Genomic DNA, 287,777 nt, shown 5'->3' with positions numbered 1-287,777 from the left:
AGCAACTCAAGCCCTGGCTGCTCTTCACCGGCCATTGCCAGCGCATCTACAGCACTACAGACATCGGGGCTCCGGGCTTTCCCTGACCAACAGGGCTTCGACGTTTACCACCAGCTGAACCTGGGCGCCCAGTGAATAAAAATCCCCAAAAATCACAAACGTCCGACGATTGCTCCCACACCCAACGTGCCAGACAGTCAAGCTCTTGCTGCTCCTCACCAGCCATTGCCAGCGCATCTACAGCACCACAGACATCGGGGCTCCAGGCATTCCCTGACCAACAGGGCTTCGACGTTTACCACCAGCTGCACCTGGGCGCCCACTGAAATAAAACCCCGAAAAATCACGAACGTCGGACGATTGCTCCCACACCAAAAGTGCCAGCAACTCAAGCTCTTGCTGCTCCTCACCTCCCATTCCCAGCGCATCTACAGCACCACAGACATCGGGGCTCTGGGCTTTCCCTGACAAACAGGGCTTCGACATTTACCACCAGATGCACCTGGGCGCCCACTGAAATAAAACCCCGAAAAATCACGAAGATCGGACGATTGCTCCCACACCAAAAGTGCCAGAAACTTAAACTCTTGCTGCTCCTCACCGGAGTTTGGCAGTGCATCTACAGCACCACAGACATCGGGGTTCTGCGCTTTCCCTGACCAACAGGGCTTCGACGTTTACCACCAGCTGAACCTGGGCGCCCGCTGAAAAAAATAAAAGAAAAATCACGAACGTCGGACGATTGCTCCCACAGCAAAAGTGCCAGCCAGTCAAGCTCTTGCTGCTCCTCCCCGGCCATTGGCAGCGCATCTACAGCACCACAGACATCGGGGCTCCGAGCTTTCCCTGACCAACAGGGCTTCGACGTTTACCACCAGCTACACCTGGGCGCCCACTGAAATAAAACCCCGAGAAATCACAAACGTCGGACGATTCCTCCCCCACAGAAAGTGCCAGCAACTCAAGCTCTTGCTGTTCCTCACCGGACTTTGGCAGTGCATCTACAGCACCACAGACATCGTGGCTCCGGGCTTTCCCTGACCAACAGGCCTTTGATATTTACCACCAGCTGCACCTGGTTGCCCAGTGAAAATAAACCCTGAAAAATGACGAACGTCGGACGATTGCTCCCACACCAAAAGTGCCAGCCAGTCAAGCTCATGCTGCTCCTCACCGGACAGTGGCAGTGCATCTACAACACCACAGACATCGGGGCTCCGGGCATTCCCTGACGAACAGGGCTTCGATGTTTACCACTCGCTGCACCTGGGCTCCCACTGAAAAGAACCCCGAAAAATCACGAACGTCGGACGATTGCTCTCACACCAAAAGTGCCAGACAGTCAAGCTCTTGCTGCTGCTCACCGGCCATTGCCAGCCCATCTACAGCACGACAGACATCGGGGCTCCGGGCTTTCCCTGACCAACAGGGCTTCGACGTTTACCACCAGCTGCACCTGGGCGCCCACTGGAAAAAATAAACGAAATATCACGAACATCAGACGAGTGCTCCCACACCGAAAGTGCCAGCCAGTCAAGCTCATGCTGCTTCTCACCAGCAATTCCCAGCGCATCTACAGCACCACAGACATCGGGGCTCCGGGCTTTCCCTGACCAACAGGGCTTCGACGTTTACCACCCGCTGCAGCTGGGCGCCCACTGAAATAAAACCCCGAAAAATCATGAACGTCGGACGATTGCTCCCACAACAAAAGTGCCAGCCAGTCAAGCTCTTGCTGCTCCTCACCAGCCATTGGAGGCGCATCTACAGCACCACAGACATCGGGGCTCCGGGCATTCCCTGACCAACAGGGCTTCGACATTTACCACCAGCTGCACCTGGGCGCCCACTGAAATAAAACCCCGAAAAATCACGAACGTCGGACGATTCCTCCCACACCGAAAGTGCCAGCCAGTCAAGCTCTTGCTGCGACTCACCTCCCATTCCCAGCGCATCTACAGCACCACAGACATCGGGGCTCCGGGCTTTCCCTGACCAACAGGGCTTCGACGTTTACCACCAGCTGCACCTGGGCGCCCACTGAAATAAAACCCCGAAAAATCACGAACGTCGGACGATTCCTCCCACACCGAAAGTGCCAGCAACTCAAGCTCTTGCTGCTCCTCACCGGCCATTCCCAGCGCATCTACAGCACCACAGACATCGGGGCTCCGGGCTTTCCCTGACCAACAGGGCTTCGAAGTTTACCACCAGCTGCACCTGGGCGCCCACTGAAAAAAAATCCCGAAAAATCACGAACGTCGGACGATTCCTCCCACACCGAAAGTGCCAGCAACTCAAGCTCTTGCTGCTACTCACCGGACTTTGGCAGTGCATCTACAGCACCACAGACATCGGGGTTCTGCGCTTTCTTTGACCAACAGGGCTTCGACGTTTACCACCAGCTGAACCTGGGCACCCGCTGAGAAAAATAAAAGAAAAATCACGAACATCGGACGATTGTTCCCATAGCAAAAGTGCCAGCCAGTCAAGCTCTTGCTGCTCCTCACCGGCCATTCCCAGCCCATCTACAGCACCACAGACATCGGGGCTCCGGGCTTTCCCTGACCAACAGGGCTTCGACGTTTACCACCAGCTGCACCTGATTGCCCACTGAAAAAAAACCCTGAAAAATCAAAAACGTCGGATGATTGATCTCACACCGAAAGTGCCAGCAACTCAAGCTCTTGCTGCTACTCACCGGCCATTGGCAGCGTATCTACAGCACCACAGACATCGGGGCTCCGGGCTTTCCCTGACCAACAGGGCTTCGACTTTTAACACGAGCTGAACCTGGGCGCCCCCTGAAAAAAAAACCCCAAAAATCACAAATGTCGGACGATTCCTGCCACACCTTAAATGCCAGCCTGTCAAGCTCTTGCTGCTCCTCACCGCACATTCCCAGCGCATCTACAGCACCACAGACATCGGGGCTCCGGGCTTTCCCTGACCAACTGGGCTTCGACGTTTACCACCAGCTGAACCTGGGTGCCCAGTGAATAAAAATCCCCAAAAATCACAAACGTCCGACGATTGCTCCCACACTGAAAGTGCCAGCAACTCAAGCTCTTGCTGCTCCTCACCGCCCATTCCCAGCGCATCTACAGCACCACAGACATCGGGGATCCGGGCTTTCCGTGACCAACAGGGCTTCGACGTTTACCACCAGCTGCACCTGTGCGCCCACTGAAAGTAAAACCCCGAATAATCACGAACGTCGGACGATTGCTCCCACACCGAAAGTGCCAGCCAGTCAAGCTGTAGGTGCTCATCACCTTCCATTCCCAGCGCATCTACAGCACCACAGACATCGGGGCTCCGGGCTTTCCCTGACCAACAGGGCTTCGACATTTACCACCAGCTGCACCTGGGCGCCCACTGAAAGTAAAACCGCGAGGAATCACGAACGTCGGACGATTGCTCCCACACCGAAAGTGCCAGCCAGTCAAGCTCTTGCTGCTCCTCACCGGCCATTGGCAGCGCATCTACAGCACCACAGACATCGGGGCTCCGGGCTTTCCCTGACGAACAGGGCTTCGACGTTTACCACCAGCTGCACCTGGGCTCCCACTGAAATAAAACCCCGAAAAATCACGAACGTCGGACGATTGCTCCCACACCAAAAGTGCCAGCAACTCAAGCTCTTGCTACCCCTCACCGGCCATTCCCAGCGCATCTACAGCACCACAGACATCGGGGCTCCGGGCTTTCCCTGACCAACAGGGCTTCGACGTTTACCACCAGTTGCACCTGGGCACCCACTGAAAAAAAAAAAACCCCAAAATCACAAACATCAGACGATTGCTCCCACACCGAAAGTGCCAGCCAGTCAAGCTCTTTGTGCTCCTCACCGGTCATTGGCGGCGCATCTACAGCACCACAGACATCGGGGCTCCGGGCTTTCCCTGACCAACAGGGCTTCGACGTTTACCACCAGCTGCACCTGGGCGCCCACTGAAAAAACTAAACGAAAAATCACGAACATCGGACGATTGCTCCCACACCGAAAGTGCCAGCCTGTCAAGCTCTTGCTGCTCCTCACCGCCCATTCCCAGCGCATCTACAGCACCACAGACATCGGGGCTCCGGGCTTTCCCTGACCAACAGGGCTTCGACATTTACAACTCGCTGAACCTGGGCTCCCACTGAAAAGAACCCCGAAAAATCACGAACGTCGGACGATTGCTCCCACACCGAAAGTGCCAGACAGTCAAGCTCTTGCTGCTCCTCACCAGACTTTGGCAGTGCATCTACAGCACCACAGACATTGGGGTTCTGCGCTTTCCCTGAACAACAGGGCTTCGACGTTTACCACCAGCTGCACCTGGTTACGCACTGAAAAAAAACCCCGAAAAATCACGAACGTCGGACGATTGCTCCCACACCGAAAGTGCCAGACAGTCAAGCTCTTGCTGCTCCTCACCGGCCATTGGCAGCTCATCTACAGCATCACAGATATCGGGGCTGCGGGCTTTCCGTGACCAACAGGGCTTCGACGTTTACCACCAGCTGAACCTGGGCGCCCACTGAAAGTAAGACCCTAAAAAATCACGAACGTCGGACGATTGCTCCCACACCAAAAGTGCCAGCCAGTCAAGCTCTTGCTGCTCCTCACCGGCCATTCCCAGCGCATCTACAGCACCACAGACATCGCGGCTCCGGGCTTTCCCTGACCAACAGGGCTTCGACATTTACCACCAGCTGCACCTGGTTACCCACTGAAAAAAAACCCTGAAAAATCAAAAACGTCGGACGAATGCTCCCACACCAAAAGTGCCAGCAACTCAAGCTCTTGCTGCTCCTCACCGGCCATTCCCAGCGCATCTACAGCACCACAGACATCGGGGCTCCGGGCATTCCCTGACCAACAGGGCTTCGACATTTACCACCAGCTGCACCTGGGCGCCCACTGAAAAAAATAAACGAAAAATCACAAACGTCGGACGATTGCTCCCACACCGAAAGTGCCAGCAACTCAAGCTCCTGCTGCTACTCACCGGACTTTGGCAGTGCATCTACAGCACCACAGACATCGGGGTTCTGCGCTTTCCCTGACCAACAGGGCTTCGACGTTTACCACCAGCTGCACCTGGGCGCCCACTGAAAAAAATAAACGAAAAATCACAAACGTCGGACGATTGCTCCCACACCGAAAGTGACAGCCAGTCAAGCTCTTGCTGCTCCTCACCGGCCATTCCCAGCGCATCTACAGCACCACAGACATCAGGGCTCTGGACTTTCCCTGACGAACACGGCTTTGACGTTTACCACCGGCTGCTCCTGGGAGCCCACTGAAAAGAACCCCCAAAAAATCACGAACATCGGACGATTGCTCCCACACCGAAAGTGCCAGCAACTCAAGCTCTTGCTGCTCCTCAGCTCCCATTCCCAGCGCATCTACAGCACCACAGACATCGGGGCTCTGGGCTTTCCCAGACAAACAGGGCTTCGACATTTACCACCAGCTGCACCTGGGCTCCCACTGAAAAGAACCCCGAAAAATCACGAACGTCGGACGATTGCTCCAACACCAAAAGTGCCAGTCAGTCAAGCTCTTACTGCTCCTCACCGGCCATTGGCAGCGCATCTACAGCACCACAGACATCGGGGCTCCGGGCTTTCCCTGACGAACCAGGCTTCGACGTTTACCACCAGCTGCACCTGGGTGCCCCCTGAAAAAAATAAACGAAGAATCAAGAACATCGGACGATTGCTCCCACACCGAAAGTGCCAGACAGTCAAGCTCTTGCTGCTCCTCACCGGCCATTGGCAGCGCATCTACAGTACCACAGACATCGGGGCTCCGGGCTTTCCCTGACCAACAAGGCTTCGACGTTTACCACCAGCTGAACCTGGGCGCCCACTGAAAGTAAAACCCCAAAAAATCACGAACGTCGGACGATTGCTCCCACACCGAAAGTGCCAGCAACTCAAGCTCCTGCTGCTACTCACCGGACTTTGGCAGTGCATCTACAGCACCACAGACGTCGGGGTTCTGCGCTTTCCCTGACCAACAGGGCTTCGACATTTACCACCAGCTGAACCTGGGCGCCCACTGAAAAAAATAAACGAAAAATCACAAACGTCGGACGATTGCTCCCACACCGAAAGTGCCAGCCAGTCAAGCTCTTGCTGCTCCTCACCGGACTTTGGCAGCGGATCTACAGCACCACAGACATTTGGGCTCCTGGCATTCCCTGACCAACAGGGCTTCGACGTTTACCACCAGCTGCACCTGGGCGCCCACTGAAAAAGAAAACCCAAAAATCACAAATGTCGGACGATTCCTGCCACACCTTAAATGCCAGCCTGTCAAGCTCTGGCTGCCCCTCACCGCCCATTCCCAGCGCATCTACAGCACCACAGACATCGGGGCTCCGGGCTTTCCCTGACCAACAGGCCTTCGACGTTTACCACCAGCTGCACCTGGGCTCCCACTGAAAAGAACCCCGAAAAATCACGAACGTCGGACGATTGCTCCCACACCAAAAGTGCCAGACAGTCAAGCTCTAGCTGCTGAACACCGGCCATTCCCAGCGCATCTACAGCACCACAGACATCGGGGCTCCGGGCTTTCCCTGACCAACTGGGCTTCGACGATTACCACCAGCTGAACCTGGGCGCCCACTGAAATAAAACCCCGAAAAATCACGAACGTCCGACGATTGCTCCCACACCCAAAGTGCCAGCCAGTCAAGCTCTTGCTGCTCCTCAGCGGCGATTGGCAGCACATCTACAGCACCACAGACATCGGGGCTCCGGGCTTTCCCTGACCAACAGGGCTTCGACGTTTACCACCAGCTGAACCTGGGCGCCCACTGGAAAAAAAACCCGAAAAAACACGAACGTCGGACGATTACTCCCACAACGAAAGTGCCAGCAACTCAAGCTCTTGCTGCTCCTCACCGGCCATTGGCAGCACATCTACAGCACCACAGACATCGGGGCTCCGGGCTTTCCCTGACCATCAGGGCTTCGACATTTACCACCAGCTGCACCTGGGCTCCCACTGAAATAAAACCCCGAAAAATCACGAACGTCGGACGATTGCTCCCACAACGAAACTGCCAGCAACTCAAGCTCTTGCTGCTACTCACCGGACTTTGGCAGTGCATCTACAGCACCACAGACATCGGGGCTCCAGGCTTTCCCTGACGAACAGCGTTCGACGTTTACCACCAGCTGCACCTGGGCGCCCACTGAAAAAAATAAACGAAAAATCATGAATATCGGACGATTGCTCCCACACCGAAACTGCCAGCAACTCAAGCTCTTGCTGCTACTCACTGCCCATTGGCAGGGCATCTACAGCACCACAGACATCGGGGCTCCGAGCTTTCCCTGACCAACTGGGCTTCAACGTTTACCACCAGCTGCACCTGGGCGCACACTGAAATAAAACTCCGAAAAATCACGAACGTCAGACGATTGCTCCCACAACGAAAGTGCCAGCAACTCAAGCTCTTGCTGCTACTCACCAGACTTTGGCAGTGCATCTACAGCACCACAGACATCGGGGCTCCGGGCTTTCCCTGACCAACAGGGCTTCGACGTTTACCACCAGCTGAACCTGGGCGCCCACTGAAAAAAATAAACTAAAAATCACGAACATCGGACGATTGCTCCCACACCGAAAGTGCCAGACAGTCAAGCTCTTGCTGCTCCTCACCGGCCATTGGCAGCTCATCTACAGCATCACAGATATCGGGGCTCCGGGCTTTCCGTGACCAACAGGGCTTCGACGTTTACCACCAGCTGAACCTGGGCGCCCACTGAAAGTAAAGCCCCGAAAAATCACGAACATCGGACGATTGCTCCCACACCGAAAGTGCCAGCAACACAAGCTCTTGCTGCTCCTCACCGCCCATTCCCAGCGCATCTACAGCACCACAGACATCGGGGCTCTGGGCTTTCCCTGACCAACAGGGCTTCCACGTTTACCACCAGCTGAACCTGGGCGCCCACTGAAAAAAAACCCCGAAAAATCACAAACGTCGGACGATTGCTCCCACACCGAAAGTCCCAGCCAGTCAAGCTCTTGCTGCTCCTCACCGCCCATTCCCAGCGCATCTACAGCACCACAGACATCGCGGCTCCGGGCTTTCCCTGACCAACAGGGCTTCCACGTTTACCACCAGCTGAACCTGGGCGCCCACTGAAAAAAAACCCCGAAAAATCACAAACGTCGGACGATTGCTCCCACACCGAAAGCGCCAGCCAGTCAAGCTCTTGCTGCTCCTCACCGGCCATTCCCAGCGCATCTACAGCACCACAGACATCGGGGCTCCGGGCTTTCTTTCACCAACAGGGCTTCGACATTTACCACCAGCTGCACCTGGTTACCCACTGAAAAAAATAAACGAAAAATCACAAACGTCGGACGATTGCTCCCACACTGAAAGTGCCAGCAACTCAAGCTCTTGCTGCTCCTCACCGGCCATTGGCAGCGCATCTACAGCACCACAGACATCGCGGCTCTGGGCTTTCCCTGACCAACAGGCCTTCGACATTTACCACCAGCTGCACCTAGTTGGCCACTGAAAAAAAACCCTGAAAAATCAAAAACGTCGGACAATTGATCCCACAGCGAAAGTGCCAGCCAGTCAAGCTCTTGCAGTTCCTCACCGGCCACTGGCAGCGCATCTACAGCACCACAGACATCGGAGCTCCGGGCTTTCCCTGACCAACAGGGCTTCGACGTTTACCACTCGCTGCACCTGGGCTCCCACTGAAAAGAACCCCGAAAAATCACGAACGTCGGACGATTGCTCCCACACCGAAAGTGCCAGCAACACAATCTCTTGCTGCTCCTCACCGGCCATTCCCAGCGCATCTACAGCACCACAGACATCGGGGCTCCGGGCATTCCCTGACGAACAGGGCTTCGACGTTTACCACCAGCTGAACTTGGGCGCCCACTGGAAAAAAAACCCGAAAAATCACGAACGTCGGACGATTATTCCCACATTGAAAGTGCCAGCCAGTCAAGCTCTTGCTGCTCCTCACCGGCCATTGGCAGCGCATCTACAGCACCACAGACATCGGGGCTCCGGGCTTTCCCTGACCATCAGGGCTTCGACATTTACCACCAGCTGCACCTGGGCGCCCACTGAAATAAAACCCCGAAAAATCACGAACGTCGGACGATTGCTCCAACAACGAAAGTGCCAGCAACTCAAGCTCTTGCTGCTACTCACCGGACTTTGGCAGTGCATCTACAGCACCACAGACATCGGGGCTCCGGGCTTTCCCTGACGAACAGGGCTTCGACGTTTACCACCAGCTGCACATGGGCGCCCACTGAAATAAAACCCCGAAAAATCACGAACGTCGGACGATTGCTCCCACAACGAAAGTGCCAGCAACTCAAGCTCTTGCTGCTACTCACCAGACTTTGGCAGTGCATCTACAGCACCACAGACATCAGGGCTCCGAGCTTTCCCTGACCAACAGGGCTTCAACGTTTACCACCAGCTGCACCTGGGCGCCCACTGAAATAAAACTCCGAAAAATCACGAACGTCAGACGATTGCTCCCACAACGAAAGTGCCAGCAACTCAAGCTCTTGCTGCTACTCACCAGACTTTGGCAGTGCATCTACAGCACCACAGACATTGGGTTTCTGCGCTTTCCCTGACCAACAGGGCTTCGACATTTACCACCAGCTGAACCTGGGCGCCCACTGAAAAAAATAAACTAAAAATCACGAACGTCGGACGATTGCTCCCACACTGAAAGTGCCAGCAACTCAAGCTCTTGCTGCTACTCACCTCCCATTCCCAGCGCATCTACAGCACCACAGACATCGGGGCTCCGGGCTTTCCCTGACCAACTGGGCTTCGACGTTTACCACCAGCTGAACCTGGGCGCCCACTGAAATAAAACCCCCAAAAATCACAAACGTCGGACTATTGCTCCCACACTGAAAGTGCCAGCCAGTCAAGCTCTTGCTGCTCCTCACCGGCCATTCCCAGCGCATCTACAGCACCACAGACATCGGGGCTCCGGGCTTTCCCTGACCAACAGGGCTTCGACATTTACCACCAGCTGCACCTGGGCGCCCAGTGAAAAAAAAACCCCAAAAATCACGAACGTCAGACGATTGCACCCACATCGAAAGTGCCAGCATGTCAGCCTCTTGCTGCTCCTCACCGGCTATTGGCAGCGCATCTACAGCACCACAGACATCGGGGCTCCGGGATTTCCCTGACCAACAGGGCTTCGACGTTTACCACCAGCTGCACCTGGTTACGCACTGAAAAAAAACCCTGAAAAATCAAAAACGTCGGACGATTGCTCCCACACCGAAAGTGCCAGCCAGTCAAGCTCTTGCTGCTCCTCACCGGCCATTCCCAGCGCATCTACAGCACCACAGACATCGGGGCTCTGGGCTTTCCCTGACGAACAGGGCTTCGACATTTACCACCAGCTGCACCTGGGCGCCCACTGAAAAAAAACCCCGAAAAATCACAAATGTCGGACGATTCCTGCCACACCTTAAATGCCAGCCTGTCAAGCTCTTGCTGCGCCTCACCGCCCATTCCCAGCGCATCTACAGCACCACAGACATCAGGGCTCTGGACTTTCCCTGACGAACACGGCTTCGACGTTTACCACCCGCTGCACCTGGGCGCCCACTGAAAAAAATAAATGAAAAATCACAAACGTCGGACGATTGCTCCCACACCGAAAGTGCCAGCCAGTCAAGCTCTTGCTGCTCCTCACCAGACTTTGGCAGTGCATCTACAGCACCACAGACATTGGGGTTCTGCGCTTTCCCTGAACAACAGGGCTTCGACGTTTACCACCAGCTGAACCTGGGCGCCCACTGAAAAAAAACCCCGAAAAATCACGAACGTCGGACGATTGCTCCCACACCGAAAGTGCCAGCAACTCAAGCTCTTGCTGCTCCTCAGCTCCCATTCCCAGCGCATCTACAGCACCACAGACATCGGGGCTCTGGGCTTTCCCAGACAAACAGGGCTTCGACATTTACCACCAGCTGCACCTGGGCTCCCGCTGAAAAGAACCCCGAAAAATCACGAACGTCGGACGATTGCTCCAACACCAAAAGTGCCAGTCAGTCAAGCTCTTACTGCTCCTCACCGGCCATTGGCAGCGCATCTACAGCACCACAGACATCGGGGCTCCGGGCTTTCCCTGACGAACCAGGCTTCGACGTTTACCACCAGCTGCACCTGGGTGCCCCCTGAAAAAAATAAACGAAGAATCAAGAACATCGGACGATTGCTCCCACACCGAAAGTGCCAGCCAGTCAAGCTCTTGCTGCTCCTCACCGGCCATTGGCAGCGCATCTACAGTACCACAGACATCGGGGCTCCGGGCTTTCCCTGACCAACAAGGCTTCGACGTTTACCACCAGCTGAACCTGGGCGCCCACTGAAAGTAAAACCCCAAAAAATCACGAACGTTGGACGATTGCTCCCACACCGAAAGTGCCAGCAACTCAAGCTCCTGCTGCTACTCACCGGACTTTGGCAGTGCATCTACAGCACCACAGACGTCGGGGTTCTGCGCTTTCCCTGACCAACAGGGCTTCGACATTTACCACCAGCTGAACCTGGGCGCCCACTGAAAAAAATAAACGAAAAATCACAAACGTCGGACGATTGCTCCCACACCGAAAGTGCCAGCCAGTCAAGCTCTTGCTGCTCCTCACCGGACTTTGGCACCGGATCTACAGCACCACAGACATTTGGGCTCCTGGCTTTCCCTGACCAACAGGGCTTCGACGTTTACCACCAGCTGCACCTGGGCGCCCACTGAAAAAGAAAACCCAAAAATCACAAATGTCGGACGATTCCTGCCACACCTTAAATGCCAGCCTGTCAAGCTCTGGCTGCCCCTCACCGCCCATTCCCAGCGCATCTACAGCACCACAGACATCGGGGCTCCGGGCTTTCCCTGACCAACAGGCCTTCGACGTTTACCACCAGCTGCACCTGGGCTCCCACTGAAAAGAACCCCGAAAAATCACGAACGTCGGACGATTGCTCCCACACCAAAAGTGCCAGACAGTCAAGCTCTAGCTGCTGAACACCGGCCATTCCCAGCGCATCTACAGCACCACAGACATCGGGGCTCCGGGCTTTCCCTGACCAACTGGGCTTCGACGATTACCACCAGCTGAACCTGGGCGCCCACTGAAATAAAACCCCGAAAAATCACGAACGTCCGACGATTGCTCCCACACCCAAAGTGCCAGCCAGTCAAGCTCTTGCTGCTCCTCAGCGGCGATTGGCAGCACATCTACAGCACCACAGACATCGGGGCTCCGGGCTTTCCCTGACCAACAGGGCTTCGACGTTTACCACCAGCTGAACCTGGGCGCCCACTGGAAAAAAAACCCGAAAAATCACGAACGTCGGACGATTACTCCCACAACGAAAGTGCCAGCAACTCAAGCTCTTGCTGCTCCTCACCGGCCATTGGCAGCACATCTACAGCACCACAGACATCGGGGCTCCGGGCTTTCCCTGACCATCAGGGCTTCGACATTTACCACCAGCTGCACCTGGGCTCCCACTGAAATAAAACCCCGAAAAATCACGAACGTCGGACGATTGCTCCCACAACGAAACTGCCAGCAACTGAAGCTCTTGCTGCTACTCACCGAACTTTGGCAGTGCATCTACAGCACCACAGACATCGGGGCTCCAGGCTTTCCCTGACGAACAGCGTTCGACGTTTACCACCAGCTGCACCTGGGCGCCCACTGAAAAAAATAAACGAAAAATCATGAATATCGGACGATTGCTCCCACACCGAAACTGCCAGCAACTCAAGCTCTTGCTGCTACTCACTGCCCATTGGCAGGGCATCTACAGCACCACAGACATCGGGGCTCCGAGCTTTCCCTGACCAACTGGGCTTCAACGTTTACCACCAGCTGCACCTGGGCGCACACTGAAATAAAACTCCGAAAAATCACGAACGTCAGACGATTGCTCCCACAACGAAAGTGCCAGCAACTCAAGCTCTTGCTGCTACTCACCAGACTTTGGCAGTGCATCTACAGCACCACAGACATCGCGGCTCCGGGCTTTCCCTCACCAACAGGGCTTCGACATTTACCACCAGCTGCACCTGGTTACCCACTGAAAAAAAACCCTGAAAAATCAAAAACGTCAGACGATTGCTCCCACACTGAAAGTGCCAGCAACTCAAGCTCTTGCTGCTCCTCACCGGCCATTGGCAGCGCATCTACAGCACCACAGACATCGCGGCTCTGGGCTTTCCCTGACCAACAGGCCTTCGACATTAACCACCAGCTGCACCTAGTTGGCCACTGAAAAAAAACCCTGAAAAATCAAAAACGTCGGACAATTGATCCCACACCGAAAGTGCCAGCCAGTCAAGCTCTTGCAGTTCCTCACCGGCCACTGGCAGCTCATCTACAGCACCACAGACATCGGAGCTCCGGGCTTTCCCTGACCAACAGGCCTTCGACGTTTACCACCAGCTGCACCTGGGCTCCCACTGAAAAGAACCCCGAAAAATCACGAACGTCGGACGATTGCTCCCACAACGAACGTGCCAGCAACTCAAGCTCTTGCTGCTACTCACCGGACTTTGGCAGCGCATCTACAGCACCACAGACATCGGGGCTCCGGGCTTTCCCTGACCAACAGGGCTTCGACGTTTACCACCAGCTGCACCTGGGCGCCCACTGAAATAAAACCCCGAAAAATCACGAACGTCGGACGATTGCTCCCACAACGAAAGTGCCAGCAACTCAAGCTCTTGCTGCTACTCACCGGACTTTGGCAGTGCATCTACAGCACCACAGACATCAGGGCTCCGAGCTTTCCCTGACCAACAGGGCTTCAACGTTTACCACCAGCTGCACCTGGGCGCCCACTGAAATAAAACTCCGAAAAATCACGAACGTCAGACGATTGCTCCCACAACGAAAGTGCCAGCAACTCAAGCTCTTGCTGCTACACACCAGACTTTGGCAGTGCATCTACAGCACCACAGACATTGGGTTTCTGCGCTTTCCCTGACCAACAGGGCTTCGACATTTACCACCAGCTGAACCTGGGCGCCCACTGAAATAAAACCCTGAAAAATGACGAACGTCGGACGATTGCTCCCACACCAAAATTGCCAGACAGTCAAGCTTTTGATGCTCCTCCCCGGCCATTGGCAGCGCATCTACAGCACCACAGACATCGGGGCTCCGGGCTTTCCCTGACCAACAGGGCTTCGACATTTACCACCTGCTGCACCTGGGCACCCACTGAAATAAAACCCCGAAAAATCACGAACGTCGGACGATTGCTCCCACACCAAAAGTGCCAGCAACTCAAGCTCTTGCTGCTCCTCACCTCCCATTCCCAGCGCATCTACAGCACCACAGACATCGGGGCTCTGGGCTTTCCCTGACAAACAGGGCTTCGACGTTTACCACCAGCTGCACCTGGGCGCCCGCTGAAAAAAATAAAAGTAAAATCACGAACGTCGGACGATTGCTCCCACACCAAAAGTGCCAGCCAGTCAAGCTCTTGCTGCTCCTCACCGGCCATTCCCAGCGCATCTACAGCACCACAGACATCGCGGCTCCGGGCTTTCCCTGACCAACAGGGCTTCGACGTTTACCACCAGCTGCACCTGGTTGCCCACTGAAAAAAAAACCCTGAAAAATCAAAAACGTCGGACGATTGATCCCACACCGAAAGTGCCAGGCTGTCAAGCTCTTGCTGTTCCTCACCGGCCATTGGCAGCGCATCTACAGCACCACAGACATCGGGGCTCTGGGCTTTCCCGGACCAACAGGGCTTCGACGTTTACCACCAGCTGAGCCTGGGCGCCAACTGAAAAGAACCCCGAAAAATCACGAACATCGGACGATTGCTCCCACACCGAAAGTGCCAGCAACTCAAGCTCTTGCTGCTCCTCACCGGACTTTGGCAGCGCATCTACAGCACCACAGACATCGGGGCTCCGGGCTTTCCCTGACCAACACGGCTTCGACGTTTACCACTCGCTGAACCTGGGCTCCCACTGAAAAGAACCCCGAAAAATCACGAACATCGGACAATTGCTCCCACACCGAAAGTTCCAGCAACTCAAGCTCTTGCTGCTCCTCACCGGCCACTGGCAGCGCATCTACAGCACCACAGACATCGGGGCTCTGGGCTTTCCCTGACAAACAGGGCTTCGATGTTTACCACCAGCTGAACCTGGGCGCCCACTGAAATAAAACCCCGAAAAATCACAAACGTCGGACGATTCCTCCCACACAGAAAGTGCCAGCAACTCAAGCTCTTGCTGTTCCTCACCGGACTTTGGCAGTGCATCTACAGCACCACAGACATCACGGCTCCGGGCTTTCCCTGACCAACAGGGCTTCGACGTTTACCACCAGCTGCACCTGTGCGCCCACTGAAAAAAACCCCGAAAAATCACAAACGTCGGACGATTGCTCCCACACCAAAAGTGCCAGCCAGTCAAGCTCTTGCTGCTCCTCACCGGCCATTGGCAGCGCATCTACAGCACCACAGACATCGTGGCTCCGGGCTTTCCCTGACCAACAGGCCTTCGACATTTACCACCAGCTGCACCTGGGCGCCCACTGAAATAAAACCCCGAAAAATCACGAACGTCGGACGACTGCTCCCACACCCAAAGTGCCAGCCAGTCAAGCTCTTGCTGCTCCTCACCGGACAGTGGCAGTGCATCTACAACACCACAGACATCGGGGCTCCGGGCTTTCCCTGACCAACAGGGCTTCGACGTTTACCACTCGCTGAACCTGGGCTCCCACTGAAAATAACCCCGAAAAATCACGAACGTCGGACGATTGCTCCCACACCAAAAGTGCCAGCCAGTCAAGCTCATGCTGCTTCTAACCAGCCATTCCCAGCGCATCTACAGCGCCACAGACATCGGGGCTCCGGGCTTTCCCTGACCAACAGGGCTTCGACGTTTACCACCAGCTGCAGCTGGGCGCCCACTGAAATAAAACCCCGAAAAATCACGAACGTCGGACGATTGCTCCCACAACGAAAGTGCCAGCCAGTCAAGCTCTTGCTGCTCCTCACCGGCCATTCCCAGCGCATCTACAGCACCACAGACATCGGGGCTCCGGGCTTTCCCTGACCAACAGGGCTTCGACGTTTACCACCAGCTGCACATGGGCGCCCACTAAAAAAAATAAACGAAATATCACGAACATCAGACGATTCCTGCCACACCTTAAATGCCAGCCAGTCAAGCTCATGCTGCTTCTCACCAGCCGTTCCCAGCGCATCTACAGCACCACAGACATCGGGGCTCCGGGCTTTCCCTGACCAACAGGGCTTCGACGTTTACCACCAGCTGAACCTGGGCGCCCACTGAAATAAAACCCCGAAAAATCACGAACGTCGGACAATTGCTCCCACACCGAAAGTGCCAGACAGTCAACCTCTAGCTGCTCCTCACCGGGCATTACCAGCGCATCTACAGCACCACAGACATCGCGGCTCCGGGCTTTCCCTGACCAACAGGGCTTCGACATTTACCACCAGCTGCACATGGGCGCCCATTGAAAAAAAAACCCTAAAAAATCAAAAACGTCGGACAATTGCTCCCACACCGAAAGTGCCAGCCAGTCAAGCTCTTGCTGCTCCTCCCCAGCCATTGGCAGCGCATCTACAGCACCACAGACATCGGGGCTCCGGGCTTTCCCTGACCAACAGGGCTTCGACGTTTACCACCAGCTGAACCTGGGCGCCCACTGAAAAGAACCCCGAAAAATCACGAACGTCGGACGATTGCTCCCACACCGAAATTGCCAGCCAGTCAAGCTGTAGGTGCTCCTCACCTTCCATTCCCAGCGCATCTACAGCACCACAGACATCGGGGCTCCGGGCGTTCCCTGACCAACAGGGCTTAGAAGTTTATTACCAGCTGAACCTAGGCGCCCACTGGAAAGAAAATCCCCAAATATCATGAACGTCGGACGATTGCTCTCACACCAAAAGTGCCAGCCACTCAAGCTCTTGCTACCCCTCACCGGCCATTCCCAGCGCATCTACAGCACCACAGACATCGGGGCTCCGGGCTTTCCCTGACGAACAGGGCTTCGACGTTTACCACCAGCTGCACCTGGGCTCCCACTGAAATAAAACCCCGAAAAATCACGAACGTCGGATGATTGCTCCCACACCAAAAGTGCCAGCAACTCAAGCTCTTGCTACCCCTCACCGGCCATTCCCAGCGCATCTACAGCACCACAGACATCGGCGTTCTCCGCTTTCCCTGACCAACAGGGCTTCGACGTTTACCACCACCTGAACCTGGGCGCCCACTGAAAAAAATAAATGAAAAATCACGAACGTCGGACGATTGCTCCCACACCAAAAGTGCCAGCCAGTCAAGCTCTTGCTGCTCCTCACCGGCCATTCCCAGCGCATCTACAGCACCACAGATACCGGGGCTCCGGGCTTTCCCTGACCAACAGGGCTTCGACGTTTACCACCAGCTGCACTTCGGCTCCCACTGAAAAAAAAACCCGAAAAATCACGAACGTCGGACGATTGCTCCCACACCGAAAGTGCCAGGAACTCAAGCTCTTGCTGCTCCTCACCGGCCATTCCCAGCGCATCTACAGCACCACAGACATTGCGGCTCTGGGCTTTCCCTGACCAACAGGGCTTCGACATTTACCACCAGGTGCACCTGGGCGCCCACTGAAAAAAATAAACGAAAAATAACAAAAGTCGGACGATTGCTCCCACAGCGAAAGTGCCAGCCAGTCAAGCTCTTGCTGCTCCTCACCGGCCATTGGAGGCGCATCTACAGCACCACAGACATCGGGGCTCCGGGCTTTCCCTGACCAACAGGGCTTCGACGTTTACCACCAGCTGCACCTGGGCTCCTACTGAAAAGAACCCCGAAAAATCACAAACGTCGGACGAATGCTCCCACACCAAAAGTGCCAGCCAGTCAAGCTCTTCCTGCTCCTCACCGGGCATTGGCAGTGCATCTACAGCACCACAGATATCAGGGCTCCGGGCTTTCCCTGACTAACAGGGATTCGACGTTTACCACCCGCTGCACCTGGGCTCCCACTGAAAAGAACCCCGAAAAATCACGAACATCGGACGATTACTCCCACACCGAAAGTGCCAGCAACTCAAGCTCTTGCTGCTACTCACCGGCCATTCCCAGCGCATCTACAGCACTACAGACATCGGGGCTCCGGGCTTTCCCTGACCAACAGGGCTTCGACGTTTACCACCAGCTGCAGCTGGGCGCACACTGAAAAAAAACCCTGAAACATCAAAAACGTCGGACGATTGCTCCCACACCGAAAGTGCCAGCCTGTCAAGCTCTTGCTGCTCCTCACCAGCCATTCCCAGCGCATCTACAGCACCACAGACATCGGGGCTCCGGGCTTTCGCTGACCAACAGGGCTTCGACGTTTACCACCAGCTGCAGCTGGGCGCACACTGAAAAAAAACCCTGAAACATCAAAAACGTCGGACGATTGCTCCCACACCGAAAGTGCCAGCCTGTCAAGCTCTTGCTGCTCCTCACCAGCCATTCCCAGCGCATCTACAGCACCACAGACATCGGGGCTCCGGGCCTTCCCTGACCAACAGGGCTTCGACGTTTACCACCAGCTGCACCTGGGCACCCAGTGAAAAAAAACCCTGAAAAATCAAATACATCGGACGATTGCTCCCACACCGAAAGTACCAGCAACACAAGCTCTTGCTGCTCCTCACGGGCCATTCCCAGCGCATCTACAGCACAACAGACATCGGGGCTCCGGGCTTTCCCTGACCAACAGGGCTTCGACGTTTACAACCAGCTGAACCTGGGCGCCCACTGAAATAAAACCCCGAAAAATCACGAACGTCGGACGATTGCTCCCACACCGAAAGTGCCAGCAACATAAGCTCTTGCTTCTCCTCACCGGCCATTCCCAGCGCATCTACAGCACCACAGACATCGGGGCTCCGGGCTTTCCCTGACCAACAGGGCTTCGACGTTTACAACTAGCTAAACCTGGGCTCCCACTGGAAAAAATAAACGAAAAATCACGAACATCGGACTATTACTCCCACACCGAAAGTGCCAGCCTGTCAAGCTCTTGCTGCTCCTCACCGGCCATTCCCAGCGCATCTACAGCATCACAGATATCGGGGCTCCGACCTTTCCCTGACCAACAGGGCTTCGACGTTTACCACCAGCTGCACCTGGGCGCCCACTGAAATAAAACCCCGAAAAATCACGAACGTCCGACGATTGCTCCCACACCCAAAGTGCCAGCCAGTCAAGCTCTTGCTGCTCCTCCCCGGCCATAGGCAGCACATCTACAGCAGCACAGACATCGGGGCTCCGGGCTTTCCCTGACCAACAGGGCTTCAACGTTTACCACCAGCTGAACCTGGGCGCCCAGTGAATAAAAATCCCCAAAAATCACAAACGTCCTAAGATTGCTCCCACACCGAAAGTGCCAGACAGTCAAGCTCTTGCTGTTCCTCACCGTCCATTGGCAGCGCATCTACAGCACCACAGACATCGGGGCTCCGGGATTTACCTGACCAACAGGGCTTCGACATTTACCACCAGCTGCACCTGGGCGCCCACTGAAATAAAACCCCGAAAAATCACGAACGTCGGACGATTGCTCCCACACTGAAAGTTCCAGCAACTCAAGCTCTTGCTGCTACTCACCTCCCATTCCCAGCGCATCTACAGCACCACAGACATCGGGGCTCCGGGCTTTCCCTGACCAACTGGGCTTCGACGTTTACCACCAGCTGAACCTGGGCCCCCACTGAAATAAAACCCCCAAAAATCATGAACGTCGGACGATTGATCGCACACCGAAAGTGCCAGCCAGTCAAGCTCTTGCTGCTCCTCACCGGAATTTGGCAGCCCATCTACAGCACCACAGACATCGGGGCTCCGGGCTTTCCCTGACCAACAGGGCTTCGACGTTTACCACCCGCTGCACATGGGCGCCCACTAAAAAAAATAAACGAAATATCACGAACATCAGAGTATTCCTGCCACACCTTAAATGCCAGCCAGTCAAGCTCATGCTGCTTCTCACCAGCCATTCCCAGCGCATCTACAGCACCACAGACATCGGGGCTCCGGGCTTTCCCTGACCAACAGGGCTTCGAAGTTTACCACCAGCTGCACCTGGGCGCCAACTGAAATAAAACCCCGAAAAATCACGAACGTCGGACAATTGCTCCCACACCGAAAGTGCCAGCCAGTCAAGCTCTTGCTGCTCCTCACCGGCCATTCCCAGCGCATCTACAGCACCACAGACATCAGGGCTCTGGACTTTCCCTGACGAACAGGGCTTCGACGTTTACCACCCGCTGCACCTGGGCTCCCACTGAAAAGAACCCCCGAAAAATCACGAACATCGGACGATTGCTCCCACACCAAAAGTGCCAGCCAGTCAAGCTCTTGCTGCTCCTCCCCGGCCATTGGCAGCGCATCTACAGCACCACAGACATCGGGGCTCCGGGCTTTCGCTGACAAACAGGGGTTCGACGTTTACCACCAGCTGCACATGGGCGCCCACTGAAAAAAATAAACGAAAAATCACAAACGTCGGACGATTGCTCCCACACTGAAAGTGCCAGCAACTCAAGCTCTTGCTGCTCCTCACCGGCCATTGGCAGCGCATCTACAGCACCACAGACATCGCGGCTCTGGGCTTTCCCTGACCAACAGGCCTTCGACATTTACCACCAGCTGCACCTAGTTGGCCACTGAAAAAAAACCCTGAAAAATCAAAAACGTCGGACAATTGATTCCACAGCGAAAGTGCCAGCCAGTCAAGCTCTTGCAGTTCCTCACCAGCCACTGGCAGCGCATCTACAGCACCACAGACATCGGAGCTCCGGGCTTTCCCTGACCAACAGGGCTTCGACGTTTACCACTCGCTGCACCTGGGCTCCCACTGAAAAGAACCCCGAAAAATCACGAACGTCGGACGATTGCTCCCACACCGAAAGTGCCAGCAACACAATCTCTTGCTGCTCCTCACCGGCCATTCCCAGCGCATCTACAGCACCACAGACATCGGGGCTCCGGGCATTCCCTGACGAACAGGGCTTCGACGTTTACCACCAGCTGAACTTGGGCGCCCACTGGAAAAAAAACCCGAAAAATCACGAACGTCGGACGATTATTCCCACATTGAAAGTGCCAGCCAGTCAAGCTCTTGCTGCTCCTCACCGGCCATTGGCAGCGCATCTACAGCACCACAGACATCGGGGCTCCGGGCTTTCCCTGACGAACAGGGCTTCGACGTTTACCACCAGCTGCACATGGGCGCCCACTGAAATAAAACCCCGAAAAATCACGAACGTCGGACGATTGCTCCCACAACGAAAGTGCCAGCAACTCAAGCTCTTGCTGCTACTCACCGGACTTTGGCAGTGCATCTACAGCACCACAGACATCAGGGCTCCGAGCTTTCCCTGACCAACAGGGCTTCAACGTTTACCACCAGCTGCACCTGGGCGCCCACTGAAATAAAACTCCGAAAAATCACGAACGTCAGACGATTGCTCCCACAACGAAAGTGCCAGCAACTCAAGCTCTTGCTGCTACTCACCAGACTTTGGCAGTGCATCTACAGCACCACAGACATTGGGTTTCTGCGCTTTCCCTGACCAACAGGGCTTCGACATTTACCACCAGCTGAACCTGGGCGCCCACTGAAAAAAATAAACTAAAAATCACGAACGTCGGACGATTGCTCCCACACTGAAAGTGCCAGCAACTCAAGCTCTTGCTGCTACTCACCTCCCATTCCCAGCGCATCTACAGCACCACAGACATCGGGGCTCCGGGCTTTCCCTGACCAACAGGGCTTCGACATTTACCACCAGCTGCACCTGGGCGCCCAGTGAAAAAAAAACCCCAAAAATCACGAACGTCAGACGATTGCACCCACATCGAAAGTGCCAGCATGTCAGCCTCTTGCTGCTCCTCACCGGCTATTGGCAGCGCATCTACAGCACCACAGACATCGGGGCTCCAGGATTTCCCTGACCAACAGGGCTTCGACGTTTACCACCAGCTGAGCCTGGTTGCCCACTGAAAAAAAACCCCAAAAATCACGAACGTCAGACGATTGCACCCACATCGAAAGTGCCAGCAACTCAAGCTCTTGCTGCTCCTCACCGGACTTTGGCAGTGCATCTACAGCACCACAGACATCGGGGCTCCGGGATTTCCCTGACCAACAGGGCTTCGACGTTTACCACCAGCTGCACCTGGTTACGCACTGAAAAAAAACCCTGAAAAATCAAAAACGTCGGACGATTGCTCCCACACCGAAAGTGCCAGCCAGTCAAGCTCTTGCTGCTCCTCACCGGCCATTCCCAGCGCATCTACAGCACCACAGACATCGGGGCTCTGGGCTTTCCCTGACGAACAGGGCTTCGACATTTACCACCAGCTGCACCTGGGCGCCCACTGAAAAAAAACCCCGAAAAATCACAAATGTCGGACGATTCCTGCCACACCTTAAATGCCAGCCTGTCAAGCTCTTGCTGCGCCTCACCGCCCATTCCCAGCGCATCTACAGCACCACAGACATCAGGGCTCTGGGCTTTCCCTGACGAACACGGCTTCGACGTTTACCACCCGCTGCACCTGGGCGCCCACTGAAAAAAATAAATGAAAAATCACAAACGTCGGACGATTGCTCCCACACCGAAAGTGCCAGCCAGTCAAGCTCTTGCTGCTCCTCACCAGACTTTGGCAGTGCATCTACAGCACCACAGACATTGGGGTTCTGCGCTTTCCCTGAACAACAGGGCTTCGACGTTTACCACCAGCTGAACCTGGGCGCCCACTGAAAAAAACCCCGAAAAATCACGAACGTCGGACGATTGCTCCCACACCGAAAGTGCCAGACAGTCAAGCTCTTGCTGCTCCTCACCAGACTTTGGCAGTGCATCTACAGCACCACAGACATTGGGGTTCTGCGCTTTCCCTGAACAACAGGGCTTCGACGTTTACCACCAGCTGAACCTGGGCGCCCACTGAAAAAAAACCCCGAAAAATCACGAACGTCGGACGATTGCTCCCACACCGAAAGTGCCAGACAGTCAAGCTCTTGCTGCTCCTCACCGGAGAGTGGCAGCGCATCTACAGCACCACAGACATCGGGGCTCCGGGCTTTCCCTGACCAACAGGGCTTCGACGTTTACCACTCGCTGCAGCTGGGCTCCCACTGAAAAGAACCCCGAAAAATCACGAACGTCGGACGATTGCTCCCACACCGAAAGTGCCAGCCTGTCAAGCTCTTGCTGCTCCTCACCGGACTTTGGCAGTGCATCTACAGCACCACAGACATCGGGGCTCCGGGCTTTCCCTGACCAACAGGGCTTCGACATTTACCACCAGCTGCACCTGGGTGCCCCCTGAAAAAAAAATCCCAAAAATCACGAACGTCGGACGATTCCTGCCACACCTTAAATGCCAGCCTGTCAAGCTCTTGCTGCTCCTCACCGGCCATTCCCAGCGCATCTACAGCACCACAGACATCGGGGCTCTGGGCTTTCCCTGACCAACAGGCCTTCGATGTTTACCACCTACTGAACCTGGGCGCCCAGTGAATAAAAATCCCCAAAAATCACAAACGTCCGACGATTGCTCCCACACCCAAAGTGCCAGCCAGTCAAGCTCTTGCTGCTCCTCACCGGCCATTGGCAGCGCATCTACAGCACCACAGATATCGGGGCTCCGAGCTTTCCCTGACCGACAGGGCTTCAACGTTTACCACCAGCTGCACCTGGGCGCCCACTGAAATAAAACCCCGAAAAATCACGAACGTCGGACGATTCCTCCCACACCGAAAGTGCCAGCAACTCAAGCTCTTGCTGCTACTCACCGGCCATTCCCAGTGCATCTACAGCACCACAGACATCGGGGTTCTGCGCTTTCCCTGAACAACAGGGCTTCGACATTTACCATCAGCTGCACCTGGGTGCCCCCTGAAAAAAAAACCACAAAAATCACAAATGTCAGACGATTCCTGCCACACCTTAAATGCCAGCCTGTCAAGCTCTTGCTGCTACTTACCGGCCATTCCCAGCGCATCTACAGCACCACAGACATCAGGGCTCTGGACTTTCCCTGACGAACAGGGCTTCGACGTTTACCACCAGCTGCACCTGGTTACCCACTGAAAAAAAACCCTGAAAAATCACGAACGTCGGACGATTGCTCCCACACCAAAAGTGCCAGCCAGCCAAGCTCTTGCTGCTACTCACCGCCCATTGGCAGCGCATCTACAGCACCACAGGTATCGGGGCTCCGAGCTTTCCCTGACCAACAGGGCTTCGACGTTTACCACCAGCTGAACCTGGGCGCCCACTGAAATAAAACCCCGAAAAATCACGAACGTCGGACGATTGCTCCCACACCTTAAATGCCAGCCTGTCAAGCTCTTGCTGCTCCTCACCGCCCATTCCCAGCGCATCTACAGCACCACAGACATCAGGGCTCTGGACTTTCCCTGACCAACAGGGCTTCAACGTTTACCACCAGCTGAACCTGGGCGCCCACTGAAAAGAACCCCGAAAAATCACGAACGTCGGACAATTGCTCCCACACCGAAAGTGCCAGCAACTCAAGCTCTTGCTGCTCCTCAGCGGCCATTCCCAGCGCATCTACAGCACCACAGACATCGGGGCTCTACGCTTTCCCTGACCAACAGGGCTTCGACGTTTACCACCCGCTGCACCTGGGCGCCCACTGAAATAAAACCCCGAAAAATCACGAACGTCGGACAATTGCTCCCACACCAAAAGTGCCAGCAACACAAGCTCTTGCTGCTCCTCAGCGGCCATTCCCAGCGCATCTACAGCACCACAGACATCGGGGCTCTACGCTTTCCCTGACCAACAGGGCTTCGACGTTTACCACCAGCTGAACCTGGGCGCCCACTGAAATAAAACCCCGAAAAATCACGAACGTCGGACGATTGCTCCCACACCGAAAGTGCCAGCAACTCAAGCTCTTGCTGCTACTCACCGGACTTTGGCAGTGCATCTACAGCACCACAGACATCGGGGTTCTCCGCTTTCCCTGAACAACAGGGCTTCGACGTTTACCACCAGCTGCACCTGGGCGCCCACTGAAAAAAATAAATGAAAAATCACGAACGTCGGACGATTGCTCCCACACCAAAAGTGCCAGCCAGTCAAGCTCTTGCTGCTCCTCACCGGCCATTCCCAGCGCATCTACAGCACCACCGACACCGGGGCTCCGGGCGTTCCCTGACCAACACGGCTTCGACGTTTACCACCAGCTGAACCTGGGCGCCCACTGAAATAAAAGCCCGAAAAATCACGAACGTCGGACGATTGCTCCCACACCGAACGTGCCAGCCAGTCAAGCTCTTGCTGCTCCTGACCGGACTTTGCAGCGCATCTACAGCACCACAGACATCGGGGTTCTGCGCTTTCCCTGACCAACAGGGCTTTGACGTTTACCACTAGCTGAACCTGGGCGCCCCCTGAAAAAAAACCCTGAAAAATGACGAACGTCGGACGATTGCTCCCACACCAAAAGTGCCAGCCAGTCAAGCTCTTGCTGCTCCTCACCGGACAGTGGCAGTGCATCTACAGCACCACAGACATCGGGGCTCCGGGCTTTCCCTGACCAACAGGGCTTCGACATTTACCACCAGCTGCACCTGGGCTCCCACTGAAAAGAACCCCGAAAAATCACGAACGTCCGACGATTGCTCCCACACCAGAAGTGCCAGACAGTCAAGCTCTAGCTGCTGAACACCGGCCATTCCCAGCGCATCTACAGCACCACAGACATCGGGGCTCCGGGCTTTCCCTGACCAACAGGGCTTCGACGTTTACCACCAGCTGCACCTGGGCGCCCACTGAAAAAAAACCCTGAAAAATGACGAACGTCGGACGATTGCTCCCACACCAAAATTGCCAGACAGTCAAGCTTTTGCTGCTCCTCCCCGGCATTGGCAGCGCATGTACAGCACCACAGACATCGGGGCTCCGGGCTTTCCCTGATGAACAGGGCTTCGACATTTACCACCTGCTGCACCTGGGCACCCACTGAAATAAAACCCCGAAAAATCACGAACGTCGGACGATTGCTCCCACACCAAAAGTGCCAGCAACTCAAGCTCTTGCTGCTCCTCACCTCCCATTCCCAGCGCATCTACAGCACCACAGACATCGGGGCTCTGGGCTTTCCCTGACAAACAGGGCTTCGACGTTTACCACCAGCTGCACCTGGGCGCCCGCTGAAAAAAATAAAAGAAAAATCACGAACGTGGGACGATTGCTCCCACACCAAAAGTGCCAGCCAGTCAAGCTCTTGCTGCTCCTCACCAGCCATTCCCAGCGCATCTACAGCACCACAGACATCGCGGCTCCGGGCTTTCCCTGACCAACAGGGCTTCGACGTTTACCACCAGCTGCACCTGGTTGCGCACTGAAAAAAAAACCCTGAAAAATCAAAAACGTCGGACGATTGATCCCACACCGAAAGTGCCAGCCTGTCAAGCTCTTGCTGTTCCTCACCGGCCATTGGCAGCGCATCTACAGCACCACAGACATCGGGGCTCTGGGCTTTCCCGGACCAACAGGGCTTCGACGTTTACCACCAGCTGAGCCTGGGCGCCAACTGAAAAGAACCCCGAAAAATCACGAACATCGGACGATTGCTCCCACACCGAAAGTGCCAGCCAGTCAAGCTCTTGCTGCTCCTCACCGGACTTTGGCAGCGCATCTACAGCACCACAGACATCGGGGCTCCGGGCTTTCCCTGACCAACAGGGCTTCGACGTTTACCACTCGCTGAACCTGGGCTCCCACTGAAAAGAACCCCGAAAAATCACGAAGATCGGACAATTGCTCCCACACCGAAAGTTCCAGCAACTCAAGCTCTTGCTGCTCCTCACCGGCCACTGGCAGCGCATCTACAGCACCACAGACATCGGGGCTCTGGGCTTTCCCTGACAAACAGGGCTTCGATGTTTACCACCAGCTGAACCTGGGCGCCCACTGAAATAAAACCCCGAAAAATCACAAACGTCGGACGATTCCTCCCACACAGAAAGTGCCAGCAACTCAAGCTCTTGCTGTTCCTCACCGGACTTTGGCAGTGCATCTACAGCACCACAGACATCACGGCTCCGGGCTTTCCCTGACCAACAGGGCTTCGACGTTTACCACCAGCTGCACCTGTGCGCCCACTGAAAAAAACCCCGAAAAATCACAAACGTCGGACGATTGCTCCCACACCAAAAGTGCCAGCCAGTCAAGCTCTTGCTGCTCCTCACCGGCCATTGGCAGCGCATCTACAGCACCACAGACATCGTGGCTCCGGGCTTTCCCTGACCAAAAGGCCTTCGACATTTACCACCAGCTGCACCTGGGCGCCCACTGAAATAAAACCCCGAAAAATCACGAACGTCGGACGACTGCTCCCACACCCAAAGTGCCAGCCAGTCAAGCTCTTGCTGCTCCTCACCGGACAGTGGCAGTGCATCTACAACACCACAGACATCGGGGCTCCGGGCTTTCCCTGACCAACAGGGCTTCGACGTTTACCACTCGCTGAACCTGGGCTCCCACTGAAAATAACCCCGAAAAATCACGAACGTCGGACGATTGCTCCCACACCAAAAGTGCCAGCCAGTCAAGCTCATGCTGCTTCTAACCAGCCATTCCCAGCGCATCTACAGCGCCACAGACATCGGGGCTCCGGGCTTTCCCTGACCAACACGGCTTCGACGTTTACCACCAGCTGCAGCTGGGCGCCCACTGAAATAAAACCCCGAAAAATCACGAACGTCGGACGATTGCTCCCACAACGAAAGTGCCAGCCAGTCAAGCTCTTGCTGCTCCTCACCGGCCATTCCCAGCGCATCTACAGCACCACAGACATCGGGGCTCCGGGCTTTCCCTGACCAACAGGGCTTCGACGTTTACCACCAGCTGCACATGGGCGCCCACTAAAAAAAATAAACGAAATATCACGAACATCAGACGATTCCTGCCACACCTTAAATGCCAGCCAGTCAAGCTCATGCTGCTTCTCACCAGCCGTTCCCAGCGCATCTACAGCACCACAGACATCGGGGCTCCGGGCTTTCCCTGACCAACAGGGCTTCGACGTTTACCACCAGCTGCACCTGGGCGCCCACTGAAATAAAACCCCGAAAAATCACGAACGTCCGACAATTGCTCCCACACCGAAAGTGCCAGACAGTCAAGCTCTAGCTGCTCCTCACCGGGCATTACCAGCGCATCTACAGCACCACAGACATCGCGGCTCCGGGCTTTCCCTGACCAACAGGGCTTCGACATTTACCACCAGCTGCACATGGGCGCCCACTGAAAAAAAAACCCTAAAAAATCAAAAACGTCGGACAATTGCTCCCACACCGAAAGTGCCAGCCAGTCAAGCTCTTGCTGCTCCTCCCCAGCCATTGGCAGCGCATCTACAGCACCACAGACATCGGGGCTCCGGGCTTTCCCTGACCAACAGGGCTTCGACGTTTACCACCAGCTGAACCTGGGCGCCCACTGAAAAGAACCCCGAAAAATCACGAACGTCGGACGATTGCTCCCACACCGAAATTGCCAGCCAGTCAAGCTGTAGGTGCTCCTCACCTTCCATTCCCAGCGCATCTACAGCACCACAGACATCGGGGCTCCGGGCGTTCCCTGACCAACAGGGCTTAGAAGTTTATTACCAGCTGAACCTAGGCGCCCACTGGAAAAAAAATCCCCAAATATCATGAACGTCGGACGATTGCTCTCACACCAAAAGTGCCAGCCACTCAAGCTCTTGCTACCCCTCACCGGCCATTCCCAGCGCATCTACAGCACCACAGACATCGGGGCTCCGGGCTTTCCCGGACGAACAGGGCTTCGACGTTTACCACCAGCTGCACCTGGGCGCCCACTGAAATAAAACCCCGAAAAATCACGAACGTCGGACGATTGCTCCCACACCAAAAGTGCCAGCAACTCAAGCTCTTGCTACCCCTCACCGGCCATTCCCAGCGCATCTACAGCACCACAGACATCGGGGATCCGGGCTTTCCCTGACCAACAGGGCTTCGACGTTTACCACCAGTTGCACCTGGGCACCCACTGAAAAAAAAAACCCCCAAAATCACAAACATCAGACGATTGCTCCCACACCGAAAGTGCCAGCCAGTCAAGCTCTTTGTGCTCCTCACCGGCCATTCCCAGCGCATCTACAGCACCACAGACATCGGGGCTCCGGGCTTTCCCTCACCAACAGGGCTTTGACGTTATACCACCCGCTGCACCTCGGCACCCACTGAAAAAAATAAACGAAAAATCATGAACATCGGACGATTGCTCCCACACCGAAAGTGCCAGCAACACAAGCTCTTCCTGCTCCTGACCGCCCATTCCCAGCGCATCTAGAGCACCACAGACATCGCGGCTCCGGGCTTTCCCTGACCAACAGGCCTTTGACATTTACCACCAGCTGCACCTGGTTGCCCACTGAAAAAAAACCCTGAAAAATCAAAAACGTCGGACGATTGCTCCCACACCAAAAGTGCCAGACAGTCAAGCTCTTGCTGCTCCTCACCTCCCATTGGCAGCGCATGTACAGCACCACAGACATCACGGCTCCGGGCTTTCCCTGACCAACAGGGCTTCGACGTTTACCACCAGCTGCACCTGGGCGCCCACTGAAAAAAATCCCTAAAAATCAGGAACATCGGACGATTGCTCCCACATTGAAAGTGCCAGCAACACAAGCTCTTGCTGCTGCTCACTGCCCATACCCAGCGCATCTACAGCACCACAGACATCGGGGCTCCGGGCTTTCCCTGACCAACAGGGCTTAGACGTTTACCAGCAGCTGCACCTGGGCACCCACTGAAAAAAAACCTTGAAAAATCACGAAGATCGGACGATTTCTCCCACACCGAAAGTGCCAGCCAGTCAGGCTCTTGCTGCTAATCACCGCCCATTCCCAGCGCATCTACAGCACCACAGACATTTGGGCTCCGGACTTTCCCTGACTAACAGCACTTCGACGTTTACCACCAGCTGAACATGGGTGCCCATTAAAAAAAAAACCCGAAAAAAACACAAACGTCGGACGATTGCTCCCACACCGAAAGTGCCAGCCAGTCAAGCTCTTGCTGCTCCTCACCGGCCATTGGAAGCGCATCTACAGCACCACAGACATCGGGGCTCCGGGCTTTCCCTGACCAACAGGGCTTCGACGTTTACCAGCAGCTGCACCTGGGCTCCCACTGAAATAAAACCCCGAAAAATCACGAACGTCGGACGATTGCTCCCACACCAAAAGTGCCAGCAACTGAAGCTCTTGCTGCTCCTCACCTCCCATTCCCAGCGCATCTACAGCACCACAGACATCGGGGCTCTGGGCTTTCCCTGACAAACAGGGCTTCGACATTTACCACCAGCTGCACCTGGGCGCCCACTGAAATAAAACCCCGAAAAATCACGAACATCGGACGATTGCTCCCACACCAAAAGTGCCAGCAACTTAAACTCTTGCTGCTACTCACCGGACTTTGGCAGTGCATCTACAGCACCACAGACATCGGGGTTCTGCGCTTTCCCTGACCAACAGGGCTTCGACGTTTACCACCAGCTGAAATTGGGCGCCCGCTGAAAAAAATAAAAGAAAAATCACGAACGTCGGAAGATTCCTCCCACAGCAAAAGTGCTAGCCAGTCAAGCTCTTGCTGCTCCTCACCAGCCATTCCCAGCGCATCTACAGCGCCACAGACATCGCGGCTCCGGGCTTTCCCTGACCAACAGGGCTTCGACGTTTACCACCAGCTGCACCTGGTTGCCCACTGAAAAAAAAACCCTGAAAAATCAAAAACGTCGGACGATTGCTCCCACACCAAAAGTGCCAGCCAGTCAAGCTCTTCCTGCTCCTCACCGGAATTTGGCAGCCCATCTACAGCACCACAGACATCGGGGCTCCGGGCTTTCCCTGACCAACAGGGCTTCGACGTTTACCACCCGCTGCACATGGGCGCCCACTAAAAAAAATAAACGAAATATCACGAACATCAGAGTATTCCTGCCACACCTTAAATGCCAGCCAGTCAAGCTCATGCTGCTTCTCACCAGCCATTCCCAGCGCATCTACAGCACCACAGACATCAGGGCTCTGGACTTTCCCTGACGAACAGGGCTTCGACGTTTACCACCCGCTGCACCTGGGCTCCCACTGAAAAGAACCCCCGAAAAATCACGAACATCGGACGATTGCTCCCACACCAAAAGTGCCAGCCAGTCAAGCTCTTGCTGCTCCTCCCCGGCCATTGGCAGCGCATCTACAGCACCACAGATATCGGGGCTCCGAGCTTTCCCTGACCAAGAGGGCTTCGACGTTTACCACCAGCTGAACCTGGGCGCCCAGTGAATAAAAATCCCCAAAAATCACAAACGTCCGACGATTGCTCCCACACCAAAAGTGCCAGCAACACAAGCTCTTGCTGCTCCTCACCGGCCATTGGCAGCGCATCTACAGCACCACAGACATCGGGGCTCCGGGCTTTCGCTGACAAACAGGGGTTCGACGTTTACCACCAGCTGCACATGGGCGCCCACTGAAAAAAAACCCCGAAAAATCACAAATGTTGGACGATTCCTGCCACACCTTAAATGCCAGCCTGTCAAGCTCTTGCTGCTCCTCACCGCCCATTCCGAGCGCATCTACAGCACCACAGACATCAGGGCTCTGGACTTTCCCTGACCAACAGGGCTTTGACTGTTACCACCAGCTGCACCTGGGCTCCCACTGAAAAAAAACCCCGAATAATCACAAACGTCGGACGATTGCTCCCACACCAAAAGTGCCAGCCAGTCAAGCTCTTGCTGCTCCTCACCGGCCATTGGCAGCGCATCTACAGCACCACAGACATCGGCGTTCTCCGCTTTCCCTGACCAACAGGGCTTCGACGTTTACCACCAGCTGAACCTGGGCGCCCACTGAAAAAAATAAATGAAAAATCACGAACGTCGGACGATTGCTCCCACACCAAAAGTGCCAGCCAGTCAAGCTCTTGCTGCTCCTCACCGGCCATTGGAGGCGCATCTACAGCACCACAGACATCGGGGCTCCGGGCTTTCCCTGACCAACAGGTCTTCGACGTTTACCACCCGCTGCACCTGGGCTCCCACTGAAAAGAACCCCGAAAAATCACAAACGTCGGACGATTGCTCCCACACCAAAAGTGCCAGCCAGTCAAGCTCTTCCTGCTCCTCACCGGGCATTGGCAGTGCATCTACAGCACCACAGATATCAGGGCTCCGGGCTTTCCCTGACTAACAGGGATTCGACGTTTACCACCCGCTGCACCTGGGCTCCCACTGAAAAGAACCCCGAAAAATCACGAACATCGGACGATTACTCCCACACCGAAAGTGCCAGCAACTCAAGCTCTTGCTGCTACTCACCGGCCATTCCCAGCGCATCTACAGCACTACAGACATCGGGGCTCCGGGCTTTCCCTGACCAACAGGGCTTCGACGTTTACCACCAGCTGCAGCTGGGCGCACACTGAAAAAAAACCCTGAAACATCAAAAACGTCGGACGATTGCTCCCACACCGAAAGTGCCAGCCTGTCAAGCTCTTGCTGCTCCTCACCAGCCATTCCCAGCGCATCTACAGCACCACAGACATCGGGGCTCCGGGCTTTCGCTGACCAACAGGGCTTCGACGTTTACCACCAGCTGCAGCTGGGCGCACACTGAAAAAAAACCCTGAAACATCAAAAACGTCGGACGATTGCTCCCACACCGAAAGTGCCAGCCTGTCAAGCTCTTGCTGCTCCTCACCAGCCATTCCCAGCGCATCTACAGCACCACAGACATCGGGGCTCCGGGCCTTCCCTGACCAACAGGGCTTCGACGTTTACCACCAGCTGCACCTGGGCACCCACTGAAAAAAAACCCTGAAAAATCAAAAACGTCGGACGATTGCTCCCACACCGAAAGTACCAGCAACACAAGCTCTTGCTGCTCCTCACGGGCCATTCCCAGCGCATCTACAGCACAACAGACATCGGGGCTCCGGGCTTTCCCTGACCAACAGGGCTTCGACGTTTACAACCAGCTGAACCTGGGCGCCCACTGAAATAAAACCCCGAAAAATCACGAACGTCGGACGATTGCTCCCACACCGAAAGTGCCAGCAACATAAGCTCTTGCTTCTCCTCACCGGCCATTCCCAGCGCATCTACAGCACCACAGACATCGGGGCTCCGGGCTTTCCCTGACCAACAGGGCTTCGACGTTTACAACTAGCTAAACCTGGGCTCCCACTGGAAAAAATAAACGAAAAATCACGAACATCGGACTATTACTCCCACACCGAAAGTGCCAGCCTGTCAAGCTCTTGCTGCTCCTCACCGGCCATTCCCAGCGCATCTACAGCATCACAGATATCGGGGCTCCGACCTTTCCCTGACCAACAGGGCTTCGACGTTTACCACCAGCTGCACCTGGGCGCCCACTGAAATAAAACCCCGAAAAATCACGAACGTCCGACGATTGCTCGCACACCCAAAGTGCCAGCCAGTCAAGCTCTTGCTGCTCCTCACCGGCCATAGGCAGCACATCTACAGCAGCACAGACATCGGGGCTCCGGGCTTTCCCTGACCAACAGGGCTTCAACGTTTACCACCAGCTGAACCTGGGCGCCCAGTGAATAAAAATCCCCAAAAATCACAAACGTCCTAAGATTGCTCCCACACCGAAAGTGCCAGACAGTCAAGCTCTTGCTGTTCCTCACCGTCCATTGGCAGCGCATCTACAGCACCACAGACATCGGGGCTCCGGGCTTTCCCTGACCAACTGGGCTTCGACGTTTACCACCAGCTGAACCTGGGCCCCCACTGAAATAAAACCCCCAAAAATCATGAACGTCGGACGATTGATCGCACACCGAAAGTGCCAGCCAGTCAAGCTCTTGCTGCTCCTCACCGGAATTTGGCAGCCCATCTACAGCACCACAGACATCGGGGCTCCGGGCTTTCCCTGACCAACAGGGCTTCGACGTTTACCACCCGCTGCACATGGGCGCCCACTAAAAAAAATAAACGAAATATCACGAACATCAGAGTATTCCTGCCACACCTTAAATGCCAGCCAGTCAAGCTCATGCTGCTTCTCACCAGCCATTCCCAGCGCATCTACAGCACCACAGACATCGGGGCTCCGGGCTTTCCCTGACCAACAGGGCTTCGAAGTTTACCACCAGCTGCACCTGGGCGCCAACTGAAATAAAACCCCGAAAAATCACGAACGTCGGACAATTGCTCCCACACCGAAAGTGCCAGCCAGTCAAGCTCTTGCTGCTCCTCACCGGCCATTCCCAGCGCATCTACAGCACCACAGACATCAGGGCTCTGGACTTTCCCTGACGAACAGGGCTTCGACGTTTACCACCCGCTGCACCTGGGCTCCCACTGAAAAGAACCCCCGAAAAATCACGAACATCGGACGATTGCTCCCACACCAAAAGTGCCAGCCAGTCAAGCTCTTGCTGCTCCTCCCCGGCCATTGGCAGCGCATCTACAGCACCACAGATATCGGGGCTCCGAGCTTTCCCTGACCAAGAGGGCTTCGACGTTTACCACCAGCTGAACCTGGGCGCCCAGTGAATAAAAATCCCCAAAAATCACAAACGTCCGACGATTGCTCCCACACCCAACGTGCCAGACAGTCAAGCTCTTGCTGCTCCTCACCAGCCATTCCCAGCGCATCTACAGCACCACAGACATCGGGGCTCCGGGCATTCCCTGACCAACAGGGCTTCGACATTTACCACCAGCTGCACCTGGGCGCCCACTGAAATAAAACCCCGAAAAATCACGAACGTCGGACGATTGCACCCACACAGAAAGTGCCAGCCAGTCAAGCTCATGCTGCTCCTCACCTCCCATTCCCAGCGCATCTACAGCACCACAGACATCGGGGCTCCGGGCTTTCCCTGACCAACAGGGCTTAGAAGTTTACCACCAGCTGAACCTGGGCGCCCAGTGAATAAAAATCCCCAAAAATCACAAACGTCCGACGATTGCTCCCACACCAAAAGTGCCAGCAACACAAGCTCTTGCTGCTCCTCACCGGCCATTGGCAGCGCATCTACAGCACCACAGACATCGGGGCTCCGGGCTTTCGCTGACAAACAGGGGTTCGACGTTTACCACCAGCTGCACATGGGCGCCCACTGAAAAAAAACCCCGAAAAATCACAAATGTTGGACGATTCCTGCCACACCTTAAATGCCAGCCTCTCAAGCTCTTGCTGCTCCTCACCGCCCATTCCCAGCGCATCTACAGCACCACAGACATCAGGGCTCTGGACTTTCCCTGACCAACAGGGCTTTGACTGTTACCACCAGCTGCACCTGGGCTCCCACTGAAAAAAAACCCCGAATAATCACAAACGTCGGACGATTGCTCCCACACCAAAAGTGCCAGCCAGTCAAGCTCTTGCTGCTCCTCACCGGCCATTAGCAGCGCATCTACAGCACCACAGACATCGGCGTTCTCCGCTTTCCCTGACCAACAGGGCTTCGACGTTTACCACCAGCTGAACCTGGGCGCCCACTGAAAAAAATAAATGAAAAATCACGAACGTCGGACGATTGCTCCCACACCAAAAGTGCCAGCCTGTCAAGCTCTTGCTGCTCCTCACCGGCCATTCCCAGCGCATCTACAGCACCACAGATACCGGGGCTCCGGGCTTTCCCTGACCAACAGGGCTTCCACGTTTACCACCAGCTGCACTTCGGCTCCCACTGAAAAAAAGCCCCAAAAAATCACGAACGTCGGACGATTGCTCCCACACCAAAAGTGCCAGCCAGTCAAGCTCTTGCTGCTCCTCACCGGCCATTGGCAGCGCATCTACAGCACCACAGACATCGGGGCTCTGGGCTTTCCCTGACCAAAAGGGCTTCGACGTTTACCACCAGGTGTACCTGGTCGCCCACTGAAAAAATACCCCGAAAAATCACGAACGTCGGACGATTGCTCCCACACCGAATGTGCCAGCCTGTCAAGCTCTTGCTGCTCCTCACCGGCCATTCCCAGCGCATCTACAGCATCACAGACATCGGGGCTCCGGGCTTTCCCTGACCAACAGGGCTTCGACGTTTACCACCAGCTGCACCTGGGCGCCCACTGAAAAGAACCCCGAAAAATCAGAAACGTCGGACGATTGCTCCGACACCAAAAGTGCCAGCCAGTCAAGCTCTTGCTGCTTCTCACCAGCCATTCCCAGCGCATCTACAGCACCACAGATACCGGGGCTCCGGGCTTTCCCTGACCAACAGGGCTTCGACGTTTACCACCAGCTGCACCTGGGCGCCCACTGAAATAAAACCCCGAAAAATCACGAACGTCGGACGATTGCTCCCACACCGAAAGTGCCAGCAACTCAAGCTCTTGCTGCTCCTCACCGGCCATTGCCAGCCCATCTACAGCACCACAGACATCGCGGCTCCGGGCTTTCCCTGACCAACAGGGCTTCGACATTTACCACCAGGTGCACCTGGGCGCCCACTGAAAAAAATAAACTAAAAATAACAAAAGTCGGACGATTGCTCCCACAGCGAAAGTGCCAGCCAGTCAAGCTCTTGCTGCTCCTCACCGGCCATTGGAGGCGCATCTACAGCACCACAGACATCGGGGCTCCGGGCTTTCCCTGACCAACAGGGCTTCGACGTTTACCACCCGCTGCACCTGGGCTCCCACTGAAAAGAACCCCGAAAAATCACAAACGTCGGACGATTGCTCCCACACCAAAAGTGCCAGCCAGTCAAGCTCTTCCTGCTCCTCACCGGGCATTGGCAGTGCATCTACAGCACCACAGATATCAGGGCTCCGGGCTTTCCCTGACTAACAGGGATTCGACGTTTACCACCCGCTGCACCTGGGCTCCCACTGAAAAGAACCCCGAAAAATCACGAACGTCCGACGATTGCTCCCACACCAGAAGTGCCAGACAGTCAAGCTCTAGCTGCTGAACACCGGCCATTCCCAGCGCATCTACAGCACCACAGACATCGGGGCTCCGGGCTTTCCCTGACCAACAGGGCTTCGACGTTTACCACCAGCTGCACCTGGGCGCCCACTGAAAAAAAACCCTGAAAAATGACGAACGTCGGACGATTGCTCCCACACCAAAATTGCCAGACAGTCAAGCTTTTGCTGCTCCTCCCCGGCCATTGGCAGCGCATGTACAGCACCACAGACATCGGGGCTCCGGGCTTTCCCTGACGAACAGGGCTTCGACATTTACCACCTGCTGCACCTGGGCACCCACTGAAATAAAACCCCGAAAAATCACGAACGTCGGACGATTGCTCCCACACCAAAAGTGCCAGCAACTCAAGCTCTTGCTGCTCCTCACCTCCCATTCCCAGCGCATCTACAGCACCACAGACATCGGGGCTCTGGGCTTTCCCTGACAAACAGGGCTTCGACGTTTACCACCAGCTGCACCTGGGCGCCCGCTGAAAAAAATAAAAGAAAAATCACGAACATCGGACGATTGCTCCCACACCAAAAGTGCCAGCCAGTCAAGCTCTTGCTGCTCCTCACCAGCCATTCCCAGCGCATCTACAGCACCACAGACATCGCGGCTCCGGGCTTTCCCTGACCAACAGGGCTTCGACGTTTACCACCAGCTGCACCTGGTTGCGCACTGAAAAAAAAACCCTGAAAAATCAAAAACGTCGGACGATTGATCCCACACCGAAAGTGCCAGCCTGTCAAGCTCTTGCTGTTCCTCACCGGCCATTGGCAGCGCATCTACAGCACCACAGACATCGGGGCTCTGGGCTTTCCCGGACCAACAGGGCTTCGACGTTTACCACCAGCTGAGCCTGGGCGCCAACTGAAAAGAACCCCGAAAAATCACGAACATCGGACGATTGCTCCCACACCGAAAGTGCCAGCCAGTCAAGCTCTTGCTGCTCCTCACCGGACTTTGGCAGCGCATCTACAGCACCACAGACATCGGGGCTCCGGGCTTTCCCTGACCAACAGGGCTTCGACGTTTACCACTCGCTGAACCTGGGCGCCCACTGAAATAAAACCCCGAAAAATCACAAACGTCGGACGATTCCTCCCACACAGAAAGTGCCAGCAACTCAAGCTCTTGCTGTTCCTCACCGGACTTTGGCAGTGCATCTACAGCACCACAGACATCACGGCTCCGGGCTTTCCCTGACCAACAGGGCTTCGACGTTTACCACCAGCTGCACCTGTGCGCCCACTGAAAAAAACCCCGAAAAATCACAAACGTCGGACGATTGCTCCCACACCAAAAGTGCCAGCCAGTCAAGCTCTTGCTGCTCCTCACCGGCCATTGGCAGCGCATCTACAGCACCACAGACATCGTGGCTCCGGGCTTTCCCTGACCAACAGGCCTTCGACATTTACCACCAGCTGCACCTGGGCGCCCACTGAAATAAAACCCCGAAAAATCACGAACGTCGGACGACTGCTCCCACACCCAAAGTGCCAGCCAGTCAAGCTCTTGCTGCTCCTCACCGGACAGTGGCAGTGCATCTACAACACCACAGACATCGGGGCTCCGGGCTTTCCCTGACCAACAGGGCTTCGACGTTTACCACTCGCTGAACCTGGGCTCCCACTGAAAATAACCCCGAAAAATCACGAACGTCGGACGATTGCTCCCACACCAAAAGTGCCAGCCAGTCAAGCTCATGCTGCTTCTAACCAGCCATTCCCAGCGCATCTACAGCGCCACAGACATCGGGGCTCCGGGCTTTCCCTGACCAACAGGGCTTCGACGTTTACCACCAGCTGCAGCTGGGCGCCCACTGAAATAAAACCCCGAAAAATCACGAACGTCGGACGATTGCTCCCACAACGAAAGTGCCAGCCAGTCAAGCTCTTGCTGCTCCTCACCGGCCATTCCCAGCGCATCTACAGCACCACAGACATCGGGGCTCCGGGCTTTCCCTGACCAACAGGGCTTCGACGTTTACCACCAGCTGCACATGGGCGCCCACTAAAAAAAATAAACGAAATATCACGAACATCAGACGATTCCTGCCACACCTTAAATGCCAGCCAGTCAAGCTCATGCTGCTTCTCACCAGCCGTTCCCAGCGCATCTACAGCACCACAGACATCGGGGCTCCGGGCTTTCCCTGACCAACAGGGCTTCGACGTTTACCACCAGCTGCACCTGGGCGCCCACTGAAATAAAACCCCGAAAAATCACGAACGTCCGACAATTGCTCCCACACCGAAAGTGCCAGACAGTCAACCTCTAGCTGCTCCTCACCGGGCATTACCAGCGCATCTACAGCACCACAGACATCGCGGCTCCGGGCTTTCCCTGACCAACAGGGCTTCGACATTTACCACCAGCTGCACATGGGCGCCCACTGAAAAAAAAACCCTAAAAAATCAAAAACGTCGGACAATTGCTCCCACACCGAAAGTGCCAGCCAGTCAAGCTCTTGCTGCTCCTCCCCAGCCATTGGCAGCGCATCTACAGCACCACAGACATCGGGGCTCCGGGCTTTCCCTGACCAACAGGGCTTCGACGTTTACCACCAGCTGAACCTGGGCGCCCACTGAAAAGAACCCCGAAAAATCACGAACGTCGGACGATTGCTCCCACACCGAAATTGCCAGCCAGTCAAGCTGTAGGTGCTCCTCACCTTCCATTCCCAGCGCATCTACAGCACCACAGACATCGGGGCTCCGGGCGTTCCCTGACCAACAGGGCTTAGAAGTTTATTACCAGCTGAACCTAGGCGCCCACTGGAAAAAAAATCCCCAAATATCATGAACGTCGGACGATTGCTCTCACACCAAAAGTGCCAGCCACTCAAGCTCTTGCTACCCCTCACCGGCCATTCCCAGCGCATCTACAGCACCACAGACATCGGGGCTCCGGGCTTTCCCGGACGAACAGGGCTTCGACGTTTATCACCAGCTGCACCTGGGCGCCCACTGAAATAAAACCCCGAAAAATCACGAACGTCGGACGATTGCTCCCACACCAAAAGTGCCAGCAACTCAAGCTCTTGCTACCCCTCACCGGCCATTCCCAGCGCATCTACAGCACCACAGACATCGGGGATCCGGGCTTTCCCTGACCAACAGGGCTTCGACGTTTACCACCAGTTGCACCTGGGCACCCACTGAAAAAAAAAACCCCCAAAATCACAAACATCAGACGATTGCTCCCACACCGAAAGTGCCAGCCAGTCAAGCTCTTTGTGCTCCTCACCGGCCATTCCCAGCGCATCTACAGCACCACAGACATCGGGGCTCCGGGCTTTCCCTCACCAACAGGGCTTTGACGTTATACCACCCGCTGCACCTCGGCACCCACTGAAAAAAATAAACGAAAAATCATGAACATCGGACGATTGCTCCCACACCGAAAGTGCCAGCAACACAAGCTCTTCCTGCTCCTGACCGCCCATTCCCAGCGCATCTAGAGCACCACAGACATCGCGGCTCCGGGCTTTCCCTGACCAACAGGCCTTTGACATTTACCACCAGCTGCACCTGGTTGCCCACTGAAAAAAAACCCTGAAAAATCAAAAACGTCGGACGATTGCTCCCACACCAAAAGTGCCAGACAGTCAAGCTCTTGCTGCTCCTCACCTCCCATTGGCAGCGCATCTACAGCACCACAGACATCACGGCTCCGGGCTTTCCCTGACCAACAGGGCTTCGACGTTTACCACCAGCTGCACCTGGGCGCCCACTGAAAAAAACCCCTAAAAATCAGGAACATCGGACGATTGCTCCCACATTGAAAGTGCCAGCAACACAAGCTCTTGCTGCTGCTCACTGCCCATACCCAGCGCATCTACAGCACCACAGACATCGGGGCTCCGGGCTTTCCCTGACCAACAGGGCTTAGACGTTTACCAGCAGCTGCACCTGGGCACCCACTGAAAAAAAACCTTGAAAAATCACGAAGATCGGACGATTTCTCCCACACCGAAAGTGCCAGCCAGTCAGGCTCTTGCTGCTAATCACCGCCCATTCCCAGCGCATCTACAGCACCACAGACATTTGGGCTCCGGACTTTCCCTGACTAACAGCACTTCGACGTTTACCACCAGCTGAACATGGGTGCCCATTAAAAAAAAAACCCGAAAAAAACACAAACGTCGGACGATTGCTCCCACACCGAAAGTGCCAGCCAGTCAAGCTCTTGCTGCTCCTCACCGGCCATTGGAAGCGCATCTACAGCACCACAGACATCGGGGCTCCGGGCTTTCCCTGACCAACAGGGCTTCGACGTTTACCACCAGCTGCACCTGGGCTCCCACTGAAATAAAACCCCGAAAAATCACGAACGTCGGACGATTGCTCCCACACCAAAAGTGCCAGCAACTGAAGCTCTTGCTGCTCCTCACCTCCCATTCCCAGCGCATCTACAGCACCACAGACATCGGGGCTCTGGGCTTTCCCTGACAAACAGGGCTTCGACATTTACCACCAGCTGCACCTGGGCGCCCACTGAAATAAAACCCCGAAAAATCACGAACATCGGACGATTGCTCCCACACCAAAAGTGCCAGCAACTTAAACTCTTGCTGCTACTCACCGGACTTTGGCAGTGCATCTACAGCACCACAGACATCGGGGTTCTGCGCTTTCCCTGACCAACAGGGCTTCGACGTTTACCACCAGCTGAAATTGGGCGCCCGCTGAAAAAAATAAAAGAAAAATCACGAACGTCGGAAGATTCCTCCCACAGCAAAAGTGCTAGCCAGTCAAGCTCTTGCTGCTCCTCACCAGCCATTCCCAGCGCATCTACAGCGCCACAGACATCGCGGCTCCGGGCTTTCCCTGACCAACAGGGCTTCGACGTTTACCACCAGCTGCACCTGGTTGCCCACTGAAAAAAAAACCCTGAAAAATCAAAAACGTCGGACGATTGCTCCCACACCAAAAGTGCCAGCCAGTCAAGCTCTTGCTGCTCCTCACCGGAATTTGGCAGCCCATCTACAGCACCACAGACATCGGGGCTCCGGGCTTTCCCTGACCAACAGGGCTTCGACGTTTACCACCCGCTGCACATGGGCGCCCACTAAAAAAAATAAACGAAATATCACGAACATCAGAGTATTCCTGCCACACCTTAAATGCCAGCCAGTCAAGCTCATGCTGCTTCTCACCAGCCATTCCCAGCGCATCTACAGCACCACAGACATCAGGGCTCTGGACTTTCCCTGACGAACAGGGCTTCGACGTTTACCACCCGCTGCACCTGGGCTCCCACTGAAAAGAACCCCCGAAAAATCACGAACATCGGACGATTGCTCCCACACCAAAAGTGCCAGCCAGTCAAGCTCTTGCTGCTCCTCCCCGGCCATTGGCAGCGCATCTACAGCACCACAGATATCGGGGCTCCGAGCTTTCCCTGACCAAGAGGGCTTCGACGTTTACCACCAGCTGAACCTGGGCGCCCAGTGAATAAAAATCCCCAAAAATCACAAACGTCCGACGATTGCTCCCACACCAAAAGTGCCAGCAACACAAGCTCTTGCTGCTCCTCACCGGCCATTGGCAGCGCATCTACAGCACCACAGACATCGGGGCTCCGGGCTTTCGCTGACAAACAGGGGTTCGACGTTTACCACCAGCTGCACATGGGCGCCCACTGAAAAAAAACCCCGAAAAATCACAAATGTTGGACGATTCCTGCCACACCTTAAATGCCAGCCTGTCAAGCTCTTGCTGCTCCTCACCGCCCATTCCGAGCGCATCTACAGCACCACAGACATCAGGGCTCTGGACTTTCCCTGACCAACAGGGCTTTGACTGTTACCACCAGCTGCACCTGGGCTCCCACTGAAAAAAAACCCCGAATAATCACAAACGTCGGACGATTGCTCCCACACCAAAAGTGCCAGCCAGTCAAGCTCTTGCTGCTCCTCACCGGCCATTGGCAGCGCATCTACAGCACCACAGACATCGGCGTTCTCCGCTTTCCCTGACCAACAGGGCTTCGACGTTTACCACCAGCTGAACCTGGGCGCCCACTGAAAAAAATAAATGAAAAATCACGAACGTCGGACGATTGCTCCCACACCAAAAGTGCCAGCCAGTCAAGCTCTTGCTGCTCCTCACCGGCCATTGGAGGCGCATCTACAGCACCACAGACATCGGGGCTCCGGGCTTTCCCTGACCAACAGGTCTTCGACGTTTACCACCCGCTGCACCTGGGCTCCCACTGAAAAGAACCCCGAAAAATCACAAACGTCGGACGATTGCTCCCACACCAAAAGTGCCAGCCAGTCAAGCTCTTCCTGCTCCTCACCGGGCATTGGCAGTGCATCTACAGCACCACAGATATCAGGGCTCCGGGCTTTCCCTGACTAACAGGGATTCGACGTTTACCACCCGCTGCACCTGGGCTCCCACTGAAAAGAACCCCGAAAAATCACGAACATCGGACGATTACTCCCACACCGAAAGTGCCAGCAACTCAAGCTCTTGCTGCTACTCACCGGCCATTCCCAGCGCATCTACAGCACTACAGACATCGGGGCTCCGGGCTTTCCCTGACCAACAGGGCTTCGACGTTTACCACCAGCTGCAGCTGGGCGCACACTGAAAAAAAACCCTGAAACATCAAAAACGTCGGACGATTGCTCCCACACCGAAAGTGCCAGCCTGTCAAGCTCTTGCTGCTCCTCACCAGCCATTCCCAGCGCATCTACAGCACCACAGACATCGGGGCTCCGGGCTTTCGCTGACCAACAGGGCTTCGACGTTTACCACCAGCTGCAGCTGGGCGCACACTGAAAAAAAACCCTGAAACATCAAAAACGTCGGACGATTGCTCCCACACCGAAAGTGCCAGCCTGTCAAGCTCTTGCTGCTCCTCACCAGCCATTCCCAGCGCATCTACAGCACCACAGACATCGGGGCTCCGGGCCTTCCCTGACCAACAGGGCTTCGACGTTTACCACCAGCTGCACCTGGGCACCCACTGAAAAAAAACCCTGAAAAATCAAAAACGTCGGACGATTGCTCCCACACCGAAAGTACCAGCAACACAAGCTCTTGCTGCTCCTCACGGGCCATTCCCAGCGCATCTACAGCACAACAGACATCGGGGCTCCGGGCTTTCCCTGACCAACAGGGCTTCGACGTTTACAACCAGCTGAACCTGGGCGCCCACTGAAATAAAACCCCGAAAAATCACGAACGTCGGACGATTGCTCCCACACCGAAAGTGCCAGCAACATAAGCTCTTGCTTCTCCTCACCGGCCATTCCCAGCGCATCTACAGCACCACAGACATCGGGGCTCCGGGCTTTCCCTGACCAACAGGGCTTCGACGTTTACAACTAGCTAAACCTGGGCTCCCACTGGAAAAAATAAACGAAAAATCACGAACATCGGACTATTACTCCCACACCGAAAGTGCCAGCCTGTCAAGCTCTTGCTGCTCCTCACCGGCCATTCCCAGCGCATCTACAGCATCACAGATATCGGGGCTCCGACCTTTCCCTGACCAACAGGGCTTCGACGTTTACCACCAGCTGCACCTGGGCGCCCACTGAAATAAAACCCCGAAAAATCACGAACGTCCGACGATTGCTCGCACACCCAAAGTGCCAGCCAGTCAAGCTCTTGCTGCTCCTCACCGGCCATAGGCAGCACATCTACAGCAGCACAGACATCGGGGCTCCGGGCTTTCCCTGACCAACAGGGCTTCAACGTTTACCACCAGCTGAACCTGGGCGCCCAGTGAATAAAAATCCCCAAAAATCACAAACGTCCTAAGATTGCTCCCACACCGAAAGTGCCAGACAGTCAAGCTCTTGCTGTTCCTCACCGTCCATTGGCAGCGCATCTACAGCACCACAGACATCGGGGCTCCGGGCTTTCCCTGACCAACTGGGCTTCGACGTTTACCACCAGCTGAACCTGGGCCCCCACTGAAATAAAACCCCCAAAAATCATGAACGTCGGACGATTGATCGCACACCGAAAGTGCCAGCCAGTCAAGCTCTTGCTGCTCCTCACCGGAATTTGGCAGCCCATCTACAGCACCACAGACATCGGGGCTCCGGGCTTTCCCTGACCAACAGGGCTTCGACGTTTACCACCCGCTGCACATGGGCGCCCACTAAAAAAAATAAACGAAATATCACGAACATCAGAGTATTCCTGCCACACCTTAAATGCCAGCCAGTCAAGCTCATGCTGCTTCTCACCAGCCATTCCCAGCGCATCTACAGCACCACAGACATCGGGGCTCCGGGCTTTCCCTGACCAACAGGGCTTCGAAGTTTACCACCAGCTGCACCTGGGCGCCAACTGAAATAAAACCCCGAAAAATCACGAACGTCGGACAATTGCTCCCACACCGAAAGTGCCAGCCAGTCAAGCTCTTGCTGCTCCTCACCGGCCATTCCCAGCGCATCTACAGCACCACAGACATCAGGGCTCTGGACTTTCCCTGACGAACAGGGCTTCGACGTTTACCACCCGCTGCACCTGGGCTCCCACTGAAAAGAACCCCCGAAAAATCACGAACATCGGACGATTGCTCCCACACCAAAAGTGCCAGCCAGTCAAGCTCTTGCTGCTCCTCCCCGGCCATTGGCAGCGCATCTACAGCACCACAGATATCGGGGCTCCGAGCTTTCCCTGACCAAGAGGGCTTCGACGTTTACCACCAGCTGAACCTGGGCGCCCAGTGAATAAAAATCCCCAAAAATCACAAACGTCCGACGATTGCTCCCACACCCAACGTGCCAGACAGTCAAGCTCTTGCTGCTCCTCACCAGCCATTCCCAGCGCATCTACAGCACCACAGACATCGGGGCTCCGGGCATTCCCTGACCAACAGGGCTTCGACATTTACCACCAGCTGCACCTGGGCGCCCACTGAAATAAAACCCCGAAAAATCACGAACGTCGGACGATTGCACCCACACAGAAAGTGCCAGCCAGTCAAGCTCATGCTGCTCCTCACCTCCCATTCCCAGCGCATCTACAGCACCACAGACATCGGGGCTCCGGGCTTTCCCTGACCAACAGGGCTTAGAAGTTTACCACCAGCTGAACCTGGGCGCCCAGTGAATAAAAATCCCCAAAAATCACAAACGTCCGACGATTGCTCCCACACCAAAAGTGCCAGCAACACAAGCTCTTGCTGCTCCTCACCGGCCATTGGCAGCGCATCTACAGCACCACAGACATCGGGGCTCCGGGCTTTCGCTGACAAACAGGGGTTCGACGTTTACCACCAGCTGCACATGGGCGCCCACTGAAAAAAAACCCCGAAAAATCACAAATGTTGGACGATTCCTGCCACACCTTAAATGCCAGCCTCTCAAGCTCTTGCTGCTCCTCACCGCCCATTCCCAGCGCATCTACAGCACCACAGACATCAGGGCTCTGGACTTTCCCTGACCAACAGGGCTTTGACTGTTACCACCAGCTGCAACTGGGCTCCCACTGAAAAAAAACCCCGAATAATCACAAACGTCGGACGATTGCTCCCACACCAAAAGTGCCAGCCAGTCAAGCTCTTGCTGCTCCTCACCGGCCATTAGCAGCGCATCTACAGCACCACAGACATCGGCGTTCTCCGCTTTCCCTGACCAACAGGGCTTCGACGTTTACCACCAGCTGAACCTGGGCGCCCACTGAAAAAAATAAATGAAAAATCACGAACGTCGGACGATTGCTCCCACACCAAAAGTGCCAGCCTGTCAAGCTCTTGCTGCTCCTCACCGGCCATTCCCAGCGCATCTACAGCACCACAGATACCGGGGCTCCGGGCTTTCCCTGACCAACAGGGCTTCCACGTTTACCACCAGCTGCACTTCGGCTCCCACTGAAAAAAAGCCCCAAAAAATCACGAACGTCGGACGATTGCTCCCACACCAAAAGTGCCAGCCAGTCAAGCTCTTGCTGCTCCTCACCGGCCATTGGCAGCGCATCTACAGCACCACAGACATCGGGGCTCTGGGCTTTCCCTGACCAAAAGGGCTTCGACGTTTACCACCAGGTGTACCTGGTCGCCCACTGAAAAAATACCCCGAAAAATCACGAACGTCGGACGATTGCTCCCACACCGAATGTGCCAGCCTGTCAAGCTCTTGCTGCTCCTCACCGGCCATTCCCAGCGCATCTACAGCATCACAGACATCGGGGCTCCGGGCTTTCCCTGACCAACAGGGCTTCGACGTTTACCACCAGCTGCACCTGGGCGCCCACTGAAAAGAACCCCGAAAAATCAGAAACGTCGGACGATTGCTCCGACACCAAAAGTGCCAGCCAGTCAAGCTCTTGCTGCTTCTCACCAGCCATTCCCAGCGCATCTACAGCACCACAGATACCGGGGCTCCGGGCTTTCCCTGACCAACAGGGCTTCGACGTTTACCACCAGCTGCACCTGGGCGCCCACTGAAATAAAACCCCGAAAAATCACGAACGTCGGACGATTGCTCCCACACCGAAAGTGCCAGCAACTCAAGCTCTTGCTGCTCCTCACCGGCCATTGCCAGCCCATCTACAGCACCACAGACATCGCGGCTCCGGGCTTTCCCTGACCAACAGGGCTTCGACATTTACCACCAGGTGCACCTGGGCGCCCACTGAAAAAAATAAACTAAAAATAACAAAAGTCGGACGATTGCTCCCACAGCGAAAGTGCCAGCCAGTCAAGCTCTTGCTGCTCCTCACCGGCCATTGGAGGCGCATCTACAGCACCACAGACATCGGGGCTCCGGGCTTTCCCTGACCAACAGGGCTTCGACGTTTACCACCCGCTGCACCTGGGCTCCCACTGAAAAGAACCCCGAAAAATCACAAACGTCGGACGATTGCTCCCACACCAAAAGTGCCAGCCAGTCAAGCTCTTCCTGCTCCTCACCGGGCATTGGCAGTGCATCTACAGCACCACAGATATCAGGGCTCCGGGCTTTCCCTGACTAACAGGGATTCGACGTTTACCACCCGCTGCACCTGGGCTCCCACTGAAAAGAACCCCGAAAAATCACGAACGTCCGACGATTGCTCCCACACCAGAAGTGCCAGACAGTCAAGCTCTAGCTGCTGAACACCGGCCATTCCCAGCGCATCTACAGCACCACAGACATCGGGGCTCCGGGCTTTCCCTGACCAACAGGGCTTCGACGTTTACCACCAGCTGCACCTGGGCGCCCACTGAAAAAAAACCCTGAAAAATGACGAACGTCGGACGATTGCTCCCACACCAAAATTGCCAGACAGTCAAGCTTTTGCTGCTCCTCCCCGGCCATTGGCAGCGCATGTACAGCACCACAGACATCGGGGCTCCGGGCTTTCCCTGACGAACAGGGCTTCGACATTTACCACCTGCTGCACCTGGGCACCCACTGAAATAAAACCCCGAAAAATCACGAACGTCGGACGATTGCTCCCACACCAAAAGTGCCAGCAACTCAAGCTCTTGCTGCTCCTCACCTCCCATTCCCAGCGCATCTACAGCACCACAGACATCGGGGCTCTGGGCTTTCCCTGACAAACAGGGCTTCGACGTTTACCACCAGCTGCACCTGGGCGCCCGCTGAAAAAAATAAAAGAAAAATCACGAACATCGGACGATTGCTCCCACACCAAAAGTGCCAGCCAGTCAAGCTCTTGCTGCTCCTCACCAGCCATTCCCAGCGCATCTACAGCACCACAGACATCGCGGCTCCGGGCTTTCCCTGACCAACAGGGCTTCGACGTTTACCACCAGCTGCACCTGGTTGCGCACTGAAAAAAAAACCCTGAAAAATCAAAAACGTCGGACGATTGATCCCACACCGAAAGTGCCAGCCTGTCAAGCTCTTGCTGTTCCTCACCGGCCATTGGCAGCGCATCTACAGCACCACAGACATCGGGGCTCTGGGCTTTCCCGGACCAACAGGGCTTCGACGTTTACCACCAGCTGAGCCTGGGCGCCAACTGAAAAGAACCCCGAAAAATCACGAACATCGGACGATTGCTCCCACACCGAAAGTGCCAGCCAGTCAAGCTCTTGCTGCTCCTCACCGGACTTTGGCAGCGCATCTACAGCACCACAGACATCGGGGCTCCGGGCTTTCCCTGACCAACAGGGCTTCGACGTTTACCACTCGCTGAACCTGGGCTCCCACTGAAAAGAACCCCGAAAAATCACGAACATCGGACAATTGCTCCCACACCGAAAGTTCCAGCAACTCAAGCTCTTGCTGCTCCTCACCGGCCACTGGCAGCGCATCTACAGCACCACAGACATCGGGGCTCTGGGCTTTCCCTGACAAACAGGGCTTCGATGTTTACCACCAGCTGAACCTGGGCGCCCACTGAAATAAAACCCCGAAAAATCACAAACGTCGGACGATTCCTCCCACACAGAAAGTGCCAGCAACTCAAGCTCTTGCTGTTCCTCACCGGACTTTGGCAGTGCATCTACAGCACCACAGACATCACGGCTCCGGGCTTTCCCTGACCAACAGGGCTTCGACGTTTACCACCAGCTGCACCTGTGCGCCCACTGAAAAAAACCCCGAAAAATCACAAACGTCGGACGATTGCTCCCACACCAAAAGTGCCAGCCAGTCAAGCTCTTGCTGCTCCTCACCGGCCATTGGCAGCGCATCTACAGCACCACAGACATCGTGGCTCCGGGCTTTCCCTGACCAACAGGCCTTCGACATTTACCACCAGCTGCACCTGGGCGCCCACTGAAATAAAACCCCGAAAAATCACGAACGTCGGACGACTGCTCCCACACCCAAAGTGCCAGCCAGTCAAGCTCTTGCTGCTCCTCACCGGACAGTGGCAGTGCATCTACAACACCACAGACATCGGGGCTCCGGGCTTTCCCTGACCAACAGGGCTTCGATGTTTACCACTCGCTGAACCTGGGCTCCCACTGAAAATAACCCCGAAAAATCACGAACGTCGGACGATTGCTCCCACACCAAAAGTGCCAGCCAGTCAAGCTCATGCTGCTTCTAACCAGCCATTCCCAGCGCATCTACAGCGCCACAGACATCGGGGCTCCGGGCTTTCCCTGACCAACAGGGCTTCGACGTTTACCACCAGCTGCAGCTGGGCGCCCACTGAAATAAAACCCCGAAAAATCACGAACGTCGGACGATTGCTCCCACAACGAAAGTGCCAGCCAGTCAAGCTCTTGCTGCTCCTCACCGGCCATTCCCAGCGCATCTACAGCACCACAGACATCGGGGCTCCGGGCTTTCCCTGACCAACAGGGCTTCGACGTTTACCACCAGCTGCACATGGGCGCCCACTAAAAAAAATAAACGAAATATCACGAACATCAGACGATTCCTGCCACACCTTAAATGCCAGCCAGTCAAGCTCATGCTGCTTCTCACCAGCCGTTCCCAGCGCATCTACAGCACCACAGACATCGGGGCTCCGGGCTTTCCCTGACCAACAGGGCTTCGACGTTTACCACCAGCTGCACCTGGGCGCCCACTGAAATAAAACCCCGAAAAATCACGAACGTCCGACAATTGCTCCCACACCGAAAGTGCCAGACAGTCAAGCTCTAGCTGCTCCTCACCGGGCATTACCAGCGCATCTACAGCACCACAGACATCGCGGCTCCGGGCTTTCCCTGACCAACAGGGCTTCGACATTTACCACCAGCTGCACATGGGCGCCCACTGAAAAAAAAACCCTAAAAAATCAAAAACGTCGGACAATTGCTCCCACACCGAAAGTGCCAGCCAGTCAAGCTCTTGCTGCTCCTCCCCAGCCATTGGCAGCGCATCTACAGCACCACAGACATCGGGGCTCCGGGCTTTCCCTGACCAACAGGGCTTCGACGTTTACCACCAGCTGAACCTGGGCGCCCACTGAAAAGAACCCCGAAAAATCACGAACGTCGGACGATTGCTCCCACACCGAAATTGCCAGCCAGTCAAGCTGTAGGTGCTCCTCACCTTCCATTCCCAGCGCATCTACAGCACCACAGACATCGGGGCTCCGGGCGTTCCCTGACCAACAGGGCTTAGAAGTTTATTACCAGCTGAACCTAGGCGCCCACTGGAAAAAAAATCCCCAAATATCATGAACGTCGGACGATTGCTCTCACACCAAAAGTGCCAGCCACTCAAGCTCTTGCTACCCCTCACCGGCCATTCCCAGCGCATCTACAGCACCACAGACATCGGGGCTCCGGGCTTTCCCGGACGAACAGGGCTTCGACGTTTACCACCAGCTGCACCTGGGCGCCCACTGAAATAAAACCCCGAAAAATCACGAACGTCGGACGATTGCTCCCACACCAAAAGTGCCAGACAGTCAAGCTCTTGCTACCCCTCACCGGCCATTCCCAGCGCATCTACAGCACCACAGACATCGGGGATCCGGGCTTTCCCTGACCAACAGGGCTTCGACGTTTACCACCAGTTGCACCTGGGCACCCACTGAAAAAAAAAACCCCCAAAATCACAAACATCAGACGATTGCTCCCACACCGAAAGTGCCAGCCAGTCAAGCTCTTTGTGCTCCTCACCGGCCATTCCCAGCGCATCTACAGCACCACAGACATCGGGGCTCCGGGCTTTCCCTCACCAACAGGGCTTTGACGTTATACCACCCGCTGCACCTCGGCACCCACTGAAAAAAATAAACGAAAAATCATGAACATCGGACGATTGCTCCCACACCGAAAGTGCCAGCAACACAAGCTCTTCCTGCTCCTGACCGCCCATTCCCAGCGCATCTAGAGCACCACAGACATCGCGGCTCCGGGCTTTCCCTGACCAACAGGCCTTTGACATTTACCACCAGCTGCACCTGGGCGCCCGCTGAAAAAAAACCCTGAAAAATCAAAAACGTCGGACGATTGCTCCCACACCAAAAGTGCCAGACAGTCAAGCTCTTGCTGCTCCTCACCTCCCATTGGCAGCGCATGTACAGCACCACAGACATCACGGCTCCGGGCTTTCCCTGACCAACAGGGCTTCGACGTTTACCACCAGCTGCACCTGGGCGCCCACTGAAAAAAACCCCTAAAAATCAGGAACATCGGACGATTGCTCCCACATTGAAAGTGCCAGCAACACAAGCTCTTGCTGCTGCTCACTGCCCATACCCAGCGCATCTACAGCACCACAGACATCGGGGCTCCGGGCTTTCCATGACCAACAGGGCTTAGACGTTTACCAGCAGCTGCACCTGGGCACCCACTGAAAAAAAACCTTGAAAAATCACGAAGATCGGACGATTTCTCCCACACCGAAAGTGCCAGCCAGTCAGGCTCTTGCTGCTAATCACCGCCCATTCCCAGCGCATCTACAGCACCACAGACATTTGGGCTCCGGACTTTCCCTGACTAACAGCACTTCGACGTTTACCACCAGCTGAACATGGGTGCCCATTAAAAAAAAAACCCGAAAAAAACACAAACGTCGGACGATTGCTCCCACACCGAAAGTGCCAGCCAGTCAAGCTCTTGCTGCTCCTCACCGGCCATTGGAAGCGCATCTACAGCACCACAGACATCGGGGCTCCGGGCTTTCCCTGACCAACAGGGCTTCGACGTTTACCACCAGCTGCACCTGGGCTCCCACTGAAATAAAACCCCGAAAAATCACGAACGTCGGACGATTGCTCCCACACCAAAAGTGCCAGCAACTGAAGCTCTTGCTGCTCCTCACCTCCCATTCCCAGCGCATCTACAGCACCACAGACATCGGGGCTCTGGGCTTTCCCTGACAAACAGGGCTTCGACATTTACCACCAGCTGCACCTGGGCGCCCACTGAAATAAAACCCCGAAAAATCACGAACATCGGACGATTGCTCCCACACCAAAAGTGCCAGCAACTTAAACTCTTGCTGCTACTCACCGGACTTTGGCAGTGCATCTACAGCACCACAGACATCGGGGTTCTGCGCTTTCCCTGACCAACAGGGCTTCGACGTTTACCACCAGCTGAAATTGGGCGCCCGCTGAAAAAAATAAAAGAAAAATCACGAACGTCGGACGATTCCTCCCACAGCAAAAGTGCTAGCCAGTCAAGCTCTTGCTGCTCCTCACCAGCCATTCCCAGCGCATCTACAGCGCCACAGACATCGCGGCTCCGGGCTTTCCCTGACCAACAGGGCTTCGACGTTTACCACCAGCTGCACCTGGTTGCCCACTGAAAAAAAAACCCTGAAAAATCAAAAACGTCGGACGATTGCTCCCACACCGAAAGTGCCAGCCAGTCAAGCTCTTGCTGCTCCTCACCGGAATTTGGCAGCCCATCTACAGCACCACAGACATCGGGGCTCCGGGCTTTCCCTGACCAACAGGGCTTCGACGTTTACCACCCGCTGCACATGGGCGCCCACTAAAAAAAATAAACGAAATATCACGAACATCAGAGTATTCCTGCCACACCTTAAATGCCAGCCAGTCAAGCTCATGCTGCTTCTCACCAGCCATTCCCAGCGCATCTACAGCACCACAGACATCAGGGCTCTGGACTTTCCCTGACGAACAGGGCTTCGACGTTTACCACCCGCTGCACCTGGGCTCCCACTGAAAAGAACCCCCGAAAAATCACGAACATCGGACGATTGCTCCCACACCAAAAGTGCCAGCCAGTCAAGCTCTTGCTGCTCCTCCCCGGCCATTGGCAGCGCATCTACAGCACCACAGATATCGGGGCTCCGAGCTTTCCCTGACCAAGAGGGCTTCGACGTTTACCACCAGCTGAACCTGGGCGCCCAGTGAATAAAAATCCCCAAAAATCACAAACGTCCGACGATTGCTCCCACACCAAAAGTGCCAGCAACACAAGCTCTTGCTGCTCCTCACCGGCCATTGGCAGCGCATCTACAGCACCACAGACATCGGGGCTCCGGGCTTTCGCTGACAAACAGGGGTTCGACGTTTACCACCAGCTGCACATGGGCGCCCACTGAAAAAAAACCCCGAAAAATCACAAATGTTGGACGATTCCTGCCACACCTTAAATGCCAGCCTGTCAAGCTCTTGCTGCTCCTCACCGCCCATTCCCAGCGCATCTACAGCACCACAGACATCAGGGCTCTGGACTTTCCCTGACCAACAGGGCTTTGACTGTTACCACCAGCTGCACCTGGGCTCCCACTGAAAAAAAACCCCGAATAATCACAAACGTCGGACGATTGCTCCCACACCAAAAGTGCCAGCCAGTCAAGCTCTTGCTGCTCCTCACCGGCCATTGGCAGCGCATCTACAGCACCACAGACATCGGCGTTCTCCGCTTTCCCTGACCAACAGGGCTTCGACGTTTACCACCAGCTGAACCTGGGCGCCCACTGAAAAAAATAAATGAAAAATCACGAACGTCGGACGATTGCTCCCACACCAAAAGTGCCAGCCAGTCAAGCTCTTGCTGCTCCTCACCGGCCATTGGAGGCGCATCTACAGCACCACAGACATCGGGGCTCCGGGCTTTCCCTGACCAACAGGTCTTCGACGTTTACCACCCGCTGCACCTGGGCTCCCACTGAAAAGAACCCCGAAAAATCACAAACGTCGGACGATTGCTCCCACACCAAAAGTGCCAGCCAGTCAAGCTCTTCCTGCTCCTCACCGGGCATTGGCAGTGCATCTACAGCACCACAGATATCAGGGCTCCGGGCTTTCCCTGACTAACAGGGATTCGACGTTTACCACCCGCTGCACCTGGGCTCCCACTGAAAAGAACCCCGAAAAATCACGAACATCGGACGATTACTCCCACACCGAAAGTGCCAGCAACTCAAGCTCTTGCTGCTACTCACCGGCCATTCCCAGCGCATCTACAGCACTACAGACATCGGGGCTCCGGGCTTTCCCTGACCAACAGGGCTTCGACGTTTACCACCAGCTGCAGCTGGGCGCACACTGAAAAAAAACCCTGAAACATCAAAAACGTCGGACGATTGCTCCCACACCGAAAGTGCCAGCCTGTCAAGCTCTTGCTGCTCCTCACCAGCCATTCCCAGCGCATCTACAGCACCACAGACATCGGGGCTCCGGGCTTTCGCTGACCAACAGGGCTTCGACGTTTACCACCAGCTGCAGCTGGGCGCACACTGAAAAAAAACCCTGAAACATCAAAAACGTCGGACGATTGCTCCCACACCGAAAGTGCCAGCCTGTCAAGCTCTTGCTGCTCCTCACCAGCCATTCCCAGCGCATCTACAGCACCACAGACATCGGGGCTCCGGGCCTTCCCTGACCAACAGGGCTTCGACGTTTACCACCAGCTGCACCTGGGCACCCACTGAAAAAAAACCCTGAAAAATCAAAAACGTCGGACGATTGCTCCCACACCGAAAGTACCAGCAACACAAGCTCTTGCTGCTCCTCACGGGCCATTCCCAGCGCATCTACAGCACAACAGACATCGGGGCTCCGGGCTTTCCCTGACCAACAGGGCTTCGACGTTTACAACTAGCTAAACCTGGGCTCCCACTGGAAAAAATAAACGAAAAATCACGAACATCGGACTATTACTCCCACACCGAAAGTGCCAGCCTGTCAAGCTCTTGCTGCTCCTCACCGGCCATTCCCAGCGCATCTACAGCATCACAGATATCGGGGCTCCGACCTTTCCCTGACCAACAGGGCTTCGACGTTTACCACCAGCTGCACCTGGGCGCCCACTGAAATAAAACCCCGAAAAATCACGAACGTCCGACGATTGCTCGCACACCCAAAGTGCCAGCCAGTCAAGCTCTTGCTGCTCCTCACCGGCCATAGGCAGCACATCTACAGCAGCACAGACATCGGGGCTCCGGGCTTTCCCTGACCAACAGGGCTTCAACGTTTACCACCAGCTGAACCTGGGCGCCCAGTGAATAAAAATCCCCAAAAATCACAAACGTCCTAAGATTGCTCCCACACCGAAAGTGCCAGACAGTCAAGCTCTTGCTGTTCCTCACCGTCCATTGGCAGCGCATCTACAGCACCACAGACATCGGGGCTCCGGGCTTTCCCTGACCAACTGGGCTTCGACGTTTACCACCAGCTGAACCTGGGCCCCCACTGAAATAAAACCCCCAAAAATCATGAACGTCGGACGATTGATCGCACACCGAAAGTGCCAGCCAGTCAAGCTCTTGCTGCTCCTCACCGGAATTTGGCAGCCCATCTACAGCACCACAGACATCGGGGCTCCGGGCTTTCCCTGACCAACAGGGCTTCGACGTTTACCACCCGCTGCACATGGGCGCCCACTAAAAAAAATAAACGAAATATCACGAACATCAGAGTATTCCTGCCACACCTTAAATGCCAGCCAGTCAAGCTCATGCTGCTTCTCACCAGCCATTCCCAGCGCATCTACAGCACCACAGACATCGGGGCTCCGGGCTTTCCCTGACCAACAGGGCTTCGAAGTTTACCACCAGCTGCACCTGGGCGCCAACTGAAATAAAACCCCGAAAAATCACGAACGTCGGACAATTGCTCCCACACCGAAAGTGCCAGCCAGTCAAGCTCTTGCTGCTCCTCACCGGCCATTCCCAGCGCATCTACAGCACCACAGACATCAGGGCTCTGGACTTTCCCTGACGAACAGGGCTTCGACGTTTACCACCCGCTGCACCTGGGCTCCCACTGAAAAGAACCCCCGAAAAATCACGAACATCGGACGATTGCTCCCACACCAAAAGTGCCAGCCAGTCAAGCTCTTGCTGCTCCTCCCCGGCCATTGGCAGCGCATCTACAGCACCACAGATATCGGGGCTCCGAGCTTTCCCTGACCAAGAGGGCTTCGACGTTTACCACCAGCTGAACCTGGGCGCCCAGTGAATAAAAATCCCCAAAAATCACAAACGTCCGACGATTGCTCCCACACCCAACGTGCCAGACAGTCAAGCTCTTGCTGCTCCTCACCAGCCATTCCCAGCGCATCTACAGCACCACAGACATCGGGGCTCCGGGCATTCCCTGACCAACAGGGCTTCGACATTTACCACCAGCTGCACCTGGGCGCCCACTGAAATAAAACCCCGAAAAATCACGAACGTCGGACGATTGCACCCACACAGAAAGTGCCAGCCAGTCAAGCTCATGCTGCTCCTCACCTCCCATTCCCAGCGCATCTACAGCACCACAGACATCGGGGCTCCGGGCTTTCCCTGACCAACAGGGCTTAGAAGTTTACCACCAGCTGAACCTGGGCGCCCAGTGAATAAAAATCCCCAAAAATCACAAACGTCCTAAGATTGCTCCCACACCGAAAGTGCCAGCCAGTCAAGCTCTTGCTGCTCCTCACCGGCCATTAGCAGCGCATCTTCAGCACCACAGACATCGGCGTTCTCCGCTTTCCCTGACCAACAGGGCTTCGACGTTTACCACCAGCTGAACCTGGGCGCCCACTGAAAAAAATAAATGAAAAATCACGAACGTCGGACGATTGCTCCCACACCAAAAGTGCCAGCCAGTCAAGCTCTTGCTGCTCCTCACCGGCCATTGGCAGCGCATCTACAGCACCACAGACATCGGGGCTCTGGGCTTTCCCTGACCAAAAGGGCTTCGACGTTTGCCACCAGGTGTACCTGGTCGCCCACTGAAAAAATACCCCGAAAAATCACGAACGTCGGACGATTGCTCCCACACCGAATGTGCCAGCCTGTCAAGCTCTTGCTGCTCCTCACCGGCCATTCCCAGCGCATCTACAGCATCACAGACATCGGGGCTCCGGGCTTTCCCTGACCAACAGGGCTTCGACGTTTACCACCAGCTGCACCTGGGCGCCCACTGAAAAGAACCCCGAAAAATCAGAAACGTCGGACGATTGCTCCGACACCAAAAGTGCCAGCCAGTCAAGCTCTTGCTGCTTCTCACCAGCCATTCCCAGCGCATCTACAGCACCACAGATACCGGGGCTCCGGGCTTTCCCTGACCAACAGGGCTTCGACGTTTACCACCAGCTGCACCTGGGCGCCCACTGAAATAAAACCCCGAAAAATCACGAACGTCGGACGATTGCTCCCACACCGAAAGTGCCAGCAACTCAAGCTCTTGCTGCTCCTCACCGGCCATTCCCAGCGCATCTACAGCACCACAGACATCGCGGCTCTGGGCTTTCCCTGACCAACAGGGCTTCGACATTTACCACCAGGTGCACCTGGGCGCCCACTGAAAAAAATAAACGAAAAATAACAAAAGTCGGACGATTGCTCCTACAGCGAAAGTGCCAGCCAGTCAAGCTCTTGCTGCTCCTCACCGGCCATTGGAGGCGCATCTACAGCACCACAGACATCGGGGCTCCGGGCTTTCCCTGACCAACAGGTCTTCGACGTTTACCACCCGCTGCACCTGGGCTCCCACTGAAAAGAACCCCGAAAAATCACAAACGTCGGACGATTGCTCCCACACCAAAAGTGCCAGCCAGTCAAGCTCTTCCTGCTCCTCACCGGGCATTGGCAGTGCATCTACAGTACCACAGATATCAGGGCTCCGGGCTTTCCCTGACTAACAGGGATTCGACGTTTACCACCCGCTGCACCTGGGCTCCCACTGAAAAGAACCCCGAAAAATCACGAACATCGGACGATTACTCCCACACCGAAAGTGCCAGCAACTCAAGCTCTTGCTGCTACTCACCGGCCATTCCCAGCGCATCTACAGCACTACAGACATCGGGGCTCCGGGCTTTCCCTGACCAACAGGGCTTCGACGTTTACCACCAGCTGCAGGTGGGCGCACACTGAAAAAAAACCCTGAAACATCAAAAACGTCGGACGATTGCTCCCACACCGAAAGTGCCAGCCTGTCAAGCTCTTGCTGCTCCTCACCAGCCATTCCCAGCGCATCTACAGCACCACAGACATCGGGGCTCCGGGCTTTCGCTGACCAACAGGGCTTCGACGTTTACCACCAGCTGCAGCTGGGCGCACACTGAAAAAAAACCCTGAAACATCAAAAACGTCGGACGATTGCTCCCACACCGAAAGTGCCAGACAGTCAAGCTCTTGCTGCTCCTCACCAGCCATTCCCAGCGCATCTACAGCACCACAGACATCGGGGCTCCGGGCCTTCCCTGACCAACAGGGCTTCGACGTTTACCACCAGCTGCACCTGGGCACCCACTGAAAAAAAACCCTGAAAAATCAAAAACGTCGGACGATTGCTCCCACACCGAAAGTACCAGCAACACAAGCTCTTGCTGCTCCTCACGGGCCATTCCCAGCGCATCTACAGCACAACAGACATCGGGGCTCCGGGCTTTCCCTGACCAACAGGGCTTAGACGTTTACCACCAGCTGAACCGGGGCGCCCAGTGAAATAAAACCCCGAAAAATCACGAACGTCGGACGATTGCTCCCACACCGAAAGTGCCAGCAACATAAGCTCTTGCTTCTCCTCACCGGCCATTCCCAGCGCATCTACAGCACCACAGACATCGGGGCTCCGGGCTTTCCCTGACCAACAGGGCTTCGACGTTTACAACTAGCTAAACCTGGGCTCCCACTGGAAAAAATAAACGAAAAATCACGAACATCGGACTATTACTCCCACACCGAAAGTGCCAGCCTGTCAAGCTCTTGCTGCTCCTCACCGGCCATTCCCAGCGCATCTACAGCATCACAGATATCGGGGCTCCGACCTTTCCCTGACCAACAGGGCTTCGACGTTTACCACCAGCTGCACCTGGGCGCCCACTGAAATAAAACCCCGAAAAATCACGAACGTCCGACGATTGCTCGCACACCCAAAGTGCCAGCCAGTCAAGCTCTTGCTGCTCCTCACCGGCCATAGGCAGCACATCTACAGCAGCACAGACATCGGGGCTCCGGGCTTTCCCTGACCAACAGGGCTTCAACGTTTACCACCAGCTGAACCTGGGCGCCCAGTGAATAAAAATCCTCAAAAATCACAAACGTCCTAAGATTGCTCCCACACCGAAAGTGCCAGACAGTCAAGCTCTTGCTGTTCCTCACCGTCCATTGGCAGCGCATCTACAGCACCACAGACATCGGGGCTCCGGGATTTACCTGACCAACAGGGCTTCGACATGTACCACCAGCTGCACCTGGGCGCCCACTGAAATAAAACCCCGAAAAATCACGAACGTCGGACGATTGCTCCCACACTGAAAGTTCCAGCAACTCAAGCTCTTGCTGCTACTCACCTCCCATTCCCAGCGCATCTACAGCACCACAGACATCGGGGCTCCGGGCTTTCCCTGACCAACTGGGCTTCGACGTTTACCACCAGCTGAACCTGGGCCCCCACTGAAATAAAACCCCCAAAAATCATGAACGTCGGACGATTGATCGCACACCGAAAGTGCCAGCCAGTCAAGCTCTTGCTGCTCCTCACCGGCCATTGCCAGCCCATCTACAGCCCCACAGACATTGGGGCTCCGGGCTTTCCCTGATGAACAGGGCTTCGACGTTTACCACCCACTGCACCTGGGCGCCCACTGAAAAAAATAAACGAAAAATCACAAACGTCGGACAATTGCTCCCACACCGAAAGTGCCAGCCAGTCAAGCTCTTGCTGCTACTCACCTCCCATTCCCAGCGCATCTACAGCACCACAGACATCGGGGCTCCGGGCTTTCCCTGACCAACAGGGCTTCGACATTTACCACCAGCTGCACCTGGGCGCCCACTGAAATAAAACCCCGAAAAATAACAAACGTCGGACGATTGCTCCCACACCGAAAGTGCCAGCCAGTCAAGCTCTTGCTGCTCCTCACCGGCCATTGGCAGCGCATCTACAGCACCACAGACATCGGGGCTCCGAGCTTTCCCTGACCAACAGGGCTTCGACGTTTACCACCAGCTGAACCTGGGCTCCCACTAAAAAAAAACCCCGAATAATCACAAACATCGGACGATTGCTCCCACACCGAAAGTGCCAGCAACTCAAGCTCTTGCTGCTACTCACCGGACTTTGGGAGTGCATCTACAGCACCACAGACATCGGGGTTCTACGCTTTCCCTGACCAAGAGGGCTTCGACATTTACCATCAGCTGCACCTGGGCGCCCACTGAAAAAAATAAACGAAAAATCATGAACGTCGGACGATTGCTCCCACACCGAAAGTGCCAGCCAGTCAAGCTCTTGCTGCTCCTCACCGCCCATTGGCAGGGCATCTACAGCACCACAGACATCGGGGCTCCGGGCTTTCCCTGACCAACAGGGCTTCGACGTTTACCACCAGCTGAACCTGGGCGCCCACTGAAATAAAACCCCCAAAAATCACGAACGTCGGACGATTGTTCCCACATTGAAAGTGCCAGCCAGTCAAGCTCTTGCTGCTCCTCACCGGCCATTCCCAGCGCATCTACAGCACCACAGACATCGGGGCTCTGCGCTTTCCCTGACCAACAGGGCTTCGACGTTTACCACCAGATGAACCTGGGCGCCCACTGAAAAAAATAAACGAAAAATCACGAACATCGGACGATTGCTCCCACACCGAAAGTGCCAGACAGTCAAGCTCTTGCTGCTACTCACCGCCCATTGGCAGGGCATCTACAGCACCACAGACATCGGGGCTCCGAGCTTTCCCTGACCAACAGGGTTTCAACGTTTACCACCAGCGGCACCTGGGCGCCCACTGAAATAAAACCCCGAAAAATCACGAACGTCGGACGATTGCTCCCACACCGAAAGTGCCAGCAACTCAAGCTCTTGCTGCTCCTCACCGGCCATTGGCAGCACATCTACAGCACCACAGACATCGGGGCTCCGGGCTTTCCCTGACCAACAGGGCTTCGACATTTACCACCAGCTGCACCTGGGCGCCCACTGAAATAAAACCCCCAAAAATCACGAACGTCGGACGATTCCTCCCACACAGACAGTGCCAGCCAGTCAAGCTCTTGCTGCTCCTCACCGGACTTTGGGAGTGCATCTACAGCACCACAGACATCGGGGCTCCGGGCTTTCCCTGACCAACAGGGCTTCGACGTTTACCACCAGCTGCACCTGGGTTCCCACTGAAAAAAAACCCCGAATAATCACAAACATCGGACGATTGCTCCCACACCAAAAGTGCCAGACAGTCAACCTCTTGCTGCTCCTCACCGGCCATTGGCAGCGCATCTACAGCACCACAGACATCGCGGCTCTGGGCTTTCCCTGACCAACAGGCCTTCGACATTTACCACCAGCTGCACCTAGTTGGCCACTGAAAAAAAACCCTGAAAAATCAAAAACGTCGGACAATTGATCCAACACCGAAAGTGCCAGCCAGTCAAGCTCTTGCTGCTCCTCACCGGACTTTGGCAGTGCATCTACAGCACCACAGACATCGGAGCTCCGGGCTTTCCCTGACCAACAGGGCTTCGACGTTTACCACTCGCTGCACCTGGGCTCCCACTGAAAAGAACCCCGAAAAATCACGAACGTCGGACGATTGCTCCCACACCGAAAGTGCCAGCAACACAAGCTCTTTCTGCTCCTCACCGGCCATTCCCAGCGCATCTACAGCACCACAGACATCGGGGCTCCGGGCTTTCCCTGACCAACAGGGCTTCGACGTTTACCACCAGCTGAACCTGGGCGCCCACTGGAAAAAAAACCCGAAAAATCACGAACGTCGGACGATTGTTCCCACATTGAAAGTGCCAGCCAGTCAAGCTCTTGCTGCTCCTCACCGGCCATTCCCAGCGCATCTACAGCACCACAGATATCGGGGTTCTGCGCTTTCCCTGACCAACAGGGCTTCGACGTTTACCACCAGCTGAACCTGGGCGCCCGCTGAAAAAAATAAAAGAAAAATCACGAACATCGGACGATTGCTCCCACACCGAAAGTGCCAGACAGTAAAGCTCTTGCTGCTCCTCACCGGCCATTGGCAGCTCATCTACAGCACCACAGACATCGGGGCTCCGGGCTTTCCCTGACCAACAGGGCTTCGACGTTTACCACCAGCTGCACCTGGTTACCCACTGAAAAAAAACCCTGAAAAATCACGAACGTCGGACGATTGCTCCCACACCGAAAGTGCCAGCCAGTCAAGCTCTTGCTGCTCCTCACCGGCCATTCCCAGCGCATCTACAGCACCACAGATATCCGGGTTCTGCGCTTTCCCTGACCAACAGGGCTTCGACGTTTACCACCAGCTGAACCTGGGCGCCCGCTGAAAAAAATAAAAGAAAAATCACGAACATCGGACGATTGCTCCCACACCGAAAGTGCCAGCCAGTCAAGCTCTTGCTGCTCCTCACCGGCCATTCCCAGCGCATCTACAACACCACAGACATCGGGGCTGTGGGCTTTCCCTGACCAACAGGGCTTCGACATTTACCACCAGCTGAACCTGGTTACCCACTGAAAAAAAACCCTGAAAAATCAAAAACGTCGGACGATTGCTCCCACACCGAAAGTGCCAGCAACTCAAGCTCTTGCTGCTCCTCACCGGCCATTCCCAGCGCATCTACAGCACCACAGACATCGGGGTTCTGCGCTTTCCCTGACCAACAGGGCTTCGACGTTTACCACCAGCTGCACCTGGGCGCCCACTGAAAAAAATAAAAGAAAAATCACGAACATCGGACGATTGCTCCCACACCAAAAGTGCCAGCAACTCAAGCTCTTGCTGCTCCTCACCAGACTTTGGCAGCGCATCTACAGCACCACAGACATCGGGGCTCCGGGCTTTCCCTGACCAACAGGGCTTCGACGTTTACCACCAGCTGCACCTGGGCGCCCACTGAAATAAAACCCCGAAAAATCACGAACGTCGGACGATTGCTCCCACACTGAAAGTGCCAGCCAGTCAAGCTCTTGCTGCTCCTCACCGGCCATTCCCAGCGCATCTACAGCACCACAGACATCGGCGCTCCGGGCTTTCCCTGACCAACAGGGCTTCGACATTTACCACCAGCTGAACCTGGGCTCCCACTGAAATAAAACCCCCAAAAATCACGAACGTCGGACAATTGCTCCCACACCGAAAGTGCCAGCCAGTCAAGCTCTTGCTGCTCCTCACCGGACTTTGGCAGTGCATCTACAGCACCACAGACATCGGGGCTCCGGGCTTTCCCTGACCAACAGGGCTTCGACATTTACCACCAGCTGCACCTGGGCGCCCACTGAAATAAAACCCCGAAAAATCACGAACGTCGGACGATTGCTCCCACAACGAAAGTGCCAGCAACTCAAGCTCTTGCTCCTACTCACCGGACTTTGGCAGCGCATCTACAGCACCACAGACATCGGGGCTCTGGGCTTTCCCTGACCAACAGGCCTTCGACATTTACCACCAGCTGCACCTGGGCGCCCACTGAAAAAAAACCCCGAAAAATCACGAACGTCGGACGATTGTTCCCACACCGAAAGTGCCAGCAACACAAGCTCTTGCTGCTCCTCACCGGCCATTCCCAGCGCATCTACAGCACCACAGACATCGGGGCTCCGGGCTTTCCCTGACCAACAGGCCTTCGACATTTACCACCAGCTGCACCTGGTTACCCACTGAAAAAAAACCCTGAAAAATCAAAAACGTCGGACGATTGCTCCCACACCGAAAGTGCCAGCAACACAAGCTCTTGCTGCTCCTCACCGGCCACTGGCAGCGCATCTACAGCACCACAGACATCGGGGCTCCGGGATTTCCCTGACCAACAGGCCTTCGACATTTACCACCAGCTGCACCTGGGCGCCCACTGAAATAAAACCCCGAAAAATCACGAACGTCGGACGATTGCTCCCACACTGAAAGTGCTAGCAACTCAAGCGCTTGCTGCTACTCACCGGCCATTCCCAGCGCATCTACAGCACCACAGACATCGGGGCTCCGGGCTTTCCCTGACCAACTGGGCTTCGACGTTTACAACCAGCTGAACCTGGGCGCCCACTGAAATAAAACCCCCAAAAATCACGAACGTCGGACGATTGCTCCCACACCAAAAGTGCCAGCCAGTCAAGCTCTTGCTGCTCCTCACCGGACTTTGGCAGCGCATCTACAGCACCACAGACATCGGGGCTCCGGGCTTTCCCTGACCAACAGGGCTTCGACGTTTACCACCAGCTGCACCTGGGCTCCCACTGAAAAAACACCCCGAATAATCACAAACATCGGACTATTGCTCCCACACCAAAAGTGCCAGACAGTCAACCTCTTGCTGCTCCTCACCGGCCATTGGCAGCGCATCTACAGCACCACAGACATCGGGGCTCCGGGCTTTCCCTGACCAACAGGGCTTCGACGTTTACCACCAGCTGAACCTGGGCGCCCACTGAAAAAAATAAACTAAAAATCACGAACATCGGACGATTGCTCCCACACCGAAAGTGCCAGCCAGTCAAGCTCTTGCTGCTCCTCACCGGCCATTGGCAGCGCATCTACAGCACCACAGACATCGGGGCTCCGGGATTTCCCTGACCAACAGGGCTTCGACATTTACCACCAGCTGCACCTGGGCGCCCACTGAAATAAAACCCCGAAAAATCACGAACGTCGGACGATTGCTCCCACACCGAAAGTGCCAGCAACTCAAGCTCTTGCTGTTCCTCACCGGCCATTCCCAGCGCATCTACAGCACCACAGACATCGGGGCTCCGGGCTTTCCCTGACCAACAGGGCTTCGACGTTTACCACCAGCTGCACCTGGGCGCCCACTGAAAAAAAACCCCGAAAAATCACGAACATCGCACGATTGCTCCCACACCGAAAGTGCCAGCCAGTCAAGCTCTTGCTGCTCCTCACCGGCCATTCCCAGCGCATCTACAGCACCACAGACATCGGGTCTCTGGGCTTTCCCTGACCAACAGGGCTTCGACATTTACCACCAGCTGCACCTGGTTACCCACTGAAAAAAAACCCTGAAAAATCAAAAACGTCGGACGATTGCTCCCACACCAAAAGTGCCAGCAACTCAAGCTCTTGCTGCTCCTCACCGCCCATTCCCAGCGCATCTACAGCACCACAGACATCGCGGCTCTGGGCTTTCTCTGACGAACGGGGCTTGGACATTTACCACCAGCTGCACCTGGTTACCCACTGAAAAAAAACCCTGAAAAATCACAAATGTCGGACGATTCCTGCCACACCTTAAATGCCAGCCTGTCAAGCTCTTGCTGCTACTCACCGGCCATTCCCAGCTCATCTACAGCACCACAGACATCGCGGCTCCGGGCTTTCCCTGACCAACAGGGCTTCGACGTTTACCACCCGCTGCACCTGGGCGCCCACTGAAAAAAATAAACGAAAAATCACAAACGTCGGACGATTGCTCCCACACCGAAAGTGCCAGCCTGTCAAGCTCTTGCTGCTCCTCACCGGCCATTGGCAGCACATCTACAGCACCACAGACATCGCGGCTCCGGGCTTTCCCTGACCAACAGGGCTTCGACATTTACCACCAGCTGCACCTGGGAGCCCACTGAAATAAAACCCCGAAAAATCACGAACGTCGGACGATTGCTCCCACAACGAAAGTGCCAGCCTGTCAAGGTCTTGCTGCTCCTCACCGGCCATTGGCAGCGCATCTACAGCACCACAGACATCGGAGCTCCGGGCTTTCCCTGACCAACAGGGCTTCGACGTTTACCACTCGCTGCACCTGGGCTCCCACTGAAAAGAACCCCGAAAAATCACGAACGTCGGACGATTGCTCCCACACCGAAAGTGCCAGCAACACAAGCTCTTGCTGCTCCTCACCGGCCATTCCCAGCGCATCTACAGCACCACAGACATCGGGGCTCCGGGCTTTCCCTGACGAACAGGGCTTCGACGTTTACCACCAGCTGAACCTGGGCGCCCACTGGAAAAAAAACCCGAAAAATCACGAACGTCGGACGATTGTTCCCACATTGAAAGTGCCAGCCAGTCAAGCTCTTGCTGCTCCTCACCGGCCATTGGCAGCGCATCTACAGCACCACAGACATCGCGGCTCCGGGCTTTCCCTGACCATCAGGGCTTCGACATTTACCACCAGCTGAACCTGGGCCCCCACTGAAATAAAACCCCGAAAAATCACGAACGTCGGACGATTGCTCCCACAACGAAAGTGCCAGCAACTCAAGCTCTTGCTGCTACTCACCGGACCTTGGCAGCGCATCTACAGCACCACAGACATCGGGGCTCCGGGCTTTCCCTGACCAACAGGGCTTCGACGTTTACCACCAGCTGAACCTGGGCGCCCACTGAAAGTAAAACCCCGAAAAATCACGAACGTCGGACGATTGCTCCCACACCGAAAGTGCCAGCCAGTCAAGCTCTTGCTGCTCCTCACCGGCCATTGGCAGCGCATCTACAGCACCACAGACATCGGGGCTCCGGGCTTTCCCTGACCAACAGGGCTTCGACGTTTACCACCAGCTGAACCTGGGCGCCCACTGAAAGTAAAACCCCGAAAAATCACGAACATCGGACGATTGCTCCCACACCGAAAGTGCCAGCAACACAAGCTCTTGCTGCTCCTCACCGCCCATTCCCAGCGCATCTACAGCACCACAGACATCGGGGCTCCGGGCTTTCCCTGACGAACAGGGCTTCGACGTTTACCACCAGCTGCACCTGGGCGCCCACTGAAAAAAATAAACGAAAAATCATGAACATCGGACGATTGCTCCCACACCGAAAGTTCCAGCCAGTCAAGCTCTTGCTGCTACTCACCGCCCATTGGCAGGGCATCTACAGCACCACAGACATCGGGGCTCCGAGCTTTCCCTGACCAACAGGGCTTCGACGTTTACCACCAGCTGCACCTGGGCGCCCACTGAAATAAAACCCCGAAAAATCACAAACGTCGGACGATTGCTCCCACAACGAAAGTGCCAGCCAGTCAAGCTCTTGCTGCTCCTCCCCGGACACTCCCAGTGCATCTACAGCACCACAGACATCGGGGCTCCGAGCTTTCCCTGACCAACAGGGCTTCAACGTTTACCACCAGCTGCACCTGGGCGCCCACTGAAAAAAACCCCAAAAATCACGAACGTCGGACGATTGCACCCACACCGAAAGTGCCAGACAGTCAAGCTCTTGCTGCTCCTCACCGGCCATTGGCAGCGCATCTACAGCACCACAGACATCGGGGCTCCGGGCTTTCCCTGACCAACAGGGCTTCGACATTTACCACCAGCTGCACCTGAGCGCCCACTGAAATAAAACTCCGAAAAATCACGAACGTCGGACGATTGCTCCCACAACGAAAGTGCCAGCAACTCAAGGTCCTGCTGCTACTCACCGGACTTTGGCAGCGCATCTACAGCACCACAGACATCGGGGCTCCGGGCTTTCCCTGACCATCAGGGCTTCGACATTTACCACCAGCTGCACCTCGGCTCCCACTGAAAAGAACCCCGAAAAATCACGAACGTCGGACGATTGCTCCCACACCAAAAGTGCCAGACAGTCAAGCTCTAGCTGCTGAACACCGGCCATTCCCAGCGCATCTACAGCACCACAGACATCGGGGCTCCGGGCTTTCCCTGACCAACAGGGCTTAGAAGTTTACCACCAGCTGAACCTGGGCGCCCACTGAAATAAAACCCCGAAAAATCACGAACGTCGGACGATTCCTCCCTCACCGAAAGTGCCAGCAACTCAAGCTCTTGCTGCTACTCACCGGACTTTGGCAGTGCATCTACAGCACCACAGACATCGGGGTTCTGCGCTTTCCCTGACCAACAGGGCTTCAACGTTTACCACCAGCTGAACCTGGGCGCCCACTGAAAAAAATAAACGAAAAATCACGAACATCGCACGTTTGCTCCCACACCGAAAGTGCCAGCCAGTCAAGCTCTTGCTGCTCCTCACCGGCCATTCCCAGCGCATCTACAGCACCACAGACATCGGGTGCTCCGGGCTTTCCCTGACCAACAGGCCTTCGACGTTTACCACTCGCTGAACCTGGGCTCCCACTGAAAAGAACCCCGAAAAATCACGAACGTCGGACGATTGCTCCCACACCAAAAGTGCCAGCCAGTCAACCTCTTGCTGCTCCTCACCGGCCATTGGCAGCGCATCTACAGCACCACAGACATCGGGGCTCCGGGCTTTCCCTGACCAACAGGGCTTCGACGTTTACCACCAGCTGAACCTGGGAGCCCAGTGAAATAAAACCCCGAAAAATCACGAACGTCCGACGATTCCTCCCACACCGAAAGTGCCAGCAACTCAAGCTCTTGCTGCTCCTCACCGGCCATTCCCAGCGCATCTACAGCACCACAGACATCGGGGCTCTGGGCTTTCCCTGACCAACAGGCCTTCGACGTTTACCACCAGCTGCACCTGGGCTCCCACTGAAAAGAACCCCGAAAAATCACGAACGTCGGACGATTGCTCCCACACCAAAAGTGCCAGACAGTCAAGCTCTAGCTGCTGAACACCGGCCATTCCCAGCGCATCTACAGCACCACAGACATCGGGGCTCCGGGCTTTCCCTGACCAACTGGGCTTCGACGATTACCACCAGCTGAACCTGGGCGCCCACTGAAATAAAACCCCGAAAAATCACGAACGTCCGACGATTGCTCCCACACCCAAAGTGCCAGCCAGTCAAGCTCTTGCTGCTCCTCAGCGGCGATTGGCAGCACATCTACAGCACCACAGACATCGGGGCTCCGGGCTTTCCCTGACCAACAGGGCTTCGACGTTTACCACCAGCTGAACCTGGGCGCCCACTGGAAAAAAAACCCGAAAAATCACGAACGTCGGACGATTGCTCCCACAACGAAAGTGCCAGCAACTCAAGCTCTTGCTGCTCCTCACCGGCCATTGGCAGCACATCTACAGCACCACAGACATCGGGGCTCCGGGCTTTCCCTGACCATCAGGGCTTCGACATTTACCACCAGCTGCACCTGGGCTCCCACTGAAATAAAACCCCGAAAAATCACGAACGTCGGACGATTGCTCCCACAACGAAACTGCCAGCAACTCAAGCTCTTGCTGCTACTCACCGGACTTTGGCAGTGCATCTACAGCACCACAGACATCGGGGCTCCAGGCTTTCCCTGACGAACAGCGTTCGACGTTTACCACCAGCTGCACCCGGGCGCCCACTGAAAAAAATAAACGAAAAATCATGAATATCGGACGATTGCTCCCACACCGAAACTGCCAGCAACTCAAGCTCTTGCTGCTACTCACTGCCCATTGGCAGGGCATCTACAGCACCACAGACATCGGGGCTCCGAGCTTTCCCTGACCAACTGGGCTTCAACGTTTACCACCCGCTGCACCTGGGCGCCCACTGAAAAAAATAAACGAAAAATCACAAACGTCGGACGATTGCTCCCACACCGAAAGTGCCAGCCAGTCAAGCTCTTGCTGCTCCTCACCGGCCATTGGCAGCGCATCTACAGCACCACAGACATCGCGGCTCCGGGCTTTCCCTGACCAACAGGGCTTCGACATTTACCACCAGCTGCACCTGGGAGCCCAGTGAAATAAAACCCCGAAAAATCACGAACATCGGACGATTGCTCCCACAACGAAAGTGCCAGCCTGTCAAGGTCTTGCTGCTCCTCACCGGCCATTGGCAGCGCATCTACAGCACCACAGACATCGGGGCTCTGGGCTTTCCCGGACCAACAGGGCTTCGACGTTTACCACCAGCTGAGCCTGGGCGCCAACTGAAAAGAACCCCGAAAAATCACGAACATCGGACGATTGCTCCCACACCGAAAGTGCCAGAAACTCAAGCTCTTGCTGCTCCTCACCGGACTTTGGCAGCGCATCTACAGCACCACAGACATCGGGGCTCCGGGCTTTCCCTGACCAACAGGGCTTCGACGTTTACCACTCGCTGAACCTGGGCTCCCACTGAAAAGAACCCCGAAAAATCACGAACATCGGACAATTGCTCCCACACCGAAAGTTCCAGCAACTCAAGCTCTTGCTGCTCCTCACCGGCCACTGGCAGCGCATCTACAGCACCACAGACATCGGGGCTCTGGGCTTTCCCTGACAAACAGGGCTTCGATGTTTACCACCAGCTGAACCTGGGCGCCCACTGAAATAAAACCCCGAAAAATCACAAACGTCGGACGATTCCTCCCACACAGAAAGTGCCAGCAACTCAAGCTCTTGCTGTTCCTCACCGGACTTTGGCAGTGCATCTACAGCACCACAGACATCACGGCTCCGGGCTTTCCCTGACCAACAGGGCTTCGACGTTTACCACCAGCTGCACCTGTGCGCCCACTGAAAAAAACCCCGAAAAATCACAAACGTCGGACGATTGCTCCCACACCAAAAGTGCCAGCCAGTCAAGCTCTTGCTGCTGAACACCGGCCATTGGCAGCGCATCTACAGCACCACAGACATCGTGGCTCCGGGCTTTCCCTGACCAACAGGCCTTCGACATTTACCACCAGCTGCACCTGGGCGCCCACTGAAATAAAACCCCGAAAAATCACGAACGTCGGACGATTGCTCCCACACCGAAAGTGCCAGCCAGTCAAGCTCTTGCTGCTCCTCACCGGCCATTCCCAGCGCATCTACAGCACCACAGATATCGGGGTTCTGCGCTTTCCCTGACCAACAGGGCTTCGACGTTTACCACCAGCTGAACCTGGGCGCCCGCTGAAAAAAATAAAAGAAAAATCACGAACATCGGACGATTGCTCCCACACCGAAAGTGCCAGCCAGTCAAGCTCTTGCTGCTCCTCACCGGCCATTCCCAGCGCATCTACAACACCACAGACATCGGGGCTGTGGGCTTTCCCTGACCAACAGGGCTTCGACATTTACCACCAGCTGAACCTGGTTACCCACTGAAAAAAAACCCTGAAAAATCAAAAACGTCGGACGATTGCTCCCACACCGAAAGTGCCAGCAACTCAAGCTCTTGCTGCTCCTCACCGGCCATTCCCAGCGCATCTACAGCACCACAGACATCGGGGTTCTGCGCTTTCCCTGACCAACAGGGCTTCGACGTTTACCACCAGCTGCACCTGGGCGCCCACTGAAAAAAATAAAAGAAAAATCACGAACATCGGACGATTGCTCCCACACCAAAAGTGCCAGCAACTCAAGCACTTGCTGCTCCTCACCAGACTTTGGCAGCGCATCTACAGCACCACAGACATCGGGGCTCCGGGCTTTCCCTGACCAACAGGGCTTCGACATTTACCACCAGCTGCACCTGGGCGCCCACTGAAATAAAACCCCGAAAAATCACGAACGTCGGACGATTGCTCCCACAACGAAAGTGCCAGCAACTCAAGCTCTTGCTCCTACTCACCGGACTTTGGCAGCGCATCTACAGCACCACAGACATCGGGGCTCTGGGCTTTCCCTGACCAACAGGGCTTCGACGTTTACCACCAGCTGCACCTGGGCGCCCACTGAAAAAAAACCCCGAAAAATCACGAACGTCGGACGATTGTTCCCACACCGAAAGTGCCAGCAACACAAGCTCTTGCTGCTCCTCACCGGCCATTCCCAGCGCATCTACAGCACCACAGACATCGGGGCTCCGGGCTTTCCCTGACCAACAGGCCTTCGACATTTACCACCAGCTGCACCTGGTTACCCACTGAAAAAAAACCCTGAAAAATCAAAAACGTCGGACGATTGCTCCCACACCGAAAGTGCCAGCAACACAAGCTCTTGCTGCTCCTCACCGGCCACTGGCAGCGCATCTACAGCACCACAGACATCGGGGCTCCGGGATTTCCCTGACCAACAGGCCTTCGACATTTACCACCAGCTGCACCTGGGCGCCCACTGAAATAAAACCCCGAAAAATCACGAACGTCGGACGATTGCTCCCACACTGAAAGTGCTAGCAACTCAAGCGCTTGCTGCTACTCACCGGCCATTCCCAGCGCATCTACAGCACCACAGACATCGGGGCTCCGGGCTTTCCCTGACCAACTGGGCTTCGACGTTTACAACCAGCTGAACCTGGGCGCCCACTGAAATAAAACCCCCAAAAATCACGAACGTCGGACGATTGCTCCCACACCAAAAGTGCCAGCCAGTCAAGCTCTTGCTGCTCCTCACCGGCCATTGGCAGCGCATCTACAGCACCACAGACATCGGGGCTCCGGGCTTTCCCTGACCAACAGGGCTTCGACGTTTACCACCAGCTGAACCTGGGCGCCCACTGAAAAAAATAAACTAAAAATCACGAACATCGGACGATTGCTCCCACACCGAAAGTGCCAGCCAGTCAAGCTCTTGCTGCTCCTCACCGGCCATTGGCAGCGCATCTACGACACCACAGACATCGGGGCTCCGGGATTTCCCTGACCAACAGGGCTTCGACATTTACCACCAGCTGCACCTGGGCGCCCACTGAAATAAAACCCCGAAAAATCACGAACGTCGGACGATTGCTCCCACACCGAAAGTGCCAGCAACTCAAGCTCTTGCTGTTCCTCACCGGCCATTCCCAGCGCATCTACAGCACCACAGACATCGGGGCTCCGGGCTTTCCCTGACCAACAGGGCTTCGACGTTTACCACCAGCTGCACCTGGGCGCCCACTGAAAAAAAACCCCGAAAAATCACGAACATCGCACGATTGCTCCCACACCGAAAGTGCCAGCCAGTCAAGCTCTTGCTGCTCCTCACCGGCCATTCCCAGCGCATCTACAGCACCACAGACATCGGGTCTCTGGGCTTTCCCTGACGAACAGGGCTTCGACATTTACCACCAGCTGCACCTGGTTACCCACTGAAAAAAAACCCTGAAAAATCAAAAACGTCGGACGATTGCTCCCACACCAAAAGTGCCAGCAACTCAAGCTCTTGCTGCTCCTCACCGCCCATTCCCAGCGCATCTACAGCACCACAGACATCGCGGCTCTGGGCTTTCTCTGACGAACGGGGCTTGGACATTTACCACCAGCTGCACCTGGTTACCCACTGAAAAAAAACCCTGAAAAATCACAAATGTCGGACGATTCCTGCCACACCTTAAATGCCAGCCTGTCAAGCTCTTGCTGCTACTCACCGGCCATTCCCAGCTCATCTACAGCACCACAGACATCGCGGCTCCGGGCTTTCCCTGACCAACAGGGCTTCGACGTTTACCACCCGCTGCACCTGGGCGCCCACTGAAAAAAATAAACGAAAAATCACAAACGTCGGACGATTGCTCCCACACCGAAAGTGCCAGCCTGTCAAGCTCTTGCTGCTCCTCACCGGCCATTGGCAGCACATCTACAGCACCACAGACATCGCGGCTCCGGGCTTTCCCTGACCAACAGGGCTTCGACATTTACCACCAGCTGCACCTGGGAGCCCACTGAAATAAAACCCCGAAAAATCACGAACGTCGGACGATTGCTCCCACAACGAAAGTGCCAGCCTGTCAAGGTCTTGCTGCTCCTCACCGGCCATTGGCAGCGCATCTACAGCACCACAGACATCGGAGCTCCGGGCTTTCCCTGACCAACAGGGCTTCGACGTTTACCACTCGCTGCAGCTGGGCTCCCACTGAAAAGAACCCCGAAAAATCACGAACGTCGGACGATTGCTCCCACACCGAAAGTGCCAGCAACACAAGCTCTTGCTGCTCCTCACCGGCCATTCCCAGCGCATCTACAGCACCACAGACATCGGGGCTCCGGGCTTTCCCTGACGAACAGGGCTTCGACGTTTACCACCAGCTGAACCTGGGCGCCCACTGGAAAAAAAACCCGAAAAATCACGAACGTCGGACGATTGTTCCCACATTGAAAGTGCCAGCCAGTCAAGCTCTTGCTGCTCCTCACCGGCGATTGGCAGCGCATCTACAGCACCACAGACATCGCGGCTCCGGGCTTTCCCTGACCATCACGGCTTCGACATTTACCACCAGCTGAACCTGGGCCCCCACTGAAATAAAACCCCGAAAAATCACGAACGTCGGACGATTGCTCCCACAACGAAAGTGCCAGCAACTCAAGCTCTTGCTGCTACTCACCGGACCTTGGCAGCGCATCTACAGCACCACAGACATCGGGGCTCCGGGCTTTCCCTGACCAACAGGGCTTCGACGTTTACCACCAGCTGAACCTGGGCGCCCACTGAAAGTAAAACCCCGAAAAATCACGAACGTCGGACGATTGCTCCCACACCGAAAGTGCCAGCCAGTCAAGCTCTTGCTGCTCCTCACCGGCCATTGGCAGCGCATCTACAGCACCACAGACATCGGGGCTCCGGGCTTTCCCTGACCAACAGGGCTTCGACGTTTACCACCAGCTGAACCTGGGCGCCCACTGAAAGTAAAACCCCGAAAAATCACGAACATCGGACGATTGCTCCCACACCGAAAGTGCCAGCAACACAAGCTCTTGCTGCTCCTCACCGCCCATTCCCAGCGCATCTACAGCACCACAGACATCGGGGCTCCGGGCTTTCCCTGACGAACAGGGCTTCGACGTTTACCACCAGCTGCACCTGGGCGCCCACTGAAAAAAATAAACGAAAAATCATGAACATCGGACGATTGCTCCCACACCGAAAGTTCCAGCCAGTCAAGCTCTTGCTGCTACTCACCGCCCATTGGCAGGGCATCTACAGCACCACAGACATCGGGGCTCCGAGCTTTCCCTGACCAACAGGGCTTCGACGTTTACCACCAGCTGCACCTGGGCGCCCACTGAAATAAAACCCCGAAAAATCACAAACGTCGGACGATTGCTCCCACAACGAAAGTGCCAGCCAGTCAAGCTCTTGCTGCTCCTCCCCGGACACTCCCAGTGCATCTACAGCACCACAGACATCGGGGCTCCGAGCTTTCCCTGACCAACAGGGCTTCAACGTTTACCACCAGCTGCACCTGGGCGCCCACTGAAAAAAACCCCAAAAATCACGAACGTCGGACGATTGCACCCACACCGAAAGTGCCAGACAGTCAAGCTCTTGCTGCTCCTCACCGGCCATTGGCAGCGCATCTACAGCACCACAGACATCGGGGCTCCGGGCTTTCCCTGACCAACAGGGCTTCGACATTTACCACCAGCTGCACCTGGGCGCCCACTGAAATAAAACCCCGAAAAATCACGAACGTCGGACGATTGCTCCCACACTGAAAGTGCTAGCAACTCAAGCGCTTGCTGCTACTCACCGGCCATTCCCAGCGCATCTACAGCACCACAGACATCGGGGCTCCGGGCTTTCCCTGACCAACAGGGCTTCGACGTTTACCACCAGCTGAACCTGGGCGCCCGCTGAAAAAAATAAAAGAAAAATCACGAACATCGGACGATTGCTCCCACACCGAAAGTGCCAGCCAGTCAAGCTCTTGCTGCTCCTCACCGGCCATTCCCAGCGCATCTACAGCACCACAGATATCGGGGTTCTGCGCTTTCCCGGACCAACAGGGCTTCGACGTTTACAACCAGCTGAACCTGGGCGCCCACTGAAATAAAACCCCCAAAAATCACGAACGTCGGACGATTGCTCCCACACCAAAAGTGCCAGCCAGTCAAGCTCTTGCTGCTCCTCACCGGACTTTGGCAGCGCGTCTACAGCACCACAGACATCGGGGCTCCGGGCTTTCCCTGACCAACAGGGCTTCGACATTTACCACCAGCTGCACCTGGGCTCCCACTGAAAAAACACCCCGAATAATCACAAACATCGGACTATTGCTCCCACACCAAAAGTGCCAGACAGTCAACCTCTTGCTGCTCCTCACCGGCCATTGGCAGCGCATCTACAGCACCACAGACATCGGGGCTCCGGGCTTTCCCTGACCAACAGGGCTTCGACGTTTACCACCAGCTGAACCTGGGCGCCCACTGAAAAAAATAAACTAAAAATCACGAACATCGGACGATTGCTCCCACACCGAAAGTGCCAGCCAGTCAAGCTCTTGCTGCTCCTCACCGGCCATTGGCAGCGCATCTACAGCACCACAGACATCGGGGCTCCGGGCTTTCCCTGACCAACAGGGCTTCGACATTTACCACCAGCTGCACCTGGGCGCCCACTGAAAAAAAACCCCGAAAAATCACGAACGTCGGACGATTGCTCCCACACCGAAAGTGCCAGCAACTCAAGCTCTTGCTGTTCCTCACCGGCCATTCCCAGCGCATCTACAGCACCACAGACATCGGGGCTCCGGGCTTTCCCTGACCAACAGGGCTTCGACATTTACCACCAGCTGCACCTGGGCGCCCACTGAAAAAAAACCCCGAAAAATCACGAACATCGCACGATTGCTCCCACACCGAAAGTGCCAGCCAGTCAAGCTCTTGCTGCTCCTCACCGGCCATTCCCAGCGCATCTACAGCACCACAGACATCGGGTCTCTGGGCTTTCCCTGACCAACAGGGCTTCGACATTTACCACCAGCTGCACCTGGTTACCCACTGAAAAAAAACCCTGAAAAATCAAAAACGTCGGACGATTGCTCCCACACCAAAAGTGCCAGCAACTCAAGCTCTTGCTGCTCCTCAGCGGCCATTCCCAGCGCATCTACAGCACCACAGACATCGCGGCTCCGGGCTTTCCCTGACCAACAGGGCTTCGACGTTTACCACCCGCTGCACCTGGGCGCCCACTGAAAGTAAAACCCCAAAGAATCACGAACGTCGGACGATTGCTCCCACACCAAAAGTGCCAGCAACTCAAGCTCCTGCTGCTCCTCACCGGCCATTCCCAGCGCATCTACAGTACCACAGACATCGGGCTCCAAGCTTTCCCTGACCAACTGGGCTTCGACGTTTACCACCAGCTGAACCTGGGTGCCCACTGGAAAAAAAACCCGAAAAATCACGAACGTCGGACGAATGTTCCCACATTGAAAGTGCCAGCCAGTCAAGCTCTTGCTGCTCCTCACCGGCCATTGGCAGCGCATCTACAGCACCACAGACATCGCGGCTCCGGGCTTTCCCTGACCATCAGGGCTTCGACATTTACCACCAGCTGAACCTGGGCCCCCACTGAAATAAAACCCCGAAAAATCACGAACGTCGGACGATTGCTCCCACACCGAAAGTGCCAGCCAGTCAAGCTCTTGCTACTCCTCACCGGCCATTGGCAGCGCATCTACAGCACCACAGACATCGGGGCTCCGGGCTTTCCCTGACCAACAGGGCTTCGACGTTTACCACCAGCTGAACCTGGGCGCCCACTGAAAGTAAAACCCCGAAAAATCACGAACATCGGACGATTGCTCCCACACCGAAAGTGCCAGCAACACAAGCTCTTGCTGCTCCTCACCGCCCATTCCCAGCGCATCTACAGCACCACAGACATCGGGGCTCCGGGCTTTCCCTGACGAACAGGGCTTCGACGTTTACCACCAGCTGCACCTGGGCGCCCACTGAAAAAAATAAACGAAAAATCATGAACATCGGACGATTGCTCCCACACCGAAAGTGCCAGCCAGTCAACCTCTTGCTGCTCCTCACCGGCCATTGGCAGCGCATCTACAGCACCACAGACATCGGGGCTCCGGGCTTTCCCTGACCAACAGGGCTTCGACGTTTACCACCAGCTGAACCTGGGAGCCCAGTGAAATAAAACCCCGAAAAATCACGAACGTCGGACGATTCCTCCCACACCGAAAGTGCCAGCAACTCAAGCTCTTGCTGCTCCTCACCGGCCATTCCCAGCGCATCTACAGCACCACAGACATCGGGGCTCTGGGCTTTCCCTGACCAACAGGCCTTCGACGTTTACCACCAGCTGCACCTGGGCTCCCACTGAAAAGAACCCCGAAAAATCACGAACGTCGGACGATTGCTCCCACACCAAAAGTGCCAGACAGTCAAGCTCTAGCTGCTGAACACCGGCCATTCCCAGCGCATCTACAGCACCACAGACATCGGGGCTCCGGGCTTTCCCTGACCAACTGGGCTTCGACGTTTACCACCAGCTGAACCTGGGCGCCCACTGAAATAAAACCCCGAAAAATCACGAACGTCCGACGATTGCTCCCACACCCAAAGTGCCAGCCAGTCAAGCTCTTGCTGCTCCTCAGCGGCGATTGGCAGCACATCTACAGCACCACAGACATCGGGGCTGTGGGCTTTCCCTGACCAACAGGGCTTCGACGTTTACCACCAGCTGAACCTGGGCGCCCACTGGAAAAAAAACCCGAAAAATCACGAACGTCGGACGATTGCTCCCACAACGAAAGTGCCAGCAACTCAAGCTCTTGCTGCTCCTCACCGGCCATTGGCAGCACATCTACAGCACCACAGACATCGGGGCTCCGGGCTTTCCCTGACCATCAGGGCTTCGACATTTACCACCAGCTGCACCTGGGCTCCCACTGAAATAAAACCCCGAAAAATCACGAACGTCGGACGATTGCTCCCACAACGAAACTGCCAGCAACTCAAGCTCTTGCTGCTACTCACCGGACTTTGGCAGTGCATCTACAGCACCACAGACATCGGGGCTCCAGGCTTTCCCTGACGAACAGCGTTCGACGTTTACCACCAGCTGCACCTGGGCGCCCACTGAAAAAAATAAACGAAAAATCATGAATATCGGACGATTGCTCCCACACCGAAACTGCCAGCAACTCAAGCTCTTGCTGCTACTCACTGCCCATTGGCAGGGCATCTACAGCACCACAGACATCGGGGCTCCGGGCTTTCCCTGACCAACAGGGCTTCGACGTTTACCACCAGCTGAACCTGGGCGCCCACTGAAAGTAAAACCCCGAAAAATCACGAACGTCGGACGATTGCTCCCACACCGAAAGTGCCAGCCAGTCAAGCTCTTGCTGCTCCTCACCGGCCATTGGCAGCGCATCTACAGCACCACAGACATCGGGGCTCCGGGCTTTCCCTGACCAACAGGGCTTCGACGTTTACCACCAGCTGAACCTGGGCGCCCACTGAAAGTAAAACCCCGAAAAATCACGAACATCGGACGATTGCTCCCACACCCAAAGTGCCAGCAACACAAGCTCTTGCTGCTCCTCACCGCCCATTCCCAGCGCATCTACAGCACCACAGACATCGGGGCTCCGGGCTTTCCCTGACGAACAGGGCTTCGACGTTTACCACCAGCTGCACCTGGGCGCCCACTGAAAAAAATAAACGAAAAATCATGAACATCGGACGATTGCTCCCACACCGAAAGTGCCAGCCAGTCAACCTCTTGCTGCTCCTCACCGGCCATTGGCAGCGCATCTACAGCACCACAGACATCGGGGCTCCGGGCTTTCCCTGACCAACAGGGCTTCGACGTTTACCACCAGCTGAACCTGGGAGCCCAGTGAAATAAAACCCCGAAAAATCACGAACGTCGGACGATTCCTCCCACACCGAAAGTGCCAGCAACTCAACCTCTTGCTGCTCCTCACCGGCCATTGGCAGCGCATCTACAGCACCACAGACATCGGGGCTCTGGGCTTTCCCTGACCAACAGGCCTTCGACGTTTACCACCAGCTGCACCTGGGCTCCCACTGAAAAGAACCCCGAAAAATCACGAACGTCGGACGATTGCTCCCACACCAAAAGTGCCAGACAGTCAAGCTCTAGCTGCTGAACACCGGCCATTCCCAGCGCATCTACAGCACCACAGACATCGGGGCTCCGGGCTTTCCCTGACCAACTGGGCTTCGACGTTTACCACCAGCTGAACCTGGGCGCCCACTGAAATAAAACCCCGAAAAATCACGAACGTCCGACGATTGCTCCCACACCCAAAGTGCCAGCCAGTCAAGCTCTTGCTGCTCCTCAGCGGCGATTGGCAGCACATCTACAGCACCACAGACATCGGGGCTGTGGGCTTTCCCTGACCATCAGGGCTTCGACGTTTACCACCAGCTGCACCTGGGCTCCCACTGAAATAAAACCCCGAAAAATCACGAACGTCGGACGATTGCTCCCACAACGAAACTGCCAGCAACTCAAGCTCTTGCTGCTACTCACCGGACTTTGGCAGTGCATCTACAGCACCACAGACATCGGGGCTCCGAGCTTTCCCTGACCAACTGGGCTTCAACGTTTACCACCAGCTGCACCTGGGCGCACACTGAAATAAAACTCCGAAAAATCACGAACGTCAGACGATTGCTCCCACAACGAAAGTGCCAGCAACTCAAGCTCTTGCTGCTACTCACCAGACTTTGGCAGTGCATCTACAGCACCACAGACATCGGGGCTCCGGGCTTTCCCTGACCAACAGGGCTTCGACGTTTACCACCAGCTGAACCTGGGCGCCCACTGAAAAAAATAAACTAAAAATCACGAACATCGGACGATTGCTCCCACACCGAAAGTGCCAGACAGTCAAGCTCTTGCTGCTCCTCACCGGCCATTGGCAGCTCATCTACAGCATCACAGATATCGGGGCTCCGGGCTTTCCGTGACCAACAGGGCTTCGACGTTTACCACCAGCTGCACCTGGGCGCCCACTGAAAGTAAAACCCCGAAAAATCACGAACATCGGACGATTGCTCCCACACCGAAAGTGCCAGCAACACAACCTCTTGCTGCTCCTCACCGCCCATTCCCAGCGCATCTACAGCACCACAGACATCGGGGCTCTGGGCTTTCCCTGACCAACAGGGCTTCGACGTTTACTACCAGCTGAACCTGGGCGCCCACTGAAAAAAAACCCCGAAAAATCACAAACGTCGGACGATTGCTCCCACACCGAAAGTCCCAGCCAGTCAAGCTCTTGCTGCTCCTCACCGGCCATTCCCAGCGCATCTACAGCACCACAGACATCGCGGCTACGGGCTTTCCCTCACCAACAGGGCTTCGACATTTACCACCAGCTGCACCTGGGCGCCCACTGAAAAAAAACCCTGAAAAATCAAAAACGTCAGACGATTGCTCCCACACTGAAAGTGCCAGCAACTCAAGCTCTTGCTGCTCCTCACCGGCCATTGGCAGCGCATCTACAGCACCACAGACATCGCGGCTCTGGGCTTTCCCTGACCAACAGGCCTTCGACATTAACCACCAGCTGCACCTAGTTGGCCACTGAAAAAAAACCCTGAAAAATCAAAAACGTCGGACAATTGATCCCACACCGAAAGTGCCAGCCAGTCAAGCTCTTGCAGTTCCTCACCGGCCACTGGCAGCTCATCTACAGCACCACAGACATCGGAGCTCCGGGCTTTCCCTGACCAACAGGCCTTCGACGTTTACCACCAGCTGCACCTGGGCTCCCACTGAAAAGAACCCCGAAAAATCACGAACGTCGGACGATTGCTCCCACACCGAAAGTGCCAGCAACTCAAGCTCTTGCTGCTACTCACCGGACTTTGGCAGTGCATCTACAGCACCACAGACATCGCGGCTCCGGGCTTTCCCTGACGAACAGGGCTTCGACGTTTACCACCAGCTGCACCTGGGCGCCCACTGAAAAAAATAAACGAAAAATCATGAATATCGGACGATTGCTCCCACACCAAAACTGCCAGCAACTCAAGCTCTTGCTGCTACTCACCGGCCATTGGCAGGGCATCTACAGCACCACAGACATCGGGGCTCCGAGCTTTCCCTGACCAACAGGGCTTCAACGTTTACCACGAGCTGCACCTCGGCGCCCACTGAAATAAATCTCCGAAAAATCACGAACGTCAGACGATTGCTCCCACAACGAAAGTGCCAGCAACTCAAGCTCTTGCTGCTACTCACCGGCCATTCCCAGCGCATCTACAGCACCACAGACATCGGGGCTCCGGGCTTTCCCTCACCAACAGGGCTTCGACATTTACCACCAGCTGCACCTAGTTGGCCACTGAAAAAAAACCCTGAAAAATCAAAAACGTCGGACAATTGATCCCACAGCGAAAGTGCCAGCCAGTCAAGCTCTTGCAGTTCCTCACCGGCCACTGGCAGCGCATCTACAGCACCACAGACATCGGAGCTCCGGGCTTTCCCTGACCAACAGGGCTTCGACGTTTACCACTCGCTGCACCTGGGCTCCCACTGAAAAGAACCCCGAAAAATCACGAACGTCGGACGATTGCTCCCACACCGAAAGTGCCAGCAACACAATCTCTTGCTGCTCCTCACCGGCCATTCCCAGCGCATCTACAGCACCACAGACATCGGGGCTCCGGGCATTCCCTGACGAACAGGGCTTCGACGTTTACCACCAGCTGAACTTGGGCGCCCACTGGAAAAAAAACCCGAAAAATCACGAACGTCGGACGATTATTCCCACATTGAAAGTGCCAGCCAGTCAAGCTCTTGCTGCTCCTCACCGCGCATTCCGAGCGCATCTACAGCACCACAGACATCGGGGCTCCGGGCTTTCCCTGACCATCAGGGCTTCGACATTTACCACCAGCTGCACCTGGGCGCCCACTGAAATAAAACCCCGAAAAATCACGAACGTCGGACGATTGCTCCCACAACGAAAGTGCCAGCAACTCAAGCTCTTGCTGCTACTCACCGGACTTTGGCAGTGCATCTACAGCACCACAGACATCGGGGCTCCGGGCTTTCCCTGACGAACAGGGCTTCGACGTTTACCACCAGCTGCACCTGGGCTCCCACTGAAATAAAACCCCGAAAAATCACGAACGTCGGACGATTGCTCCCACAACGAAAGTGCCAGCAACTCAAGCTCTTGCTGCTACTCACCGGACTTTGGCAGTGCATCTACAGCACCACAGACATCAGGGCTCCGAGCTTTCCCTGACCAACAGGGCTTCAACGTTTACCACCAGCTGCACCTGGGCGCCCACTGAAATAAAACTCCGAAAAATCACGAACGTCAAACGATTGCTCCCACAACGAAAGTGCCAGCAACTCAAGCTCTTGCTGCTACTCACCAGACTTTGGCAGTGCATCTACAGCACCACAGACATTGGGTTTCTGCGCTTTCCCTGACCAACAGGGCTTCGACATTTACCACCAGCTGCACCTGGGCGCCCACTGAAAAAAATAAACGAAAAATCACGAACATCGCACGATTGCTCCCACACCAAAAGTGCCAGCCAGTCAAGCTCTTGCTGCTCCTCACCAGCCATTCCCAGCGCATCTACAGCACCACAGACATCGCGGCTCCGGGCTTTCCCTGACCAACAGGGCTTCGACATTTACCACCAGCTGCACCTGGTTGCCCACTGAAAAAAAACCCTGAAAAATCAAAAACGTCGGACGATTGATCCCACACCGAAAGTGCCAGCAACTCAAGCTCTTGCTGCTCCTCACCGGCCATTGGCAGCGCATCTACAGCACCACAGACATCGCGGCTCCGGGCTTTCCCTGACCAACAGGGCTTCGACTTTTACCATCAGCTGCACCTGGGTGACCCCTGAAAAAAAAACCCCAAAAATCACAAATGTCGGACGATTCCTGCCACACCTTAAATGCCAGCCTGTCAACCTCTTGCTGCTCCTCACCGGCCATTCCCAGCGCATCTACAGCACCACAGACATCGCGGCTCCGGGCTTTCCCTGACCAACAGGGCATCGATGTTTACCACCAGCTTCACCTGGGCGCCCACTGAAAAAAAACCCTGAAAAATCAAAAACATCGGACGATTGATCCCACACCGAAAGTGTCAGCCAGTCAAGCTCTTGCTGTTCCTCACCGGCCATTGGCAGCGCATCTACAGCACCACAGACATCGGGGCTCCAGCCTTTCCCTGACCAACAGGGCTTCGACATTTACCACCAGCTGCACCTGGTTGCCCACTGAAAAAAAACCCTGAAAAATCAAAAACGTCGGACGATTGATCCCACACCGAAAGTGCCAGCCAGTCAATCTCTTGCTGTTCCTCACCGGACATTGGCAGCGCATCTACAACACCACAGACATCGGGGCTCCGGGCTTTCCCTGACCAACAGGGCTTCGACATTTACCACCAGCTGCACCTGGGCTCCCACTGAAATAAAACCCTGAAAAATCACGAACGTCGGACGATTGCTCCCACACCGAAAGTGCCAGCAACTCAAGCTCTTGCTGCTCCTCACCGGCCATTCCCAGCGCATGTACAGCACCACAGACATCGGGGTTCTGCGCTTTCCCTGACCAACAGGGCTTCGACGTTTACCACCAGCTGAACCTGGGCGCCCGCTGAAAAAAATAAAAGAAAAATCACGAACATCGGACGATTGCTCCCACACCAAAAGTGCCAGCCAGTCAAGCTCTTGCTGCTCCTCACCGCCCATTCCCAGCGCATCTACAGCACCACAGACATCGGGGCTCCGGGCTTTCCCTGACCAACAGGGCTTCGACGTTTACCACCAGCTAAACCTGGGCGCCCGCTGAAAAAAATAAAAGAAAAATCACGAACATCGGACGATTGCTCCCACACCAAAAGTGCCAGCCAGTCAAGCTCTTGCTGCTCCTCACCGCCCATTCCCAGCGCATCTACAGCACCACAGACATCGGGGCTCCGGGATTTCCCTGACCAACAGGGCTTCGACATTTACCACCAGCTGCACCTGTGTGCCCACTGAAAGTAAAACCCCGAAAAATCACGAACGTCGGACGATTGCTCCCACACCGGAAGTGCCAGCCTGTCAAGCTCTTGCTGCTCCTCACCGGCCATTCCCAGCGCATCTACAGCACCACAGACATCGGGGCTCCGGGCTTTCCCTGACCAACAGGCCTTCGACGTTTACCACCAGCTGCACCTGGTTGCCCACTGAAAAAAAACCCTGAAAAATCACGAACGTCGGACGATTGCTCCCACACCAAAAGTGCCAGCCAGTCAAGCTCTTGCTGCTCCTCACCGGACAGTGGCAGCGCATCTACAGCACCACAGACATCGGGGCTCCGGGCTTTCCCTGACCAACAGGCCTTCGACGTTCACCACCAGCTGCACCTGGGCGCCCACTGAAATAAAACCCCTGAAAAATCACGAACATCGGACGATTGCTCCCACACCGAAAGTGCCAGCCAGTCAAGCTCTTGCTGCTCCTCAACGGCCATTGGCAGCGCATCTACAGCACCACAGACATCGGGGCTCTGGGCTTTCCCTGACCAACAGGGCTTCGACATTTACCACCAGCTGCACGTGTGTGCCCACTAAAAAAAAATCTCAAATAATCACGATCATCGGACGATTGCTCCCACACCGAAAGTGCCAGCAACACAAGCTCCTGCTGCTCCTCACCGACCATTGGCAGCGCATCTACAGCACCACAGACATCGGGGCTCTGGGCTTTCCCTGACCAACAGGGCTTCGACATTTACCACCAGCTGCACCTGGGTGCCCCCTGAAAAAAAATCCCTAAAAATCACGAACGTCGGACGATTGCTCCCACACCTAAAGTGCCAGCAACATAAGCTCTTGCTTCTCCTCACCAGCCATAGGCAACGCATCTACAGCACCACAGACATCGGGGCTCCGGGATTTCCCTGACCAACAGGGCGTCGATGTTTACCACCAGCTTCACCTGGGCGCCCACTGAAAAAAAACCCTGAAAAATCAAATACATCGGACGATTGATCCCACACCGAAAGTGCCAGCCAGTCAAGCTCTTGCTGTTCCTCACCGGCCATTGGCAGCGCATCTACAGCACCACAGACATCGGGGCTCCAGCCTTTCCCTGACCAACAGGGCTTCGACATTTACCACCAGCTGCACCTGGTTGCCCCCTGAAAAAAAACCCTGAAAAATCAAAAACGTCGGACGATTGATCCCACACCGAAAGTGCCAGACAGTCAAGCTCTTGCTGTTCCTCACCGGACATTGGCAGCGCATCTACAACACCACAGACATCGGGCCTCCGGGCTTTCCCTGACCAACAGGGCTTCGACATTTACCACCAGCTGCACGTGGGTGCCCCCTGAAAAAAAAAACCCCAAAAATCACAAATGTCGGACGATTCCTGCCACACCTTAAATGCCAGCCTGTCAAGCTCTTGCTGCTCATCACCGCCCATTCCCAGCGCATCTACAGCACCACAGACATCAGGGCTCTGGGCTTTCCCTGACCAACAGGGCTTCGACGTTTACCACCAGCTGAACCTGGGCGCCCACTGGAAAAAATAAAAGAAAAATCACGAACATCGGACGATTGCTCCCACACCGAAAGTGCGAGCCAGTCAAGCTCTTGCTGCTCCTCACCGGACAGTGGCAGTGCATCTACAGCACCACAGACATCGGGGCTCCGGGCTTTCCCTGACCAACAGGGCTTCGACGTTTACCACCAGCTGAACCTGGGCGCCCACTGAAAAAAATAAACGAAAAATGACGAACATCGCACGATTGCTCCCACAGCGAAAGTGCCAGCCAGTCAAGCTCTTGCTGCTCCTCACTGGCTATTGGCAGCGCATCTACAGCACCACAGACATCGGGGCTCCGGGCTTTCCCTGACCAACAGGGCTCGACATTTACCACCAGCTGCACCTGGGCGCCAACTGAAAAAAAACCCCGAAAACTCACGAACATAGGACGATTGCTCCCACACCGAAACTGCCAGCAACTCAAGCTCTTGCTGCACCTCACCGGCCATTCCCAGCGCATCTACAGCACCACAGACATCGGGGCTCCGGGCTTTCCCTGACAAACAGGGCTTTGACGTTTACCACCAGCTGCACCTGGGCGCCAACTTAAAAAAGCCCTTGAAAAATCACGAACATCGGACGATTACGCCAAAACACCGCAAGTGCCAGCAACACAAGCTCTTGCTGCTCCTCAACGGCCATTGGCAGCGCATCTACAGCACCACAGACATCGGGGCTCCGGGCTTTCCCTGACCAACAGGGCTTCGACGTTTACCACTAGCTAAACCTGGGCTCCCACTAAAAAAAAAAACCCGAAACATCAGAAACGTCCGACGATTCCTCCCACACCGAAAGTGCCAGCCTGTCAAGCTCTTGCTGCTCGTCCCCAGCCAGTGGCAGCGCATCTACAGCACCACAGACATCACGGCTCCGGGCTTTCCCTGACCAACAGGGCTTCGACGTTTACCACTAGCTAAACCTGGGCTCCCACTAAAAAAAAAAAACCCGAAAAATCACGAACGTCGGACGATTGCTCCCACACCAAAAGTGCCAGCCAGTCAAGCTCTCGCTGCTCCTCAGTGTCCATTGGCAGCGCATCTACAGCACCACAGACATCGGGCTCCGGGCTTTCCCTGACCAACAGGGCTTTGACATTTATTACCAGCAACACCTGGGCAACTACTGAAAAAAAACCGGGAAAAATCACGAACGTCAGACGATTGATCCCACACCGAAAGTGCCAGCAACTCAAGATCTTGCTGCTCATCACCGGCCATTCCCAGCGCATCTACAGCACCGCAGACACCGGGGCTCCCGGCTTTCCCTGACCAACAGGGCTTCGACGTTTACCACCAGCTGAACCTGGGCGCCCACCTAAAAAAAATCCCCAAAAATCACAAACGTCGGACGATTGCTCCCACACCGAAAGTGCCAGCAACGTAAGCTCTTGCTTCTCCTCACCAGCCATAGGCAACGCATCTACAGCACCACAGACATCGGGGCTCCGGGCTTTCCCTGACCAACAGGGCTTCGAAGTTTACCAACAGCTGCACCTTGGCGCCCACTGAAATAAAACCCCGAAAAATAACAAACGTCGGACGATTCCTCCCACACCGAAAGTGCCAGACAGTCAAGCTTTTGCTGCTCCTCATGGGCCATTGGCAGCGCATCTACAGCACCACAGACATCGGGGCTCCGGGCTTTCCCTGACCAACAGGGCGTCGATGTTTACCACCAGCTGCACCTGGGCGCCAACTGAAATAAAACCACAAAAATACACGAACATTGGATGATTGCTCCCACAACGAAAGTGCCAGCAACTCAAGCTCTTGCTGCTACTCACCAGACTTTGGCAGTGCATCTACAGCACCACAGACATCGGGGTTCTGCGCTTTCCCTGACCAACAGGGCTTCGACGTTTACCACCAGCTGAACCTGGGCGCCCACTGAAAAAAATTAAAGAAAAATCACGAACGTCGGACGATTGCTCCCACAGCAAAAGTGCCAGCCAGTCAAGCTCTTGCTGCTCCTCACCAGCCATTCCCAGCGCATCTACAGCACCACAGACATCGCGGCTCCGGGCTTTCCCTGACCAACAGGGCTTCGACGTTTACCAACAGCTGCACCTTGGCGCCCACTGAAATAAAACCCCGAAAAATAACAAACGTCGGACGATTCCTCCCACACCGAAAGTGCCAGCAACTCAAGCTCTTGCTGCTCCTCACCGGCCACTGGCAGCGAATCTACAGCACCACAGACATCGGGACTCCGGGCTTTCCCTGACCAACAGGGCTTCGACATTTACCACCAGCTGCACCTGGGTGCCCCCTGAAAAAACCCCCAAAAATCACAAACTTCGGACGATTCCTGACACACCTTAAATGCCAGCCTGTCAACCTCTTGCTGCTCCTCCCCGGCCATTCCCAGCGCATCTACAGCACCACAGACATCGGGGCTCCGGGCTTTCCCTGACCAACAGGGCGTCGATGTTTACCACCAGCTGCACCTGGGCGCCAACTGAAATAAAACCCCGAAAAATCACGAACATTGGATGATTGCTCCCACACCGAAAGTGCCAGCAACTCAAGCTCTTACTGCTCCTCACCGGCCATTGGCAGCGCATCTACAGCACCACAGACATCGGGGCTCCGGGCTTTCCCTGACCAACAGGGCTTCGACATTTACAACCAGCTGCACCTGGGTGCCCCCTGAAAAAAAAAACCCAAAAATCACAAATGTCGGACGATTCCTGCCACACCTAAAATGCCAGCCTCTCAAGCTCTTTCTGCTCCTCACCGCCCATTCCCAGCGCATCTACAACACCACAGACATCGGGGCTCCGAGCTTTCCCTGACCAACAGGGCTTCGACGTTTACCACCAGCTGAACCTGGGCGCCCACTGAAAAAAACCCCGAAGAATCACGAACGTCGGACGATTGCTCCCACACCGAAAGTGCCAGCCAGGCAAGCTCTTGCTGCTCCTCACCGGCCATTGCCAGCCCATCTACAGCACCACAGACATCGGGGCTCCGGGCTTTCCCTGACCAACAGGGCTTCGACATTTACCACCAGCTGCACCTGGGCGCCCACTGAAATAATACCCCAAAAAATCACGAACATCGGACGATTACTCCCACACCGAAAGTGCCAGCCAGTCAAGCTCTTGCTGCTCCTCAACGGCCATTGGCAGCGCATCTACAGCACCACAGACATCGGGGCTCCGGGCTTTCCCTGACCAACAGGGCTTCGACATTTACCACCCGCTGCACCTGGGCACTCCCTGAAAAAAAATCCCCAAAAATCACCAACGTCGGACAATTGCTGCCACACCGAAAGTGCCAGCAACATAAGCTCTTGCTTCTCCTCACCAGCCATAGGCAACGCATCTACAGCACCACAGACATCGGGGCTCCGGGCTTTCCCTGACCAACAGGGCGTCGATGTTTACCACCAGTTGCACCTGGGCGCCCACTGAAAAAAAACCCCGAAAAATCACGAACATCAGACGATTGCTCCCACACCGAAAGTGCCAGCCTGTCAAGCTCTTGCTACCCCTCACCGGCCACTCCCAGCGCATCTACAGCACCATAGACATCGGGGCTCCGGGCTTTCCCTGACCAACAGGGCTTCGACGTTTACCACCAGTTGCACCTGGGCACCCACTAAAAAAAAAAAACCCCCAAAATCACGAACATCAGACGATTGCTCCCACACCGAAAGTGCCAGCCTGTCAAGCTCTTGCTGCTCCTCACCGGCCATTGGCAGCACATCTACAGCACCACAGACATCGGGGTTCTGCGCTTTCCCTGACCAACAGGGCTTCGACGTTTACACCCAGGTGCACCTGGGCGCCCACTGAAATAAAACCCCAAAAAATAACAAACGTCGGACGATTCCTCCCACACCAAAAGTGCCAGCAACTCAAGCTCTTGCTGCTACTCACCGGACTTTGGCAGTTCATCTACAGCACCACAGACATCGGGGTTCTGCGCTTTCCCTGAACAACAGGGCTTCGACGTTTACCACCAGCTGCACCTGGGCGCCCAGTGAAAAATCTAAACGAAAAATCACAAACATCGGACGATTGCTCCCACACCGAAAGTGCCAGCAACTCAAGCTCTTGCTGCTCCTCACCGCCCATTCCCAGCACATCTACAACACCACAGACATCGCGCCTCCGGGCTTTCCCTGACCAACAGGGCTTCGACGTTTACCACCAGCTGCACCTGGGCGCCCACTGAAAAGAACCCCGAAAAATCACGAACGTCGGACGATTGCTCGCACACCGACATTGCCAGCCAGTCAATCTGTAGGTGCTCCTCACCTTCCATTCCCAGCGCATCTACAGCACCACAGACATCGGGGCTCCGGGCTTTCCCTGATGAACAGGGCTTTGAAGTTTATTACCAGCTGCACCTGGGCGCCCAGTGAATATAAAACCCCCAAAAATCACGAACGTCGGACAATTGCTCCCACACCAAAAGTGCCAGCCAGTCAAGCTCTTGCTGCTCCTCACCGGCCATTCCCAGCGCATCTACAGCACCACAGACATCGGGGCTCCGGGCTTTCCCTGACCAACAGGGCTTCGACGTTTTCCACCAGCTGAACCTGGGCGCCCACTGAAAGTAAAACCCCCAAAAATCACGAACGTCGGACGATTGCTCCCACACCAAAAGTGCCAGCCAGTCAAGCTCTTGCTGCTCCTCACCGGCCATTGGCAGCGCATCTACAGCACCACAGACATCGGGGCTCCGAGCTTTCCCTGACCAACAGGGCTTCGACGTTTACCACCAGCTGAACCTGGGCGCCCAGTGAATAAAAATCCCCAAAAATCACAAACGTCCGACGATTGCTCCCACACCCAAAGTGCCAGCCAGTCAAGCTCTTGCTGCTCCTCACCGGCCATTCCCAGCGCATCTACAGCACCACAGACATCGCGGCTCCGGGCTTTCCCTGACCAACAGGCCTTCGACGTTTACCACCAGCTGCACCTGGGCTCCCACTGAAATAAAACCCCGAAAAATCACGAACGTCGGACGATTGCTCCCACAACGAAAGTGCCAGCAACTCAAGCTCTTGCTGCTACTCACCAGACTTTGGCAGTTCATCTACAGCACCACAGACATCGGGGTTCTGCGCTTTCCCTGACCAACAGGGCTTCGACGTTTACCACCAGCTGCACCTGGTTGCCCACTGAAAAAAAACCCTGAAAAATCAAAAACGTCGGACGATTGATCCCACACCGAAAGTGCCAGCAACTCAAGCTCTTGCTGTTCCTCACCGGCCATTGGCAGCGCATCTACAACGCCACAGACATCGGGGCTCTGGGCTTTCCCGGACCAACAGGGCTTCGACGTTTACCATCAGCTGAACCTGGGCGCCCACTGAAAAGAACCCCGAAAAATCACGAACGTCGGACGATTCCTCCCACACCAAAAGTGCCAGCAACTCAAGCTCTTGCTGTTCCTCACCGGCCACTGGCAGCGCATCTACAGCACCACAGACATCGGGACTCCGGGCTTTCCCTGACCAACAGGCCTTCGACATTTACCACCAGCTGCACCTGTGCGCCCAGTGAATAAAAATCCCCAAAAATCACAAACGTCGGACGATTGCACCCACATCGAAAGTGCCAGCATGTCAGCCTCTTGCTGCTCCTCCCCGGCCATTGGCAGCGCATCTACAGCACCACAGACATCGGGGTTCTGCGCTTTCCCTGAACAACAGGGCTTCGACATTTACCACCAGCTGCACCTCGGCGCCCACTGAAAAAAATAAACGAAAAATCACGAAGATCAGACGATTGATCCCACAACGAAAGTGCCAGCCAGTCAAGCTCTTGCTGCTCCTCACCGGCCATTCCCAGCGCATCTACAGCACCACAGACATCGCGGCTCGGGGCTTTCCGTGACGAACGGGGCTTAGAAGTTTACCACCAGCTGAACCTGGGCGCCCAGTGAATAAAAATCCCCAAAAATCACGAACGTCGGACGATTGCTCCCACACCGAAAGTGCCAGACAGTCAAGCTCTTGCTGCTACTCACCGGACTTTGGCAGTGCATCTACAGCACCACAGACATTGGGGTTCTGCGCTTTCCCTAACCAAGAGGGCTTCGACGTTTACCACCAGCTGCACCTGGGCGCCCACTGAAATAAAACCCCGAAGAATCACGAACATCGGACGATTGCTCCCACACCGAAAGTGCCAGCAACTCAAGCTCCTGCTGCTCCTCACCGGCCATTGGCAGCGCATCTACAGCACCACAGACATCGGGGCTCCGGGCTTTCCCTGACCAACAGGGCTTCGACGTTTACCACCAGCTGCACCTGGTTGCCCACTGGAAAAAAAACCCCGAAAAATCACGAACGTCGGACGATTGCTCCCACACCGAAAGTGCCAGCAACTCAAGCTCTTTCTGCTCCTCACCGGCCACTGGCAGCGCATCTACAGCACCACAGACATCGGGGCTCCGGGCTTTCCCTGACCAACAGGGCTTCGACGTTTACCACCAGCTGCACCTGGGCGCGCACTGAAAAAAACCCCGAAAAATCACAAACGTCGGACGATTGCACCCACATCCAAAGTGCCAGCCTGTCAAGCTCTTGCTGCTCCTCACCGGCCATTGGCAGCGCATCTACAGCACCACAGATATCGGGGCTCCGGGCTTTCCCTGACCAACAGGGCTTCAACGTTTACCACCAGCTGCACCTGGGCGCCAACTGAAAAGAACCCCGAAAAATCACAAACGTCGGACGATTGCTCCCACACTGAAAGTGCCAGCAACTCAAGCTCTTGCTGCTCCTCACCGGCCACTGGCAGCGCATCTACAGCACCACAGACATCGGGGCCCCGGGCGTTACCTGACCAACAGGGCTTCGACATTTACCACCAGCTGCACCTGGGTGCCCCCTGAAAAAAAAACCCCAAAAATCACAAATGTCGGATGATTCCTGCCACACCTTAAATGCCAGCCAGTCAAGCTCTTGCTGCTCCTCACCGGACATTGGCAGCTCATCTACAGCACCACAAACATCGGGGCTCCGGGCTTTCCCTGATCAACAGGGCTTCGACGTTTACCACCAGCTCCAAATGGGCGCCCACTGAAAGTAAAACACCGAAAAATGACGAAGGTCGGACGATTGCTCCCACACCGAAAGTGCCAGCCAGTCAAGCTCTTGCTGCTCCTAACCAGCCATTGGCAGCTCATCTACAGCACCACAGACATCGGGGCTCCGGGCTTTCCCTGACCAACAGGGCTTCGACAGATACCACAAACTGCACCCGGGCGCCCACTGGAAAAAAACCCCGAAAAATCACGAACATCGGACGATTGCTCCCACACCGAAAGTGCCAGCCACTCAAGCCCTTGCTGCTCCTCACCAGCCATTGGAGGAGCATCTACAGCACCACAGACATCGGGGCTCCGGGCTTTCCCTGACCAACAGGGCTTCGACGTTTACCACCAGCTGCACCTGGGCGCCCACTGAAAAAAAATCCCGAAGAATCACGAACGTCGGACGATTGCTCCCACACTGAAAGTTCCAGCCTGTCAAGCTCTTGCTGCTCCTCACCGGACATTGGCAGCGCATCTACAGCACCACAAACATCGGGGCTCCGGGCTTTCCCTGACCAACAGGGCTTCGACGTTTACCACCAGCTCCAAATGGGCGCCCACTGAAAAATCTAAACGAAAAATCACAAACATCGGACGATTGCTCCCACACCGAAAGTGCCAGCCAGTCAAGCTCTTGCTGCTCCTCCCCGGCCATTGGCAGCGAATCTACAGCACCACAGACATCGGGGCTCCGGGCTTTCCCTGACGAACACACAGCTCTCTCTCTCGCTCTCGCTCTCTGGCATGCTCACACTCTCACACACACACACTCTCACACACTGCATACTCAACCACTACCAGATGTCTACAAAACACACCACCCATACACCTACCAACTAAAACCCACATCTCACACTCTCCAGCCTCACTCTAGCACCAGCCTCCTCCCACACACCAGCACCCTGCACCTTTCGCTCTCCCTGGGAACAGCATTCCCAGAGTCCTCAAAAAAAAATAGCCCTCCCTGCAAAAAAACCCCAGCCTGAGCCTGACCTCTGCCCCCAAACATTGGTGATGATCATTGCCTTGCAGAGCAGCCAGGACTGGGGAAAAAAATAAAAGCCCAGCTAGAAGAAAATAAAAGAAAAAATTTTAAGAGTAAATATTCCCCAACTTTTTTTTTTAATTTAAATTTTTTTTTGTGTATGTGTCTAACTGCCTGAAAAGGACAACTCTGTCACACACACCCTAAAACCAAACACAAGAAACCTACTACCCACTCACAAATAAACTACAAACACTCAAAACACACTACAACTTCACTCACTACACATACCAACACTCACACTCTGGCAAGCCGATGCTCCCAAGAGCCTGCTGTAACCCACTATCTCCCTATGGCTGCAATGCTCCCCAAAAATCACAAGAAATCACAAGCCTCAAAACAAATAAAAGATACCCACCCCCCCAAACACACACACAAGAAAAACCCCACTAAATAAAATAAAACCAAAACCACACCACTATACCAGCAATAACCCCACCCCCTAGCCTATTCTGCACCCAGCCTTTGCAGACAACCATCACCTGACACACCATCCAGGACCCACAGCCAAAAAAAAAAAAAACACCACCCACAATGAAACCCAGAAAAACCCCACAAACACACCCATCAAACCTCACAACAGGGGGTAGAATCCCTTCTACTCCACTTTTCTGCTTAGATTGCTCTGCCTAACATAATCCACAACACCACACACTAAGCATTAATACACTTCACAGCTAGACCTCTAGTAACATGGAAAACAATTACTCCCTCAAAAAGCACTCACTCTACCCTTGCTTCACCACAATAAGTCTAGTGACTTATCACCAATCCACCTAGCCCTGACTCTACACACCCCCCAGTCAGGGCAGCTCCAGCCAACCACACACATGCAGAGACAGACAATACACAAACCACATCAAACAACACACCTCAAAGGTCAAAAAGTTACCTGCAAGAAGAATGACCACCAGATGGAAAAATATCGCCAAGAAATAAGACCTGCAGGACCGTGACATGAATAACAGGAGACTGTGGCAGAGCCAGACCAAGAGTAGAACATCAGAGCCCCTAACAAGACCTTACTCTCAAACGAGAGAGGATGGACGCGCAAGAAGCCTGCACCCAAGACCTAGAGAACATCGGGATGCAGGGAAGAAGTCCCAGTCCATGAAAATGGACAGCAAGAGAACAGAGCTGCTCACGCAGCTGAGAACGACGCCAGATAAGAAGGTGGTCCCTAAACTTTCAAGAGACACGATGGGTCGATGATTTAGACTTGTAACGCCCGATCGGGACTGCGCTGCTGACTATTGCCCTTTGAGAGGGCAGCTACAGCAACCGAGTAACCTGCCGTGCTCCTTGACCGTACGGATGACGCCTACACCCAAGAAAGGTCTAAGAGACAGAAGACAGACCACACAAAAAACACAACAGGCTGGAACTGCCCTGCCTGCTCCACCGTCATGCTGAAGATTAACCCATCCATCTTGTACCTGCTAAAAGGGGACTGCTCCTGGACAAGCCCTCCACACTACCCGACTTTTACAACCGCTTCCTGAAAGGGCCAACCTTATCCCTTCCTTGCCCCGATCCCTCACCAGCACCCATGCGTCAACTTATCTTTCGGAGCCCCGGAACCCCAATTCCATCCTCGACAAGAAAACCACAGTCTCTCCGCTAGATCGCATCCTCGCTCTCGAGGTCCCGCTTCATCTGCAAAAAGAGAAAAGCAGACACCAATCCTGACACAACAACACAAGTACGCAGCCTCTTTTGGATCGACACAAACATGTCCCACAGCACGCCCCACCTCCGATGAAACAGTTTAACCTGCTTACCTGGTCAGTGCTGATGCCAGAGTCAAACACCGCACCAATCCTTCACTGTAGCACCTAAGATAGCAAGAGACAAAATTACTATTAGACTCGCAAGAAAGAACCAACCCCACCCACCTCCGGTCCCTCACCCGGCTCACCTCGGAAGCTCACGTGGCTCTGCACGTGGCCCGTGCGCAACCTGCAACACAAAGTAAAAACACTATGCTGAGTCACCACATAAAACATGGCTGGTAAACAATAACCTGGCCCCCAAGCACCTCACCTTCTGAATCCGCTCCTCGGGGTGGACTGCCATCCCTCAAAGCCTGGAAATGACACCTACAAGAAACCCAAACACAAAAACACATGCTGACAAATTGCCCAAACACTCGGTCAGCTGTGATTATGCCCGCCTCCGTCCCCTTTACCTGGGCGACCTGCCCGCCTAAGGTCCATCCGTTCCAGTTCCAACATTCAAGCTAGAACAGCACCTGCAAACCAAAACCAGATATTGCTAAATATTTCAACACCAACAACACACCTGAAAGAACAACTTCTACTTCAACACACCAATCGCCTTTCACCTTGCCCGAGTCCGTTCTGGCGCCCTTCTCTGTGTTTGTCTCTATCACCCCTGCAATAAAAAGGAAAAAAAAATTACTTCAGTTTAGTCCTATAACCACTCATCACTCACTGCATCTAATACCACACACTCACCCACCATCTTAACCGCTCACCTCTCCTCCGTCACCTCTCGGTGCACGGCTCGTCCCGCTGCATCTGTAGAAACATGAACGGGAAACTAGTCGACCGCATGCAGAGCAATAGGTTAGCAGATTCAGAGAAGTCTTTTTTCAAATTTAACAATACCTCACCTACAACCCAACTGCACACTGCCATTACAAGGCAGACAGAAATCAAATATTGGACTCTATCCCTACAAACCTTCACACCTTTGAGATCCCATCTGCTCCACTCTGACCGAGGCTGCCCCTCCCAGACAGTTCCGGTCATCCCATCGCCGCCCACAAAAGGCTACAAAAGTGGCTCTCCCCACGCCTGCTCATCGCCACAGAACTATACCACCTTTGCTTCTACCATCTGGGCATATCAACATGTTCATGGCAGACTCTTATTGCTACTCCACCTTACCCTCACTCTACAGGTCCAAGCACAGCAGCTCTGAGCCAAAAATACACAAACACGCACACAGACAGTAGACAGAAAGCAGAACTATATGCCTCAAATAACAAGAAACACTCTTGGCTGAAAGGAAACTATAGAAAATGAGTAAGACCTGAGGGTACGATACAGCAACGACACGAGGTATTCTGGCAGCACCAGAGAAAGAAATAAGCATTGTGGCCCGGAACAAGGCCTTACTCCCCAGTCTAAGAAAACGTATGCACAAGAAGCCTGGCATCAACATCTAGATAACCTCAGGATACAGAGAAGAAGTCCCAGTCCCTGAAAAAGGACTGCTGGAGAGCAGAGCTGCTCATGCAGCCGAGAACAGACTCCAGAAGAGAGGATGGTCTCCCAACTTCTGACACGTGAGAACGATCCACACCCAAACCTCATAACATCATAAAAGGGCCCTATCTGGACCGATGAGAACCCATGTTTGGGACCCGAAGACCAGTGCCTGAGGCGTCTGCCTTACACCTCGAGCAAAAGGAGAACGCCGAGACTCAAGGAAGGTCCAGAACACAGAAGACAAACCACACAAACAGAACAACAACAGACAGTGGCTGGAACTGCCCCGCCTGGCACACGCTATTATCGTGCTGAATGGTAACCCGCCCCCTTTACCTGCTGAAAGGGACTGTTCCCAGACAGGCCTTCTGCTCCACACTACCATTGAAACCCCTTCTGGAAATTGCTAGCCTGGACCCCTCCCTTCTCCCACCCCTTTCGAACGCCCATGCCCAAACTTAACTTTCAGAAGACCGGGACTCTGAATCCATCAACAACAAGAAAAACCACGGTTGCTCCACTGGATTACGCCTGCGGTGGCCAGGACGCTCTTCTTTATCTGCAAAGACAAAAGCCAACACCAATCCTCACAAAACAGCACCGTAAGCCAACACTGCATCCATCGACATGAGTGTTTGCTACAACATGCCCCACCTCAGACAAAGCAATCTATACAGCTCACCTGCTCCACAGCCAATGCCAGACTCAAACACTGTGGTGGTCCTTCACTGAGGCACCTGAGATAGCAAGAGACAGAGGATTACCCTTGCTGTTAGAATAAACCATCGGCCCCAGCCTCCTCTCCACCACAGGGTGGCGCACCTCAAAGGCTCATGCGGCTCCACAGGCAACCCACACACAACCTGTGACACCAAGGAGAAACGTTACACTGAGTATTAAAACAGACTCTTACATCTTGGCCCACAACCTCCTCACCTTCTCACGCTGCTCTTCAGTAGAGGGCACTGTTGCTCCAGACAGTGCCTACGAAAACACACAAGCAGAAAGATACACCCTGAGAGATGGCCCAAGATCTCAGCCTGGCCACACCTAAGCCCATCTCCTACTCCTTTACCTAGGCACCTCACCCAACCAGGATCCGTCACTTGCGATGGCCACCTTGAGGCGGGCGCAGCACCTGCAAACTCCAAACAACATGGTACGATTAAGATACCACCAGCCACTCAACACCTTAAAAACATCCGCTACCTCAGCCCACCGGTCACCGCTCGCCTTGCCCGAGTCCGCTCTGGTACGCATCGGTCATAGTACTCATCTCCACAGACCTGCAGATTAAAAAGAAGAATAGCAATACCTCAATTTAGGCTCATTGCCCGTTCCCTCTAATACCACACAACCGCTCACCTTCTTACCGCTCCACACTCCTCCATCACCCTTCTGTGTGTGGCTTAGCCCTCTGCACCTGTAGAAACAACAACATCAAACAGTGCAACCACCCTCACAGCAATGCCTTAACAGATTCTAAGACTTTTATTTTAAATTTAGAATTACCACCTAGAACCCAACTGCAGGCTGCCACTAAAAGACATTTAAAAACCCAGACATCGAGCCCTGCGCGTACAAGCCCTCACTTCAAGATTCCATCTTCTCAACTAGCGCTCCAGCTGCCCCTCCCGCACACCTCCGGTCATCCTCTGGCACCCTCAAATTATTATTTGACTTGCTCTCTTCACCTGCAACAAAGAGCTACTGAACAGCACATTACCACACAACCTTTGCCTCAATGATCGAGGCATACTGCTATGTTCATTAGAGACTCCTAACACCGCTCCACCTTACTGTCGCTCTACAGCTCCAGGCAGGGCAGATCCAAGCCAAACACCCACATCCACAGACTGACAATACACAGCACGCTGTAAACTACAAGGCTGAACCAAAAGAGAGGTATCTGAGCTGGAAAGATGATGTCCAGATGGAAAAATGACGTCCAGATAGAAAAATTCCTCGGAGAGGAAGATGACCGGCGAGACCGAGATGGCTACGAGAGGATGCTCTCCAGCACCGCCAGAGTAGAACGTCAGGGCCAGGGACCAGACCTTACTCTACAAGTAGAGAATACAGTTGTGCGACAAGCCTGGATTCTAGACCTAAAAACATCAGGAAGCAAGGAAGCAATCCCGGTCTGAAGAATCGACGGCTAGAGAGCGGAGCCGCTGCCGAGAACGACGCCATCAAAGAGGACCGTCCCTAATCTTCCGCAACCCGAGAACAATCGGCGCCCGAAGCTTACGACACCGTAAAAGAAGGGCCCGATCGGGACCGTGCCGGCGAGTACCGGCGTCAAAGACCCTCGGGATGGCTCCCGCTATGCTCCTTAAGCAAAAATAAAAATGCATTGACGCCCAAGGAAGGTCAAATACACAAGAGACAAACCACACGAGGGACAAAACAACAGACACAGGCTGGAACTGCCCTGCCCAGGCAAGTATTATCCTGAGGAATAAGTAGCCTCATTTACCTCCCCAATGCAGTCTCTCCTCAAACACCCCCTCTACCCTACTATATTCTCCAAAACCCCTTTCTGTCATTGCTAACCTCTTCTCCTCCCACCCTGCACCCCTCTCCGACACCCGTTCCTCCGCTTAGCTTTCACAGGGCCGGGGGTCCGACTGCATCCTCAACAAGAAAACCCTGCGGTGGCTCTGATGAATTATTCCTTCGGTTGCCGGGTCCCTCTTCGTCACCTGCGTAAGATAAAGCCAGCGTGAACCTTCAGAAACAGGTGTGAGTCCGCGTCACCTTGGAGAACATAGATGTTACTGACGACATGTCCCAGCTCAGACAAACCGCCATCTGCTGCTCACCTGCGCGGTGAGCAATTCCAGACTCGGACCTTGTGGCCATCCTTCCTCATTGCACCTAAGATTACAGACACAAAGTTAACGTGGCACTTGCGAGAAAGCTCCTACCTCACCCTCCGCCTGTCCGCCACCCGGCTCGCTTCCAGCGTGGGTGCGTCTCTGCGGGCCGCCCGCACGGAATCTGCGACGTGAAGGAGAAACACTATGCCGGGTAGCCATGTAAAACTTGCCTCTCGAATGTCGGCCCTCGACCGCCTGACCTTGTCAGATAGCTCAACAACAGGCATAGCCACCCCTCAGAGCGTGCAGGTGGCACCTACAAAACCCTAAATGAACAGACACGTGCTGAGATAATACCCGAAACCTCAGTCTGCCCGCATCTAGGTCCATCTCCTCCTCCTTTACCCAGACGGCTCGCCCACCTAGCATCCCTTGGTTCCGCTTGCCTCGTTGAGGCTGGCACACCGTCTGCAAAGCCTGAACGAAGATTGCTTAAAACCACATTGGCAGTGCGACAGTTGAAAAATAACCTCTGCTTCAGCCCTCCGACTGCAACTCGCCTTCACCGAGATAGCCTCCGGAGGCTATCTCACACAGTGCTCATCAAAGCAGACATTAAAATGTGAAAAAAAAAAAAAAAGTAATATCTCAGTTTAATGCCACAGCCACACTGCACTCGTTTGCTCTATTACTGCACACCAACTCACCTTCTTATCATTCACCTCTCCTCCGTTGTGCTTTAGTGCTCGGCTTGACCCTCTGCATCTGTAGAAACATTAACGGCAAGTAAGTCACTGTTCTGGTTTTGTTAGTGAGGGGGGGCCTAAGGTGGTAGCTTCTGTAGGAAACTGCTAGAAGTCGCTCCCCTTTGTTCAGTGGACTCGGCCGGGCCTAGGGCGGACCCGCTGCTGGCCAAGGCCAAGCCAATTGGTAGCAGAATATCCCGTGATAACGCCTCTGTGATAACGTATTTAAATAGGGGAAAACAGAAAAAAAAGGAGAAGATGTGAAGCAGCTGAGCGGGGGACAGAGGGGGGAGGCGCAAGCCTCATGGGCCTTGCAGGCCTCACCCTCTGGCCTCTCGCCAGGCAGCCGACTGGGCCCAACTCGGCCCGGCCTGGCTGCAAGAAGTGGAGAGGAGATGAGAAGTGAATAAGATGTAAAAAGGGTCCTGAGAGGCGTCTGCCAGCCTGTTGTGAGGAACGGCTGCAGACGCCAAGGTCAGTGAAGGAGGAGGGGGAGGAGTAATGCGGCTCCTGGCCAAGATTCCTCTGCAACTCGTGGTGAAGACCATGGTGGAGCGGGTTGTCCCCCTGCAGCCCATGGAGGTCCACGGAGGGGCAGAGATCCACCTGCAGCCCGTGGAGGACCCCACGCCGGAGCAGGTGGAGGCCTGAAGGAGGCTGTGGCCCGTGGAGGGCCTGCTGGGGCAGCTGTTCTAGAGGGACTGCACCCGTGGAAGAGATGACCCACGCCAGAGCAGTTTCACGGAGGACTGTGGCCCGTGGGAGGGACCCCACGCTGGAGCAGAGGAGGAATGCGAGGAGTTCTTCCCCCGACGATGATACAGCGGCGTAAAACAACGCGTGATGAACTGACCGCGACCCCCATTCCCTTTCCCCCCCCCGTGCCGCTCGGGAGGGGAAGGTAGTAGAGATAATGTTAAGCCCGGGAAGAGGGAGGGGTGGGGGGAGGTTATCTTGTTCCCTGTCTCATTCTCCTGCTAGTTTTAGAAATAAATGAATAGTTTTCCCCAAGTCGAGTCTGTTTTGCCTGTAACGGTAACTTTAAGGATTTCTCCCCGTCCTTATCTCAAACCTTGAGCCGTTTTTCTTATATCATCTCCCCCTATTCTCTCGGAGAGTGGGGGGAGCGAGAGAGAGACTGTGTAGTCTGGTCCTGATCGGGGCTGAACTACGACAGTCACCTGCCTGCAGAGCGATAGCTTAGTGATCCCACAGAGATGACTAGAAAAGGTGATAAGCTGTCCTACACGCTGAAAAACATTAAGCCTTACACCCCTCTTCCTTTTTGAAATTCCACATATGGGTGCATACAAGATGCTCACCTTGACCCCCGGCAGGTAATCTCACTTTCAATCCTACTAAGATGTGATATCAAGTACTCACACAGACTGCAGCAAAACTGGTGAAAGATACTACAGTCTCATCTTCAATGAAGTAGGAAGCTCCAGCAAGACACATGGCATCTAGAGTTAAAAATAAAACAAAAATCATTAAGCCATTTAGCTATCATTTAACACTTAATACAAACACATCAATACATTTTTTTTAAATCATCCAGCTGCATACAGGTGCCCTTTTCACTACACATGCAGCTAAAACTTGACTGATTGTAGAAGTCCTACCTGAAACACACATCTCTACCACTCCAAATGTCAAAACACAACTGCTTAAACAGCTTTGCAAGCTCAAAAGCTGCAAGTCATTGAAGAAAAAGCAAACCACTCACCCCCTAGAAAGCCAGGAACAGCATGACCTCCCTCAGCCAGGGCTGGGCCTCGTGTAGCCCAGGCCCCGCCCATCTCCATTCCCACAATCCCCTGGGAAAGAGGCGGGACCAGCTGGCAAAAGGGATAAAAGCAGCCAGAGGAGTGACAGGGAGTCTTCTGGTCTGCCTTAAGTTTATATCTCAGGGGGTAATGAATGGAGGAAATAACCCTTAAGGAAAGGACAGTGCTGGCTCGTTTGCTGTAGCTCCATCTATTAAATTGGGAACCTGACCAGGTATGGAAAAAAAACTACACTACTACTATGTGTAGTTAGAAAGTCAACAGCTGTTGTACTGAGATACCAAAGACAAGAGATGTTGTACTTTAGTCCTGCTCAAGACCTGACTATGCAGTCTCTCTCTCACTATCCCCACTCTCTGTCTAAATAGGGAGAAATAATATAATAAAAAAGGCTTAGCACTTGCGATGAGAACAGGGAGACATCCTTAAAAAAACCATTGTGGGCCAGGCTGAACTTGCAGACAACTATTTGGTTGTTATTAAAACCAAAGCAGGATGATATGAAAGAGAAGAAGATAACTTGCCCCATCCCTTCCTCTTCTTGGGCTTAACTTAATTTCAATTATGTCTATCTCCTCTCCTCCTCACCGCCCCCCACCCCCCCCCCCCCCCCGCCCACCAAAAGGCATAAAAACAGGGAAGGGGGGTTAGGGACACTGCCTCACATGAAGTGTTAAGTAACTCCTTTCTCCCCACAAGAAACAACAGCTCGCATTCCTCCCCTGTTCCAGTCTGGGGTCCCCTCTACTGCCACAGTCCATTCTGACCTGCTCTGGCGTAGGTCCTTTTTCCATGGGATGCATTCCATCCATAACACCTGCCCCAACACAGGCCTTGCAAACACCACAACCTCAGCTGAGCATATGTCTGCCCTAGCATGGGATCCTCCACGGGCTATAGGTGGATCTCTGCCCTTCTGTGGGCCTCAGTGGCAACAGAGACAGAGCTGGCTTTGCAATGGTCTTCACCGTGGCTTGCGGGGAAACCTTGGCGAGCAGCAACAGTACTCAAACCGCTGCTCATAGAATGATTGAATCAAAGGATAGCAGGGGTGGGAAATGACAATGTAAAGGCAAAATAATCCAAAATCGCTGCAAAGAACAGGAATGTATTAAATGAGAAAGGATTACTCACTGGCCATTCCCAGGGCATCTACAGCACCACAGACATCGGGGCTCCGGGCTTTCCCTGACGAACGGCGCTTCGACGTTTACCACCAACTGCATGTGGGTGCCCACTGGAAAAAAAACCCAGAAAAATTCATGAACGTCGGACGATTGCTCCCACACCAAAAGTGCCAGCCACTCAAGCTCTTGCTGCTCCTCACCGGCCATTGGCAGCGCATCTACAGCACCACAGACATCGGGGCTCCGGGCTTTCCCTGACCAACAGGGCTTCGACGTTTACCACCAGCTGCACCTGGGCGCCCACAGAAAAAAAAAAAAACCCTAAAAATGACCAACGTCTCCAGTTGGAGAAGGTCCAGAGGAGGGCCACGAAGATGATAAAAGGGCTGGAGCACCTCTCTTATGAGGACAGGCTGAGAGAGTTGGGGCTGTTCAGCCTGGGGAAAAGAAGGCTCCGGGGAGACCTGATAGCGGTCTTTCAGTACCTCAAGGGGGCCTACAAGAAAGATGGGGAGAGGCTGTTTAGTAGGGCCTGTTGCAATAGGACGAGAGGTAATGGTTTTAAAATAGTGGGGGGTAGATTTAGATTAGAAATTAGGAAAAAATTTTTTACGATGCGAGTTATAGAACACTGGAACAGGTTTCCCAGAAAGGCGGTGGGGGCCCCATTCGTGGAAATGTTCAAGGCCAGGCTGGATGAGGCTCTGAGCAACCTGATCTAGTCAGGGATGTCCCTGCTTCTTGCAGGGGGGTTGGACTAGATGACCTTTGAAGGTCCCTTCCAACCCTAACCATTCTATGATTCTATAATCACTTAGAGCTTGCCGCCCAGTGACCAAAAATCTTTAAAATCATGACTGTTGGACGATAGATCCCACTGCAGAATTGGCAGCTCTGAAAACTCTTGCTGCTCCTTACTGGCTCTTGCCAACGGGCCAACAGGCCTGCAAACACAGGGCTCTGGGCTTTCATAGACCACCAGGACCGAATGTTTACCATCACCTAGAGCTGGCTGCCCAGTGAGAAAAAAATCTTTAAAATCACAAAGGTCGGATGACAAATCCCACACCAGAACTGCCAGCTCTGAAAGATCTTGCTGCTCCTCACAGGGTCTTCCCACTTCATTTACATGCCTAGAAACAATGAGGATTCAGTCTTTCCTAGACCACTAGGACCACAATGTTTATTATCACCTAGAGCTGGCTGCCGAGACAGCAGAAAAAAAATCTTTAAAATCACAAACATCCGACAATGGCTCCAACATCAGAAGTGGCAGCTCTAACAGATCTTGCTGTTCCTCGCCGCCTCTTCCACCGCATCTCCAGGCCGAGAAACATTGGTACTCTGGGATTTTGTAGACCATAAGGACTCTGCCGTTTGCCACCACCTCAACACGGCAGCCCTCTGAGAATAAACCTTAAAAATCCCAAACACAATACAATACGAGATACAGTTTTTGGGGATAAAATGGCAAGATGGGCGTTGTCAGATTCCAATAGATATAGTCAACAAAATAACAGCTAAGGCTGCACGGACTGACAAAAAGGAAACGCAAGCTTTCCTGGGCGTTGTGGGTTTCTGGAGGATGCATATTCCAAATTATAGTATGATTGTAAGCCCTCTGTATAAAGTCACCTGAAAGAAGAATGATTTTAAATGAGGCCCTGAACAACAGCAGGCTTTTGAACAAATTAAACAAGAAATTGTTCATGGCTCTTGGGCCAGTCCGGACAGGGCAAGAGGTAAGAAATGTGCTCTACACCGCAGCCGGGGAGAACGGCCCTACCTGGAGTCACTGGCAGAAAGCACCAGGGGAAACCCGTGGTCGACCCCTTGGGTTTTGGAGCCGGGGATATAAAGGATCTGAAGCCTGCTATACTCCAACTGAAAAAGAAATCCTGTCAGCATACGAAGGAGTTCGAGCTGCTTCAGAAGTGACTGGTACTGAAGCACAGCTCCTCTTGGCACCCCGACTGCCAGTGCTGGGCTGGATGTTCAAAGGAAGGGTCCCCTCTGCGCATCATGCAACGGATGCTACATGGAGCAAGTGGGTTGCACTGCTCACACAGTGGGCCCGAATAGGAAACCCCAATCGCCCAGGCATATTGGAAGTAATTACAGACTGGCCAGAAGGCAAAGATTTTGGAAAGCCACCAGAGGAAGACGTAACGCGTGCTGAAGAGGCGTCACCATATAACAACCTCCCAGAAAATGAGCAGCAGTGTGCCCTATTTACTGATGGGTCCTGTCGTATTGTAGGAAAACATGGGAAGTGGAAAGCTGCTGTGTGGGGCCCTACACAACGAGTTGCAGAAGCTGCTGAAGGCCAAGGTGAATCGAGCCAGTTTGCGGAGGTGAAGGCCATCCAGCTGGCTTTAAACATTGCTGAACGGGAAAAATGGCCTGTGCTCTATCTCTACACCAACTCATGGATGGTGGCAAACGCTCTGTGGGGATGGTTAAAGCAATGGAAGCAGAGCAACTGGCAGTGTAGGGGCAAACCTATCTGGGCTGCCACTCTGTGACAAGATATTGCTGCCCTGTTAGAGCATCTGGTTGTAAAAGTACGTCACGTAGATGCCCACGTACCCAAGAGTCGGGCCACTGAAGAACATCAAAACAACCAGTGAGTGGATCAAGCTGCTAAAATTGAAGTGGCTCAGGTGGATCTGGACTGGCAGCAGAAGGGTGAACTACTTTTAGCTCGGTGGGCCCATGATACCTCAGGCCATCAGGGAAGAGACGCAACATACAAATGGGCTCGTGATCGAGGGGTGGATTTAACCATGGACACTATTGCACAGGTTATCCTTGAATGTGAAATATGTGCTGCAATCAAACAAGCCAAGCGGTTAAAGCCTCTGTGGTATGGAGGATGATGGCTGAAGTATAAATATGGAGAGGCCTGGCAAATTGATTACATTACACTCCCACAAACTCGCCAAGGCAAGCGCTATGTACTTACAACGGTGGAAGCAACCACTGGATGGCTGGAAACATATCCTGTGTCCCATGCCACTGCCCGAAACACCTTTCTTATGGTGACATGGCACTCCAGAAAGAATTGAATCAGACAATGGTACCCACTTCTGAAACAACCTCATAGACACCTGGGCCAAAGAGCACAGCATCGAGTGGGTATACCACATCCCCTATCATGCACCAGCCCCTGGAAAAATTGAAAGGTCTAATGGGCTGCTGAAAACGACACTGAAAGCAATGGGTGGTGGAACCTTCAAAAATTGGGATAAACATTTAGCAAAAGCCACTTGGCTAGTCAACACTCGGGGGTCCACCAATCGAGCTGGCCCTGCCCAATCTGAACTTCTACATACTGTAGAAGGGGATAAAGTCCCTGTGGTGCACGTAAGGAATATACTGGGGAAGACAGTCTGGGTCATTTCTCCCTTGAGCAGAGGCAAACCCATGCATGGGATTGCTTTTGCTCAAGGACCTGGGTGTACTTGGTGGGTAATGCAGGAGGATGGGAAAGTCCGATGTGTACCTCAAGGAGATCTAATTTTAGATGAAAAGAGCCAATAATTTGAAGTGCTTGATGTCGGTTACTATACAGTACTGTATGTCGTTATCTAGCTATTATATGTCCCTCCTTGCTTCTACCTGCTCCACGCCCTGAGAGACTTATGTTGTGTCAAAAGTATTATAGTAAAATCATCTATACCAACAAAGAATGAACTTTAATAAAACAGGAACAATTGCAGCAGTGATGCAACCACAACTGGCTCTTGCTACTAGCACCTACCAACAGATCTTCAGCCTGCAGCCTATGAACTTGCTAAGTCACTCGCACCAGATAGACTACCTGAGGAAACACTGTGTTTTCTGTCCTACGCTGAGAGACTGTTATGACAGATGGAGCCCGAAGTTATGGACTGGATAAACTCAACAGACCTTTTGAAGGGATGGTGCGACGGACCAAGGAGTTGGTACATCTGTGTGTATGCATACAAGTAGATCAAAGGAAGAAAAAGTTGATGATTGATTGGAAAGTGTAGGATCTGGGCATGATGTAGATGGTATGGAATAAGGGGTGGATAATGTCCTGGTTCTGGCTAGGGTAGAGTTAGTATTCACCTGAGCTGAGTGGAGAACTGAAGCTGGCAGCCCCTACGGCTGGGATAGTTAACTAATTAGCTAACAGCTGGGGTTCATTTACCCAAATTAGCCAAAGGTCTATTCCATCCCATCTGACATCATGCTCAGTATGTAAGTGAGGAGGGTGGTGAAAGGAGCCTCCTGCTACGTGGAAGAAACTAGGTGTGGAGATTTGTTGTAAGCCATTATACTATATTTGTATTGCATCACTGTTTTGTTTTCTTCTGTCATTACTGTTAAATTTACTTTTTGTTCAATCTCAACCCACGGGTTTGGTTTTTTTCCTGGTTTTCTTTTGTTTACCAAATCTCCCCCTGTTCTCTTGGAGGGTGGGGGGGGAGTGAGAGAGAGACTGCGTAGTCTGGTCCCGATCGGGGCTGAACTACAACAATTCTTTAAGTGCATACATATATAGTTGTGATTAACTTATTGTCCCCTATATCAATCCCCCCTTTTTATCACACTAAGTAAATTCTTTTACTTAAACAGTTTCCCTGAATGATATGAAGCATCATACATGGTTTTGTTTAGTGACGGGGGGGCCTAAGGTGGTAGCTTCTGTAGGAAACTGCTAGAAGTCGCTCCCCTTTGTTCAGTGGACTCGGCCGGGCCTAGAGCGGACCCACTGCTGGCCAAGGCCAAGCCAATTGGTAGCAGAATGTCCCGTGATAACGCCTCTGCGATAACGTATTCAAATAGGGGAAAACAGAAGAAAAAAAAAAAAAGGGAGAGATGTGAAGCAGCTGAGCGGGGGGCAGAGGCACAGAGGGGGAGGCGCAGGCCTTATGGGCCTTGCAGGCCTCACCCTCTGGCCTCTCGCCAGGCGGCTGACTGGGCCCGAATTGGTCCGGCCCAGCTGCAGGAAGTGGAGAGGAGAGGAGAAGTAAATAAAATACTCAAAATTGCTTGTAGCTCATCCCAGGTATATATATTAGGACCTAGGAACTGATCCAATCTTTCCGAGACCCCTAGGGGGTCTTCCAACAAACTCCCCATCTCTTTTTTAAATTCTCTCACATCCCCTGAGTTAAGTGGGATGGATACATACCCCATGCCAGGTTGAGGTCCCCCCATCGCAATTTCTCTAAGGGGATATAACTCTGCCCGCTCCTCCCTCCGTCTGGTTTGGCTACGGGTTACTACCCTATTTTCCTCAGGGGAACTAGGAGCAGAGTCATTCTCATACCTTGGTGCCACTAGTGGGGGGGGCGCCAAAGGCTGTGGAGGAGGGGGTGGTGGAATATAAGGGGGAGGTGAGGTAGGAACCCCTTCCTCCTCCTTCTGTTTCTTTCTCCTAGCCCCTTCCTTTTCCTTTAAGGGATACAGATTCACTCTGGTCTCTGACCCAATCCACAAATGTGCATATTCACTTTCTTCTAAATTAAAAGGTTCCTTTGAATGTATGTAGATGTTTAGGGCCTGGCAAATCCAATCTTCAAAGGACCCAAATACAGGCCAATATAGATGGTCCCCTCTAATTTGTTTACCACCCCAAACTTCCATGCAATAGTGAATCATTTTTACTTTATCCTTACCCCGCCTAGAGGGGTAATCATCCCAATGTTTAATCATTAAGCCTAATGGACTATCCGGTGGTATCTGCGGGAGCCTCACCTGGACCCCAGACCCACCCATGGGATCAGAGGGCTTGCTTTTCCTCTGTCCCATCTTCCGAAGCGCCTTCTTTCACTCACACACTCACTTCCCCTGGTTCGTGGCCCAGCCCCTCGCGGGGTTTGGGAACCGCACTACTGAGGGTCCGCACTCACTTCGCCCGGTGGACTACTGAGCCCAATGGATGTCTCACACAAGCACGCTTCAGGATACCCAACCCCAACCGAACGGATAACCGGCCTATACTCACGCGTCCTGCGTCTTCGTCCGGGGCTTCGTGCACAAAGATTATGGGGTTAACCGGTTTTATTTGCTTACTGTCTAATTTAAGGTTCGTCGGTAAAGGATTTAGCATAGAAGCACCCTGACAAGGGCCGCTTATTCAGCGGGGCGCCTCCCCTGCCAAGGACCTCAGGCCAGATTGCCTTTATCCGAGTCACGGCACCAAAATTGTTATAGTTTATCTGCCCTCTTTGTCCAATTAACTGACAGAGATTGGCCAATTAAAAATTTGGTTTATTAAAGCAAGCGACCAGTAAGCAAAACAGCGCTGGGCGGCCAGGGAGTCTCCTGCTCCGCCAACGGCGCGCGCCGAGATAGCAAACCGCCCCATTCTTATACAGTAAAAACAATAAATATTCCGTTGATGCTTATACATATTCATTACCTAAACCCACCTACTCTCGCTTCGTATGCTAATTAGCTTATCAGTCCTTCGCGCTTGCGCAAATTCTCCCAGGAATTGTGGGCGAGGGTCTTCGGGGGTCTTTTGGGAGGAAGGCCGTAGGTCTTCTTCACGGTGTACTTTTCACCTTTGCCTGGAATGTGCTGTTCCCACAAGTTGGCAGTGTCCTTATCAGTCTGAGCCGATTCGTGTCCTTCTTGAACAAGGAGATTTATGTGATGGGTGCCATCCTGTTCTCGAATCCTTGCTCCTTTTAATCACTCCCTCCCTCCCTCGAGATATGTGAGACTGTTTCTTGCTCCAAACAGACTTCCCCCTCCCACTAATTGCTTCTTCAAACTATATGGTTAGAAAGTTACTGGTTTTATACCCTTCATCTTTATGAGCCCCCCCCCGCTCCCTCCTTTCGCAGTCCTGCATGCCGTTTTACATAGCCAGGTGCCTGTGGCTGACCTTGTGTATTTAATGTAACTTTCTTGTGGCCGACTTTGTGTATTTCATATAACTCTCCATTGTTCTGACAAGGTTTGATGAACAAACAGCTCACAGTTTATTACACTGCCCCCCAAAATGTGCTCTGCCCCCGAAAGTGGCCTCCTGCCCCACAACTGGGCCTTCTACCCCCTCAAAATGGCGTCGTGCCCCCCAAAATGCTCTCTCACCCCCAAAAGTGGCCTCCTGCTCCACAACTGGGCCTCTTACCCCCTCAAAATGGCGTCCTGCCCCCAAAATGCTCTCTCACCCCCAAAGGGCCTCCTGCCCACAACTGGGCCTTCTACCCCCCCAAAATGGCGTCGTGACCCCCAAAATGCGCTCTCGCCCCCGAAAGTGGCCTCCTGCCCCATAACTGGGCCTTCTACCCCCCCAAAATGGCGTCGTGCCCCCCAAAATGCGCTCTCACCCCCGAAAGTGGCCTCCTGCCCCACAACTGGGCCTTCTACCCCCCCAAAATGGCGTCGTGCCCCCCAAAATGCACTCTCGCCCCCGAAAGTGGCCTCCTGCCCCACAACTGGGCCTTCTACCCCCCCAAAATGGCGCCGTGCCCCCAAAATGCGCTCTCACCCCAAAGTGGTCTCCTGCCCCCCAACTTGCGGGGGGGGTCGCCGAGCTCCCGCGCATGCGCGCACAGCTGGACCGTGAGGGGCGGGAGACCGGGCGGAGCCGGTTGGGGGGGGGCGTGGGCGCATGCGCGCTGAGGGGCGGCGGGCGCGCCGGTGGCGGAGAGAAGGCAGGAAGCAGGAAGCAGGAAGCAGGAAGCGGCAGCGCCGCGGCGTTTTTATTGGCGGGGAGAGCGGCGGGGGCGAGGCCCGGCTCCGGTACCGGCACCGCGGGGCGGGGGGCGCCCGGGGGGTTTGGGGTCCGGGGTGGGGGGGGGGACGGGGGATTTTGGGGGGGGTCCCAAACCGTTCTAGGGGGATCGGGGGGGGGGGGGGTTGGGGGGTCCCGGATGGGGGGGTCGGGGGTATGGGGGGGGGGGGCTTGGGGGGCGGAGTCCCAAAGGGTTTGGGGGGGGTCAGAGGGGTTCTTGGGGGGAGGGTGGGGGGTTTGGGGTCCGGGGGGGGGATTTTGGGGGGGTGGGGGTCTTTGAGAGGGTGGGGGGGGGTCCCAAACCGTTCTAGGGGGATCCCGGGGGGGGGGGGGTTGGGGGTCCCGGGATGGGGGGGGGGGGGGGTTGGGGGATCCCGGGATGGGGGGGGTCGGGGGTATGGGGGGGGGGGGGGGGCTTGGGGGGCGGAGTCCCAAAGAGTTGGGGGGGGGGTCAGAGGGGTTCTTGGGGGGAGGGGGGGGGGTTGGGGGTCCAGGGGATTTTGGGGGGGTGGGGTCTTTGAGAGGGTGGGGGGGGGTCCCAAACCGTTCTAGGGGGATCCCGGGGGGTGGGGGTCGGGGGTCCCGGGATGGGGGGGTCGGGGGTATGGGGGGGGGGGCTTGGGGGGCGGAGTCCCAAAGGGTTTGGGGGGGGGTCAGAGGGGTTCTTGGGGGGAGGGTGGGGGGTTTGGGGTCCGGGGTGGGGGATTTTGGGGGGGTGGGGGGGCTTTGAGAGGGTGGGGGGGGGTCCCAAACCGTTCTAGGGGGATCCCGGGGGGCAGTTGGGGGTCCCGGGGGGGGGGGAACTTGGGGGGGGGGCCTCAAACCATTTCGGGGCATGCCGGGGGGGGTGCTTAGGGGGTCTAGGGGTCCTGGGTGCGGGATTTTAGGGGGGGTCCCGGATGGGGGGTGGGGGGGGATTTGCGGGGATGGAGCGCGGTCCCGGGGGGGGTCCCTCAGGGGGCGGGGGGCGCCCCGCCCCCCCCCAGGCTGCCGCGGGACAGGCTGCGGCCCGCCCCCCGTCCCCCGTGGCGCCCCACGGCCACGCCCCCCCAGCCCATAGCGACCCCCCAGCCCCATAGCGAACCCCCTGCCCCATAGCGATGCCCCCCGACAGCCCACAACCCCCTAGCGACCCACAAGTGCCCAACCAAGAGACCCCACTAACTTCCTCCAGCCCCATAGCGCCCCATGGCCATGCCCCCCTGCCCCATAGCGACCCCCCCTGCCCCATAGCGACCCCCCAGCCCCACAGCCACGCCCCCCGAGAGCCCCCAGCGACCCACAAGTACCCAACCAAGAGACCCCACTAACCTCCTCCAGCCCCATAGCGCCCCACGGCCATGCCCCCCTGCCCCATAGCGACCCCCCCGCCCCATAGAGACCCCCCAGCCCCACAGCCATGCCCCCCTGCCCCATAGCGACCCCCCCCAGCCCCATAGCGACCCCCCCCAGCCCCACAGAACCTCCCCCGAGATTCCCGCAGCCCTGCATTGCCCCCAAATCTGCCCCCCGCCCTGCCCCACGCCCCGCCCCACGCCCCGCCCCACATCTCACCCCAAATTTAGCCAGGACGAAGGCGCCGGCGCCCACCCCGATGCCCACGACACTGGCGATGCTGGGGGGTGGGCGGGGCCAGGCCGGTGCTGACCCCGCCCCCCCGTCCCGTCCCGCTACGGGTCAGGGGCCCCCTCCCCGCCCCACAGCGCCGTGGGGCGCCCCCCCGCCCACTCACTTGAGGTGCCGGAGGACGCAGGGGACGATTTCGGCCAGTTGCTCCAGGGAGGGGTACTGGTACCTGCGGGGGAGGGGCGGGGGGCGGGGGGGGGGAGGGGCGACGGGGGGAGGGGCAAGGGGTCAATCGGGGGTCGAGGTGGGGGGAGGGCGGGCGAGGGGACCAATGAGGTGAAGCGATGGCGGTTGCGGGGGGGGAGGGGGTGCGTAGGGTGACGCTGCGATGTGATGGCGGTCGAGGTGGGGGGATGGGGGGGCGGGGGGTCAACTGGGGGGGGGGGAGGGGTGGGGGGGTCAACAGAGAGACGACAGGGTCAACTGGGGGTTAATGGGGGCAACTGGGGGTTAGTGGGGGGCAACTGGGGGTTAATGGGGGGTCAGTGGGGTCAACTGGGGGTTAATGGAGGCAACTGGGGGTTAATGGGGGTCAACTGGGGGTTAGTGGGGGGCAACTGGGGGTCAATGGGGGTCAGTGGGGTCAACGGGGGGTTAATGGGGGCAACTGGGGGTCAATGAGGGCAACTGGGGGTTAATGGGGGTCACGGGACAACTGGGGGTTAATGGGGGTCAACTGGGGGTTAATGGGGGTCAATGGGGGGCTTATGGGGGGGCCACTGGGGGTCAATGGGGGCCACTGGGGGTCAATGGGGCCACTGGGGGTTAATGGGGGCCACTGGGGGTCAATGGGGGCAACTGGGGGTTAATGGGGGTCAACAGGGGGTCAACTGGGGTTAATGGGGGGCAACTGGGGGTTAATGGGGGTCAGTGGGGTCAACTGGGAGTTAATGGGGGTCAACTGGGGGTTAATGGGGGTCAACGGGGGGTCAACTGGGGTTTAATGGGGGTCAACTGGGGGTTAATGGGGGTCAACGGGGGGTCAACTGTGGTTAATGGGGGTCAACGGGGGTTAATGGGGGTCAACTGGGGGTTAATGGGGTCAACGGGGGGTCAATGGGGGTCAACTGGGGTTAATGGGGGTCAACTGGGGGTTAATGGGGGTTAACAGGGGTCAATGGGGGTCAACTGGGGGTTAATGTGGGGCAACTGGGCCTTAATGGGGTCAACAGGGGTCAATGGGGGTCAACTGGGGGTTAATGCGGGCAACTGGGGATTAATGGGGGTCAACGGGGGGTTAATGGGGGTTAGTGGGGGGCAACTGGGGGTTAGTGGGGGTCAACTGGGGTCAATGGGGGTCAACGGGGGGTCAATGGGGTCAACGGGGGGTCAATGGGGGTCAACTGGGGGTTAATGGGGGTCAACGAGGGGTTATGGGGGCAACTGGGGTTAATGGGGGTCAGTGGGGTCAACGGGGGGTCAATGGGGGTCAACAAGGGGTTAATGGGGGCAACTGGGGGTTAATGGGGGTCAGTGGGGTCAACGGGGGGTTAATGGGGGTCAGTGGGGTCAACTGGGGGTTAATGGGGGTCAATGGGGGTCAACTGGGGGTTAATGGGGGCAACTGGGGTTAATGGGGTCAGTGGGGTCAACTGGGGGTTAATGGGGGCAACTGGGGGGTTAATGGGGGTCACTGGATCAACTGGGGGGTCCGTGGGGTCAACTGGGGGGGCAGTGGGGTCAACCGGGTCGTCAGAGGGGTCAACGCAGTCAACTGGGAGTCACTGGGGTCAACTGGGGGGCAGTGGGGTCAACAGGGGGGTCAGTGGGGTCAACCTGGGGGTCACTGGGGTCAACTGGGAGTCACTGGGTCAACTGGGGGAGCGGAAGAGGGGAGTGCAGACGCACCCCGGGGGGTAGGGCGGGGCGCCCACCTCCATGCCGGGGGGGTCGAGGTGGACGAGCAGGAAGTGGCTGGCGACCTCCCGCATCTCGGGGTGGACGAAGAGCGGGGCGAAGCACGAGGCATCTGCGGGGGAGGGGCGTGGCGGGAGAGGGGGAAGGGGGCGGGACTCACGCGTGTGGCCCACGTCCGGCAGCATCAGCAGGGCGGGGTGACCAGGCGGGGCGCGCCCTCCAGCGCCACGTGAACAGGCCCCAACGGCGTCTCCAACACCGTCCCCTGCTGGCCGGGAGGACCGGACACCGGAACGGGGAGTGGTCACCGCCACACCCCCCACAGGTTCGCCCCCAAAATCTCACGATTTCCCCAAGATTCCCACCTTTTGCCCCAGAATCCCGCATTTTTGCCCCAAATTACCCCATTTCGCACCAAAATCCCCCATTTTGCCCCAAAATCTAACAATTCCCCCCAAATTCCCACATTTTGCCCCCAAATCCCGCATTTTTGCCCCAAATTCCCCCATTTCACACCAAAATCCCACATTTTGCCCCCAAAATCCCGGGATTTCACCCCAAATTCCCACATTTTGCCCCCAAAATCCCCCATTCTTGCCAAAATTCCCACATTTCGCACCAAAATCCCACATTTTGCCCCCAAAATCCCGTGATTTCCCCCAAATTCCCCCGTTTCGCCCCCCAAATCCCGCATTTTTGCCCAAATTCCCCCATTTCACACCAAAAGCCCACATTTTGCCCCCAAAATCCTGAAATTTCCCCCCAAATTCCCACATTTTGCCCCACAAATCCCCCATTTTTCCCCCAAATTCCCCCATTTCGCACCAAAATCCCACATTTTGCTCCCAAAATCCTGTGATTTCCCCAAATTCCCCCATTTTGCCCCCCAAATTCCCGCATTTTTGCCCCAAATTCCCGCATTTTTGCCCCAAATTCCCACATTTTACACCAAAATTCCCACATTTTGCCCAAATTCCCACATTTCACACCAAAAGCCCACATTTTGCCCCCCAAATCCTGCGATTTCCCCCAAATTCCCCCATTTTGCCCTCCAAATCCCGCATTTTTGCCCCAAATTCCCGCATTTTTGCACCAAATTCCCACATTTTACACCAAAATTCCCACATTTTGCCCCAAATTCCCACATTTCACACCAAAATCCCACATTTTGCCCCCCAAATCCTGCGATTTCCCCCAAATTCCCCCAGTTTCCCCCAAAATCCCGCATTTTTGCCCCAAATTCCCGCATTTTTGCCCCAAATTCCCCCATTTCGCACCAAAATTCCCACATTTTGCCCCAAATTCCCCCATTTCGCACCAAAATCCCACATTTTGCCCCCAAAATCCAGCATTTTACACCAAAATCCCACATTTTTCCCCCAAAATCCCCCATTTTTCCCCCAAATTCCCCCATTTTGCCCCCCAAATCCCACATTTTTGCCGTAAATTCCCGCATTTTTGCCCCAAATTCCCACATTTTACACCAAAATTCCCACATTTTGCCCCAAATTCCCGCATTTTACACCAAAATCCCACATTTTGCCCCCAAATCCCGCATTTTTGCCCCAAATTCCCCCATTTCGCACCAAAATTCCCACATTTTGCCCCAAATTCCCCCATTTCGCACCAAAATCCCACATTTTGCCCCCAAAATCCAGCATTTTACACCAAAACCCCCCATTTTGCCCCCAAAATCCCCCATTTTTGCCCAAAATTCCCCCATTTTGCCCCCAAAATCCCTCATTTTTGCCCCAAATTCCCCCATTTCGCACCAAAATCCAATATTTTGCCCCCCAAGTCCCACATTTTTGCCCAAAATTCCCACATTTCACACCAAAATCCCACATTTTGCCCCCAAAATCCCCCATTTTTTCCCCAAATTCCCGCATTTCGCACCAAAATCCCACATTTTGCTCCCAAAATCCTGTGATTTCCCCCAATTCCCCTATTTTGCCACCCAAATCCTGCATTTTTGCCCCAAATTCCCGCATTCTTGCCCCAAATTCCCCCATTTCGCACCAAAATTTCCACATTTTGCCCCGAATTCCCCCATTTCACACCAAAATCCCACATTTTTGCCCCAAATTCCCCCATTTTACACCAAAATCCCACATTTTGCCCCCAAAATCCCCCATTTTTCCCCCAAATTCCCGCATTTTGGCCCCAAATCCCGCATTTTTGCCCCAAATTCCCGCATTTCACACCAAAATCCCACATTTTGCCCCCGAATCCCGGGATTTCACCCCAAATTCCCACATTTTGCCCCCAGAATCCCCCATTTTTGCCCCAAATTCCCCCATTTCGCACCAAAATCCCACATTGTTGCCCCAAAATCCCACGATTTCCCCCCAAATTCCCCCGTTTTGCCCCCAAATACCGCATTTTTGCCCAAAATTCCCACATTTTACACCAAATTCCCCCATTTTGCCCCACAAATCCCCCATTTTTCCCCCAAATTCCCGCATTTCGCACCAAAATCCCACATTTTGCTCCCAAAATGCTGTGATTTCCCCAAATTCCCCCATTTTGCCCCCCAAATTCCCGCATTTTTGCCCCAAATTCCCCCATTTTCCACCATAATTCCCACATTTTGCCCCAAATTCCCCCATTTCGCACCAAAATCCCACATTGTTGCCCCAAAATCCCGTGATTTCCCCCCAAATTCCCCCGTTTCGCTCCCAAATGCTGCATTTTTGCCCAAAATTCCCACATTTTACACCAAAATCGCACATTTTGCCCCCAAAATCCCCCATTTTTGCCCCAAATTCCCGCATTTTAGCCGCAAATCCCGCTTTTCTGCCCCAAATTCCCCCATTTCGCACCAAAATTCCCACATTTTGCCCCAAATCCCCCCATTTCACACCAAAAGCCCACATTTTGCCCCCAAAACCCCGCAATTTCCCCCCAAATTCCCCCATTTTGCCCCCAAAATCCCACATTTTTGCCCCAAATTCCCGCATTTTACACCAAAATCCCCCATTTTGCCCCCAAAATCCCCCATTTTTCCCCCAAATTCCCGCATTTCGCACCAAAATCCCACATTTTGCTCCCAAAATGCTGTGATTTCCCCAAATTCCCCCATTTTGCCCCAAATTCCCGCATTTTTGCCCCAAATTCCCCCATTTCACACCAAAATCCCACATTTTGCCCCCAAAATCCCGCAATTTCCCCCCAAATTCCCCCATTTTTGCCCCAAATTCCCGCTTTTTTGCCCCAAATCCCGCATTTTTGCCCCAAATTCCCGCATTTCGCACCAAAATCCCACATTTTGCTCCCAAAATCCTGTGATTTCCCCCAATTCCCCTATTTTGCCACCCAAATCCTGCATTTTTGCCCCAAATTCCCGCATTCTTGCCCCAAATTCCCCCATTTCGCACCAAAATTTCCACATTTTGCCCCGAATTCCCCCATTTCACACCAAAATCCCACATTTTTGCCCCAAATTCCCCCATTTTACACCAAAATCCCACATTTTGCCCCCAAAATCCCCCATTTTTCCCCCAAATTCCCGCATTCTGGCCCCAAATCCCGCATTTTTGCCCCAAATTCCCGCATTTCACACCAAAATCCCACATTTTGCCCCCGAATCCCGGGATTTCACCCCAAATTCCCACATTTTGCCCCCAGAATCCCCCATTTTTGCCCCAAATTCCCCCATTTCGCACCAAAATCCCACATTGTTGCCCCAAAATCCCACGATTTCCCCCCAAATTCCCCCGTTTTGCCCCCAAATACCGCATTTTTGCCCAAAATTCCCACATTTTACACCAAATTCCCCCATTTTGCCCCACAAATCCCCCATTTTTCCCCCAAATTCCCGCATTTCGCACCAAAATCCCACATTTTGCTCCCAAAATGCTGTGATTTCCCCAAATTCCCCCATTTTGCCCCCCAAATTCCCGCATTTTTGCCCCAAATTCCCCCATTTTCCACCATAATTCCCACATTTTGCCCCAAATTCCCCCATTTCGCACCAAAATCCCACATTGTTGCCCCAAAATCCCGTGATTTCCCCCCAAATTCCCCCGTTTCGCTCCCAAATGCTGCATTTTTGCCCAAAATTCCCACATTTTACACCAAAATCGCACATTTTGCCCCCAAAATCCCCCATTTTTGCCCCAAATTCCCGCATTTTAGCCGCAAATCCCGCTTTTCTGCCCCAAATTCCCCCATTTCGCACCAAAATTCCCACATTTTGCCCCAAATCCCCCCATTTCACACCAAAAGCCCACATTTTGCCCCCAAAACCCCGCAATTTCCCCCCAAATTCCCCCATTTTGCCCCCAAAATCCCACATTTTTGCCCCAAATTCCCGCATTTTACACCAAAATCCCCCATTTTGCCCCCAAAATCCCCCATTTTTCCCCCAAATTCCCGCATTTCGCACCAAAATCCCACATTTTGCTCCCAAAATGCTGTGATTTCCCCAAATTCCCCCATTTTGCCCCAAATTCCCGCATTTTTGCCCCAAATTCCCCCATTTCACACCAAAATCCCACATTTTGCCCCCAAAATCCCGCAATTTCCCCCCAAATTCCCCCATTTTTGCCCCAAATTCCCGCTTTTTTGCCCCAAATCCCGCATTTTTGCCCCAAATTCCCCCATTTCGCACCAAAATCCCACATTGTTGCCCCAAAATCCCGCGATTTCCCCCCAAATTCCCCCGTTTCGCCCCCAAATGCCGCATTTTTGCCCAAAACTCCCACATTTCACACCAAAAACCCACATTTTGCCCCAAAAATCCCGGGATTTCACCCCAAATTCCCACAATTTGCCCCCAAAATCCCCCATTCTTGCCCCAAATTCCCCCATTTCGCACCAAAATCCCACATTTTGCCCCCAAAATCCTGTGATTTCCCCCAAATTCCCCCGTTTCGCCCCCCAAATCCCGCATTTTTGCCCCAAAATCCCCCATTTTGCCCCCAAAATCCCCCATTTTTCCCCCAAATTCCCGCATTTCGCACCAAAATCCCACATTTTGCTCCCAAAATGCTGTGATTTCCCCAAATTCCCGCATTTTTGCCCCAAATTCCCGCATTTTTGCCCCAAATTCCCCCATTTCACACCAAAATCCGACATTTTGCCCCCAAAATCCCGCAATTTCCCCCCAAATTCCCGCATTTTGCCCCCAAAATCCCGCATTTTTGCCCCAAATCCCGCATTTTTGCCCCAAATTCCCACATTTTACACCAAAATCCCCCATTTTTCCCCCAAATTCCCGCTTTTTTGCCCCAAATCCCCCCATTTCGCACCAAAATTCCCACATTTTGCCCCAAATTCCCCCATTTCGCACCAAAATCCCACATTGTTGCCCCAAAATCCCGCGATTTCCCCCCAAATTCCCCCGTTTCGCCCCCAAATGCCGCATTTTTGCCCAAAACTCCCACATTTCACACCAAAAACCCACATTTTGCCCCCAAAATCCCGGGATTTCACCCCAAATTCCCACATTTTGCCCCGAAAAACCCCCATTCTTGCCCCAAATTCCCCCATTTCGCACCAAAATCCCACATTTTGCCCCCAAAATCCCGTGATTTCCCCCAAATTCCCCCGTTTCGCCCCCCAAATCCCGCATTTTTGCCCCAAATTCCCCCATTTTGCCCCCCAAATCTCGCATTTTTGCCCCAAATTCCCCCATTTCGCACCAAAATCCCACATTTTGCCCCCAAAATCCCGTGATTTCCCCCAAATTCCCCCGTTTCGCCCCCCAAATCCCGCATTTTTGCCCCAAATTCCCGCATTTCACACCAAAAGCCCACATTTTGCCCCAAAATCCAGGAATTTCCCCCCAAATTCCCCCATTTTGCCCCCCAAATCTCTCATTTTTGCCCCAAATTCCCCCATTTTTCACCAAAATCCCACATTTTGCCCCAAATTCCCCCATTTCACACCAAAATTCCCACATTTTGCCCCAAATCCCCCCATTTCACACCAAAATCCCACATTTTGCCCACTGAAAAGGGAAGCTAGGGAAGGAATTTGTCCTGTCATAGAGCGGTTCATAGAACTAAGACTACTAAAAGAATGTGAGTCAGAATTCAATACACCTGTACTTCCAGTTAAGAAACCTGATGGGTCCTATAGGATAGTTCAAGACTTAAGAGCCATCAACAAAATAACAGAGGACCTGTGGTAGCTAACCCCTATACCCTATTAACCATGCTAAAACCTGATTTAGCTTGGTTTACGGTCCTAGATTTAAAAGATGCTTTCTTTTGCCTCCCTCTCCATGAAGCCAGCCAGAAAATTTTTGCTTTTGAATGGGAAAATCCCAAAAGTGGTCGAAAGACCCGGCTCACATGGATGGTGTTGCCGCAGGGTTTTAAAAATAGCCCCACAATTTTGGGGAATCAGCTAGCAAAGGACGTGGAATCATGGGAACCACCATCAGAAGAAGGGAAGGTGTTACAATATGTAGACGACCTTCTTATTGCAACCAGAACCAAAGAATCCTGTGTCATTTGGACCGTGAGTCTGTTAAATTTCCTGGGACTACAGGGATATCGGGTTTCTAAGAAAAAGGCACAGGCGTTGTTACAACCCCAGGTCACGTACCTGGGGTACGAGATCAGTGCCGGACAACGGATCCTAGGACAAGCCCGGAAAGAGGCCATATGCCAAAGCCCCCGACCACAAACTATAAAGGAACTACGGACATTCTTAGGAATGACAGGGTGGTGCCAACTTTGGATATGTGATTATGGTCTGCCTGTTAAGCCACTCTATTCCCTGATAGCAGCTAACCAAAAGGATCTCCAGTGGGATGCTGAGTCAGATCGAGCCTTCCATCAGCTGAAGAAAGCCCTGATGTCGGCATCAGCATTGGGACTTCCTGATGTGAGTAAGCCATTTTTTCTATTTTCCCACGAAAAACAAGGAATGGCACTAGGAATATTGGCACAAGATTTGGGACCATACAGACGGGCGGTAGCATACTTCTCCAAACAGCTGGATGCCGCTGCGAAAGGGTGGAATGTTCTGGTTTTGTTAGTGGGGGGGGGCCTAAGGTGGTGGCTTCTGTAGGAAACTGCTAGAAGTTGCTCCCCTTTGTTCAGTGGACTTGGCCGGGCCTAGAGCGGACCCACTGCTGGCCAAGGCCAAGCCAATTGGTAGCAGAATGTCCCGTGATAACGCCTCTGCGATAACGTATTTAAGAAGGGGAAAACAGAAAAAAAAAAAAAAGGGAGAGATGTGAAGCAGCTGAGCGGGGGGCAGAGAGGGGGAAGCGCGAGCCTTGTGGGCCTTGCAGGCCTCACCCTCTGGCCTCCCGCCGGGCAGCCGACTGGGCCCAACTCGGCCCGGCCTGGCTGCAAGAAGTGGAGAGGAGAGGAGAAGTGAATAAGATGTAAAAAGGATCCTGAGAGGCGTCTGCCAGCCTGTTGTGAGGAACGGCTGCAGACGCCAAGGTCAGTGAAGGAGGAGGGGGAGGAGTAATGCGGCTCCTGGCCAAGATTCCCCTGCAGCCTGTGGTGACGACCATGGTGGAGCAGGTTGTCCCCCTGCAGCCCATGGAGGTCCACGGAGGGGCAGAGATCCACCTGCAGCCCGTGGAGGACCCCACGCCGGAGCAGGTGGAGGCCTGAAGGAGGCTGTGGCCCGTGGAGGGCCCGCTGGGACAGCTGTTCTGGAGAGACTGCACCCCGTGGAATAGATGACCCACGCCGGAGCAGTTTCACGGAGGACTGTGGACGTGGGAGGGACCCCACGCTGGAGCAGAGGAGGAATGCAAGGAGTTCTTCCCCCGACGATGACACAGAGGCGTAAAACAACGCGTGATGAACTGACTGCGACCCCCATTCCCCCCCCCCCCGCCCCCAACCCCCCCTCCATGCTGCTCGGGAGGGGAAGGTAGTAGAGATAATGTTAAGCCCGGGAAGAGGGAGGGGTGGGGGGAGGTTATCTTGTTCCCTGTCTCATTCTCCTGCTAGTTTTAGAAATAAATGAGTGTTTTTCCCCAAGTCGAGTCTGTTTTGCCTGTAACGGTAACTTTACAAATTTCTTCCCGTCCTTATCTCAAACCTCGAGCCGTTTTTCTTATATCATCTCCTCCTATTCTCTCGGAGGGTGGGGGGAGCGAGAGAGAGACTGTGTAGTCTGGTCCCGATCGGGGCTGAACTACGACAGTGGCCCAGCTGTCTGAGAGCAGTAGCAGCTGTCATTCTAAACATTCAAGAAGCCTGAAAGTTCACTCTAGGCCAGAAAATGACTGTCCTAGTTTCCCAGACTGTATCTGCGGTCCTTGAAGCAAAAGGAGGGCATTGGCTTTCCCCACAAAGGTTCCTGAAATATCAAGCTATAATGGTTGAACAGGATGATGTTGAAATCGTGACCACAAACATCATCAATCCGGCCTCATTCCTTGATGGGAACATCGGGGAGCCGGTGAGTCATGACTGCGTGGAAACAATTGAAACCATGTATTCTAGTCGAACGGATCTTAAAGATGTCCCTGTCGATGGAGCCGAACATTGGTTCACCGACGGAAGCAGCTATACGTTAAATGGAAGGCGACATTCCGGATATGCTGTTACCACTTTTGAAAAGGTGATAGAGTCCAGGCCACTATCAGCCGACGTCTCAGCCCAAAAGGCCGAGATCATAGCCCTTACCTGAGCCCTGGAGAGAGCCCAGGGAAGGACTGTAAACATTTGGACTGACCCTAAATATGCCTTTGGGGTGGTACATGCCCATGGAGCAATATGGAAGGCAAGAGGACTGTTAAATTCTCATGGAAAAACCATCAAACACGCAGAAGGGATTTTGAAAATCCTGAATGCAGTCCAGCTTCCCAAAAAGGTGGCAATTATGCATATTAAAGCACACCAGAAAGTGAGCACAGAATTGGAAAGAGGAAATGAGCTGGCAGATAGGGAAGCAAAACAAGCAGCTAGAGAAACAATCAAGGTAGAGGGTGCGCTAATACCTGATGGACAGGTATTTCTAGAAGGTAAACCAGAACACACAAAGGAAGTCGGCAAACTTATTAATGATCTAAAGGGGTCATATAATGAGGAAGGGTGGGCCAATTACTACCCCTCACACGGGAGGGTAGTAATTCCCTCCTACATGATATGGTCAGTAGTCCGAGAAGAACATAGAAAAAGACACTGGGGGGAGGGGGGGGCAGAAGCCCTATATAAAGAGCTCATCAGGAACATAATAGCGTGAAACTTAGACACTACCGTTAGACAAGTAACTCAACAATGTGATCTTTGTCTCCAGACTAATCCTAAAGTTGTAAAAGGGCCGAAACTTGAAAAAATCGGAAAGGGGAATGGTCCGGGACAACGTTGGCAGATTGATTTCTCAGAACTCCCTAGAAAAGGGGGGTATCGATACTTATTAGTACTTACGGATACCTTTTCAGGCTGGCCAGAAGCTTTCCCGTGCGGAACTGCTAAAGCCTGGGAAGTAACCAAAATACTGCTCCAGGAAATAGTACCTAGGTTTGGAGTCGCAGCAGTAATGTCCTCGGATAGAGGACCACATTTTGTGTCCAGAATAGTACAAGCAATTAGCCACCATCTAGGGATAGAGTGGCAATTACATACCTCTTACCGACCACAATCAAGTGGCCAGGTGGAGAAAATGAATCACCCAATCAAACAACAGATTGTCAAGTTGGGTCAGGAAACTAATCTAACTTTACCATTAGCTCTTATACGAATACGAACCAGACCAAGAGCAAGAGAAGGGCTTAGTCCATTCGAAATTCTATATGGACGACCCTATGGGGTACAAAAGGGAACGTCTTCACAAATTGGTGAAGAAATAATGACCTCCTATATGGTGGCACTAAACAAACAATTAAAAAGAATTGAAAAACATGCAATGGGAACACGTCGTAGGGGTCTGGATGGGCCTGTTCACGATATACAACCAGGGGACTATGTATATGTTAAGTCTCTTACAGAAAAAACTCTGGAACCACAGTGGGCCGGACCTTTTCAAGTCCTCCTCTCCACCTACACGGCAATTAAGGTAAAGGGACAGAACTCCTGGATACACCATACTCGGATCAAGAGAGCCTCTGCAACCTTGTGGAAAGTAACTCCAGACAACAACGAAGACTTGAGACTTAAACTCGTTCGAACGGATAAGGGCGGGAACAGTGCAGTAGTGAACCGGAGGGACACCACAGCAAACGATACCGGACAAAGAAACCGGGACCGGCCAGTAACTAATCTCGCCCAAATCTGTCATCGGTACAGTTTATATCTTATTTGTCATTTTATTATAGGAAATATAAAACCCATTTTAGCAGGTCACCAAAGGCAGTACATTATCTACAGAAGTAGCTGTACTAATCCACTAGACCAACTAAATCCTAAAATGACCAATTGTTTAATTGGAATTGTGATTGGGCTTACAATATTTTCCTGCATCTTACCACTAACTTGTAATCAAAAGGACACCAAATGGCCGTGGTCTCACGCCTCCCTTGGGTTTACAGGACGCATGGGACCACCTTTTAAACGGTCGGGCTTAAACTTGGCCACTGTGGTTATGCACAAAATGGAAATGTACTCAGGGCATGAGTGGGGCTGGGACAGAGGCAACAGGGATCCTTAATACTATGGTGCACCCCGTTGTGATCTTATTGATTAGCTTAGGAATTTTATTAATATTAACTATTGTGCTGTACCTATGGGTTTGGAGAATGTTTAAGAAAGTAACACTGTCGTAGTTCAGCCCCGATCAGGACCAGACTACGCAGTCTCTCTCTCACTCCTCCCACCCTCCGAGAGAACAGGGGGAGATAACGTAAGGAAAAACGGCTCGAGGTTTGAGATAAGGACAGGGAGAAATCCTTAAAGTTACCGTCACGGGCAAAACAGACTCGACTTGGGGAAAACTATTCATTTATTACTACAAACAGCAAGATAATGAGACAGAGAACAAGATAACCTCCCTCCACCCCTCCCTCTTCCCAAGCTTAACATTATCTCTACTACCTTCCCCCCCGAGTGGCACAGGAGGGGGAAGAGGGAATGGGGATTGCGGTCAGTTCATCACGCGTTGTTTTACACCGCTGCTTCATGGTTGGGGGAAGAACTCCTCACATTCCTCCCCTGCTCTGTTGTGGGGTCCCACCCGTACGCCACAGTCCTTCCTGAAACTGCTCTGGCGTGGGTCATCTCTTCCACGGGGTGCAGTCCCTCCAGAACGGCTGTCCCAGCGGGCCCTCCATGGGCCACAGCTGCCTTCAGGCATCCACCTCCCCCAGTACGGGATCCTTCACGGGCTCCAAGTGGATCTCTGCCCCTCCGTGGACCTCCATGGGCTGCAGGGGGACAACCTGCTCCACCATGGTCGTCACCACAGGCTGCAGGGGAATCTTGGCCAGGAGCCGCATTACTCCTCCCACTCCTTCTGAACTGACCTTGGCATCTGCAGCCGTTCCTCACAACAGGCTGGTAGATGTCTCTCAGGATCCTTTTTACATCTCATTCACTTCTCCTCTCCGCTTCCCGCAGCCGGGCTGGACCAATTCAGGCCCAGTCAGCCGCTTGGCGAGAGGCCAGAGGGTGAGGCCTGCAAGGCCCATAAGGCCTGCGCCTCCCTCTCTGTGCCTCTGCCCCCCGCTCAGCTGCTTCACATCTCTCCCTTTTTTTTTTTTTTTTTCTGTTTTCCCCTATTTGAATACGTTATCACAGAGGCATTATCATGGGACATTCTGCTACCAATTGGCTTGGCCTTGGCCAGCAGCGGGTCCGCCCTAGGCCCGGCCGAGTCCACTGAACAAAGGGGAGCGACTTCTAGCAGTTTCCTACAGAAGCTACCACCTTAGGCCCCCCCGTCACTAAACAAAACCATGTATGATGCTTCATATCATTCAGGGAAACTGTTTAAGTAAAAGAATTTACTTAGTGTGATAAAAAGGGGGGATTGATATAGGGGACAATAAGTTAATCACAACTATATATGTATGCACTTAAAGAATTGTTGTAGTTCAGCCCCGATCGGGACCAGACTACGCAGTCTCTCTCTCACTCCCCCCCCACCCTCCAAGAGAACAGGGGGAGATTTGGTAAACAAAAGAAAACCAGGAAAAAAACCAAACCCGTGGGTTGAGATTGAACAAAAAGTAAATTTAACAGTAATGACAGAAGAAAACAAAACAGTGATGCAATACAAATATAGTATAATGGCTTACAACAAATCTCCACACCTAGTTTCTTCCACGTAGCAGGAGGCTCCTTTCACCACCCTCCTCACTTACATACTGAGCCCCAGCAGTTAGCTAATTAGTTAACTATCCCAGCCATAGGGGCTACCAGCTTCAGTACTCCACCCAGCTCAGGTAAATATTAACTCTATCCTAGCCAGAACCAGACAAGAATACAGTTATAAAACATAGTCACATAACCATATAGCTTAGAGAAACAATTAATGGAGGAGGAAGTCTGTTTTTTTTTCTTTTCCTGACGAAGGACTCATTTGTAAGGAGTGAGAAACAGTCCCTACCACCCAGTGGGAAAAAAAACATCTTAAAAATCCTGAACCTTTTGTTACATAGTGACCAGCTCTGAATACCCTTGCTGCTCCTCACCGGCTCTTGCTACCACACATACAGGCTCCAAACTCTGGGGCTCCGGGCTTTCCTAGACCACCAGGACAGGGTGGTAAAGATCTACAGGCCAGGAAACATTGGGGCTCCGGGATTTCCTAGACCACCAGGACTCCAACATTTAACACCAGCTCGAGCTGTTCGCCTAGTGTTAAACCACAGCTTAAAAATGATGAACATCAGACAGCTGCTCCCACACCAGAAGTGTCAGCTCTGGAAGTTCTTGCTGCTTCTCACCAGCTCTAGGCACCACATCTACAGGCTCACAAACATTGGGGATCCGGCATTTCCTGGGACACCAGGACTCCGACGTCTACCATCACCTCAACTCAGCAGTCCCTTTTGAAAAAAATCTTAAAAAAATCACAAACGTCAGAAGACTGCTCCCACACCAGAAGTGACATTTCTGAAAGCTCTTGCTTCTCCTGCCCGGCTCTTGCCACTGCATCTACAGGCTCACAAACATTGGGACTGCGAGATTTCCTAGAACATCAGCACTCTGATGTTTACCACTGTGTACTTACGGCCGCCCAGTGAAAACACTCTTATATATCACGAACGTTGGACAATAGATCCCACACCAGAAGTGCCAGCTCTGAAAACCCCTCAGTGGCTCTTGCCACCGCATCTACAAGCCCAGCAACATTGGGGCTCTGTTCTTTCCTAGACAATCAGGACTCTGACTTTTGCCACCATGTACACCAGTAAACTTTCAGAGGTGGCACTTTTGGTGTTGGAGCAATCGTCTGACATTCTTGATTTTTAAGATTTATTTCTCACTATGCAGCAGCTCTAGGTGATGGTAAGTGTCAGAGTCCTGGTGGTGGAGGAAAGCCCAGAGACTCAATGTTTCTGAGCCTGTAGATGTGGTGGGAAGAGTCGGTGAGGAGCAGCAAGAACTTTCAGAGCAGGCACTTCTGGTGTTGGAGTAATTGTCTGACTTTCGGGATTTTTAAGATTTATTCTCAGAGGGCTGCCAGGTTGACTTAGTGGCAAATGTCAGAGTCCTGTTGGCCTAGGGAAGCCCGGAGCAATCGCCTGACATTGGGGATTTTTAAGCTTTCCTAGACCACCAGGACTCTGACATTTTCCACAATTTCAACCCGGCAGCCCTCTGACAATAAATATTAAGAATCCTAGACATTAGACGATTGTTCCAACACCAGAAGTGCCAGTTCTGAAAGCTCTTGCTGCTCCTCAACGACTATGGCCACCGCATCATAGTTCCTCAAAAACGGAGCTGCGGGCTTTCCTAGACAAATAGGACTCCGATATTCGCCACCATGCGCACCCGGCTGCCCAGTGAGCAAAAATCTTAAAAATCCCGAACGTCGGATGATAGATTCCACACCAGAAGTGCCACCTCTGAAAGCTCTTGCTGCTCGTCCACGGCTGTTGCCAAAGCACCTACAGGCTCCCAAATGCTGGGTCTCTGGGCTTTCCTACACCACCAGGACTCTGACATTTAACATCACCTAGAGCTGGCCACCCAGTGAGAAAAAAATCTTAAAAATCACAAATGTCGGACGATAGATCCCACACCAGAAGTGCCACCTCTGAAAGCACTTGCTGCTCCTCACTGACTCTTGCCGCCGCAGCTCCAGGCCTACAAACATTGAGGCTCTGAGATTTCCTAGACGACCAGGACTCTGACGTTTGCCAGCACCTCAACTTGGAAACCCTCTGAGAATACATCTTAAAAATCATCACCTTCAGACGATAGACCACACACCAGAAGTGCCAGCTTTGAAAGACCTTGCTGCTTCTCACGGGCTCTTGCCACTGCATCTACAAGTCTGCAGACATTGAGGCTGTGGGCTTTCTTAGACCATCAGTACTCCGACATTTGCTACTATCTCAACCTGGCAGCACTGTGAGAATAAATCACAACATTTCTGAAAATCAGACGACTACTCCAACACCAGAAGTGCCATCTCAGAAGAGTCTTGCTGCTCCTCACTGGCTATTGCCACCACATCTGCAGGCCTAGATATATTGGGGCTCGTGAGTTTACAGATTTTTTCTCACTGGGTGGCCAGCTCAAGTTGATGATAAACAGCAGGGCCTAGGAAAGCCAGGAGCCCAATGTAAATGGGGCTTGCCATGCCTGTAGATGCGGTGGCAAGAGCCGGTGAGGAGCAGCAAGAGCTTTCAGAGATGGCACTTCCGGTGTGGGATCTATCGTCTGACCTTAGTGATTTATACAGATTTTGGCTCACTGGGCAGCCAGGTCTACATGGTGGCAAACGTTGCAGTCCTGGTGATCTAGGAAAGTCCATAGCCCAGTGTTTATCTGCATGTAAATGACGTCGCCGTAGATAATGAGGAGCAGCAAGAGCTTTCATAGCTGCCAATTCTGCTGTTGGAGCAATCGTCTGACGTTCAGAATTTTTTAGATTTATACTCACAGTGCTGCCAGGTTGAATTAGTCAGAGTTAGCAAATGTCAGAGTCATGGTCATCCAGGAAAGCCTGGAGCCCCGGTGTTCGTGGGCCTGTAGATGCGTTGACAAGAGCTGGTGACATTTACCACCACCTACAGCTGGTCGCCCAGTCATCAAAAATCTTGAGAATGAGACGTGAGACAACTGCTCCTACACTACAAGTGTCAGTTCTGAAAGCTCTTGCTGCTCCTAACTGGCTCTTTCCGCCGCATTCTACATCTCCACAAACAATGGGGTAGTAGGCTTTTATGCACCACCAGGACTCCGGCATTTACAATCACCTAGAGCTTGCCACCCAGTGACGAAAAATCTTTAAAATCACAACTGTTGGACAATAGATCCCACTGCAGAATTGGCAGCTCTGAAAGCTCTTGCTGCTCCTTACCGGCTCTTGCCAACGGGCCAACAGGCCTGCAAACACAGGGCTCTGGGCTTTCATAGACTACCAGGACCGAATGTTTACCATCACCTAGAGCTGGCCGCCCAGTGAGAAAAAAAAAATCTTTAAAATCACAAAGGTCGGACGACAAATCCCACACCAGAACTGCCAGCTCTCAAAGATCTTGCTACTCCTCACAGGGTCTTCCCACTTCATTTACATGCCTAGAAACAATGAGGATTCAGTCTTTCCTAGACCACTAGGACCACAATGTTTATTATCACCTAGAGCTGGCTGCCGAGACAGCAGAAAAAAAAAGTCTTTAAAATCACAAACATCCGACGATGGCTCCAACACCAGAAGTGGCAGCTCTAACAGATCTTGCTGCCTCTTCCACCGCATCTCCAGGCCGAGAAACATTGGTACTCTGGGATTTTGTAGACCATAAGGACTCTGCCATTTGCCACCACCTCAACATGGCAGCCCTCTGAGAATAAACCTTAAAAATCCCAAACACAATATGAGATACAGTTTTTGGGGATAAAATGGCAAGATGGGCGTTGTCAGATTCCAATAGATATAGTCAACAAAATAACAGCTATGGCTGCACCGACTGACAAAAAGGAAACGCAAGCTTTCCTGGGCGTTGTGGGTTTCTGGAGGATGCATATTCCAAATTATAGTATGATTGTAAGCCCTCTGTATAAAGTCACCTGAAAGAAGAATGATTTTAAATGAGGCCCTGAACAACAGCAGGCTTTTGAACAAATTAAACAAGAAATTGTTCATGGCTCTTGGGCCAGTCTGGACAGGGCAAGAGGTAAGAAATGTGCTCTACACCGCAGCCGGGGAGAACGGCCCTAGCTGGAGTCTCTGGCAGAAAGAAACCAGGTCGACCCCTTGGGTTTTGGAGCCGGGGATATAAAGGATCTGAAGCCTGCTATACTCCAACTGAAAAAGAAATCCTGTCAGCATACGAAGGAGTTCGAGCTGCTTCAGAAGTGACTGGTACTGAAGCACAGCTCCTCTTGGCACCCCGACTGCCAGTGCTGGGCTGGATGTTCAAAGGAAGGGTCCCCTCTGCGCATCATGCAACGGATGCTACATGGAGCAAGTGGGTTGCACTGCTCACACAGTGGGCCCGAATAGGAAACCCCAATCGCCCAGGCATATTGGAAGTAATTACAGACTGGCCAGAAGGAAAAGTGGCTTTGGAAAGCCACCAGAGGAAGAGGTAACAAACATCGGAGGATTGCTCCCACACAAAAAGAGCCAGCAACTCAAGCTCTTGCTGCTCCTCACCAGCCATTGACAGCGCATCTACAGCACCACAGACATTGGCGTTGTGGGCTTTCCCTGACGAATACCGCTTCGACGTTTACAATCAACTGCACATGGGTGCGAACTGAAAAAACCCTACAAATCACAAACGTGGGACGATTGCTCCCACACCGAAAGTGCCAACAACTCAAGCTCTTGCTGCTCCTCACGGGCCATTGGCAGCGCATCTACAGCACCACAGACATCGGGGCTCCGGGCTTTCCCTGACCAACAGGCCTTCGACGTTTACCACCAGCTGAACCTGGGCGCCCACTGGAAAAAAGTCGGGCGGCTAAAGCTGCCAGAAGAGGGGCAGAGCACTGCGCATGAGTGGCCGGGGCTTAGCTACGGGCATGCGCAGTCGGGCGCTTCTGCCTGCCAGGAGAAGGGCAGAGTAATGCGCATGCGTGGCTGGTGCCCGGCACCAGGACATGTGCAGTCAGGCGCCTGTGCCTGCCATGAGAAGGGCAGAGCAATGCGCATGCGCGAGTTCCGAGCTGCAGTTCTCATTTCTTGTCACCAGGTGGCAGCAGCGAGCTCGCTGTCGTGTGGGCACTGTGTATGCGCGACTCTGAGCTGCATGCGTACTGAAGCTGGCCGTGCGCTGTGGCGTTACCGCCGGAAGTGCCTCCCTGCGATCCGGGGTTCCGCTGCGTGCTGGTGTCGGCCATGAGCAAGCGGAAGGCTCCGCAGGAGAGCCCCAACGAGGGCATCACCGACTTCCTCACGGGTAGGTGTGTGCGGGCGGCGGGCGGGCCGCGGGCCGGCTGCGCTGACCGTGGTTCTCCCCGTAGAGCTGGCCAACTACGAGCGCAACGTGAACCGGGCCGTGCACAAGTACAACGCGTACAGGTACCGCCTCCCTCTTCCCTGCCGGCGCCCAGCCCGCCGGGCTCGCAGCGCCCTCCGTGTCCGGGTGCTGACCGGCGCTGTTCCGCAGGAAAGCAGCCTCGGTTATTTCCCGGTACCCCAGCAAGATACGGAGCGGGGCTGAAGCCAAGAAGCTGGTAGGTGGTCCGCGCCCCGGCCGCCCGCGGGATGGCCCTGAGGCAGCCGGGGCTGGGGCGCAGCGCCGGGGGGTCCCGGGACAGCGCCAGGCTGAGCCCTGCCCGTGCCGGCTCCTCTGTCGGTCGCCGAGTCGGGGATGGGGTGGCGGCTGTGGGGGTCTCACGGCTGGAACCGAGGACTCTGGCTGGCCTCTGCCTGTAAAATGTGGCAGGTTTCCCCTTCACTATGTAACTACTTCACTAAATTTGGGGAGCTTGAGCAGTAATCATCAAAACTATTGCTTTGGGGAAACTTTTAATATAACCCTTGAATTACAGTGTTTATGTTGCTTCTGTTGTACCCTTGAACTCTTGTGCTCCCTTATGGTCCAGTATTTTATGATGGTGTTGGTGGCCTCATAGTGCTTTCTGGACACTAAATTCTGTGGAGCTTTCCTTTTTTTCTAGATATAAGGGCTCTAACTGATCTTGAAGTTAACTTGTCTTCTGCCCTTCAATATTTAGGATGGAGTAGGTGCTAAAATAGCTGAGAAGATAGATGAGTTCTTATCCACTGGAAAACTACGCAAATTGGAAAAGGTTGGTTCTTTCCCTTGTGCTCTATTTCTCAATAGTTGCTTTTCTTTGTAACTTGAAAAGTAGCCTGCTTGCTTTGTGCAATTTCTGTTGTCGTCCCTGGAGAGATTGAGGTCAAGCTTAAGAATGGTGGGCATGGAGTCTATGGCAAGTAGAAAGCAGGGAATGAGAAGCTCAGCCAAAGCCTCAAAATTGTCTATTTGTGAAAATACTTTAACTTATCTGATCAGCATGGGAATGTCCTCTGTGAGAAGTGGAATCCTGCCTCCAGAAGGCTGTGGAGTTTTGAGGTTTAACCATGCTGTTCACCTTAGCGTGGGTAGTTAGGCAGTTTTCAGGCTTCGTACATATGGCATTATTGTGATGCACAGTACTGCCCTTTGCACTGTTTTGCACTGGTTTGTAGTGAGCCTCCAAAGCAGTCTGACTAAGCTGTTTTGTCTCCTTAAGATTTCTTTATTTATTGCAAATGGAGTAACGAAGGGTTTGGGCTGTGTTGTTTTGTTTTTGCAGATTCGACAAGATGACACCAGTGCATCTATCAATCTCCTGACACAAGTTACTGGCATTGGGTAAAGTTTTTTTGTTGGTGTTTTTTTTTTTTTTTCCTCCCTTCTCCTGTTTAGTTGATTGAGTTATGAACAGAATTTGGGTGATTGCAAATAATAAAAAGAATGAGTTTGAGCTGATGCTGTAGTGCCCTCACTGAGACACCATAGTTGTGATGACAGAATTGGCTGAGAAGAAAGGGTATAGAATTGTCAGTTACAGACTTTGCGGTAGAGGAGTGGGAGCGGGAGTCTCCTATGTGCAAGCTCAGAGGTGAAGGAGAGAGGATCTGATCAAGAACGGAACCCTGAAAGATTGAGAAGAACAGGAGTGAAAAGTGGGACTTCTGGTGGGAAGTTGGGCCCAAGGACAATGGTGCTCTGTCCTGTCTTTGTAAAAGGACTGAAACAGGCAACAAACCCAAAACAAACAAACAAGCCCCCGAAAACGTTTGAAACCCTTGAGGTTGGGGGTAGGGAATGCAATTGTTCTCAATTAATTCTGAGGGAAAATGTGCTCAAAGTTTGAGGATATACTGGGATTTGAGAATGCTTTTGAGAAATCAGGATAGAATGCAGAAGGAGAAGCTTGGTTGCTGTCCTGTCTCAGGACAGTGGAAGTTGCCTCTCTTGGTCTGGAATCTGGCAAGAGATGCAGGGAAGTGTAAGAAAGGAAATAAATGGCAAGTCAAGATCTGACAATTCCGTTGTCATGTAAGAGTTTTATTGAGGAAGTGGATTCAAAGTCTTTAAGGGTGGTAGACCTGTAACCATGGGATTCCAAAGCAGCTGGAGAGTAGTTTCGCAGAAAGGGACTATGCTTCCAGGCTGGTGGTTCTCAGCGTTTTGAGATATTGGATAAGTATCTGGGGATGACATTGCTTGAATGCCTGTCTCACAATTGAAATGTTGTTCTTTCCCTGCCGAGTCATGCAGATTTATGTCATGATAAACCCTTAAAGGGGAAAAAGGTTTGGCCATTCACTTGAGTGTTGTGCTTAAAGCAAACTGGAGCTGAGACTGCTTTGCTGTACTGCAGGTTGAACTGGAGCCACCTTGGGTTTTTTTTTAAGTGTCTAGTCTAAAGACACTGGTGTTGCTGTTGCCTTAAGCTGGTTCAGAGACTGATTCTCGTTAAAGTAGTTCTTACTGTGCATTCAGTATTGTTGTCTAAAGCAGTATTGCCTATTTGGTGAGACTGTTTATTTCTTTACAATTATACATCACTATATCATTATATCAGTGCTAAAAAAATGTGCAGGCCAAGCTGTGGATAGCCATCTCTGCTGATTGAAAGTACAGACTGAAAATGCGCATGCTGAAAAGAGGGTAAGCATCAGAAGCAACTTCAGTCTTGGCCTTGAAGAACCTAGGCAGTTAGAGTGAATTCTCATGTCTTTTTCAGTGTTGTAAGATTCTTGCTGTTCCTGATGGCAGATTGCTTTGTCTCTTTGTAGTCCTGCTGCTGCTAGGAAGTTGGTCGAGGAAGGAATTAAGACTTTAGAAGGTAAGTGTAACTTTGGGTCCTCAGTTCACACTCCGGTAATATTGGTTTTTTCTGTCAAGCCGCCTGTTCCACAGTGGTACTGTGACAGCAGATATGCCCTAGGCTTTGAGGAGAGATGCTAAAGTTAGGGCACATGCTAAAGGCATTACATGCATATCCAAAGTACTTACAGATTACATGGGAAACAGCAAGGATTTTGGCTTTGAGTATTGAGGTCTTTATCAGGAAGCGCTCTATGCATTTGTACTCATCCTATCAGCTCTTGAGTAGTCAATTTAAAATCTCTTCCTTTGTGTTTGAGGTTGCTGTTTTCTTGTTATGTATTCTTTGCGTGCATCATCTTTGCATTGGTGGAAACTTACTGTGAGATTTTTAGTCCTCAAGTAACTGTTTTGTTGCTTTTTTTTAAATTCTAGATCTCAGAAAAAATGAGCACAAGCTGACCCATCACCAGCGAATTGGGTTGAAGTAAGTTTTCTTGGGTGCAAGTGCTTGGTTTTTCTAATGACTCCTTCAGACGCCAGGATGTAATGTAAGGTTACACGGCCAAGTAAGGTTCTGTTCTCTCTGTTTGCTCTACATCCTTTTCAGCAGTTTTGCAGAGCTTTTGTTTCATTGGGGTTTAAATTCAGTAGGCTTAGTCTCCATCCAGGATAAAATTAATTTCAAATTACTTTTCCAGTTAGCTTATGGAAAATCACTTTAGCAAGGTTGCAATGATGTTTCTTGGGAATCTGTATAGAAGTGTCCCAGGCTACTTTTTGTTCTGTGCTGTGAGCAAGGTAAGACCTGGCATGTCTGAACTTGAGAATGCCACGCAGAATGTGTATCTGGCCCTCAATACTTAGCAGCTCGAATGCTGCTTGCTGAGTGGCTGTTCCAGGGTGCTAGTTCTGGAAGAACTATAGCTGTGTTAGCAAGAAGCTGCAAGTGAACCAAATAAAGCCCTATATCTGAATTGGTTCTGTGTGGGGCCAGCTCTAGCATTTCCACATCAGTAGCAGAGATGCGGAATATGTGATTTGGACAAAATGCTTTTCCAGTGAGTGAGAAGGGTGGCACACTGGTTGTTGCCTTCCCGCTGCTCATCTGAGCCCCCATACCCAGTGTGCATCCCTGGCTTTATCTGTGTGAGCATTCAAGGGAAAACCTTTGACTGTTAGGCAAGTATAAGAAAACTCACCTTACCTGTTCGTGTTGCTAATGCACGCATTGCCCTTGGGTCCGCTTCCAGCAGTGTGCCCAGATGTTATTTCAGAACCTCCGATAAGTGCTGAGCTGAAAGAACAATTTTAGTGCTCTATGGTGGTCTTTTTGTCCCCAGTTCCACTGCAACTCAGGAGAGGGGGTGAGGGCGGGGGGACAGGGAGGTGTGCAGCAGAGAGTCACGTATCTGGAAGCATTGTCTGCAGATCTTGAGACTGGAATGATCAGGTAATGAATGTCGGGGAACGTTTGTCTCTGAAGCTGCAGTATAGCTGCCAGTGCCTACTGTCAATGGTTTTGGTGCTGAAGGAGTGAAGAATGTGCCTGCTGGTCAGGTGTGTCATTGTTTCACCTGGCCTCTTTTTCTCTGCAGTCAAGTAACATGCTGGCAGTGTGTTTTTTACAGCTGCATGCAAAGATATGAGGAGCTATATTTGACTTGTGAGCTTTCATTTAGCTCTTTCCAATGTACATCATCTGTGACCATGGGTGAGGGACCTGTTCCTCCTGCTTGCTGGTGGACTGAGTTTTGTTGTGACCCTTTTGTATTGGTTATACAGTAATACTACTCCCTCCTCATAGCAGCTCTTCATACACAGTGGAAATAATATGCCATGAAACCATCTTCTAAGCATTATCAAACTTGCAGTTGTGAGTTTTTGCTATCACTTGGTGAGATATTTTCTAAGATGTTTGGTGAGAATGGGGAGCTTTGTGTCATGTGATGGTAATGTAAGTTGTATTATTTCTTCTGATACACATTGAATGACTGCCACTCTCAGATGCTTTTATTTTTATATACGCAGATATTTTGAAGATTTTGAGAAAAGAATCCCAAGGGAAGAAATGCTGCAAATGCAGGTAAGAATGTCATTATTGAGGGTATGAGGCACTGATGGCCAATGCATGACCCACACCTCTAAACACACGTTTCCTTTTTACATAGGAAATTGTGCTGACAGAGGTAAAGAAGCTGGACCCAAACTATATTGCTACAGTCTGTGGCAGTTTTAGACGAGGTTGGTACTCTGTGATCTGGTTATGTATATTTTGGGCTAGTAAGCAAGGCTTATTACTATATATGTTGTTCTAGAGAGAAAGTCTGTGCTGAGACTTGTTTTTTACAATGTGAGTTGTAGAACACTGGAACAGGTTGCCCAGAGAGGTGGTAGAAGCCCCATCCCTGGAAACGTTCCAGGCCAGGCTGGATGAGGCTCTGAGCAACCTGATCTAGTCAGGGATGTCCCTGCTCCTTGCAGGGGGGTTGGACTGGATGACCTTTGAAGGTCCCTTCCAACCCAAGCCATTCTATGATTCTATGAGACTTGGCTTTTTCATTAGTATTGTCTTTACTGGTTAGTTCAGTGACAAAATACCTGCATAAATTCTTGCTTCTCCACCTTGCCCTCATAAAGAGTAGTATACTGTAATGTGTGATTTGTTTGCTTTGTTTTTACATTAACAACTTTTGTGCTTCATTGCTATAGAGTACAGCAAGAAATTCTTGGGTGTTTTCTGATATGTGGGGATATAGACTTTTTGACAGAAGAACAAGGTTCTCTTACTTTAAGATTGTTTTTTCGCAAATATCTTGAATAATGACTATTTTCTACCAGAAAAAAAAAAAAACATGTTCACCGATGTTAGTATACTTTGTCATATCCAGAGGGATTTTTCTTTGCTTCTTACTTGCCTAGGTGCAGAGTCAAGCGGCGATATGGATGTTCTCCTAACCCATCCAAGTTTCACATCTGAATCATCCAAACAGGTGTGTTTCTTTGCTACTGTGGATCGGTACTGTGCATTAGTTCCACAAGGGTATGTTTAAATTCAGAAGATACAGAGTCTCAGACTTGTCTTGCAGCTTCTTGCATCTTTTTGTTACCGTAATAGTAAAATCTTCTCTTGGATCACCATGTTTGTTCTGAGGAGTTACAATCGCTTCTCAGGTCCATGTTTTATGTTGGGTTCCTCTTGTAGAACTATTTGGTATGTTTACTCTTACACTTCTGTCCCTCCTCTTCCCTTCACACACACTCCCCCCACTCCCTCAAATTCATGTCCTTTTACAACGTAGAACTGTTACCAGCTTTCTGTATAAAACAGGGATTAAAGGTAGAGTAAGTATCTCCTTGTGTAGCCATAATCTTTTGGACAAGAAGCAAAAAGGGATTTTGGTGGAAATTTTTTTCATGTTGCACAACTTTAGCTTTTTCTCAATATTATCTTTTTTCCCTCTCTGGGTCAAATTTCATGTACAAGAATACATATTATTCTAGTGATGTCCTTTACTGATGTGGGCCATTGTCTGGTAAATTGGTAAGATATTATTGTTGTTTGTGAAATAATTTCTTCTGTGTTGTCACTGTTCCTAGTCAAAACTTCTGCATCAAGTTGTAGAACAACTGGAAAAAGTCCACTTTATCACAGATATGCTGTCTAAAGGTGACACCAAATTCATGGTAAGGCTTTTTTTGGTGGTGAGGGATGTTGGGGGGGAGGGATTACCTTTCCTAACAGAAGCTGGGATATATATACAAGATATGTTGTCTGGACTGCTGCAGTTGTGATTTTTTTTTTTTTAATTTTATTTTAATTCCCCCCTTCCTCCCATAAAAACTTTCTGCAGTTAACTCTTAGTGAATCTCTCATGGTAAGATTTCAGTATTAAAAAATCTACAGGTATTTACTTAGTTATGAACCCCACTGACATAACCTTCCTCACACAATGCCAATTGTGTCTCTATTTTGCTTGATGTTTCCCCAGAACCTTAGCACGACCTTACTTCTTCAGTTGCATCAGTGACCACTTTTGTAACTCTGTCCTGAAGATCTTGGAAACGCTATCTTTGATCTCAAGCCTATGTTTACCCTTTTTTTGTCTAATACATAATATACTTTTGTCTCCTTTTTTGTCAATGTTGTTGCAGAGCAGATTTAATGGGTAAGCTGCTAGACTCAGGATATAATACAGAATATGTGGGATGCCTAAAGAAAGTAATGAATTACAGGAACATTCATTTTGTTAGGTCCCTTGCTCACAGCAAAACTTTCTTTTTTCCCCTTAAACATGTGGATTGAGTATTGCCTTGCTTCACTTAGTTTTCTTTACAGAACCCAGGTATCCTGGTCGTACAGTTTGATTAAAAGTTAATTCTAACAGAAGTGTAGAACTATAAGCAATACAGAGTGGAAATTAGGACTGGTTACTTTCTGTTAGTCACTCGTACTGGCTGTATGGAATTCCTTGGAAGCTCAGAGGTTTGGTCCTGCAGAAGGGTTCACTAAAGGTCCATGGCTTATGAATTTCTATTCAAGAATCAAGATTCCATTATATTCAGCTAATCTTTTGGAAGGTATAAATACTTTAATATGTAGTACTACAGTTAGATACTTGCTTTCCCAAGATGAAAAGGGCTGTTGGAGCACTTGATTATTTTATTTTTGTTTGTTGGTTTGGCTTTGCTTAAAATAAGAGCTAAAAGAACTCTGATAATTTGTCTTCAGTTTAGTTTGTGTTGCATTCTGAGAGGGAATTAAACTTGATGGCTTTTTTTGGCTTGATCTTTAGGAGGAATAAGTGGCAGTTGCTGTCATTCTTACCAAATGGTTTAAGTGTGAATACCATATGGGTTTAAAGCTAAATATACTTCTGCGAGCCAAAAGCAGAGACACTCTGCATTCCCAGTTTATGTTCACAGTTCGACAAGCTCATTATAGTTTGACCATTTGCTCTGTATAATCCTGTCAATCTTAAATAGTTGTGGAATAGCTCTTGTCTTCAAAGTGGAAGCTAAGAAGGGAATGCAGTAAAAGGGAAACATGACTGCAGCTGAGAATCTGGGAAAAGCAAGTCTCACTAAGGAGACAGCCAATATAACTTTAAAAGCATAAGCAATATTAAGCTTTCACAACAAAGCGAAGAATAGAAGGAGTGGACTCAGCATTGGTGCAATTGGTAAAATGGTTTAGTATGTAAATATTTCTCATCCTTCCTTACAGTTCTTGTCCCTTCCCCCTATTGCACTGTCATTTAAGGTGATCATAGATGAGGAGAAAAGAGAAAAGGCTGATACGTGTATTGCATAAAGATTACAAAGCAGTTTGAAATGAAAAGTGGCAGAGGATTTATCAAGAAAAAAACCTGTATTTAAAAAAAAATTCTATTAGCTTGAGTTTCATCTGCACTTTCCTTACCCCACTGATGTTTGCATGTACTGAAGAGCCTGATAATAATTAGGGTAGAGGACTGGGAAATTAGAAGTCCTGTGATTCCTCCTAGTGTAATAAAAACTTAAGAAGCAGTTATATGCTACATTGAACTATGGTCCTCTTAGCAGTGTAAAATAGTGATTCACGGTGCTATGATATCCAGCTGTTTTAGTAAAATATTTCATTGGTTCAGGGGGAATTTAACTTTTCTCTCCAGGACAACTGAGGATTATTTAGGGGTGGGGAGGTGAAGATCGATCTCAAAGCTGTTTAGTTTCATTTTTAATTTCTTGCTGTCCTTACTTCCTCACAGGGTGTCTGTCAGCTGCCAAATAAAGAAGATGGAACAGCCTATCCACATAGGAGAATTGATATCCGGTACACACACCAAAAAAGAAAACCCCAAACCCCTACTTTAGCTGTTACATAGTAGGCATTTACGTCAAGTCCTGCATTCAAATTTCTACTTCCATGTTCAGAACGTGGCACTTTAGGTTTCTAATTCCTTTGCAGTATGGAAGCCACTGTACAACTGCCAGTATCTACAACAGGTTATTAGCAAGAATGCTGTATTTTAAGTCATGACTTTGTATCCAATTTCAGAAGTGTGACCTTTATCATACTGCTTTGACATTAATTCTTGGCAGGAGTGCAAGCACCATAACCACATAGTGGCTGAACACCAGTCATGTCTGGGTCAGGGTAGATACACTGAATCTTTCTGTGATATGCAGTTCATTTCATCCTTGCATCTGGTTTGTGGGAAAGTCAAACGTACAGAGTAGCAGAACGTATGGATGTAAATAGGAAGTAAACCTAGAGCAGTGTCTGAATGGCTGAATTCCAAAGGGCTTGTAACTTTTTTGTTATATATTTGTTCTAAATCTGTACTTTTCTTCTAGGCTTATCCCGAAAGATCAGTATTACTGTGGTGTACTGTACTTCACGGGAAGTGATATATTCAATAAGAACATGAGAGCTCATGCTCTGGAAATGGGCTTCACGATCAACGAATATACAATCCGTCCCTTGGGTGTCACTGGTCAGTCTGGGCCTTTGCACAGAGTATTCTTTCTAGTTACATGCTTTCTGTGATCTTCTCTTTAAATTGGTTTCTCGGTGTACTGGAAATACTTCTGATAAATACTGTAATTAAATTTTTCACAGTGTCCTTTTGGGTATTGGACACCATTATAGCAGGAAGAGGCAGCCTACTTATGTATAGGCAGCGCTGTGGCACAAAGTTACCCCTTTGGGCCACCTAATCTACTTAAAGTCTTAGTGACCTAAAGATTGGGTTTTCGTTGTCACGCCCAACACATGCAGTTTCTCAACTCTTTTAACAAGATAGGTCATGTCCCTCAGGTGTATTGATTTGGAGAGGGGCTGGCTGACTATATATACATTTTTACACACGCACACACATGGATATAAATACATTTAACTGCACAGCCATAAGGCTCCCTACCTTATTTCCTTTGACACTATGAAAAGGTCTGTGGGGGGTGTTTTCTTTTTTTTAAGTCTGTTTTACTTACAGCAGTTTTGTCTTAATCTTGCAAAGCATTTGGCATTTCAGGATTGTACAGACATTCTACCTTTCAAGTTGCATATTTAATTTGCTTGCAGGAGTTGCTGGGGAAGCCCTACCAGTAGAATGTGAAAAAGACATCTTTGATTATATCCAGTGGAAATACCGAGAGCCAAAGGATCGGAGTGAATAACTGCTTGTCTAGGTTTGTAACCTAGAGAGATGTTTTCATAGCTTCTCATGAGCATACAAAATGCATATGCTTTCTTTGGATGTTATTGACAAAAGTGTACATTACTGATATTTAAAGCAAGTCCACGGTGGTAGCACAGAATCCATAGTGAAGATTAAATCCTGTTAAGATCTAATTTTGATTTCTCTCTCTCCCTTTTAAAGCTGTGTTTTAAAACACGCACTATGTTTAACTGAATGGGCTGCGGATACTAGAAAAACCTGTGAGGAAGGTGGTGTGGCCGTCAGACCCCTTAGAGAATGCATATTGTTGTTTGCTTTGGAATTTAGTAAAAAACTATCAGATGATAAATCACAGGTTTCTGTTTAAGCCCTGAGGAGCAGGAAGTTCTGGTGTAAAGGCAAAATGTTTCATCTTATTAAATTTCTTAAATTTGAAAATGGTGTGTGTCAATCAAAATTAATGCTGGTTCTTTAGAGTTGTTGGAAAGTCTTACAAAACAATATTAGCCTGTTATAAAAGGCGCTCTGCTTTGATATAAAATATCAAAAATAAATGTAAAGCATTTAGGTGCTTATGTGTTGCAGGCTGCTGTTTCCTTAGTTGCTGCTTTTAGCTCATGGAAGAGGGGACCTGAGTTTGTAGTGCAGTGCACAAACAACTCTAGATTAAAATGCACATCCCTTTATACTGCCTTGCATTACTAATATCTTTTAGTCTTTTGGCAGGTGCTCAGGTGTGATCATTGCGCTGCTCTGCTGACTAGTGTTTGACAAGACAAACTAAAGCCACAGTCACGGTGCTGAATAAATTCTGGATATTGAGCAATGTCACCAAGAATTAACTGGCTTGCAGATTTTGGTGTGGAAATGATGTGCGCAATAAAGCCCAGAAGCACAGCCTGAGGTGCAAAGGCAGCTTTCTCCCTCTTGACCTACATTAAGCAGCACGTGATCTGCTCTTCTGTCCTTTCTTCAGCCACTCTGTCTTGTCCACAGATTTCTCTTAGCTGCTCTCCCTGTGACAAATCAATGTTCAACATGCCCTGGCCATGGATTAGTGACCTTCTTCCCCAGCCTTATTCTGGCTTTCTCCTTTTATTCAGCCCCAAATGTCCTACTGAAATGATTTAAGAGATCCAGAGCAAATCCTAAGGTTGCCATGTTTTCCCGTGTAAGGAACACAGAACGTTACACCATCATGCATTCTGAAGTGTGGTTTCTTTTAGACAAGAGCCCTCCCTTGCCAGTTCTCCTTTGTGGATGTTTCTCTTATCCAGAAACTAATCCTTGTTTACTGGCTAAATGTCTGTTAGAGGCTTGGTGAGGTATGCAGAGATTTTGTAAACACGTTGAAATTCTTGATGTACATAAAAGGATTGTTTTCTGTCTCCTCTGCTCCTAAGCTTGCTGTTTAAAAATTGGTGTGCTCTTGTTTTACTAAATAATGTATCTACTAATGTTTTCCCTATAGAGTTAGTCCAGCTGAAACTGGCTGCAAGAACTGCTGTTGTGGCTTTTTAAATCACAAGGATATGTGCCTGTGTAGAGATTGTTCTCATACAATTGCCGCTGTCTTTGTTCTCTATGTCTTTGATTAGAGTGCAGTTGCATATTCTGGAGCACTCCTTGGCAGTTCTCCAGAATAGTTCTTCTGTGTATCCGTTTCTCCAGTTGGGTAAGCAGGTGAGTGCTTGCAGTTCTTTTATGTACTTAGCTCTCTGTAGAATGGGAGTGGTACAGCAGTGCAGATGACTGTTGGCAGTTGTCGGGAGCTCCTGAGAGCTTTGTCTTGCCCAAAGACAGCGATAGCAGAAAGCGTTCAACTTCTTTCTTTTCATGTAAGAATATCACTATGCATATTAACTAGATTACTGTTATAAGAATTGTGCAATTATCTCATTCCTCACAATGAGTCTAAAACAAAATAATGTGGAGGTTATGTTTGTGGACATAGGCTTTTGCCAGGATGGACCTTGCTTTTATTTACAAAGTAAAGGAAACACCAATACAGAACAGCACCGTGGGTGTACCTCTGATGCTAATTTAGTGTCAGAGCAGGCAGCTGGCAGCAAATAGCCACATGTTTCAGATACGCTGTGAAAGAAAGAGGAGAAATAGCACCGAGTTTCCCTACAGAGTAGAGAAAGGGGATGAGAATTCTAATGAGAGACTGTACGGTTTCTGAATAATGTTGATACTTTGCCTGGTGGTGCATTTGTCCTGGTACCTTGAGAGAGAAATCAACCTACCTTTCTTTTTCCCCCTAATATTTTTAAACATTCAGAGATTTATACCCACATACATTTTTAAAGACGAAGATCCATTCTCGATGAAGGTCACAGATCCTATTTTTAACGTAAATGTTACTTTTTTGTTGTTTTGTTTGTTTGTTTTTGTTGGGTTGGTTTTTTTGTGTGTGTTTACATCAGGCCTTGATCCAGACATGCCGAGTGATGAGGTATAAGTGAAGCCTCTGCTTTCTGGAAGGTTTTTTTTCCAGTCCCCTCCAGCTCCTCACAAAAACACAACAAACAACCCAAACACACAATTTAAATATTATATAAAATTGTCTAATGTAGATTTTTAACAGACAACTATTTAATCTAGCAGCAACAGTTCTGCTTCTGATGATAGACTCCACCTCTTCTCTCGGTTAACCAGTCTTCTGGTTGAGAGATTGAAATTTTGAACTGATGTAGGCATTTGCCTGCTCAGAACTGCAATTGATCTGCGAGGTCTTTCATCTGATCTGTTTCTAGTTCTTTGTATCTTACGTATTTGTAGACACCAGAACAAAGCCGGCTGTGTCCTGAAGGTACTCCTAAATACCATTTTCACCTATCTGTATCTCCTTCTCTCTGTGTTGTGTCCTGTGCTCATGCTAAGCACTGTGTCCTTACCTCCAAAACCTTTCAATATGGCCATATGCTAATGCACCATTCTCCTGTTCTGTGTGACCCATCTTCTTTGTTCCTAGATACCCTGCAGTACTGTCTGTTGCAGTGTTCTATATTTTGTTCAGCTTGCCATTATCCAGAAGATTGGTCTGATTAATGGATGCATTTCTACCACTCCTGTAGAATCATTCTGCCCTTTTTTATATGAAAACTTGTCAGCTCTGATTTTTATAGCTCCTCTTAAATCACCATGAAAGGCAATGACTATTTTGGATGTGAAAGGAGGTCCCATTGAGACTGCATTACTAGTTGGGACAGGGATTCTGTTGGTTAACTTAACTAGTTTGAAGTAGTAAACTAAGTTTGAGGTATTCTAGAGCATCAGCATGGAATGTATCGCTGCTACTCTATTTGAATACCTTGTAAGGCAAATGTATTGCAGAATTGCAAACTTGAAAAGGCAAGACTCTATACATAGTCCATTTGACTATTGCTAATTGTCCAACACTTTTCTTGATTTGTTAATTATTAGGTCCTCTTATCTGCCTTCATGAGGGCAGAGAGGAGTTTGCATCTGTATTCTCAGACTACTTAACCTGACTTGAATCATAAAACAAAGATGGATGTAATACTGTTTCTTATTTTTATCTGACTTAAGCCTACAGAACAACTACGTTTTCACTTGTTCTTGTATAATTAGTGTTGGCCAGTCTTAGTAATGAAGATTACAGACTGATACTCTTGGTTATCCCTTTATTTTACTCTATTTTTTCCTATTGGGAGTTTAATTATTTTCTGAGAATGTTCCCCAGCCCTAATGCATGCAGTGGTATGTAAAGTGAATAGAAGTTAACTTGGTACTATGTGAAGTCTTCTGATGCCTCATAGTAAAAATTATGTATAGCTGATGTAGTCAGTGCTTTCTTCAATAATCAGTGGGAATAAACAAAGTGAGAATTCCATCATGAATGTGTAATCTTGTTTGTTTTGTTTTCTTTTGAAAAACAGCTGTAATTGTAAGAGCATCAAAAAGCAGTAACACAAGCTTACCATGTTTACAAATGTTTCCTAGGCAGCACACAGCATTACACTGATGCATTCTCCATCACTCTCAACAGGTAGCCCAGAAGACTACTTTGTCTTGGGATGAGGCCGGATTTGCTGGCCTTGCAGTCTCTCTCCGTAACACTCAAATCATTCTAGGTGGAAGAAAAAGGGCTTGTTCAGAGTGTGTGTTTGTTTTTCTTGAACTACATAGTATACAAAGGCCTTTTTTTTTCCCTCCCTCCCTTGCTACCCCCTGCCCCGGCCCAGTTAACTAACCCTTACTCTGGCCAGCTTTGGCTTACTTCCCTTCTCCTGTAGAAGATATCTGCTAATCACAGGAGGCAATAGCTGCAAACCTTGTGCTTATCGTAGGGAATCTGTGTAAACGGGCATACATAGCCTTATGCATATGCAGATAAGCCTTCTCCTTCCCTAGCCTCAGGGCTTTAGCAGCCCTTACTGAGGACTGGCAATGAGTAAGGAGCTTCTTGGGAAGGTCCCAGAAAGGGCTGGGAGGTGCTGCAGCACCTCCTGGAGTCTGGCACCGACTCCGTGACAGAGGCTGGGAGAAGCGGAGCTGCCCTGTGGCCGTGGGCCCCGGGGCAGTTACTACCAGGCCTGGTGACCGGTCACCCTCCCGCCCTACGCGCACCTCGAGGGATGATACTCGAGCAGAGAAAGTTTTTCTGCTGGCTGCCGAGCCCAGAGTCGGCTCTGGCCGCTTCGCCGCCGTTTACTCGCAGCAGCAGGGGGTCCCGCCCTGCTCCCGCGCGGAGGAGCGCCGGCGCAGCCCAACGCCATCGCTGTGGCGAACCCCTGCACCAGCACGGCCCCCGGCCGCGCGCAGGGCGGGGCCGCGCGGCGCCCGCCAGCCCAGGCAGGAGGGGCCGGAGCAACGGTAGGCGTGCCGTCGCGCATGCGCACCGCCGCCGCGCATGCGGGCTGGAGGGCGTGGAGACCTTTACCCGGAGGCAGCGCGGCCGGCAGGTAGCGGCGGGGTCTCGGTCCGGGCGTGGCAGGACTCGCGGCTGGCCCCCACTGGGGCTCGCGGCGCCGTCGTCCGGGCGGAGCCCGGTGGCCTCATCCGGCCCTTGTCGGGGCCGAGGCGGGCGTCTCTCGAGTCACCTTGTCATGGCAGGGATGGGCCGGGCGCTCGCTCCGGCCGCCTCTTCTGCGTCCTCGGGCCCGGCGACGCGGCCGCAGGTTGCCGAGGCGATGGCCCCGAGGCACCGGCCAGCTCTCGCTCTGCAGGTGGGCGGCCGAGGGTCTTGCCAGCGCTCCGGTTTCTCGGCCTGGAAGCGCGAATTTCTGGGGTCGGTGGCGGCCGAGCGTTCCCGCGGCGCCGCCGTTTGGCTGGGGAGAGGAGGCAGCGCCGGGGAGCCGGGCAGGTCCGTCGAGCCGCGCTCCATTACCCGTTGCGTAATGCGCGTCGGCAGCGGGCGGGCAGGCAGAAGGCCGCGCGGCGCTGCCCCTGAGCGCGCCGGTGTGCGCGCGGCGCTGCCTCGCCGGGCCGTGCGCGGCTCCTCGGCTTCGCCGCCGACGGGCGCACGGCGGGCGGCGCGGGTGCCCCGCGCGGGGAGCGCAGCTGGCCGCGCCAAGCCTGGCTCTCCTCGTTTTTCTCCGTTCCGGACGCCGGCTCTCGGGGGTTCCGCCGTTATTCCGTAGCTGGTGGGGGCACTCCGGTGTCGGCTTCCTCGCTGGCGTTTCCAGTTCGGCGTTGCCTTTTTGCAGCTGGTATGCACGCGTTCGCTCGCTGGGCGCTGTGTCTGAAGATGGCAACGTTGAACATCAGTTGCCCTCAACCTTTTATTCCTTGATGTATTTTCTCCTGTGGTTGTTGTACTAATTTTATTGTTGTGGGAGGGAAAAATCAAAGCACGAGATTAAGGAGGCTTTGTTTAAAAACAAGGTGCTTAAAAGGAGTGCTGTGGCTTAGTTCTAGATCTCTGGCTTAATGTTTCTTCTTTCGTTTTACGTGGTGTTTTGTCGGCTCTTGTCATCACATCTGCTTGATGGAATCCAATTCAAAGTTGGTATTAATAGTTGTGGAACTGTGAGCTCAGTTCCTCTGGCTTGCAAGTAGAGCTGCTTGTTGTGAGCAAAGAATTTATATATTTAGATATGAGCTAAGCTGAATAATTTGTTGGGGTTTTTTTTAAGAATACTGTTTAAGTGCTCCCAAAATATTTAACATACACATTAAAACACGTAGAATACAGAAAATACAGCTGTGTAGTGTAAAGAGAGGAGACAGTTAGGAGAGTGAGCAGGCTCACAGTATTCAAGATGTCTCAGTAGTAATCTTATGAAAACTAGGTGTAAATGGAACATGGTGTCAGCCAGAGATTTAGGTTGAAAAGGTGCTGAACAAAATGGTCAAGTCCTCCTTCACTTGAAGCGTTTTCAGTAAAGCTGGTGAGGAGACCCTGAAGACTACTCGGTGGTCCACTGTGTTGTCATTTGTCTTTCTAAAGGCCATGCCCCTCTGTGCAGAGAGGCAGAAATATTTGAGACAGCTGGCAAAGCAGGAAAGAGGTAGGGGTGTGGCACGTTTTCAGAAACTGGCGTGGGGAGTTGTTAGCTAAACTCTTGCTTTTGTTTGATATAACGTTTCCGTGTAACTGGAAAGTCAGACCAATGTCTTCTAAACTCTGAATAGGTCAGTCCCAGCTCCCAAAATGTGTTGTGGCTCATTGCCAATCATTGGCAAACTTCTAACTGAAAATAGTTTATGTAGTTTGGAGACCAGCTGCAAATCCATATAGTTATGGAATGTTCCTGTCATGTTTTCAACAGCTGGATAGTTCCCTGAAAGCTGGCTGTGCCTAAAGAGCCTTTAAAAAAAAAAATCTACTTGTGCGTCATATGAATTCTTATGCGGGGAGTTATCTTTCTTATTGGTTTTTGCTGGAAGCAAATGGTTGAGACTCAAGAGTATGTTAGGCAGTTACTGCATATGTAGAGTATCCCTGTGTTAAAATGTCGAGGCATCAACCTTGCTCCAAAAACTTGAGTTACTAAGCTTTTAAAATCAGCAGATTGAACTATTCTGACAAACCTATTTAAAAAATCAACCCAAAACAACCCCAAACCCAACCAACCCACCCCCCCCCCCCCAAAAAAAAAACCAAACCAAAAAATCCCCCCAAAATAACATTTAAAGTAGAGTTGAAACTTCTGAATTGAGAGACTCGTGTGGAAAAACCAATGTTTTAAAAGATAGATATGTTCTGTTCCGTAGGTATGTTGCTAAACCTATTCTAGTAATTTAAACTATGCTGTCATAAAAGTGCACATTCTGTTTCTCTTTTTTCAATTTAATGATTCACTAATTGTAATTTTTTCCCCTCCATGTTTGACAGGTAAAAAGAGCTTTTTACATAGTAATTTTGAGAAGTACCTGTTTTATGTACTGATCTTCAGGTAAGGAACCTGCAGTCATGTCCAGCTATTTTAGATCCTCTAAACCCACAGGTATATTCATAGAATCATAGAATATCTCTAGTTGGAAGGGACCCGCAGGGATCACCGAGACCATGGATTGATGGATACATGGTGTGGGTTAATTCTTAAGTGACTGAACATAGAGTGTTTGTCTACCAGGGGATGTAAATTGACCAAATGCTTCATTTTAGGAAAGTGCTAGCTATCTGAAAACAGGACTTAATTGCTTAGTCTAGATACTGTTGCATTTGTGACAGAGGGATCAAGTACAGTGGTAAGCAGCTAAAATGGTGGAAGAAAAGTGATGACTTCAGGGATTTTACATGTTTTGCTTGCATTATTACTTTTTAGATTAGTCTTTCAGCATGGTGTAAGTCACAAATGGGGGACTGGGGATTTCTGGTGTCAGGTGTTGCAGAGAAGAATATCAACAAATGCATCAGCTGTAGGAAGGAATAAGTGGCAGAGTTATCCTTAAAATCAAACAAAAGCATCATCCTACTGAGTTTCCTTACTTCTTTTAATGTGGATTGTCTGATGCAAAATCCCTAAACTGTGGTAAGTAATATTAAATGTCGTGTAAGCTGTAATATGGTATGCCTATCCTTTTGAGTTTTGTCCTCTAAAGTAGTTGTAATAGGTACCTGTATTAGAAAATGTAGGTTTTGCTGCTGTGTACATGCAGTGCAGAAATACTGGTGGCTACTGGACAATGTACAGAGATCTCTCTATATTTTACAAATCTCTGAAAAAAAACTCTCTAAGATGTCACAAGTGGAAGTCTGGTATCTTTTCCATTGGGATTGTTCGGTGCTGATGTGGCTTCGCCACTTGGGGTCACTTTCAGAAAGGGTCCTGTCATTACAGCGATGTTTCCTTCTTACTGGGACAGCTGTAAGACTCTCATGAACTCTTTTGGCAATGTAAGAATGCAAGGCCCACATATGTAGTTGAATGTAATACTTTTCCTGGGGTTCAGTGATGCCAAATAATGGATTGACTTTCATAACTTCTTTGAATTGAAATTTGTTTGTTTCTGACAAAGCCATGATGATGCAAGGATGACTTTCATCTTGTAGTTCATCAAAGGTCTTGCAGTTCTGTATCAGTGAATTACACAGAAGGTACTAGTCATACACATTTATAAATGTTCTGGGTATAGCTTAGATTTTATGCTGTTAAACCTAAGATTCTTACAGCTTCCAATATGTTTCAGATCCAATGGCTGTCCCACCATCATACAGTGACCTGGGAAAGTCTGCTAGGGATGTCTTCAACAAGGGATATGGTAAGTAACATGACTGTGGTTTGATAACTTTTCATATTTTTTCTTGGGCATCTTGAAAATAACAAGAAAAGCATTATTATCCCAGAGATCCCCTAAATACCTCGTGGTAGGAATTCAGCAGAGGCCTGGAGCATCTACCCCCTTCCGAATTTCAACTTTAGACCTGTAGCATGAAAATGCTGCAGTAGGCAAAGAGTTAGAGGGGAAAGCTATGAGTTTGACCTTAAGATACACTCTAGAACAGTCTCTGAAGAGCGCAGCATTTTTTTACCTTCCCACTTCTGTATTTAGAGGCGTTAAATCAGTCAAACTCACATAGACTGCTATAGGAGACCATATGTGGCAACCAACAGTTTACCGAGATAGAATGATGTTTATGTTAATCAGAGTAGCCCATTCTCATAGCTGTAGTGGAAATAATTTCAATATTTGCATGTCTCTTCATATAATTTAAATTGAGAAATTCTGATGTTAGTCCATTTTCTGGGAGCAGTACTAGAAGTGTTGCTGTTTATTATCTGGTTTTTGAGCATGTAATAAAGATTGCATTTGTATCCTGAATCCATATGCTACACAAAATTTAAAAGCACTCTGGTCTGGTCTCCACCACTCTGGAGTTCAGGCTTTGCTACAATTCAAGTCAAGTTCCTCGCTTTAGTGTCAGTTGTTTCAGGCTTTTCTACTCTGTGTAAGGGCAAGTTATTTCCCTAGATTCACAGCAGATGAGAAAGAAAAGGAAGAAGGCAATAGTATCTCTGTATACAGCACTAGTTGAAGTAAGTTCAAACGTATTTTTCTCAGAGAAGAGGAAAATAAAATTTCCTACCTTGGAATCAGAAATACAAGACTAAATTGAGTAAATCAGAAGAAATGGTAACTGTATTGATTGGTCCCAGGCTGCAGGTAGCTACAGAAGGTAGAGATACTTGATGATGGGTGACTGTTATGAGTATAAATTATGAGGCCACCCACTTTGAATTGTCAAAATTCCTTCAATCATTCCTCAGTAAGATCAACAACTGTTGAAATATGAAAATAGGCTGTTTCAGGTCAGTATGCCCTAGCAGCTGTACTCTGAGTGTAATTAGCCTTGCTTGTATATTGCAATGAAACAGAAGCTCTGTATTCTTTTCTTTTCAGGATTTGGAATGGTCAAGTTGGAGTTAAAGACCAAGTCTTCCAGTGGGGTGGTAAGTACTGGGGGCTTTCAACATCACCAGCATTGTGATGGAAGGACAAACTTCTGAATTTGTTGGGGGAAATAACTTGATAGCAGGTGTTGCTTCTGTCCTTCAGTTCTCATTTTAAAACCTATACCTGACTGAGATATTTCTTTAACAATGCATGGAACTGACATAGCGGTACTTCTTTTCCTGTGAGGTGCAAGAATTTTCACGCATTGTGTTGTGGACTGGTGGCTTTGCTCCCCATTCCTATTGCCACATCCCAAACATAAGAGTTTCTTCATTCTAAATACCTCTCATTTCTGCTTATGAATACAATTGAGTTTCTCTGCTGTTGTTGGTTTTTGCAGGATTTTGAGTCCAGACTGACTTTTTATCCAAAAGGCCAAGGGGCAAATAACAGCCACAGTTTTACTTAACTTCATTTTCGCTCATCTCCACCATGCTTACAGTGCAAGACTTAATTAAAATGAAGTAATCTTCCTGCAGTACCCTTTATGTAGAATTTGAGAGCATTTTATAGATGTTAATTAAGCTTTAGCCCTTCAGGTAACGAGAGAATACAATGATCCTCACTTTAATGATAGAGAAGTGGCGCTTCCTCATGATTTCACAGGAGAACTGGCAAAACCAGGAATGGGTTTCATAATTTTGGTCTTTAACCACAGGCATGTGTTTCCTAGATAAGTTTATTCTTACACTGAGTCTCAGTTCTGTGTGTGCTACTACTTGATGCTCTTCTGGTTGATAACCTTTGCTGCTTTTCAGCCTACTTCGTAACTGCATTTGCCATAGCTCCCTCCTTCTCTCATGTTCTTATCATGCAAATGGTATAAGTCATTCCTTTTGTATTACTGTATTCTGTCTCAGTGGAGCTTTTGATGGATTATTTGCATTGCGCACCAGGAATGTGTAGGCACACAGAAACTATCCGGTCTCTACTGTGACTCCTACCAGTTACTGACATCTTGTGATATGCAGTTTTCCTGGCTGGATGTTTTGATTCTCAAATAATATGCTAATGGTTAATTATGCTGTCTTCTGAATGTGACAGAACATGAACAACCATATTAAGTTCTAAAATGGGCTTTTCCTTTTCCATGCAACTTCTGTGTTGGATGTCTATCCAGCTGGTAAGAATAATGACTGTTTTGGCATGTTGGTTCTTCATCGCTTTGTCTAGCGAGGGTTTCTGTGGTGCATGTTTTCATTCATAAACTGTTCCATTGTTTTTAGGCATGTTATCATCCACGTCATGAAGTCTGACTGTGTCCATAGCTCTTAATCTGCTGTATGATCTATGTATGTAAAGCCATTTGCAATCTTGATCCAACAATCAACAGTAAGAACGCTGTAAAAACAGCAGGAGGGAAAACAAGATAGATACAGTGTTGATACAGTTGTCTGTTGCTTCAGGTTTTGTGCTTGTTAGTGTTTCTAATGAGCATTCTGCTGCAACAAAATGGGTTTTTGGGGATAGACAGGAGGTTAGGAACAAAGCATGAGATCTAATTCCTACTTGGGTGCTAATAATACCTCTGATTGTTATGATACAGAAATGCTTTTTGGTGTTTTTCCTGTGGACTTAGAAAACAATGGCAGTGTCTGTTGGTTATAATTGTTTCATAGATTGCAAGTGGTTTGGCCTAGTAGGTGCATGGCATTCCTGAGGATGCCAGCCACCATAAATTAGACAGTCATTGAGAAGCTGAGCTTGACTGCTCAATCAGACTGGAATATGATGTGGAGCCACAATGAGTTTGGTTTTCAGCTATAAAAAATTCAAGAAATGCTTCTACACGTGATGATTTGAGGAGATGTCTGATTTTTAGACAGTTAAAGATTGGCAGCAGATGCTGACTGTTTGTTTTCTGCTTCCAGCAGCAGATCCAGTTCTGACACCTGGCAAATCCTGTGGCTCTTGATCATGACAGCAGAGTTTTTTGTTGTTTTTTTTTTTTTTTCCTTTCGCTGTGAGAAAAGCATCATACAATCTTTCCTCTGCTTGGTCTGAGAAGCAAATCAAGCCTTTTTAATCAGTTACCTGCCCTCAGATCAGAAGAAAGTTACTTCTGAATTCTGATGCAGGTTTGAGATGTCTGTGCACTGAATTTGTGGAAGTGACATTGGAGCAGTGGGTAGCAGTTAGGTCTTAAAGGATAGTCTAATGCATCCTGCCTCGTGTGATGTATTTTTGTTAGCTGCCTAGATGTCTTATAAAGCTGCTGTGCTGTTTGTAGTAGTGCATTAGCTCAAATGTCTTCCCTCTTCCCCTCCCAGCCCCAGGCCCCACTGTGTAAGGAATGTTACCTGGCTGTACTTCCCTGGCACTTCAAAAGCATTTAAAGACAGTCTTTGTACAGTCTGCGGAGTCCAGAATTGTGAAAGTAATGTATGCAGCAGGAATACTGTCCTGGAATGAGTTGGATCTGGGAAGTCAGAGTTCAAAAGCTTGGATGTGTTGTCAATGGATACTGCCATCTCTTAAGCATCGTATCTTTTAATATTTAAACTTCAGAAGAGGTGAAACTTGGAAATATAATGGCAGATTAATTATCTTTCTTTAAGGAAATATTTGAGAGATGAGGATAACTGAAATGACACCAGTTCTCAGTTGCTTCTTAAAACCTAGCTCATACACCTTGAGCTTACTACTGCAAAAATATGCCTGCTCATTGCTTGATACTCTGTTTTGCATGAAACGCTGAGTAGGCTACCTCCAAGTTATTCCCGGAGGAGACTGTTGTGACAGGATGAGGGGTAATGGTTTTAAAATAGAGGGAGGTAGATTTAGATCAGATATTAGGAAAAAATTTTTTACAGTGACAGCTGTAGAACACTGGAACAGCTTGCCCAGAGAGGTGGTGGATGCCCCATCCCTGGAAACGTTCAAGGCCAGCTTGGCCGGGGCTGTGAGCAACCTGATGTGGTTGGAAATGTCCCTGCTCCTTGCAGGGGGGTTGGACTGGATGGGCTTTAACGGTCCCTTCCAACCCTAATCATTCTATGATTCTATGAGACTTGTTTTTTGAGACTTCAAGTCTCCTAAATAACAGGAAGCTCTGATGTGCGGGGGACTGGCCAGACAGCATAGGGCAGCATGATACAAAATACCTACTATACAGAATTGAGAGTTGTTGGTTCGGTTACATTTGCCGGTGAAGGACCAGCCTGATGGAGAGAAGTCGAGGTTATTTTCTGATGCTGTGAAAGGAGAAAAGGTCTACAATTTGAACATGCCTTACAAAGGGGTGACCTAGCTTCTAAAGTATAGTTGCTGGGTGAGGTAATGACAGAGAAGTTAGGTTGAGGGAGAAGGTACTAAAGTAATCAACGTGGTATGTGAAGAGTCCAAGTGACAATAGTGTAAATGGTAGGGGGAACAACAATGTTAGGGTGCAGTAGTTGGTGAAAAGCATCAATGCCCATTCTCCAGAAGACGTTTTCACTGCTGAAAAACAGAAACAGGAAAAAAAAAAAAGGAAGAAATACATGAGATGTTTGGAGAAGGAGAGAAAAATCAGTCTTTTTTGGGTTGTTTTTTTTTTTGCTATTCATCTAGCAGTGTAAGTTGAATGTAGCATTGCTCTTCTTAAGGGAAAGTGGATTCCCAGAAGGACTAAAATGGCTGCTATTTCATGCACAATTGGGACAGTACTGGTAACATGATAAAGGGAATTAGGAGATTGTGAGGAAAAACCCAAGGATACAAGCAGCTTTGTATCCCAAGTGAGTATCTTTTTGTATCTGGATATGGATTCATGTGAAGGTAGAGAGCCGATTGTGGAATGTTGAAATAACAATTGCCACTTTGGAGCTGAAAAAAAACAGCAAATTTTTTTTTTTTTTTTGTGCAGGGGAGATTGGTGGATAACTTAAGAAAAAAGTGCTGTAAAAAATTAGAGGGGAAGAGTGGGTAATCAAGTCATGATGCAGGTGAAAAGTGAAGGTGTCAAGTCTTTGTGTAATAATGCTTTTCCCAATCTAAGCAAGTTCCAGGGCTCTGTCAGCACACCTCAATAAAAGAAACATCCAGAACAGAGATGCTGAAAGGAGTAACATTTTGTGATGCAAAATTGATTCTTTTTGGTGGGGATAGGGAAGAGGAGGTGGATTTTGAGGGTTCTGTCAAAAGGCAGAAGGGTAGCAAGTGTGAGTGCTGGCACCTGACAAGTGGAAAAACTGAATGTAATTAAATATCAGACTGCTGAAACTGGCATTATGCTCTTGGCAGGAATTCACTGCAACTGGTTCTTCCAACACAGACACAGGCAAGGCTTCAGGCAGTCTAGAGACCAAATATAAGATCAAAGACTATGGACTTACATTCACCCAGAAGTGGAACACAGACAACACACTGGGAACAGAAATTTCCATGGAGGATCAGGTAAGAGGAAGTAAATACTCTGAAAATGTTTCTACAACTGGTACAAGAAAGTATTGGGTTGAGCAGAAAACACTGAAGAGTGAAAGTTGCACAAAACTATCTGAAGGACAAAAAAGAAAGAAGTTATGTGTATTTGCAGAACACACTGACTGAGGGAGAGCATCATGAATTTTGGGGGTGGAGGGTGCAAGTGTTCTCACAGCAATATGCTGCTTACATCATGACCCAAAGGTACAGAGTTCCTGCAGTTATGGGCATGCAAAATTAGCTAGCTGGTTGAACAAATATCACTGTTATCCCCTTCTCAGTCTGGAGAAGAGGAGGCTCAGGGGAGACCTTACAGCTCTCTATAACTTCCTGAAGGGAGGTTGTAGTGAGCTAGGGGTCGGCCTTTTCTCTCGTGTAGACAGTGATAGAACTAGAGGCAATGGTTTCAAGCTGCACCAGGGGAGATTCAGGCTGGACATTAGGAAATATTACTTCTCGGAAAGGGTGGTCAGGCACTGGAATGCATTGCCCAGGGAGGTGGTGGAGTCACCGACCACGGGGGTGTTCAAGAAACGTTTGGATGTTGTGTTGAGGGATATGATTTAGCTGAGAAGTATTGGTGATGGTTGGACTGGATGATCTTTTAGGTCTTTTCCAATCTTGATAATAATTCTGTGAATTCTGTAATTCTGAGTTGTTTAAAGATGCACTCTAGCTCTGTACAACTGTCAGTGCTGCAGTTATGCAAGGAAGACAAAAAGGGGATCTTGTAGTTTTAGATGCTCTGATACATAAGGACTTAAGTTTGGCTGCCTCGAGATCAAATGTATTTTGCAAGGTTGAACAGAAAGATTAGTGTTTGCAGCTGGGCACTGCTTACGCAAAGGGTTGCTCGCATACAGCACTCTCAAAACAAACACTTCTTTTCCAAAGTAATAGCTTTATGCTTTTCACTTAATGCCTGAGGCATTAGGTAATGGTGCCAAAGGCAGTAAGAGTTCTGTGGTGCCCTCTGCCATGTGTGGCCATCAGTTTTCGTAGTTATGGTTTTGCACTTTTACATGTGCTTTAAAATGGAGAATACTGTCCCAGCTCAAAACGAGGGTGGGAAAGCTGAGGCAGGTACACGGACTGGCCCGTGAAGTAGTTCTGTGTCTTAAAAGAATACCTGAAGATTCTGAGAGAGTCTTGAGCTACTGTATGGATTGTTAGAACTACAGGGAATAAGCAAACATGAACTGAACAGTTTTCTTTCTTTTACAGTTTCTCAATTTTCTTGTCAACACTAGATTTGAAATTTTCCTGTAATAACGTATCTACAAGTGTGCATCATTATTAGGCCTGACTGTGGGGAGAAAAAGTCCAAATTCTAATCCCTCATCATACAGCACCTTCAGATTTTGTTGTGGGAGACATTATGGTCATGTTTTGTCTTCTCTTTAGATAGGAAGTAGAACTATAGTAGTGGAATATAGCAAATCACCTTTCAGCAGTCTCTGTTTTTCTCTGCAGTTGGCTGAAGGATTGAAGGTGGCTCTTGACACTACATTTGTACCAAACACAGGGTAAATATTTTGTTACCTTTATCTAAGGAGTGGTATAATTTCCCATAAATTTTAATTAGAAACGCTTATTCTGGTCATTGTGTAAATACTCAAAATTTACTCTAGAATATTCTGCAGGCACTGTAGAATATTTTGAAGGCAATGGATAATACTGGACTCAGAAGGACACGGTCTGCTAAAAATGACTCTTCAGCTTTTTGGCCATTGGCAAATCTGTTGTTTTGCAGTAGGTATTACATTTTTGTAACTCTCCTCTTAAACAGCTAGGTCTTACACAGACTACTGAACTTGTACTGTCTTTGTTATGGTGTTGACAGTCCTGTTGTCAATTCAGTGCCTTAAGAACACAAAGCAATTTTTTTTTCCTGATGGTTTTGGACAGATGTCTGTATTATAGGTATTACGATAGGCAGTGGAATAGCACTTTTTTGTCTTTCTCAGTTATCATGTATTTATTTTTGGTAGGCAGTAGCCTACCAAAAGGAGGGGTGTTTATGTCTCTGGATAATGCACAAAGCTTGAGACTGCTTTGTAAACAAATACTGGCGTATCTTTATTGTTGGGGAGAGCCTATCAGAAAAATCACAGTTTGAAATACTGCTTGGATGTAAGGAATTAGAAGCTAAGTAAAAAACAAGATCCCAGGCCTGGGTATAAGTGACAGGCAAGCATGGTGTTCTGCTTGCTGTGTCTTCAGTGGGAGAGAAAGGAGGTTGGGGAGAGGATTAAGGATGTGATGAAATTTTATCTCAGTTGTGTTAAGTTGTAATTGATAGCAAAATGAGCACAAAGATGCACTGAAGAGAGAGGAAAAGGCTTCTCCAGAGGGATGGAAAAAAGCTAAGTGAATGATGTCTGGAGGATGAGGAAGTTTGTTTTCGATAGAGGAGACTGGTATCCAGCAGTGAAAAAGAAAGGAAAACAAGCTCTGCATATGAAGGAATGTGGAGAGAGCTGAGCAGCCAAAAAATCACTGAAGGACAGGAAGACCAGCTATCGGTGTGGGATATCATGAATGCTCCTGAAAGACACAGATGATGTCGTAATACATTGCATTCACTTGTGGAGAACAGAATATGAAACCTGATGGTTTTTAGAGCATTAAGCAGAAACACGTTTGTCTTTTTTTTTTTTTTTCTTTTTTCTTTTTGAGGATTTTAAGGTGTTTTGAGATGGTGGAGGAAAAAGTGGCACCAAGTAAATATACGTAATATCAGTATTACTCTTATCTCATGCCCTCTTCAGCACTGTTAATGTGAGGTTTTGGGTAGGCGTTACAGTCATTTAATTAACTGGCTTTAAGGGACATACATACTTGAATAAAATGACATACAATACATACTTTTATACTACCAGGGATAAAATGGCATGTTTCTGTCTGCAGGAAGAAGAGTGGAAAGTTGAAGACCTCCTACAAAAGAGAGTATGTAAATCTAGGCTGCAACATAGACATTGATCTCTCTGGACCAACCATCTACAGCTGGGCAGTGTTGGGCTATGAAGGCTGGCTTGCTGGCTACCAGATGGCTTTTGATACAGCCAAGTCTAAGCTTTCACAAAATAACTTTGCCTTGGGATATAAGGCAGGAGACTTTCAGCTGCACACTAATGTGTAAGTATAATCTGAGCCTAGAAAAACATTATCAGAGGAGGCAAACTAGATGAATAGTGAGCATTAAACTGAGTTAGGTGATGGAAAGGGATGCTGATTTGTTGCAAAATAACTTATATTTAGTGTTATCATCTGCAACTGAAGCAGGGACAACTTTGCAACTCTTGGCTGTCTCTTGAGACCTTGTTTCAGAGTAATTTTGGGTTTTGCGTATGTAAGATAGTGGCGTAAAGGCACTTTATAATGTTAATTTGGAATTAAAATCTGTAAACTTTAACTTCTATTTTGGCACTAGATGAAAGAGCCTTCAATTAAGCTACCATACTTGCCCTCCTCCCCTCCAGACAGAAATACCTGAAGTGGAGGAGGGAGGTGTGTGCTGCACTGTGCTTGAGTGTTTCCAGCTGTCATCGCAGTGTAGCTCTAGTCTTGGCACTCAGGTGCTCTCAGGAGTCTTTGAAGATGGTGCATTTAAACAACTGCAACGCAGTAATGTGTTCAGTCTCATCATTCCTGTAACTGACTTATCTCCTTCTGGATTTGTCCCTGTATGTGTTATTGCAGGCTTGCTTTCTTAAGACAAGTAAGCAAGTTAGCTGGGTTGGGGGTTTTATGGTGGTTCTTTGGTTTTTTTTTTTTTGGGGGGGGGTGGTGGTTTTCTTTTGTTTTTGTTGTTGGTTTTTTGGGTTGTTTTTGTTTGGTTTTTTGTTTTCTTTCACAACCTCAAACCATATGTCTCACCTGTTGGAAAGTCTTCCTCCATTCTGCAAGCAAAACTTTCGTTTTGGGTAAAAAAAACATGAGCAGGAGTCTGCCAGCTCCAGCTAGGAAGTAGATGAGCATGGGTCCAGGGAAGTACTGGAGCGCTTGGTTCATTTTAAAAGATAATGGTCAAATGATTGTGGGGAAGGGTTAATGTAAAGAGTTACTATTTAAACAAGGCAAGGCTTGACACACTTGCATCTCTCACAAACAGGAACGATGGCACCGAGTTTGGTGGCTCTATTTATCAGAAGGTTAACAATAAGGTTGAGACATCAGTCAATCTTGCATGGACTGCTGGCAGTAACAACACACGTTTTGGTATTGCTGCTAAGTACCAACTGGATGAGAAGACGTCCATTGTGGTAAGAATTTTGTTTCAGGAACGAGTATTTCAAGCTCCCTTAAATACTGAAAATTTATGGTATGAAGTAGTTGTTTAAATAGTTACTGAGAAAGTACGGTAGATAGCAAACTATGGCTTCTGTTGTGGTTCCAATTTAAATGGGGACCTCATGGGTCATATTTGTGAAACGATGTGGGGTGGCAGGGAATCTGAAGCACTGTTTTGTCCATGGTGAAACAGTCACTAGTCTGACTAGTGTGCTTGGAGCCTGTGCAAAGTGTCTTTTCAAAAGGTAATGAGCAGATGTAGTGTCCTTTTAATTCTCTAATTCTGCATAATGTAAAACTGTACCATAGTAAAATTACGGAAGTTCAGCTGAGCTTACAGCCTCCTCCTAACAATCAGTTAACCTGTGAAAGTCAGCTGAGGTCCTGAGATGACTGTTGTTACTGAACCTTGGAAATTTTTGCAGAAATGTTAGGGCCGAAAAAAAAAAAAAAATTTAGTGTGTGAGAGAGAGAGAGGTTCAGGAGACAAAATATGTCAAAAGGGAAGCGACAGTGAATAAAAATGACTGTGATGTGTACGTTCTAACACTAAGAACTGAAGTAGCAAGCATTTGTCCTGGAACGAATTCTTGTTTTGAAACGTAACAATTCAGCCAAAAATAAAGATGGGAAATAGTATTGTAAACAGCTCAAAACTTAGTAATGCAAAAATGGGTTTGCATGTTCATATATTTACTGCTGATTAAAAAAAAAAATCACTACTAACCAATTTCTGAACAGGAGTCTGTGAACAAGACAGACTTCATGGGCTGCTAAGGGACTGTAGTAACTAGCCCCTTAACGGATACACTGAGACAGAGATGGGGGCAGCGAAGGACAGGGTTGCATTTCATGTAGGAATAATGGGTCACAATTTGAGGGAAAGACTGGAACTGTTACTTAAGCCTGTGACAGCTTAATCTGGAAACTTCCGAGGAGAAAAGGGAAAGACTGGACTATGCCTCTGCTAGAGGTTAGTCTACAAGTAGTTAAGGCATAAGCCACCTTCTCAGGGCACTGGGACAGTTCTGTCTGAGTATTTATACACAGTGTATAAATACTGTGATTTCTTTTTTCCTGCAGGCTAAAGTGAATAATGCCAGCCTGATTGGAATTGGTTACACTCATGCCCTCCGACCTGGTATGTAAGTCCAACTGGTAGTAGCAAATAGTACTAGTATTAGACTATAAGTTATTTTCCTGTCATCTCTAGAACAGACTAGATAAACAAATTAGCTAGAAATCTTGCATAGAAGTAAAGGATGTGTATGTACAGAAGTTCCTATAGCAACTAAGACATGTTAGTGAGGCTCAAGTACTTGAGGGAGGGCCTTGAACAGGGATACCTGTGTATGATGGGTCTCATTACTTGCTTTCCTAGGTGTAAAGCTGACCCTCTCAGGCTTGATTGATGGCAAGAATTTCAGTGCTGGAGGTCACAAAGTTGGTCTGGGATTTGAACTGGAAGCTTAATGCAGCTTTAAGTAAAACAACAGTTGGTGCTCTGGAAGGTGAAGGAAAAGTGTACCCAGTGTGTTTCGGCCTTAATATTACTCTGAAATTTCAAGAAGTGTGAACTTTCTACTCTTCCAAAGAATCATTTTAACCCAATACTGAAGTCCAGAGTGCCAGCACAGCAGAGGAAAATACTTGAAGGCATGCATGGAAGTTGTGATGTTTGTGCCACATTTCACTTCATTTTCCCATATTTTAAATCTGTTCCTAAAAACAGAAGAAAATGTGCCCTCTCCCCATTATTGTATTGCATCCTGCATGTCCTGTATACTTCACAACCTTTTGTAAAAGGTGGTCTCGTTCTGTAGTGGCAACTTTGGTTTACATCAGAATGAAATAAATTGGTCACAGTTGGAAGATAGTGTTGGTGTGTCCTGTCTCTCCACCCAGCTGCATCTTTTTTGGGGGGGGGGGGGGGCAACTTCAACCATGGTTAAGAGAATATTTGCAAAGGCTTTGTAACATTATATGCATATACTGAAGATTTCCTTCTCCTAGGCCTCTAGAATAACATCCTTACACCTCTCATGTTTTAGAGACCAGCACAGTGAAAGCAGCTTTTTCATTAAAATGTTATTAAGGGTATCAAAAAGAGCAAACCAAAAGTTTACATGTTTTAGATAATTGCGTTCCCGTATAGGAAACAAGTACTAGGTAAGTTCAACCGTTACACTTACTTACTTAAGGAAAAAAGTGCAAATCAGCAAAGTTAAGAAATCAAGTTCACAGTTCAAGTATATTAGGAAGGTGACATCTACCAGTGACTGTGCAGGCTGAGTGAATGCATTGTCCATTGTTCATTAGAAAGCCCAAAAGGCAGCAAAACAACCACTTGTGATGCCTAAGGGAAGATACATCAGGACAGACAGTAAGAAGAGCTGCTGTCTTAAGGCACAATTAAGAACTTTCTCCAAGCAGTTAGAAGAGGCATTTCCTACTGTAACTTCGTGGGAAAAGAAAAAAAAAAAAGTGTCAAAGAGGTGGATACTAAAACCTAGGCCACACGTATCACATAAGCAGTAGATGACAGTAGAAGGAGGCACTTGAACTTCCCTTCTCAGAGGCAGCAGCTTTTCACAGTTGGCTTCCTGAAGTAGCACGTCTTTAAAGGCAACAGAAATGATTTTTACATCTGGGTTTGTTCCGGACTGTTTGTTTCTTCTACCTGAAGTGGCAGCCAGCTCCAATCTAGAGCCTAAAGAATAAACAGTTAGAACTAAAGAGTTGAACACTATCTTAGTCAAGATTTGCCCAGAGTAAAGGGGAAGCAATGTAAAATATTTGAAAAGCTTACTGTGAACAAGTTGGTCAATCTAAGTTGAACCACGCCAAGTGCTGAAAAGGAAACCCTTAAGCTACTTATCTTCTGTAATTTTTACTTTCCAATATTCTGCCTTATTAAAAAAGCATCCCTGACCACCAATATATTGCCACCACAACACCATCCCAATTTCAAAAGTGCAATTTTGCAGTGTGTTTGTAGAGCAGCCAGGCATCTTCCCCCATCCTTTATTAAGCAAAACTTCAGTCCTGAGCACATTGCTCCTGTTCTCAGCAAGCAGGGAATATGTCAGTCAGCAATTCAAGTTGGGGACTGGGTGCTTTCTACGCACAACTCCTACTCTCTCCTTGTCCAAAACAGTAATACGCAGATTTCTATTAGCCATATTACTTATTGGTAGCAAAGTACACAAGCAGAAGGCTGAAGCCATGAGCTTCCCCAGTCCATTTATAGAAGAATAGCAAATGTGTTACCATGAAGCTCTGCTCCTGATCCTTCATTGTGTCATGCATCACATTTTCTAGTTGGCTACAGAGTTTCTGTGATTCCAGCAGTAGTTCCTCACTGAAAGGTACAATTTATTGTACAATTATTTTCCATGGCAGTTTTGTTTAAAAAGAGATGCCACTTCTACCTTTAAGAAGTAATTCTGGCAGGTATGTTGCAGAGCACTGAGGAACATTAACTTTTACTAGTCAACTCATAAGCTAGTGATTCATATCACAACTGGGAAGGCGGTGGCATCACCACATTTACTAGGACAGGGGAAAGGAAGCACGTTCCAAGTTAGAGCTGAGTTCTTATTAGGTGGAGTCACTGTTGTGAAAGTTGCAGAACAGCCTATAAACTAAAGGATTAAGCAACATACAGATAAACAAACCAAGGTCTGTCATTCCAACTGGCGACTCAGTTCATTTAAGTAAGCCAGAACTACATGTGCTTGGTTACAGCAGTCTCTATGATAAAGTATAGCTACATCGCATTACACGGCAGTGCTCCAACAGTGCCTGTTCGCAGTGTACTTCAAGTGAGCTCAACCATTCCAGGTAAAACAAACCCTTTACTCTTAAGGCAGGGGGAAATGAAGCTGTACACTATTCCCTGTTTCTCATAAGGATGACTCACTGGCCACAGGAAGTCCAGCTACAAGATAGAAAAGACTACTGACAATGGAAGCTGAACACGAAGTGTAGGATGTCAGAAAACCTCTGTGTCATTATTTCACAAAGCAGGAGCCCCGGCTTTGTAGTTCTGGCATTAGCAGCTACAGACTTTGCCTCACCTTTTCCTGACAGATTCTGATAAATTGTAGGTTCCAGAAGGGACCTGCAGCAGCAGCTGCCCAGGGCTACCAAGACGTGATGTGTTCATGCTCTCTGGACTGCCAGTAACAGGACCACGTACTTTACTCTGAAGAAAACACAGAAGATTCAGATTGCAATTATTTCCACAATTTCCAGCAGCCAGGAGTATGAGACAGCCTGGAACTTGGCTTTAATACTAATTCAAATAACAGAAAAGAACCACAGGACACACTAAATTTACTATTAGTTATTTCAGTAACCTGTGCTACAAAAAAAACGGGACTTTTAATTTTACTTACACAAGCAATTTTCAGCAAGTTCCACAGCTCTTTCTGTCGTTTCTCCTGAAGCCTAACAACTGTTTCCTCATCTTCATTCATCAGATTCATCACTTTCTCCACTCTGGGGAATAGTTCCAGTGCCTTCTGCTTGCAAACTACAGTTTTACTATTAAAAAAAAATAATCTGATCACACACGGGCAACTGCAGTAGGGGAACAACTCTGAAGTTTCTTTTTTCCTGTAACACTGAGATCTCACTGGCTGTACACATTGGTTTTTAAACCTCTAGAACAAAACCTCTCACTGGAAGAGAAAATGCTTTCTCTCAACCCTCATTAAAAACTGACTCTACAAAGCATACCTGAGCTGAGCATAAATGACTCGGACTTTTTTTTCAAAGGTCTGAATTGCTTGTAGGAGTAGTCGTACTATTTCTTGGCTGTCACCACTTGTCCTCTGATCTGGAACGAGAGTCAAGAGTATTACACAGAAAGGTAGGCTTATAGGACAGAATGAGAAGATTCTCAGTGGCTTGTTTCCACTGCTTCTTCAATTCTGAAACATCCCAAGTTCAGAGCATGCAGGTTTGAGCGGAATAAATAGCACTGGATTTTAGCCACCTTCTTCAAAATGATGAGAACTGGAAAGCAGACTTGGTCAGGTAGCTCTAATGCCTTGGGGGGTGCATAGCTGCTCAAAGGAACAGCTATGTCTTTAATCCTTCCTACACAGAAGCAATGGTGTATGCTTGCAACAGCTTGCTCCGAGAAGAGCTCCAGAAGAGTTTCAAGAAGAGCTCAGAAGGTGCCATGAAAGCAAGGCTGGCCTAGTTTAAAACTGACTCCCTGACTCCTCTCCAAAAAAAAATGCGAGTCCAGTAGAGACCATGTGCAGCTAGCGTATGGGCAGGCCTAGAACGCAGAGGAAGTTTTCTCAGTGCTCATTATTGCATCTCCAAAGTTACTATCCACACAAAGCAAGCTGACCTTGAGCTAAAATGTCTTTTACCTCTTGGTTTCTCCCTCAATCTTCGGTACAGCTCTCTAGCTTGTTCTTCTCTAAAAGAAAAAAAGCACAGAACATAAAGGACTTCTCTAGAACCTAAATTACGAACAAGTACTTCAAGACCTCAAATCTTTCACATACCAGTCTTCCATTTCAGACCAATGACAGGTAAGGAGTGAAAAACCTGTCTTTTAGTGTCAAAGTCCTCCCAGTCCCCCACATTTTGGGCTGAAGAGATAGTACTTTCATTCTCCTGCAGAGAATAAGCTTAGCTAGCAATGCTGCAGCATCAGAAGTCCAAGGTAGTTCAACTCACAAATCCTCCAGTGTTCCTCCTTGTTTACGACCTAGTGGGCTTCTCTGCAAATCCACAATGTCTGTCTGCAGAGCCATCATCCTCTTCACTAACTGATCCACATCATCCTCCTGAAAGCAGGGCACAACATAAGCAATGGGACAGTATTGTACTAACAGACACTACCACTCACACTGGCTCTTCCTTTCTCATTCGCATTTCTAAGCACTCACATCGGCAAGATGCAAACAGCAGCCTTGGTCAAAGACAAATAAGAACATGAGTAATTTAAATTCAAGAAAATTAGCTTGGTGCTCTGGGATAAAACAATTCCAAGAATTTTCTGATAAAAAATTCAGCCTGCAAAGAGTCTGCCCAGGAAGGGGCAGACTTTGTAGTAAATGTACTGCTAGTTCCCAGGCCATCACACTTCCTTTTCCTTGGCTGTTCCAGACCTCTTCTCTCATCCTATCCATCACTTCTATTCCCTCAGCACACAACCACATCCTCTCCTGGCACCCCGAATTCTGCTTTTCATTTGAACTCGTTCACATGCAGAAGCTGCTGCTTGTTAGACACTCATCCTACACTCTGCCTCCTCCCAATAGAAGAGGACCAAGTGTTGGAAAAGGATACGATATCGACTAGTCACCTTTTGCTCCTTATCTGGGAGCAATGGTCCTTGGCCCTGCTTACAGGGGTTACACTGTCTTGTGTCAAAAAGCTGAATGCCCTACTGCGAGCAGGTGCAATATGTGCACCAAGAATGAGAAATTGCTGCCTTTTCAAAATTCAAGACTGATGCTTAAAATTCTTGTGTTCAATCATCTAATAGTTTGCTTTCCCATTCAGTTTAATCTATGTTCTATATCCTCTTTTCAGCTATCCTGGCTTCAGGACTGGGTTAGCAGGACATCCGAGTGCAACCACTGCAAAATCTCCTCTCACATTCCGCAAGAGCTCCCTAAGCCTTACAAACACAGTGAGCTTCATGAAGTACTGGCAATGGACAAAAATGGTGCCACCCAAACCAAGGCAATGTGACATTTGGAATCAGCCCAGACACCAGAAGCTTCTATTTAAGGGAGGACAATGAATTTAAACAACAACAAAACAAACAAACAAAAAAACCAAACAAAAAAAAACAACCACAAAAAAAAAAAAAAAAGGAGAAGGGGGAAATGAAAAGAAAAAACAAGTCTCTTTTCTTTAGAATAAGCAGTTAGATTTAGAAACATACTCGCCCACAAAGTTCCACAGCTTGCTCCATCTCTTTCCAGGCAAACAGCAGCTTCTCGGAAGCTGCAGGAATGAAAGAGTGATTGCTTTTCTCAGGTTCATACAGGAAAAGGTAGATACTTTGCGGGGATAAGAGGCCTAAAAAGACCTGTTTGCCAGATGCTATACTCACTAATTCCAAATTCAATCTGCTCTTTATACTTCTCCAGATCAATCTGGATGCTTGTTTTAAAAAAGTCCAGCTTTGCTTTCAGCTGCTGGGAAAGGGAGGCCATAGAATTCTTCATCTTCGAGAGTGTACTATTGTAACGCAACAGATTCATCCTGCATGGACAAGAAGAAGGTGCTGTTACCCTCCCAAACTAAAAATGCAGACTTGCACTTATATCAAAAGTAGATACTTCAAAGTGTAGCAGTGAGCACAAAAGCAGTTGTGTCAGAGGACAGAACGCTCAGCTTTTCATTAATTGTTAAAGGCTCCACTTATGGGCTTCCCCTTTCCAACAGCATCCCATTCCTGTCCTTTCCCTTTCACCAAGGAGCAAAGGCAGAGTAAGTACTCTAGAGAAACGGCCACCGTACATGGCTGCTCGTTGCCCCTGCTGAAGCCGGTTACAGTCCTCTTTCAGCATCCGGATTGTGTGCCAGATCTGACCCCACACTTTCCGCAACTGGAAAAAGTGGAGATTCTTCTTTGGATCCTGAACTGGAAACAGAGGTAGGGGGGCAGGGAGGAGAAACATATGTATCAGCATGAAGCGTAAAAGTAGTGTTATCACATGACAAAACAGACCAAAACATCACTCCTTTGAGGAGCATGCTACCCCTTGCAAAGCCTATAGTTGCCTAATTCAAATATGCAGCTTCCCCAGTACATAAAAATCAAATACTTCCTTTCCTCAGTTATTTTGACAAATAGAATGAATGCTACGCCAGTCCATTTTACTGCTTCTTCAGTCCCAGTATGCAAAAGCTCTCTCTACTCTTTGCACACAATACAGATCACAGAACACAGGCAGCCCTCACAACGTCAACCTCTCACATTCATGCTAGAAAAAGTCCTTACGGATGCAGTCAACACTTTCTGGATGAGGACGCAAGGCAACCTGAGCCTCATAGGCAACTTTCTGGTTATCGAAGAGGAAGAGGAGGTCTGTATCTGCAGCTGCAGTATCATTCACCTGCAGAAGACAAAAGACACAACTAGGTTCTCTAAGAAAAAGCAAGCCTCAGCAACACCATAAACAGAACATTCCTTCTCAGCCAAAGACTGAGCACCAAAGGCAATAAGGTGCCTATTCTGCAAGGGCTGTTAGGTCTGTGTGGTTACTAAGATGAAAGCCTGCCAGAACTGCAGGGAGTCCTGTGCTCCAAAAGCAAGAGCAGCGCCTGCTGATTCACTCAATAGCAAGGAAGGCAGTACGGAGACTCACCTTGCTATCAGCTATATGTTTAGTGGCCAGCTTCTGAGAAAATAATGCAAGTCCAGCTTCCTGCAGTAGCTCCTGGTCCTGTTCTGGGATGCCTGTATCTGACTGGATCCTGGCCTTCACAGTCTGCAGAGTCTCCTCCTCTGTCACAGGATATGTGTGTACAGTTCCCGTAACCATGTTCAAAACATGAAGCAACTACAAGAAGAGTAATGTGACACAAGAAGGGCTGAAGATACATTGGTCATGTTTGACCAGAGATCCCAGCACTGAGACACTGGTCACCGATCAACTGCTCAAGCACTTGCAGGGCTCCAGAAGTTACTTCACAGCTACTTCATAACATTATGCCAAAGTCCTTGTCCTCCATCAACTGGAGGAGAGGCCACATGGCAATTAAACAGCTTCAGCTGCAGAAGCTGCTACCAGAATACGGAAACAAGCACACCGAGAAGCTATTTGCTACTCCCAACAAGCTCCCAAGGGAGTATTTGTCCTCAAATAAGCAAGAGGAAAGCACCTGTCACTAACTGTCAGGAGACAGCTAAATGAGATTCTGAGCTGCTCCTTCTCCTAGGTCTATGACTCAAGCCTTTTCTCTCACGGGCTACAGGCAACTGCTCTCTGGAAAACTTTTTAGGGTAACACAGACCCATTGCTCACCTTCAAGTTCAAAATGTCATCCAAAGCTTTGAAACACCCATTGGGTCCATACGTAGGATCTGTACCTCTCTGCCGTGGGTGCCACATTAACATGAGTTGCAGCCATTTCTCCAGCCTCCCAGCCAAAACACTGAAGGACCAAAACAAGAATGGGATACTGAGAGATAAAAGTGCATTTGCAGTCACCGTATGGCCTGGTCTCTGCAGGAGGACTGACAAATAACTTCCCCACTCCCCAGTCACAAATGCAGCAGAAGGCAGAAACAGACTCACAACTACACAAGTCTGACAAGAGACACAAGCATTGCATCATGCACTCAATTTATTCACAGATTAACATAGTCAGGCATATAATATAAACTTGGTCCTTCTGCAAAAGAAACAGTTTATCTCAGTGTGACATAACAGATTTGTAGTCCTCACCTGTTTAAATTGTTCGGGCACGGTAAACTGCTAGAAAATTTGACTTCCCCAGATAAGTCTTCTGAAACAACAATATCCAGTTCGCTCTTCTGACGCACTTTTGTATGCCTAACAAATTCAAGCAAGTACAATGGTGAAATAATCACCTGCCTTTCCCAGCCTGCACGTTAGTAGGCTCTTAAAGCTACTCTTGATGGATGTAATATAGATGCCGCTTTCGTTTCTGCTACCTGCCCTGCAGGAGTCAGTCCTGATCCCAAAGAGCAAGTATCAGGAATGCTGAACTTGCTCCAGTAGGTCAAACTCCTGTGAAGGGAGTCAGTCTCCAAAATGGCAAGGAACACAGGGATATTACCGTAAGAATCAAGGGCCTACGCTTTTTCATGTAAACAGGACAGTCACATTGTATGCAGTCTTCTTATCACCTGGCCCCAGCTCACTTACCATTGCACTGGCTGCCAGTTGGGTAGGAATGGTCGGAAGCCTGTAATGCACTCAAAAGCCAGTGTGCCAAAGCTCCAGTAATCCACTGTCACCGTATACTTCTGCTGTTCCAGCAGCTCTGGAGCCTGAGACAGTTTACACACACATGAGACAAAGCCACCCATCTCTTATTTCTCTCTGTCCCTTAAGAGCTCATCAATATTTGCCTGATGATGCAGAAGCCGAACGCTCTGCTTCTCATGAGCTTTGAGATCCTCTCAGAGTGAACAGCAGAGGTTACCAGCACTCCTGCTTATTTATAACAGACACAGGTAGCAGACACTGTGAAAACCCAGTGTCAGAAAAAAAAAACAAACAACAGTTACCTTTGCTAGTTGCAGCACCCCAAACACACCCCACACCAGGACAAGTACTTCATCCCAGCCCAATGCTTGATAACAGTTAATTCTATCCCACTGCAAAGTGGTAGCTGTTCTTCCAGCTGAATTCCTTGCTTACCAAGTACTGTAGAGTCCCAACAAAGGATGTGCACAGGCTACCCTGATCCAACTCCTTAGCATAACCAAGGTCAATGATTTTGTGTATTAACTGAAACACACAACAGAGAATAAGAATACTAGAGAGAAGTCCTGTTAGAAGCACACCATAAAGCAGAGAAAGAACAGGTTCAGCTCTTCAAAGGTATGCAGGAAAGGTGCCAGCAAAGACATGGAAATGGCAATGGGAGGCTCCTGTAGATTCCTAAAACCTCAAAGTATGTAAAGTTGCTGTTGGCTTCATACACACAGAGCTGGAGACATCACCGTTAATTCAGATCTTTGGTCAGTTGGTACAGTCTGGTTCTTTCCTTAACAGTTGAAAGTCAAAATGTCAGGTGTTACCAGAAGTCTAATACAACCTTTCATCTCAGCTGCATGCAGAACACGGTTCATCTGACACACAGATCTGAGCTAGCTGTTATCCTGGGTTGAGTGCTCCTGCAGAGGGACTACTGTAACTACATGAAGCACATGCACATTCCTCTTACACTTACTTGTCTGTGCAGGCAGAGACTTGGTTCCTGCTTACCCTTTGCTCTCCTTGCTGCAGCACAATGTTCTCTGGTTTCAAGTCTCTGTGGATGATCCTGTTCTCATGAAGGTACCTGAGAGCAGAGGCTGACACAGAGAAAAAGCCACTTATAAGAGTGTACCTAGCATGAGCTCAGTAAGGATCCATTTCTACCTAGTAGAAACATGGCTTTTCAGTCAAATCTTGTACAATCAAACATACAATGAAATAGCAGCTAGAGGAAAAGTCGGCAAACACTTCTGGACACAAACAGAGTTTGCTCTCTGGGTCTTCCCTCACACCCTTCTTGGAAATTGGAATAATACTGCCTAGCTTCCAGTCAGCAGGGACCTCCCCAGACTCTCAAGACCTTTGGTAGATGAAAAAGAGGTGTCCTGCCTCCATTAGCTCCTTCAGTACTCTGGGGTGAACCCCATCAGGCCCCATGGACTTGTGAACATTCAGATGACCTCTTACAATTTCAGTGTCCACAAATGGAAAATCACTGTTCCCGCACTTCTGGCCTTCCGACTTAAGGGACCGGGCAGCCCAAGGTCTATCAGTATTATTAAAGACTGGGGTGAAAAAAAAAAAACCTTGAATGCTTACGCTTTTTCTTCATCCCTATTAGCCAGGTGACCATCTTCAACAAGTATCAATCCAATGTTTTCTTTAGACCTCCTCTTGCTATTAACAGACGTTAAAAAGCCTTTCCTCTTGTCTGACACAACACGGGCCAGTTTCAACCCTAATTGAGCTTTGGCTTTTCAAGTCTTTTCCCTGCATATATGAAACACAGCTCTGTAATCTTCCTGCACAGCCTGACCTTGCTTCCAGAGATTATACAATTGCTTTTTCCTCTTGAGCTCCGCAAGGAGTCCCTTGTTCAGCCAAGCAGGTCCTCTGCCCTGCTTGGTTGACTTACAACATACTGGAATTGCCTGCTCCTATGCTTCTTAGAGGTGGTTCTTAAAAACTGACCAGCACTTATGGACTGCTAAGCTCTCAGAAGCAGATTTCTGGGGTACTCTGCTAAATAGCTCCCTGAATAGCTTGAAGTTTGCTCTCTTGAACTCCAGAGTAGCAACTCTGCTGTCCCTTTTTCTCATTGCATTGAAAACTTTCAACTCAACCATTGCAAGATCACTGTGGCCAAGACAGGTACCTGCCATCACATCTCCCACAAGTCCTTCTCTACTCACAAATAGCAAGTCTAGGAGGGCATCCTTTCAAGTTTGCTGAGTACTTGTGACAAGAAGTTATCTCCCACAAACGTCAAGAATTTCCAAGACATTCTCATCACAGCAGTATGATATTCCCAGTTGATGTCTGGGAAGTTGAAATCTCCCATAAGAACAAAGGCTACCGATCCAGAAATTTCTCCTATTTGCCCACAGAACAACTCATCCTGACTGGGCAACTGAGTGGCTGTACTCAGGGTTTTTTTTTTTATCTGTTTCTTCAACAGTCTTAACCTAAAATCCAAAAGCTGATCTGCCAGACACTTTGTTCTGTCCTGTCCACAAGGTGTTGTTCTCCCCATTTCACCTGCAAAATTCTTTATAGGAAATTTATATGCAACATAACCACCCAAACCCCAAAACTGGCAGACTGGTGAGTTCCATCTATACTAGAAAGACAAAAATCTGATCTTAATACATAAAGGCACAATAAATGGCCTCTTTTTTTCCTCACACTTGGTCAAGGTAATACCTTAACATATCTCCCCTCCTGTGGAAAAAAAGAAAAATTATGGTGCTAGGGGAAAAAAAAAAACCAAACAAAAAACACCAAAAAAAAAAAAAACCCAAAAAAAAACCCACCCCAAAAAAACCAAAACAAAACAAAAAAAACCCCAAAAAACCCGAACTTGGCAGCATTTCCAGTTTGCTTCCATGGCTTTTTGGCCATATCTCAGGCCTGAGCCAAAGGGACTCGCTTTTCTGCTCTCTCATGTCCCTTCTGACACTGTTGCATTTCTAGACAGAGCTTTCTTTTTCAGTGCAAAATGATCCACCTTGACTTTCAGGAGTTATCAACAATACAACTATCCTTCTCCTGAAGGACAGCAGCCCTAGACAGACCAACTAGGCACGCACTGTAAGGGATCAGGAGAACAAGTTATATCAACAGTCGAAAATATTTCTTATCAGCTACAGTTCAGATGATACAATTGAAAATTTGGGTCTGTCTCTCTTCCCATACACACACAAGCATGTGAACACAAACTTCACTCTAAAGATGATCTGCCATCGGCTCTGGTCAGCTCTCAGTATCATTTCCTGGTCACTAAGGAGCGCAAGGATGAGGCAGGAGAGTACAAATGCTCTGAGAACACAAAGGATGGGAGATGATGCCTAATAGCTGTACTTGCAGTAAAAGTAATGACAAATGCAAGTTTATTCTCTTGTCACAAGCTCACTTTCTAAGAATACATCTGCTGCAAACATACTTCTTAAATATCTTCTCTCAAAAGCCTTAGCACCTGTCCAGTTTTGCCTCGGCTGCAACTCAGTAAGATTACAACATATCTTGACCAAAACACTCCACCCCAAAAGTCTCTACACAGCACTTGGCAATCTTTGCGCCAGAACTGTCTAAAATTCCACATAGTAGTGGCCCAAACGTGAACGGAAACCCACTGATTACACACACTGTGAAGTGCTGTTAGGCTGAGGGTGGAGGCTGATGTGCAACATAAATCAGAGTCACTTGGCAAGCATTCTGCTATCAAGAACTTCCCAGGAAATCCTGAATGGCATTTTCACTGGGCAAGAAAATCCATCTCTAAATTTTCAAGAGCAAAAATCAAAGGTTGGCTCTCCCATATGGAGGGCTGGCTGAGCAAGACAGGAATCATAGAATAGTTTGAGCTGGAAGGGACCTTTACCGGTCATCTATTCTAGCCCCCCAGCAACAAGCAGGGACAGTTTCAACTACATCTTTCCACTCAAATTCTCAATTCCACAATAATGTTTTGGTGGCAGAGGTATACAGTTACCTGCGGGCCTGATTCTGGAAGATGCTTACTGCTCTCAGGACCTCAGAGCAGCTACCTGGGATTTCACACCATCTGATCTTTTATTCCCAAGTAGTTTTAATGAGAAGGGCTGGATGGTTCAAGGAGCTGACTGTGCACTATGGAGCCTTTCAAACAGACATTGCTGGCTCAGATCAAGTGCAGGTAATGACTGGAAGTTATTACTATTGGCTATCAGGTTGTGAAACGAGTTTTGTGGAGTAAGTCAACAGGCACCCTTATCACAAACTGTTACAGACGCTCTCTCAACCAACCTCAGCCGCAAATGCAGCAGCTAAATGGGCACGGCTACTGAGATATGGCCTCAAGTTGTTCTCCTGCAAGAGCAAAACATGCATTGGCAGGGAAACGTGTGAAAACTTGTACTGAAAAAGACGCTGCTACACTTTTTCTACAGGGAAGGAGCCTAATACTGTCAGCTTGCACTCTGGGGATTTTCTGCGGTAGTGCCAGATGAGAGAAAAAAGTCACTGCCAGAATGTTGCCTTGATACAGCTGACTACCTAAAACCGGGAAACAACTCTGTGAGCTCAACAATTGTAAAAAGACCACATTAGGGAAGAAAGAAAATGCTTTTAATATGAAGAAGAGTAATTCCCCTTGAGAGCGCTTCATTTCTTAGGTAGCTGTGGAACAAGACACTAGTGCAGACCCTATCCCACACAGGGCAAGTTTTCTCTGTGGACCTTGCAGCAGTGCAATCCCTTTAACTAAAATATCAACAGCATTGCATTACATATAGGAAACAAATATACTCTTCAAAAGTCAGTCTAAGATGGAGCCATTTAAGGTCACTGCTGCACATCCTTAGAGTACATTCAGCACTGAAAAAGGGCTTCCATAGCTCAGACAACTGAAGGTACTGCTACCACTTACCAATATCAGATAACAAGATGAGAATAGCTTCTTCCCGCAAGCCACAGCAATTCTCCAGCTGATTGAGGTACTGCAAGAAAACAAACACAGCATATAGTCTTTCTGACCTGTATTCTGAGTGAGGCTCACTGTCCCACAAACTCTCACTGATGCAAGAAGTTCCAGTAACAGCAATGAAATTCTCTAGAGGCACAAAACTCCATGGGATTGTGACCTCCGGTAGCAGCAGTTACAACTTCAGGCCTTGGTCTAATCGGATGGGAGGAAAAAAAGAGTGGGTGAAAGAAGTCAGTGTCATCCTCATTCTCTTCCTTCTACTTGCTCATTCCTTCACAGCCATTTCCCCTGTGCCTGGCAGTATGAGTTCAAATCCCTGCTCTAAGCTCTGCATTTTATCTATGGGCAGATTACAGGAAAGGTTAGAAAAACACTAAGATTAGAATTAACGTCTGTTATTTTTTCCTATGACAGACAGGAGTTAATCACTTTCAGGAAGGGTACAACCCATAGACGTACGCTGCCTACGATGGTCTTGGCCATACTCACATCCTGCCGCACATCCCTCACCATCTATGTGCAAACTTCTCACAGCGTCACTTGCAGCCAAACAAATACAAAAAGACTTTCAGAAAGCACTTACGTCTTCAGAAGCTGAACGTAATATCAAGGACCAACCCACCAAAACTTGCTGGTGCCACGACAAGAATTAGGAAGCATCAGGATGTGAAAACAGAGGTTTTACAAGGAATCTTCAATAGAAACTCTGGGATCAGCGGAGAAGCTGATCGAGCCCTTGGTCACCATCCCAGGACCTCACCTTGCGGAGGTCTCCGCCCTGGCAGTACTCCATGGCCAGTAGTGGCAAGTCATTTGGTGCAAGCTTCTGCATCCCTTCAGGGACGTCACGAGCAGCCACCACATTGGGATGGTTCAGCCTGAGGAGTGGAAATGAGACAAGCATTCACGATGAGCGGAATGGGGAAAGATGATTGTTCTGCAACACCTGTGCAGTTTCACGTGCTCATGGTCATCACGCAAAGTCCTACAAGGACATTACTCCTTTTAGAAACTCAACTAGTGAATTCTAAAGGTCCATCCTTCACGGACCTAGACTCATCCCAACTTCTTGCATTTCATGTGCAGTCAACGCACATGCAAAACAGATCCGCCCAGGAGCTACAGGAATGTGCCTGGCAAAGGAGTGTGACGCAGTGTGTGGCCACTCTCTAGAAACAGCCCAAACCGCAATCAGACCATTGCATCCTATAAAATCAACTCAACGCCCGGAAGGACAACCCAGCGCAGACATTAAGCTAGGCAAAAGAGCATATACGCAGCAGGACTGTCATAACGCTGAAGGCAGCCACAGAAGGGTGATTGGTTGGGAGGGACCTTTAAAGCCCACCCAGTCCACCCCCCTGCCAGGAGCAGGGACATCTCCAACCAGATCAGGCTGCTCAGAGCCCCGGCCAACCTGGCCTGGAATGTTTCCAGGGATGGGGCATCCACCACCTCTCTGGGTAAACTGATTGTGTGTTTCACCACACTCATCACAAAAAACGTCTTCCTTCTATCTAGTCTAAATCTACCCTCTCTTAGTTTAAAACCATTACGCCTTGTCCTATTGCAACAGGCCCCACTAAGAAGTTTGTCCCCATCTTTCCTATCAGCCCCCTTTAGGCACTGGGAGGCCGCTCTCAGGTCTCCCCGGAGCCTCCTCTTCTCCAAGATGAGCAGCCCCAGCTCTCGAAGCGCCAGAGGAGGAGGAGGCCTGAGACCCAGGGCTCCGACGGGACAAAACGCCAGGTTTTCTTTCGCGTGAGCTTCCACGCACTCGCCCCTGTAGCGAGCCGGGCGCCCTCCCGGAAGAGGCGGCGAGCGGCCGGCAGCCTCTCCGCCCTTCACCTCAGCGCGGCCGTTAGGCCGGCGCTCGAAGGCCACCCCGCTCGCGCGCCCCGGGGGCCGCTGACGCAACCCCGGCCCGGCGGCCGCTCCGCCCGGCGCGGCCCCACGGCGAGCGGGCACGGGGCCCCGCGCGGGAGGGCCAGGCCGAGGGCCGGAAGGGGGGCGGCCCGCCTCACCTCTTCATGATCTGGATCTCCAGCGCCCAGCGGTCGCGGTTGCGCGGGCTCAGCTCCTGCCGGCACTGCTTGATGGCCAGCTGCTCGCCGGTCTCCTGCGGACACAGCACGGGCTCGGCTGAGCGCGGGCCCCGGGCCGGGCCACGCCGAGGGGGGACCGGCCACCGCCTACCTTGTTGTGCCAGCGAATGACGTTGCCGAAGCCGCCGGTACCGAGGCGCTCCTTCATCTCCCAGGGGCCGCAGCTCTGCGCCTGCAGGGCCGGCGGCCGGCTCATGGCGGGGCCACAGCGCTGCGGCTCCGCGGGGCCCGGGCTGCGCCCGCCGACGTTTCCGGCTCCGGCTCCGGCGCGAGCGGCGTGTGGCGCGGGCCCCCGCCCGCCCTTAAAGGAGCCGCGCTCCGCGGGCGCGGCTGCTGGCGCGCGAGGCGGGAGCTGGCGGCCCTGGCGCCGAGCGCGCTCGGGCGAAGAGCGGTGGCGGCGCGGTCGTCTCGGCCGCCATCGCTCCTGGGGCCAGGGACTCGGGGGAGGAGGAGAGTGGAGCTCACGGGCTGCGTAAGTAGGACAGCGGAGCTGCCGCCGCCTGCCCGCAGCTTCCTTAACGCCCGCTCAGCGTCCGGAAGTGCCGCCCTTATCTCCGTTCTCCGCCTCACCGCCCGAGCCCCGGCGCGTTCTGAGCGGCGCGGCGGGTTCGGCCATTGCCTCGTCCCGCGCTGGCTGACGCGAAGCACTGGAATCCCGCAGCGGCGTCCAGCAGCAGAGGGGGTGCGGAGCGGGAGCCGCGGCACGGCCGGCCGCCCGCGCTGAGCCTGCGGGAGGGGAGCCGCGGTTCCTGCGGGCCGCCCCGCGAGGGGCACCGCGCTCTCCGGACAGCTGGAGTTGTCCTCAAGCTGTGCAGAGCCAGGAAATAACAACTTCTGAAGTCTTCTCGCACGGCCATTACTTTGTTAGCATTTTTAATCTACAAGTCCAGTAGCAAATAGCTGTTATCTCTGAAAAGAATATAAATTAGCCCCTGCTCGCTCAGCAGTGTGCAGTCTTCTTTTTCTCAACGAATGGGGGTCCCTTCTGGAAACACTCACATGCAGCTGCCCTTAAATCGGATTGGTGGCAGTAATGTTACCACCAGCACTGTGACTCTCAGATGAATAAATGTGATAACCTTGACACAGATTTCCATACAGAGAAGAGCTAAACATGCAGAGTAGTCAGTGTTTCGTCTTTGCCAATATGCAAAATAACTTTTGCCGTGCTTCCCAACTGAGGACTCTATGCAGCTACAGCCTGAAAATGGAGGTCTCTCACACACCATTTCTCATGTCGGTGCTTACGCTAAATTGTATCAATAACCTGATTTCCAGTGAATCAGTTCCTAAAAGATAGGACACACCCATTACTGCAACAATTGCATCACCAACAGTTTTCATAACCCAGCTCAGCTCTAAAACTGATCATTCAGATTTCTCTGCCGCACTCTGATAACCTCGTGACCACACCCTGGCGAGCAGATCTTCATTTTCTAGGATGGACAGTATCAGCGAACATTTAACACTTTGGTCCTCAACATGCTACTTCTTGTTTCTGACTAAGGATCCTTAGCAGTTTTGCTCCTTTTCCCCACTTAACTTGAGAGCAACTCTGACCATTTCCTCTCCCAGTAGCACTGTTCATGGCGTGCTTTGCTCCACAGACAGGTCAGGGGCTCTCCACCAAAGATTGTCAGTGGATGCCCTTCAGAGCATGGCACACTACGCTCTTGCTTGAAACAAGAGTTTCTCAGTACTAGGACTAAGTCTACAGACCGCAGAGCTCGGGTCACTTGGGGAACTGCCTCAGCAGCGTCCCACTCACATTCCTAGAAGCATGATGGTGGGACAGTTTGTCATAAGGGACACATACCATTCTCAGTGTCGCTGAAGTCTAAGGTGTTTAATGGGAAAATTTGTTTTGAAGACTGAAACTGCTCTCTGACTGGAAGAGAGAACAAAACAGACTGCCTGTAAAATGCAGCATGCCCCACGCACTGCGGCAGGCCAGCCTTCCCCCTCTCTCACTCCCCAGCGCCCTGGCCACAGGCTACCCTGTCCCGCAGCGCTCCCGGTCCCCTGGCAGCGGGGTGGGCGGCCGGACGCCCTGCTGCCCTCGGGAGTCTCCACCCCCTCGAGCGGAGTTTTAAGTAGGACAGGAGCTGTTCAGAGAGACCAGAGCAGAGACGCAGAAAACACAAATCGACAGGCTGTGGCAAGGACATCATCAGCAGAATACAGGGGAGGAAAAGCAGAAAGGTAGGTACTGCTGGGGGCACGTGCTTCAAAAAGTGCATTTCCCATTTTCAACATCAATGGCATTGTCATTAAATATTATTAAATATTATTATTTACTAGATCCCACTGAAGCACCATGGTAGTTAACGAACTGAGCTATTGCCTTTCAGCTTTGGAGGAGATTCGTAACACAGGGTAAAGCTGCTAGCTTTCAGTTGTTTCAAGACTGTCGTTTCAGCTCTACCAGGAAAAGGGCTGACAGCCTCCGGCTCTGACCCGTTAGCAGGGAGGAGTCTCCTGCACAGAGAACATTATCAAAGGAACTTAAAACAAAGGAAGGCTTATGGACGAGTACCTCGATGGTGAGCAGAGACTCAAAGAGCTAGCTGTGAAAGGAAAATTTATCCTTGTCCCGGGGGGAGATCAGACTATGCCTTTCACCCCAGCATCCCAACCGGGATAACAGAGGGACAAAGAGGAGGAGGGCGGGTCCTCAGTTCTTCCTAAACACGCTTCTTTTCAAACGCCGCCAAAATCACAGGAAATATTGAGAACAATTCCCAAAAGGAAGCCAGAGTTTGAAATACCCATTTCCTCTGATGCCTTTGAAGACTACAGAATCTTACATTTTTGTTTTGCTTTTTAAATTCTTTTCCCCAAAAGCTGGGGAGGTCTGTTTCCTCAAAACAGTGGAGGTCTGTCCACTGTTATATTTTAAAGATAAATAGTATGAGTCTGATATTCAGCTGCTCAGTTTAGAAAAGGGATACAGAAGCACTTTCTCCAGAAGGCAGCAAGGATCTGCAGTCTTTTGCTTGAATTAGATCAAGATAGCTGTTCATCAGCAAGAAAGGTATTGGTGCTGTAGACTGAGAATCAAAGTATTCTGGAATGAACATACTAGGTTATTGGGAGGCATACGGGGTGGGGGGAGAGCTACTTTTAATTTCTATTAATGACTTTTTGTTTGACCTTGGTAAGATACATCCCTTTTTTAGGTCTTATTCCAATCGGTAAGATAATACTCACATTCTTACTGTTTAGAAGGGCTGTTATTAATAATACATTTATAAGTGGGATTTAAAGTATTCCTGCTGATGATGCTTCAGCAGAGAGATAAATTTAGAGTACTGTGTATTATTATGTCCTAATGTACCTGTACTTGCTGAAGTATTTTTGATCAGAGAGGAAGCAAAGGGTGAGAGCAGAAGGCACAAACTGTTTAGGAGAGCCCTATCAGAAAGCACATTCCTTGTAGATTTCTGCCTGGAGTCTTGTAAACATGGTGTTTTGCAAACAGCCATATGGTTTTAGTTTGATAGGGCTTATCACCCGGAACATTGCTATGGACTGGCCTAAGTTGTACCTTTCCCAAAACTGAAAATAAATATCTGGCAACATCCGTTACTAGTTTTCCATGGATAGTGGAACACCAGCCACCAATGGATGGACAGGGGGCTGGTGTCCATGGAGACACCATGGAGAGGGGGAAAGGAGGGGGAAAGGCTGCAGCATTGTAACATAAGCTGGCCTGAAGAGGGGCAGCAGAAATAAGTGGAAGAAAGAATGTGGCATCCGATGCAAGACAACTTTAGGGAGACTATTTGTTGCATTCTGCAGTATAATTATGTGCTGTGTAAGACTAGAATCTGCTTGTATAGCAGACTATATGGGATAACCTGGATTATAACCAGAAACTTGATCAAAGCATGCAGGTGCTTTTTAAATAGGAATGATTCCTTTCATGTCAGTCTCCAAGACCAAAATGTCTTTTTTTTTTTTTTTTTAATTTTAAATTATGTTTCCCTGTCCCTCCTGAAAACTAGCTATATTTTCCTGCTGTTTTCAGACAGCTAGGACTTCCTCCAAGATATTAGTTAGGCCAACTTTGCCACTCTGTCCTCCTACAAAAAAAAATTATTCCAATTTCACCAGTGTTGTCTTGGTTTTGGGGCATCTTAGCAGCTACTTCAGAAATGAAGTCTCAACAGTTCCTTACAGTGCTTTCCAGAGAAAAATTCTAACAAAGCAGCTCAGCTTAGATAAATAGTTTCTCTGAATTAACCTTTCCTTAACAAGGTGAGAAAGGGCTTGAAAGTATATAAAAAAGTATACTACAAAATCTGCATCCTACTACAAATCCCCAAGAGATGCTCAAGGAATTACAAGGATGACATCATCAAGATGTGACCTAAAGACAATACTGGGAGTAACTACAGTTCTCAGAAGCTGTTCCTGTGAATCTTTTCTGTCTGATTTGCAGCTTATGTCTCCTGTTTTTGCGGTCTAATGATGAGAAACCACAGCCTAAACTATCCTGCTGTACTCCCAGTTCTGCTTCAGAGACTGAAATATTTGTGCCTTTTGCTTTTTCTTTGAACAAATCTTAAAAAAACCCAAACCAAAACAAAAAACAAACCCACAAACTCTCTCGCTTTTTTAGTCTTGAATCCAAATTTATTACTCATTCATCTGTCATACTGCAAATTCACCAGCTGTTATCCAGCTGCCTTCTCTGGCTTTATATAAACGGTGCCTGAGCTCCTAATTTCTGGAAGTAGTATTTTTGTCAAATAATTGGGTTAGCTTTCTACTTGCTCAGGGATCATATAATGTAAATGATAAAAAGTTGATAGTGTGGAAGACAGAGTCTGAATATTTTTTCAAAGATCTGGAACTACAGAGCAGTCCTAGAGACTGGGAATGAAATTATATCTTCTTGCTTGCTACTGTACCTCACTCCTAGCTCTCGGTTTGTATAGGAGGCATATTTCTAAAGGAAGAGAGAAAATGGGCCTGTGGTGCTGGACTTGTTCAAAGCAGGGGCATTCCCATCTACATCGCACTCTCATGATTCATCCTCTAAGCCATCTAGACTGATTGCGATAGCAGTCCTGGTTAGTACAGAGGATCAAGCTAAATCTGTTCACACTAGTGACTATTTAGCTCTTGTTCGATTCTAAAAAAAGAGCTACTATTGCTGCATGCAGGAGTAACCATTACTTTTAGGAAGAAGATTATGGGTTCAAGTCAGGAAATCTGTGATAAAGTTATCTGTCTTATTGTAAGAGTTCAGATTACGTCGTAATGACAACTCCGGTCCTTGAAAAGCTATTACTCAACTGTGAAAATGGAAAATACCTTCCCAGTTTTTAAGAGATGTATTGGACCTTACTATTTAATGCCACGTTTCCAAAAAGTCCCATCGGCGCTGAATTTCTAAACTTCTGACACTGTATAATCATTTGTATCCATCTTACTATTTAAGTTTTGCCATGAACAACAGCCTCCTCCCCCCGCAACAGGGAGTCCTGTTGGTGTACCAATAAATACTCATTTAAAATCCTGAAGTTCAGCAGTGTTTCTAAATATAAAATAGAACTTTGCTAGCTACCAAACTCATGCGGCTAAGGTCAGGCTTTACTGGCATTCTTCTACATACACACATTTATTTGCCTGATCTTTACTACAAGGTCACCAAGATAAAAGAATGGGCAAAATACATCTTCTTGGGGATTCTTCCTACAGGGATTACCAGAGGAGCTGGAAGCCCACAGCAAAGCATGTTGCCTTCATAGGCAACAGATCACCTCAGAAAGCCCTTCGCTGCCTTTGTCTGTGTGTTTTCCTGCTACGAGGATGAGATTAGAAATGGCGTTTAGTATAGCAAGGGAAAAAATCCATGTTGCCTAATTTTCTATACGCTCCAGACTATGCCATGTTATGAGCATGCCCCCTGCTGCTCAGAATTTTCTCCCCACCCAGCAGCTGCCCTAAACCAGTCAGCACTTACACAAGGCACTCTGCTTTGGTAAAAGCCATCATTTTTCCTCCTTTGCCAGCAAACAAACTGGGGCAGGGGAAACCTGGGAACAAGATGGTAGCATTTCTTGCTGCTTTCAGTAGCTACGGAAATCTAAACTCATGCTTCTGCCAAGAAACTTGCCTGCTCAAGGCCAGACAGAAATAAATTTTGCTCCAGTAGGAAGAAATACGGATGGATCACAGTACCCAAGTGTCCTTTCTGTAGCTATCTGTGGCAGGAAATTAACCTCTGATGAGGTTAAGAGAGAAGTAGATTTTCAAAGCAAATGAGATGAGTGGAGGCAGAAATCAAGATTCAACCTTAACCCCAGCCATAGCGTACCAGCCGGTGATCTCCCACAGGAGATCATTGGAGGTTCTCTCCCCAGACTACTGCTGTAGGAGACAGTGTGAACTGTAAATCAGTCTGGAGGAAGCTGAAACTCTTCATGTGGGATGGAAGAGGGCTTTGTCTGAAGTATAAAGCTGATGAAGGGATTAGAGGGAATAAGACAGTTGTGACTGTATGGAAGTGACACATGGAAAGAAATGCTGCAACAAATACAGGAGAACACCGGACAAAAAGCTAGCCCGTCAGCCAATTGCTACACTCTCCTGTTTTAGCAAAAGCCTATGACAACAGTAGAAACTAAAAGCTCATCTGGGGAGAAGCTGTAGAAATATTGAAAACTGAAGACATAACAGTGCTGTCCCCACCCATCATCAACCAAAGACTCCTTGCCAATACATCTCTACACAAGAGAGGGGCCCTCACTCTCACTCAAAGCAGCAATCTGTGCAGAAAATGCAAATCCTTTTAAACCACTATTATCTGAGACTGACCCTTCAGCAGATTTTTGTGCCTCTGCAACAGATCTCTCAGGTAGGCCTCAGTGACCTGAATCTCAATTAGCACATTCCAATCAGCATTAGACAAGTCCATCTCCCTAATAATGCACATGATACTGTTGGCTTTACTTCTACCAGTGTTATTCTCCAGGAAACGTTCTCTGAGTTTCCTCCAGACCCAAAAGAGTGTGCTTTAGCTTGTTGAGCTGTTAAGCTTATCAGGTAGAAGCACATCTGGGACCAGCCTGGCAGGTTCTCCTGACCACAGACACCAGGACATCTAGCTCAGATGGCTGTGAACGGCAGAGAAGAAAATGTGTTTTAATGTAAAAAGAATTTTCATAATTTAAAACCTCTATTTAAACTTGCAACCTTGAACTCCATTCACACTGTAATATGCCTTTGTTCAACATCTTATTTTTTCTTTTGCCTCTATAGATAACTTGAGATTTGGAGGCGATGTGGAAAACACTCAGAATGGAAGGTGAACTCCCATGTTTCCTCCTGCTGGTGGGAGCAATCATGACTGCTCAATGCCAGGTAAGAAGTTAGTGCATCAAGTAATGCTCTTGCCATTCTCCTGCATTTTCAGCGGCATTTCCTTACCATCAACTCCAGCTGTCTGCATCAGACAGAAGGAGAATCTTGCTTACATCACTAGAATCATCATAGAATCATAGAATGGTTAGAGTTGGAAGGGACCTTAAAAGGTCATCTAGTCCAAGCCCCCTGCAAGGAGCAGGGACATCCCTGACTAGGTCAGGTTGCTCAGAGCCCCATCCAACCTGGCCTTGAACGTTTCCAGGGACGGGGCTTCCACCATCTCTCTGGGCAACCTGTTCCAGTGCTCTACAACTTGCATTGTAAAAAATTTTTTCCTAATATCCAATCTAAATCTACCTCCCTCTATTTTAAAACCATTACTCCTTGTCTTATTGCAACAGGCCCTACTGAACAGCCTCTCCCCATCTTTCTTGTAGGCCCCCTTGAGGTACTGGAAGACCGCTATCAGGTCTCCCCGGAGCCTTCTCTTCTCCAGGCTGAACAGCCCCAGCTCTCTCGGCCTGTCCTCATAAGAGAGGTGCTCCAGCCCTTTTATCATCTTTGTGGCCCTCCTCTGGGCCTTCTCCAACTGGTCCACGTCCTTCTTGTGTTGGGGGCTCCAGAACTGGACACAGTACTCCAGGTGGGGTCTCACCAGGGCAGAGTAGAGGGGAAGAATCACCTCCCTCGACCTGCTGGCCACGCTCCTCTTGATGCAGCCCAGGATGCGGTTGGCCTTCTGGGCTGCAAGGGTGTATTGCCTGCTCATGTTGAGCTTGTCGTCCACCAGCACTCCCAAGTCCTTCTCCTCAGGGCTGCTCTCGATCCATTCTCCGCCCAGCCTGGATTTGTGCCTGGGATTGCCCTGACCCAGGTGCAGGACCTTGCACTTGGCCTGGTTGAACTTCATGAGGTTGGCACTGGCCCACCTCTCCAGCCTGTCAAGGTCCCTCTGGATGGCATCCCTCCCTTCCAGCGTGTCGACGGCACCACACAACTTGGTGTCATTCGCGAACTTGCTGAGGGTGCACTCCATCCCACTGTCCATGTCGCTGACAAAGATGTTGAACAGGGCGGGGCCCCGCACGGACCCCTGAGGGACACCACTCATGACCGATCTCCACTTGGACATCGAGCCGTTGACCACCACTCTCACTAGAAATCAGAGGAAGGAAAACCTTACAAAGTAGTCTATCTCTAAGCTGGATTTCCAGTAATGTGTTATCCTGGCTGGTTTTCATTCCAGTAAGCAAGTCTTCTCCAAATCTTCTTGGTGTATCTGTTCACTTTCACTGTTAATAAGAGTTCCATCGTGACCACCCAGTAATTTTCCTTCTGTTGTCATCCCTTCATCATTACTCTCACTTAGAACTGGACATCGATGGTTCCCATGTCCCCTCACATTAAGCTCACATTGCACAGCTTGAGTAAATTTAAAAATGTTTAGTCTCTTTCTCAAAAAAAATTGCTATCCCAGTCTTCCTCTTTCTTTTATGTTATTCTTTCTCTTGTGGCCTGATTAAAGAAGCTTTTAAAATGGTTTCTTACTTAAAACTTTATCCAAGATATTTTATTTAATTGGCTGCAGGAGACATATCTCTCCAAGGTAATCAAGCTACAAGGGGTTGAGGGGAAACTGCATGTCACTGGGCAAAAATAACTGCTTGTTCACATTTGCTTATTTGGAAATTACTTGCTTGAACCTCCTTCATGTAGCAGAAAGCTGACAAGCTTTAGTTAGCACTTTCAATGCCCTGAGAGCACATAATCACTTCACGCACGATGTGAGTACAGCACATCCCAAGTTCATGTCACTCAGATGACAAGCAATCACCTGGTAATCTGTGGCAACTCAATGATTAATAATTTTTGGTACCCATGCCGAGGTACTAAAGGCATTTTTCACCGTACTGTCTGGCAAGGAGGGCAGACAGTTGCTCAGAGCTCCCCTGATTTACAAGGCCTCAAGAAGAAGACTGGCTCTTTGGAGGGATTTGTTCCTTCAGTTTTCTTAAGAGAGCAGTTAACTTACAGAATTAACCTTCTTTGCTTGCAGGGCTTACACGTGCGTGTCAAACGGGGAGCCAGATCTAGAGGTAAGCCAGGCAAACTACAACTGTGTTACCTGGAGCTTTATGAACACAGGAGAGGAAAGCAGATGATGCTGAGGGCATGGAGTCTGAAAGCTGTTTGTCATGGTTATCTGGATGGGAGATTCAGAAGGCAAAATACCAGAGTCTTAATACCATACACAACTCAAAGTCTTCCCCTCCCCCTGCTCTTCTTCAAAGAGAGGCCGGTCAATAGTGGAACAGTACATCCAGCAGCACAGCAGTGAGAGAGGGACAGCTGTGGTCTGAGAAGGCAAAAGGGCAGCCCGTTAGACAGATGGGGTACTTTTCTCCCGGAAAGAGAAGGGAGTTCTTTTGCTCAGCCAGGTCTTTTCCCTGAATCTCTAAAAGAGGATTTCCTTTCTCCAATTACAGCCATTTGCACAGACAATTCATCTGGAGCAATTTACCAGCACAGGGGGACCTGGCTGAAGCTGTCAGGGAGCAGAATAGAATACTGTAGGTGTGACAGTGGTCGGAGCCACTGCCACACTGTGCCTGTCAGAGGTGAGTATGAAGAAGAAAAATAGAAAGGAAATGATGGGGAATGAGAGATTATTCATCTAATCATCCTAAAGAGAACTCCACTGTCACGGAAGGAGTTCTCACACAGGAAATTTGGCATGAAACAGCACAGGATAGAAATAAAATACTAATATATACCAACTCAAGTAGGAATAAATGGGAGTGGGCAAAAGGCTGAGGAAGGCTCGTAACAGTGTATGTGGAGAGAATGGAGCAAAAGCAGAATGTAAGCACTACATGAAAAGACTGTAAGCATATGACAATAACAGGTAAGAAGGGAAAAACAGAACAGGCCAAAGGAGATTGACAGGAGAGGAAAGATGGGCATACATTGCCAGCTTCTTACTTCTGTGAAATCTAACAGTATTTCCTGGCTTCTGCTTATTCCACAGCCTGCACTAGAAATAAATGCTACAATGGGGGCCAGTGTTCACAGGCATATTATTCCCCACAGCTCTTCATCTGCCAGTGCCACCAAGGTTTCTCTGGGAAGCAGTGTGAAATAGGTGAGTACACCACGACCATTACTGAACAATGCTGCTGGTTTTAGCTATGCGGTGCGGAAGGGTGAGGTACCGAGAAGCTGCTGCTGTATGCTAGGCTCTCTGTTAAGTCACCTGTTTTTATTCTAAAGCTAATACTACAAAAATCTTTTAAGGACACAGGGGCCATCCTCAGTGTCTCTTAATAGAACTCTAAATTTGGGAGCTGAAGACCTTTGTGTATAGACCTTATAGTCTGCCTGGCAAGGCGTTTTCACTTACTTACTAGATAAGACATCTGGGAGCCAAGTTTAAACCGAACAGAGTCTGGGGAAGCAGAGTTTGGGATGCTGTCCTCATAGTAACATTTTGCTTCCTTTTGTTCAGAAACTGAAGTTAAGTGCTACAGAGATGCTGGAGTAACGTACAGGGGTACATGGAGCATGACAGAGAGTGGAACTGAATGTTTAAACTGGAATAGCAATGGCTTGATAGACCAGACATACAGCGGCCGAAGAGAGGATGCTGCTGAGCTGGGATTGGGCAATCACAACTACTGCAGGTGAGGGGCTGACAGCACACAGGTCAGAGCCCCGGGAATCAGCCTGTTCTGAGAGCCTGGAGCAAAGGCACAGCTGTTTGCAATGGTCCAATATCAAGCAGAGAACACTCTGCACAGGTGCAAATACAGTGCAGCCCTTGAGCAGCAATTGCAACTTCTGTAGACATATCTGAACTTCAGATCTATCTAGACTGGATGCTTATGACAGACTACAAAATGCATACGTCACTCACCCCACAGTCTTTCCCTTGACCCTTCTCAGTGCCTAAACCACCCTTCGTAAGCCAATTTCCTGCAGCTCCAGATCCTGCTCAAAACTCTAAAAATACAGTGCTTTCTGCACATGAACTAAACTGCACAAAACAAGCTGACCACTCCGACTAGCTACTGGCTGTCTCATCCTCACCTCCATGTACTCCACAATTTTATAATTAAAACAGAAATCCAAACGCCTTCTGATGGTTCAGTTCACGTCTTCACTGCAGAACAGGATTAAGTTACCAAACTAGATGGCAGACATGGGACTAATAACAATAGCTTTACAATGATGCATAATATCCTAACTCTTTCAGAAACCCAGATGAGGATTCCAGACCTTGGTGCTATATCTATAAAGGGGGAAGGTACAACTGGGAGCACTGCAGTGTGCCCTCCTGTTCAAAAGGTACATGCAGGGGGACAGGGAATAGACTTTATAGCTTCCATTATACACTGCATATATAAAGGTTCTCTGTGGACTTGTGCTATTTCTGTAGCCTGAAAAGTTGAGACTCTCACATTAAATCATGTTTAAGCTTTTAATATTTATGACACTAAGAGACTGAGATAAGTGTAGCTAATATATAGATGCCTTGACAGAAATCACAGTTAGGAACAGTTGACGAGTTCACATCCATCAGTTAACCTGCAACTTTCTTATTGAAGTTGGTAACATCAACTGCAAGTCTGGAAGAGGCACAGATTACCGAGGCAGCCACAGTGTTACCACTTCTGGAGCTACCTGTTTGAGATGGAATTCTCGAATCCTTGTCAACAAGTTATATACTGCTTGGAGAAGAGATGCTTACCAGCTGGGCCTTGGTGCTCACAATTTCTGCCGGTATGTAGTCAGTTACAGTATTTAAACAATCCCACCAAACCTCCTTGTAGTACTTTTGAAGCAGGGCTCTAGTCTTTTACATGGGTTATTAAAGCACAGGAAATACATTCCTGCTGGGAATGAAGCTCACTGACAATAGTCATTTTATTCTACCTAACGTGTCTATGCTTCTCTAACATGAAACTCTATAAATGCGAACGCCACATGCCCCTAGGGCACTCTGTATCTCTAGAAAAAAAAAAAATCAGAAGTACATTCAGGTTGTCTGCCACCTTTAGGTCTCCCCAAACTCCCTGCAAATCTGATAATACAAATAGCTCTTCTCTTTCCTGTGCTGCAGGAACCCTGACAATGACAACAAGCCCTGGTGCCATGTACTGAAAGGAAATCAGCTCACATGGGAGTACTGCAATGTTCCTACTTGCTGTAAGGATCCTAGCACTCCTGATTCTTCTGTTTCTTTGAGGTGTTAGTGTTCTGCATGTCATTTGTATTAAACTCAAGCCTCTTACAGTTAAATAACACCGGATGGGGGGGGGGGGGGGGGAGGGCTTTTTGGAGTAGAAAGAGATTCTGTGGCTCCACTCTTCACAGAAGTGCCTTTTTCTCTGCCAGAAATAAAGACTGCAGCAATGGAGGACACAAAAGACAGGGTTTCCTTACTGTATTTCTGTATTTTTCAAATCAGAATGCAAGTTTCCTAGGAAACAGGAATGAGTCAGATACTAAACAGTTCATGCCAGGATGCCTCAGCATGCACTGGCGACTATCAGCTTCTTCACCCAGACTCAAGGCAAGAGCGCCAGAACAAAAAGTCTATTTCTGGGTTTGTCATCCACAGCCACCTGCGGCTTACGGCAGCGCAGAGTACGCCAGTACAGGATTAAAGGTGGCTCCTATGCAGACATTGCAGCTCACCCATGGCAAGCTGCCATCTTTGTGAAGTATCGCCGAGCACCTGGAGAGCACTTCCTCTGTGGAGGAATTCTGATCAGTTCCTGCTGGGTTTTGTCAGCTGCTCACTGTTTTGAGGAAGGGTAAGTTGAGGATTCAGTACTGTCTTGGGGGGAAAAAAAAAATCTAGAAAGTGGAAGCTTCCAGCATAGCCTTACTAGAAGAGTAAAAGACTTGGAAAAAAAGCTCTTTATCCCAGTAAGTCATTCTGCACTAAAGATTATAGAGTTAATTGTGCTGAGCATTACAGACAGGCATTTATTGGGTAAACTAGCAGCATGGCATCAAGGTACCACAGCAGAATATTAAGTGGCTGAAGAACAAAGTTGACAATACAGATGCAGAGTCATCTGAAACTGGAGAAGAGCAAGGGGCTGGCACAGGAGCTTTGCCATGATGGCTGTAAGCAATTAGTGCAAAAACAAAGGCAAATAGGACACTTCAGGTCAAACTATCTGGGTAATGAAGCAGTAATAGTGCTAAAATAAGAAAAGTAGAAGCTCCAACAGCACTTCCTGAAGGGAAGGGAAGGGTCCCCTCCAGTTAACAGAGGAAGAAAGTATGGCTCTCTTGTTCTTCAGCTTTAGTACAAATCAGCTGAAGATTGTGCTGGGTAGGACTTCCCGAGCAACTCCCGAGGAAAATGAACAAAAGTTTCAAGTGAAGAACTACACTGTGCATCAGAGATTTGACTCAGAAAACTTCAACAATGATATTGGTAAGAACTTTCCTGACCTCACGAATGGAAAGGTCACGGTTGGCTCAAGTTTGTGGTTAATGAAGTGGGGATTTTTTTCCCTCTTCAGCTCTGTTGCAGTTGGACTCGGATGCAAAAGACTGCGCTATTGAAACAGACACTGTCCGTGCTGCTTGCCTCCCAACACCAGAACTGCAGCTGCCTGACTGGACTGAATGTGAAATCTCTGGTTATGGGAAAAGTGAAGAATGTAAGTAGAAGATACTGTCTACACCTAAGTAGAAGATACTATGTCCAAAGTTTAGGTCCCTTGCCCTCAAGGAATTCAAGCCTTTAGCAACACTAAAACAAACAAAAAATCCCAGCTGTTACTTTTCTGTCACTTTCTACTACCTTATTTTAATTCCCTAACTTGTAAACCCTTTAAGACAGAGACTGTGAAGCCCTCATCATAACAAGACCTAAACATGATTTGAATGCATAGACTTTTTGGAACAGACTTGAAGATTTAATGTATAAGTGTGGCATAAAGTGTTTTTAAAATGCTTTTAAAGCTAGTTCTCAGCATTGCTTACAGGGAGTACAGGATAAAGTCTTTGAGAGGAAAAGGATCCTGCAGCTGTAATTCAAAACTGGACTGAAAAACAACAAGCCTGCCAACTTTCAGCTTTGTGCAATTGCAGCTATGCAGGAGAATAAAACCAACACCCCCCAAACAGACAAATCCCTTCCATTCCAACATAACACAAGTGTACATTCCTGTCCAGTTACTCAGTATTGTGTATGACAAGGCATCTGATTTTTGTTAGTGCAAGTCTAATACTAAAAAGTCAGGATCTTGTTCTGTACAGTCAGTGACTTTCATAGACACCTCTTGTGACTCCATTTTGATTGATGTAACTGTGAGAAGATGACTTACCCATCCAGGAAACCCAGCAGTCTTTAATTTGGAGCCTAGAAAAACCTCTTTAGCATTTAAGCTTCCTAAAGAGGCATTATTCTCTCTTAACTAGATTTAAGCTGTTCTCACTAGCAAAACAGAACCCCTAAGAATTAAAAAGACCCTTTGGTAAGGAAATATTAGTTTAGCCACCCTGCCATGCCCAGCTACTTCTGTTTACTCTCCCCTAAACTACAGAAACTGAACTGCAGTTAAAAAAAAGAAAAAATATATATATATATACACACACACACAGACATATATATGTATTTATATGGTCATTTTTCTTCCAGTTTCTCCATTCTATTCAGAGCACCTGAAGGAGGGCCATGTCAGACTGTTCCCAGCCAGTCGGTGCACAACACAACATCTAGACAACCGGACAGTTACAGACAATATGTTATGTGCAGGAGACACAAGGCACCTTGATGATGCCTGCAAGGTAAACCCAATTCTGTTCCTCTTTTCTTTTGAGATCTGTCCTTGATAGTCCGAGCTAACCAAAAAGTTTCAGAAAATAGTTTAAAGAAGTTCTCCATTTAACTACATGGAAGTTCCAGTAGACTTCTGTTGAACAGAGCAGACCTTTCTGTGGGAAAGCAGGCCACACTTAAACAAGCAAACCAGAACAATACAGACTGAAAACCCCAAATATAGGAAATACCACAAAACTGGGCGGGAAACTCCACCTCAGCAGCATTTCCTAATATTTTCTCTTATGTGAGCATGCAAAACACTCAGCAGGAGGTTCTGTAAGGAGAAGAGGGTGCCGCTTTACTGAAAAGTGGAGAAAAAAAAATAAAGGATAAAAGATGGTGGAGGACAAGTAGATGTAACACAAGGGAAAAGGAGGGCATGCATTCAATCCCTATCCTTGCTGTTTAAACAGCTCTTTAATAATTTTGCTTTACTGTTCCACATAGCAGTATAAAACATGCTGGATCTTTATACCTTGAATAAGAGCCTTCCTCTTGTTGTTATCAACATCTCACCTACATTTCATAAATGAGCACTATACAAAATTAGATGTTTTAGTGTTACTTAGATTTTTTGGGGTCTCTCTCCATAAAAGGAGCATTGAGGAAGCCTGGAACACAAAAGTAGCTTATCTTAAAGCTGTGTTACTAAGAGCTCTTGATTTGCGAGGATACTACATAGGGTATTTCCGTAGACACTAGTGCACCACTAAAGCCAGTGGGGGGAAAAACCAACACAAAACCAACCAAATAACAAAGGAGATTGTTACTAACCCGCTGCTTCTCTGTAGGGTGACTCTGGAGGGCCTCTGGTCTGCATGAAGGATGATCGTATGTATCTAATTGGAATAATCAGCTGGGGCATAGGCTGTGGCCGCAAAGACATACCCGGCGTTTATACAAATGTGAATCGTTACATTGACTGGATTCAGGACCACATGAAACCCTGAGAAAGAAAAATGAACTATCCACAATCTTGTGGCCGTGCCCTCGCAGCTTCCTCCTGGGTGCTTTAAGGATGCCAACAGGGCTTCCTGGCCGTCCAGATGCTGGTGACTTTCAGTACAAGAGGAAGACAAACTGCAAGATCTGGGAAGGGCACATTCTCAAATCACTCTCCTTTCATTATTACAGGTTATCGGAAGCTAACGCTCCTTTCCCCACATGTTCCCAAGCTTTCTCCTTGCATCACATGAGTACAACTAAAAATAAATTTTGGCCTAAGAGAAGAAACCAAGACAGAGTATATGCATCCCACAGCAGCTATGTTGTTTTGGGAATGCGTATGAACTGAAGACAAAGTGGACAAATTTAATTTCCTGAAAACTTCTATCTCTGTCCAAATAAGGCTGTAAATTTGGAAGACATTCCAGTCAGGCTTAAACTTTGTCCTTGTACCATTTTACTTTGGTTATTTAAACTGGTTTCAGTTTGACTCCAATAGAAAGAGCAAACATGTAGGCATGGGCTGCTTATTTCCACATCAATATTCTACTTGCTTTTTCAGTTTGAAACTGATTCATTAACGGAGTCTGAGCTTAAAGTCTCTGAGCAAATCCAGGATGGCATGCTTGTGAGGATGTTCTATTCTTCCACTTGCTTTTCCTCCTGCTAGGAACTAAATGGAACAGGTGAAAATCTTAACACTAGCCTCATCTGCCACAGAATCAACACATTACTTTTTGACTACTACGTTTCTATGCGTTATCATCTGATATGAAAGCAAAAGCTCTCTTTAACACAGCAGGATGGAACAAAGGACAAGGGTAACGGTAGCAGTTTTAGGTGCCTGCTAGATTTCCATCCACAAGTCAAGATCAAGTCAAATGTCACAAGGCTGCATTTGTCCTTTAAGAGAAGACAGGACAGGTATAATCAAATAACTGTGAACTAGAATCTCCGTAATCAAGCATGACTTACTTGCCTTGCAGACGCCATGTGATGCTAAGTGGTATCTATACACTTCCTAAGAGTTAGGCTGCCTTCACAGATTCTATCTTGTCCAGTTGTTTTATAAAGTAGGAGAAAACAGCTGTTAGTACTGTTCTACAAAAGGAATAAAATTATATTAAGGCTACAAAAGTTTAGCTCTAGGATCAATCAAGCATTGTAGATAGAAAACTAGTCTGTTGTATTTGGGAAACTCAAACATAACTCAAAATGTTTACTCTCAGTTTTAAGGAGCTCTGATGATCCACCAGCACACCCTCTAATCAAATAGAGAAGCTTATATAATAAGTAAGTAGAGAAGACAGATTTGGTAAGGACGCCCATTACTTCCTCAGATAGGTTTTGTAAGTGGCAGATTTACAAATGGTCCGTTTCTTTCTAGCTACCAGCTTAGAAACTGACCTGAAAGAGATCTTCTCTAATGTCCTTAGAGAAACGGTGGTGTAAATCCAGTTAGCTTCAGCAATAAGTCCCGTATTCCAGCCAGTGGAAGGGAAAAAGAAACCCAAGATGTTTATTTAAAAAAAAAAAAAAAAAAAAAAAAAAAAAAAGAGAGAGAGAGTCACAGTTCTATGGTTTTGGTGATTTTGTTGTTGTTAGTTGTATTTTATTAGTATTAACCTTGAGAAAAAGGCAAATTAATTTCCATTCCTCTCCCCTAAACCCATGTCCAAGTGCTGCTGTGCCTCGCTATCCTGGCATTCACAAGCCTACCAAATATTTGCAGCCTGTGAAAGACCCCAAACTGTTCCAATGAGTAACACAGGTAAGTGTCCTCAGGAGCGCAATTTTTGTTGCGGAATTCAGTCAGTCTATTAAATACATTATTTGAGCTCCATGTGATCAAACAGCAACAAATAAAACGTAACTGAACCACACCTGATTCTGTTATCTTTCAGAAAAACACATCCTACAAAAATGTAAGTTGCAGAGAACAGTTTTGCATCACAGCCATTACTAGCTCCTTGAAACCACCCTTACATGAAATATCCAAGGTGACAAGACAGCTACACAAACCTTAGCTGCCATCTCTGCACTGGTTGCTTCCTTCCATCCTGGTCTATCTTCTGTGATGTCTTCTCTGTGGCTGGCTTAAAGAAGGGCCCAGAATCAACTCCAAATTTTTCCAAATGCTTCTTTATCTTTCATTTTGCAATAGATCCTTAATCTGGGAGATCTACCAAATTCCAGTCCAATAACAAGAACTTACATTCTCCAGCCTTACTTTAACTCCTTAATTTCTCAAAAGTTGCTGACACCTAGCTCAGTGCATTTAACTGCATTTCTCTGGCTTGTTTACCCCTTACATCCCTCCCTGATCAAAATCCCCGAGATGGTTTCCTTCTCTACAACATCAACTTTTTCTCTTCTCATCGTGTTTTTCCCCTACTTGTCCTCTTCAAGCACACAGTAGCACCATCTTGAGACAAGGTCTAAGACAATAATGACTGCCATCTGCTTGCCTCACCTTTTTTCTCACTTTGCAGTTGATATTGTTATACTCTCGTTCTTTCAATACCTGCACCAATGTTGGCATTTATTGTAACTGAAGTACACAGCTACACCTCACATTTTCCCCCCAAAACTCCTTGTGTCATCATCTACTAAGTTATCTCACTAATATTGTTCCCTGCTTAATCTTTCATTCCATAGGAACTTGCAGCCATCTCAGACTGATACAGAAAGCTTGTCATAAGGGCCAGGCACCCTTATGCATATAGGAAGCCTTTCAAGAATTCAAGTAACCTGAATCACTTCAGCAGGAGAGAAAATATACTTTAAAGCCAAAGGACAACATCAGTACTTGAGGGGCAGGAAAGCAAAAAGGTATTTCATTGTCTTAATAATTAAAGCACAGCCCTTAGCCTGGTAACCAAAACGCTACCTAGTAAACAAAAATTTTTCAGCTGCATTCCTAAGGACAGTTTCACTGAGGTTCTAGGAAAAGCTCAGCACTCCTTTTGGGAAACATTAAGAAAAGTTACAAAGAAAGTAATTACTTTTAGTTTTTCAGATAGCGACTTGGTCCCAAGCTTACAATCTCAATTGCATAAAGACATTTATCTCCCTAAGGCACCCACTATCCACAGTCCAGTTGGCATAATTTACCTTCCTCCTCAAACACCAGCTGTGTTTCTTGTAAAGCCCACACAAACCACTCTGAAATGACACAGATTACAGGTAAAAATGAATTTTATTGATGCCCTTGCTGAAGGTTATATTTGCACTGAACATGCTCAGCAGTAAGGTCTCCTGCTATGGCATTCATCAGTTGCATTGGAACCTGGAATACCACAAGCAAGATGCCACTCATCCACTGGAAGTACCCATCACATGCAAACCAGAATGCATGTTATCCTTCTTTTAGGGTCACCTTGTTCTGTTCACAAGCATGAACTGTACATGCTTGACTCCACAGTCACCTGACAGATGCTGTAGTCACATGTACAGCAGCTTAGGGACAACTTCTGCTACTACAGAGAAAACACATTGGCATCTAGTGGCCAGAGAGCACATTACAGACAATACAGAACAGTGCAGATGCCTCTCATTTCATGTTTATGCTGTACAGAGAGATGCAGCACAGACTGGAGCGGGCAGATGCAGCAACAGCTCTTGCAGAAGAGATGGTCCCAGTGAAAAATCCAGTGTAGGCTTGAATCCACCTGCACAGCAGCTGATTGGTACAGGAACTGGAATGAGGTAGGATAGCCAGAAACACTACAAAAGTATCACGTCACAATTATCTCAAAGACACACATCAGTGAGCAGGAAAACAGCAGTATCACCTTCATTTGTAAGAGGCAGGCAGAGACAAAAAGAGGTTCCAACAAGTTACTAGGATAGTGATCGTCTTCATTTAGCCACAGCTTCAGTTTCTCTCAGAGCACTATGTCTCCACAAAAATTCTCCTGCCTAGCTGTCTCTTCTCTGACTCCCCAAAGAAGCTAGGAGAAACCCTACCTTCGAATACTGATGAAATAAGGAGAGAAGCAGAATTACATTCAGATGCCACCACACATCAGTTACAAGATCACATGTGCTACTGTCAGCCCTTCATAGGATACCACACTAAGATTTGGATGGGTTTCCAGTCTATCTCCAGAGATTCAAGATACTTGATGACCAAAATGGCTTATGAAATATCTAGAAAGAACATCCACTTCTTCCCTTCCTCCTTCTGTGGCACTATCCCCAATCTGAGGCTTCTTAACTTCCCATCCTGGGTGGGACAATTTACCTTATCACTTCTTCCAGTCCCTTTGAGGCAGAATGACTGGATGATCTCCCTGCTGCCAGAACTATACAGCTCTCCACTCTAACACCCAGTGATGGAGAAGGGCACATGCCAGACCATCACACTGGAGTTGAAGTTTGTGGAAATTCAAATTTGTATCATCTATAAAGGGATAAAAGTCAATCAAAATATAAGGAAATTACAAAAGGCAATACATCCCTAGAATTTCCTTTAAGACAGCAAAATGAAAGTGATACAAGCTTACATAGCTGACTCACTAATCCCAAGGGACCTGAACACCTCTCCCATCTGCCATTGTTCCAAATACTTCAGACTCAGCTAGGGATGAGACGGTTTCAGGTCAACCTTAGTTTTCCCTGCTCCTCAGCATCTCAAGCGCTGTCTTTCCTGCTCATGCTACTACAGGCAAGGGAGCAACCCTAAACAGATGGATTGGGTAAGAGGCTGCATCCAACAGCTAGGGACAAGAGAAACAGGAAAGTGCTCTTCCTCACTCTCAGGATCCTCTAGGTTCGGACTTGGAACTTGCCAGCCTTAGTCATATACTTTATCCCCTTGAAGGGCTTGTACTTCTCCCCATACATGTCCAAGCGATTCACCTTCAGTCCTAAAGGCAAACAAGCACAGCATAAGACCGCCTGCTGCCACACACAAAGCAGACAGGCCTTCAGAATAAAGGAACACATCATCCTTTATATCCCTGTGCAGAAACTACAGGGAAAGTTTTAGCAAGCAGTAAACAGAACAGAGAAAAGCTGACGACTGCTAATTGTCAGAATAATTCTTTACAAACACATCCATGTCCTAAAATTCTTTATAGGTCTGTAAGCAAGAAATGCAAAGAAGTGTAGATAGGCTGTTTCACAGAGCAACAGAGAGAACAAATCCATGTATCTCTAGTCAAAGCACATGATTTTTTACTTGAAGGACATGTTTCAGAAAGAATGTACTTCAGAAAGCCTGCAGAGCTACTTCAGCTACGTGCTGAGTGAGCACTGACACAGCAGAGAATATTCAGGTTCTTTACCTGACAGTCACTTACCAGATATAGCCAGTTGCTGAATTTTAAACTGCAGGTTAATGGTGGGGTTTTCGTCTGGTTTTGATGTCCCAGCTTGCAGGCTCATGCTCCCCTTCAAGCTTGGCAGCTTCTGGGGGTTTATTTTCCCCACGTCCCATGACAGTAACTTCAAGGAACAGAAAATGCAGCAGTGAAACAGAAATGCTGTAACACCCTCTAAAGAAGAGTCCCCTTCCAATAACAGCTTTTAATGTTTCTTTACGGAAAAGGTCTTTGCCTTAGTATCCTGCCTTTCATATTGGACAGGCACAGTACAGGCTTAAGGAGGAGCTGCCTCAGACCTTTGTTCTCCCTCTCTCTTTCCATGAGGTTCCCCAGAAGCCTACTATGAATATTTCCACTACTCTGGCTACAGGCCTCATTTCCTATGTGTAACAGTGACAAAAAAAACTGCAGAATTGCCTCAAGCAGTGTTGCTTGAGGGTCTACTGTGGATAAACCACCAAATTTAAGTTTGCAATAAGGAAAGAAAAAGTGAACTCCAGGGGTGACACAACCAAACAAAAAAAAACAGAATACCCCAAAACAAATCAAAACTCACTAACTAACCCAAATCCTCAGTGCTTGCAAAGGACCAAGTCTAACGTGCACGACAACTAGAGATGCAGAAGTCTGTGAAGCATCCACCAGAGTAATGCCTCATCATACAATACCAGTTCTTGGGTTTTCTGCACACACCAAGCAACCAGAACTACAATCCACTCAGACACTGAGCTATTTGTCATGAGGATTACAACAACTTTTAGTATGCAACTGTTCAGAAAAAGTTCCCACCCCAAGAAAAGATACCGCCTTCAGAAAAGCAATGTTCAAGGAAATGTTCACGTAAGCACAAACTGCCCAACTTCATTTGCTGAATGGTAAATAAGATTAAAAAAAGAAAAATTTCTAGCTTCTCTCTTTCCTCTCACCTTTGTAACTGGATCGAAGATATGTGTTCCCTGAGAGGGTGTGAGGGTCATATTTAAGACACCTTTTGGCATCTGGCTACTGACAGTCACTCCCTCTACAGTCTTCCCCATAGTCTGCTTTGGTCCCACAGTGATCTCAAAACGTCCCAGTGAACTGCTATCACGGAAACTGATGTTGTGTTTAACATAGACAGGAATTGCCACAAGACTGGAATAAAGACATGAACAGAAAGGCCTTGTCAGTCTCTCGCATTCATCTTTGCCTTTCCTGATGCAATCCTTGCCCTCTACACTGGAAACATTTAAAGAAAAGGAAATTCTACACTCATTTGTTTGATCTATGAGCAAAGTCAGAACCCTGTTCTCAAGTCTTGATTACACTTTTTTTAATCAAGCTTGCTGTATCTTAGCTTTCCACCTCTTTACAGGACAGGTAACTACATTCAGTATAATGGGAGACTTTGGCAAGGAATGAGGAATCTTTTTGCATCTTATCACAACGAAGCTGGCAAGTAGTTCCAGGTAATGCCGCAGCACTTGAACTTCATCTTTGTACTTCCAGTTGGATTTGCCACTCCTTTTCACCTTGATGCAAGTCTGACAAAGCCTAACAAAATGCTTTAGCATCAGTAACCCCAATTAGCAGTACTTGGTAAGCTGCTTCTAGAAAAGAGCACAAACGGTGGACAAGAACTTGTAGTTCTATTAGAAGAGATGTCAAAAAAACAAGATTACCAAACTATCTTGTTTTATTATAACTTTTTTTTTAATACACGTAGGAAATCAATAGCTTGATTACTCCATACTGCCTAGTTCTTTCCCTCTCTAGTTTGTTTACCTGCTACTAGTCTTTGAAAAATGCTGTCTGGCCAAAAAGAAATGATAGAATCACTGCTACAAACAAGGAGAAAGCACAAGTTTTAAAAAAGGAAAAGTGCAAGTTACCATGCACCTCTTCTTTGTTTGGCACAACAGGCCACCTGATCTTTAAAACCAATTCCTTCCCCACAACCCCAGCCAGGAAGACCCAAATTTTATAATTCACAGCGCTACTACATTCATCACCTACTTCTGAGCACTGACATGGTAGGAGAGCAAGCGAAAATTTCCATCAGGTGGAATGAAGGAGAGTATTCTCTCTGACTCCCAGCGCTTAAAACGTACACATGGATGAAAGCTGACATCATCCAATAGCCGAGGGTTCTGAAATAAAAGAAAGTCACAAGGTTAGTGAAGGCTGTACTACTTACAATAACCTCTTTCTCTTCTCAATCTTCTGTCCATGAAGGGCCTACCACTTGATGCACTCTGCCCTGAAGGTATCTACAGACACGTTAAGCTATTTGATGCCATTATACATTTGTGCGATAGCAGTACTCAGTTACCTCTATCCTATTTTAGACAATTTTATCATGTCAAATAATTACATTGTTGCATACTCATAAAAAAGATGGCCCTTTAGGATATCTGCTGAAAGCACCTGTACTTTTAACAAAGAATCTGAAAAGAAAACCTTTAGGCTCAAAGTTGCTGAAGTTCACTATGAGTTTCTATTGTCAGTTCTTTCTGGCTTTGTTTGGCATACCCAGGATCTATTGGAATCCATCAGTGTGAGACTGAGATCCTAGTAACAGGGCTGGGAAACCATTTTCAAAATACTTAAATAAAGATACATCCTTGAGCTTTACCATAAAGGAGAGGGTAAGGTCTGGCATCCCAGTCAGCTTGACACAGGCATCAATCACCCCTTGGATTTCAGCAGTAATCGTGGAACCTGCAGCAATAAAGTAAATACGGGAGGTTATGTGAAACGAATCAAAAAAACCCCAGTGTGGAAACTATCAATGGGGAGGAAGGAAATTTATTATCTGTATGAAATGTCATGGCTCATTATGTTGCCCGCTCAACATTTTTCTCATTCCCAACAACTTCTAGGGAAGATGCATACAAATGTGAACCACTGACACCAGCGAAGTCTATTTTAATGGCCAATGACAATAGCTCCCAACTCTAACAAGACTGAGATGCACAAAAACTAAGGAGATAGTGCTATGCACAATTTTCACTCACCTTCTATTTTCCAAATATAGAATTGCTTACAAGACCTCAGGAACAAGGACAAGTGAAAATCTTGGTACTTCTCTAAAATTTTTGACTGAATAGCACCTACAAGTTGGTAACATTCCAGAGTAAGAATAGGAATAGAGCTTTGCACACTTAGATGAGGCAGCTCCTCTTTGAAAAATCTAAATCTCTCTTCAGGCACTATCAGAACAAGTTACCCTTATCTTAGCCAGAAGCAGCTTCCATACCTGATTTGTCAATGATTGCATCTATCTCCTCAATCACGTCAAAATATGCCTCATTGTTGGTATATTTTACACCAGTACGTCTCCAAGGCACCACTGATAGCTGTCCAGTAGGAAGCTGGTCACCCACATTAGTGCTTCCTGAAAAAAGAAAGGCAATCACAACAACCACAAAAGTTAGACAGTGCTCCAGAACAAGTCCTTGGCCTCATATAGTTTAATTATAATTAATCCCCGAGAACCTCTGTCTCTTTGTAGGAGAGCAATTACTCTTCCAGACTCGCTGTTTGTATTCTACAATTTACATCTCTCCCACACTGAACTCTGAAACATACCATAGTAAGGCATAGGGAAGGGTAACTAAACAAAACAAAAAGCCACCCCAACAAAAAATGCACACCAAACTAACTCATCCAGGAAGTCATGGCTGTAACTGGAAATGTAATCTGTCTGTTTCTGCTTAAAAAAAGAAAAAAAAACCAACCAAAAAAAAACCCCGCAAAAAGTGCAGCTGGAACTGGAAGGAACCTCAAAACAAAGCACTAACACAGTACTCCTTAAATACACCTACAGTGGGGTTTTGAATAGTAGGAGACAATATAAAATTTCTCCACCCATGTCCTAATTTACTTATGCAGGAATACTGTCACATGGCCTCCCCAATTTATGTACTTTTTGTTTCCCTGTACCTGTGATGGTGTTGACAACTGTTCGCAGGATAGTGGGAGGTTTTATCAGTTCCTTAAGAATATTGGACTCTGTTGCCAATGGAAAGCCGTTGTCCAGCATCTCCTCCAGCACCTCATAAACCACCACAACATTGTCCTTGATCATCACCTCTGAACAGACACCAAAATAATCCTGTGCAAAAGAAATAATTACTCAACAATCTCTGAAAGAGAGTCTTAGTGATCATTTGGTTCAGTGTCCTCCCAAAAAGAAATAAATCAAGCCTTCTCTTGTAGGAGGTGAAACAACACTGAAACTCCACATATTAGTACAAACACATCGGACAGGCTGACCATCCAACAGACATGCACATCTGAGCACACCTCTACCACTGCCCCAGCACGCTAGCAAATCACTGCATCCTCATTTGCTCTTACTCCCTTTCTATATAACAAGATTCCCTTGATAGCCAAGAGATTTTTTTAAGCGCTTGAAAGTGGCTCAGTTGCAACTGATTAGGCAGCCACATTAAGAAGAAAAACTTAGTTCCTGCAGCCACTACTGACTTGCGTGCAATTGTATTCTACAATTCTGCAAGGCTCTACTGGAGCCTTTCGTTAGGCTCCAGTATTATACGTCCTTCCTCACCTGCCTTAGTCTTTACCTACAGTACTCTCAATATTTTAATGGAGCAGCACTGCTGTTTAAGGAATGCTACCTCTCCTCATCAAAACTTTTCATTAACTTTTGTTATAATGCCTGCATACATGTGCAGGCATATACAATCAAGTTAATAATACAATTATTAACTTCAATTTGGTAAGTATTTTTTTAGATTTTATTTTGATGTGGAATATAGGGGAGGCACAGCTTCAAACTCTCTGCATATTCTGCCTAAGTCCATGTATGTTTTATAGCATATGTTATAAGAAGCAGTCCAAGTAATTCAGCAATTTAGGAAACTGAACATTTAATTTACTCATGGTTTTATTCTATGGGGACTTCGCGCATCTTTCTGGAGAGAAAGCGAGTGTGTGCACACAAACACAAGATTCTAGTTACTTAGAGCAGTTAAAGAAATCAGGCATTCTGCACAAAGCAGAAGTATACATAAACTGTGATGCTAGAGAATTCCTAGTCCTGCACTACAAACATTATTTCTTTTTCAAACCTGTCAGATTTTAACATACTGCCAAGCCAGTGAAGACACACTCACACCTTGTCCCCTCACAAAAAACAAGACCTAAGCGACTGATATATTACATTTTTGGCCTCAACAGCCAGTCCACTCCCTGAACTCAGTGAAATGTAACTCAGCCTACACTGACATTCTGATTGGCACGTTGAAGCAAAAGCTCACGTCATACTTGTTTGACCACGCACCCACACTTCCCCTGTTCTGGCAGGATGCTAGTCACAAGACATTTCAAATCCAGACTACACAATCCTGCTGTTGGCAGGCAGAAGACAGACATCTTCACTATTTCCTTAAGCTGACCGGCAGTCATGTCAGCCGTGGCACAGAGCTGCTCTGGGGCCACTCCTGTCACTCACTCCTTTAGGAAGCAAACATGCTTCCAAGAAGTATCACGAGATGTAAGCATACAGGTTGGTTGTCACTAACTGACTAAACCACATGCCTATGAATCGCAAGAAGCTTTTGTGAGAAAAAGGCCAGCGTGGTCTTAGTTCACAGCTCCCACAAGAGACGAGGCTGCAAAACAGAGATGTAGATCTCGATTGCCGAAAGGCCCTTCCTGCGAGCTGGTCTGAATCCGCCGCCGTCCTAGGCAGCACGTTCCTACCCACCGCGAGCCCGCGGGACTCGCTCTGGGCTCTGGCAGGTGCAGGGCGATAATTAAGAGAGAGGAAAAAGAGAAGCAACCGCTGCTAACTCGAAGGGCTCTGCAGCACGGCCGCGGCCCGGGGCTCCTCCTCGGCACGCACCGATTAACCCCGCAGCGAAAGCCGAGGCACAGCCGCCCAGCCCGCTGCTCCCCCGGCCCGGCCGCGCCACCGCACCTGGAAGGTATCGACGACGCGGTGCAGGAACTCGATGACGAAGAGAGGCGGCACCTCGCTCTGGATAACGGCCACGAAGAAAATCTTGTGGCGGTACACGCTGAGCAGGTAGTGGTGCGGCGTGGGGATCACCGGCGGCACGTTCTCCGCCTCCGAGGCCCTCTCCTGCGCCTCGAAGAAGTAGTCACAGACGGAGCGGCTGACGACGCTCTTCCAGTGCTTCTCCAGGAAGATGTCCCCCGCGGCGTTGATCAGGAACAGGCTGTGGATCATTGCTGCGACGGACGGGCCGCCCCGCACTGCGAGCCGGAGCAGTGCCCGCGCCTGCGCCCTCGATTCCACAGGCGCCACCCCACGGCGCCCGCATTAGCGGCGCGAAAAACTCCCCCTTCACCTCTCGGGGCGAGGTTTGGTAGCAAGCACTCTGATTGGGTGACCCGCTAACATCCACGCCCAATAGGCCGACGAGAGGCGTGCGGATGATGACGCAGAAGAACGCGCGCGGCCAACAGACAACGCCCCGCGCGCGGCCCGGCAGGGGGCGCCCCGGGGCCCTCCCGCACCGGAGCCGCCGCTGCGGCCGGGCCCGCGCCGCCCCGCGCCCGCCGCCCCGCGCCCGCCGCCCCGGCTCCTCCCAGAGGGAGGCTGCTGCACCGCCCCTGCTTTCCAGACAGGGTGGTCGGAACCGCCCTCCACGGGGAAGCAACACAGCTCGATGACTGCTTCTAATTTTTTTTAAGGTGTCCTTTTGGAGGGTAGACATCTTAGTGTAGTCTATAAAACGTGTTAAGTGACCCAGTGCCTACAGTGAGGAGCAGCTTGGCAAATGTTTTCTGCTGTGTAATTTTGCTGTTCTGCTCACCACAGAGCAATAATAACACTACTGAAAAGACAATCCAGCTGGCATGAAAACTACAATTGTCATGCAAAACGCATCCAAACTCTGTGCCAAGTGATTCCTTTGCATAACGACAGCAGGCGTTCCACGTTCACGTAGCAGATCTCTGGACTTCTCAGTCGGGCAGGTGCCATTACAAAGAATTTTCCAGTTTTACTGCTCTGCTGGGAACAAGCATACACACAACAAAAAATAAGTCCTTTCTACCCCATTGAATAAGCTGCCTAAGCATACAGCCTCTGCTCCCCGGGAAGGAAGGAGACTGCCTGCTGGGCAGGACGGCTGCGTACGCACTGGAGACTCGGGTCTGAGTCTTCGCGCTTGACCACGCTGCATGACTGCCGGCAAGTCTTTCAAGCGGTGATACCACAAAGTCTGGAAGGTGAGCAAGCTGAATGGACCGGTTATGTCAGCATGCAAAAAACTGCGCAGTTCAGAGTCTGGATCCGGTTTTACTTGGTATCGCTATGTTGTAGCTATTTTTCCCCAAAATGGGGCAGAGGTCAGTGTATTTGCTTTGACATTACCTTTTAATACTACTGTATGCATACGTCCTTATTTAAAGTATTAGACAATTCAACATACACTAGGTGACTTTTTGCTAAAGCAGAAAATAATGAAGGTGAAATGACCTATATATTAATTTCTCTTTTAAGGACATGATTTGTACCAAATGCATTTTTCAAACATCAAATAATGCCTTTTAAATATCTAATTCAAATTACTGTAATGAACTACACATTTGAGAGCAACAAAGGGGTAATAATTTGTCACTCTATTACAGCACTTCTAAATTTAAAATAACTATTTATGATTTTAATATAATCACTTTATTTTTAACACAAAAGTACTGTAAAGATTATTGTATCAGCCTGAGAGGCTCTTGGAGACTGTATTAACGGGAGCCATATAGGTATCACAGACAGAACGCAGCAACACATAGTTAAATTGGCCAGTAACACAATGCCTTTATACATTTGGTTCTCGGAGAAACTCAAACCTTTCTGTTTTTAACCTGGACCTTAAAATCAACAGTCATGGGATATGTCTTTTCAATACAGGCATTTCTTTTTTGTCTCATGAAAGACAATTCAGTTTTGACTATATTATACATTGTTTAAAACCTACCACTTCCCTCTGATTGGTTGCACCCATCATAAAAATTGCTTCTATTTTACCCAGTTCATGATGTTGTCACTTCTCTATTTTTCCTGCAGTTACTTCAGTTTGTTTAGCCATCAAGAACGTTGGTGCCAACACAAAAGCCACCATAGGGTAATTAATTATTTCTGCACACCAAAGGAAAAGGTTGTTGAGGGAAAAGGGGAAATATGTTTCTGCTTTAAAATCAGACAGGTTTATTAAAGTATCTTGCTGGCACCTGCAGAGAACAATTTGCAGTTACACCACTGTTTACTGCTGCAGAAATGCTGCCTGGCGGCTTCTAAACTGTTAGCAAGAAGATCACGTTTTGTTCTGAAAGTCAGTCCCCACAGTGGCTCAGGAGCTTATATAAGCTGGAACCTAAAAGAACATGGCAGAAGATGCTGCCAGAACAGAATTTCATTTTGCTGGTTAATTTACTGGCAGCCTGAAAACTGCTCATTGAAGGGTACTCTCCTTCAGTTACAGTACGTGAACCCCTAGAGAAACCTAAGCAGTCAGAGAGCAGTGCTACAAAATGGTGTTGCCAAACCGTGCGGTCCTTATGATAAAACAATTCCTTACCATCTGTAGTTTGCCATATGCTGGAATTTTGATGATTTAACTGTTAGCCTGTGCTGTGAAAATAAAAAGGAGAGTAGAAAAAAACAGGCTATCTTTTAATTTATAATAGTCAACAGAAACAATTACTTTTCCAAGGGTGCTAATAATAACCTACTGCCAATTTTGAAACAGAATAGAGTCTATAGACTGACGCTCCGTGTTGTATGAACAAAACTGGGTTTCACTGTTACATACTGAATCCTCTTAGTCTTGCTTTACTTTCTTATCTGGATATTACATTTATATCTCCATTCGCTTTTCTGAATATAGTGCCACAGCCTTGTAATTTAAGGCATTGGAAGCCATGCAGCATGGAACCACCTGAAGACTCGGGAAGAGGTGGGAGAAGAGCTTAATTTGTAGGGAAAATCCAACTCTGACAAGACAAGGCCAGACCTCTACAGGCCTCTACGTGGCAGAAGCAGAACTGTTTGTACAGTACCTTATACAATAGCACTTCAAACTCCGTTGGCTTCAAGTAACATGTAACTTACTGAAAACATTTAACTTTTGCACTGAAAGACCTGTTAAAACATCAAAAGAGTTCTTTTTGCTCAAAAGAGAAATTTCTCACCTCAAGACACTAAATAAAGCCATTCAGAAAACATGACACATTTGTTTTATCAAGTCTGTCTCCACAGCATTTCTTGAGATTTTTTTTTGTTTTCTAGAAAGGGAAGCTCACATGAAAGTTTACACGATAGTCATCCTTTAAGGCAATGGTGAAAAATGCCAGCTTTATAATGTGCACACACAGCTGGTAAACTGAGCCAGAGGTTAGAAAAGGTTGGAGCATTGCACGCAGCACAAGCCACGCAGGATGGATAACAAAAAGAGATCCTTTCCATCAAATACAACCCAGGAGAGAATGCTGTAAAATGAGAATTTGCCCTTTGCTCATTTCTGCCGACTTTCAGCACGCGCTAGTCCAACGTTGCACCTCTGCAGAGCAGAAGAGAGCCACGCTGTCCTACAAATTAGCCAAGGGCGGACCTCTGCTCCCGGACAGACTCCTTTTGATTTCGGTGACACACAGCCAACTCCACACAGCCAAGGCCAAAGCACCAGCACGGCTCCCAAGTTACTCCCTTGGAGAACAGCTAATACTTTGGCAACGTATTTTTACTCTACAAAATAAAAAGTATCAAAGCTGTCAGAGACGTACAGGCATTACCTCACAAAGATGCCTAAGGACAGAGCGCGCGCAGCGGAGAGGGACAGGCAAGGCACAGCCGTTCTCGAGCTACGCGGTATCGTTATTGCAGAATTTACATCACACCGGTACCTTCCAGCCAGGAAAAGCCAGGGTCAGTGCTCCAAGCGCAAGCTTAATGAAGCCTAAGAGACGGACTTCCTACCTTACAGGTTATAACCCTCTTTGACCGGCGTCCGATCGTTAGCCCAAGCCCTCCAGCCGCTCCCGCCCGCTTCTCGGCGGCCGGAGCAGCCGGTAGCCATAACCCTGGTCACAGCCTCGCGGCTTCGGCGCGCGGAGGGCTCCCGCCCAAACGCGGTCTCCCGCCAGCCTTCGCCGGGCGCCGCCGTCTTCCCGCCCCGGCCCCTCGCGCTCTGCTCACACGGCGCCGCAGGCAGCCCTCAGCGGCTGGCCCCGGGGCGGCGGCCCCGCCTCTCCTCGCCGCGCGCTCCCGCCAACGGCCCGCTCTGCCGCAGCCCCGTCTGCGCGGCTCTTCCCGGCGGCGGCCGCTCCCGCCCCGCCGCGCTGTTCCCCGCGCGCGCCCCCGCCCGCCGCGGGCTGTTCCCCTCCTACGCCCCCTCCCCCCGCCGCAGAGCTCCGGGCCCAAGATGGCCGCCGTGTCAGTTTCGGGCTTCGCCGCCGTCCGGCCTTTTCCTCTCGGTTCCCGTCTGTCGCAGGCCTCGGTAAGTAGCGCTGGCGGGACCATGTCGGCTCGGGTGCCTGGCGCCGGGGAGTCTCGGGGACAGGCGGCTGGCGAGCTCCGTAGCCTGTGGAAGGGGAAGGCCCGCTGGGCGCTCCAGGCTCGCGGCCTGTTCCGGCCCCGCCGCCGCTCTGCGCCAGGCCCGGACCCGGCCGCCCGCTCCCCTGGGGCCCGCTGGGCCTACACCCTGGGGAGGCGGCGGCCACAGCATGGCGCGGCTGAGGCGGGCGGTTCAGGCCGGGGGGTCGCGGGCTGAGCTCCTCTCTGTCTCTAACGCGAGAGAGCGCGGCTGAGGCGGGCGCGGGCGCGGGCCTGGCCGAACGGGTACGAGGAGCCGGGCTGCGCTGCCCGTCTCCGTGGGGGCGAAGAACGGCGTGGGGCGCGGCCGACTCCCGGAGCTGCGGCCTGCGCCCCGTTTCTCCTGATTCCGTTCGTGCGAGTGCTTCGACTGAGGCAGTGCGCCCCTCGGGGCGCCGTGCGCGGGGCCTGTCCGGGATGGGGATGAGGACGAACGGTAGCAGGTGCAGAGGCCGCTTGTCACGCAGATAGCTAGCGAGCGACCCGGCGTTGGGACTGTCCCGGTATCGCCCCAGCCTGGCCGGGCGGTTACGTAACGCCCTGCGCACGGAGCTCAGCTGGGGACGGAGCGCGGCGTCCGCCTCGGCTCCGGAGCCCCGGCGTGCGCGTCGGCTGGGCACCTCGGGAGCGCAGTTTCGCTCTGCCGGACAGGCCGGTCTTGGGGGCGGCGTTTCCCTTTGCATCTGTGGTTCGCGGGGTAGAAGAACTCTAGGCGGGCACTGTATCCTTTCTGGTCTAAACAGTAGCTCTGAACCTTTCCAGTACTGGCTGTACGGAGCTGTGCAATTGAGTCTGATATCTGTATGCAAATATGTTCTATGTGTTGATAAATTATTCTGTGCTTACTAGAAAGCAGAATGGGAGAACTGCGTTGACGACTAGCTCGTGACTAAAACTTTCCTTGCAGAAAATAATGATTCCTTTAAATAAACAGTTTATAAATCCTCCTTGGTTAGTGTACTTTTGCAGTAGAACCTCAGCACGATGTACTGTTATCACACTTAGGAAAGGTCTTTGTTAAAGACAATTAAAGGCTGTGAAGTATAACCTAATACTCTTCTGTATGCATCTTTAATTAGCAGGGGCATAAGTATTCCTTCTTCATTGTGTAGGGTCACCTGTTACTTTGTCCTCAAGTGTTTTCAGTGTACTTCATCTGTACTGAAGATTATAATGTATTCTTCTTTTCTATGGTCTCTGAAAGTGGAACGTTTAATTACAATCTCTGGCTGCGTTTCTTAACTTTTTTTCTCGATGGAACAACTGTCATAGCTTTTCTTAGCAGGAGGGAATCAGACCTATGATTACGCTCTTGGAAAAGCTCTGAAAGTTTCTTACCATTTGCTCGAGACTCTTGGCTATTGCTACTGCTTTCTATTGAAGTTTCAGGCAGTGTCTTCCGTGTGCAAAAATGAAGAAAGCTACTGCTTTTTAAATATCTTTATTGTGGTCCCCTCCCCCCAAATATTAATTTAGGTTGTGCTCAGCAATGATATAAAACTTGGTATAGAATTTATACTGACTTATGGATTGAAATAAAAAGGGCACACTTTTTTCTCTAGGTTGTATGGAGTTATTTCAGTGTTAAAACATGCTTTTATTAGTGAAGATAAAACCTTAAGTATTACTCCAGTGTTTCAGAACTGTAGTAGTGGATTAAAACTCTGCTGTGTGTTTAATGCATTGATGTTGGCTGCTGATTTTTTTTTTTTCCTAACTGTTCTTTGGAAATGTCTCTCTTCTTGTTTTCTTCCAGGCCTAATGTTACAGTTCTTCTGATTGTGAATGTGCAGACCAGGAGCTGAGGTGAGATATGCTGAAATCTTTATACCTTTGTGGAAAAACTTTCTGTGAGGCTGTTATGGGATTTATTGGAAAGAATGAGGAAATTTCTAATTGTCTTGCTTTCCTCTCTTCAGTGTGAAGACAAATAATGTTTGAGAAAGGAGGAGTGATTCAGAACAGAAAACGTGTATGCTATGGTTAGCTGGTTCCCATCATTCAAGAATCTGTTTTCTCATTGTGTGAAACTTGTTCAGCATCAGGATAAAGGATAACGACTCTATGGATATACAGAATTCTTCACCATGGTAAAACTCGCCAACCCGCTGTATACAGAGTGGATTTTGGAGGCAATCAAAAAGGTAAAGAAGCAAAAGCAGCGTCCTTCAGAGGAGAGGATATGCAATGCAGTGTCATCTTCACATGGTTTGGACCGCAAAACTGTTCTGGAACAGCTGGAGTTGAGTGTTAAAGATGGAACTATTTTAAAAGTCTCCAACAAGGGTCTCAACTCCTACAAGGATCCTGATAATCCTGGGAGGATAGCACTTCCGAAGCCTCGGAACCATGGCAAGGTGGATGGTAAACCAAACGTGGACTGGAATAAACTTATCAAACGGGCAATTGAGGGCTTGGCTGAGTCTAGTGGCTCATCCTTGAAGAACATCGAGCGCTTTCTGAAAGGTCAGAAAGATGTGTCTGCATTATTTGGAGGTAGCGCTGCCTCCGTTTTTCACCAGCAATTACGATTAGCTGTCAAACGTGCTGTTGGCCATGGTAGGCTCCTTAAAGATGGACCTCTGTACCAACTCAACACTAAAGCAACCACTAATGCTGATGGGAAGGAGAGTTTTGAGTCTCTTTCCTGTCTCCCTCCAGTATGCCTCCTTCCCCATGAAAAGGATAAGGTAAGACCCAGTTTGCATGGGCTTTTTCTTGTGGTTGATGAGATGTGTCAATACAGAGTCACAATTTGAGGCAAATGATTTGTTTAACTTGCATCTTCTAAGTCAGAGAGGACTAATGTGCGTTTCGGATCCTACTGTGTCCAGATTTCTAAGCATGATCAGAGGAAGTGTAATAGATCGTAATTTTTACTTTGGACCTGAAAACAGCAAATTAACTACTGCAGGGAAGTTAACTGTTAATGCTTCTGTACAGTGGAACTGAATGTATGATAACAGGCTTACTGTAGTTATGTTAGCAAAACATCGGAAGTAAGCCTCCTCACTTCAAGGTGAGTTGGATTTGCAAAGCAAACTTGATCATATTTTATTTTATTTGACTGCCAGTTCACCTTATTTGAGTACAGATAACAGCGAAGCGCTGATCAGCAATTACCACCTGATGCTGTCGTAGACATTGTTCCGTTGTTCACAATGGAAAAATCACTTTCCATCTCAGAGCAGCTTTGTTGTGAAGTAAAAGGAAAAGGTATATAGGATATAGCAGTTGAAAAGAAGAGTGGAATCAGAGGACGTAGAGAGCATGGGAATGCTGGAGTGAACACTCATGGACTTCTATTCCCTTTTGTGTGCCTCCTCCCACCCTTCTTAAATATAGTTCATGATACAAACTGAAGTATTTTGCTGTTGTTTTCTCTTATTTTTATGCTTTTTTTCTCCTCCTTTTTTACATCCTTCTGCATGCCTGAAGTCTTTGACCCTCCATTCCAACCTCAAGATTAAGTTGTTGGAGTGAAGTTCATACCTAGTCAGTATTTTTCCTGTTCTGTGTTACTTGGAGGCAGACAAAATTGGAGATCTGTCTTTGTTTATCAAAGACCAAACTGACAGTAGTTCATATCTTTGCACTTCTAGTATCCAGGACTTCTAGAATGTGAAAATTATTTTTTTGCTATCCATAATAGATAATTTTTTTTTTTTTCCAGCAGTATTGGAAACTTTTTTTTTGTTGTAAATATCCTCTTCAGGGATGAGTTCTTTGAGTACGTGCTGTTCATGTTTTTTCAAGTCAGCTTCACTCTGTAGTAAGAGGGCTGCTTCGTGATCTATTAGGGTTTGAAGACTTAAAACCCTAATAGATCGTAAAGCAGTAGGAGTCATCTTCCTAAAAAAAAAAATCTGCACAGCTGCTTTATCACTGAAGTTCTAATTTAACTGTGGGAGCTCTAGTGTGGACTCAGTACTGAACTAGTCAGGGTGTTATGTTGTGGGCTGGTGGAATGTAGGAAGTAAGTATGACTATGCTGAGAATTCCAGCAGCTTTCTCTATCCTTTTTTTGAAGTGTTCTGTCTACAAATGTTTCCTCGGTACTTCTCCAGCTATATCTGTAATGAAATCAGTATAGCTGTAGAATGGTATGAGACCTGGATGTAAACAAGCCTGGCACGTGAGGCAGCTGGATTGACTGGTAGTAACAGTGGAAAATATTAGCTCTGCATATTATTATTAACACAGTATGTTTCACAGACTATTCAGTCTTCTTGTAATGTGCCAAAACTCAGGACTAGCTTGATATTCTTTCAGATGAAGTGTTGCCTGGGGTTTTCTTAAAATGTGATAATATGGGCTACTATAAATACTGAATTTATTCTGGGGTTTGTTTTTTGTCCCTTGGAAAAATACGTGTATCAAGTCTTTGTGTGTATGCATAAATATAAACACATGCACACATATGTGTGTGTTCATCTTGGACTGTTAGGTATGCTCCCTAATTCCTTTCCACCTGCTCAGGTCTGAGCAGCTTGAACACTAAAAGTGTTGTTAGTAACTCTTTAATGCACAGTAGCTACAGTAGAAATTTTTCAAGGGATTTCTTCAGTAAGTTCTTCTGATATATATTTTTGTGTGTGTGTGGTTTAAACTTAACATCGCAGATTTCTGCTCTTCATGTGCTATCTCTGTGCTATGTAATCCGTGCTGAGTTTCATACTAGTTTCGTAAGTAGTTTTGAATATATGATATTAAAACATCTATGTAGATTCTGCCAGCATTAATTGACTGGCAAGTCAGTGGAAGCCAAAAGATCAGTTCCTATTCTACAGGATTTTTAGGACAGTATGTTGGTTGGTTGGTTGTTTTTTTTTTAATGCAGACGGTATGTGATAATCTTCCTTCACTCTGCTGTTTCATGTTAAATCTCAACCAGTTATGCAGGTGCAAAAGGCTTACTATGCTGTAGTAATTCTCGTGGTTTATTGAGTGCTTGAGAGTGATGAGGGATTTTTTGGGGGGAGGTTGTTCTGTTTTGTTTTCCTTTTTTCTTTAATGGCATCATTCAGTGCAGATTCTTTGGGAGTGCTGTAACAGTGTTGCTCTTAATGCTTCCAAGAGCCTTGGCAACAACATGAACAAAAGCTCAGCCTCCCAAACTTGAGAAATCCTAATTACCTGTCTCTTGTTTGCTGTTGTTAGTCTTTTATCCTTGCACTGTCTGGTCTTTAGCATCCATTTAAGAACTCTCTGTGTATTGTATGATCCAAATTTATGAATCTCAAAGGTGTAATATCTCTTCCTTTCATTTGTTCAAATGTAACTTCCACTGAGCTGCAAGTGCTTACCTGTCTGTTTGCGAGTAGTGTCATTTTGTTTAGATGCCTAGAAGTAAAGATTCAATTCTCGATATTTTCCTCTGTATTATGAAACTAGTACCTTGCAGGAGGTCTGTGAAAGTTGAGGCTTAAATTTTTTAAACAGAATAAACATAAAGCAGCACCACAGAAGCTTTGTTTAGTAAATATTATTTGCTTTTTTTTTTCCAGATCTTATTTTTTATTTTGGTGTTCAAGGGAAAAAAACACCTGGCAAGCTATCATGGTTTATCAGGTAGTAATGACATACTGCTGACATTATGGTTTTGAAATCCCTGGCCTAAAACCACTATTTGGAGGAAATCAAGGAAACAGGAGGAAAAAAAAAAAAAACCTGCTGGTGGGCAGAGCTCAGTGCTGAAATTTGCTCATCTGTTAGTGACCAGGGCTGACAAAAGAAGAGTTGTCTTTAATTTCAGTTTTAAGTGCTATGTGTGCCTTCAGTCATGTGTAGGCTTTAGGGAAGTGGCCTTTTCTTTCTTTTCAGTTTCCTGTAGTTTAGCAGCTAAAATGGGAATGGCAGTTAAGAGCTATTTTTGCATTCCTTGTGAAGTTTTGGACTAAACACTGGACTTCGGTGTTGTTTCTATGATGGGTGACAGACTGGCAACATTCAGGATACCTACCCCTGCTGTGGAAAGAAGGAAGAGGGGAATGGTGGCAAGTTGTTGCAATGCTTAAAAGTAAAGGGAGTGCATAGTGAAATTGTAATGAAAGAGAAGACGGTTGGGTGGCTGCCTCTTGTGTAGGTATCAGGCAAGCACTATCCCTTCAACATAGCTGGAAGTGAGGAAGTGTAGATGTCAGGCCTCCTATGTTAAGTCAGCCAAAGAGGTGATAAGCGTGGAGCAAAAAACGTTTGGTGCTGAGTCCACCATCCATCAGTGACATATGCAGGGAATGAGCAATGCTGTACAAGTTAGGCTCTAAAATAAGTAATCCCACTGTTCCACTGCAATTTCTACTGTAAAGCCCTGATAAATATGCATGAAAGATTTCTTCAAAGTGTAACTGTCACTTCTGTTTAATGTGTGATTAGTGTATTTGCAGATGGAAAGAGGATTTTTACTTTTTTAAATTTTTTTTTTTTTTTTTTTTTCTTGAGGAAAAATTGCTATATGCTAGTATGTGTTCAGAGGAACAGTTTTATTTCTTGAAACTTCCTACTAATTATTATTTTTACAAATGCTTTTTCTGAGATGAGAGTAAAAATTCTTTGGTGCTGCTTTGGAAACCATAACTTACCTTTAAATGAAAACCATATATCTTTAGATAACTGAGGGCAGGTGTTTTTTTTTGTCATCTTTATAAAAGCTAAACAGAATAAACAGAATGATACTATTTTAACATATACTGGCTATTGAAATGTCTTTGGGAATTAAAAGGCTTGGTATAAGTATGCAGAAAAAATGTAGAGTATCTTGATGAAATCTCCTGGGATATTTCACCACCACTTGGTGGAGTTTTTGGGTTTGTTGTTGTTGTTCATGATTCGGGCAGGTGCTGTAGATGTGATTTAGGAAGTCAATCTTATTTATACTGACTCCTTGCATCTCTGCCAGAGGTCACCACAGCCATGGCAAAGATAAAGCAAGTGGTGTTTTGCCCCTCAACTGCTGCGGTTTGTAGCCCAGTTTATTTCTATTAAATGAAATTGTTGGTTTGAGTTAATGTTTTGTGTTGCAAAATTCAGCTGCTGCTGGAGGGCGAGAGTCTCCGATCAAGGGACAGAGAGGGCAGCACAGGGTGGTAGCCTCTTTAATCATCTCTGTTGTGAACTTGCACATCATCTGAGGCCTTGGTGCGTGCTATTGAGTTGCAACCCATGCGAGCTACTATACCTTTGTTTTATCTGTAGCCCTAATACGTTTATTTCTTTGTTTACTTTTTGGCACAAAAGATGGGTTGCATTTGCCAGATAAGAAAGGCTAATTTCTCTCTCTTGTAAACACTTTGTTTAAATTACTCTGTCTGTGCTTTTGAAGCCCAAAAAGTAACAAGTGTCTGATGCTTATGTGTGGCTGTCAAATGCATATTATATTTTTAATTGTGAGAAACTTCTTATGCAGTTGTGTGCTGCATCTTTAGAATCCTGGGGCAAAGGATTGTAGATTGCAGTACTTTAAGAGTTAATTTGATCAGAAACTTTGAAATAGATAACTTGACCCACCCAAGCCCCCCCTGCCCTTTTTGCTGAAACAGAAGAGCTCATTGAACTTAATATTGGTCTGTCTTCCTGGTAGCGCTTATTTGTTGGGCTAGGTACCTAGTAGTTCAAGTCCTGTTGTGTTGGTGCTATACAAAAGCATAACTGAAAAGCATCTTGTTTTAGAAAGTTGGCATTTAGTGTGAATTAAGGCAATACTTGTGAGGCAGAGACCACAAGATAATACTGTGTATGTGACAAATAAAGGTCGTGGTAGCTAATATAGCTACATGCTGGGAATTTTATCATGTCTTTTAGTCATTACAAAACAAATGCATTCATGGTTTTGAGATTACAAAAAATTATCACTGTGTATTATGGCAATACTTACTGCAGGGTATATCTTCCTTTGGAATCATTTAGTATGATTTTAAAATTGTGTCGTATGATGGCCAGGCTAGAAGGAGGAACCCTTTAGTCAAAAACCAGTAGTGGGCGATCAGAATGTAGTACCTGTATGAAAGTCCAGGCAAACTTACCATATTAATGCAGCAATTTTTGGTAAGTGCTAAAGCTGTTTCCCTAGAATGCTCAAGTGTATTGTTCCATTACATTCGTGTTCTGTTTATCCATTCACTTTCAACAAAAACAGCAATAACATGTTTTACAAGTAGGAATTAAATTTACCATTTGTGTGTTCTGTGCATTATTTGTTTGCAGTATGACTACAATTAACAAGTACTGTTTAGAGGTTAATATAGTTCAGTACAATGTAAGAATTACTGCACTACTACAATACAGTAATATTTAGTACTGTTCATGAGCCAAGAGCTCTTTCCTGGTACATTGTTGTGAGAAGCTAAGCTGTAGTAAGATCATAGAATGGTTTCGGTCGGAAGACACCTCAGAGATCATCGAATTTCAACCCCCTTGCTCTGGGCAGGAACACCTTCTGCTAGACCAGGTCACTCAAAACCCTGTCCAGCCTGGCCTTGAACACTGCCAGAGATGGGGCATCTACACCTTCTCTGGACAACCTGTGCCAGTACCTCACCACCCTCACAATAAAGAATTTCTTCCTTATGGCTGATCTAAACCGACTCTCTTCCAGTTTATAAGCCATTGTCCCTTTTCCTATCACTACATGCCCTTGTCAAAGTCTCTCCCCAGTTTTCCTGTAGGTTCCCTTTAGGTACTGGAAGGCCGCTATTAAGGTCTCCCCGGAGCCTACTCTCCTTGAGGCTGAACAGCTCCAGCTCTCTCAGCCTGTCCTCACAGGAGAGGTGCTCTAGCCCTCTGATCATCTGCGTGGCCTCCTCTGGACTCACTTTAACAGGTCCACGTCCTTCTGATGTAGGGGCCTCCCCAACTGGACGCACTATTCCACCTCCCTTGGCCTGCTGGCCATATGTCTTTTGATGCAGCCCAGAATGCAGTTGGCTTTCTGTGCTGCAGGCGCGCGTTGCCGCCTTATGTGGAGCTTCTTGTCCACCAGCACTCCCAAATCCTCCTCAGGGTTGCTCTCCATCCATTCTCTGCTCAGCCTGGATTTGTGCCTGGGATTGCCCCAGCCCACGTGCAGGACCTTGCACTTGGCCTGGTTGAACTTCATAAGGTTGGCACGGGCCCACCTCTCCAGCCTGTCGAGGTCCCGCTGGATGGCACCCCTTCCCTCCAGCGTGTTGACTGCACCACACAGCTTGGTGTCATTGGCAAACTCAGTTCCACTGTCCTGTCGCTGACAAAGCTGTTAAACAGCAGTGGTCCAAGATTCAGGTCTTAAGGCTGGAAGCTCTAGATAAAGATAACTTGCTCTGCTTTTCTTTTGTTGACACTTGTTTACAAAACAGGTTAAAAGGCTGAAATAATTTTTATTGTTATTATTTAAAAACAAATACAATGTTAACACATCAGCTAACTGAAGAAGTTGAAATAATTGATGTACATGTTGGGTGTTTTCAGAGGATTGGAATTTGGGAATTTCATCTTGGGATGATAGTAGGACTGTTTCTTCAACAATTAAAAGGAAAATACAGATGGTATTAACTGATCTCCATTTGCAGTCTCCTTGAAGCTGTCAGTTAAAACCGGATACGGCTGTAGCAACCTTTTACGTAAATATCTTAATATTGTCCTGCAGCACAGCTGAGAGTGCAAAACCAAAATTCTGAAAGTGCTTCCTGAAAAAAATGAGGGAAACTTCTGTGTCTGAAAAACAGGAGGGATATTTAAAGCAGATTCCCTGTGCTGCTGTTTTGCATGTGTTCCTTATGGCATGTCTATTTTCTAGTTTTGTGTTGCTATTTGTATCTGTTGGTACTTATCAATCACTTCAGCTGTGGGTTACTATTCATGCAGCATCCTTTAGACCTTCTGTCTTGCATATACTAGTTCTAGATGCCAGTGTGCAGCCAAACTGTTTGTATCTTTTTAGAAAGTTCATATGCTTTGAGGGCATCATAGTTGTTTTGAAGGCCTTTAAGCATGCAATAGCTGTTGCTATATTGTGCCTGTTTTAGGTTAATAACTGTTAATTCCATGTCTTAAAGCAAAGGACTGTCCCATTACTGGTAAGGAAGTTATTTGTGGATTGGTTTGTCCTGGGTGGAGTATGTAAATTATCTGCAGCCAGAGCATTGTAATTACCTTTTCAGAGCTCACCCTTGCTCTCCAGGGGTGCTCTTCAAGCTTTGACTCCCAGCTGGAGGATTAGGATTTGCTGCATTCCAGCTGGTTCTGTGAAAGAGAAGGCTGTAGTTCTGTCAAAAGAAAATTGTGATTGATAACAGATGGCCTCCATCTATACTCTTGTGTAACTCTGGAAACTCAGGTGCTAAAAAATTACTTTGAACTTGATTCACTCGGTTACTGAACAGGTGAAGTAGCTCTTAGAGCAAGTGTAAGCATGTCAGAAATGTTACTGTTACGGACGGGTGTGAGTGGCTGCTATAAGGCAGTGCATTTAGGGTGAAATAGCGCGGCAGTGCGTGCTTGCAGCACAGAAAGCCAACTGCATTCTGGGCTGCATCAAAAGACGTATGGCCAGCAGGCCAAGGGAGGTGATTCTGCCCCTCTATTCTGCTCTTGTGAGACCCCACCTGGAATAGTGCGTCCAGTTGGGGAGGCCCCTACATCAGAAGGATGTGGACCTGTTAAAGTGAGTCCAGAGGAGGCCACGCAGATGATCAGAGGGCTAGAGCACCTCTCCTGTGAGGACAGGCTGACAGGCTGTTCAGTCTTGAGGAGAGAAGGCTCTGGGGAGACCTTAGTGTAGCCTTTCAGTACTTAAAGGGGACTTACAGGAAGACACAGAGAAACTCTTTAGCAGGCCCTGTTGTGATAGAACAGGGGTAATGGTTTTAAAATAGAGGGAGGTAGATTCAAATTAGACATAAGGAAGACATTTTTTTATCCGAAGGCTTGTGGAACAGTGGAACAGGTTGCCCAGAGAGGTGGTGGATGCCCCATCCCTGGAAACATTCCAGGCCAGGTTGGCCGGGGCTCTGAGTAACCTGATCTGGTTGGAGATGTCCCTGCTTCTTGCCGGGGGGTTGGACTGGGTGGCCTTTAATGGTCCCTTCCAACCCAAACTTCTGTGATTCTCTGACACAGTTTCTGCAGAAGCTGAGTACAGGATAGCTGGTTAAAAAGGAGGAGACTGGTCCAATATGTTGGCTGAATCCCTGTTGTTAGTCCTTTCTCTCCTGGAGATTGTTGACAGATTATGGAATAACACATCTCTGAAGTTTGGTTAATGAAGGAACCTTATTTACTACAGAACTTTAAAGTACAGCGAGATGAGCAGAAGAGCGGATGATGGAGAATACTGCTAAATAAACAACAGCTGGATTCCAGTGTTAGCTTTGTTGTGTAGCAAGGGAAGAAACAGTGGAGAGAATGAGAGCAGATAATTCTGTCCCTGCCCTTCCCCTGGTTTCCCAGAAATTTTGTCTTAAGATATAATGATGGTGGGAAAAAGTTAAAAAGGTATAGATACTAAATTAAGTATTGTCATTCTAGTTGGAAGATAGGTTCCATGTTCTTAAAATAAGTACAAATATGCAATCAACAGAAAATCTGGTAAACAAATCCTATGTGTCACAGACTGCCGAGTCCTTTGACTGCTGTTCTTTGTGGAGTAGGTGGTTAGGTATGTTTTATTCCTACTTGCCTCATTAAAGGGTTTCAAACTAAATTTATCTTAATCAGTTGTGATAAGTCATGTTAGTCTTTGTTCCGCCTATTTAGGTTTTCTTTTTATTTGTTATGTAAATCTGACTTAATTTTTATGTCCTGACCATTTTTTTTCTGGCTATGTGAATACCTTTCCTTGAAATAGCTACTTATACTGCTTCAGGCGTTGGATGAGAAATTGTAGCTCATTGCTTGCTTTGTTGTCGAAGAATCTGGCAGTCTTTCCATTGTTACTGCTGTTGTGGTAAATCTGGACTTGTAGTGAGATTGAAAAGAAAGGAGAGAGAAGGGTGTCCGAAAAGAATGAACCTTATATAGCAAACAGAATCCCATTGATCATATATTTGCTTGTTTTGAGTTACTTTTGAAGGCCAGTTAACTAGTCTGTGGACCCATACATGAATGATGAATTCTGGGTTGAAAATTCTGAATCTTCCAAGCAAGTTTCTATGAAGACTATCACTAAAGTATCACTAAAGTTTTTAATTATCAGTACGTCTATCAGTTCGCTGTATTTCTGACAATTGGATAGAACAAATTATGGACCTCGGTACACAGCTAAATACCTACATAAGTATTATCAAAAATACGAGAATGGAGCTCTTCCTTCTCTGGAATCTTTGCTTTTAAATCTTTATCAGGAAGTTGAGTCACTATTCTGTCTTCATTTATCCATGCGTAAAGTGGAAACAATGTCAAAACTAAAGGTTCTGAATTATAAAGGAAATCACCGTTTCTGTGCGCTTCCCCCCGTTTCTGTGAAACTGTCCCATCTATTCTTAAAATTCAAGAAAAATTTGTGACAGATACAGCTTTTAGATATGTGTGTGTGTGTAGATTTGATTTCATTTAAAATTCTTCAGTAATATACAGCCTCTCCCAGGCATTAAATTTCTCCTCAGTCTTTGAGACTCAGTCCTGGATATTTAGTAATGAGATGTTTTGATTGGAGTGCTGGATCTCTGAACTTGTCTGGACTGATAGTGAATTCCTTGAAGGTATATGTGGAAGAAAAGTAAGTAATTCTGGTGCTCAGTGTTACAGTGACTAAGCTTCGGAAGCTGCTAATCATTAAGATGCATGCAAAATCTTTAGAGCAATCTCAAGAAAAAGTAGATGCACTGGCTGTGTTGCTACCGTTTTTGTTTTTGTTTTTAATACAAATCCATAAAAATACAGTGTCTGACTGCCTTACTTCAGCACAGACTTCACCTGGCTTTGCAAATTCAGGGTACCTTTGCATGGACAGTGTCTCAGCAGCAGACCTGTTTGGAAAAGGTTTTATCTGTTTGGATTTTTTGCCACACTTGCTTATTTAGGCTGCTCCTGTGGGAATGATCTATGCTTGCAGAGACCGCAGGGGGTGCGGGGAAGGAGAGTAGCACTGAATGAGGACTGTGGATCAAGAACATGGGGCTTTAAGTCTTACTGTCAAGAGTGTTATATTGAGCAGTGGATTTTGATAGTGAAGGATTTTATATGCAGATTGTTTATTTTCCTTTTTTTTTTTCTGCATTCTTGTGTTCAAGGTGGTAGAGCTTCAAAAAATGAGTAGAATTTGGTCCCATAGATGTACTTGTGTGGAAATTCTGAGTAAACTGCAAGTAGCAGCCTTGTATCAGATAGTTATTTTTTACGTGCACTAAGTTCTCATTCACTGTTCGTGCCTTCTCTGTTACCATGTTTATGTGGGCCCTTGCATTGTGTTAAATATTTTTGTTCATTCATGTTTGTTTTCTAACTGGAGTATTTTCCCTACTTTTAGGAATGCAGCTAATATTGAGATAAAGTGATGTACAGTATTGAAAGATGGAATAATTACCTATATGTACAAAATTCTCTTCCCCAAAGTAATTTGTTATTTTTAGAAATCAAAGTCAATACTGAAGTTCCTTTTTTTTTTTTTTTTTTTTTTTTTTTGTGAAAACCAGATTATCATGGAATGCAAACTGTTTCCAGTGAGAAGAGTTAAGATTTTAGTTTGCTGTTGATTTGAGGGGTGTGTTTTGCTTTTGGAGCTGTGTAAGTCTATGACTTCTTAGAAATACTATTTCATCTAAGATTGAGTGATGTAATCATCTGTTGCTCCTAAGACAGCATCCTTTATTTTCTTGACAATTAGGAAGCTGAGACAGAGTTAACAGGATATAGCTTTGAGTAAAGAAAACTCCAGTAACTTGAATTGCCAGGTTCCTGAATTGGTGACAAATGGAGGGAATAAAGAAATTTGAGAAATTTTAGCCTCTTTTCCCCCCGCCCTCCCCTCCCAACTTGGGAGGCTGGAAGTCTTGGCATGTGATTCTGATTGTGACGTACAAATCTTGAATTGTTTTAATCCTCTGATTAGAGGACTTGTTGGCTCAGAGAAGATTATTTAACGATTCACTGTCTAAATATTTCTAGTTGACATTCTGTGAAGTTCTTATGTGCATGTCTAATAATAGCAAGGCAGTTTGTTCAGTTTGAACATCAGCCCCAGGTGGGATCCACACTGCTTTTTGGTCATAGGCTTCCAGATGTCATAACCACTGCACAGAATTCAGCCTGCATATAGTGCACTAATACCAAAGCTGTTACCCTTCACACTCCACTTGACTTTTGTAGCAGCATTTCAGTGCTTCCTCAAACAGAAGCACTTATTTTGAATGTCCTTTGTTTTTTCTTTTCAAATGACCCTTTTATGTTTCTCTAAGGAGGGGGCATGTATTTCATGCTTGTCACTTCTTCTGTATACTCTTCTTATATTTTCTCCCTTACACTTGTTTTAATGGAGCCTCATGTTTTAGGCCATCAGTCTGTCACATAAATATGCTTCTTTCTTTCAAGTGAGACAAAAGTAAGTGATTTGGAGACAAAATACTCACTGACACAGGCAAACGTACATGCATGTGTTATTGTAGTATTTTTTTGCATATCTATTAAAATATATTTGGCATTGCTTTCTTGAGCACAAAAAGTATTTTAAGAAATTTCTAGTTTTACTCTCAGTTGCTTCATATTTTTTTTTTCTTCACCATACGATCTGGAGTGAACATTAAGAGTTGTGATTTGGTGACTCAGAATGAGAAGGATGAGTCATTCACCAGGTTAAAAAAACTGAACCCATTGCTGCCACTGTTGATATTATGGAATAGTATTTCCCAGATTATACCGTTTTCTCTATATACAACAACAACAAAAAAAAAAATTGTACAATTACTTCGGTAATATTTAATTCGTTAGTTTTTATTTTATTGAGGCATGGAACTGAAGCGATTTTTCTTCCCCAGCCGTTAATCCAAAAGGCACGGAATCCAGGCTTTTTGATGCCCTGCTCACTGGAACATGTTTCCTCATGTTTTAAATAATTTTCTTCATGTAGTGTAGGTTGTACTTCCCCTCTGGCTTTTCTGGTTCATCTACTCTTTCCAGTATCTTTAGCGTTTGAGGCAGACCTTTGCAACAGTGTGGGCTATTTGAAGTGAGGAGTAATGGTTTGTCACTTCTTAAAAAAACGGACACACACAAAAACATTATCTAGTATGAATTCTCAGAAGCTGTCTGTCAGTGCTCCTGGATGATAAATTCCTAGAGAAGAAACAAATGTACTGTAGTGAGGATGGTTCTGAAAATACTAGTTGTGGTAGATCCTCCCCCTGGAGGGCTCACATTCAGGATGTCTTAAAGAGCCAAGCAGCGAAAAAAAAGTTGGTGTGAGTATATGTGTTTCTCTTACACTACCTTTGATTTTACACCCACTCTATTCCAGCCACAATGACTACTACAGGCAAATGTGCCGTGATGGGACAAGACAGTCCTGGTATCTAGGAAGCCTCTGATAGCATTAAAATCTCTGCAGGAAGTAAAGTGCGTTCAGGTTACTGACAGTGACCACTGTGGCAGTGTGGGCTACAGAGCTGGCTGTGAGTTTTGAGGAGTTTCCTGCCTCACTTTTCCTAAATTAAGACGACTACAAAGCAGATGGATTTGCCAAAACAGAGGTTTCAGAATTCCCTGCCCTTCCTGCCTTTTTCTATAGGCAGTTCTTCGTAGTCCCCTTTAGGAGGGGATACAGGGTGAATCTGTAGAGCACGTTTGGTTTCTAGACATCCTTTGTGTAGTAACATGTGCTGAGAGGCTGGCAGGCTGTAAGGCACTGTCAGTCCAATTTGTTCTGGCTCCCTCCCTCACTGAATCTGGTGACATCACACAGATAGATGTGCTTGCGAGAAAAACAGCAGAAGGAGTTGAATGTCTGCCAAAAATTTGCAGTATGAAACTGAGCTGGCTGCTTCCAGCCTTTCATTGGGTGCTTGCATTTTTCACTTGCCAGGATGTTCTTTGCTGAACAAACACAGCAGCAGTGAAATTGCTCCATATTTAGCCTAACACAGAAGCTTCGGAGGAGTAGCCTGATCTCCACATTCAAAGTTATTCCAATTTAATAAATTATTCTAAAACATTTTGAATTCTAATACAGTCTTACTCTTTATTCCCCCAGACTGTGGCTGATTTGTTTCTTAAATGTGGTTAAGTGTTTGTTTGCAGTTTGCCAGAGGTGTTGAATACAGGAAACACTGAAGCTGTGAAGGGTGCTCTTTGATCTGGTTGTTCCAAAGCTAGACGGTGTTTAGATCTGGACGTCCACACAAATACTGTCTAGAAGAGATAAGAGACTATCTTAGACTGTTGACTGTACAGTGGTTCTAAAAATTATATTTCATTAAATAAATTGCTCATGAACTTCATGCAGAGGATACATGAAATAGTTTACTTCTTCCCTGAAAAGGTGCGTGAATGTTCCAGCTTTGCTTTCACAACGTTGCTTTCACAAATGATATAGGATAGCCACTGTTAGATGAGGCCGTCTGTGGTTAGGGAATTTTTTTTTTCCATGAAAAGGTATATACTTTCTGCTCCTCCTGTTCACAGAAAAGTATTTATATTCAAGAAAAAAGATAAATTGTGAGAGAGGTAATGAAATTCACTGCTAAGCTTTGCTAGTCAATAACGTATAGAAAAATGAGATAGGGAGAATCGTAACGAATCTGCTCGTGTCTTCTACTGTTTTGCGAGGAATATGCAGCTATTATGGTCAGATAAGCATTTTGTAACTACCTCAGTCATGTAGCTGGAAAGCATATGTAGTCCTCTGAAGGCATAATTGAATTTGAAGCAATTCAGATGTGAACTGCTAATACAATAAATTCCCCATAACTTGTGTATGGGTCTGCAGGGCCAGTAGTAGTGCTGCTTGTTTAATGCAAGAACAACGTATATTACACTACAACTAGTGAAACGGTTGTAGAAGACCTGATGCAACGTTGTGTGGCAGTCATGGGAGTATCATTAAAGTTTGGTTACTTGATTACTCGAAAGGACTTTATTTGTAAGCCATCTGTTTCTGCAAATTAGGTTTCTTCTGACTGATGTCATATACTTTGCTGCAGCTACCTGAGGATTTTGGAAGTGAAGTTGGGTAGAAGCATGTACAAGGTGAATAGAGGCATAGTTAAGTGCAGTTTAATGATACGAAGTGATGTGCAAATACAAATGCGGTGTAGACACAGGCAAAGGGAAAGCATGCAAGGGAAAATGTTTGACTAGGAAAGACATTGTGAGGCTTATCCTTCGTGAAGCAGGATGGCAGTCTGATGAAATACATCAGGCAGAGGCTTACTTGGTTGTACCTGTTTTTTCATGCTCCCTGCTCTTTAGTGCTGTGTTGTTGTTACATTATAATCGAATTCTAAAACGATTCAGTAAAATGATCAGCTGCCCTGGATTGCACAATGCTTCGAGTTTTCCCTTAAAGTCAAATAGATAAAAGAAAAAGAGTTCTTCCCTTACTTATAACAGTTAACATCCAGTAGTAGTGCTTAGATAGAGCTGAATGAAAGTAGCTGAAATGACAATGGAAACATTGGAGTTGCTCAGTTTCAGCATAACTGCTGTGCTGAAATTGAACTCTGATATCAGAATTTGAAAAAGGGAAATGTTGTTTCCTTTTTAGAGCCGAGAAAATCAAAGCAGACAAGTGGAGATCATTGTCATTATAGTTGATAAGGTGGAGGTGTCCTTGCTAGCCAGGAAAAAGAGCGAGTACGCTTTGGGCTACTGCTGCCTGGAGTAAGGTCTTGCTCCAAAGGAAATTGTCATTCCTTGGTTAGTAGATTACATAATTCATGTTATGACAGACTTTTGTTAGGAAGTGTCTCTGTGATTGTCATGTTGCTGACTGTATATTGTAAAATATTAACTTTGTAAAGCACTTCCTATTTAAAACAAAAACAAAAAGTTCTGGATTTTTTTCCCCTGCTGTGTCTCTTCCCATACTAACCTTTCTCCTGGAAAGTGAGGGAGCAAATTAAAGGGGCAGGAAGCTGACACATTCTGTAGTGGTGAAACCTTCAGCTAAAAGACTTGAAGAGCAGTAGATGGTTTACATATTTAAAAAATGTAGGACTGCAGCTCAGGAAGTTTTCATTCTGACAGCAATCCATTGATTGGATAAAGATATGTTTATAAAAGATACTTTAATAAATCTGGTATGGTAGTCTTATTTTTTTTTTTCCCCCAAAGGCAAATGGCCTCGTTAATGTACCAGACTTCTTTAATGTGTGTCAGGTTACATAAATGGTTTAACTCCTAGGTTTTGATTTCCAAGAACTATGGCAGTTTCTTACAGAGGATTGCACTGAAAAAATAAAAAGTCATGAGTTTGAGACAGATAAAAAGAAACAGTGGGTCAAAGTGTATGGTTTCCTCCTGGGAAAAAAAAATACTGTAGTCTCTCAGATCAAAAAGTCTGAGTGGAGGTCCCAACAACATTCCCTTGTTCTCATAATGTAGCCTGCACTGTTGAATTGGTAGTTGCTCAGTGCTCTTTTTGGGATCTTAGTGGTTTTTGCCATCAGGAGAAAGGTGGTAGCTCTAAATATTGTTCAAAGGAGCGTAGCCTTCTAAAGTATCTTCTGAGCTTGGATGTCTGTCAGACCTGTGGTCAGATTGCTTCCGGAAATTACAGCGATTGACATGTCACTTCTTTGTTCCTGTATAATGTAGTGAGTGATACCACTGTTCATTGCTGCTGGGTTTTCTGTCCCAAAAGGAGTGAAATTGCCATCAGTCTTGCTCTGCTCTGCAAAAACTATTCCAATGTGCTCTGCATGCAGTTTAGCAGGTTGGTATTTTAAAATGACTTCTGCAAAAACTAACCTCAGCTTTGGGACCAGGAAGATGTGAATATGCAATTGATGTGAAAAGGACTGATATCTTTAACGGATGACAGTATCACTGATATCCTGAAATGTCTGCTGTCGCTTGTGAAATGTCCGTTCTTGTACGAATGAATTGCAAATGCTTGGTAAGGTAGTCAAATGTGTGGGCGTGTGTAAGTCATCTAAAAAGACATCAAACAGTACTTGTGGTAGAGGCTAACATATAGCATAATTTAAGTGAAAGTTTAGGCCAACAGCTGAATTTTGATGTAGTGTAGTAAGTATTGCTTGAAGTATAAAATAGGTTTAAATGCACAATATTTATTTATAATACATTTAAGCAGTCCAATTTTTAATTGTTTTTACTGTCCTGTTATTCTTTGATTAATAAGTATATAGGACTGCAGTGTTCAGTGCCACAAGGTTACCCACTGTGTAAGAAGGTATTGTCAGAAAGGATATATTTAATGCATCTAAGCTGTTAATTGTTTTTTCGTAGGAAGAAGTACAAAAAGAGATCTTTAATAAGCATCATAAAGGCCTGAAGTATTAGTAGCATCGGCTGTTGGCATATGAACTTAATTTTGGGGCATTTTTAAATGGGAACTACTTAGGGTTGCCAAGGAGGGCATCTCATTGGCATCGTGTGGTAGGATTACCTCAGTAGCCTGTTCCCAAAACAAAGAACAAGTATTTGTGGAACATTTTTGCTATTCTTATGTTTTCAGTAGTAATTCTATGATGTTTTGTAAGAAAAGTTGTGCTTAGGATTCTTTACCCGTAATACATTTAAAAGAGCTTCTTATTATCTATACATCTGCTTACTATGGATTTCTCTTGTTTTGTCTTTATCACTTGACTTGCATATAGAAAATAATAGTTTCTTTTAAGACTGTGCCTGTCTAACTGTCAAGAATTAGTTCATCTGCTATTGGTTTGTCAGAAAGATTGCTCTGTATTAATATGTTAATATGTTTAAATTTCTTCTATGTATAAATACATTTACTGTCCAATTAATTTCTCAGTCATTCCCTAGTATGTTAATTTCTGTAGGACATCTATTCTAAATAATTTTGTAATCTGGCCTTTGAAAATTATTTCCATATCCTGCTGTTATGTGACTCTGGGAACTAGACATACAATCCTACTAATAGTCTTCATAATCTAATTTTTATTTTATATTCTTCTTATATTTGTCTGTAATATTTCATAGAATCACAGAAGTTTGGGTTGGATGGGACCTTTAAAGGCCACCCAGACCAACCCCCCAGCAAGGAGCAGGGACATCTCCTGCCTGGAATGTTTCCAGGGATGGAGCATCTGCCACCTCTCTGGGCAACCTGGGCCAGTGTTCCACCACCCTCAGTGTAAAAAATTTCTTCCTCATGTCTAATCTGAATCTACCTCCCTCTGTTTTAAAACCATTACTCCTCATCCTTTATATTTAAACATATAAAGCAAAAATAGATAAGACGTGTTTATGCTTTTTTTTTTGCATAATTTATAGTTTTATCATCTGCACAAGCCTTTTGCCATTCGTTTCTTCCTTCTGCTTCTTGTAGGTTGTTCAGTTCTCTTTGTTTTTCTTACTTGTCAACCAGTAATAATAATTTGTTGATTCTTACTGTATCTTTCATATACACCTGATACTGCTGGCAAAAATCTGGCAATCTTCTTGTTTTCTTTCACGTGATTTGTCTCATTCCATGGTGTCTGCTGTAACATTGATGAGAGGGAAGAAATCTGCTTTTATACTTTATGCTTTGCGAAGGGTTCAGTTTTTCAAAATACATCAGTTTTTCAGGGGCTCTAGCATATTACTCCTTTAGAAGTAGTAGAGCTATTCTTTTTCATTTTGCAGAAAAAAAAAAAAAAGAGACACATAATTACTAAATGGTGATGATATGTGTTCTTTAAATGGTGCCAAAAGCTTGAATGTCTTATCTGTGGTTATATTGCAGTTCAGTGATACAGTTAATAAGGTGTGACTGTGTAATTAAGTCCAATTCACTACACTTGCAGATGTTACACCAAATGCATTCTTGATACAATCTGCAAGGGATGGTAAAAACATCAATCCTTGCCCTGTGATCGCAAATGTGATTTGCCTGGTTTCTTTGCCTTGTGGTGTCCAGATACAGCCGTTCTCCATGGATAAGTAGTCTCTCCAAGTGCCTCTGTGATTACATGTATAGTGGAAACTGAAATTCTTCTGGTGGTTTAATCGTAACTGTATGTTGACAGCATTTCTGAGTACTTATCTTTAGCAGTCTGATTCTATATATCCAGATTTGCAGAGTAGGCATTTTGAGCTTCCATCAAGTCTCTGCATTAACTCCTCATTTTACAGCTCTTTGAACTAGAGCCATAAATGTTTTAAACGTAAGCAATTTAGATTGAAATTTGGTGCAGGTTTCAGTTCTGAAAGTATATTATTCCTTTTGTATTAATAAAAACAACATTTTGTGCTTTTTCTGTTCTATTACAGTATCACAGATTATTCTATATTCACAGCAAGGAAATGCTGGGGTTGTGGATCATGGTTTCTTTTTCTGTTTTTGTCAGTCTTCGTTTACCAATTCAAAGTAGAAATAATTAAGTAACTTTGAAGCTAACAGAAGTGTGTAGCGTAATATAGATGTTTTTGTCATAACTTGGTTGTCATTCTTAACTCTTATTCTGCTTTATTGCTTTTTTTCTTAATACCAGATGTAAAACTCTGCATTCAGTAGTGCAACTTTAATGTCATATTGGCTCTTAACTATGAGTTGAAAATCAGTGAACTGTTTGTGTCAGTAAGATTTAGCCATACTGCGGGGAAGTTGATACTGTCCAATGTTCAGTCACATTAAGGTTTGACTATTGGAAAGAATAAATGTTCCGTTTAAACCTCAGACTGAAATGAGAGGAAAACAGATGATTCTGGGAAGTGAAATTATGTTCACTGAGTCAATTTCTGGCAAAACTGCACTTGTAAGTTGTGGAAGTTACAATTTGCTTTATTTAAAATAAACTAAAGAGTTTTGTAATTTTTCTTAATAGATTTTTTTTAAATTTTGACTGACTCAGCTAATATGTGACCAAATACAAAGGATGAATGGACATGCCAAATTGGATTCTAAAGGATTCTAGACTTTTTTACTGCAGCTTTGTGAGGAATCAAGATCACTGCATGTATTTCAGAGAGAACCAACAGATGTGTAGAGAGGGGTCACTGTATTCTTTAGTTCTCATGCTGATCTGGTTGTTGACATTACTCAAAGAATTTTCTCTGAGCATTTTCTTATCTGAAAATGGGAATAATGGGGCTTATCTACTTTTTGTAGTATTGAAATATGAATAAAATAGCAAAAGAAGAGCCCGTTATTATTCTTATGGGAAAGATGCAGGTTAGTTAATAATAATTTGTGCCAAGAGGTACTAAGTATTCCTCAGGAAGAAGAGATTGAAGGTGAGAAGACAATTGGCTGTTTCTCAGAAGGTAGAGGGTAAAAGTAATTGATGAAATCTTGATTCCAAAGAAATTAAAGCACTGGCAGACCCATAATACACAGTTTTTCTTCACAGTAAACCTCATACTGACTGGAAGCAGCTAGCTGTCTGGCACCTAGAGTCCAGTCATGAACAAAAAGAGAACAATTTGTGTATAGTCAGTCCTCTGCTTGTGTTAAAAGAGGATGGGGACCTCTACAGAGCTGAATTTAGCCAACATCGCTCTGGTGACTAAGGCTGGAAAGATACTGCCTGACTTCTTGTGGAAGCGCGGGTGCTAGTTTCCCTCTCCCACTAGGATATTAACGATTTGTATGTCTGACATAACTATCTACAGTTGTCTTGTTTTCTCCCTTTCTCAAAAGGAGCAGGAATCCTTCAATTAACTAAAAAGCAGGAATCCTTCAATTAACTAAACCCCTGAACGTGTTTCAGACTGAAATGATTTGGTGGGCAGGTGATTTCATGTTAGTTCACACTTCAACATTGTCTGGGATTTACCCAAAAGCTAAGATAAATACTTATGTTCAGGATGAGGAATGTTATGTTTTCATTCCCAGGTAGTCATTCCACATTGTGTGGCTTAATTTTGAAACAGGAGATTTCCTAAAGTGTTCTGATTATTTCCATCTAGTGGATGTTTTAAGGAACAGTCCTCACTCTGTCAGTATACTGGGTCTGTACTCTGAAGTAAAGATATAGCTTGAAACTTCCAGTTTCTATATTACTGTAATATCCTGATTTCTGCAAGAAACTAGTCTGGATATAGATTTTGCTTTGGCTTAGCCAGAGTGAAGATTTGTTCAAGTTCTTCTGGCATAGGCTTCCATACAATAATTAACAGTATGTGCATATGTAGCTGCATAATATGCTCTGTAAAAGGTATGTGTGAAATCATTAACTGTAATGTGCTACAGCTATACAAAGACTTTGTCTCAAAATTTACCATAATCTAACAGTTTTCATGTTTCCAGTGTTTTAAATGTGATTTTTAGCCTATTTTAATTATGTTTTTAAACTTAAATTTTGCTTACATCTTTGCTCTGAAAACTATAAATCACAGATTTGTCTTGGATACAGAATTGGATTAGAAAGAATTTACTAGATTATTAAATCCAGCACTTAATGTTCCTGGAGATAAGGCTATCCTTTCCCTCTCATTAGTTGATCAGGTGCCACTGTAACGCAACCAGTTATTGCACTTTTTGCTTCTTTGAGGAGGCTGTTGTAGAATGTCAGTCCTCTGGTTTAAAAACCTCCTGCTTATTCCAGGCCAAATGTATTGTTGGCTAGTTAATATCTGTTTGTTATTCTGGTAGTGTTGTGCCTCACCTTAAATGCATCTTTTTTTCCCCTACATAATGCTTAATCCCCCTGAACACTTTCAGAGAGAGCAAACCTTTTTGTCTGCTGCTTTTGAGTGCTAAACAGCATGCTCGCATAATTTCTTACAAGAGAATTTTCTTTTATCTGCATTTTTCATAACAGTGTTAATAGTTGTACGGTTGTTGTACTTGTTCTGTAATCTGGTTGGTTTTTTTTCCAGGTAATGTGTTGCAAATGCTTTTGACAATTGCACTACTGCTTTTTGGATACCTGATGGGAATTTCTAAGACTCCTGTGTTCTGGAGTCATCTGTGCCTTTTTGTCCACCACTATCACCTCATACCTCATTCATTTGTTGACAAATTAAGGCACCAACTCTCTCTAGCTTTGCATTCAGTTATGTATGAATTTATAGCCCTCTTCTCCAGCTTGTTTTTCCAAGTTTCCCCTAGCACTGGAATTCCATTCTCTTCTCCTTTATACCTGAGGTTATGTCTCTTGTCTTTGGAGTTCTAACTTCTATTCAGGTTAAAGTGCGGTATTGTGTGGTGAGAACAAACTAAAATCTGAGAGACACAGTGTATATTACATACTGTTTACCTGTGATGTAGATGTCTGTATGATTTCGTGTATTATGATTTGCTCCCTTGATATACTCAGTTTTTGTTGTCTGTTTTCCTCACAGCCGGTTGCTGAACCAATTCCAATCTGCAGTTTCTGCCTTGGTACAAAAGAGCAAAATCGGGAGAAGAAACCTGAAGAGCTCATCTCTTGTGCTGACTGTGGCAACAGTGGTAGGTGACCATTTACGGTGCTGCTGGTGATAGCCTGTCCCTTTGAGACAGAAGAGCTTGGTATAGTTACTACTCCTGACCCATACCTATGAGGAGTGCGCATCTGTGACGTATAGTACACTTAGTTCAGCTGAATCTCATGTTCCCAGAGGGGCGACAGTTAAGTTAGTCTAACAGAAGTAGTTCATTTGACTCCTGGAGGTTTCCTTTAAAATGCAGTAATGATGACCAGTTTTATAATGTTTCTCAATTCTGTTATGAAAAATTATCTTGTTGTTCTTTTGTATGTGGGCCTGCCACTTGTTCTCTAGGGTATTGTTTTTGTGTTATAAGTAGATGAAAATAGAAGCACCTAAAACTAGGAGTATCTGGATAACCAAAATTCTGCATGGGAGTATGTAATTGATAAAGTAATCTCTGTGAGCTATCTGTGAGCATTAACAGCAGTGGAGTGGTTTTACTAGTATAATTTTCTTGGTTTTCTGTAGGTCATCCGTCCTGTTTGAAATTCTCTCCAGAGCTGACAGTTCGAGTGAAAGCCTTGCGATGGCAGTGTATTGAGTGCAAAACATGCAGTTCCTGTCGAGATCAGGGCAAAAATGCTGTGAGTACAGTGAAATATGGACTGAATGAAGAGGATATCAGTCTTGTGGTTATTCTGTTAAACTACAAAATAAAATCGTTCTAGAGTCAAATATTTGCAGCTTTTGTTTGAGTCTAGTAGTTTTTCTGAGACCTGTAAAATACCATAGTATGTCTGTAGTTGAAAACTACAGCGTGTTCTCTGAGATGGTTACAAATTAATGGAGGGCTTGATGCTGATGCATATGTAAAGAGAGATTAACTTTATCTGTCTTCAACAGGATAACATGCTGTTTTGTGACTCATGTGACCGTGGGTTTCACATGGAGTGCTGTGACCCTCCTCTTACCAGGATGCCAAAAGGTGAGGACTTTTGTGATGAAAAGGGTAATTTAAGATGGTGTTGAAAGAGATATGTAGAAAGTACTTCCATGTATTGGGTCCTCTTTTAGCTACATTTAACTTGTTCTTTACAGCGTTGCTTTTCAGGTATTAGGAACTAGAGAATGGTCAGAGCTTCACACCTGGATTTTCCACTGTCTCCCACTTTCTGTACATTACTATCTGAGAAGAGTTTTGAAAGAAATCTTTGAGGTTTGAGGGAATAGAAATGATGCTTGCAAATTAAAATGATCAGCTTCCATTTGAACGAATAGCCTTGTACAAAAGAAAGAGATGGGCTTCTAAGTTTTTGAAGTCATATCCATTTGGACAGTAAAGAATCCTGGAGTACAATCAAACTTCTCTTTTCCATCAGAAAGCAGGTTGTCTATTGGAAGATCCTTCCTTGGTACTCTAGAAGAAAATTTTCCTGTAGAAGATAGTTGGAAGTAGTGTAGGCATAAGCAGAATATGGGGTAATTAAATGTATTACTTTTTCAGAGTTTTCTGATGATGTGCTACAAATTAAAGAGACTTCCTGCATGGTTGTGGGAAGTATATCTGAGGAGGGTGGTGAGAAGTTAACTGGATTTGACTTTAGATTGCTGGAGCATATATGTAATTTTTCTTACACATGTATGTGATAATTTGGGCCTTTGGTACTCTTCCCGCCCTTGCTGACGAAAGGCCTGTGATTCTCCTTTTTGTCCCATATAGATGTCCCTTGCATTCAGTGATGTGGACTTGTGTCTTACAGGTATGTGGATATGTCAAATATGTCGGCCACGGAAGAAAGGAAGAAAACTTTTACAAAAGAAAGCAGCACAGATAAAACGACGCTATGCTAACCCAATAGGACGTCCCAAAAATAGGTTAAAGAACCAAAATACAACGTAAGTCTCTATGAGGAGGAGTAAGGTGTGAGATTCTGTAGGGCAGTGGGTATTTCTGAGGTGTCTTGCCTACTCTGTGAGAAGATTTATTTTACAATGAAGAGCTTTTTGTTATTCAGAATTTCTGAAGAGCACTGTGAAAGACTAGAAGTAATCTCAGTGCTTCTTTTTGCCTAGATTTTTTACTTTTTGTAGTAACTTACTATTTAGTTTTGAACTATTCCTTATAGTCATAGATGAATTTTGCTGTTCATGCCAAGTCTGTTTTGCTGGGTGGCTGCTTCTGCCAGCATAATTGTTTTGCTTAGCATTTCTCAAGAACCCTTTCTGATGTTTAGAGAAACTAAGTAATCTACAATATAGCACATGAAGTGGTTGTTTGACATACATTTAATCTCACACTGCTGCCAGAAAATATTCCATGTTTCTGTATTTGAGGAGCACCCTATTGTGCTGGGACAGATTGTGTGGTCTTGTCATGGTTGTTGTGGGGCAACCAGTCATCAGGGAATTGGATTTGAGTGGGTGGGAATTCTTTAGATAACTGTTCAGTCAGAGCAGTTTTCGTGAATTAAGATTGCTGTGCAGTGCTTGTTGTGATGCAGCACTATTGACTGTGCAGGGGACAAAACAATGAAGGAGCATGTCACGAGAACTTCTGTTTTGGGCATCAGATCAGCTTAAAAAAAAAAGAAGTTGAACTACCACTTGATTTTAACCAAGAGCACAAAAGATGTTCTGGGAAAAAACCTTACGAAGTTTAATGCTTATAAAAACAGAGGGAATGTCTCTGTTAAACATCCTAATTTTTTCCAGTCTGTGTGATACGTTTGCTTAGAGGAACTCCCGATGTAGTTCAGAGGGGCAAAAGGAAAGCTAGCTATTGACTATTGCTGTTGTGTCTCTTTTTTTAATTTCCATTTCATGATTTATTCCCTTTTTTTTTTTTTGCCTTTCTTCTGCCATTTCACTTGCAAAATACATCCACAGAACTATACACAGATGCTTAGTTTATCTTTTTAGGAAAAAGCAGCCTATTTCTGTCCTCTGTAGCCGCAAAGATTGTAGCTAAAACCAGTTAGCTTCCTGAAACAGCAGTCAGTCTAGGGCAGTCGCTCCGAGAAGTGTTAAGTACTTGGTTATCTCAGTATAGTTTCAAAATTTCCAGCCTGAAAGATGGCAACTAGTTGAAGATCAACACTGTTTTCTGCTAAGGTGACCACCAGTGGTGTAGGTTCTTAGCTAATGTGCGTGTCCTGCACGCGTTAACTTTCTGTGTAGCTGTTATGACAATTCCTTATCAGTACGAAAACTTTGACAAAAGGCAAGTGTAGATGTTTAATGATTGCATAAATTGAAACCTTCTGTGCAATGTATTCATTCTGGCTACTGATTATAAAATTTAATGTATTGAATTTGGTGAAAATCTATTGCTTATACTTGAATTAATTGCAGATAATGTTCAGCATGGCAAATAATAGTACAGTGCTTCTACTGAGGTGTTTAGAATCCTGGCTTCTCTAGGGTGTACAGGCTCTTGACTACTCCTTTATTATTAAATTCTTCAGTTCATGTTTAGCTTCTATGTGATTGATAAATAAGTGGGGAAGATGGTAATCCACTTTACAACCCAAAACAAACCACCTTTCCAAATCTGCTAACCGTATCTTTCCCCTTATCATTCTTTAGATCAAAAGGCCCTTTCAGCAAAGTTCGAACTGGCCCTGGTAGGGGTCGGAAGCGTAAGATCACTCTGTCCAGCCACTCAGCATCATCAGAAGGAGGATACCTGGAGCAGACAGGCATTTTGGATTTCTGCAGAGATGGCAGCACCACCTTGAAGTTTAACAAGAAAACCAAAGGGCTTATAGATGGCCTTACTAAATTCTTCACTCCCTCCCCGGATGGACGAAAAGCTAGAGGGGAAGCAGTAGACTATTCTCAACAGTATAGGATCAGGAAAAAGGGTACTAGGAAATCTAGCACTTCAGAATGGCCCACAGGTAAAGATTTTTCACTCTGCCAATGTAAGTGTCCTGTACACAAAGATATTCAAAGACTAGGATGTTGAAGAGACTAGAAGTGTTAGAGGCTGGAAACTTTGAGCTGAAAGTTAACACTCAAATGCGTGTGTTGAGGTAGAATACTAGTTGAAAAAAGGAAGCGATCCTAGAGACCTTTGCCTCTTTATATGGGATGACAAGGTGCGACAAGGGATTAAATTATTACTGTGAGGTGAAATGCCCTGTGGTAATGGGGGGCTTGCAGATAGCCCTAGGAAACGTGATAAATAAACTCACACTTGAAAGAAGTAACATAGGGAGTAGTTAATGTAAGTAAGGACTGCAAGGTAGATGTATGAAATGGGAGACAGATAATTAAAACCAGCCTGAGACACTGGTGAGTTACCAATCCATGGTATAGGCTTGCATGCAAATGTTGCTTGATTTTCTCAACCATAGAGGAGCTTGCTTCATGCTGTTTGGCACCTTCTTACTGGAGAGCGTCCCTTCTTTTGAATGCAGTTCTACTTTCCTTGTTTTGTTTTCTCACTTAAGACATTAATCTATGACTGGACCTTGATTTAATCTCTGTATTCAGGTCTTTACAGTTTTGTTGAATAGTTTCATAGCTGGAATTGTTCCTAAGCAAGCAGTGGAAAATATTGCACAATAATGTACAAGGTTTACAGCTTTAGAATAGTTATGGGCATTAGCCTTACTGATGCTGAAAGAACCTTAATGCTTTGGGGATGAGGTGAAGTGTCTTGTGGGTTTGGTTTTGTTTTGGTTTTTTTAATGGAAGAAGTGGGTTTTGGGTGATGAACGTAAGTGTCCTGGTTTTGGTTGCACCAGATATGGCATTTAAATATTTGTGATCCGTGTTTGTAAGAAATGGGCGTAGTGGTAAGCCGTTTATCCAAACCTGTCTCATTGTTACAAATACCTTCGTGATACTATGAATGTCTAAGTGGTGAGTTTTGGACCTGGTTAAATACATGACAATACTTCTTACATGATCACAAATCCAGAACTGGTTCTTCTTCTGTGGTCCCAAATCTGAATAGAAAATCCCATCAAAAAAACTTGTCACAGTGTCTGAATACAGCCAGATGTTTATTGCTGCACTGAAAAGCAAGTCCTCCTTTATAAATGTAGATGAAGACAATTTTCTCTCTCACTTACAGACAATCAGGATGGCTGGGATGGAAAACAGGAAAATGAGGAGCGTTTTTTTGGGAGCCAGGATGTCTTAACTGAAAAAGACATGGAGTTGTTTAGAGATATTCAGGAACAAGCACTGCAGGTAAAGCTAAATTTTCAGTGTCTGGCAGTAAGTACCAAATCCATAAAAAAAATTTAAACAAACCCCAAAATCCCACCCCAATTCTACAACAAAAACCAACAAGAAATACAGACTCTAGGCGAATCAGTCTGTCTTAGAAGCTTATGTGCTTGGTTTTTGCTGCTGGAGAGTAATGGGGAACTGACCTCAAGAGAGCTGAAGGATAATAAAGTGAGCATAGGAGGGTAAAGGTGGGCATCTAAAAGCCCTGAGGTCTGTGGCTTTGGTTGTGTCAGAACATAGAGCTGTTAAATAGCTGGTAAAACGTGTGGATGGTTGAAACAATAAAATATGGGAGTCTTTGCTAGCATCATGGGCCACATAGGGCCTCACGCCAATTAAGACATTCCTCTTCTGGATACTGTAAATTGTTACAGACAGGATAGGGCATTACGGTGTGTCTCTGTAGGCACATATATGTGCATATACACGTGTGTGTAATATGTGTGTGTGTCTCTTTACCTGTATATTTCAATAGCTTGAATGGTCTTACGACGAACTCCTCCTGAAGCCAAAGGGCTCAGCTGAATTTATGCAGTGACTTCCCTGAGCAGTGCTTCACTAAGTATAATTGTCCTTTTAAACTTCTCTGGGTATTTGACTTCTGTTTGTTTACCCCTGATTCTGTCATGGGCTGGTTTAATTCTGCTATACTAAGTATAGTCTCTGTACCAGAAGAGTTCATCGACAGTGAATTGTGCTGACTGAACTACCCTGTGTGTGTGATAAAGCAGACTAAGTTGAAGTGCAGTTAACTTTTATTGAGGTGCAAATACAACACTACTGTGTAACGCTGCTTATTTCAAACTTTGTTACTGGATTGATTTAAAAAAAACTCAGTGTGTGCATCATTGAGCAAATCGGACATGAGACTATAATATAATCATGTGACCATAATTATGTTTTAGAAAAATAACTAAAGATCTGAAATTAAATCTATGGAAATATCACAGAATAGAAAAAATATTAATCTCCAAACATCTGCTTAGAAAAAGGAGCAAGTTTTAGAGATATTTCCCCCCCACACCCTCCCCATGTGGGGAAAATACTTGTAGATGGAATGCTTTAAATTTAAGGTGGCAGGTTGGTTGGCTTTGGTGAGGAAAGGGTTGACCAGAGTTGTGATGCAGCTGATTTAGGGTGTGTATGCTGAGCTAACTGCCTGACCAAAGAAAATGGAATTACAGAGTGACCTATTGAAGGCTTTTGAGTGACCTGACGGGCTTTTTTCATTTTTAAGTGTTCAAGAAGAAAGTAGTTCAGAGTTATCTGCAGCTAGCATAGAGGCTGAAGCAGCAGTCTGCTGTTGAAGGCTTTCTTCTAATGACTGTGATGTGTAAACAGTTGTGTGGGCAAGGGTCTGTTTGTTTCTGTTGGGTGTTCATTTGGAGGAAGACGTGTGTGCTGAGAAGGTGGCACGGGTGCAGGACTCCTTGGTGCAGGTGTATGTTACTCTGTTTTCCTTGAGACTTGTCAGATGCCTGTGACAAATGTGTTTGTTATTGACCTATTGTACTGGGTGATAATAGCAATTCATTTGAAACTATAGTGCAGGAAGTGCTGAACTAGAGATTATCATAGGTATAAAGAGCTGCCTTCATCAACTGCTCTTTTGGTAATTTGTTCTGCCGAGGAGTGAAATTCTTGTGTTGCATGCAACCTTGTATCTGTTACCAAAACCACGCAGCTTTTGCTTTCCTTTCCTCATGGAATTCTCACAAATAGCAAAAGCTTTTAGTACGTGAGATTATGCTTATCTGATGGCATTGTCTTAATTATTTTTCTTCAATACTAGGGAGTTTGTTTGTATTAAATCTAGCTTTTGAGTTGGAGTAAGATAAATTGATTTTCTTATCTAATTACTATCCTGGTACATAGCCTAAAGTGAATGGAGAAGCCTAAGGAGTAAATCTGTAAACTGACGGGGCGGGGGAGTTATTTAAGTGGTTGTGGATCACGTGCAAGTAGTAAGCTGTAAGACCTTATTTATCTGACTGCTGAAATACTCTGTCTTCTGAGTAAGAACAGAAGGAAACATGAATCAGTTATTGATGGCTCTATTTGGAGCTCTTGGATTAAATATTTTCACAGGAGATTACTGTTCCTTTTCAGCTATGCAGAGCTCCTTAAAATATATATGCCTAGGATTAGATTGTGAGGTGACTTCTGCCTACACCAGTCCCACTTAGGAAACTTAGAAAAATGTTCATTTTGAATTGTTAGCCTTTCCAACCCTGAACCCTTGTCCTCAGTATTACTGTTTCATTTTGCTGGCGTAGATTTGCCTATAGGTAGCTCACTGGTACTCTACACCTTAATTTCTAACCTGCTGCATGAAATGTCGTCTCATTTATTAATAGCTCTGCAGTCGAGGTGGTTCATATGATAATGCAAGGCCAGTGGGAATATTTAGATTTCTAATTGTGTGAGTGGCAGTCTTTTGAGATAAAATCTTCATGAATTGACAAAGCATTCGTTTTCTTTGAAAGCAGAGCACTCAGTTCTCTTATTTTTAGTTCCCATAAAATATACAGTTACTATCAGAGAGACTGGGAAATAAAGGTTGCATAAGTAATTAATTTTTTTTTTTTTTTTTTTTTTTACTTCTAATAAATAATTTGAAGTTTTTCTTTACGTCTTCTGCACTCATGATGATAAGCAGGTAGCTGTACCTTAATATTATTTTGGTAGATACTACACTCACAGTAGTACATTTAGTCTTGGAGCTAGGAAGACACTGATGTGTTACGTTAGACACTTGAATATTCTAGTTCTTAACCCCAGGAGTAGTTTATTTGTTTCTATTCTTGGCTATTGAAATAACAAGAAAGGAAATAGCAATGGGACTGATGAAAGAATGCATTAAATTTTGCTGTGCACTAATTTGTGGTTAAAACTATAACATGCAACAGTGTGAAAGGTAATGCAGGTATGTAGTATGACAGCGCTTACTGATTCATCCATTTTGTTAATCACATGCTTGCCTGAAGTGTGACTGGTACTGGTTTTTAGTGTCAGAAAACAACATTTGCATCTTACTAAGTCTCTGAGTTCTAGTTGGATGAACGGTGTAGATAAGAATGTTTTAATTTATTTCATCTTAGAAGTCTTTCACTTGGAAACTCACAAAATCGTTTTTCTTTTCCCTTTGCATAGAAAGTAGGGGTGACTGGGCCTCCTGATCCACAAGTCCGATGCCCTTCTGTCATCGAATTTGGCAAGTATGAAATCCAGACTTGGTACTCCTCCCCGTATCCACAGGAATACTCAAGGTGCGACTGAACGTTCTTCTTTGTTCTGCTTCAGTGTTTATAGGAAGGTTTTACTCTAGCAGGCATAGATATCTTAAGAAGATTCTATCTGAGTGTAGTGTAGAGCCAAGGTACACATAATTGAGATACTTTTAGTGGTAGTTAGTGGATGTCTAAAGGTCTTCTTAGGCTGAGTCAAAAAATTGATAAGCTCTCTGCAACAACCTGCATATGCTGTGAGCATTCGAACTGCCACAGGAATATACAATTAGATGGATTTCCAAAGAACTGACGCGTTCCGTGCTCTGAGCAGACTCAGCTAAATGACCTGGTAGTGGGCTGTTACTAAGTATGTAAGTGATCAGAGTATGTGACTCTCGGAGTATATTGGTTCTTTACGTGTGGTGTCACAGAATGATTTGAGTTGGAAAGGACCTTTAAAGACCCCCCTGCCATGGCCAGGGACATCTTTCACTAGATCAGGTTGCTTGGATCATTTTTATGGCTGTCCTCTGGACTCAGTCTTAACAGATCCATGTCTTGTACGGAGGACCCCAGAGGTGGACGCAGTACTCCAGGTGGGGTCTCACAAGAGTGGAGTGGAGGGGGAGAATTGCTTCTCTCAACCTGCTGGCCACGCTTCTTCGGATGTAGCCCAGGATATGATTGGCTTTCTGGGTTGAAAGCGCACATTGCTGGCTCATGTCCAGTTTTTCATCCACCAGTATCTCCAAGTCCTTCTCTGCAGAGCTGCTCTCAATCCGTTCATTCGCCAGGCTGTACTGATACAGGGGATTAGCCCTACCCATATGCAGGACCTTACACTTTGCCTTGTTGAACTTCATGAGGTTCACAGGGGCCCACCTCTCTCTCCAGCCTGTCAAGGTCCCTCTGGATGGCACCCCTTCCCCCCAGCAAATCAACTGCAGCACTCTTCATGATTTAAAAAAAAAAAAAAAAAAAATTTTAAATTAAAAAAAAAAAAAATGTTTAGGGAATAGGATGTTAACTGTGTATTAAATTATTTTATTAGAAAAGGCTATATACTCTCTATGGGAGTTGAAAGAGAAAAATAAATAGAAAATTCACAGGAATTACTTTAATGTGTTATTTCTATGTTGTATGTAGTTCAGCACAGCTAAAGAAGAAATCTCTAATCTTACACATTTTGGCATCTGAAAGATTGTTTTGCTGTGATGCATGTACAGTTGTTTTTATGTTCTCTTGCTTAAGAACTTTGCAAACTCTACGAACTTTAACCTGATTCAGAAAGAGGAATAACTTCTAAGGGCCACAGCTAGAGAGAGAAAATGAAGTAAAACTCTTTATTCTGCCACTTAATAAGAACATGTGGTCTGTCATGAGAAATTATTCTAGCTCTGCTAATGACATTGAAGACAACCGAAAATAGCCTCCCTGCCCACGCTAGAGGGATACCACAACAATATCAGGACGCTTGCATTCAAACTGTTGCTGTCTGTAGTATGTATAATGGTTTTAAAGCAAACAGATGGTGTTGTGACCGACTGCTCAGGGGTACATGCAGCTGTCTGTTATGAGGAGAGGAGGGAGCAAATAGCAACTGTTTATCTAATCCATCCTAGTGTCACTAGTGCAAAACTGCGATTTTTTCTGGGATTTTATCTGATGCGTAGATTTCTTCTGATGTAACTTAATAATGTGGAAGTAATCATGGAGGACATTAAGTACATTTTTCTTAATATGCATTTGTTACAGTGTAAGTGTGTGCCATGACTTTAAGTATGGTAAGGTGTTTTTGGCCTGATTAGCACATACACAAGGTCAGTATACAGTGGATTTGTTTTCCTCAAGTTCTATGTGTGCAGGAGTGAGGAATTTTATGCAAAAGTCTATCTTCACTGTTTGATTTTTCTTTATCTTTGCTTACAGGCTACCCAAGTTGTACCTTTGTGAATTCTGTCTAAAGTATATGAAAAGCAGAACTATTCTCCAACAACATATGAAAAAGTGTGGCTGGTTTCATCCTCCAGCCAATGAAATTTACAGAAAAAACAATATTTCAGTCTTTGAGGTAAGTTAGAAAACTAAGCCACTCAGTTTTTATCTGTAAAATAGGGTCTTTAGCACCCAGTTGTGTGATGAGGTTTCCATAGCACTGAAGATCTTTGTTGTTGAAGCATTCAGTTGCTGAGAGTGAAGAACTACAAGCAAGCAGTGGAAGTTGACCTCATGTGTAGATTATTCATGCATAAAACATGAGAAAGCTTGCTTTGTAAAAATGCTTTTTCATTTTAGGAAAATGAATTTTAAGTTCTCTCTTAAGCTAATGAATGTAACAGTGGCTTGGCCATGGCCTTTATGCTGTGGAAGTTTAAGTCCTTTGAGATGCTACCTGTGACAGAGAAGTCTTCCTCTTCATGTTAGACATTTCTGATGTACAGGGATACCCAGATGAAGCATGTCCTTGCATGACAGCAAATTGAGTGACTAAACTTTTTTAAATTTCTGTAAGGTTGATGGCAATGTCAGCACTATCTACTGCCAGAATTTGTGCTTGTTAGCCAAACTCTTCCTGGACCATAAGACACTCTATTATGATGTGGAGCCATTTCTTTTCTACGTGCTGACACAGAATGATGTCAAGGGCTGTCACCTTGTTGGCTACTTTTCCAAGGCAAGTATTTGAGTATTTCAGACTTGGAACTGCATTTGCTATGGTGAGAAATGCTGCTTCAGCATCTTTAAATTGTTGTAATTTAGGCCCTTATATAGTATGCAATGTAATATAGATACAGACATTTGTTGCAAACAGATTTTATTTATGTTACATTCGGAGATCACCTACTACACCAACTAATAAAACCAACTTCCCTCATAATGTTGAATAGCATATGTTCTGTAAGGACCTTGTGCTGCAGCTAGTACAACCTTTTCACATTACTTCCTACGCTTGGTGGTGATGGATAGAACTGTTTGTTTGAAAGACAGAACTACTTGGTAACAGCGTTTATCTCATCTTTCCTTCTGTAAATACCTTGTTTTTCAAACAAGTTTGACAATTTTTCACCCTATTTCGAAACTTTTGGGTTTTTTGACGGAACAGGGACAAGGTTTCAGATAAGCCTTTTCTTAAGACTTTTATCTGTAATTATTTTACTTATTTTTAAATGGGTTTAATTAAAGCTTTTCTTTTCAGTCTTCAGAACAGCAGATTAGAGATTGGATTTTAGTATGTTATGGTTATAATATTTAAAGACTCATTGGAATACTGCAATCTTTTCCAGTTAATTTAGCTGCCTTCAGGTTTATGCTTTGAGATTTATCTGCTATGTAGCCCATGTTCTTTACTGTGTTATATCTAAGCAGAAGGCTGTAGTTATGTAAAGATTTCATTCTTTTTGTTTTTCTGAACTGAAATTATGGTAATAAAGTTTTAATATTATTCTTATCTTTCGTTGGGTCATGTACATTTTTGTTTCTTAGAAACCTTGGCTGTGGCTTTCTCAGTTTTTGCTATAGAAGTAATTTTGTACTTGTACAGAACAACTTCTCCTGTTTCTTACTGGTTTGTGTGTTGTTGGTTTGGTTTTATTTTTTAATTTGCTACTTTTTTTCCAACAGGAAAAACACTGCCAACAGAAGTACAATGTTTCCTGTATAATGATTCTTCCACAATACCAGCGTAAGGGCTATGGCAGGTTCCTAATTGACTTCAGTAAGGAACTTTTACTTCACTTTTTTTAGTCTTTGTATTTTCATATTTTAAAGAAAGGCTTAACTGTGGAAGAGGATAAAACATCTCAGGACAAAGGCTTCTAAAGCTCACAAAATCACCTGAACTTAATTTATTCTTATTGTTCTAAGGCTTCAATTTTTGAAGACAAATCGATCATTTTTCACCTAATTCTCATGTTTCCTGTATAAGCAACTTATGGTGGAAACTACAGGCCTGTGTCAGTGTAGTGTTTTTAGTAGAAGGTTACCCTTGTGCATGTAGTTCTTTCTACAGGAAGCCAACCCTAAAACTGTACAGTCTGTTGAAACCTTCAGCAGCTAGATTAAGTGGAAGAGTGTCTTAAGCAAAAGATAGTCATAGTTACATTTTAATTTAGCTTTGAGAGCAACAAAACCAGACGTATTCAGGCTCTGAATACTCACAGATTCATACATGGATCTCAGCAAGTTCACGGGGAAACTTGCCACTGTAATGATATCTCTTGTATTATGCTGAGTGAAATCCCTCTTTGTGGATATGCTAATTTTGGAGTTAAATGTCCAGAGGAAAAACCCTACTGGCTTAGTTATGTTAGAATGATTTTGCTGGTAAATATACTTGTGTGGATACGTTTTTGTTCTCCTGAAAATATTGGTGAAACGAAGGAACTCAATGATCTATCTTGAGAAATCAAGAAATGTGGGCTATATTACAGCAGCAGTGAGAAGACACATCTGTCAGCTGGTTCCCCCCACCCCCCCTTTGTCGTACTGGGGAGGATATAACCTCTCAGTCTTTGTTGAACCTGTGCAGTATATCACAATATTAAATTAATGAAGTTGCTGTAGATAGAGCTTGGTACTCTCCAGTATAGCCCTGAGGTTTGACAGGAGAGAATTATCAAGAAAATTGTTTTCTGTAATAGTTTTAAATGGCTAAAATATGTTTTCCCTCTGTCATCCTCAAAATTACTATTGCAATTGGAAGATACTCAGCAGACTGTTTATGTCCTTTGGGCTTAGTATAGTTTCTAATTAGACAACTGCTGCCATCTCGTGGCATTGCGCATAGCCAATGTGTGATGGCAGTGTAGTTTATAAATCTCATACTGTTATCGTTGAATAACAGGCGTTTAAACAAAAAAAAAAAAAATCATCAGACCAATATACTCGGTGTGTCCTTCAAACTTATAACCCATATCTTGCAGGTGGCGTTCAGCTACTTTCTGGAAAAATGCCTTTGTAGAAGTTGGGGTGGAAACAGAAGCTATATATGCTAATTTTTTGAAAATTTTTTTTTCTTGTATATCTTTAGGCTATTTGCTTTCAAAGCGTGAGGGTCAAGCAGGATCACCAGAGAAGCCCCTGTCAGACCTAGGGCGCCTCTCATACATGGCTTATTGGAAAAGTGTAATATTGGAGTGCCTTTATCATCAACGTGACAAGCAATTAAGCATCAAGAAATTGAGTAAGCTGACTGGAATCTGCCCTCAAGATATCACTTCCACTTTACATCACCTACGAATGCTTGACTTCCGTAGTGATCAGTGAGTACAGGAGTCCTGTTGTATTTCTGAGTAGCTTCAGATGTATTTGAATGAAATTTAATTGTGTTTAGAGACAAGTTTCATCTAATAAGCATGATTTTATTTAAGACTTGAGTGTCCATATCCTGGCTGTAGAGATTTATGGTGCTCATGTGTGATGCAACAATTGTTCAGTGCCAAAGCTGGATCATTTTTCCAGCTGTGTAGCTCTGCAGCTGTGTAACTTCTGAGTAACTTTCAACTGTGAGAGAAAGCAAGCTGGTCTCTTGGCCATGTTCTCTTGGGGTCCCTCAGCATGTTCAGTCTTACATACTCACAAAACAGAGCAAAGAACAGCAGCTTCCCTTCTCCAGAGGGAAATCTGTTCCTTTTTCCAGTCACTGAGGAGACGGTTGTTTCCTCCCTTTTTGCTATGCCTCGAAGGTGCGATTAACTGTGTGGATTATCATGGGATGCTTTAACAGTGGGATTGATCGCTGGGAGGAGCGAGGTGTGTGGATACAAAACAGAGGTAGTCTGCTTGCCCAGCTGAGTGTACAAATCAAGTGAAATACTGGGAATTATTCTTGATTCAGACCGTAGCAGTTTGGGCAGTGGATTCTGTTGTGTTTTGTGTTAAACTTGGAACTTATTTGGAAATCTTGGAAGTTATTTGAGAACAGTTTTATGTCCTTGTTTCACAGTATACTTTATTCAGTGGTATTACTCTCAGCTCTCTGAATAAAATGCCCTGTGATAGTGGGACTGTAACTTTTTAAAGCAGTCCTTCTGTTACCATTCAGCATCTCTCTCCATGTTCCCCAAATGGCATACCCCTTGTCCATTTAACACATAATAAAAGTGATACTCTGCAGCTGAGTGTTACCGTGGAAGGATAATGGCTTCACCATTAACAAGAGGTGGAAAGAATTTAACAATGTTTTCTCAGTTTTAAGATCCTTTATTTCTCTGGTAGTCTGGTGGTGCTGCAAGTTGTACAATTTTAATGAGCATTCTGTCCTCTCTGGAGTTATTCATGGCAGCACTGATTGAGAGTACACAGATTTTTCTGTAATATCTTACGTGTGTTTCATATGACATCATGTACAGTATGTAGCCTGTTGTTGATTGGAGTATTATTACTGTTTAGATTTGTGATCATTCGTCGGGAGAAACTTATACAGGAACACATGGCAAAGCTTAGAACTAATGTTCGACCTATAGATGTGGATGCAGAATGTCTGCGTTGGACACCTGTTATAGTCTCCAACTCGGTTGTCTCTGAAGATGAAGAAGAGGAGACAGAGGATGGGGAAAATGAAGAGCAACAACAGGAGAAAGAAAAGGATCCAGACACCAGTGTAAGAGTGAATCTGTTACGTCTGTGTGGTGTATAGGTTACACTCATTGCTTTTGCAGGCAATGCTAATGAGATTTCAAATGTGAAGCTTGGGCATTTGGCATAATAGTAAAAAGCCATGATTAGTTTATATATCTTTATAGTTTCAGATTAGAAAGTAAAATTGGGGAAAATATTGAGGCATAACCTAGAGAAAGGTTAAATACTATCTCTGAAAAGAGTGAAAAGGCTTTTTCTACCTTTAATGATTTATGCACTATGTGTTGGGGGGATGTTTTAAAAACATCCAAAAACACACAAACCACCAACAACAAAACCCCCAAACAAAAAAAAAAAATCCCAAACCAGGAAAAAACCTGCCTCCCACTCTCAAGAAACCTGATCTCTGATCAAATTATTTAAATTAATTTAGGTTTGAAGGACTCAATATTTCTGTAAGTGACAAATAGCATAAGTGGAAATGAATCAACAAAAGCTTTTAACATTTTTCATGAAAGGTTTTACTATGTACTTTTGCCAAACCACTAATAGCTTTAGAATTCATGTGTGCAGAGCAGTGAAAGTCTCTGAAATCTAGGCTGCTGCCCTTGAAGGGTTACACTCTCAGGTGCACTGACTAGAATACAAAGAAGCAAATTATGCACTGTATTTACATTGAACTAATTATGCATTTTAATGGGAAAATAGCTTCAAGTTTGTCTCACTTCTTTCTTGAAAACTGCACAAATACTGTGTTTCAGTGTAGCAAGCTGATGTTTGCATTCCAGCAGACCGCTGGATGGCTGCTGCTGACTGAAGTCACTTGTCGGGAAGCTAATTGAGGTACATTGTCAGCTAGGAGGAAAAGAGTAGCAGTTAGCACTATCAGAATCTCATAAAGGTCAATTATTTTGTTATTCTCAGATTCTTAAAAGTCAATCTTGTTAAACTTTTCTGACTTCTTACTCAAAAGCTGTTGTGGAATAGAATTCAGGATATACATGCATGCTGAAATAGGAAGTGTGAGGAAATGTATTTGTTTTTATTTAAACCAGATGGTAAAATCTGTCTCGTGGGAGAAGAAAGAGGAGGAGCCTTACTCACCTACAGAGAGTGAAAAAAAGCCAGACATTGTTGCTCCAGCCAATTCTGCACGGCCAAACAAGCACATTTTTCCCCTGGATAGTCTTCCTGCAAACAGTCAGCCATCACGAAGAGGTCGATGGAACCGCAAGGGCAGAAAACTTCAGGAGTCCTTTTGTGAGAAGGAGATGATATTGCCCATTGAGGACAAAACAGCAGTTCCCAGTGGGCGATGCAGTGAATGTGAGGAGAAATCGGGAGCCTCACGGGGCCGGTGCAGTGACTGTGAGGAGAAGTCAGCAGCCTTGCAAGGAAGATGTGGTGAATGTGAGAAGTCTCCAGCTCCAAGAGGCCGGTATGCTGAAGATGAGGAAAAATCTGCAGTTTCCCAGGGACAGTATGGCAAAAGTGAAAAATCTGCAATTCACCGTCGGCGCTACAGTGAAGGTATGGAAAGGTGGAAAGGGCAGTTGAAAAAGAACACGGAGCCACTGAAGTGTAGATTCCCAGAGGACTGTGACAGGTTACCCCGCCGCTACAGTGATAGTGATAGGGCACTTCTGAGGTGTTTTAGTGAGAGTAGTGAAGAGGAAGATGATGAGCCTGTAAGTCCTCGATCAAGCTCTCCACCTGTTCTCACCAAGCCAACATTAAAACGAAAGGTGGGTGCCTTTATTTCTTGTTGTCTCTGACTGTATCATGGAGTCTATTTTATCAGAATACTTACGCTTTCTGAAGGATTGTACAATTCAAAAGGTAGGTATTAAACATGCAGGTAGCATCTGCTTAGTGTTCCACAACTCTGTCAGGAAGGTACTTTCTGCCACCTTTTTGTAGTTGTGGTTTTTGTTGAATCAAAGGTAGTTTGTTGTTTTTTTTTTCTTTGGTGTTTTTTTTTTTTTGTTGTTTAATTTTGACTTCTGCCTTGTGCTTTTGATTTTTCCACCTTAGTTATTAAAGTTTTACTCAGTCATGCAAACTAGAAACAGATATGGTCCTACTTTTAAAAGAAGCTTGCAAAACACAAATGCTATCTAAACTAAAATCACAGCATGAAGTCTTCCAAATGATTTACCATGGAGATGTGAGTTCTATCAACATGACCAAGAAAATCCTCTCTTTGTGGGATGCTGCACTAAAAAGTTATCTTCTATATCATCTTTGCAGCATATTCTGAACTATTCACATCTAAGTTGTAGTGTGTCTGAACTTTCAGCTGTTATGGGTGGGCTGTTAGCTTCAGCTGTTGAAATGGTTTATAGCATTACACAAATGGCAATCTAGCAGTCTTCATGGAAGTTGGTTTTCTTGCGTTGTATTTGATATCTGTCTAACTGAAGGCAGGTGCCAGTCAGTACTTCTAGTGAAGTCTGGATTCCAGAAGGGAGCCCTCTGGTTCTGCTTAGACTGTTGAATTCTGCTCTTCATGTATTCTATTTATCAGTGTTTCCTTTCTGCTGCACATGATAAAATGTCTTCTCTTCTCCCACCTTCCACTTTCAGAAACCAGTTCTTCATCGGAAGAGGCGAGTCCGCAAGCGTAAGCACCACAACAGCAGTGTTGTCACTGAAACAATCTCGGAGACCACAGAAGTGCTGGATGAACCGTTTGAGGACTCAGACTCTGAACGACCAATGCCTCGATTAGAGCCTACATTTGAGATTGAGGAGGAGGAAGAGGAGGAGGAGGATGAAGAGGAGGAGAATGAACTATTGTCCAGTGGATACTTTCGGCACTTAACCCCACCAGACGCACTCAGGCATAGACCCTCCTCTAAGAGAAAGTCCAAAGATGAGGAAGAGTCTGATGACACTAATGGTATGTTCCGTGGTATGCTGTTGAAAGTTTGATATAGATAGTGTGCCAGTGAGGATCAGATGATACTAGCTTATAACAGACAAGCTGCTTACCTTGTCTCGTAACTTCTAGCCAAAATGTTGGGCTAGGCATGTATTACTAGTCGAAGCAGCCTCAAACATTCCCAAGTCTTATGAAAATGTGGTGTGTACTTTTAAGTGTCCTAGAGCAATGACCTGATCACAGGGTATCCTTTTGATTCAGCTTTCCTAGTGGAATTGCTATCTGTGATTATGGAAGAACCTGTGCTTACAGAAATAAACCAGAAATGAATTGGAGAGCCCTCAGTTTTCCATAACAAACAGAAATAATAAATTGTCTCTTTTGAGATCCTGTTCTTCATAGCATTGCTACCTCTCAGCTTCTCATATCGCCTTAAAGATTTCTGAACCTTCAGTTCATAAAATAAAATTATTTGTTTGGAACCAGTTACTTAGAGTGCACTGAAAAAATCAAAAGAAACATCTGTCGTTCAGATGCTTCAGTAGTAATCTTCATTATGGCTGTTTTATGTTTTGTTTTCTTGATGGTCTACATAATGCAAGGCAGTCAGCCAAGTAAAAACAAAGAACTGTGTGAAAGAGAAGTATGGTGTCATTATCCCACAAGAAAATATTGTTAGTGGAACAAACACATTAATTTATGGCTTTCAACTAGCTTGTGGTTAGCAGAGGACAATTTTTCTTTAAAAGTACTTAAATAATGAAAGCATCAATATGATTATAGCCATGTATACTATCCTGGTAGCATCAGTTACCCTTAAATCCTTATAGCGGCATACAGCTATGTGAATTCAGTGCAAACACGTGTTGATGTAGCATTGAGTTTGCTTAGTGGGAATATATGCACAGTCAGTCTATACCACTGTTTTTGTGATTTTGTGGTGATCAGATTACTCATGCAATACTTTTTTTTTTTTTTTAATGGTACTCCAATACCATTAATAAGACTGTAGAGTTGGGAGAAGATCTGTTAGATGTGTGGTTTTCAGTCTTTTTCATTGGTGCCTCCTGAATGTTTTCTGGTGGAGGTGGCAGGTCTCTTTAGAGATTCCACACACATATATTGCTTTATAAAATACATCAGTGATTTTTAACCATCTTTTTCAGACTACAAATAGTCCATAGAGTGCCCAGGGATCAAAAATGGTATTTGAAAAGCCCCTGTTTTAACTCACACCCTCTATATACTACAATGATAAGTTTCTTGCTCACCTACTTTACAAATACTTTACTTTCTTACTCTGCACTTGTAACTTAGTGCTTTCTGTTCCCTTGTGTCACATCTGTTGCTTTTTTTTCTGAACTTGTGCAAATTTGTCAGTACCTCTGAAGTCACAAAGTAGTAAGCATACTGTTTTGGGGTATTGCTGCTGCTGACATCAAACGGTATCTATTGGCTGCTTGTGCCTTTAATGCAGGTGCCTTTGCATATGCATAGTAAAACTGTAATGATCTTAGAGAAAATACAGTGTACTTTCAATTGGCTAAACATGATAACCCACGGGGATAATCAGTCATCATAAAAAGCTGGCCTTTTTTGCTAAAAAATTAAGCTAAGCTGAGCGGAGGAGGGCAGCACTGCCTTATGACAATTCAGGAGTATAGTGTGAAGCCTTTAACATTTGGTTCAAATTTAGACTATCGTGGTCATAACTATGAGTTAGGAATCATAGAATCGTAGAATGGTTAGGGTTGGAAGGGACCTTCAAAGGTCATCCAGTCCAACCCCCCTGCAAGGAGCAGGGACATCCCTGACTAGATCAGGTTGCTCAGAGCCTCATCCAGCCTGGAATGTTTATGGGAAGCTTAGATTTTTTTTTTTTTTTTTTTTTTTTTTAATTTTCCCATCAGTACAGAAACCTGATTGTAATTTCTTTTTTTCTTTTTTCTTCTTTTTTTTTAAAAAAAAAAAAACTTTCTGGCTAAGTGTGGTTTGAGTTAGATTTTCCCCTAAGAACATAATCTCTAGCTGAGGCAAGGCATTGAAAGTGTTTTATGATTTCCCCGAAGTGTAACATTGCAGTCTTTTAAATGTGGTGTCTGATGAGAATTGGGATTGGTTCTGATTACTGTCGGGGCTACAGTGAGAATGGATAGTGTGGTGTGGTGATTGGAGGCCAGTATTTAATAAGAGTTAGGCATTCTGGAAGAGTGAGTGTATTCTGTGCTGTAGAAAACAAATAAAGCTTGTCTGTCTATTCTGCTAATTCTGGGCAACTTGCTGAGTGTTGCATGGGGGAAGATGGAGCTCTGTAAGAGGCTGGGCTTTATTATTTTGCTTTTCCGAGTTCTACCTGTAAGTTGTACTGTGAATGTGAGTACTGTAAGGATATTCTGTCCAAGCTTGTGTGCACACTGAGGTTTAACTAAGTGCATCTGAATGAGCACGTACCTACGTTTCTTAGTTTCCTCAAAAATGATGCCCGTGAAACCTTGAGTGGTCATCAAATCCATATTCTTTTGCGAAGATGGTGTCAAGGGCATGTGGTAAAAATCATAGAAGCACAGTCCCTTGAGGATGGGAAGGACCTCTGGAGGTCATATTGTCCAACCTCACTGCTTAAGCAAAGCCACCAAGAGCCAGTTGCTCAGGACCATGTCCAGATGGCTTTTGAATATCTCCAAGGAGGGAGACTGCACAGCCTCTCTGGGCAGCCTGTTCCAGCACTCATTCACAGTAAAGAGTGATTCCTGATGCTCAGATGGAACCTCCTGTGTTTCAGTTTGTGCCCACTGGTTCTGGCACTGGGCACCACCTGGCTCTTTTTGACACTGTCCCTTCAGGTATTTGTACACATTGATAAGTTCCCCCTCCGAGCCTTCTCTTCTCTGGTCCCAGCACTCTCGGCTTTTCCTCCACAGAGACGTGCTCCTAGGTGTCTTTGTGGCCCCTTTGCTGGGCTCTCTCCAGTAGCTCCGTGCCTGTCTTGTACTGGGGGGCCCAGATTGGTCACCTTTCACATTACATTATTATAAGGGGAGCCTGCCGTCATAAGATCACTTACTCTTTTCTTTTTTTTTTTTTTCTATTCCTAAAAATATTAAATCCATGACATTACTGATAAAAACAAAGGGTCTTTACTTAAGAGGTGATAAATCTAATCCTCTATAGTAGAAAGGAGATGTGAAAGAAGAGAAAGAGAAACAGCAGTTTTCTTTTTTTTTTTTTTTTTTTTTAACAGGTGGATTTTTAAAAAAAAATGTGATTAAGTGTTAATGCTTTAACAAGTACTATGAAAGTAATGTTTCCTTCTTCCTGCCCAATGATATGGTGACTGTGGCAGAACCTTTCTTTCTTTCACATTACAAATATTTGGGTTTTGGATGACTTTAAGGAGTTGTTGAATTTGAAATTCAGTATTTGTTTTAAATTCATTTTCAATACCCAGAATTTTTTCAGAATGCTTCTCATCAGAGATATTTAGAGTAAATGCCTGTCTGAGCAAAGGGCAAGAGTAACTTATCTGACCTGTGATTAGATTTTTAAGAAGCATTTGTGAACTACTAGGAGCACACTGTTTAGTTTTATCTTCATTACATAACTGTGGACTTAAAACAGCTCTTCTTGGGAAGTTCCTAGTGTGGAATCAATAACGTTTTTGAAGATGGTAGAATGGACAGACACGTGAATAAGTGTACTCTGAATGTTGAGGTGAAACTGATCTTGCATCCATATAGTGGGATGGCCAGCCTAATTACAGGCCCATCAGTGTGACATTTGTCCTGTTTTAAACAGTACGATAACTGACTTATTACTCAGTAGAAAGTCCAGGGAGGGTGCTTTGCTTAATATAAATTAACATTGGTATGCGAAAAATGTATTTGTCAGACAATTATATATTTTTACAAGACTACAGCTTTGTTACTGTGTGTAATCAATGTTACCTACTTAGTGTTTTGAGAGGTATTTGACTTAATCAAAACCATTTACTTAAGCTGAAGTGTTACCGAATCAAGCTAATACATATTAAATAAATCAAACTGCAGACAAGGAGTAATTAAGCAGCTTTGTTATTAGTGGGGTGCAAGGCAGTTGGAGTAGATGATCTTTGTAGGTCCCTTCAACAGAACTGTTCTATTCTAATGGAGATTGATCTGTGTCGTGTGTCTGTACTGCTATTTTATTGATAGATTTAAAAATGATGTAGCAGCTGACAGAAGAGAGGATTTAATAATTTAAATGAAGGGCAATTCAGAGACAAAGTCTATGACAGAGTATTTGAAGGTCATGTCCAGTAATTAGCATGGTTTTCTAGCCCAGATAAAGAGATTCAGATGATCTTTAAATACATGAACAGGGGATCTCAAGTGGAGCAGAGACATTCTGTTATCTCTTTCTTTAGCTTTGATGAAACAAAAGCTAAAGTTTAGTAAAGTGAAGACTACAACTGTCTTTACTCAGTTATTCACACTTGATAAGACTATTGGTAAACTGCAGTAGTTCAAAGAACAGTCGTGGGCTGATTAAGACACCATCACAAATGTTCTGTAATGATAGATTCAAAGAAAGCAGAGGCAAAAGAGTGACTTGATAAATTTACAAATTACTTAGGTGAGAACTGTTATTTGGTAAAAGATTTTCTGCCTAGGAGGTAAAAGGAAGAGTCTGAAGACAGAGATTCTGATGATAAAGTGTGACTGTCAACTAGTGTCAATGATTATCTGTTACCATAGTTTACGAACAGTTGTGTAAAATGTCACTGACTATCCTAATTGGCAGGTTCAAAATAAAATTAATTCAGGGAATGCCTTGCAGTATTCAGTAAGTTTTCAGTAAATGATCATATTCCTTTCTGTCTGTGTAAGCTCTGAATCTATTCTAGTATTTGGAAAGTGACCGAAATGCAAGACTTGCTTCATCAATTGAAAGTCAGATGAGAGAGAAATTCAGCTTCTTTTTAATAATTTCTCAGATTTAGAAAAAAATCAAGCTAAATTCAGTCATCTGTGTATTTCTACTGGCATTTAAAAGCATAAGCCATGAAAAAAGTGGGAATACTTCCTTTTTTCAGCAGATGCACAAGATACAGATCTAAATGGAAACATGCTTTCATTGCAACTTTGTGTGTTCCCCTGCACTGGAACATTTTCATTTGTGAACATGTTGTAAAAATTGTAAAGGGTGGTGAGTCTTCCCAGGACTTTATCGTATAGCCTAGGGTTTAATTTGAATTGTGTATTAAAGGCTCAGAGCTTTGACCATGCAAAATCTTGAAAGTATTGGTGTTCTTTGCAAATGTGATGTGCACTGTGATTGCTAATGAGTAGACCTTGATCCTTTTTGTTACTCTTCACAATAAATGTCTAAGCTAGGATTGATAGGTAAAGTTGATAAACATGATGGGAATGCTTGGGAAAGCTTCCTTGATTGTTCAGGTCAAACAAAAATGTTTGAACAGTATCTTTTGATTTGTGTTTTCAGGTAACCCAACTTTGAAACCATTATCTATGCTGAGAAAATGTGAGGCAAAGGATTCTTCACTTGAGCCAGATACTTCTACACCCATGAAAAAGAAGAAGGGATGGCCAAAAGGGAAAAGCCGAAAACCAGTCCACTGGAAGAAAAGACCTGGTCGAAAACCAGGTTTTAAACTGAACCGGGAAAAGGTGTCACCATCAGTTCAGGATGAAGGAGTTGATGCAGTGATAGCTAATTCAAAACCAGGGCGTAAGCCCAAAATTTCAGATGAAGAAGAAAGCATTGAGCAGAAAGAAGAGCTTCCTCTTACTGAGGAAAGGAAAGAGGAAGATGTGAATATGGAAGCAGAAGAGGTAGGAGAGGGAGAAGAGGAAGATACAGCCAGCAGTGAAGTAAGAGCAGTTTCTCCTGTGGACAGCAGCAGCAGTCCAGTGCCAGAAGTAAAAGAGCCTGAGATAGAAGAGGAGGTAGAGGAGAAGCCACGGGTTTTGGAAGAGCAAAGGCAATCAGAAGAAGAACAGCAAGAAGCAGATGAACCTGAGCATGACCATGAGGAAGAAGAGGAAGTTGCAGTAGTGACAAATCAAAATGAAGATCATGATGCTGATGACGAAGATGACGGTCATCTAGAGTCTGTGAAGAAAAAAGAATTGGAGGAACAGCCTGTTAGAGACGGGGTGAAGGAGGAGCCTCAGGTGCAAGAATGTTTTTTAGAAACAAGCATACCAAACAGTAGAGAAGATGCAAAAGAAAAAGATGAAGCAGAGGCAGATTCTGAGGAAGAGCAGGCTTCCAATGAGACATCGGTAGGCTCCGAGCACGTCCCTGGGTCTGAAGATGATCATGAAGAAGAGCAAAGTAATAAAGAAGGGTTAATTGAGTTAAAGGAAGAGGAAGAGATTCCTCATAGCGAACTAGATCTTGAAACTGTTCAAGCAGTCCAGTCCTTGACACAGGAGGAAAGCAATGAGCATGATGTAGCTTACCAGGACTGTGAAGAAACTCTTGCAGCTTGTCAGACTTTGCAGAGTTACACCCAGACTGAGGAGGATCCTCAGATATCAATGGTTGAAGATTGCCAGGCCTCAGAACACAACAGTCCAATATCCTCTGTTCAGTCCCACCCCAGCCAGTCTGTACGTTCTGTCAGCAGCCCAAATGTGCCTGCTTTGGAGAGCAGTTACACTCAGATAAGTCCTGAACAAGGATCCCTGTCCGCACCGTCTATGCAGAATATGGAGACCAGCCCCATGATGGATGTGCCTTCAGTATCGGACCACTCTCAGCAGGTGGTGGATAGTGGCTTCAGTGACCTTGGCAGCATTGAGAGCACTACAGAGAATTATGAAAACCCCAGCAGCTATGACTCCACTATGGGAGGCAGCATTTGTGGAAATAACTCTTCCCAGAGCAGCTGTTCATATGGAGGACTGTCCTCTTCTAGCAGCCTCACTCAGAACAGTTGTGTTGTCACTCAGCAAATGGCAAACATCGGCAGCAGTTGCAGCATGATGCAGCAGAACACGGTCCAGCCTGCAGCAAACTGCAATATCAAGTCACCTCAGAGCTGTGTAGTAGAAAGGCCTCCAAGTAACCAGCAACCAACAACACAGCCGCAACAGCAACAGCCTCAGTCACAGCAGCCACAGCCTCCACCTCCACCCCAGCAGCAACCTCCACTGTCCCAGTGTAGCATGAACAACAGCTTCACCCCAGCACCTATGATCATGGAAATACCTGAATCGGGAAGCACTGGTAACATAAGTATCTATGAGAGGATTCCAGGGGATTTTGGTGCTGGGAGCTATTCGCAACCATCAGCCACGTTTAGTTTAGCCAAGTTGCAGCAGCTGACAAACACCATTATGGACCCCCATGCCATGCCTTATAGCCATTCTCCTGCTGTGACTTCCTATGCAACCAGCGTTTCTCTGTCCAACACAGGACTGGCTCAGCTAGCTCCCTCTCATCCGTTAGCAGGCACCCCACAAGCACAAGCCACTATGACACCCCCTCCGAACCTGGCGTCCACCACCATGAACCTCACCTCGCCTCTGCTTCAGTGTAACATGTCTGCTACCAACATTGGTATTCCACATACACAGAGGTTGCAGGGGCAAATGCCAGTCAAGGGGCACATTTCCATTCGCTCCAAATCGGCACCGTTGCCCTCCGCGACTGCACACCAGCAGCAGCTCTATGGCCGCAGCCCACCCGCAGTTGCCATGCAGGCCGGTCCTCGCACATTAGCTGTTCAGCGGGGTATGAACATGGGAGTCAACCTGATGCCAACCACCCCTTACAATGTTAATTCCATGAATATGAACACCCTGAACGCCATGAACAGCTACAGAATGACACAGCCCATGATGAACAGCAGTTACCACAGTAACCCTGCCTACATGAACCAGACAGCACAGTATCCTATGCAGATGCAGATGGGAATGATGGGGAGCCAGGCCTATACCCAGCAGCCTATGCAGCCAAATCCTCACGGAAACATGATGTACACTGGCCCCTCCCATCACAGCTACATGAATGCTGCTGGGGTGCCCAAGCAGTCTCTCAATGGACCATACATGAGAAGATGAGCAAGATGAACTTGCATCCTAGAAACTGAAATATATATAAATAAAGGAACCTTTTATACTGACAAACCAGAGAAAATGGACCTTTTTCCAGTTAAAATATTGCTGTAGATTTAGAGGGATTTTCTTTGGTTTATTTTATTTTTTAGGAAGCCTCGTCTTTATTTTTTTGATTTTTTTTTTTGTTTGTTTGTTTTGTGTTTTTGTTTTCTTCACAATCCTGAAACATTTTACAGCTAAAATCATTTACAGATATTTTTTAGAGGGGAAAACATGCACAAAATCTTTTCATAATTTAAAAAGAGCCTTACTTTGCTGACAATGTGGACAGAATACGTGTAACAGTGAAAGCATCTTTCTAAATTTTTTTTTTTTCAAATGTATGTCCTTCTCTCTCCCCTGTGCCCCTCTGTATGCAGTTTCTAGTGCTGCAGTCGTGTAAAATGTTTGACATCTTGAAGAATAACAACTCTTCCCTCTAAACCCCACCTAGCATTTCCTGCTTCTAGCAGGAGGCACTTACTGGGAGACTTGGAAGGGGACACAGAGGATAAATTAAGCTCTTTATTTCTGCAAGTCAGGAAAAATTTTTAATCTTTAATTTTCCCTGACTCCCTCACCCTCAGTGAAATTTGGAGTTACGTGTAAACAATAAACTATCCACATTGGTGTTTTTGTAGATGAGTTAATCGAAATTGTATGTTTCACGCTGAAAATATAACGTAACTTTACGTTATATTTGATCCCATTCAGCACTCAGACATGCATGTGCACACTCATGTGCATGCATGCACCCATGTTCTGTCACTCTGAACTACTGGAAGCATCTCAAGAGAGAACTGTTTGTATCCCTTACGCAGTCATGAAGAGGATAGGGTGGTTAATGATCTGTTAGGACATTAACATGGTTGCAGGCTCTTCCGGTGAACCGCAAGTCAGCCACAACTCTGAGATCCCAAACTCTGCTTTAGTATGTACTTCGAAATGCTGAAGGTCTTGGTTCTGAGCCTTTGAGTCAGGCTGAGCTCAAAAGCAGCTGTTTCCAGTGGTCTGCCTCTTAATCTCTTTGCTTAGGTAATCTCGGAACATCAAGTGTCCGTTGCAAGTGGCTTGATGAGAGCCCTGTGGTGTCCTTGTCGCTCTTCCGTTCCTGGTGTGGGGTAGGAAGTCGCTGAATGTGCCGCTCTCTAGGGGAGTCAATGATCTTTTCCCTGATTCTTCCACTATGTTTGAGACTCGCTTTATAGGAATAGCCACGCTTTTGGTCTAGTGTGGGAAAAGAAGGGAATCAAGCCTGTTTTATAGGAGTGAGACGGTCCAAACACGGTAGTAGGATGCAGGTGGCAGGATTTTGCTATTACTTACTGCATAATCCAATTTACATCCTTTTTGGCTACACTGCTGGCATGTCACCCAGTACAAAAGGGACACCCTTTAATGTAAAGTTCTTTTTAAAATTGTATATGAAGTAGAGACACAGACACATTAATAAGACTAATTTCTTTTGTTTTTAAACCAAAAGAGTCTAAAAGAAAGTTGGGGTTTCTTCAGATGCACTAAAATGAACTTTCCTCCAGTAACTGCTAACCATAAAGGGCAGAATTCAAAGGACTTCCACTTCCTATTTCTGTTTAGGTTTGAGCATGTACAAGGCTGTGTAGGACCCCAATTCTCTGTATATACTATTCCAGATCCAAATAACCCGTGTAGAAGGCGCACTGTGCTGCCCTCTCCTTCCTAGATCTGCAGCTGTGTCACTGCTTCCTGGTGGCTGGGGGTGGGCAGGGGTCTCGGGCAGGAGGAGAAGCTGTTGAAATGAGGGCCGTGAGTTTAGTTTGTTTGCTGTTATGTTTGGTTTGGTTTTGTATGTTTTTTTTTATCAATTGGGCAGCTCCCTTTTCCACAAGCCTTTGTGACTGTAGAACTATTGTAGAAAAAAAATGTTCTTTTCTATATATAAAAAGAAATTATCCAACGCAGTAATATTGGTACCTACCATTTTTTCACTTCTGTTTAAAAAAAAAAATATGTATTTTTAGCAAGATAACTTGGGTAATCTTCTAAAAGAAATTAAAAAAAAAATCTCACTGTTAGTGACTTTGATGCCTTTTAAAAATAAGAGCTTTTTCATTTCATTCCATCTTTAAAATTTTTTATCTTTGTTGTAGAATATTAAAAACTATTTTAAGAAAGATAAAAATTCTCTTTAAAGAGATCTCTAGAGTGTGTGAATAGGAGCTCCAGATGCCTCTAAAAGCCGCATGTACAAATGAAGCTAAGTCTATTCCTGTCTGTTTATATTTGCTTTTCCTGTTTTGTAACCTCTTTGTACTTTGTTCATGGTGACTTGTAAGCTAAGGGGAAGGGGCGCCGAGATGCCTTTGTAATTCTTCATGTCATACGCTCCAGGCTGGACGGTCTCCCTTCCTCTCCTTGTATGTAATATCACTTTTTTTTCCCCTTTCTAGCAAGTACTTTCAAAAGAACTCTGTACATTTTAACATAAAAAATAAATTATGTTGAGCCATTTTGGATGTCAGTTGTGCACGTGGATTTTTTTTCTTCCACTTGAGCAGCACCCGCTGTCACTGACCCGCGGTCCTGGGAACAGGATGCGCTGTGGGCCTTTTGATCTGGAAGAGAGGTGGGTACTTGGAATTTACTTGTGGGATGTCCATGTTAATTTTTATCTATAGTTTCTAAGCAGAGAAAGATTACAAATAAGAAGAAAAACAAGAAACTTGAAAGCTTTTCCAGAAATCATCCGCTGTCGCTTCCCCTGGGCAAGGGCTGCCCTGAGCTCCAGCCACGGCGGCAGCTGGCTTTGTACCAGCGCTTGGTACGGTAACCGTGTGCCTTGTGCGCTCGGAAAGCTGCGGTGTGTGCTTGAAGCTTTCCCCCGCCCTTTGCGTTGCTCTTTCACCTTCAGAATGAGCGCTTTGGAAGGGAGAACCAGGAATTTCACCCCGCAGCTTCCGGGCGGCACTGGAGCAGCCGGGGGCGGCGGCCTCCCGCCCGCCGCGCTCCCTGCGGCCGCCAGGTGGCAGCACGGCTCCAGCGCGCGCGCGCGGGCGCTACCGCAGCCTTCCCGCCGCGGAGCTCGAGCAGCCGCCGCGAGCTCGGCGCGTGTGGGCAGCGCGGCCGCGGCCTTGCTGCCCCCGGGCCGCTCAGCCCGGCGGGGGTGCGGGGGGCGGGCAGGGCCCGAGGGGGATGGGAGGCTCCCACCGGCTTCTCCGCAGATGTGCTATCACAGGCACGTCTCAAGTAAGCAAACTGTGCTGGCGTGTTGCGGTCAATAAACTAATACACGGTTTGACACGCTTTCCGTATCTCCAGTCCTCGCCAAGGTGGAACGTAAGCTTGTGTAAGGTGAGGATGATGCTGCATCTTCCTGTAGGGTGGTACACTTTTCCTTGGGCCTGTTATAGTTGTTCTGTTGAGGCACCTGGATTTTCAGATCAAACGCTCAAGATGCAGGATCGTCAGTGGCACAGAGGTGCTCCTGGGTGAGCCGTTCCCCTCTTCTCACAGCAGTTTGTAGCTTATTTGAGCACGAAGGAGAGAGAGATGGGGTGACCTGTGGTTAAAGTTGTCGCAATCGCTCGTGAATTAGTGAGAACATCAGCAGCGCTACAGGTAAGAGTCATCGGGGTCTCAGTGGGCACGGCCCTGTTCATTCGAGGGTGTACGTGATGCCTTGCCATAGCCAGTGCGGGAGTCTGGGCGGAATTAACCGTTCTGTGCCAGAAAGATGTGTCCAGTTGCTCATAGCTCACTTGCTTTTTTTTTTTTTTTTAAGTTGTTCATTAAAGGAAGCTTTGGTACTGTCCGGTAGCAAAGTTATGAGGTGGTGGGTGCCACCCCAGTGTGCCCTGTTTTTTCTACACTTAAATGATTGTTTGGGGTCTTTCGGGTTTTGCTTGTTGTTTTCTGTATACACTCAACTTAGCAGATTTGATTTTACCATTAAAATGTGCTCAGTTTGAATTATTATCTAACAATGTTACTGTTGGAGTCAGCTTTTACTTATTACCAATTTTCAGAGACATTTTCTCATTTTTAGGATACAATATGGGTTTTAAAGTAAAATACCAATTGAGAACAGTTGCATGTCCTCCAGCAATTCAAAATTGCTTTGACTTCCAGAATTAATGTGCTGAGTGATTAGGCTAGAGTATAATTCTGCTGCTTTAGATAACTCTGGAATTTGAAATGGTCATGGCAAATGACTTCCATGAAACAACAGCAAGCAGTTATGTTCTCGTAAAATGCTTGTATTGTAAACTGACAAGTAGGGCAATTCATCTTTATCTGATGCCCTGGCCCCAAATAATGGTTACACATGCTGATATGAAAAGCTTTTCAAATAATTGTTTGAGATCTTTGCAATGCTTAATCACAAGCTGACAAGCTAAAGGTGAGCAGGGCCAATGCTAATAATAATTAAAATTAAACAACTTCTGCATTTCTCAGTTCTTAAGGTAATTGAAACTATTTTAAGAAGAAAAAGCAAACATCTAGATAGGAACATAATTTATAACAACTTTCTAGCTTTGTGGGCCAAGGAACAAAGGTAAGTGTTTATGGAAATCTGTAAGCAAGATCATGGAAATGTGATTCCAGAGTTAATGAGCTGATCAACAGTAACTGCTACTTAAGAAATGTTTTATAAAAAGCATTATTTGATCAGATAAGCTGCACTGTTAATAGCCTCTGCTTGTTGGTAAAAAAAAAAAAAAAACACAAGAAAACTGGTTTGTGTGGGCTAACTTGATGATAACCATGTTTAGGAGACATGAACAAGGTGACCTCTTTTTTTTTTAGAATTTGGTCATACAAACTATCAAATCCTACTGTTAGAGAATGACTAAGGGAGGGGTTTTCTGATTTTGGGGTTTTTTTAGGGGGGAGAGTGGTTGGTTGGTTGTTGGTTTTTTTGAGAGAGAGACTTGCCAAGCTACAACAGAGTGGAAATCAGACTGTCTTGAAGCACAAGAACCTTTAGGACCTTGCGAAATGGTGCAGGCTCTGCATTGCCACAGCCAGATATCATACTGTGGACGTGGTGAGAGTTGTTCTGTTCTGCACTGTCAGGTTTGCTCTAAATTAGTTGATATGTGGACCAAACCAAAATGTCTCTTACCAACTCTCAATATCCAGGGAAGAGTTTGAATGCAACCCACAGCAACATACATAAACTACTGCCGGGGAGAGACTAGTAGTGTGGTTTTGAAAGAGGCTAACTGAAAGGAAAATGATCTTACAGGAGCCTGACAGTTCTGAAAGTCATCAGTGAAATGATGAAGAAAACGCTAAAAAGAACAGAACCATCTTAATTAGGTTCCCAACTCAGGGAGAGAGCTCCTTGCCGAGATCCTATCTCTGCAGTACTAGACTGAGGCAGACTAGGTTCACAGCAGCTAAGGTGGGGCCTTGCAGCATCTTTTATCCTCACAGCCTATCAGCCAGAATAATTTACCTTAAAATAGCTGCCTGAAGTTGAGCTTTGAATGTCAAATCCTTTTGCTCCTAACACAGAGAATCTCAGCAACTTCACTAAACATTGATCTTCACCTGGAGCAGGGCAGAACTCCAGTTACATGTTTAATCTCTTGAAACAGCTGCAGTACCTTGCAGGCAGAGTCAGGAATTTGTTTCTGTGTTTCCTTCCTCACAGGAAGTTCTGTTCCGGAGGACAGCTCTGTATGAGGAATTGGCACATAGTGACCTTGTTCATTTTGTGTGATTATGTTCCTAAGAGTTCCCCTGTCAGTGTCTATTTGTTCTCCCTTGCCAAATAGTCTCTGTGAGTTCCTTGGAACAGGGACTCTGTTGTTGGTGTATTTGTTATTTGTGTAACATGGTAGAATCCCAGTGTGTGATTGAGGTACCAGAGAGTTCTCATAGAACAAATAATCTATTTTCAAGGAAAAAAAAGTTATAATTATGGTGCACTGTGCCAAATAATTAAATAAGGTTCTTCAAAAGTTTGTTTTCTACTAACGTGTTGGCTAGTATGTGCACATGGTACCTTTCCACTAAAGGAGGAAGCCTGTTTAGTGAAATTCTGTCATCCTCTGTTTCCCTGTTTTATCCAATAGGAACAAGCAGCAACGAGATATGACACATCTACTGCTCCAGACATTTCCCAAACAACTTCTCCAAAGAAGAGAAAAATCACTGGTGGACAAAAAAATGATGTGGTGAGTTAAGTGAAATTACTACTAAGTCAATTTTCTGCTTGTCTTGTCTGGAGTCCTTCCTGAAAAAGCACAAATGGTGAAGAAGATGAGCTTCTCCTCATGTACAGCAGATCTCTAGGGTCCCTTTCTACCATCCATATATCTACAGCACATAAAAGCTTGATATCAATTGTAAGCCAAAGGCTTCATAACTTAGAACATCACGAGTGTAAGCCCCTGCACAGGATAATATGTGTATGGCAGAGATACCTAATTCCAGTTAACTCAGACTTTTGTGCTCCCTTCTGATAAAAATCTTCTGCAGTCTGAAGTAGGCAAGACTGCAGTTGCTTTAGGAGTGTCCTTGTCCTCCTTTGGTTTGTGTTAGTGAGCATGCTCCTGAGACCAAAGGAAATTGCAGAATTTGCTCCTCAGAAAGTGATCAGAAGTGCCTGGGCATATACAGCAAGGGGTCAGCAGGTGATGGTTGATAGACTAGGGACAAAGGAAGAAACTGAAAAAACAGTGTCTTTAGAGGCCATTGCAGATGCCCTTGATCATCTCTCTGTCTACCCAGCTGTGAGACAGCACTTTGATCTGCTAGGAAACATGACTGCTGTCCTCAGGAACCTTCATCACAAATGCTGTGCAGAGCTCAGTGAGTCCAAGCAGCAGCTGTTGGTGCAGGAGGAAGGCAGAAAGAGAATTGTGATGTTATAGGGTAGCACTGTCCGGAGGCTCCGACAGCATGTGTACATCTGCAGATCACTGTGCTCTAGTCAGTGTCTGAAGAATACAACATTGCTCTGGATAAGGTGTTGAGGAAAACGAGTTTGAACAGGGAAATATTTCCGGCCTGGGAAAAGCATAGATATCCCTCTCAGCTGCACTGGTAAAAGCAATTAATCTGCTAAAGTGCACCCTCCTTTTCTGGGGATGGCAGATGATGCTCTCGTGACCTTCAGGGTGCACCTAAAGGGTATTAGATCAATAACCACTCTGACTTACAGGTGGAGTCTGAACCTGGGGCTGTCCGGAGTCTGCCTAGATATTTCCCTGCTCTGCTTTGTGGGCAAGCCAGGACTAGGTGTATTTTACAATTCATGTGTCTCGTGGTTTTCCAGTCCTGATCAGTCATGCAGTATTGCATAGGGCAACAGGGAGGGAGTTTTAGGATAAACGCTATGGCCAGGAACAGTCTTTTGAAACGTTCTCTGCATGTCACCTTTGCTTTAGCATCCCTCCCCAGAGTTTTAATCAAGCTGTGCTTTAAGGGCCTCCAGAGAAGGAGACAGGGCATAAACCATCATGTTCAGTAGTCTGTGATGGACCTATCCTTCCCAAATTTATCTAACTCATGTACAGCTTGGTGTTCCCAGCATCCCATAGCAGTGAATTCCACAGTTCATTTTTAGGTTGAGTAGAAAGAATATGGGGGGTTTTTTTTAGTTATTTTAAATATGCTGCTTCTGGTTCTTCTTTTCTGTGAAATACTGAATATTTTTAAATTATTATTTTGTGTGTTATCTGTATCAGTCACAGTTTTTCTCTGCTGCTTTATCACTTTTCTTCCAGTCTGGAGATTCTGTGCTAGTATGCTCTGTCACTTTGCGTATCACCGAGTTGCAGAATGAGGGAGGTCGGAAAGGACCTCTGGAAGTCATCTGGTCTAACGCCCTGCTCAAGCAGAGTCAACTAAAGCGCAGCGCAGACAATCCTAGTACAATTTCATGGTGCTTGGCAGAGCTGCCTCCTAAACAATCTGCCTGCCAGTCCTTGAGAGATTCCTTCTAGCCTCGCTATAAGCATTTCTTGTCTCTTCACAGAATTGTTAGCATCTTTTCCCTGTTTTTATTTGAATGAGTGCTTTATTCTGTATTAAAGAGGATGGCAGCTGAGCATCCAAAGAAAGGCGTCTGGAGGCATTATCAGACATAAGCCTGCAGGCAAAGGTGAAGAAGATTTGGATAGCTATGCGTAAACATATCCAGAGCCCAAGAATGGCCACTCAACCATTTATTAGAGTCTGCACTTGCAGAATAGCCTGCCCACAGTGTGAGGCCTTCTTTAACACGGCAGCTAATTATACTTGTGTTAATGGGACTTGCACCTTCTCTGAATGTCTCCCTTGTGGTCACTCCAAGCACCTGCATGTGTATCTCTTGAGTTCTCCTGAACCCCACTAAGTTCTGAGCTGTGATGTTAGCTTCTAATAGTTTGTCCCAGGCCTGTTTTGTTCATAATAACTTATTTCTTAGATGGCTTTTAGAATTCTGCCCTCTGACTTCATTAAATGTCCCTGGTTTTCAACAGTGCTGGTTTTTTTGAGCAAAGCAGCTCTTTGTCTGGAGCACCTGGCAACAATACGTAAAGCTGCCTGGAGGAGGAAAAAAGAAATAGACAATGGACGTCTCACACATTCTCCTTCACATGTTTCTCACTGTGGAAAAAGAAAGAACACAGTGCCTGATGCACAAGCCAGCAAATGGGTTAGCAGGTTAAAAGCAGCAGTGACAAAATAAAAAGCATTCCAAGAGACTCCGAAGCTCAACAGACTGGTTGAGGTGAGGGTTCTTCGCTCTCCTGCTGCAGGGTCCGTCCTTGGTCACCAGAAAAGCCATGCCCTAGCCAGCATCACCTCCATCCCACTTCCTTGAATGGACAGTGTGGCTGGCAGGTGTGGGAGCAGGGCTGGCCTTTCCCTCCTGTGCTGCCCAGCGCTGGTGGCAGTGGCTGCCCTGCTCCTCGTTCCCAGAGCAAACTTAGAAATTTTCCTTTTTAGCAGCTGAGAGGCATCTCCTCAGAGCTAGGCAGTTTCCTCTGCAGCTGTGAGCATGCACAGGCTGACTTGCCTCAGCATGTCATTCATCAGTCCCGAGTTACTTGCCAGTGAAGGAAGAACTCAGGACAAGCACTATAGAAAGAAATCTTGAGCTTCACTGTTTTGATACCAGCAGCTTGAGCCCTTCCTTACTCCTGGACTCTCCAGAGTCCATTTCTCTCGTTCATCAAGCACGAGGCCCTCAGTTCATACGGCCAGCCTGATGACAATGTGCTGTTGGCTCACAAGCACTGGTGATGGGGCTTGCACTGCTGTGCAGACTGCATGCAGGGCTCACGCCGTGGCTGGTGTGTGCTGTAACCGTCCATGCTGCCTGCCAGCCTCAGGTTCTAGAATGATTCTCTACTGGTGCGAGTGCCGGGGTTCATGCTGTAGCTGCTGAGCATCCCCTGCTGTCCCCTACTGCACAAACACCAGATTTCTGCGATACTACATTGTGGTCAATTCTTGTCTCGGTGTTTCTAAGGTGACTTTCTGCTCCTGGAATGGCAATGACACGTTGTGGAACTGCTCTGTGTGCATTGTAACCTCCAGATTGCTGCTTTGATCTCACAGGGAGCAGTACTGGACACTGTCGGGTGGAGGGTGTAGTTCAACTACGCAGATGCCAAGCTAGGACCGCTGGTCTTCATGTGGTCTCGTTGGTGATAACATGGCTGCTCAGTGACTGCAGGAGCAGGCGCGCTTGGGCAGCCAGGGCCTGCTGTGTGAACAGGGCTGGAGCGAGGGAGAGCTCAACTCAATGCTGTGGCTCCATGCTTCCCTGCAGCGGGGCCGACATCGGCAGCAGTGGCTGCAGCGATCCTGTGCTCACGCTCTCTTGTGTTTTAAACTGTTAATGGGAAGCAGGCACAGGTGTTGCAGAAACAGTGGCAAATCTGATCTCTGAGTGTTCTGAAGAGTTGAATCCATACAGGATTAACTTCCTCCCTTTTTTCTTCTACAGAAGCCTCTTGAATCGTTCTGTGCAACATCTTTCTCCTGTAGCCGTTGCTAGTTGCTGTGATATCCAGATATTTCTAGTGTTGTTCTACCACATTCTGATACCAGCAAGCCGCATGGGTAACTTCTGCGATATTGCTGCGCAGGTCACAGAAGATCTCTGCCTCAGGCTTGGGAAAAACACTGTGCCTGCTCCGCAAGCTCTGATGATGGTTCTCACTGGCAAAGACCAATCTAAAGATTGTGCTTGTCAGTCCTTAAACTGTCTGACTTTTGCCTGAAATGTAGAATAAAGCCAGTGTATGGGGCAAGCAAAAGAAGGTGAACAATGTTTCTGAGCCTGAGTGGAGAGAAAGGGGGAGAAAGTGTGTGCACCCCTTTTCTGTTTGCCTGGTATAGCCGCCTCACTCACCAGGTTTGGAGAGTTGACCCAGATCCTGATAAGGATTCTCTTTAATATACAAGAATGATTCCATGGTAAGAAGGTTTTGGGATGGGTGGTTGGCTCTTCACCTTGTGGATTCCATCCAACCCATGCTTTTCAGCTTTTCTCTGCAGTCATTAAGGGTTTGAAGCCATTTTTAAAGAACCATTTTTAAAGAGCCATTTTTATGTTCTGATTCCAAAATCAAGGGCTTTTGAGACATGTATGAAAAAACGCATAACTTATGGTAAACCTATGAGAGACAGCAAGGTCCCAGTGCCTTGCCTGCCCTTTCTGACCCCAACTCTCTTTCCTGACCACAGCTTTATGTAGTCAGTGGCAAATGTGGGGCATCCACAAAGACTGCTGCAGGAAAACAGCAAGTGGGATGTAAGGGGATCCGCAGTGACTTGGCTCTGCTAACTTTGCTGAGGTTGGTTATGATGGAGGAGTTCAGCCTGTGGGCTGTAATATGTCAAGACAGAATCCTGAATTCTGAATTGAGGAGCTGATGAAAGCATTCATGTTGCTTCTGTTGGACTGGATCTCCTTCATGCTGCGTGCGCACTGTTGGAGAAGCAGGTTATCGGGCAGTTTCATGAAAAAAAACCAGCAAAAGCGTGACTCCGCTCGCTTCCATGCCTTTCCCCCATGTCCTGGTTCTCCTGTGATGATTACCGCTCTCCTGTGCTCGCTCTGCTCTGGCTTCTCAGAATTTAAGAGCTGGGATCTGCTGGTAGGAGGAGTGGGGTTTTGCCGGGTGCAGGGCAGCGTGGAGCCGTCCGGCCGTGTCTGCAGCGGGGGCTTGGCTGGCACCGGCAGCGCGGAGCCCGGGGCGCAGCACAGCTCTGCCCGAGGGCGGCCTGCGGGCTTCGGCGGCACTGGGGGACCAGGGGGGTCGGGTTGGGGACTGGGCAGGCAGGAGGGTCGGGGGCTCGGGTCGGGGACGTGGGAGCGCAGGGTGCCCCGCAGCCCCCGAGGGCTGGTGCCCAAACACCAGCGAGTACACGCAGTGGGAACTGATGCTGTTGTGTGTGGCAGAACTTGGTTTCATTCCTCAGCTGCCTGTTGTGAAAAATTCCTCGGAAAGAATTCTAAACTCGCAGAGAGCTGGTTTAGGATGCAAAGTCAAACCCAGAAGTGAGGTGCTCTCCGCGTGTTACGGTTAATTCCGACAGCTGTTTTGCCCCCTGCGTGCCTGTTGGTGACCACTGGTCACGTTTTTTGTGTTTGGCCTCTGCCTCCTTTGGCCTGCAAAGTGCTCCTGTGGAAGAGGTGCAACGAGGGCAAGGGGTGCAGCTGTGCTCCTGGCACCTCCTATCTGGGGAGCCTTTCGCTACGTGGCTTCTGTTTAATTCTGTTCATTTTTTTTGCATGGGCATTCATACAACGTTGCTATATAAAGATGTGCAGTTGTATCTAGACTTCAGAGTATTATTTATCCATGTGGGTACAGCACACAGAACTAAAGCTGTCCTTGGAGAAGCCTTGTAAAATCTGATGATTTCCTATTCTTCATATTTTATTAGGACCTTTTCTATATTCTCAGTCATCATATTCTTTAAAACTATATGATATGCCAGTCTTTTTCTTGGTTTTAGCACCCTCCTTGGTCTGTAGGTGAAGCAGCAGAATTGGAGGAATTTCAAAGGGAAAATACAGGAAAACTTACCCAGACAGAAGAGTGATCTGTAGTGTCTGTACAGTTAAGTCTGCATCTCAGCTTCTTGCCAGTCTAAATAACTTGTAAGTGACTGTCAAGCAGTTGCTGAGAAATGGACATTAACCCCTGCTTCACCATCTTTTGACACAAAAGGGACTCTTTCTGTCTAGAATTGGGGGCACTGTGCCAGAAAAGTGCAGTGTGTGCAGGGCTTCCACCTGGGCAGATAGTTTTCCCAGTGCTTTACCCATGGGCTTGCACATAGGGGCCAGTTATTCTGAGGGACAAGAATTGAGCTGATAGAGGCAGGGTTGCTCAGAAGTGCCTGAGTAAAGCACACTGCTGCAGGTCACCAAAGAGTCCACCCCAGTTTTATCCTGGCCCCCTCACACACTGATGCTGTGTGCAGGAACCAAAGTTACTCCTCCAGGCCTGACCACCACACCTGGCTTCCAACATCCAATTGTTTGTGCTTTTGGAAGGCAGCTGCAGGTAAAATGTACGGATGTGTGTGGAGAAGGGGGGTGGCTTACCCTCCAGGAGCCTCGACTGGGGATCCTCAGAGAGGATTTGATGCCTGGATGGGCAGGAGCTGGTGCCTCCGGTTTACTTTTCTGGTGCTGTGTAGTCAAAGAGCAGACTGAGCCCTTGGTTTCTGTCTCTCATTCACAGCCAAGATCCCTCCCCTCCCCTTGCTGCTCACTCAGTGGAGACATGCAAGGAGGAAAGGATGCTGTTAAGCTGCACTTTGGTCCAGCACTTGGCACATCCTTTGCAGTATCGGCTGTTTTCTGAGCAGAGATGCTGCCTTGCCTCCTTACCGATGCAGCGATTCCCTATTGCTCCCCTTCAGAGGAGCTGGAATCATAGCCCAGAGAGTGAGCGAGCGATGCGGCTGCTGCACAGAGAGTGACTGAGAGGAAGAAAATTGGAGAGACTGGAATATGTGCCTGCCTCAGCAGCACTGCAGTGGTAAAGCCACCAACTGACTACATGCAGGTTCCTGTTCTTTATGCATTGCTACAGAGAACCCAGAAGTCGGGATGAAATGCTTCAACCTCCTTTTTCACTGCTTCTCTATTGTCTTCATGCGTTAATTGCTGAGAGTTATTTTCCTTCCTGTGGCTGACTGCCTGCATCTCTTCTCATACTGCAGGAGTGACAGTGAGGGAGGGAGCACAGCACCAGCTCAGCATCCTGTCCCACAAGGAGGATTCTGCATGATGTCCCAGTGCAGTCGCGGGCTGCTGCAACGCTGCACAGAACCTCTGGAACAGCTGGATTTAGGATTATTAATGCCTGATAAAGGTGTCCCAGACTCCATCTAGCAACTAGCTGGAGACATCGGCTGCCCTTTGGGGCTTGCTGACTGCTTTCTATTTTCCTCTCATTACTGGCTTCATGCTCATCTGGGTCAACAGCGTTTGAGCTAGGGGAAGAGACTTTCTTGGCCAGGAATTGAAGGGTGCTGTGTGGAAAGTGCGGGTGTGAGCTCTGGAGGGAACTGCAGTCTGACCAGCCATGGCTCAAGCAGCTAAGCAGCTGAAGAAAATCAAAGATATTGAGGCTCAGGCTCTGCAGGAGCAGAAGGAGAAGGAAGAATCCAATCGCAAGCGCAGGAACCGCTCTCGGGACCGGAAGAAAAAGGTGAGTGGCACTGGGGTGAGCAGCCCTATATCCAGATGCCTGTGCTTGTGGCAGTGAGTGCTGTTTGCATTTGGGGGAGTGGGCAGACAGAGGGGCAGTCTGGTCCTGGTACAAACCTATGTGCAGTCAGCACAAGAAGCAGTCTACCAAACAGACAACTTCTGGGGCCAGGAATCTGCTGTTTGCACCAACAGCTGAGGGAAGAGGGGTATAAAAAGGCCAGGTGAAGGGAGAAGGGAGGTGAGGGGTTTGTCAAGGCAGCTAAAGAGACTCACTCAGCCCAGTAAAAGATTTGATTTCTAAGATAAAATTGCTGGCGTCTAGCTTCATGCAGTTTCCCAGAGTTGCTCTGTTTCTGCAGAGCAAGGGGGCCAGAGACCCCCACCCCTTTCTCTGGTGAAGGAGCAGTTTTGATGTCCACTCCATGCCCTGCTTGATCTCTGCCAGAACACTGAAACCAGGGTCCAGTGGGAGCGGGCCACCAACAGAGAAAGCAGTTTTGTGCAGGGGCCTGTGAGCTCTGCTGCTGCTCAGGGCAGGCTGTATTTGTGAGTGGGACACCGGTCATCCCTCCCAGCAAAGGCACGTTACTGGCTGGCAGCAGGTGTGTGGGGGTCAGGAGCAGGAAGAGGTGTCTTTCCCCTCTGCTGACACCAGCATGCTGGAGCCTTGGATCTGCCAACTGTTCCAAGGTGTAGCTCCTCTCTGGAAAGTCACTGCCAGTTTTTTTTCTTGCTGCCAGCTTCCAGCAGGAACAGGCACGATGTTAAGATAGCTTTGCTGCCCCTTGAAGACCTTTTGAACTGAATGTTCTTCTCACAGCAGGGCCTGAGTATGTGCTATGCACCAATGCAGAGAGCCGGTGAGGAGAGGTGAAACCAAGGGTAATCAAGGATTATGTAAGAGGAGGTTGCAATACAGGGGTAGCTTAGGTGGGCTTCTCCTCTGCCTTTAGCAAAAGACTTGCAGACTTCCATGCGCCCACTCTGAGCAAGAGCCTCACAGCAGAGCTCTCCGGCTTGGAGCATCTCAGTAGCTGCGCCCCAGGTGTCCCTCGGGGAGGCTTGCTGGGATGCTGGGGACAGGCATGGCTAACCAGCACTCAGGCTTGTTCTTCCTGCCACGCTGCTGGTCGGCTGCTGGCTCGGGCTGTCTGGGCTAGTCCTGAATGCTGGAATTCCTAGATTCCATTCATCCCTGTTTCTGGTGAAGGTTTACTCCATGAGTCTTTGAGAAAGCCATCCTCTTCCCTTCTGCCCACCCCAAAAGCACAGTGTACATGTGCTTTGGCTGGGAGATCCAAAGAGACCTGCAAAGTGTCTGGACTCAGGTGGAAAGTACTAAGAGAGGGCACCTTCTTGCCAGCTCCTTGTGAGAGAGTGGGGTTGCACTTGCTGCCAAGACGTGCTGTGGCGCAAGTGAGGGAGCTGGAGAAGCACCATCAAATACACACGGAGGGGTCCGCTTCCCTGGGATGGGGTGGACCTTACAGCTACAAACAAGCCTTTTGGAGTGTACTTTGGAGTGTCTCTGGCGGCAGTGGTTTATGGTACGAGTCTCCTTGGGGCTGCGCTGAGGGCTGCTGCAGTGTGCTGGAGTTTCTCATTGTGTTTTGCTGCAGCAGTTGTGGGGCTCTGTCTGCGTTAGCCTGGGAGCCCGGTAGTGCCCCGTGAGTCCATGTGCGACTTGTGCCATGTCTGTGCAAAGCTCTTTCGAAGGGCTCCTGCACTGGCCACTGGCACAGACAGAAACCACTGCTGGGTCTCTGGGGCCTTCTGCTCCTCCACCCGTGCCTGCCCATTGTCTCTTGCTTCATATACAGGTACAGGCTTTTTCGGACAGAGGCTGTTTATTTGCGCGGTGTTTGGACAGTGCAGCGCATCCATGTCTTGATTTATGACGGAGCCCACTGTGCACTGCTGCAATGCAAGTTATTAGTAGAGAGGTGACGCATGAGGCAAGGAAGTGCTAGCATGACACGAAGCAGTGGAGATGGCCACCAGAAGGAGATGACAGCCCCAGAACAAGTTTCTTCTCATCCCATGCAAGCTGATGTTAGGTCTTGGGGCTTGAGAGCTTTGTATCCGTTAGCATTTCCAGCCATTTTTGTGTGGCTGTGTGTGTCCCGTGAGCTGCATGGTTGAATTCTGCAAGAACCTTGTGTCCTGCAAGGCAGAGAGTTCTGTTATGTAACGCTGTGTTGCCCCAAACCCCTCTCCTTGGACCATAATTGTTGCTTTTTAGTTTCCATGGCAATTTCTTGGCTTTTTTTATTGAGTGCATGTAATGAGAACCCAATTGACCTTGTCCTGTCCATTGTCGTATCGTGTGCCTCTCATTTGTCTCTCAGCACAGGGATGGTCCAGGTCTATAACCTTGTCCCTCCTCCTGTTCTCCCTGCCCCCAGCCGTTGTAACCCAGATGGTGAGAGCTGATGTTTCATTTGACAGGGGCTGCAGCAAGGATTTTAGGAATGGTGTCTTGTCCCTCACTCTTGCTCTCTGTGCAGCTAGCAATGCTTGTGTTTTGGGCCGAGCTGTCCCTTAAACAGCCAGATGTGTCCTGCGGAGTTCTCCTGCTCTGTGGGCTCTGCAGCCTGGCTGGAGCCTGCCTTGGTCTGAGGATGACCCCAGGGAAGAAGCTTTCAGTAGTCCCATCCGTTTCCACTTTTAGTGCAAGTGCTGAGTTGTGAGGAATTGTGAGGTCTAGCATCATGTGTTGGTGGCTTTTCAGAGTGCCCTGCAGACAGGCGGGTGTGACAGAGACCGGCCCATGAGCAAAGGAGGGTGTGCACCGAATAACAGAAGTTCACAGCCGTTAGAGAATTTGCCAAGCATCATCTGGGTTGGCTTACTTGCTACTCCTGCCGCAGCATCCTAGCTGCAAATCTCTGTGCATTTTGCTCAGATGACCAGTTCAGTGAGGACCAGAGCCACCCAGTTACAGCTGCTGGGCTGCATGTGGACTCACTGATGTGGCCAGCTGCACTGACAGGCAAGTGGTGATGGACAGCAGCAATATCTGTGCTTCGGATGCAGCTGTCTCGTTTTTTGCGCTTCTCAAGATAGTGATGGCCAAGAACGCTTGCTTCCTTTGACTGCAGGTATGCTGTGCTCAGGCCACCCTGAGAGGCAGAAACCTCTCCCTGAAAGTCAGGCAGAGCGTTTAAAAGATACATCCTGCCTTCTGCGGGAGTGGAGGCAGCACCACACACTGTGAGAATGGGATGTTTTGGCACAATATGTGAGGCAGGTCCGTAACTTGTCACGTGAACACACTGTTATTGAGTCCTGTTTGAATTGCATGTGGCTTGTTCTCGTGGTTACATATTAAAGGAAGAAAATGGACCAAATCCCTTTCCAAGAATTCTGGAAGCATTAGCAGAGCTCACCAAATGGGTTGTTAGAAAGGGCCCAAAGCATCTCATCCCTGCGCTGGGGCCCAGAGTCCTTGGCTCACTCGCGCACGTCTACAAGCCGCTTGCAGCTGTACCAGGTGCCCCCAGACAGGTCACTGGTGCCTGCAGGGCCTTGCAGCCTGACAAGCTTCAACTGACACTAGTAAATAAAAAACATTAATGCTTTTACGAAAACTGTTCTTCGTAGTGAAGTATACTTACTCTGGTGCCAAATTCAGCTAAGTATATAGTCAAGCGTGAAGAGGGGTAGAGACCTTCATCTGAGGAACACAAGGAGGCAGATACCAGCCTTGGTCCTCAGTTGGCAAGTGGGCAGGCGGGATTCGTGGAGCAGGAAGCTGGCACCTCTGAAACATCCATGACGAGTGCTGTGCAGCAAATAGGACCAGTAGCACTTCAGTAAGAGAAACAATGCTAACGGTGTCTGAAGAACTCCTCGAGTGCACGTGTGAGAGCACGTGCAGGCTGTGTGCAGCATAACTGTGGCTACTGGATTAAATAACAATCTAAGGAAAAGTTCAGAAGGAAATTCCTGTGATAATTGCTATCAATGTTTAAATGATGTTATTAGTATGAAAGATGCAATACATCCTCTCAGTACATTCAGAGAAAGTTTTGCTTGGACATGTAAAGAATAAAGGTCAAGGCTGCCTGAATTTAACAGGTTTTTTTTCTTTTTTTTTTTTTTTTTTTGCGAGGTGTAATGAGGAACAAACCACCTTTCTCTTTCCACTCCTGTCTAGCTTCTTTGTCTTGCAAGTGTCCAAGAGTAGGACAGTCTCTTGGGGTTTGTAGAGCATGTCACACGATGCAGTCCTGAACGGTAAAAGAAAATTATTCCTAATAAGAAACTCTCTGCATAAAGCTCCTTGCCTTTTTTCTAGTTGTCCGTTTCCTGGAAACTGCACATAGACCACTTTGAGGGCTCATGACTCTCACATATAGGCTGGCACCTGAGATTGGTGCAGTTTCTTCTGCAGGCTGCAGCAGGACGTGTTTTAGTGCTCACTATTACACGCTGACATACGTGCCAGCAGGAGAGGCTGGGAGGGTGCCTCAGAGAGGGAGACAAGGCGTTTGTGAGAGAGAGTTTGAAATGGGTGGCAAAGAGAGAGACGTGTTTCCGTTTGGTTTGGCAGGAGCTGTGGCAGAGAAAGCTCTTCCCCCAGCTAGAAGGAAACGGTGGGAAAGGGGAAAGGGAGCACAGAGGACTGCATGACCCTCTCTGTATTCTCGAGCATAAATAAGGCATAAATGTGAATGTAACCGGCTGGCGTCAGCTGTCAGGAGAAATTCCAGGTTGAGGTGTGTGAGGTGAGTTGGGAGAGGGGCTGGATCCCGGATGCGCAGCTCTGAGAAGACTGAGGCGATGTGGAGGATGCTGAGCAGAATGCTTTTGATGAAATAAATTTTGCATGCTTAGGAAGCTAGGGAAATGTGGGAAGTAGAACAAGTCAAGTAGGCTTTGGAACAACAGCCACAAGCTCAATCAAATAGAGGAGCAATTACAGATAATTCGTTAGCAGGACAATCCAACGGTCGCAGAGGGTGACCACGCTTGTGTTTTTTGTGTGACAGCCCGGTGTTCCCTGATGAGCTGTATCAGGGTGGAACTTAAGTCCAAGCTTAGCATCGCTGAGATGAAAAATCCAGACACCTCTGTCGGAATTATGCAATAAGCAGATGAGAAACTGGGGTGAGAAATCGTGGCTGGAATGCTGCCAAGGAGGAGCCACTGGGGCTATGCTCTCTGCTTGCTGCCGTCCCCTCCAAGGCCTGTCACCGAGCAGCAGCCTTCAGCTTGCCCTGCGTTTAGAGGGGCTGTGGAGAAGAGAGTGAAGGACAGAAGGAAGGCAAAGGATATCAGCAGGCCTGGGCTGCAGACGACTCTGAACATCCCCAGCATAGCTGGACTTCCGAGCACGGATGTCTGGCTTGGTACACTTGCTGGACTGGGCTACCTGGATTCTTGCATTCAGTGGTCGTAGATCCTGCCAAAGATGTGACATGGCTGTCAGCCACACAGGGCTTCTTGGGCTGCTGGAGACTGTGTTGGTATCTAACCTGCAAGCTGGAGCTCGTCAGCAAGAGAAAGGACCGTGCCACCTGCAGAGTCTCAGAGCGCAAAGCTGCTTTGTCTCCTTTCCCTGACTGTTCCTAGAGCAACAGCTCCAGCTGCAACTTCTGTTGAATCCCACCGTGAGCTTCGTCGGCTCCATGAGCCAAAACTCCTCCTGCCTCTCCTTGCATTGCAAGAGCAAGCCCTGTGCTGGCACCTTTCCTGAGGAGTCAACAGCTTGTGGTGTGGCACGGCACTGAAGAAGGTGCCTTTAGGGCCATGGAGGACCAGCACGAGGTGAGGCCATGGAGACACCCGGATGCTCCAGCCAGGCTCCAGCTATTGGCATCAGCTCTCTGCAGCCAGGAGTGGTTCTCTGAACTCCAGTACTCTCTGCCTGAGGCACTTTTTTCTGCAAAGGAATTGGTGTCTTCTGCCGGGAACATGGTGCTGCTGTGCAGGGGCAGGGAGAGGGACCATGGGATATCAGAACAGCCAGGGCCTTTGAGGCTCAAGGGAGCCCTGGCTTTTACCACTCTGAATGTGACCAGAGGGACAGTGTCGACACAGAATTAAACTGTGTGACTGGGAATGGGCTCCGTCGTTAGCTATCTAGCTGTTACCTAGGCTTTCAGAAGGACGTTGCAAATCAAAGAGCCATCTTAAATCTTTCTGTGGGTTGTGTGTGCGCTAGGTTTAAGGCAGCAGCAGAGTGTTGAATCTTTTCTGCTGTACAAATCCAGTGTGTAAAGTGGGGAAGGTGTTTTGTATACACAGCTGCTGTCAAATGGGGCGAAGCATGAGCTGCTTTACAGGTGATCCGATGCACGGAGGGATGGAGCAATTATGAAGGATTCGCACCCCACCTCTGCCCAGCGTGTGATGTGGAACTGTTTTGTGTGACGACAAGGTAGCTGTGACCCTCCAAGCTCTGTCAAGGTTGTTGGGGAAGCAATTCCCATCAGGATTTGGGGGAGATTACGTCAGCTGGCTGCACTGTCAGGAGATTCAGGCCTCTGATTCATAGCAGCTTAATAAATATTTAGTTCTTCCTTTAGGCTGGGTTGGGAAGAATAGGGGCTGTGTGAGATGATGACTTTCTCTGATGCTGTTTACCTGACCTGCCACTGGAGTCCTGCACAAATGGAAATGCTGTCAGGATTTTAAAAAGCATCAGTGCCACGCTGTATTGTACTGCTCTGCTGTCTGAGGCTGTAAGGGGGCATTTTTCTCACAACCCACTAAGGTTTCCGCTCCTCTCTGTGTCGCTCTGGTATGGAGTCAGCAGGAAGAAGAGGCTGTTTCAAACTTCCCTTTGACTAAACTCCATCCAATTTCACTTGCCGCTGCTCACAGTCACCCACTAGCATTTTTCTATTGGGTTGCAATGCAGCATGCACTGGTCACAATGGGAGCATCTGCGCTCCCAGCATTTGTATTTTGTTTCCCGTGTTTGCATTAAGTATGGGGGAGGGACAGCAGGGAACAGTGCACGGCATATTTGTGTGCAAGAAGGAAAATGGCAATGCAGAAATTATACTGACCTCGATGTTCCGTCACAGCGGGGAGGTTACAGGAGTTTCTGGCCGAGCACGGTTTGTTGCGATGGCCACAGACGAAGGGCTCTCTCGAACGGCCCAGTTAGAAAAATCAGAACGTTTATATGGTAGCAGTTTCTGTCTGGTGTTTACCTTTTTCTTCTTCCACTGTCTGCCTTGCCCTCTGCAGGATGTGGTGCTAGGAGAGCCTGGTCTCTCAGATAACGTGGGCTAACATATAATGAATCCTGCCTGACTTGGGAAGGCCATCCCGTTCCCGGTAAATAGGCGTCCACAAATGCTAGAGTCAGTTGTAAGTGAAGAACAGCTTGTACGGTACTTAGCTAGCCAGGCATTTTAGAGCCTGTGCCTGTGTCCTTTCCTGACATTTCCAGGCAGGAGGGAAATGCAGCACCATGATGGGAGGAGGAGCGGCTGGCGGGTAGAACACGAGCAGAATACAGGCATCTGGATGTGAGGGATGCGGATCAGAGCAGACCCTGCCACTGCGGGAATGCACGGATGGGGAGGAGGCACTGAGGGGAAGCTGGTGCCATTCTGCACTGCTGCTCTGCAGGCTCTTAAATTATTCAGGTAATAATGGCATCTGTATGTGATGATGCCCACCAGTTACGAAGGAACTGGAATGAGGTGAGCAATGTCTGAAACCTTGTGGCATTCAGAAATCTGTTTCAGGAGCAAGTTCTTCCCAACTGTGCCCCATCCTCAGCACCTGGTCCCTTGGCCAGGGTGTCTGGCCAAGCAGGGCACTTGCTGATGCAGGGAGGGAACCCTGTCTGGAGCAAGCGCCTTCAGGAGGGCAAGAAGCAAAGGACAGTGCCCTTTGTGAAGAACCTGCGCCTGACAGCGTGCCTGGCTCCGGTTGTTCACGGCAGGGAGCTGCCTGCAGTGTGCTGGAGCTGAGGTACAGCAAGCTAGATCTGAGCTAAAAGGAAAGCAGTTTTACAGAGTGCTAAAATTAGAAGTTCAGCCTGAATTATGCTAATTTGTTTTAATTGTCTAAGTATGTCAAGGTTCTTCGGAAATGTACCCTCTCTGTGCTGGTCCGGAAGGGTGTAGCATCACTGGGGGTGTGATGGAAGGATGGGTCAAGGATTGCAGAAATTTCAGAGTTCCCTGCCCTACTTCTATCTCTCCAGTAGTCCTCACCTCCAGCTCTCAAAATGCCATGAGTTTACATTCTGAAAATGTTAGCCCAGATTGGATAGGCCAGGCTTGTTAAAGTCTCGGACGAGTAGAGGGCAGCCCCCGGGATGCAGGGAAGTTCCTGACACCCTCTCCCTGTAAGGGAGCTGCTCAGCGGGGCAGAACCATCTGAAAATTCACTTTTCCTTTCACAGCTGAACTGTGTCATGTTTTGAGCCACAACACTGCAAACAGCAGCAAAATACAAACTGCCTTCCTATTTGCAAACCAAATTGTGCTGACTGGGTGAAACAGTAAGCCAGAGACATACATTTCTGTGTAGGGGCTGCAAATGTAAGGGACTCTGTTAAATCTACGGCTTCAAAATGTTGCAGCCTCAGTGAAAAATCTACAGCAGAAACAAAGCAGCAGGTATTCACCGAAGTGTCTTGGGAGGCGGAGGGAGAGAATGCAGCAGCAGGAGAGCATTTAGAAAACAGACGAGGTTTCTATATTTATACCGAGATGAGGAAAGCAGGAGAGAGAGCGCGTGCGCTTGTGTGTGTGCATGTGCACCCAGGTCACTGAGAAGACTCCTGGTTAAGCAAAAAGGGACTGCAGTAAGAGAAGAGCAGAAATGAAGGCTGTGGTCCTTCACTGCGCCGTGGTGACAGGACTTTTCATGGCTTGTAGGGTGCATTCACGTTGGACCTTTCAAGGGGGAAATGCAGAGAACAGAGTGCTGAAACCCTTTGCAGAGTATAAGCTATGTTAGATTTTAAACTAGTCTGATGGTCTCTGCAAAGGAATAATAAGTATTTTCACCTTTCTACAGTGTCATTTGTCCAGAAAACTAAGGCTTGCAGACACTTTGCAGGAAAGGCATAGTGTATCCAGAGCCCATTTAGTTCTGTCATGGTGCCATGCCTGGAATGGGGAGCACCGTGCCTCTCCCAGGACTTGCTGATTACAGCACAGAGCAAAGAATAAGATAAATGCTCCGAGAATGTGCTGTTTTGGTGGGCGAGACAGGTGTGGGGTGAGGTAAGGACAGTTTCAGCTTTAACAGCGCACTTCCCGACTTGCACAGAGCGTCTCTGAACACAGGAGAGCTGCTGCTGCTGTTTGTGGATGCTCCCGTGAGAGAGTGCAAATACCTGACCAGGGGCCCTGGGCAGCACCGAGACTCACCTGTCAGTGTGGCTGCTCCGTCTGGATTGCGTTCCAGTTCCAGTGTCATCTGGCACTTTATGGACCTTGAGGCAGTACAGCTGCCTGGCATCCTAATGCGCTGGCTGGGATGTGCTCTGAGGGGCTGTCATCTGTTTTGAGGGACATGCTGGGCAAGAGAAGAGGATAGTGTCTGTGCTGTCACCTCACCAGGGACTAAGCTGTCTGCTCAGCTCTCTGATCAACTGAGCCAGCCTGCAGTCACAGGGTCTTGGAGCCTTGCCTTGGGCAAGCGTTGTGGGAAACGCTGTACTAGGCTTTCCAAGCATTTGACCCTTCCATCTCCAAACATGCTGCTATTGAAGTCAGTGTCTTCTCAGACACTTCAGCAGCTTGCTCTCCTTCCTCTGTGCCTAGCTACAGGCACTGTCGCCCAGGCCTGAGAGCTGTGTCCTAGCACGCGTACATTGCTCTGCTTGGAGAAGCTGTTCTGCTGAGCAGCAGCTGCTGGTTTCTTCCATAGCCCAGCTTTAAGTTGTCATTTACAGGTCAGCTGTTGTGAATGATGCTGGAAACTCTTGTGCAAGCGCAGAGGGTCCTGGGCAATTTCATAAGGCATGTACCGTCAATCTGCTAGCTCCTCTTGTCCAGCAGCCTTCTGCAAAAAGTGCTGGTGAGGTTCTTGCGGTGAGGTTGTTGTGCTGCTTCCCGGAGTATTCCTCGGCCGCACTGCTGGAGGTACTGTAGTCTGCTCTGCTGCGTGCCTGGTCTCTCTGACTTAGGAGTTTGCAAAGAAAGAGATTCTTGTGCTGTTGCTTTGGATGGACGTTGAACACGACTGGCTTTGCTGTTGGAGCTGGAGAGTCCAAAACAAGCCAGTCCCTGTCGCTCCATTGTTCTCTGTAATCTTTTGAAAACAAAGTCAAGCTACTGTTATCAGCATGTGGGAAGATTCATAAACTACCAGCCTTTTTAACACCTCGTATTAGTTGGCTGGGAGAAGCAAAATCTTAACATGCAGCATATCAAAACTGTGAAAATATATTGCAACACAAGGGAAATTCTTACAAGTCAGTTGTCCCTCTTTTTGCAGGTGTCACGCAAGCTGTAGTGATGGAGCAGAGCAGGGGCTGCTTTGGGCTGTACCTTGCTTCCACCGGATAGCATCTGGCCGAGCTTTGGGCAGAGATGAGAGGCCAACCAAGCTCTTTCTTCCGTTCGTCTGAAGGGGGAGGGGAGAGAGTAAAAGGGATCTTCCTTGGTCTGCCTGGGCATCAGCTGTGTTCTGTTGATGATCCAAGTGTGAGCTTTCACTGGCTGCTGTCACCATATGCACGCCTCTTCCCTCTCCAGGTTCTTACTCTGCTGTTTGGATCAATAATGTTGTACTGTAAATTATTTCCATGGATTTGGTTATAGGAGTAAATAGTGTGTTCTTAGACAAGATGCTAAACTTAATAATCAGTGTCCTTGACCTCTTTCTTTCTGTCTTTCTTTCTTTCTGTCTTTCTGTCTTTCTGTCTTTCTGTCTTTCTGTCTTTCTTTCTCCCCTCCATTTGCCTGATGGTGGATGACAGCGCTCAGGCTGGCAGGGGGCATCGGGAGTGGAGTGTGGGGTGGTGGTGTGCTAGAGAAAGGGGAGCCTTGCCTGATTGCTTTTTAATGTTGGACTTGCTTTTACTGCAGTGGGGACTGTTATGGTTCTGCTTCCCATCTTAATGCTGAAATGAAGTTTTCCCTGTGGGCCACTGTCTTTGGCGTGGGGGTGTTTCAGCTCTAGGAGATGCCTGCATGGGGCTGTATTTGGCCTGCAGGCTATAATTTTCTAAGCTTTTTCATTCTTCAGCTCTTTTCCTGGCAGAATCATCTCATCTCACGGTGACAGTAGATTTGGTCCAAGCAAGAATTGCTCAGCGGAGCGTGGCATGGCAGCTCTCTTTATGCACAGCTTGGATGTGCCACCGCACTGATGCATTGCAACGTGCTCCTGTTAAAGAGCAGCAGGATGGTCAGCAGGCTGACCCCCTTTCTGTGAGTGCTGGGAAAAATGCTATCTGTCAAGCCTCCTGTCAAAATGGCTGCAGAGCTGAGATTGGAGTAAGAGGAGCTGCAGTATCACAGGGCAAGAGTATAAAATATCTGCTACCCATCAGTACTGTATCAGCAAAACTCCTCAAAACTTGTGAACTCATCCCTGCCAGTGGTGAGATATGCCTCTCGGACCTGCCAGAGGAGTGTTCCAAGGCCAGGAGCAGCTCAGTAAGGCACAGAGATCACCCTTCCTCTGTGCAAAACTGGAGGCAGCCACATTCACTGTCTCCTGACAGCGTTTCGCAGGGAGCAGCAGCTGCTGCCTGTGGGGCCTCTCCATGCACTGCGTGGCACCACCATGAGCAGCAGCGGACGCGTCGTGAGGAGGACGGTTATTCTGCCTTTCTTGTACTGCCACACACGCTGTGGGTAAATTGCAGGTATTTGGGCAGAGCAGCTGGCATCTTTCACTCATTCACTTTGCTTTAAAGTCATGCGTTAGATCTAAGAGCACTGTGAGGATGCTCGGAGCAAGCTGTTCCAGAGGCTCTGCTCACAGCTGCAATAGCGAGGCAACTTCCTCATGGAGCTGGGAGACAAGGTCCGTCACTGGGAAGGGGCACTGCATGTTGGGAGTTTTAGCCTGAACAGAATTGGTCTCTGCAGAGGTGGTGTGGTGGCGTGTTTGTCCATTTTTCTGGACATAAGTGTAGGGTTGCACACAGAGGAGCAGAATGGAGGGTGCCCAGTAACAACAAACCTGCAGTTTGTTCTTGACAGGAAGAACCTACTGTAACATACTGGGAGGAAAAGAAGAGCTCAGCAGAGGAGGAAGCTTCAGAGTTTCCTTTATTGTTCTCATGAGATTTCTGGGAAAAAAAGCCAAAACAAAACAAGTGATGCACTTTTTGTACTATTTCTGGAGCCGCAGCCACTGGAGTTAGCTCCCCACCCGCAAGCTGTCTGCTGTTTACTGCCGAGCTTTGCCAGCAGGTTACTGGGATAATGGCAGGCTTCTTTAATGATGAAAAGTGCCTGGAAAATATGCATATAGCATTTTTATGTTTAAATTAAAAGAGGTACATGACATACCAGTGATGTGACTGGGAGCTGCCAGGAAACGTTAGAGATTCAAGGAATCTCTTTGGGTGCCCAACCATGAAAATAGGGATCTAATTTTGACTACATTTTCGAAGACCAGCCTGAACAAACATGCATACAAACATGTGGTTTGGAGGATGTTGTGCCTCTGAAGAAGCACTAAGGGT

General features: G+C 48.3%; 7 protein-coding genes and 1 long non-coding RNA gene across 16 annotated transcripts; 4 read left to right on the top strand and 4 right to left on the bottom strand.

Annotated features, from left to right (window-relative positions):
- The first annotated feature begins 133,200 nt into the window (after positions 1–133,200).
- POLB (DNA polymerase beta) lies at positions 133,201–150,726 on the top strand. 3 transcript variants are annotated; one of them, XM_086768076.1, is made up of 15 exons: positions 133,201–133,307; positions 133,372–133,429; positions 133,518–133,584; positions 134,089–134,163; positions 134,674–134,732; positions 136,166–136,215; positions 136,632–136,683; positions 138,228–138,282; positions 138,368–138,440; positions 139,119–139,189; positions 139,797–139,883; positions 141,947–142,011; positions 142,536–142,675; positions 143,263–143,369; positions 150,666–150,726. In XM_086768076.1, exons 1-14 carry the CDS (start codon positions 133,247–133,249, stop codon positions 143,355–143,357), a joined length of 1,008 nt encoding a protein of 335 aa, XP_086624202.1. In that variant the 5' UTR covers positions 133,201–133,246; the 3' UTR covers positions 143,358–143,369; positions 150,666–150,726. The 3 variants fall into 3 exon arrangements, with proteins under 3 accessions (XP_086624202.1, XP_086624201.1, XP_086624200.1); XM_086768075.1 differs by lacking the exon at positions 150,666–150,726 and adding an exon at positions 144,086–145,284; XM_086768074.1 differs by lacking the exon at positions 150,666–150,726 and having other exon boundaries at positions 143,263–143,888.
- Positions 136,182–148,104, bottom strand: LOC147597425 (uncharacterized). Its single transcript, XR_015261236.1, has 3 exons — positions 147,956–148,104; positions 147,307–147,455; positions 136,182–136,318 (listed from the first exon to the last, which is right to left on the bottom strand). It is a non-coding gene; the product is annotated as an uncharacterized LOC147597425 (long non-coding RNA).
- Positions 148,215–163,798, top strand: VDAC3 (voltage dependent anion channel 3). Of its 2 annotated transcripts, XM_086768078.1 has the most exons (10): positions 148,215–148,290; positions 150,666–150,726; positions 151,964–152,035; positions 153,176–153,225; positions 157,454–157,606; positions 159,107–159,159; positions 160,544–160,771; positions 161,748–161,898; positions 163,010–163,067; positions 163,308–163,798. In XM_086768078.1, the coding sequence occupies exons 3-10, from the start codon at positions 151,969–151,971 to the stop codon at positions 163,397–163,399; spliced, it is 852 nt and encodes a 283-aa protein (XP_086624204.1). In that variant the 5' UTR covers positions 148,215–148,290; positions 150,666–150,726; positions 151,964–151,968; the 3' UTR covers positions 163,400–163,798. The 2 variants fall into 2 exon arrangements, with proteins under 2 accessions (XP_086624204.1, XP_086624203.1); XM_086768077.1 differs by lacking the exon at positions 150,666–150,726 and having other exon boundaries at positions 148,218–148,290.
- A 173-nt stretch (positions 163,799–163,971) lies between these two features.
- On the bottom strand, positions 163,972–179,845 carry IKBKB (inhibitor of nuclear factor kappa B kinase subunit beta). The gene is made up of 21 exons (XM_086768072.1): positions 179,027–179,845; positions 178,855–178,949; positions 177,591–177,708; positions 176,774–176,843; positions 172,876–172,964; positions 172,306–172,395; positions 171,808–171,932; positions 171,364–171,471; positions 170,941–171,070; positions 170,281–170,475; positions 169,914–170,028; positions 169,430–169,553; positions 169,020–169,171; positions 168,849–168,910; positions 167,630–167,739; positions 167,317–167,366; positions 166,670–166,769; positions 166,327–166,474; positions 166,006–166,133; positions 165,197–165,287; positions 163,972–164,636 (listed from the first exon to the last, which is right to left on the bottom strand). The coding sequence occupies exons 1-21, from the start codon at positions 179,129–179,131 to the stop codon at positions 164,568–164,570; spliced, it is 2,274 nt and encodes a 757-aa protein (XP_086624198.1). The 5' UTR covers positions 179,132–179,845; the 3' UTR covers positions 163,972–164,567.
- A 1,155-nt stretch (positions 179,846–181,000) lies between these two features.
- Positions 181,001–196,986, top strand: PLAT (plasminogen activator, tissue type). 5 transcript variants are annotated; one of them, XM_086767999.1, is made up of 15 exons: positions 181,019–181,137; positions 181,287–181,478; positions 186,208–186,309; positions 188,369–188,408; positions 188,799–188,930; positions 189,341–189,454; positions 189,818–189,992; positions 190,565–190,656; positions 190,917–191,091; positions 191,432–191,517; positions 191,933–192,128; positions 192,627–192,763; positions 192,852–192,992; positions 193,976–194,124; positions 194,950–196,986. In XM_086767999.1, exons 3-15 carry the CDS (start codon positions 186,229–186,231, stop codon positions 195,106–195,108), a joined length of 1,677 nt encoding a protein of 558 aa, XP_086624125.1. In that variant the 5' UTR covers positions 181,019–181,137; positions 181,287–181,478; positions 186,208–186,228; the 3' UTR covers positions 195,109–196,986. The 5 variants fall into 5 exon arrangements, with proteins under 5 accessions (XP_086624129.1, XP_086624124.1, XP_086624128.1 ...); XM_086768003.1 differs by lacking the exon at positions 181,287–181,478 and having other exon boundaries at positions 181,001–181,137; positions 195,293–196,986; XM_086767998.1 differs by lacking the exon at positions 181,287–181,478 and having other exon boundaries at positions 181,001–181,137.
- AP3M2 (adaptor related protein complex 3 subunit mu 2) lies at positions 188,415–206,703 on the bottom strand. 2 transcript variants are annotated; one of them, XM_086768005.1, is made up of 8 exons: positions 206,360–206,703; positions 204,358–204,529; positions 203,672–203,809; positions 203,048–203,133; positions 202,429–202,562; positions 201,360–201,567; positions 200,410–200,554; positions 188,415–188,668 (listed from the first exon to the last, which is right to left on the bottom strand). In XM_086768005.1, the coding sequence occupies exons 1-8, from the start codon at positions 206,630–206,632 to the stop codon at positions 188,613–188,615; spliced, it is 1,212 nt and encodes a 403-aa protein (XP_086624131.1). In that variant the 5' UTR covers positions 206,633–206,703; the 3' UTR covers positions 188,415–188,612. The 2 variants fall into 2 exon arrangements, with proteins under 2 accessions (XP_086624131.1, XP_086624130.1); XM_086768004.1 differs by lacking the exon at positions 188,415–188,668 and adding an exon at positions 195,506–199,974 and having other exon boundaries at positions 206,360–206,696.
- A 2,951-nt stretch (positions 206,704–209,654) lies between these two features.
- Positions 209,655–212,561, bottom strand: LOC147597424 (uncharacterized). Its single transcript, XM_086768043.1, has 2 exons — positions 210,383–212,561; positions 209,655–210,151 (listed from the first exon to the last, which is right to left on the bottom strand). Exon 1 carries the CDS (start codon positions 211,678–211,680, stop codon positions 210,598–210,600), a length of 1,083 nt encoding a protein of 360 aa, XP_086624169.1. The 5' UTR covers positions 211,681–212,561; the 3' UTR covers positions 209,655–210,151; positions 210,383–210,597.
- KAT6A (lysine acetyltransferase 6A) lies at positions 210,797–263,981 on the top strand. Its single transcript, XM_086768042.1, has 18 exons — positions 210,797–210,902; positions 212,754–212,803; positions 212,917–213,687; positions 235,376–235,484; positions 235,973–236,088; positions 236,348–236,429; positions 237,205–237,340; positions 239,030–239,343; positions 240,528–240,646; positions 243,842–243,957; positions 245,848–245,989; positions 246,431–246,592; positions 247,540–247,633; positions 248,948–249,179; positions 250,309–250,519; positions 251,553–252,242; positions 253,084–253,399; positions 258,863–263,981. Exons 3-18 carry the CDS (start codon positions 213,085–213,087, stop codon positions 261,448–261,450), a joined length of 6,030 nt encoding a protein of 2,009 aa, XP_086624168.1. The 5' UTR covers positions 210,797–210,902; positions 212,754–212,803; positions 212,917–213,084; the 3' UTR covers positions 261,451–263,981.
- Positions 263,982–287,777: the final 23,796 nt, after the last annotated feature.

The sequence above is a fragment of the Chlamydotis macqueenii genome, chromosome 27 (genome assembly GCF_036417535.1).
Source record: "Chlamydotis macqueenii isolate bChlMac1 chromosome 27, bChlMac1.mat, whole genome shotgun sequence".
In the NCBI taxonomy this organism is placed as follows: Eukaryota; Metazoa; Chordata; class Aves; order Otidiformes; family Otididae; genus Chlamydotis; species Chlamydotis macqueenii.
This window is presented reverse-complemented; position numbering and strand designations above follow the sequence as displayed.

Excerpts from the sequence above, each read along its gene's own strand:
- PLAT (XM_086767998.1), top strand. The coding sequence starts at position 186,229 with ATGTGGAAAACACTCAGAATGGAAGGTGAACTCCCATGTTTCCTCCTG. Across the intron at positions 189,455-189,817 it reads TGGGAAGCAGTGTGAAATAG|AAACTGAAGTTAAGTGCTAC; the intron begins GTGAGTACACCA and ends CCTTTTGTTCAG. Across the intron at positions 190,657-190,916 it reads TGTGCCCTCCTGTTCAAAAG|TTGGTAACATCAACTGCAAG; the intron begins GTACATGCAGGG and ends TTCTTATTGAAG.
- POLB (XM_086768076.1), top strand. The coding sequence starts at position 133,247 with ATGAGCAAGCGGAAGGCTCCGCAGGAGAGCCCCAACGAGGGCATCACC. Across the intron at positions 139,190-139,796 it reads CATCTGAATCATCCAAACAG|TCAAAACTTCTGCATCAAGT; the intron begins GTGTGTTTCTTT and ends CACTGTTCCTAG. Across the intron at positions 142,676-143,262 it reads CCGTCCCTTGGGTGTCACTG|GAGTTGCTGGGGAAGCCCTA; the intron begins GTCAGTCTGGGC and ends ATTTGCTTGCAG.
- LOC147597424 (XM_086768043.1), bottom strand. The coding sequence starts at position 211,680 with ATGCAAAGGGAAACGCCGCCCCCAAGACCGGCCTGTCCGGCAGAGCGA.
- AP3M2 (XM_086768004.1), bottom strand. The coding sequence starts at position 206,632 with ATGATCCACAGCCTGTTCCTGATCAACGCCGCGGGGGACATCTTCCTG. Across the intron at positions 203,134-203,671 it reads TGCAATCATTGACAAATCAG|GTTCCACGATTACTGCTGAA; the intron begins GTATGGAAGCTG and ends TTATTGCTGCAG. Across the intron at positions 199,975-200,409 it reads TCAGCAACTGGCTATATCTG|GACTGAAGGTGAATCGCTTG; the intron begins GTAAGTGACTGT and ends GTTTGCCTTTAG.
- VDAC3 (XM_086768077.1), top strand. The coding sequence starts at position 148,239 with ATGCGGGCTGGAGGGCGTGGAGACCTTTACCCGGAGGCAGCGCGGCCG. Across the intron at positions 148,291-151,963 it reads GGAGGCAGCGCGGCCGGCAG|ATCCAATGGCTGTCCCACCA; the intron begins GTAGCGGCGGGG and ends AATATGTTTCAG. Across the intron at positions 153,226-157,453 it reads CCAAGTCTTCCAGTGGGGTG|GAATTCACTGCAACTGGTTC; the intron begins GTAAGTACTGGG and ends TGCTCTTGGCAG.
- IKBKB (XM_086768072.1), bottom strand. The coding sequence starts at position 179,131 with ATGAGCCGGCCGCCGGCCCTGCAGGCGCAGAGCTGCGGCCCCTGGGAG. Across the intron at positions 172,965-176,773 it reads CATCTTGTTATCTGATATTG|CCTCTGCTCTCAGGTACCTT; the intron begins GTAAGTGGTAGC and ends TCTCTGTGTCAG. Across the intron at positions 165,288-166,005 it reads TCAGAATCTGTCAGGAAAAG|TGAGGAACTACTGCTGGAAT; the intron begins GTGAGGCAAAGT and ends TGTACCTTTCAG.
- KAT6A (XM_086768042.1), top strand. The coding sequence starts at position 213,085 with ATGGTAAAACTCGCCAACCCGCTGTATACAGAGTGGATTTTGGAGGCA. Across the intron at positions 240,647-243,841 it reads TTCAGGAACAAGCACTGCAG|AAAGTAGGGGTGACTGGGCC; the intron begins GTAAAGCTAAAT and ends CCCTTTGCATAG. Across the intron at positions 247,634-248,947 it reads CAGGTTCCTAATTGACTTCA|GCTATTTGCTTTCAAAGCGT; the intron begins GTAAGGAACTTT and ends GTATATCTTTAG.